The sequence below is a fragment of the Pyrus communis genome, chromosome 3 (assembly GCF_041283825.1).
Source record: "Pyrus communis isolate YQ-2024b chromosome 3, ASM4128382v1, whole genome shotgun sequence".
Taxonomy (NCBI): Eukaryota; Viridiplantae; Streptophyta; class Magnoliopsida; order Rosales; family Rosaceae; genus Pyrus; species Pyrus communis.
Window position 1 is genome coordinate 1,513,029 of NC_142567.1, and position 238,276 is coordinate 1,751,304.

General features: G+C 37.6%; 26 protein-coding genes, 2 long non-coding RNA genes, 1 other non-coding gene and 2 pseudogenes across 53 annotated transcripts; 11 read left to right on the plus strand and 20 right to left on the minus strand.

The window, feature by feature from the left end:
* The first annotated feature begins 13,562 nt into the window (after positions 1-13,562).
* LOC137714985 (gibberellin receptor GID1B) lies at positions 13,563-16,131 on the plus strand. Its single transcript, XM_068454180.2, has 2 exons — positions 13,563-14,224; positions 14,595-16,131. Exons 1-2 carry the CDS (start codon positions 14,186-14,188, stop codon positions 15,594-15,596), a joined length of 1,041 nt encoding a protein of 346 aa, XP_068310281.1. The 5' UTR covers positions 13,563-14,185; the 3' UTR covers positions 15,597-16,131.
* A 4,071-nt stretch (positions 16,132-20,202) lies between these two features.
* Positions 20,203-24,151, minus strand: LOC137715893 (pentatricopeptide repeat-containing protein At2g30780). Of its 2 annotated transcripts, XR_011065608.2 has the most exons (3): positions 23,616-24,151; positions 21,832-23,073; positions 20,203-20,620 (listed from the first exon to the last, which is right to left on the minus strand). XR_011065608.2 is itself a non-coding variant. In XM_068455255.2 (2 exons), exons 1-2 carry the CDS (start codon positions 24,063-24,065, stop codon positions 21,949-21,951), a joined length of 1,575 nt encoding a protein of 524 aa, XP_068311356.2. In that variant the 5' UTR covers positions 24,066-24,151; the 3' UTR covers positions 21,664-21,948. The 2 variants fall into 2 exon arrangements, 1 of the variants encoding a protein (XP_068311356.2); XM_068455255.2 differs by lacking the exon at positions 20,203-20,620 and having other exon boundaries at positions 21,664-23,073.
* A 1,503-nt stretch (positions 24,152-25,654) lies between these two features.
* On the plus strand, positions 25,655-29,792 carry LOC137715924 (LEC14B protein). 4 transcript variants are annotated; one of them, XM_068455287.2, is made up of 11 exons: positions 25,655-26,031; positions 26,348-26,392; positions 26,529-26,958; positions 27,217-27,336; positions 27,586-27,663; positions 28,018-28,194; positions 28,410-28,487; positions 28,640-28,815; positions 29,046-29,204; positions 29,409-29,469; positions 29,547-29,792. In XM_068455287.2, the coding sequence occupies exons 3-11, from the start codon at positions 26,560-26,562 to the stop codon at positions 29,709-29,711; spliced, it is 1,413 nt and encodes a 470-aa protein (XP_068311388.2). In that variant the 5' UTR covers positions 25,655-26,031; positions 26,348-26,392; positions 26,529-26,559; the 3' UTR covers positions 29,712-29,792. The 4 variants fall into 4 exon arrangements, with proteins under 4 accessions (XP_068311388.2, XP_068311389.2, XP_088546655.1 ...); XM_088690529.1 differs by having other exon boundaries at positions 25,891-26,031; positions 26,336-26,392; XM_068455288.2 differs by lacking the exon at positions 26,348-26,392 and having other exon boundaries at positions 25,696-26,031.
* A 3,187-nt stretch (positions 29,793-32,979) lies between these two features.
* On the minus strand, positions 32,980-34,821 carry LOC137716458 (uncharacterized). The gene has a single exon (XM_068455918.2). The coding sequence runs from the start codon at positions 34,434-34,436 to the stop codon at positions 33,219-33,221; it is 1,218 nt and encodes a 405-aa protein (XP_068312019.2). The 5' UTR covers positions 34,437-34,821; the 3' UTR covers positions 32,980-33,218.
* A 4,450-nt stretch (positions 34,822-39,271) lies between these two features.
* LOC137715890 (histidine-containing phosphotransfer protein 1) lies at positions 39,272-41,556 on the minus strand. Its single transcript, XM_068455250.2, has 6 exons — positions 41,358-41,556; positions 40,780-40,910; positions 40,588-40,656; positions 40,302-40,373; positions 39,816-39,888; positions 39,272-39,560 (listed from the first exon to the last, which is right to left on the minus strand). Exons 1-6 carry the CDS (start codon positions 41,418-41,420, stop codon positions 39,510-39,512), a joined length of 459 nt encoding a protein of 152 aa, XP_068311351.2. The 5' UTR covers positions 41,421-41,556; the 3' UTR covers positions 39,272-39,509.
* A 1,755-nt stretch (positions 41,557-43,311) lies between these two features.
* Positions 43,312-49,007, minus strand: LOC137716199 (autophagy-related protein 18g). Of its 6 annotated transcripts, none has more exons than XM_068455612.2 (10): positions 48,478-48,856; positions 48,239-48,313; positions 47,340-47,804; positions 46,768-47,205; positions 45,911-46,156; positions 44,969-45,808; positions 44,733-44,890; positions 44,403-44,533; positions 43,723-44,289; positions 43,312-43,607 (listed from the first exon to the last, which is right to left on the minus strand). In XM_068455612.2, the coding sequence occupies exons 1-10, from the start codon at positions 48,646-48,648 to the stop codon at positions 43,603-43,605; spliced, it is 3,096 nt and encodes a 1,031-aa protein (XP_068311713.2). In that variant the 5' UTR covers positions 48,649-48,856; the 3' UTR covers positions 43,312-43,602. The 6 variants fall into 6 exon arrangements, with proteins under 6 accessions (XP_068311713.2, XP_088546656.1, XP_068311714.2 ...); XM_088690530.1 differs by having other exon boundaries at positions 44,403-44,530; positions 48,478-48,788; XM_068455613.2 differs by lacking the exon at positions 48,239-48,313 and having other exon boundaries at positions 48,478-49,007.
* Positions 49,008-52,547: 3,540 nt separating this feature from the next.
* Positions 52,548-55,556, minus strand: LOC137716026 (receptor-like cytosolic serine/threonine-protein kinase RBK2). Of its 2 annotated transcripts, none has more exons than XM_068455415.2 (8): positions 55,344-55,556; positions 54,611-55,038; positions 54,244-54,492; positions 53,927-54,084; positions 53,731-53,810; positions 53,505-53,640; positions 53,227-53,376; positions 52,548-52,977 (listed from the first exon to the last, which is right to left on the minus strand). In XM_068455415.2, the coding sequence occupies exons 2-8, from the start codon at positions 54,969-54,971 to the stop codon at positions 52,792-52,794; spliced, it is 1,320 nt and encodes a 439-aa protein (XP_068311516.1). In that variant the 5' UTR covers positions 54,972-55,038; positions 55,344-55,556; the 3' UTR covers positions 52,548-52,791. The 2 variants fall into 2 exon arrangements, with proteins under 2 accessions (XP_068311516.1, XP_088546660.1); XM_088690534.1 differs by having other exon boundaries at positions 55,333-55,459.
* Positions 55,557-64,632: 9,076 nt separating this feature from the next.
* LOC137728692 (uncharacterized) lies at positions 64,633-65,957 on the minus strand. 3 transcript variants are annotated; one of them, XR_015960433.1, is made up of 3 exons: positions 65,436-65,957; positions 64,778-65,164; positions 64,633-64,656 (listed from the first exon to the last, which is right to left on the minus strand). It is a non-coding gene; the product is annotated as an uncharacterized LOC137728692 (long non-coding RNA). The 3 variants fall into 3 exon arrangements; XR_015960432.1 differs by having other exon boundaries at positions 64,633-65,164; XR_015960434.1 differs by having other exon boundaries at positions 64,633-65,169.
* A 1,368-nt stretch (positions 65,958-67,325) lies between these two features.
* LOC137716174 (putative LRR receptor-like serine/threonine-protein kinase RKF3) lies at positions 67,326-73,612 on the plus strand. 2 transcript variants are annotated; one of them, XM_088690536.1, is made up of 3 exons: positions 67,326-69,418; positions 69,457-69,503; positions 73,518-73,612. In XM_088690536.1, exons 1-2 carry the CDS (start codon positions 67,496-67,498, stop codon positions 69,460-69,462), a joined length of 1,929 nt encoding a protein of 642 aa, XP_088546662.1. In that variant the 5' UTR covers positions 67,326-67,495; the 3' UTR covers positions 69,463-69,503; positions 73,518-73,612. The 2 variants fall into 2 exon arrangements, with proteins under 2 accessions (XP_088546662.1, XP_088546661.1); XM_088690535.1 differs by lacking the exon at positions 73,518-73,612 and having other exon boundaries at positions 69,457-69,643.
* On the plus strand, positions 69,487-77,067 carry LOC137716192 (sugar transporter ERD6-like 7). 3 transcript variants are annotated; one of them, XM_068455603.2, is made up of 18 exons: positions 69,487-69,503; positions 73,442-73,684; positions 73,808-73,870; positions 74,342-74,431; positions 74,534-74,593; positions 74,702-74,767; positions 74,860-74,925; positions 75,025-75,100; positions 75,195-75,259; positions 75,349-75,522; positions 75,617-75,701; positions 75,789-75,832; positions 75,914-75,976; positions 76,069-76,128; positions 76,208-76,261; positions 76,370-76,429; positions 76,520-76,634; positions 76,748-77,067. In XM_068455603.2, the coding sequence occupies exons 2-18, from the start codon at positions 73,520-73,522 to the stop codon at positions 76,861-76,863; spliced, it is 1,422 nt and encodes a 473-aa protein (XP_068311704.2). In that variant the 5' UTR covers positions 69,487-69,503; positions 73,442-73,519; the 3' UTR covers positions 76,864-77,067. The 3 variants fall into 3 exon arrangements, with proteins under 3 accessions (XP_068311704.2, XP_088546664.1, XP_088546663.1); XM_088690538.1 differs by lacking the exon at positions 69,487-69,503 and adding an exon at positions 72,822-73,186 and having other exon boundaries at positions 73,518-73,684; XM_088690537.1 differs by lacking the exon at positions 69,487-69,503 and adding an exon at positions 72,822-73,182 and having other exon boundaries at positions 73,518-73,684.
* A 2,099-nt stretch (positions 77,068-79,166) lies between these two features.
* LOC148697718 (sugar transporter ERD6-like 7) lies at positions 79,167-92,453 on the plus strand. Its single transcript, XM_088690187.1, has 4 exons — positions 79,167-79,553; positions 79,658-79,720; positions 79,965-80,007; positions 92,407-92,453. The coding sequence occupies exons 1-4, from the start codon at positions 79,377-79,379 to the stop codon at positions 92,451-92,453; spliced, it is 330 nt and encodes a 109-aa protein (XP_088546313.1). The 5' UTR covers positions 79,167-79,376.
* A 9,406-nt stretch (positions 92,454-101,859) lies between these two features.
* LOC137716320 (uncharacterized) lies at positions 101,860-106,132 on the minus strand. The gene is made up of 4 exons (XM_068455758.2): positions 105,115-106,132; positions 103,012-103,219; positions 102,647-102,776; positions 101,860-102,551 (listed from the first exon to the last, which is right to left on the minus strand). The coding sequence occupies exons 1-4, from the start codon at positions 106,026-106,028 to the stop codon at positions 102,286-102,288; spliced, it is 1,518 nt and encodes a 505-aa protein (XP_068311859.2). The 5' UTR covers positions 106,029-106,132; the 3' UTR covers positions 101,860-102,285.
* A 6,605-nt stretch (positions 106,133-112,737) lies between these two features.
* TRNAS-UGA (transfer RNA serine (anticodon UGA)) lies at positions 112,738-112,819 on the minus strand. Its single transcript has one exon. It is a non-coding gene; the product is annotated as a tRNA-Ser (tRNA).
* A 510-nt stretch (positions 112,820-113,329) lies between these two features.
* LOC137714102 (putative E3 ubiquitin-protein ligase RF298) lies at positions 113,330-117,368 on the minus strand. 3 transcript variants are annotated; one of them, XM_088690540.1, is made up of 4 exons: positions 117,186-117,350; positions 116,133-116,592; positions 114,439-116,034; positions 113,330-114,068 (listed from the first exon to the last, which is right to left on the minus strand). In XM_088690540.1, exons 2-4 carry the CDS (start codon positions 116,277-116,279, stop codon positions 113,544-113,546), a joined length of 2,268 nt encoding a protein of 755 aa, XP_088546666.1. In that variant the 5' UTR covers positions 116,280-116,592; positions 117,186-117,350; the 3' UTR covers positions 113,330-113,543. The 3 variants fall into 3 exon arrangements, with proteins under 3 accessions (XP_088546666.1, XP_088546665.1, XP_068309492.2); XM_088690539.1 differs by having other exon boundaries at positions 114,439-115,587; positions 115,681-116,592; XM_068453391.2 differs by having other exon boundaries at positions 114,439-116,592; positions 117,186-117,368.
* Positions 117,369-119,084: 1,716 nt separating this feature from the next.
* Positions 119,085-121,505, plus strand: LOC137716468 (methyl-CpG-binding domain-containing protein 4-like). Of its 2 annotated transcripts, none has more exons than XM_068455928.2 (2): positions 119,085-119,232; positions 120,699-121,505. In XM_068455928.2, the coding sequence occupies exons 1-2, from the start codon at positions 119,197-119,199 to the stop codon at positions 121,230-121,232; spliced, it is 570 nt and encodes a 189-aa protein (XP_068312029.2). In that variant the 5' UTR covers positions 119,085-119,196; the 3' UTR covers positions 121,233-121,505. The 2 variants fall into 2 exon arrangements, with proteins under 2 accessions (XP_068312029.2, XP_068312030.2); XM_068455929.2 differs by having other exon boundaries at positions 120,744-121,505.
* Positions 121,506-123,957: 2,452 nt separating this feature from the next.
* LOC137715287 (piezo-type mechanosensitive ion channel homolog) lies at positions 123,958-138,714 on the minus strand. 2 transcript variants are annotated; one of them, XM_068454559.2, is made up of 21 exons: positions 138,283-138,714; positions 138,097-138,177; positions 137,059-137,218; positions 136,808-136,968; positions 136,305-136,461; positions 135,924-136,110; positions 135,455-135,570; positions 134,415-134,499; positions 133,327-133,542; positions 133,066-133,243; positions 132,712-132,840; positions 132,358-132,531; positions 132,014-132,247; positions 129,846-131,396; positions 127,000-129,497; positions 126,342-126,737; positions 125,799-125,957; positions 125,087-125,596; positions 124,813-124,957; positions 124,576-124,720; positions 123,958-124,401 (listed from the first exon to the last, which is right to left on the minus strand). In XM_068454559.2, exons 1-21 carry the CDS (start codon positions 138,329-138,331, stop codon positions 124,266-124,268), a joined length of 7,467 nt encoding a protein of 2,488 aa, XP_068310660.2. In that variant the 5' UTR covers positions 138,332-138,714; the 3' UTR covers positions 123,958-124,265. The 2 variants fall into 2 exon arrangements, with proteins under 2 accessions (XP_068310660.2, XP_088546668.1); XM_088690542.1 differs by lacking the exons at positions 135,924-136,110; positions 136,808-136,968; positions 137,059-137,218; positions 138,097-138,177; positions 138,283-138,714 and having other exon boundaries at positions 136,305-136,432.
* Positions 138,715-142,949: 4,235 nt separating this feature from the next.
* LOC137714152 (protein RESISTANCE TO PHYTOPHTHORA 1, chloroplastic) lies at positions 142,950-145,173 on the plus strand. The gene is made up of 4 exons (XM_068453432.2): positions 142,950-143,358; positions 144,252-144,462; positions 144,556-144,725; positions 144,788-145,173. The coding sequence occupies exons 1-4, from the start codon at positions 142,966-142,968 to the stop codon at positions 144,812-144,814; spliced, it is 801 nt and encodes a 266-aa protein (XP_068309533.2). The 5' UTR covers positions 142,950-142,965; the 3' UTR covers positions 144,815-145,173.
* Positions 145,174-145,481: 308 nt separating this feature from the next.
* On the minus strand, positions 145,482-147,828 carry LOC137716147 (transcription termination factor MTERF4, chloroplastic-like). Its single transcript, XM_068455548.2, has 2 exons — positions 147,671-147,828; positions 145,482-147,186 (listed from the first exon to the last, which is right to left on the minus strand). Exon 2 carries the CDS (start codon positions 147,156-147,158, stop codon positions 145,593-145,595), a length of 1,566 nt encoding a protein of 521 aa, XP_068311649.2. The 5' UTR covers positions 147,159-147,186; positions 147,671-147,828; the 3' UTR covers positions 145,482-145,592.
* A 132-nt stretch (positions 147,829-147,960) lies between these two features.
* LOC137716008 (auxin-binding protein T85) lies at positions 147,961-150,450 on the plus strand. The gene is made up of 5 exons (XM_068455398.2): positions 147,961-148,129; positions 149,101-149,207; positions 149,516-149,719; positions 149,798-149,865; positions 150,103-150,450. The coding sequence occupies exons 1-5, from the start codon at positions 148,039-148,041 to the stop codon at positions 150,212-150,214; spliced, it is 582 nt and encodes a 193-aa protein (XP_068311499.2). The 5' UTR covers positions 147,961-148,038; the 3' UTR covers positions 150,215-150,450.
* Positions 150,318-169,427, minus strand: LOC137716007 (exosome complex component RRP4 homolog). Its single transcript, XM_088690543.1, is given in 8 exon segments — positions 150,318-150,683; positions 150,686-150,902; positions 150,986-151,051; positions 168,047-168,112; positions 168,644-168,707; positions 168,785-168,850; positions 168,979-169,080; positions 169,204-169,427. Coding segments are annotated over 8 exon segments (966 nt in total). The 5' UTR covers positions 169,359-169,427; the 3' UTR covers positions 150,318-150,453.
* Positions 156,252-158,158, minus strand: LOC148697719 (uncharacterized). The gene is made up of 3 exons (XM_088690173.1): positions 158,060-158,158; positions 157,379-157,908; positions 156,252-157,271 (listed from the first exon to the last, which is right to left on the minus strand). Exons 1-3 carry the CDS (start codon positions 158,156-158,158, stop codon positions 156,374-156,376), a joined length of 1,527 nt encoding a protein of 508 aa, XP_088546299.1. The 3' UTR covers positions 156,252-156,373.
* Positions 169,428-169,999: 572 nt separating the features above from the next.
* LOC137716564 (putative galacturonosyltransferase-like 4 pseudogene) lies at positions 170,000-171,774 on the plus strand (annotated as a pseudogene). The gene has a single exon (XR_015960435.1). The product of XR_015960435.1 is annotated as a putative galacturonosyltransferase-like 4 pseudogene (transcript).
* Positions 171,775-178,525: 6,751 nt separating this feature from the next.
* On the plus strand, positions 178,526-180,214 carry LOC137715707 (uncharacterized). Its single transcript, XM_068455047.2, has one exon. It carries the CDS (start codon positions 178,600-178,602, stop codon positions 180,049-180,051), a length of 1,452 nt encoding a protein of 483 aa, XP_068311148.2. The 5' UTR covers positions 178,526-178,599; the 3' UTR covers positions 180,052-180,214.
* Positions 180,215-181,110: 896 nt separating this feature from the next.
* Positions 181,111-186,463, minus strand: LOC137715706 (RNA demethylase ALKBH10B). The gene is made up of 7 exons (XM_068455046.2): positions 185,763-186,463; positions 183,132-183,262; positions 182,890-183,007; positions 182,520-182,621; positions 182,286-182,401; positions 181,955-182,109; positions 181,111-181,871 (listed from the first exon to the last, which is right to left on the minus strand). The coding sequence occupies exons 1-7, from the start codon at positions 186,304-186,306 to the stop codon at positions 181,409-181,411; spliced, it is 1,629 nt and encodes a 542-aa protein (XP_068311147.2). The 5' UTR covers positions 186,307-186,463; the 3' UTR covers positions 181,111-181,408.
* Positions 186,464-200,439: 13,976 nt separating this feature from the next.
* LOC137716006 (ADP-ribosylation factor-like protein 2) lies at positions 200,440-202,875 on the minus strand. 5 transcript variants are annotated; one of them, XM_068455394.2, is made up of 3 exons: positions 202,731-202,875; positions 201,421-201,533; positions 200,440-201,349 (listed from the first exon to the last, which is right to left on the minus strand). In XM_068455394.2, the coding sequence occupies exon 3, from the start codon at positions 201,250-201,252 to the stop codon at positions 200,695-200,697; it is 558 nt and encodes a 185-aa protein (XP_068311495.1). In that variant the 5' UTR covers positions 201,253-201,349; positions 201,421-201,533; positions 202,731-202,875; the 3' UTR covers positions 200,440-200,694. The 5 variants fall into 5 exon arrangements, with proteins under 5 accessions (XP_068311495.1, XP_068311496.1, XP_068311494.1 ...); XM_068455395.2 differs by having other exon boundaries at positions 200,440-201,344; positions 202,727-202,865; XM_068455393.2 differs by having other exon boundaries at positions 202,727-202,865.
* Positions 202,876-203,282: 407 nt separating this feature from the next.
* Positions 203,283-205,922, minus strand: LOC137716423 (uncharacterized). Its single transcript, XM_068455879.2, has 3 exons — positions 205,462-205,922; positions 204,146-204,464; positions 203,283-204,055 (listed from the first exon to the last, which is right to left on the minus strand). Exons 2-3 carry the CDS (start codon positions 204,461-204,463, stop codon positions 203,462-203,464), a joined length of 912 nt encoding a protein of 303 aa, XP_068311980.2. The 5' UTR covers position 204,464; positions 205,462-205,922; the 3' UTR covers positions 203,283-203,461.
* A 1,212-nt stretch (positions 205,923-207,134) lies between these two features.
* Positions 207,135-207,916, minus strand: LOC148697720 (uncharacterized; annotated as a pseudogene).
* A 3,965-nt stretch (positions 207,917-211,881) lies between these two features.
* On the minus strand, positions 211,882-215,382 carry LOC137715789 (E3 ubiquitin-protein ligase SP1). The gene is made up of 11 exons (XM_068455137.2): positions 214,754-215,382; positions 214,575-214,627; positions 214,256-214,377; positions 214,045-214,140; positions 213,695-213,832; positions 213,549-213,614; positions 213,083-213,195; positions 212,817-212,927; positions 212,576-212,619; positions 212,383-212,491; positions 211,882-212,291 (listed from the first exon to the last, which is right to left on the minus strand). Exons 1-11 carry the CDS (start codon positions 214,825-214,827, stop codon positions 212,189-212,191), a joined length of 1,029 nt encoding a protein of 342 aa, XP_068311238.1. The 5' UTR covers positions 214,828-215,382; the 3' UTR covers positions 211,882-212,188.
* A 2,619-nt stretch (positions 215,383-218,001) lies between these two features.
* On the minus strand, positions 218,002-218,520 carry LOC148697721 (uncharacterized). The gene is made up of 3 exons (XR_015960375.1): positions 218,381-218,520; positions 218,235-218,300; positions 218,002-218,117 (listed from the first exon to the last, which is right to left on the minus strand). It is a non-coding gene; the product is annotated as an uncharacterized LOC148697721 (long non-coding RNA).
* An 11,410-nt stretch (positions 218,521-229,930) lies between these two features.
* Positions 229,931-231,953, minus strand: LOC137714649 (E3 ubiquitin-protein ligase SP1-like). The gene is made up of 9 exons (XM_088690188.1): positions 231,883-231,953; positions 231,695-231,747; positions 231,433-231,536; positions 230,819-230,886; positions 230,675-230,708; positions 230,502-230,618; positions 230,355-230,420; positions 230,158-230,270; positions 229,931-230,000 (listed from the first exon to the last, which is right to left on the minus strand). The coding sequence occupies exons 1-9, from the start codon at positions 231,951-231,953 to the stop codon at positions 229,931-229,933; spliced, it is 696 nt and encodes a 231-aa protein (XP_088546314.1).
* Positions 231,954-232,823: 870 nt separating this feature from the next.
* On the plus strand, positions 232,824-236,513 carry LOC137715473 (elongation factor Tu, mitochondrial). The gene is made up of 12 exons (XM_068454814.2): positions 232,824-233,139; positions 233,390-233,465; positions 233,687-233,779; positions 233,907-233,981; positions 234,060-234,164; positions 234,277-234,367; positions 234,454-234,659; positions 235,002-235,085; positions 235,303-235,368; positions 235,459-235,521; positions 235,780-236,020; positions 236,161-236,513. Exons 1-12 carry the CDS (start codon positions 232,955-232,957, stop codon positions 236,226-236,228), a joined length of 1,353 nt encoding a protein of 450 aa, XP_068310915.1. The 5' UTR covers positions 232,824-232,954; the 3' UTR covers positions 236,229-236,513.
* The last annotated feature ends 1,763 nt before the right edge of the window (positions 236,514-238,276 follow it).

The window sequence follows — 238,276 nt, forward strand, 5'->3', positions numbered from 1 at the left end:
GGACTTCCTGTAATCAGCATCGGTAGCCTACGCAAAAATTGCACCCAAACCCCACTTACTGAGGACCAGGCCCATCTTAAACGAGAAGAATTTAGGTGGAACGGATTAATAATCACCGTGACATTTTAAATTACTAATACAAAGTCACGCGGAAAGAGTTGGCGGTGTCATGAAACATTAATTCAAGGTTAAGTGTAAGACTCCTCACATGACATTATATTAGGGCATGTCTAGAAGCTTTTTTAAAAAACACTTATGTACTAAAGCGTTTTTATTAAAAAAATCCAAATAATTCCTGAAATAAGCATACGGTAGCTGATTCTACCTTCAAATGTTTTTTTAACCTATAAACATTTTGAATTTTTCATCACAAGCGCTCTTGATGATCTGAAAGCATTTGGTGATCTAAAACTGCTCTAGAAAAGTCTTTCTTCAATAATTATATTTGCAATCTCTTTTTCCAAAAACAAAAGGGCCTTAAGCTTGCAAATCGAATATAAAACCCAACATCGAAAAGCCTTGTGATTTGATATGGGACAGAACCAAACGGACTTACCAACAAAACCACCAACTTCTCTTTTGCTAATTTGCTCTTTTCCATATTACCAAAGACCTCCACTGCATTTTTCACATTTAGCCCAAAGAAGAAACAAGGAAAAAAACCAAAGAAACCTCTCATGAATCTGGTAAAGGGAGGCAAAAACAATGATGATATTTTCGTAGAGCTGGCAAATGGACGGGTTTGGTTGGTTTTTGGTTGGACTGACCACAAACTGATTTTTTAATGAGGCACCCGAACCCAACCTGTTTAACTTATTGATGCAGGCCTCCGACCCATTTCTGGAGATTTATTCTCGTACAGGGCTTTTCCCCTGTTTTGGGACTAGATCTGCAGGTTTGGGTTGATGTTTTTGGTTGTTGGTGAGTCAGATCATCCCCATATGACTTACTTTTCCGTGTTTTGGGGCTCTTCTCAATTGTTTAGTGGTGGCTCCACCTTCCTCTGGTGGCCTTGGCTCGCGGGTTGCAGCGGACTTGCACTAGTTGCAAGTGGTGATGGGTTAATGGATGGAATCAAGCCTACCGGTGGATTTCATTTTCTCTGATTTGTGTAGTTTTAGTGTAGGTTTGTTTGTACCGCTTCTGGCGGGTAATGTCTCGCCTTGCTAGTGATGTGGCTAGTTTGTGAGCGGTGTTTTGATGTGACCCCGATTGTCAGACTTGGTTATTCATTGTGGCCTCACTTTGCCAAGTGATGGTTTTGATGTGGTCTTACTTGTTCTGGTTGCATGAGTTGCAATATAGACCTGGTCCATCTGTCGTCTTTGTGGCAAATTTGTACATAAGTGCTTTGCTAGTGCATGTGCAGTTGTGGTTGCCAATTAAGGGGTTATTATTCACTCTAGTTTAAGTGAATTACCTCCAAATCAATTTATTTGGTCACCATAGATTATACCCATGTGGCAACTCTTGTAATTGTTGTGGACTCTTTGTAATTATGATTCAATAATGAAATTCTACTATCGTTTCTTGTCAAAAAAAAAAAACTTATGGATGGAAATGATTGAACCTGGAATGACCTGTTTTGTTAACGGGTCATCGTGGAGGGAGGTGAGGGATCAGGTGGCGAGGAGGGAATTTTGGAGCGGTGTGGGAGATCATCAAAGCTAAGTCGAAAGAGGGATTGGGGTTTTCATTTTGACAAAGTTACAAAAATGCTTTTGTTAACGAATATCTAACACTTTCGCGGGTGGACCGGAAACCAACCATTAAATGATGGGTCATTAACAGGGTCAACCGTTATTAACCCGAACCGTTAAGACCCAATCCAATTATGATTTTTTAGCGGGTAAGTTGGTTTTTTTTTTCTTTTTTTTTTTTGGTAAAAAAATAAACGGGTCAGGTGCAAATTCCCACCTCTAATCTTTAGGGTAGGATTTTCATTTTGCACTTAGTGCACTTTTGAGGCTCCCTTCAAAAATAATAGTATCTTCTGAAAAATACTTGTGCTCATAAACATTGTTGTCATAAGCATGTTGAAATTTTTAGTAAAAACTTAAATGTTATCTTAAAAAAAAAAGCGCTTGAAGGTAATTGCCCTTCTGTCCTTCTTAGCAATAAAAAATTAAGAACATATCGATCAAACATTAGTGACATATTAATTAAATTAAAGACATATCAATCAAATAATAAAAAATAATCATTTCAACATTGAATTTTCTATATTAATCATTTCAACCAATTTCTCAAAAACCATCCTCGATTTATAAAGAAATTCAAGATGAATTTGAAAACAGCAAACAACATTCCGATAGATTCTATATATTGATAAAAAGGGAGTTTGGAGAAGTACTAAATTGAGATTACACAAATAAAATCCCCCATTTCTCCTTTTTTAGTGATTTTTCTTTCCTAGATTTTGACATATCTCAATTTTGGGTATTTCTAAAAAAAGAAATTCCTCATCAAATTCCAAAAAGCAAAGCATTCTCAAATTTTTTAACCAAAAGTTGAACCAAATGCTTGAGTAACCCCTACGGTGTAGCTCAGTCATTGATGACGAATTCCAAGTCAAATTTTTACACGGTATGTTATAGATTCAATCTTGGTGCATGAGAATTACACGATGGTGACCAGAAGAAAATTAAAATGTCTTTATAAGTCTTTCTAGTCCTGAACGGATAGATTGCTGATCCCTAGAAAAAAAATAAAGAGAGAACTTCCCACAAATTAAGCTGAAATTGTCTGTCATATATTATATGTATACACTCCACACATACCTTGTACTCAAAGGAGGGAACCACATCATCGTCGCCATAGTCGGATTCCTTGCTTAATTTTATGTTTTCATTCATCAATTCACCGTCCATGCCATCATCACATTTGATCATAATTTTTAATTATTTTAATCCAATTGGAAATTATTCAATGCTAATTTTAATTAAGTTATCCTTTAGCAATGTGTACTCCGACTCAATCCAATCCATAATATATAGTTTATACAAGCTAACAAAGATTAATCTATAAAACATATGTTTATATTATCTTGGAGGTAGAGTTTGTGAGTTTCCAAGAGCTGTCCATGTTACTAATTGTTTTATCTAATGCATTACAATAAATGAGAATTTAAAGCAACTTAAAACCCTCAAAAAAAAGAAAGTCAAAATCTTTTCTTAAAAAATAAAATGTTCTTAATATTGTCGCTGGTGTTATAGTTTAGTGATATTTATCTTCACTTGTAAGTTGGAGATTTTAAAATTAACTCCCCTAGAGGTTGAGTTCAACACACATTATTATGATGAGTCCATTGTCTGACTTCTTCCATTACCCACCCTTTAATATAATTTATCGTTGTGTGGCAAAAGGATCAATCTATGTGAGAAAAATTTTGTTACCTAAAGCTTTTTTTTTTTTAACAAATACAATGAATTTATAAATTACAATTATCCACAAGGAAGAGATACAAGTGCCCTATGGAGAATGTGGTCAGGAATTCATAATAGAGTTTGACTGCAAGCCACAACTTTGAACGCATATAGCTCTACTGGGCGTGAGTTTCTTTTTTGCAATTCTAGAATCTCCTTGTTGAACGGCCAGTTCTCCGAGGAAGTTGTCCATTTATTGAAGGGGTGTGAAAAACACATAAGAACTCATCTTTATTAGAGCAAGGGTTGTTTGAGCTTCCCGAACTCGGGTTTTCACGAGCGTTGGCAGGTCCTTTAGCTTCCTCTTCCTCTTGGATTGCGTCAACCGCTCAAGTGAAACCAAAAGGGAAGAATTTCCATTAATTCACTTGTAAGTAGTATTTTTCTTTACTTGTAAGTGAGAAGTATTATATTTGTTTTACTTTTGTAGCGAGTTCGATACTTGGTTATTATTATATGAGATATATAGACATTATGATATGTTCACTTGTAAATGGCTAATAAATTATCCCAATTTGGGTTAACTAACACATGCTCTCGTCTAGTCATCTAAATAACTGTTTTGGGACATAGTGGACATTGTGTCAACCTTCACCCCCGAGGCTTATAGATTTATATTCGACAACCACTTGCCGAAACAAAAAATTGTATTCGACGAGTGTGACATGTCACATGTGAACAATAACACTCTGTAGCAATGTCCGAGATTAATGTATAATTATATATGCATATAGCTACAAATATTAACCAAGAAATAAGCCACAAATAGGACGATTTTTAAATAAGCTGTTGACAAGTACAATTATATTCGTAAATGCACATGGCAAAAGAATCGATGATTGTTCAACCTTGATCGTTGTGGACGATTCTCGTGAATGATAGTTGTTAGCAACTTTGTTATAAATAGGTAAAAATTAGAGAGATAATTTTTGCTAGGAACATGAACAAAGCAGGTGTAAAATATCACATTATTTAGTTTCGTAACTATAACACAAAAGGATTGCAGGTAAAAAGAGGAAGGAATGAATACTGATATTATTGCTTTCACTTCTTTTTATTGCTGCGTATTGTGATCACACACAAAGTGTTCTTTATATAGAGCCACATCCGTGAAGATTTACAAAAAGTGAAGTGATGGTCTTTTGAAAAGCCTCACATATCAACAACGACACAACTATTTTCAAGTCTTCCTCACTATTAGCTAAAGCATGTGGGCATACATTTCCACAATTTTTACAACTGACTTAATTTTCTAGTCCATCAAATTATTGCTCTACCCTGTATCAACTAAAGATTTAAGTGTAACTGTAAATTAAACATGTAAATTGCAAGTTTAATAGTATTTTTTGCTTGTAATTTTGAGATCATAAGTTCAAATTTTGTGAATTGCAAGTTTAATACCAATTTATTTATTTCTTTAAAAAGGAGAACAATTGGTTGCTTTGCCCTGAAAGTTTACATTTCTGAGGGTTGGGAAGACTCATAAAGCCATTTGAGCCTTCCCCAGGTCACCATTGTAGGATTCACCGACGTTAAGAATTAAACCCAAAATGTGCCGTGTAAAATACGAGCTTGAAATTTGTCCACAACTACTAAGTCATCCCATAATATTTTATTCTCTTGCTTCTTAGTGTAAACATATTCATGTATAAAAAATTAATGCATCGTTAACAGTTTGGTAAAACGCAACAAATAAAGCGTGGTCCGTCCTTGGCCTTATATTCTCGACGGATAGAAAGTTTGGGGAAAATGCATTCAGACACAAGCATGACGCGTGGTCCTTGTTTTACTTAAGAAAGAATCTAGTCACCCCATAGTGTACATTCACTTTCACATACAATGTACATTCTTATATGTTAGGTTGTTTACTTATCCTAATTAATCACAACTAATCATCCAAAACCCTCATTCATTGTACATGATGGTTGTCTTTGTGTCAATTTGAGAGGTAAATGCAATGAATATGAATGGTACCCTATCACGACGGAGATAGTGGCGAATCTAGAAAACAGAGCGCGAAGTGCGCAAAAAGATAGTTTATTCATGGAGGCATTTCAGCGAACAATTAGCGGGCTTGTTGTCATCAACTAAACCAAGTTGCACACATTTAAGAAGATATTGACATATGTTGAAGCAATCTGACGAGTACTATGAGATAATTTGTCGAATGTTAACGCAACCTGCAAGTTGTCAAACACTTGGTGTGCACAAAAATGACATATACCAAACATTCGGAGGGTTCTCGTAAGACCTTTACACATATTTTAGACAATGATTATCTCCCCTCTTCCTTTCTTCTCCTTCTTTCCCCTCCTATTTATTTCAATTTTTGTAGAGAGAAAACCGAAAACAAGGAGTGAGAGAAAGAAGAAGAAAAAAAACCGTGAGAGGAGATATTTCGTGTTCATGATTATTTATTGCTCATAAAATATAACAAATATGAGACACTCGTTTGTTTTGAATTCTAATTAAATAAAAGCAAGCATAGAAACTCATTATTTTTCTTTAGATTCGCATGAAATGATTGAAATGAAGGTTTGTATGTGCAAAACAAAGGCATTTTTCTTTATTTTTTTGTTTGTCCTCTTTCTGTGAGAAGTATATAAATAAATCATCCATTTTATATAATAAAAAAATTATTATCTAAACTACGAATTGAACTTTTTTTATCAATAAAAAATTCTTAGAATTACAATTCTAACTCTCTCATTAAAACTAAACAAAAATAATAAAAAAAAAAACATAAACAATTTAATAATTAAACAAAAAATTGAAAATATTTTTTTGACCCCACGGCTCTCACTTGAAACCCCTTCTTCTTCCAAGCCCAATTTTTGCTTTGTTTTCCAAAATATGATATATATATATATATATATATTTTTTATAACAAATAATCGACAAATTTAATTATACACGTATAACCGTATACAAAGGATACCATTGACTAAAATATGCTCTCGTGTAGATTGACCAAAAATTAAATAAAAACATTCAATAGGTCTTTCTCTTTGTTCCTCTACCTACAAGGAACGGGTTAATATTCCCATTTATGATAAAAATTCAATTAAATTTAATACGAGCTAGGTTTGTGGACTTCGAAATTCAAATCGAACCCGGCCCATGATTAAAATCTAATTAACATAAATATAGGCATGCCACACAAGAAGTTGATTAATATATGTCAAAATACTTGCATAACATTTTTATATCGAGATAACACACTTACAATAAGTTACGTACCATTACGTATCAGTATGAATTTTAGGTTCGATTTTTGAGCAGATGAATTACATGATGGTGGCTTGGAAGAGGCTGAAATGCTTATATGAGTATTCTCGCCCCTCGAAATGATGGAGTGTCGTAATGAAATCACCAATTAATTTTCTTTTTAAAAAAGTGATGATGAGATAAGTAATATAAAATATAAAACCTCACAATTATATATCGTTCTCAACTTCTCGCAAATGTTACTCAAATTTGAGATATTCTCACTAGACGAAATGATAGAATAATTCACTGTTAATGAAGATGATTAATGGGTTGAATTATATATAATGAAGAGTAAGACTCAAAATCATGAACTCCATTCATCGAGATTCAATCAATCATCTTAAGACTTTGACGACATAATGTCGTTAATACAACTTAAATATGTCGAATTCTGAATAATAAAATTCTAAATCCATTGGAATTATCAACAAAAATTGAAATAATAATTCACCCCTCTCTGTTTCTCTCTCTCTGTTTCAATGTTTCTCTGTTTCTCTCTCTAACTTAGTGGGATTGAACAGATTGACAGAAGAAGCCAAACGCTGTTCCTCGATGATGTTGACCTAACGCACAAAAGGCCAAACACGATGGTGGGGCCCCCACGTTGCTACAAAAATTAGCTCCCAAAAGATACAAACGCGTTATTCCCCCTAATCAATACAGACTTAGACGCTGGAGTGTTAAAAAACAAAGAAAATTATAAAAGTGAAGAATATTTGTGACATAATACTTTATAATATTAGTAAGAGAATTGAAGTTAAATTGTAAAATAACAGATAGTTCACAAAAGTTCAACTTTTGAGAGACTTCCCTTAGCATTTCTCCATCTCTTGTTTCGCATATATATGAGATTTTACTTAGACGATCTTTAATTTGATAACTAAGAACTCGTTTGAATGTGCTTTTAAAATAACTGAAAGCACTTTTAGAGAAAATATTTTTGGGTTCCAAAATCACTTTAAGTGCTTTCTGCAAGAAGCACCAGTTATTAGGGATGACAATTTTAATTGTTAAACCCGATAACCGTGGATAACCGACCGAATGGATTGGATTTGAATATGAAAATTCGGATATGGTATGGATATGGGGAAAAACCGTGAACTTTATTCGGTTATGTTTTTGGATATGGTTATAGGGGTTCCCAATTCGTATCCGTCCCCGAATCCGACTTGAATTTATATTATATATTATATATATATATATTTGATATATAATATAATTTTATTCAATTTATTGAAGCCTCCCTACACTAATGCATTATGCATGCATTAAACCCTATACTATCTTTATTATTCACCAAATATCATGCATGGGGCATACCAACAACCTCATCAATTTAATACTCTTATTGTTATACTCAACCAAATTAATTCATTAAATCATTTTATATATCAATTATCAAATGTTCCAAATTTATCAGATTCATCTCTCTTCAAGAGTCTCACTATCAAGAAATTAATTCATTGAATCAATTTGTTTTGTCTTCCTTTCGCATTTGCTTTTGTCCTCTTTTTCTTTTTTATTGGACCAATTTATCATATTGACTTATCATGAACAACTTCAAATATATTGTTATGCTTTTTGTAATTGGATGTTGCTATTTAATGATGAAATTAATATCTACTAAAATTTATAGTGCGTCAATTGGATGAATATAATTTTTTTTTTTTTTTTGACGAAGATGGATATAACCGACCGATTGAAAATCTATTACCTGATGGATATGGTTATGGATAATCCCCGATGGTTAATTTGCGGTTATGGATATGGTTAATTTTCGTGGTTATGGGATGGATATAGCATTTCCGTCCCCAAACCGAACCGTTGCCATCCCTACCAGTTATGTGCTTCTTCTATAAAGCACTTTATGTACTTTTTTAAGATTTACTTGTATTTTTACTAAGAATTTGTTACAAAAATATTTTCACAAAAAACACTTTCAGTTATTTTAAAAACACGTCCAAACGAGTCATAAGTTGTTTGATACAATAATTTTAGGATAAAATCATGTTAATAATAAGAGTAATGTAGATGATTGGATTATAACTTAAATATCAATTAATGTTCTTATTTCTTATTAATGTTACATAATTTAATTTAAAATTTTAATCTTTATAGCATAGCGTGATCCTAGTAATGAATGCATGGACATGGAATTATAGCCAATAAATATGTACGTAATGACGTAATGTTGAATAAGTAAGAAAAAAAAGCCGCGTGTTTATCGTTTGCTGTGCTGAAGATACATATGAAAAGACAAGTGTAAGCAACACGGCATTATGTTTGGTATAGTTTGTCTTTGTGTGTGGCGTGGCGCATGCTTACCCACCTCTCACAATACGACAACGTATACGTCCAAATATTACAAAGCACTCAACCAATATTTTATTTTATTGTTAAATAAAAGTTTATATTAATGGTGTTGGACGGTCGTTTAATATTTTTAGGCATCAAGTTCAAGGGCACATACTATTTTGGCTTTTTTCACGCTTTGTTTTAATTTTTCGCTATCGGATAAAATAAATGAAACAAAATTAGCTGACATAATTAAACAAGGTTAGAGGTTCAAAAGAGCATGTGTTTATCATTTACTATAGGCTTAAATGTTAAAATAGTCTCTATGTTTTACCCTATGATCAATTTGGTTCCCGTGTCTTTAATTTGACTAAATTATTTTCTATGTTTATCTTACTTATCCAATCCTAAACAATTTGGTAAAGAACCGTTAAATTATGATAAAAATGTAATCCCGTCGTAAACCCATTAAATGCACGCGAGATCACATGATTGACGACGATGCTTCAAAATATTTACACGTCAGATAGTCTTGCGAACATCTAATTTGCAACCCAACAGATAAATGTCTGAGTCTTCTGGCGAGAAAATAGTTTGAGGGGTCGTTGCAAATCATTTGATCTCGTGTGTATTTAATGGGTTTACAGTGAAATTACATTTTCGATTCAATTTTAACGGTCAACAAATTGTCTAAGATTGGCTAAGCAAAGTAAATACGATAATTAATTTGGCCAAATTAAAAACACGCGAAAGAAATTAACTGATAGAATAAAAGACAAGGACCATTTTGTCATTTGAGCGTTTTCCTTAATATTATCATGGAGACAAAGACAATACAAGCTGGGAAGCTTCTGTGTGTTTGGTAATGAGGAATGGGTCAGTCCATTGTGGACATCCAAAGCCAGTTGGCAATTTAAATAAATTTGATCATGTTTTCATTGTTGTTTCACTCACCAACAAATTTTTATTGTTTTCTGATGAAAAGTGAAATTGTCCTTGATCTAGTTCTTGTGTCTTTATCATTTGGATGGCATAATGTTTTTTCTTTTCTAATTACTTTATTATATCACATTGTTTACAATAATTTGTAAGTTGTTGCCTGTTGTAGATTTTATTCGTAATTTATAGAGTTACACAAGCTCGTAAAGACAAGAAAAGTTTTTCTTACGCGAAAGTTATATTAGGGTTATTTTGGTGAACAAATAAGCCGTGTACATTGAACCTAAAACTAATTGATAAAAGATAACGAAATCAAGGACAAAGCTAGAAATATCTTATTATTGGGGGCAATTGGAAAAACAACTAACAAAACCTTATTATGGTATGCCTTATACCCACTATGATAATGGAGATAATTTCAAACGATATATATATATATATATATATATATATATATGTGTGTGTGTGTGTGTGTGTGTATGTAGCTAAATAATAAACTACTTGAGTAGCGACATTTGCCCCCAATAGTCCTTTATTAACTCCGTCCATGAACGAAATTCCATGTTGTTTAAATTACTATAAACATTTTACTTCTTTGATGTGAAGCTCATACATGTCAATATCACCAAACAATAACATAAAAACAACTAGCCATGAGGGCCACATGGCACACTCACATAGTTTCGTGAACATCATCGGGAATATCTGATCAATCATCTATGTTTATGTTTCCAAATTTAATCTATCTTGCATTACTCAGCATAATGTGTTGACTAAAAGGAATATCTGATCAATCATCTCCTAAAAGCCAAACTATGAGGGCCACATGGCACACACATAGTCTGGTGAACATCATCAGGAATATCTGATCAATCATCTATGTTTATGTTTCCAAATTTAACCTATCTTGCATTACTCGTCATATAGTGTTGCCTCAAAGAAATATCTAATCAATCATCTCCTAAAAGCCAAACCATGAGGGTCGCGTGGCACACTCACATAGTCCGGTGAACATCATCAGGAAAATGAGATATTACTATACCAAAAACACGTTTCGGTACAACAAACATCATAATACAAATAGTTCAATTCTATAAATAAAAATTCAAGTCATTTATATTTTTACGCTTGGTGTAGAGCCGTGGTGCACTGAAAAATTTCTCACGAGAAAGGAGGTTCGAAGGGGGTTCCACCACCGAGTTCATCGTATCAACCTTTCGGAATAAGGCCCTCCCAGGTGGGCCCCGTCCTTAAAACTCTAGGTATCCAATCGCCACGTGTTCGTAGCCCACGATGGATTGAATACGCTCCAGATAATACGACAAAATCAAAGCCCACGTTACAAATAACTTTTATTATTTTTTAAATTTTGTTGAAAAGAGCTCCGTCAATAGTGTGACATCCCACATCGTCCAGGGGAGTGATCCTTATATGTATATTCTCATCCCTACCTAGCACGAAACCTTTTGGGAGCTCACTGGCTTCGAGTTTCATGGGAACTCCGAAGTTAAGCGAGTAGCGGGCGAGAGCATTCCCAGGATGGGTGATCCATTGAGAAGTTCTCGTGTGAGTTCCCAAAAACAAAACCGTGAGGGCGTAGTCGGGGCTCAAAGTGGACAATATCGTGCTACGGTGGTGCAGCGGGCCCGGGAAGTGGTCCCCCCGGGCCAGGATGTGACAAATAGTCCCCTTAGGCTGTGACAAAAAGGGTAAATTGCGGTTTGACTCCCTGAACTATCATTCCAATTGAAAATTGTTTTCTTGAACTATTTTTTTGGTAAATTAACCCTCTGAACTATTTAAAATGATTCAATTAACCCTTTGCCGTTAGATTGCAGAATCAATTCCGTCAAATTTAAGGGCAAATTAGTCATTTCATCTTTAATTGTTACTTGTCAGCTATAACCATTAATAAAATTTTACACATAGACACAAAATAATTTAAAATTATATAGCGTAATGAGAAAACATAAAAAACCAAACGTTTACATAACGGACCATCCACATTGTTATCACACATTATTTTGTTTTCAAATGTCATAATTATATTGTTAGTTACAGTTGACAAGTAAGAATTGACGAAGGAATAACTAATTTTTCTTTGAATTTGACGAAATAGTGGATGGAATATACCGGTAAGGGGTCAATTGGCTTATTTCAAATAATTCATGGGGTTAATTTACCAAAAAAATAGTTCAAGAGGTTAATTTCAATTGGAATAATAGTTCAAAGAGTCAAATAGCAGTTTACCCGTGACAAGAAAATGTCGTCACGAGCCTTCCACTACCGGACAAAACCTTGTCGTTCTCAACGGTAGGCTCGTGGTTTCAAGGATGTGACAAGGATTAAATCAAAATTTTATCCTGGTGGTTTGGGACAGAACCCTTTGTCGCCACATGGTATCGTGTTGGACGCACGCCAAAAACTCTTCTCTTTTTTTTTTTTTTTTTTTTTTTTTTTTTTGAATTTTCAGTGCACCAACAAATTTAGACTCAAAGCTTATATTTTTTTTGACAAAAAAAAAAAAAAAAAAAAAAAAGCTTATATTTTTCTTTTAAAATTATACTAATTTTCAATTTTTTCATAGTAAGTATCACTGAGTTGTAAAAAAAAAAAGAAAAAAAAAGTTAAGCTCTTACATATAGTGATTTAATATATTTTTGAGATGATTATATCTTAGATTAAATTTGTGCCGTTGAGTGATACGTATCATTGTGTTTTACTTTTTGTATTGTTAGTAAAAAATAGTATAAAAGTTTGCACATATAATACGTGTGGTATGATGTCATGAGTTAAGAGTAACTAGAAAAAAATGTAGAAGATATATATGAGATGAAAGAATAGAGTTCAAAAGTTGTTTTTGTCTTCTAATTTTATAGCGATAATTTTACACATGTTGTTCTTATTACTGAGGAATAGGAAAATAAATTTACAAGTAGTGAAAACATTTTAAAAGAAAAGTATCTCATTGTAAGTGAGATGTCATACGTTCAATTCTCGTCGAAGACGAATTTGAACTATATTATTGCTAACCTATTGTAAGGCTTAACGCATTATCTCACCCCTTAGTGTAGATATTAGTTGTTAAAAAATACACACACACACACCAGAAAGTTGAAGTCAAGGCTCCAAATGATAATTTATACCTAAATCAATCCACTATTATTCAACCAAGATAATACATATCAAAGTTTAAGAAGTGAGTGACAAATGAGATTTGTTCAAGGCTCATATATTTCGAAATGAGTTCATAAACTAAATCATCTAAAATACAATAATGGTATAATTTTTGAAGTTTGTAAACACCAAAATAACAATTTAGATTCGCTCTGGATCTAACTATTCAGAGTTTAAGGAGCCACTCAAATTAAATCTGACTGTCCCCAATCCACTAGCCAACGTCACACAAACTAAATGCTCCAATTTCTCTTTCGTATAAGCCAAATATCCGAATTTCTTCGTCCATAAACTCTGAAAAATAAGGTTCAGGAGGATCCAAATTCCCAAAATAGCAAAACATTTACAACGACATTTTATTATTTATGAGAAAATAGAAAATAATTAAATAAAAAAAAGGGCAAAAATACAGTGTGAAGCCAAAACATAGGTGTCAGTAGGCATTCCCATCTTTTTAACCCATTCGCACTAGAGACCACGCCACAACGCACACCCTTCTCTCTCTCTCTCTGTCGCCCCCCCCCCCCCCCCCCCTTCTCTCTCTCTCTGAAACTAAAAAAAACCGGCAGCAGAAAGCAAAAAAATTACAAAAAGTGGGTCCTATTGAACAGTTGAATTCGGCCGCCTGCTTTGTCGTCTCTCTCGTCTCCGTCTCCACCACCGTCGTTCCTCTGCGTTTGACTCTCAATCTCTCTCCCTCTCTCTCTGTCTCTCTCTCTCTTAAATTTGTACTCTCTTTCTCTCTCTAAACAGTGATATATTTTTCTCTCTCCCCATGTGCTCTCTTATTTCTTACAAGTGTCTTCTCACCGCTCTTCCTTCAGTAAACCCAAAACGAGGAATCAAAAAATTCAATCCGATTCAAGTACAACAAAACCAGCACTTCGCACAACAGAGAGAAACAAAAGTCCACTGCTCCTTTCAGTAAACCCATCACGTCCTGTCCGCAAACCCAGCAGCTCTGCTCGTATGTCCATCAAAGGGGTCGTTTTGCTCAGGGTACTCGCTTGGTTTTGAGCTCTTCTTGCTGGGTTTCTGAAAATCTTGCTGGGTTTGAGAGAAACAGAGATTATAGAGGCATGGCTGGTAGTAATGAAGTCAACGTCAATGAATCCAAGGTAGTTCCTCTCTCTCCTTATTTTTCTCAAAATTTACCCTTTTTTTTTTCTTTCTATTTCTAAATTGGGTTGCCTGGCAAGGCGACGATTAACTCGTGTGATAACCATTTCGTTTTTAGTTTTTCGGACTTTCGTTTGGGCCAAATTCCAAAAATTTTAGGTGGATTCTTTCTTTTTTATTTTTATTTTTTTTTATATCCTTTTTGGTTTGGTTTCAAGGGGCTTGAATTTTCGTAGTTCTTTCTAATTCTTCCTTTTTGTTGTTGAAGGTACACTAATTAGAGTTTCATTCGGTACAAAATTTTGCAAAACAAGGAGTTTTTGATGGATTAATTTCTGATTTCTCTAGTTCTTTCCTTTTTTTTGGCAGAAAGTTGTTCCGCTCAACACATGGGTACTAATCTCCAATTTCAAGCTAGCTTACAACCTCCTCCGCCGCGCTGACGGAACATTCAACCGCGAGCTGGCGGAGTTCCTCGAACGGAAAGTCCCCGCCAACATAACTCCGGTTGATGGGGTTTTCTCGTTTGATCACGTCGACACAGCCACCAGCCTCCTCAACCGTGTTTATAAATTTGCCCCCGGAAACGAGTCGCAATGGGGCATTCTGGATCTTGAGCAGCCCTTGAGCACCACCAAGGTCGTCCCGGTCATAATCTTCTTCCACGGTGGAAGCTTCACACATTCATCCGCCAACAGCGCCATCTACGACACCTTCTGCCGCCGCCTTGTCAACACTTGCAAGGCTGTTGTAGTCTCTGTAAACTACCGCCGTTCGCCGGAACATCGGTATCCTTGTGCTTATGAAGACGGATGGGCGGCTCTCAAGTGGGTGAAATCGAGAAAGTGGCTGCAGAGCGGGAAGGGTAAGGACTCGAAAGTTCACGTTTACCTAGCCGGAGACAGTTCGGGCGGCAACATTGCTCACCACGTCGCGGTCAAGGCGGCGGAAGCGGAGGTTGAGGTGCTCGGAAACATCCTTCTCCACCCGATGTTTGGGGGGCAGAAGAGAACAGAAACAGAGAAGAGACTGGATGGGAAGTACTTCGTAACAATACAAGACCGTGATTGGTACTGGCGGGCATTTCTGCCCGAAGGCGAAGACAGAGATCATCCGGCGTGTCACGTTTTCGGCCCGAGGGACAAGAGCCTCGTGGGCTTAAAATTTCCCAAGAGTCTTGTTGTTGTGGCTGGTTTCGATCTCATGCAAGATTGGCAATTGGCTTATGTGGAAGGGCTAAAAAATGCAGGGCAGGATGTGAAGCTTCTCTTCTTAAAGCAGGCGACGATCGGGTTCTACTTCTTGCCGAACAACGAGCATTTCTACTGCCTCATGGAGGAGATGAAGAACTTCGTGAATCCTGACTGTTAATACATTGATTCTACTTAACTTTACCCGCAAGGCAGCCATTGATACATAGCAAAAAAGCTTGACATTTTTACTCGGGTGCTCTGTCGTGTGTAGTTGTAAGATTGTCTAGTATTTACTTACTTTATTTACCATTTTGTTGCGGTAATTTGAGAGTTTCGGCAGCTTGTAAGGATCGGAACTCGTTTACTGGATTCGGATGTAAGAGCGTACTTCCAGCCATGATTGATGGTAAGCATCGTTGTAGAACTTGCAACGGGGATGCTGGCGGTATCCCAAAAACATACAGGAGTGCGTGGCTTGGGATGCCGCCAGAGTGGCATTCCCGATGTAAGTAAGTTCCTCTAGAAGCGTTTGGTCGTTGATTAATATGTTGTTTGTTACATGGATTTTAATATTGTAAGCACTACTAATTTGAAAAATATGAACTGTGGAGCATAATGCTTCTTGTGTATGAACATAAAATGTAATACTTTATGTACCGTGTTAGGTTAAATTAGGCTTATTTATAAAGATTTCGTTTGATATTTGAACTTAATCTCGATTCCTAATCTTCGATTAATGCTTTGTTTAGCTAGTAATCTGGTTTGTTTTTCTTTTGATTTTTCCGGTTCTTGCCAACTTCAATCAGGCCTTTCTAGTGAGGAGCTTTGACTCTATTTGCCTTTTGTGTCTTTATGCGTGACATGATAGATTATGCTTGATTTGAGTGCATGCCTTTTTGCATGTTTTATTAGGACACTGATATTTCAACGCTACTAAATAACAAGAGATTCTTACATGAAACCGAATATATTATTATTGGTGTGTACAATTTTCATCACACGTATTCAGTGAAGAGAAATGCAGATACGTGAGAATAGCCGCATGTACGAGATGAACGCAAAAAAAATAAAGATTTTTGAATACAACTTGAATATATTTCTTGTATTTATAACTTTCGTAATTCAGTATCTACAATCACGTGATGGACGCAATAGATGTAAGGATACATTGTATATAAGAGAGATAAATGCAAGAGGACATATATCTTCGGTACACAGAAAAATCTTTATTAACAAAATGTTTATTCACGTTATTTAATTCATGTAAAATTTCGATGCCAAGTGTAATCAACCACGCCACCCTCACCACCACACAAATTGAGATGGTGGCATATGACTTGAGGAAAAGGAAGTGATTATTTCCGCTCTTTTTAAGCAGATGAAACATTTCTTTTTCGTGTTCCATTTAAGGATTTAAAACCATAAAAAAAGATGGTACCAAAAAATAGATAAAAGAAGGGGTCTGCTATCCACACATACCATTTTATTTCTCACATACTTCTTGATAATTTCTGTCTGTTGATCTTCTTCAATTCATCTGATCCGACGGTCGAAAATTAAAAAGGTGTGTGAGAAGTAAAATGGGGTTTGTGCATATCACACCCGTAAAAGAATAGACATGAAAATTGAGTGAGAAAAAATGATTGGAGCAGAGTTTGTAATCATGGATTTCTTCATCTCGCTCATCTCTTTAGTTAAATTCTATTCTGGAGAAGAATTTAAATCGAACAAGCTCACTATCATCTATTGTTTTTAGACTAATAGCGCGTTATTAGGTGTAAATTTATTTTTCGCAAGGCAATTACTATTAGACTAGAATGCACGAGAGCGATAAATCCAGTTTATGTTAGTTTTTATACGTAATTTAGGGATTTGGATCCATCCACTCTGGATTCCGATCAGGTTTTTATATTTTTCTGAAGTGGGTCGATGGGACAAGTTAATAGGAGGCGGATGATTAAAATTAAGTTGTCCAAATCTCTTGATATGCAACCTTTGAACACAAAAACTCGGAGTGAATCTCAATTCGTATTTGGGATTTGGGGATAATGGCAAATGCATAGAATTGGTTTGTTTTTAGGTGGTGGGGCGAGTCATCTGGTTGGTAGTGGTTGGGAATTTTGGATGTATTCCAAAGGGACCACATATGAAAACCCATGGATAAAAAACAAACAAGTAAACAAGCAAACAAATTTAATAAGATTTTTGGGATTTGCTTTTGAGTGCTTAATGGCCACTAAGGGGTAGAAAAACACAGCCAGCTTTGGACAATGACATGGAACCCTGTCCTTACTTGAGTCATGACTCTGTATTGCATTGCTTTACAAAGGTTGAATGTATTCTTATGCTTATCCGATCCACCAAAGTTTAGACAAAGATGGGTTACTCTCGTCATCAACGTTAGGATAACATCCATGATTTCAAGTTAAAAGGATTTACGCTTGATATTTAATTGCTAGCTACAATTGGTATGAATTTACATTGAAGTTTACAGATCGCGCACCAACGAGGATTGCTGGCATCAATACTCAAACCTTGGTGGGGCAACACACACAAGGCAAAGACATTTCCAGCTGAGCCAGCCCTCGTTGGAAACTCTGCTTATGTTTTAATTAGGTTTCATCAAATTCTTTCATTCACTTTATTATTTATTGGGAACTCTGCTCGCTCTATTTTATTAATGAGTTGTTCATATTATGTACGTACAAATTATAAAAGAGTATGTTAAAAGTACAAAACAAAAATATTCCGCATATACGTTAGACTGTGATTGTTTACATGAAAAAAGTATTCCATATATGTAAACAATATTCTACAGAAAAGAAATTCAGCCTCGACTATAAGGAGACGAATCACAATGTACTGACCAACCAATTAACATCTGTGTGTTTCTACTGTGAACCTTCCATGACTCTTTTCGTTTAAGGAGTCATTCCATACGTGCATAATATAAAAACGAAAGATTAAAAATATAACGTGTTAGTTTATGATTTGTTGATAAGAAAACAATACTCCTTGTATCATACATAAATATGATCTGTAACAAGAGAAACTAAATCTCGAATTCTCGACGACAAAAAAGACGAAACACATTTTTCGAACCAAACGACGAACACGTGTGGAACATTGTTCGCATGAACGGGGAAAAATTTTTAGTTGTGACGGAAATAAAAATAGTATACCACGTGTTTTAATACGAGTGATAAGAAATTTTATTTTTTAAGTTATTAATTTTTTAGCATACATATCCTACTATTTGTATAATAATACATAATGTATAATTCTATGTACCGATTACATTGAAAAATCTTTCATCAACGGGAGATTTCTTGCTCGACTTGTCATGGTTTATTTCTCAACGTTGTATTGTGACTTGTCCTTTGTTGATCAGCTGTTAATGTTTGGAGTTATTCCCTAATACGACACATTAAGTCCTTGTCAACAAAATCGACTTTTTCTTAATGGCGATGTGCAGATAACGACAAAACCCTTAATTTGTTTTTGGTCTCCACCGCCCCTTCACTTTTCCCGCGTTTGATTAATCTAATTTTTGGGTGGGTCCTCCGGGTTCACATCTCGTTTTTGTCTTATGTGGAAATTTTTGGAGGTTTATTTTTCTTTAATTTTTAATGTTTAATTTTGTTGGTTGAATGATTAAGAAAAAGGTTTTCCTAATAATTAGATTTAGGAGTACATTAATTGGTTAGGTCTTGTTTCAACCTTTCACCCATTATGGAATAAAAGCACCATCTCAAGCAAGTTCTTGTTTTAGATCTTTCACTTCTTTCAAAGGGAAAATGAGTGAGTGGGTCGTTTCTTGATTTGTGCGTATTGTTGTTATATGTTAGCGTGAGTTCGTTCTAACTTTATTGAATATTAGTGGTAGGTATTACTTTATTGAATGTCAATTATTCTTTCAGTGTTTTTGGATTTCGATGAAGATACTACCGTATCACCATGCCAATTGCCGAGCAAGTTCATTATTTGGATTTTCCACTTGTGTTTGAAAAGGAAAATGAAATATTGGGTTGGTTTTAAAATTTTATTGTCAATAATCGTTCTAGCTTTATTGGATGTCAGTGATCATTTCAACTATATTGTATGTCAATGGTTGTTCTAACGTTCTTGGATGTTGATGAATACGCTGTATCACCATGCCAAACAAATTCTTTATTTAGACCCTTCACTTTTCTTTCAAAATTGGTTCATTTCTAAATTTGTACATTTTGATTTAATGTATTTGGCATTGTTTTGCTCCAACTTTATTGAATGACAATGATCGTTCCAACTATATTAAATGTCAGTAATCGATTTAATTTTTTTAGAATGTCTACGAAGATACTGTTGTATCACTATACCAAACAACTTCTTTATTTAGATCTATTTTTAGGGTTGGTTACATATTTATTTAGATCTTTTGCTTTTATTTGAAAATGAGAATGCAACAATGGGTCAATTCTAAATTATAAGTGTTATTTTTATGTATATGCATAATCTCGCTCCAACTTTATTACATGTCAATGATCATTTCAACTATACTGAATGTTAAGGATTGTTCCAAGATGTTGACGAAGATAACGTTCTATGTAATTCCGAAACATTTATTCAAAAAAGAGTATTCTTCAAACATAACAAAGAGAGGGCAAGATTAAAATCAATACATTCGAATTAGGAATGAATCCAATTTTCATGATAAGAATAAATCTTTGGAGATTTGTAATTTACGAAAAGCAAAAAGGAAAAAAAGAGAGATTGAACTTATAAAACTCCCCAAAAAAAAAGCATGAGGGAAACGACAATTCTTTATATATGAAACCACAGATGACGGATTAACCATTATAATTAATAGGAATGCTCATCCGTTGCAATATGATCCAAGGAATAGTATGGAGTTTCATGTGTGTGAAGTCAAACCGAACCGAAAAAATGGAAGAAAACTGAACCGAACCAAACAACAATTTCGGTTCGGTTATCAATTTTGTCAAAAATCCGAACCAATTGAAGCCGATCCCACCCCTAGCCTACCGCCTTTCAAACAAGGCAAGGACTAACTCTTCACTGTCAATGTAGTTTTTAAAATACATCAGTAGATCGACTGCAGCAAACCTCGTTGAAACTTTTGAGGTCGTGGTGAGACTTATTTGGATTTCCATAGGCATTCAGCGCTTCGGTACACTTGGTATACGAAATAATGTACAGATTCTGCAACCCAGCACGGTCGATCAATTGTATGCAAATACAAAACCAATAAAATATAAACTGATACGACAAACTGAAATAACAGAAGTTTCAAAAGCAGTTAAAGAAGTTAAGAGCGTCTAAAGAAATATATGCAGACGGATTAAATTTCCTCGTTTAGAGGCAGTTACATGAGGGCCAGTCATGTAAACGGCATCCAAGGAATCATGTAATTACGGCAGCAACATCCATAAGCTTGTTAAAGTTACTTAGTGTTGGAGGTAAAGGCATACACTTCGTTCTAATAGACTCACTAACAGTATCTACACTCTGTTCCTTTGTTGCATCGCATGCATTCTTGGCTCGAGAAATATTGATTCAGGTTTAGCTGCGGGTATATACTATATACACCACATCTAGGAGTGATCTCTTGGCAAGACCACTGACTACATAGGCGCTCACACTTTAGGAATACTAGTTCCACGATCAACGGAACATGGGTTACCAAGGTCAGCACATCACACTGTTCACGAAATGTACATCTAAAAAGTAATATTCTTGAATTCCAATGAATCCAAATTCATCCAATGCAGTGATATGCCATCATAAAATCAATAATTAATCTCAACATCCACGCATAATTATCAATGAATCAGAGACAAATTTAGTTTCTAATGAAGTTCAATTCAACCAATGATAGGCCACAAATCATTCAACCACAACTAACTGATTCTACAGATTGCTGACTTATATACAGAAGAAATTATTGCATTACCAATCAACATGCGTCAGCACAAACTATTTCAATCAGATTGCACTTCGACTTCTCAAGTGTCAACCTGAAGCATGTGCTCTGTAATTTCTTCCTTTCAATGATCATAGGAAGCCATCAATATAACTTATTGGTCAGTTCGATGGGTAGGGGATGAATAATTATTTACAAAGAAAACCTTGTTCAGCTGATTTATTGTTTTGAATGAATCCAGTATGGTACTCATCCAGATGATGAGATAAGAATGCTCAGTCACCTAGCATCTTAGAAAGGGGAAGGAGAAAAAAAGAGGACATTGAAAACAATAGAGAACTGTAGGACTCTAACAGTCATATTAACAGGAAATAGTGTGCAATCATTCTGAGCAGATAAGAGTGTACATGCAACAAAAAATCAGGAAACTACTGACTAAAGAGAAAAGGAGTCGATAACAACAAGTGGCTTTCCGAGTGCAGATGTGTACCTGTGAATAATGTTGAACCCCTGTTGTGTCTTATGAATTTGATGAACCATTCGCAATACTCTCTGAAAGGTTTACGCAATTTCTGCCATCCAAGCTCTACCAAAGTGACGTGGAGAATCATGATAACAATGAATCAAAAGGCATTTCATATCCATGCTTCCACATTGATCCTAGTACTTGTGCCACCTTACATCTTTGACCACACATTAAGTAGGCTCTGTACAGTATCACAAATGTCTTTTTGGTATAGGGCATGTTTAAATTCTCCATCTGAATAAGCACATTCTCCATTTCCTTTAAGCGGTTTTGTGCTGCATACATGACCATCTGACAATGATATAGGGACCTGCAAGTTCTCCACCTTCCAAATTCTGCACGCTTCACAAAACTTTCAAGTCTGTCCACTTCATTGCATCGAAAATAACTTGAAATTATACATCGCATCACACCTGCAGTATGTACAGCAGTTTTGTGCTCAAATGCCTCATTTATTGACTTCTCCATCGCCTCCAAGCAATCCTCTTGAGCATAAACTTTAATCAGATTCACATTCAACCAAGGTCTATATTCATTTTCTGGTATAAGTTTCATTAGTTTGTGAATCTTTTCCACTCTGTCTGTCACAGAACTCTTGCAATATGCACATATCATAGTTCTTATCAATGGGATTTCCTTATCATCTACGTGATGTTTTACCAACTCATATGTTTCCTCCATCTTTGCCAAATTACCTGAATGAGCATACCCTCGAAGCATTAGCAAGTGGGTGCTAATATCAGGACTAACAGGGCCCTCCTTCATCTTTTGGAAAGTTTTTTCCATACTATTCCACATCCAAGCTGTTACATATCCAGCAATCAAATGATTGTATGTGCTTAAATTAGGTGACAAACCTAAATCCTTTAAACCCCGGACAGTTGCCTCCATATGGTCAACCAGCATCAAACGACCAAATACAGAAATAAGAATGTTGTACGTTACAATAGTAGGACAGCAATCTGGTTCCTTCTTGAGGTCCCGAAACAAAGACTGACATTTAGCAGTATGACCATTGAACATATAGGCACTCATCAGTGCATTATAAATAGAAGTTGTCTTGATCTGCTTGTTTATAGCCTCGGTAAATAACTCAAGGGCAAGTTCTACATTCTTAGCTTTACCAGCTATTATAATAGCCTTGGCATATTCCTCTGCACTCATAGAAGTGCTACTAGCAACCTGCTGTCTTCTCCACTCAAAAACCTATAACATAAGCAAAACAATATGAAAAGAAAATAGATAGTTAAACAGCAACATTTCCAAAGAGATTTTACCTGAGATTAACATGGGCAAAGCACGGTAAAGATTAACCATATTTTCAACAGACGCAAGCATATCTCACGTAAACCAAACCAATCCATTGTATTCCCGTCTTTTAATAGTCTTAAAACTCGATTATTAACACCACAAACCCTAATGGGAATAGACCGGTCTTGCATTTCATAAAATCTGATTCCAAGTTAGTGCAACAAAAGTGTACACATTGTGAATGGCAAACTGAAAATGTAATATGTTATCCGTCGAAAACTCCTACTTTGAGCAGAAAATGGACCCATATAGAATTACAGACACAGAGTTAACAAATGCACAACAATGGCCATTTAGTGGACTTTCATGCTGAGTAATTGTACATACAACCTAGAAACGAACACTAATTTACGAGTTAAGTAATCGAAAACTCATACTAAAACCGAAAAGCTTCATACTTTAAATCTGAAGTCTCAAACTTTTATATGAGAAATTACCTCCAGAGCCAATTGAGGCCACGAACGCAGCTGATTCAGAAGCTCAACGACACCCACTCCGTACTTCCATTCCCACAGGAAGGAACATCCCTTCTCTTCCAAAACCCTAACAATCTTCTCAGAATCCCCAATATTCTGAACCAATTCGTCCCTCAACTCCGACGCCGTCCGGGCCAGATCCTCCCTGGCCCTCATGTCTTGCGGCAAGGGCTTGTCTCTGAACAAGTCAATGATGCTCGACATGGAGATGAGCGGTGAAGAAGAAGACGGGGCGGCGGAGGAGGAGTGGGTCTGAGCATTGACGTCACGGGTTAATCTGTAACTTGGGGAGTTGGTGAGGGTGAAAGCGTAGGGGGGCTTTTGTAGGGTTTTGGAGGCGGCGGCGGAGGATCTGTGACGGGAGAGGAGCTCAGATTGGGCGGCGTCGGATAGCTTCCAAACTCGCTTCATTGGTTGGTGTTGTGAGTGGTGACCGTTGTGCGCGTGTGTTATGGGTTTTACCAAGGGTTTTTCTCTCCGTCCGATCTTCTGCTCCACCAATGCTTGGAATTTTTTTTTATTTTTTTTTATACGAGTAATATTAGAGACAGAAAAATTATTTATTTTTTTTTTGTCAAAAGATAAATTTTTGTTAAACTAGCTAATTTTCATCCGCATTAACTCTCCAAACTAAAATTACCACAGGGCTATTATGGTTAGAAATAAATTTTAAGTTCGTATTTTAAATAGCATGTTTTGAGTTCGATATATCAACATTGCAGTCACACTTATTATAGCATCACATGCCCATATGACAACTTAAAAAAATCGATCTTGTTCAAGCCCAAATAGGTGACGCTATATGTTCATACTTTTTTATTTTCTATACAATTTTCTTAATTTTCGATCGTTGAATCGAATTAATTGAAGAAATTAAATGACAGAAATTAGAAAACAATTTGTGAGAGCTAAAAATAAATGTGTTGACAATACCAACCCCAATAATATACCAGAAAATGACATAGCTACGAAGGCCCGTCGCCAACCTACAAAAGGTCTCACAAAAAGGAGAAAAAGAACATTTAACCACTTAGTACTACAATTTCATGATAGTCCTCTTCACTTGTAGGTGAAAAGTCTTAGGTTCGATTCTCTCCAAAGGCGAATTTGAACCACATTATTACAGCTAGCCTAATGTGAGATTTAGCTCACTTCCCCATCCCCTTAGAGTGAATAATATCATTTATTCAAAAATAAATAAATAATACCAACCAAGCCTAATCCCACTAAGAAAAAAAAAAATTAATAGCGAAAGCCAACCCCTTAGCTTATCCCACTAAGTAGCTAAGGTTGTACGAATTTTACAATGCTATTGCGTTCGACTTTACGTCAAGTGTTCCGTTAGCATTAAGTACCACATATATTTTGTTATAGTCTATTTCCTAGTCTTCGTTGGTCTTCCTCTACTATTTTGCCCTGAATCTCTGTTTCATAGTTGCATATTCTAATCGAAGCATTTGTAAGTCTTCAATGTGTGGCCACTTCTACTTTACCTTAGACATCCTCATTTTTAATTATATCATTTCTCGTGTGCCCACACATCCAATGAAGCATTCTTATCTCCGCTACATTTAATTTTTGTATGTCTTTCTTTTTATAGCTCAACATTCCGTGCCATAAAAGTATTGCTAGCCTTATTGCGGTTCTATAATTTTTTTTTCTCGAGCTAAAGTTGCATACACAACACATCCAATGCATTATTCTTCATCCATCCAGCTTGTATTCTATTGTTATGTTCTCTTCCTAATTCTTTGTTCTTTTGCAAGATAAATCTAAGATAACTAAAAGGTTTACTCTTTGGTATTTTTTGGTCTCCAATCCACGCTTTGCTCACTTTTTACGATGCTCAAACCACACAATGAGTCACTTCCGGGTGACAATCCAATTTTAGCATAAATTCATGTCACAGGGATTCGATACAATGAACAAAGTACCAGGTCTTGACTACCTACCTACTACACTTCTCCTCTTCTTTTATCTGGACTTAGGATTGGCAGTTTAAGATAAATTTCCATATAGGTGAAACCGGTGGAGTTAAAAAGGAGAAAAAGAAAACACAAACAAAAAAAAGAAAAAGAACGAAGGCCCCGAGCTGCCACGTCGTCAATCCGTCAGCATCGACTCTGCGTGGGGAGGAGGAGGCAGTGAATTCTGCAGTCACTCTTATCGACCAATCCCAACTCCAAAAAGGTCTCCATCCATTAATCCAATTATTTCACAAACTCCATGAATTCATAGGTTATGTGATATACTGATACTCTGAATCCTGAGTATCCATTAATCCACCACCAAAGTCAATGAACTCTGTGCTTGCTTAACCAAAAATCCAACAAAAAGTCCCCATCTTTGTGCCCAGTTCATCAATCTTTCCAAAGAGGTAAGCAAGAATCTCTCTCCTTCCTTTGATTTTCTTAAGTTTTTGCATAGAGATCGATCGAACTAGCAATTGGGTTCTTCCTTCTTAATTCTCGAAAACCATTTAGTTTAATTTGTAGTCCGAGGATGAAAGTGTTCTTGGATTTAAGGTTGTTGGGTTGGGAGCTTGTTCTTGTATTTGTAGAATTTCCCAAAAAAGTTAGTAGCTTGAGGTGCATGATAGAAAATAATTAGGACATATGTTGTTGATGGAATGGAAAATCTAGCAATTGGGTTGTTCTAATGTTACTTTTGCTGTTTTTTAGTGGCTTAAATAGGATTTTGACATGATTGGGAAGCAGTTTTGAAGTTTCAACTACATTGTAAGTGCTTGTAATGTTTTTTATGGCTTAAATTTGTAGGATTGACACCTTTGCTGTTTTTTTTTTTTATGTTAAATTCTTTTATTTTTTATTTTTTATGAATTGAGATTTGAAATGTATGATAATGTTGTTATAGCCGAAGCGGCCGCAGTTGATGATTTGATGAGATGGGGTATTCACTCAGTAGATTGACACTAGAATCTGATCATTTTGATCCTGGAAATGCTGCTGTCCGTGGAGTCGGTAACGGTCAAACACCCAACAAACCATTGCATAATCTAGAGCATGAAGTAGCCCAGCTCACAAAGTTGAGGTCAGCTCCCAATGAGCGGCTTACCCAAATTGGACCTAGAAGGCGGGCCTTGCCCGTTTCCACGGTCAGGATGCTGGCTGGTCGAGAGGGCAATTATTCGGGAAGAGGAGGAAGGTTCTCTTCTGCAGATCGTTGCCATGTTCTAAGTAGATATTTGCCAGTCAATGGTCCTTGGTTTGTTGACCGAAGGTCTAGCCGAGCTTATGTCTCTCAGTTTTCGGCAGATGGATCCCTCTTCATTGCTGGGTTTCAGGTAACATGTTTATTGCTTGCACTCTAAACTAAATTTGGCAAATTGAGAACAGGATGAACATCCTGACATCTATTCTTTATCGAGTTCATCTGATTGTTTATTAAACCAATTGAAAAGAAAACGTAAGAGGGTTGCATTGTTTCTTCAGTTCTGAAGTACAAACTTACTTGAACTTGGAGTTATGTAAATTTCAAATGTAGTGATTGTCGATGATGCTATGGGCTTGACTTTTAGTTTTTGTTCAAATGCTCGTTGCAGGATGGTCATATTAAAATATACAATGTGGATAGAGAGTGGAAAGTCCAGAAGAACATTCATGTCCAAAGTATGCGATGGACTGTCACTGATACGTCTCTTTCCCCGGATCAACGCCATCTTGTGAGGCCCTGTATATTGTTATCTTAATTTCATGAAAAATTGGGCCCTTGGCCTTCGATTATGAAACAAGAAGTCAAGATTCATGAGATAGTGATGCAAAGAAGGATGTTAAACTACTATATATACATATCAAGCACTAAATATTTGGAAATCGGAAACTATTTATAATCTCTCAAAACACCCAGAGGTCTACATATCAATGTCTCTCAATAGTTTTATCTTTATTAAATTTGGATTCCGCTATTTCAGGTTTATGCGAGTATGTCCCCTATTGTTCATATGGTTGATGTGGGATCGTCTGAAGTGGAGTCTCGTGCAAATATAACGGTATGCAAATGCGCTTTCTTATGTTTTTTGAAATTTCTAGAGGATGCATTTTCAACAATTTTCTTGTCTTCTACTTGTTACAAACACTCAGGGAAGATGCTAGTGACTTTGAATGATAAATAAATACTACAGAAATCACTCGGTCACATAACCTTTTGATTGGATGATTGTCTTACATTTTGTCATCTTATTTCAGATTGGAGAAAAGAAAAATATAATGAAATAAATAGGATAATGGTGTTCTTTGTTCCAGCAGAATTATCATGTCCGAGACTAGAGAATGAAGGAAACTGGAATTTTGGTTTTTCTTCTGCAGTAAGTTTGCTGACAGTCGGAGAATAATTTTTTGTGCAGGAGATCCACGAGGGTTTGGATTTTTCCTCTGGTGATGACGGAGGGTACTCATTTGGTATTTTCTCCATAAAATTCTCAACAGATGGACATGAACTTGTTGCTGGAAGTAGCGATGATTCCATATGTGTTTATGATCTTGAAGCCAATAAGCTCTCCCTTCGGATTCCCGCGCACTCGGTATAAGAATTTCTGGACGCTTCTATGATTCTATCTTGTTTTTCGTTTATAACGTTTATTGATTGTCAGTACTCTTTAATACTGTCGTTTTTTTTTTTTTTTTTAACTTTTATTTCTTGTCGTATTGAAGAATACTGAAGTGTAATGTGGTGACTGCTCTTTGAATGAGAGTGGAATCTTTCAGGCTGGAAATTTGATGGTGCTTTCTTTTGCAGTCTGATGTGAACACCGTATGCTTTGCTGATGAAAGTGGCCATCTTATTTATTCTGGGAGTGATGATACTCTCTGTAAGGTAAATTTGCCGTCCCCGTGACTTCTAATTTTGAGTTTCCATTGTTCATAACTACGTCTGAGAGTGATGATACGTTAGGTAAATTTTCAGAGTCATTATCTGACTTACATGAGAGGCATGCAGAAACTCATATAAGGTATAGCTTTGTGTAGGTATGGGATAGACGTTGCTTTAACACTACAAGGAAGCCAGCAGGAGTCTTGACTGGACACCTAGAAGGTATTGCATTCATTGACAGCAAGGGAGATGGTCGTTATTTCATTTCGAATGGTAAAGATCAGACCATAAAACTTTGGGATATCAGAAAAATGTCTTCTAGTCCCGCTCGGTATGTCAACATCCTAGCTATCCATGGTGCTCTTGGAATCATATGAAGTTTATTTATATACTACTTAATCATGGTCAGTGAACACTACGATGTTAATCCCGTTATATAAACATCTAATATCATCTCTTTTCACTTCGTCATTCAAGATCAGGATAGTTTGGAAGGGCTTTGCTCGTACTTCCAGTTAATTTACTACAGTAAGAGAATAACAGTCTTTCAATTTGTTCCAGCACTCCAGGGTTCAGGAGTTCTGAGTGGGATTACAGATGGATGGACTACCCACCCCAGGCAAAAGATATGAAACATCCGTCTGATCAATCAGTAGCTACGTATAGAGGACATTCAGTCTTGCGTACGCTTATTCGCTGCTACTTTTCTCCGGCATATAGGTAAGCGTTAGTAATAATCTTTTTGTTCATACATCTCTAGAGCTCTAGCATCTGCTTTCACATCCTAGTTAAGTATTTTATGCTCAAACGTAATGTTCAACTGCTTTGATTAAAATTTTATCTCGGTATAAGTTTCTTACTCATTTCGCAGTACTGTCGATTATTTGATACTAATGAAATATTTCATCTACGTAAAATTTGCAGCACCGGTCAGAAGTACATATACACGGGATCGCATAACTGTTGTGTGTATATATATGATTTGGTATGTGCTGTACGTTTTATTCTTTCTGCTAGAAGGATTCAGTCCGAACTTCTGGTAATCTTGATCAATCTGTGTAGGTTACCGGAGCCCAAGTTGCGACGCTCAAGTATCATAAAGCACCGGTGAGGGACTGTAGTTGGCACCCCTATTACCCGATGCTCGTAAGCTCTTCTTGGGACGGGACCGTTGCTAAATGGGAGTTCCCCGGCAGTGGAGAAGCGCCGGCCTCGTTGTATTATTAATATCGGATTGGTATTCACTAAATTCACTTGTACATAAATAAATAACCATGTACTTGGTAATTAAATTGTTCGTCCAAACCATTCCTATGTGTACCTCTTGGGTTTTTTTTTTTTTTTTAATTTTTTTATTACTTCTGTGTGCCACTAGAACTTCAAACTCGAGACGCACGGGGAAAACTTCAACACCTTATCTATTAGGATATTTGAGCACATGTAATCTCGGGAAAGTCAAAGTTCACAAAACCAGCGTGGAGGGTAAAAAGAACAACAACAAAGTTTTATCCACTAAATGGGGTTGGTTGTGTGAATCCTAGAGCGTCAAGTCTTTCATTAGGTTCTAATACTTTATGTATTTTTTTAAAGTCTTTTTATGTCTTTCTCAACCCCTTGCGCTCTGAGTCTTTGTCACATAGTCGCATTTTCTAACCGAAACATCTGTAGTTCTTCGTTTCACACGTCCAAACTACATTAATAAATTTTCTCTCAACTTATCTTCAATTGGAGCCACTGCTACACGAGAAAAAAAAAATCCAAATAGAAAATAAAATCTGAGTAATTTCATTGTTAAAGACAAAAATCGATGTCAAAAGTAAAAGGTCCGGTTCTCATCTATGAGAATCAAACTCACATAAACCATCCTTGCAGACATAAAAAAAGAGGAAAAGCAAACAAAGAGGGCTCCTAATCTGCATTAAGTTGTAATATAAATAATAATTAGTGGGGCGTAAATATTGTGAGGTGACATAAAACAAAGAGGGCCCCTACTTTGGTGAATGAAAGCAAACAATGCAATTTAATATTTCCTAATTGGGAAAGAAGCGTAATTGTGCAGCACAACCCTTCCGTACAATAATTAGCAAATGCTAAATATTCAACATTTATGCCCCACTTTCTGCAAATATGAATTATTATTTCTTTATCCCCCTAATTCCCTCCCAAAAAAAAAAACAAAAATAATTAACGGCACATTCTTGTTACACAAGCTTCACAGAATCCAATTCCCAAACCAAGAGCATGTTCTTCTCTTCTCACAAATTTAAGGATTTTGATGTTAGTGAAATTTAACGGTAATGGCATTTCAAGTTAATTATATATTTTTGGGAGAATTTTTTTAATAACCCTCTACATTATGATTAATCCAAACTCATTTGTGTCGACGTGATAACTTTTTAGTGACTTGTTCTACATATTCGACCACGTTATGCCCCATCCAAAGTTTCTCTTCACTTTTATATAGAAATTTCAAAATATGTGTCAATGCGTGATTGATCTGTAATATCACCACTGAACCCCTCACGTATAGAGAATAGAAAAATTGGGTTGAGTTTGACCTATAGTGTGGGAAAAGAGGTGGTAACATATTGAAGGAAAATGGCTTGAAAGCTTTTGGCAGCAAACCAAAACTCTAGAGACCAAGAAGAAGAGACAACAAATGAATCAAATGGGTTTTCTTTTTCTTTTAGTTAAAGTGACAGCAACAGCTTGTGTTGACTGCTAGCTTTCTTCTTCTCCTTTCATGTGCTCTCTCTCTCTCTCTCTCTCTCTCTCTCTCTCTCTCTACTTTTGATTTATCCAACTCCCACCTAATCCTAGCTACCTTCACATGTCCTCTCCCATGGCTTACATAAGATTATGTAGCTTTCAAGAGGAACAAGACACCACCTATGGATTCTTTAGGTTGACAAAAACATGACCTTAGTTGAACATTTAGTTGTATCAGAGATCTAAGAGATTCATACATACCAATCCATTCACGTACCTAATCACATAATGAGTGCTATAAGAAGATGCAGATATATTGCTACGACAACCTCTCCTATTACCACCCCATCATAACTTTGTGTTATATTTTATATTCAATTGCATATATGCATATATGCAATACAAGTATAAGAGCAACTCCAAGTCAATAAGGCTTCCTACTTTGCGATAGTCGTCGGGAGGAGGGGGAGAAGAACATTCATCTTACGCAACCTTATTCTTCCCTTGCAAAGAGACTGTTTCTATGACTGGAAGCCCTGAACTTTCAGTCACTAAGGAGCAACTTTTTCGTTGCGCAAAGTATAATATTGTTATATGATGGATTGAAATAAAGCTGATTCCAAAAGTGTGAAATAATGTGAGGCTATTGAAGCAAGTGCTTGATGAATAACGTTGCTTCACATTTCTCTCAAATAGCTATGTAGCTGCCTCCAATCATGAATAGTGCTTTTTGTTCAGAAGCCCGTGCATTGCAAAAGCTGAAAAGTAGAAGCACCCCCCACAAAGTGCTTCTGTGCTTCTCTATCTTCTTCCATCAGAAATAAAGCAAATGAAGAGAAGGCTGCTCATCAAAACAATCATAACTCGAAAAGTTTTTGTCACATCTCCATGTTTGTCAAAACAAAATATAACTCAACAATTTCTTAATATGACCGTCACACCTCCTTATTAAGATAGGTAGGGCTTTGTGGTCAAGGTTGGGACATGAGGTTTGTATAATACACCCAATTTCACACCCCTTCTAGCTCTCAACTCCATTTTTGGTTCTCATCAAAATTTTCATTCAGCAGATCGTCAATAGGGGTGGGCTTGGAAAATTGAAAAAACTGGACCGGAACAAAAAAAAAAAGAAGAAAAAATAACCGATTAAAAACAAATTAAAACTAAAAAAAGACCAAACCAAAAACTATTGGTCCAATTTTGGTTTTGGTAGTTCAAAAACAAAACCGAATGAATATAAATTAATATTTTTTTATTTATTTATGTTGGATATTCATTTTCCAAACTTGATTCCAAGTTGGCTGTTAGCCTAATTTCAATCCAAGGCTAAGTAAACCTAACTTTAAACCCAAATATGTTGAAAGCTTTATTCCCTAGATTTTTTTTCCTTCATTTTCTCTCCAATTTCTAGTTCAAAAAGTAAAAGAAAAAAAAATAAAGAAAAAAACCGAAATCCAACCTAAAATCAAACCAAACTGAATTACAAATTCCAAAATCATATCAAACTAAATCGATAGTAATTTTGATTTGATTTTTGATTTTGACGAAAATCGAACCGAATGAAACCAAACTCACTCATAATCATCAATTCAAAAGAGAATAATAATGCAGAACACAAATGAATCAATAGTAGATGAAGATTTGCTCTAGCGGCACACGGTCTCTACTTCATTACCGAAAAACTTCAGTTTAGATATGACAATTATTAATTATAAAAGGAAAGATGTACATATTAGTTATTTAATTATGAGAATAGTAACACATACACACCAACAAACATTCCATGTCCTTGCCAAAAATTTCTTCATATTTAATAATAAAAGAGTAGAGCATGAATTTCCCGTACATTTTTACACTATTTCTGACTATCCACAATCTTTTCTTATTCATAATTTCCCCCCCAAAATAAATAAATGAATCTAAAATATCCCCCACCCCACAAAACACAACAAAATATTAATCAAAATATAATTCTCCTTTTTAAAGAAAAATAAACAAAATTAAACCCCATCGGAATTTCCTACTTTACCCCCTCCAGTCGTTACACTGCGCCGTCGGCCTAGCCTTCTGCTTCCCGGCCTTCAGCGGGCACGGCGTCTGTACGGGCGGGACCATGCAATTATACTGCAGACACACCGAGCTACTAACCGGAATTTCAGCCGTCGGATTGATCTGGATCCCCGTCAGAAAATTGTGCTGTAAATACAGTACCTGTATATTCGCCGCCAATAGCCGATCCACGAAGCTACCTGGAACCTGACCCGTGAACCGGTTGTTATTCAAGTAGAGACTCTGTACGGTCGAAAACAACGGCGAGATTTCACCGGATAGTCGGTTGTAGCTGAGATCGACGTTGGCGATTGAAACTTGAACCTCCGGTGCGATCCGACCCGAAAACAAGTTTCGCTGCAATTGGAGGTTTGTGATTGGGAAGGTGAAGATCCGACCCGGGATTGTGCCCGTGAACTGGTTCATGCTGAGGTCGAGGTAGTTGAGCTGGTCGAGCCGGTTCAGGAGGCGGTCGACCGGACCGGAGAGCCGGTTCCAGGAGAGAGAGAGGTATTGGAGAGAGGGAGGGAGGGAGTTGAGAGTGAGCGAACCGGAGAGGTCGTTGTGCTTTATGTCGAGTCGGGACAGGGTTTGGGAGGTGAAGGGAGGGACCGAACCGGAAAGGCGGTTGTGGCAGAGGATGAGGTTGGAGAGCTCCGGGAGGGCTGCGACGGAGCTGGGGATTGCTCCGGCGAATTGGTTGTAGCTTAGGTCGAGTGTTCTGAGGTTGCGGAGCTGGCCGAGACTCGGCGGAATCTGACCGGAGATGAAGTTGCGGCTGACTGCGAGGAACCGGAGGCTCTTGAGCTGGGATATCGATTGGGGCAGGGTGCCGAAGATCCGACCCGGAACGATTGATAGCTCAGCGAGGGCGGAGAGCTTGCCGATTGCCGGGTCGAGCCGACCCGTCAGACCCGGCGCACCGGCTCTTGGGTCGCCGAGATTGAGGGAAATAACCTTGTCGGAATCGCAGTAAACGCCGGCGAAGTTGCAGGGGTCGGAGGTGAAGTCCCAGGAGGCGAAATACTTTGATCCCGGCATGTCTTCCAGCGACTTCCGAATCGACTGCAAAGCCAAGAAATCAACCGGGTCGAGAATGGCGACGGCGATTGGAATCGGAATGGGGTTCCATTGAATCAAACAGAGGAAGAACACTGTGCACACAAACCCATTACTCCTCTGCTTTTCCGCCATTGGAAGCGAGCTCTGAGACTTTGAGTGACAGAAATGGACCTGGCGATATGGGTTTTATAGCGGGGAGAAAGAAAGTGCTTTTAATGGGGGAAATAAAGCACTTTTCCGTGAGAGAAGCTACAGATTTCTCGTGGGAAATGGGAAATCACAGAGCGGTGATAACTTTAATGGTGGGAAATATTAAGCATCCAGAAAAAAAAATATGGTGGCTTGGAGAAGAAGGCAATCGATCGAATCTTGTATTCTAATTCTACTCGAGCTCAGATTTTCTCGAAAGATTTCTGCTTTTTAATTTCTAAATTTTTCTGAATATTTTTGGCTTCTCAGAGAAGACGCAATCAATCACTCAGCTGCTATACAGTAAACAGAGCCACTGAGGAGGCTGAGCTCTTCGATTTTTAATTTTTACTTTTATTTTATTTTATTTTTATTATTATTAAAATGTTACTGTTTTTGTTTCTTTACTGGGAGTTGGGTTCGGGGTTAAACGGTTGTCCGAGCCTACGTGGCGGATGGGGCCTCAGGTTCGGGATCCAGGTTGGCGAACTAAGAGGGCGGGGATCATGTGAGCTTGCGGTTTGACGTGAGACTTTTGATCTGACGTGGAACTTAGGGAGGTGGGTATTTCCGTATTTGCCAGCTGGGTTTGGTTTTCTTCTTGCAAGAAAAGGAAGAGGATTATCTTCGGATTTTTTTTCTGGGGATTTTGAGAATCTTATGATCGTGATTGTTCATAGTGTATATCATGCAATTAGAAATCATTTTAAAATTAAATATTTAAAATTAAATATAAATAATACCTAACTAAAATTGTCTGCATAATGTATGATGAACAGTCATGATCACGGGATCCCTAAGATCTCAGGAAAGAATCCGGCGAGGATTTCCACAAGAAAAGGCTACTACTTGTCGTTTTTATGAGGACTCGGATTCCTACTCACAAGGGAGAATACTGTAATTTACTTTGGGGGTAGTTGATCTCGTACTCATAGTATTTAGTTATTTACTAACTTAGAATTGGTTAGAATTCGAAATTGTTTTTATTTTTAAGTTATTTTGATTCATGATTTTATGTTGCAATTAGTAATCCAATACTAGAAAAACGATGAATTGTCATTCTGTTGATGATGAATGTCACATTGATGAGAGAATGGATCTTGTAAGTAGTTTAGCTGTTCCTCATATTGTCAATTGGTTTTATGGTAGAACCTCAAATTTGTTCTTGTTATCAGAGCATATTGTCTCATACATGAAGCCCAACGGCCACTCATACTTTACTTCACCTGATTTGTATTTTTCACGTGCCATGCTTGAAAATTCGCCACATGTAAGGTCGCGTGTTGAGAATGAATCTTACATTGATGGAAGAAAGGATCTTCCAACCTTGCATATGCTTATAAAATAGTTGGTCTACTCCTCATACTGTCAATTAGTATTATGGTGAAACCTTAACTTTTTCACATCGCAAGCCTATTCTCAAATAAGTAAACATGTCACTAGAAACAACCTGATCATGACCTTCACAATTAAACTACTAAAAAATTGATCCTAAAATATGATTGAGGTCTTTTTTTTTTTTTTTTCACTTGGAGAAATGTTTTGGGAAGGAAAAACTATCACTAATACAAACTCAGATTTGATTTGGGATTTTGGAGCTACATAAAAGCTCACAAAAGCTCAAAATCCCACAATAACAAGAGTTTATTGTGGTCTCTAAGTATGTGCAAGTATGATGGTAAGAGATGGTATGGGTAACTTTTACTTTCTATAATTTTTTTCTGTTAACTTTTCTATTTATGTAGGCTGCCAAATGTTCTTCAAAACCTTCAATTCTTAGCTAATTTGTTAAGAGTTTATTTCTACACTACACCCACTATTTTTAAATAATTAATATCCTACCAAAATCTTTTATGAAGTTGCATAATTTCATTCACCTCTCAATTCCACTGCACAAAGAAATTATGACGATAAATTAAAAATCCCAATGACATTCTTCAAACTTCCTCTCCTTTTCGTTGGATGTTGGGAGTCTTGGAGCCAAAGAAAGATGGTATTCTCAGGGAATGAGAACTATTTCGGATTTCTATGTTTGAAGTCTTCAGATCTAAAGATAGGAACCGTACAAAAGAGAGAGAGAGAGAGAGAGAGAAAAAAAATGATCCGGACCGTTCAAGTTTTTGGATTTTGTGAAGTGAGTCAATAGATGGGCTGATGGAGGCCATCAGATTGAAATTGAGCGATTCGGATCTCTCATTCAGTCAACAAGCTCTGAACACTGAAATCCGAAGTGAATATTAATCCGTACACTTAGTCCATAACAAAACAAACCAGTTTCACTGAATTGGAGAGTCAAAGGAACTGGTAAAACAAAAGTTACTAACTTGTTCTTCACTCCTCCGTCCTTTGGTCCTTTCTTGGTTTCAGAAGCTGCCTGGCTGGAGTCAAAAAGTTTACCAAGAAAAGCCACTCTGCAATGCAACGCCACCAAAAGGGTGTCAAACAAGTGAAAAAAAAAAAAAAACTAGGTAATTGCTTTAAATCAAGTTCTAAAAGACGATAGACGCTACTCAGATGGCGGGTTAAGGCTTAGCGCCTAGGCAACTAGGCAGGCACCTCTGCGGACTAGGCGAATTTAAGTAAATCTATTGTATTTCGTGTAAATAAGTGTCTATTTATACTTAAAATATATATAATTTCATCATAAACTATAAAATAGAATAACATATATATTATAAAGTATTGGAACATAATGAAAACATGGGGAGCAAACATGTAATGTATGTTTATTTAAGTGTTCAATAAGTCTCTTACAATTTATTGGAAACAATAAAATGGAAAAGGAAAGTTATCTATTTTCTATCTAAGTGAGTTGCAATTTAGGCAAGTGTCTAGACAGGTCTGGGCGGGTGCCTAGGTGGTTTAGGCAAGCACCTCAGCAGGTCTAGGAGCCATTTCTTAATTTTCAAACGCCTAAGCATTAATCGGGATGGGGCCTAGGTGGTGCTAGACGGGGATTTTTAGAACAATGCTTTAAATTATGGGAAAGGATCCTCGTTGGATCCTTTTCCTAGGGATCCCATGATCGTGACCGTTCATCGTACATCGTGCGGTCAGAAATCATTTCAAAATTTAAAATTCAAAAAATAAAGTATAAATAGTATCTAATAAAAACTGACCGCACGATGAACGATCACGATCACGATCACGAGATTCCTAAGATCCCTAGGACAAGAATCTGGCAAGGATCCTTTTCCTTAAATTATTACAAGACATGGTATATATATCAAAACAAATTATACCAAAATATTAAAAAGCTCGACCCTTTATGTGTAAAAAAGTTGTCAATTCTTTGCGGACAAAATCACAATTTTAACACATGCACATAAACTTGCCTAGTATTATAGAGGTTCTTCACGCATTGATGAAGTTTCCTAATGGATAGATTGGGTTTGATTGTGAAAATAATAATTATAAATGTGTCAGACTATGATTTGTAGTGAGTCGGAAACAATCAATATTCACCAAAATATAAGCAAGTACTGTGTGTATATATATTAGGCAAATACTCTGTGTGTGTGTGGGTATATATATATATACACACACAGTATCAATGCAGGGACTGATTCTCTTCCTCCAAATTCCTTCCTCTCTTCCCTCATTTTCCTCTTTGTCTTTCTTTCTTTATAAAGAAATTAACATAAAATGTTGACGTGACTTAATTATGACCGCTTAATTATGACCGTTTAAATTGGAGGGAAGGAAAGGAAAAGAGAATTTGGAGGGGAAAGAGCCGTACTCTCAATGCAGATGGCATTGTTATCTGGAAGAATGAATTTGGCAGGTAATATTGAGCAGGAAGCAAGAAAGCAAAGCCTGCAACCCCATCTGGCATAAGCAATGACGCCCCACAGATGATCATGGCACAACCACCCCAACAACTAAAACACCCCCACTTTCCCTATCTTGGTTTTTGGACATGGCACACTTGCCACACTTGATATAGTTGAGACTGTTAAAGCTTGCAATCTTTTTGCCTCCACATTTATTTAACTTCCGTCACATGTCCTTTTCATCCAGCTACTCCACCTTCCACACAAAATGAGCTTCCTTCTTCGAGTACTGGGGCGAGGAGTGAGTGAGAAGAGAATATATCCTACCACCAGAGATAAGAGGAATAGGAGGTGAGGTATGCGTGAGAAGAGAATCTGCCCTACAATCGGAGATGTATCTTGTAATTTGTGAGTGTTGTAAGCAGAAGACGGTTTATGCCTCTCTTAGAACATATTTTATCGTATTTATGCAAGTTAATTTGCCATATAACCGAGCATACATCTAGTCATTGGTGAGTCCTCAAAACACGAGGATTATCCGTGATGACAAGTTATTTTTTCGTGTGAGGCAAGTTAATATATCATACAATCGAAGATATATCTAGTCGCTAATGAGTGGTAAGCACAAGAGGACTTTCCTTCAAATGTCAACATTTTTTTTCGTGTGAGAAGTTGTCGACTGCGATGTATGTGCGGTTTCTAGAGCAAGTAGAGACAAATACTAACAATGATCAAAACAACTTTCCAAAAAAGCACTTTTGTGGTTCTTAATCTTATGATCCAACAGGCCCAAAAAAATAGGGGGCTGTGGGGGATCAATTTAACCAAATTGGATCATATGGGCTTTGCCAACCCATACTAACAATGATCCAAACAACTTTCCAAAAAAGCACTTTTGTGGTTCTTAATCTTATGATCCAACAGGCCCAAAAAATAGGGGGCTGTGGGGGATCAATTTAAGCAAATTGGATCATATGGGCTTTGCCAACCCTAACTCAAGTTCAATGATAAAGGCTTCCTCACTGACAAATTAACAAGATAAATAATCAGTTGGATGAAGGGTTTAGGGAAAGAGCCTTACATTACACACCTCCAAGAAAGTTATTAAGCTACTACATCGTTACGAAGATGCAGGTGGAATATAGGAAAATTTCACTACATCAGAGTAAAATCGAACTCGCTAAAGGACTTCGGAAACTCTGATATCCATATTTCTTGACAAATTATATAGCAGTCGTAGCATTTATTCCATCATCGGAATTGACCCGCCAGCAGCCACGATTTGTTGCTCCAACTAAAAACCAAAGGGACAAAGTCAATGAATGGATGAGATATGGGCAGTGAAGCTAATGTCAAATCCAAGCTGAGATTGTTCGTGGCAGCAGTTCAAGGACGCTTTCGAGGATCGTAAGGGATGAATGTGTCAAGGGTAGAACATAAGTTATCAACCCAAGCGCACAAGCATGGAATACACCGAGGAATTCCTTTAGATAATAATAAAGCATCGCGGAAAATTCAAGCTACCTTAAGTAACATTTTCACTACTTACCCTGAATAAATTTTCAAGCTTGTTCTTAAGTGCAGAGCTCTCTTGCTGCAGTTGTTGCAAACATCTCAAACACCTACACAAAACATTATTGAGTTGCATTTAGATGCAAATGCCATGCTACAAACCCTTTCTTCATCGCAAGGGTTGAGTTCAAACACAAATGAAATACAAGTCCAACACAAGATACCAAGATTTCAAATTCTAGTCCGAAAAGTGATTGTAGCGTTAATGAAAGGAGGAGCATACGCATTGACAAATTTCCAACTGATGGTATCTCTTCTCAAGAAACAAGTGAGCTATGCAAAATTGTGCTCAAAACAGCTAGAGACTCAAGCTAGAATAAATCCATCTCGCGATTTAGGGTGCAAATTTGTGTCAAGGCCCTAAACTGATACACCACTTTTTGAAGTAATAAGTGGCTAAATTCTGAAGATTTTATTCAGAGAAAACAAATTGAGAAAATCACCATGAAGCAAAAACACTTACCCTTCCAGGTTCTGAGCCTCACAAAAATTTCTGAAGTTGATGCATACATTTTTAAGTCTGAATGCACCTATCCTGCAAACCAACGGAATCAATGTCCAATTAAAAAAACTTCAAAAAACAACAAAAGTACAAATTTTTTGCAATAGCTGACATTGGTGCTCTAAGTTTCAATTAACAAGCAGACCAGTTCTCAGATTTTCAAAGCACTATCGTTTGAGGCAAGCGAGGAATTCGAGTTGAAAGAGAAGAGACTTTCAAATAATAAGGAAAAAGAGCTTGGAATTACCAGGCACTGCTACCCTTGAATTGATGGACATAGGCATCTACCTGTTTGAAATTTACAACGTTCTGTTCTCTACGAAAAATAAACGAAACCCAAATTAACATTGTTTCGCACAGCTACCACCAAACAAAATTTGTCCGAAAGTGAAGCATATCAAAGAATATCACTCAAGGTTAAGACAAAAGAAGAACTCACAGAGCCCTGGCCATATTGTTGAAAAGCTTCTCGGAATCTTGAAAGAAAAGAGAAACAACTTCAACTACAAAATCCGGGCTGTTTTCATCCTGCAGCTTCTTTAGTTGTGCAAACTGATCGTCCAAGAATCCCTTTTCACCACAACCAGAAACCCCACAATCAAAGGTTATTTCAACGGCACAGCAGTTTTGAACCACAAATGGAAGTATTTTAGGGAAATTACGTCTGAGTATCCAGTAATTTCTATAAACATTTCACCCTTTTAATCTGAAAGTTCCTAACTTTACACGCGAACTAATCATATACACCAAAAATTAAGTTGCTTTTGGTGAAATTAACAATACACATAAAAAATTTCCACTGAAAACAAACAGTTAGCCGGCAGAGAACCCAGAAAACATTCTACGGAAACAAACAGATACCAGCGGAGAAACCCCAGAAAATTTTCCATGGAAACAAACAGATGTCAGCAGAGAAACCCCAAAAAACTTTCCATAGAAACAAACAGAGGTCAGCAGAGAAAACCCAGTAGAGATTAACTAAAACATCAAAGAAGAAAGGGAAAAAAAATCAGAAACCTCTCGGCGCAGATACTGAGTGTAGTCAAACCACTGATTCCTCCACTGAGCCACGGCGTCCATGGTAGCCTTCTCGCTCACTTCCTAGAAGCACAGCGGCGAGTTTTTGACTCCGCACTCGACTCGGGAGCAGTAATGCGGAATCGAGCAGATCTTATATAATTTGTGTTGGAGAAAAAACGGGTTATAAATGTGTGGAAATTGAAATGGAAAGGCTCTTTCTTTTTCTTGAAAGTGAACGTTTCAAAGGAAAACGTCTTTAGCGACAAAATACTGAGTGACTGACAGATTGACAGACGTTGCCAGGGAGGGAAGGTTTTTATCAACGTCAACGGAATAGCCTCTACTTTATTTAATCTCCCAAATACTATAAATATTTGCTATCTTAGTCAATTACCAAATAAAAAAATAGTTTATCCTTAATCAATTGTTTGATGATTATTTTTTTTCACTTAATATTACTTTACAGTGATCAGCGAGATGTGTTAAATTTAAATATTGTAAATAACGAATTCAACATCAACACGGGATGCATTATTTTCAACTAAGACACACATTTCAAAAAGAATACGAATATCTAATTTGGATTCATTAATCTTTTTGAAAAATTTGCCTGAATAAATTTTTTACTTTTATAATAAAAGCAATAGTGTATAATAAAATAATCTAAATTACGTTGCATGGTTAAAAGAGTCCGTGACAAAATGGCTTTGACAAGTCCAATTATAGGAGGGACACACGGCAGCAGCCGCCGCCGCCACCACCACACAAGTCGTATGAGGTGTCCTCCTCATGACTAATTTGGTATTCTGCGACCAAAACACAAACTAATTAAAGTTAAGGCCTAAATCAAATAACCAATCAATACGATTCTATATGGAGGATCCATATCCAAACCCACGTAAGCACCGATAAAATGTTGCCCATAGTTTTTTGAAAACTTGGCATACGAATTGTTTGGGATTATTTGGAGGTTTATTACGCCATTTAGTATTACGATCTAATGATATTTCTTTTTATTTGGAAGTGAAAGGTCTTAAGTTTGAATCTCATGGATGATGAATTCAATACTAAATTAAATTACTTATTATGTGGCTTAGCAGAACTCCCCCTCTTTCTAGTGTAAAAATATCGATGTACTAAAAAAAAATTTAGAGCTCCGTTACTTTAGGAAAACCCTCCACCCAATAAGCAATCAAATCTAAAATTAGTTTATGGGTTTTACTTTTAAAGAAATTGTAGTGTAATGTGTATGCATGCCATGGATTTAAATTTCGCGAACGTATTCAATTTAACGACATTTAATTTTCGTTTTGTTAAGACTTTGATGTTACTTTCTATTTTGTTGAGAAGTTTTAAGTTCAATAAACGATTGTCGCTGATAACTTTCAATTTTGTGAAAATTACAAGTTTTGGTATTTGCTTATTGCATGCAGGCCCATATTACTGTGGCAAAAACCCACCAGGTCATAATGTAGTTGCGCTTCTCCTCCCGTTGGAGGATGTCAATTCAAGAACCGGATCCCCTTCTGAGCATGGGGATTGGAGCCAGTTGAGCAGCTCATTTGGACTCTTGAAATTTAATCCAACGGCTACAAACAGAGGGATCCTTTAAAAATTATAATAACTACAGCCGTTGAATCAAATTTCAAGAGCCCAAATGGGCTGCTCAGCAGGCTTCGATCCCCATGCTCAAGAGGGGATCCGGTTCCGTCAATTCAAACCCCACCCCCGCCACCAATTAAGAATGAAGATGTCCCGAATTAACCATAAAACATCGTACCATCGCACAGGCAGCGAGTTTCATGGTTAATTCTAGCATAACTTTTACACCTTCCAGTAAACTAGTTTAGTTATGAGAATGCACACCTTACCATCAAACCGTGTACTTTTTTCTCATTTCTCTCTTTTTTTGGGGTTTCCATTTCATCATATCAGAAGAATAAAAGCAGAGTTGTACAAACTTGGAGAGAACTTTGTTTCATACCAAATTTATCTGTACAGGACATAAGAGGTCGATCGGCGAATAGTTCAAGGCGAGCAATACCACTTCCAAAATCCACTTTCTACAAACCCTTGTCAACCCACAGCTAACCACAATCCATAAAAAAATTTGAATTTCCATCTATAATATGTACAATTCCGAGAGTGAGAAGAGAAGTCACCTTTGCTTTGGCAACACGTTAACGTCGTGCATTTCTTATTGATTGTCGGAATAGGCAACACGCAGCTTTGTACTTATAGATCAACCTGCAAAAAGAAAAATACAATGAGATCGTTGCTATCAACTCATCAAAACATATCGTTGAAATTTAAAAGTTAGCTTATGCGATGATGTAGTGTGGCAATAGCTTTGGATTTTAACCTCCATCAGAAAAGGCAAATATGCCTCCAAGCATTTCACCATCTTCCGCGTCTTCGGGTTTCACCTTATCGTAGTGGCTACTGTCGCTGTCAACATCGTCACCTACGACTTCAGTTAGCCCATTGCATCCATTCTTCTCCAGTGCATTACAATGCTCCTCCTGGAAAAACTGTGAAAGATCTATCGGATGCTGCAAAGTGGAAGCCCCCTCTGCCACGATATCGGTACTCGAAGCATGTTGATCAGAGTATAAAACCGAGACCTCCCTGACCCCAATTGCTTTAAATGCTGGGCCTTCTTCAGCAGAAACTCTTCCTCCTGAACTCAATTTACTTTCTAACACAGGCAAACCGTTGGTGACACAGCCGTTGACTTGAGAATCGATGTTCTTAAAATGTTCAGATGGAGTACGCCGAATGCTGAAAGATCCATGATTTTCTAACGAAGGCTCAACAATTGTATTGGCTCTTCTTTCCGCGCCATCCAAGGTCTGATACACTGTTGTGCGGGGCTTCTCATTGTTTATTTGATCCAAATCGAGAAAATGCTCAATTCTTCTTGACGAACCTGATATAGATTCAAAATAGTAATTATGTGGAACAATTAGTTAAAATGATCAGAATGGAATATCATCTATAAGAAAGAATTTTATAAGAGGCCCAACATACGGGTTTACTTACCCCCATCTGAGCTTTCAGTGGAGCTAAGTGATGCAGGCTTCGAGTGACATATAACAGTCTCTTCCAAGGTCTTGTCTTCAGCTTGATGAGGTGGCAAAGTATGACTGGGATACGTCCCACCAGCAAGGCTTCTGAATCATACAATGAAGCGAGCATTTAACAAGAATCAGAATGGTTGAAGGACGAAAGACACGAATGAAACACATAACAGTATTGTGCCCTCGGCCTGGTAAGCTCAGGCAGCAGCATCTCAAAGGATCAAAGCACTTATATTATTTCGATTATAGAGTCACTACAATGTGTGGGAACTATAGATAAAACGGTCGTCACCTGTCATCCCAGCTTGATTTGATGAAATGGAACTGCTCAAAAACAGGCAACAAATCCTTCTGTCTCATTTCAATTTCATGAACAGGGACCTTTTCAGTTTCGAACTCTCCACCGGTGAAACTATCAGCTCTTGGACAGCCCATCCTGTAAAAACAAATCTAGAACAGAAAAAAGTAAATTACCACCAAAACAGAGAAAAATATTAACTGGATATGTAACCTTGAAACAAGAACTACCTTAGACTTTTGCCATATTGGTAATCTCAAAGAACTGATTTGCACCTCTGCATTAGAGAGGTACCAGTGGGACCTATCATGGACCTTCCCAGAATTAGTTTCCAGTCTCCTTTCGCCCCCAACAGCGCCATTTAAGTCTAGAGATTCCATTCTATGAGTACCATCAGAACCTGATTTGTTCTGGATTATGTCAGCCACCTCTTGTCTATCGGATGTGGTACCAAAACTACTGTCCTCCCTTTCTGGCCAGTCTGACCGCCTACACACGTCCCACCATTGAATAGGTTCAACTTTCAATCTCAGCTCTTCGTCCTGCATATGCATAGACGTGGCTGCCTGGGTACTTAGACCGCTATGACTCTGTTCTACCCCTATCCTTGGCTGAAGTTCATGTTGAACTACATGACCCGACGGAGTATAAACTAATAGATGTTCCAAGGTACTCTTCCTTGAGTTACTGTGCTGAAGACTCTGACATAAAGAATTATGAAAAACTGCAGCAACAGCACCAGAAGGCACAAAGACCTTCCCTGTTGCTGAAGCAGTGGCATTGTTGACTGTGCTAAGCCATCCAAAACTACTGTACTTTATCCTGCTCACCACGGAAAGAGCAACAGGTGGTGGCGGTGGAAAAGATTGTTGATTAATGATGCAAGAAGAAGCAGACCACCAAGGTACGGTTAAAATTGGGCACAGGGAGGGTTCTTCACCGTGATTATTAGGAAGCCGAAATCCAGCATCACCACCAAAAGGGGATAAAACAAAAACATGGCAGGTCCCCTTGGATGAAACAATAGCAACCCACTGACTGTAATGACTAAAGCAAATGTCCTGGATCATCTGTCAAATGATAAAAATTTAGAAAAATGCATGGATAGAAAATACAACAAAAATTACAGAAAAGAACTGAATGAACATCTTCAAAACTCCATATATACTAACAGCTGATAATATTCCACGATGCAGTTTGTAAAGATGCACATGAGAAGAGCTCCAATCGAAGTTTTGAACACCTGATCCACTGCGTTTGCATGAAGGCATTATCCGAAAAATATTAATATTATTTCCATATACTGAGGCAGTAACGAGAAGGGTCCCACTAGGATCGAAACACAGTGCAGATATTGGACTAGTATGAGCTTTAAACTGCGATATAACAGCTCGGGTAATAAAATCTTTGACAACAACCTGCAAGAAATTGTTTTAACCAAGTAATGAATAAGAGCTTCTCACTCAAGCTAAAGCTAAAACTTCTGGCCATCAATTTAGGCATAACACAACACTGTCCTAAACATCTGATAATCAACACGTAATAATTTCATATCCCATTTCTTTTTCCTAAATCTTATAGCTCTTATAGGCTAAATTATTAACAGCTCCATTTACGTTTATATTCAACATAGGAAAGGTAAAGAGGGCAGTCTACAAGGATGCGATAGTGCTTTGTGCTCTATGTCAGTATCAGTGTTCATCATGGTGAGAAGCTAGCATCCTACAGTCTAAAATCGTTTAACAAGGTCTAATCTAGCAATCCTACTAATGATATATCAAGTACTATCAAGAGCTATTTCTAGAATTAAATGAAGTAAGGATTGATATAAGAAAAACTTGCGCACATTATCATCCTAAAGCAAACAAGACACCATGTCCAGGATAAAGAACAAAGTGAGAATCAATATGAGAAATAGATTCTTCAATTTCGTAGCTTCCAAGCCTAGACAAGAGATCATTGGTGAGATTTTCATTAACTTAATGAAAAGTTGCAGTACATAAATATTCATTCTGAGCAAAGAACTAACCATCCCTGCATTATCCATTTCTGTGCCTGCATGCCTGCTAACTTTCCAGCCTGAATTTGACGATATTGGAGAGTTAGATCCATCAGGGAGCATCTCTTGACAGTATTTATACAAGGTTTTGCATCCCATGTCACCCAGGTTAATTATTCCAGCAGCCAACTGTTTACTAGACTCCACTGCATAACGAGCCACATAACTACCATTGCCAGGGGATGTGGATGGACTAACTCCGGGAGAAGGAGTGAGGTTTTGGGGGCCTAAACAACTTGTGTTTGACACTAGAGGGCTGTTGGAAGCATAGGCTAACCACCTAGGACCCACAGCCATTGGGCCGTAACCAACATTAAACCCATTTGATCCTTGCCCTGTTAGCTGAGGAACAGGATAGGTAAGAACACTAAATCTGTTTTCGAGGGTGAGTGCGTCAAAGCAGTAAATCTGCAACCAAATGTCAGGAAGGTCAGTAATAAGCATCCAATCTCTTTATACAGAAGGTGTAATTTAAAATTATTCGATCTCATAGTTTAAACTTGTCAAATTCTATTTTATGTCACATGTAACCGAGTGCTTACTTGACTTGCAAGACCCACAGCTACTATCCGAGTACTGCATCTAATCATACACACAGCAGACCGAAACCTCAGAACGTGTACGTAACCTTGGGACCTAAGGGAGTAAAACCGAACAGCTGTAGGAGAGCTGACAGGGTTCCCCGGCCGAGACTCCAAATTACTATCTCTGCCTGTCCCTCCCAAGTGGGTAGTATTCTGAACAATTCCCGCACCATTAGTGTCATCTCCAGCAACAACCAGCAGCAAAGGATGCGCGGTTCTGAACCCTTGGTTACCATCAGATGCAGCAGGAAAGGGCTGCATCTGTAAGAACGAAACCGGGCCATCGCGCTTTGAAACTAGTTCACTGAAATTAGAGGCGTCTTCCATATCGAAAACTTGAAATCCATTCTGATAACCAAGTAAGAGAACATGCTTGAAGGTAGAGTGACTAAGCTCTAGCCTGTCAAAGCCAGCCCAGGTTACCTGTTTCACCAATGGAAGTTAACTAGTAGCCTAGTATATACACAGTAATCAAATAACGCATCGATCAAAACTCAATAAAAAAAATCACCGTAGTAACCGCCAGATTCAACCCAAAGTTTGCTAATTCACTTATAGCAACATAAACTGACGAGAATATTCACCACTAAAGCAGAAACAAATCACTTTCCAAAATTCAACCAAGAAGCTTTGCCAATTCACTTAAAGCAACATAAACTGAAGAAACGTTCCCAGCTAAAACGGAAACACTCAATTTCGACGAAACTCAACCCGAAGTTTGCTAATTCACATAAGGCAACATAAAACTGAACTAAATATTGTGATTGTTTTGTATACATGTAAGTATTGTAGCCAAATCCATTCGCCGCCAAAACAAAAAACAAATCATTTTCCAAAAATTCAAGCTCAGTAAATACTTTGGAGCCAAACAAACACGAATCCAGCGATTCGACCTCCGCAATGCTGCCACTGACTATAACCTCCTTCCCGCCCTAAAATTTCATGAATAATCACTACTTCAACAAACAATACGGAAGGTAAAATAACAACAATAATCTCCAGAATAATTACGACATGAATAATCACTACTTCAGAAGCTAAAATAGGAAATAAAATTCAATTAAAAATAAGCAAAATTAGGAAATTGTTTTCACACCTGATCCTTCTGGTCCTCGGAAGCAGAAATCGAAGCAGCTACAGAGGCACCGGCAGAGCGAACAGTAGAAGCGACGGTGCTCGCATTCGTCGACACAGTTTTAAGGCACGACGAAATAATCCTAAGCGAGTTCGGCAACAAGCCATTGTTCTTCCCCTTACTCTTCTTCATCCTCCACCGCCACCGCCTTCACCTAGCACTTTGTATCTTCCTTCAGCCTCCACCTCCGATGAGCATCTCCGATCGCTGGCGATCGGATTATATAGCATCCGCTAATTACAGTTGATGATTATGATTAGGAAGGTCTTTGACTTCAACTGCAACAACAACAAGGCTCCTCAACAAGGCGTGTGGTCTCGTCGTGCTCCGCTAAGTTCTCTCTCTATATATATAGATATAATTATATATATACGATCAGACACTCCTTTTTTTTATTTCTTTTTTTTTTTCTCTTGCGCTTTCAGTTTTCTATTTCTTTTTCATTCTCATCATCATATCTTTCTCTTGTTTCTCTCTCTTCTGCGGGCGCTGGGTGTTTGGTTTTGGTGTTGGTGGTTATGTCTCGCTTCTAAGGCGAAAATGAAATACAATAAACAGACACGATTTGAAGATTTTTAGAATCTTCATAAAGAGATTCCGGAGATGATTCTTATTCTCAAGTAACAGTCTATGTGAGTCAGTAAAGGTAATTTTTCACTGTGTAAATTTTGGTTATTTATTGTTTGAATTTGGTTTTTGATTAAGAGTTAAAAGCGTTTTGTTAGATAGTTATCAATTAAGAGTTAAACGCGTTTTGTAAGATAGTTGAGCATAGGCCTAGCAAACTGATCGTGTTTATTATGTTCGTGTCGTTTTCGTGTAACACATGTTATCTTAAAGGATCGTATCGTGTTACACCCGTTATCTTAACGGGTCCTTAACAGATCGGGTCACTTGGCCCGACCCGTTATGACCCGTTAAGAAAAATATTTTTTTTTCCTTAAATTTGCACATACCACACATTACCACATAAATATTACTTTAAAACATTAAAACACATTTGTCGTTTAAGTACTACATCTACACTAAAAAATAAGAGTCTAATAAACAAACATTCATGCACTACTAGTCTATTACAAAATATTAAATGTGCAAGGATATGCAAAATGAAAGAATTTTTGTTTTCAAGGTTGTGAAACCTTTCTCAAAAGTTGAAACCTTGCCACTGGAACTTAAAACTTGCATGTTATTCCTTTTACAAAATCCTCAATTTTCATAGATCATCATGAAATAAGATTTTATGGTATCCATTAGTGTAAATATTTTAAATTGAACATCGAATTCATTCATTGTATTCACATAGGATCAAGGAGGGTAGTTGTAAAAAATCATCAAAATCGGAGTTAAAATAACCGTTAAATCGTGATATTTCGTTGATAACCGTCGAAAAGTTTTGTCTCGTTACTTGATCTCTGAATGTTTGTTTTTTTTACGATTTTTGGTGTATGCGATCATGAAGCATATACAAACAAGTTTGATGGTTGGATCGTTGAAATTAGTTTTGTAGAATGTGTATCCCATCAAAATGATAAATTCACTAACACTTGAGTTTATTTATATTGTCATTAAGTATAACATAAGATTTTGTGGTATCCACTAGTGTAAATATTTTAAATTGAATATCAAGTTTATTCATTGTATTCATATATGGTCAAAGAGTGTAGCTGTAAAAATTAATCAAAATCGGAGTTAAAATAACCGTTAAATAGTGATTTTTCGTTTATAACCGTCGACATTTTTTGTCCCGTTACTTGATCTTTGAATCTTTGATTTTTGTGATTTTTAGCATATGCGATCTCAAAACATATACAAACAAGTTTGACGGTTGGATCGTTGAAATTAGTTTCGTAGAATGTATATCTCATCAAAACGATAGATTCACTAACACTAAATAGTTTATTCATATTTTCATTAGGTATAACATAAGATTTTGTGGTATCTACTAATGTAAATATTTTAAATTGAAAATCGAGTTCATTCATTGTATTCATATAGGGTCAAGGAGTGTAGCTGTAAAAAAAATATCAAAGTCGAAGTTAAAATAATCGTTAAAATCGTGATTTTTCGTTGATAACAGTCGAAAAGTTTTGTCCCATTACTTGATCTCTGAATGTTTTTTTTTTTTGCTGATGTGATCTCGAAGCATATACAAACAAGTAGATTTAAATTTATTTATTTTGTACGCATAACACTTAAGAAATTGAATGATATGTATATTTAAGCTGATCCAATGATCACCAATTTTTAATATTTAATTTAATATATATATATATATTATAGTTTTTAGGGGTATAAAATTGTTAAATTAATATATATAATTATTATAGTATTTTTTTAGGATTATAAAATTATAAAATTAATATTTTGCTTATCGTATATCGTGTTATCCACGCTTATACCCGAACCAACCCGTTATTTTAACAAGTGCTTATCGGGTTACCCGATAACGACTCGATTTATTATCGTGTTGACCCGAACACCGGTTAATTTTGTGTCATATCGTGTCGGGTTATCAGATCGTGTCAGGAATTACCCAGCCTAGTTGGGCACAATCATGTACCATGAGAATTTCTCGTCTTGAGAGATTTTTTAATGTATTAGAAACACGAGACGGTATATCAAATGTAATAATGCACTTCATGGGAAAATAGAAAAAACAAAATTCAACCAATTGTATTATAATATTTCGTGTACTGAATTATTCTTAATATACTTAATATATGATGAACGAACACAATTTATAAATTTTCAAAACATTCCCAAAGAGTATTAAGCGAGAATCCGGTCTCGAAAGGGAGGAACGTTAGCGTCAGAGTAATTCAGGGAGTTGGAAAAGCTGACGACTTTGGTTGGGTGAAATACGCCATCCGGCTTTCGGTTACGTGCCGGGTTCACAACAAAACTTGCCGATACGCCCCGATACCACCTATGGCTACGCGCGCTGCGCCGAGCCACTGCATACCCCGGCCTAGCCTAGCCTAGCAATGTTTTAATTAGACTGAATAACTTTCTACCGTCATTTAATGGAATTCTAATCTTGTCCGGCCATTTAATGGAATTTCAATCTTGTCCGGCTCCGTGTCCAGAGCCAGTGGACCAGAGAATACACATCAATCAATTTAAATCTCGTAGCTCTTATTAGTTTATTTGTTGGCCCATCTTATATAAAACAAAACCTTTAAACGATCGGATCTCTTTTTTTCTGTTAACTAATCAGGATTGTATGATCTATTAACTCTAGACACAGAGATTTAGAAAGGATCTGAATTCATTAATGAGTTTATTCATGTTTCCAATATAAGTGCTATAATTTGTTTTACGCGCACTTCTAAACTCATATGACTGTTGATGCATATGAGCCACCAACATGAGTCAGGATCCTTGTATGTTCTCTTTTGTAAGGATTTGGGAGATTTTTTAATCATATCTGATCATTATATATCGCGCGACCAATTTTTATTATGTACTGTTTACATTTAGTTTTAAATAGAAAAATTTACAATGATTTTTTATCGCACAATGTACGATGAACGGAAGTGATTGAAAGATTCCCAAAATCTTCACGAGGAGAATCTGCCAGTCACCAACATGGGATGATTTGGCCGTCAATGCATGGATCAACTCAATCGAACATGCAGATTTGGCCGTTGATAGCCCACCAGAAACCTTTTGCTGGATCAAAACATTCAGCTTCATCGGACAAACCACACCTACATGCGTGAGTTGATCTCAATCTTTTTATGCATGGATTAACTTACAAGATACAACTCTAGAATTGCTAAATTAGTAAGGAATGTCAGTCTAACTAAGACAGCTCTCACATCATGTACACCATATACAACGTTGATTGGAAATACATATAATCGCATAATTTTATAGGAAGTGTCGTAAAAATGACGTGATCAGACAATCAAAATTTTTCTATATCGATTGACCATAGCCCTCTAAATTTCTAATTATGGTTTAGTTGTTGATAAACATGTCACATGTGGTAAGTCAATATCTTGGCAAAAACAAAAATACAACCCATATTGTGGTAGGAAAACATAATGCTCTATCATTACTTAACTTACTAAACATTCTTTTCTTTGATTGTGATTTGTATTGGATTCTATCATGTACATGGTGGGTTGGATAAAACACATTTGTCACTCTTTCCTTTTTGTCTTTTAAGTCTTATATGTACACATTACATACTTTGAAAATCGTATTCATTCATTTCCTTCTTTGGACTGGTTGGACCATACCACAAAACTCCTATAGTTTCCATTTCCATTACTCTAAGTTTCCGTGTCCCGTTACTTTGCCGGCTTCCACAGTTCGAGAGCCTGCCCGAATGGTTGTGCTACAGTCTTCTGTGTCGATGAGCTCTTCGCGCAATGCCTTCCGGAAAATTGGCATCGATAAGCTTTTCTTCACGGACTTCAGGCAGCCAAGATCTCCACTCAAAAGTTGTACCACCTATAACCACAAGTGGAAATGTAGAATCATATGGATTCAATTAGATCAATGCAAGTTTATGGTGGAAGTTCTTAATGAATAACCCATGTGCTTCATGGAAAAGTACTTGGAAGTGCTTTTTCAAGAAGCGTTTGGATGTGTTCTCTAGAAAGCGTTTCTATGACCTAGAAGCACTTTATCCCTTCTAGAAGCAAATACAACTAGACCATAACTTAAGAAAAATGAAACAAACAAGCAAACCGAGCATACCTGACTCATACTTGGCCGGCGTATCGAGGACTTGTGTATGCATAAAGAAGCAGCCAACAGTACAAGATTCACCTGGCAACGGTTGTACTCATCAGCTAGAGAAGGATCAACTAAGTCTTTAATTGCATTCTTCTTCAGCAAGGGCCGTGCCTGTTAAAGTAAAGAAATAAACTCTGTGTTATGAATATTGTTCGACGTATTTGAGCAAAATTAAACAAACGAAGATATACAGCATATGCTTATGGAATTCAAGTGGGAAAGAAAAGTAGATAACTCACCCACATAACAAGGCTTTGCTGCGAGTAATCTAGAGCTCGTCGTCCAGTGACTAGTTCCAAGAGCACCACACCATACGCAAACACATCTGTTTTCTCATCTACTATGCCGTGCAGTAGGAACTCGGGCGCAAGATAGCTGCGAATTGTGGGAAAAATATATAAGATCAAAACAAGCTAAAATCTTGGCTGGATAACAGAAGATTGAAGCAATTATAAGATTACATACCCAAATGTGCCCTCACAATTTGATGTAATGTGGTGAGTCCATTTCTCCGGTAGCCATTTTGCAAGACCAAAGTCACAAATCTGTATGAAAGTCATCCAGATCAGTCGCGGTATTCATAAAACTTAAGAAATCGAAGCAAGAGTACAACAGAAGAAAGAAATTCAAGCTACAAAACATAAAGTTCAAAAGAGCATACCTTGGCCTCAAAATCGTCGGTGAGCAAAATGTTTGCAGCCTTAATATCTCTGTGGATAATTCTCCTTTGACAACCCTCATGAAGATAGTGCAAACCCTTAGCTGCACCTATTGCAATTTTATACCGGATGCCCCAATCGAGCTTCTGTTCCTCGGAACCTATAAAAATAAATCAGTACACAGATATTACTTTTATTTACAAGACGACATACATTATAAACTACTCTAATCTGCGACGAAGGGGACACAAAAACTGTGGTTTTACTTTCTGTTAAATTAAAATAGCAGCATGATGGGGATCAAAAACTGTAGACTGACCATAAAGCGCAGAAGCCAAGCTTCCTTTTGTAGACAACTCAAGAACTAAATGCATCCCTCCTTCAACACCATACCCAATTAGCCTGGCAGTATTGGGATGTTTCACATGAGCCATGACACCGATCTCCGCTAAGAAGTCCCCGGTGATCTCCTCCTGTCCCCGGGTTAGCCGTTTGATTGCCACAAGTTGCCCATTTGACAGACAGCCCTTGAAGACTTCAGCATAACCCCCCTTTCCAATCAGATTTTCTGTATCAAAACACAAGCAAAACAATTATCACAATGCATTCATAAAGCGAAATCGCTAACTAATCTTTCCGAAATGGGAATGCTGAAAAAGGAAAAAACATGTAACAAGTCTACTAACCGTGGCTAAAAGATTTGGTTGCGGCCTGGAGCTCATACAGGGAGAAGTTCTTCCACGGTGACTTGAAAGGGTACATCAATTCAGCATCGTCTGCCTGAAATTTTGGCCCGATAATCTCCCTCATGCTGCTGCTCATTCTCTTAGAGAATTTCCGCAGCGGATGCACTGTCGTGGCTAAAGGTTTTTTGGACTTAGTTGTCAACAATTTAACAAGTCCACGCCACCTAGAACTCTGTTTCGAATTCTGCTGAGTTTCTGAGTCCGGCGTGGGCTCTTTCTCGGAGCTCGTTTCGGAATCCGAGCTCCGAAAATAGTCCTCAAGAACTCCCTTGGGAGAGTAACTCTCAGCCTTCTCCTTCATTATGTTCAAAGATCAGAACTCGCCAAAGTCCAAATCTTTCAATTCACCCAACTGTTTACGTGCTCCTCTGCATCAAAAGAGACATAAAAATTAGATGAAAATTCAAAAGAAATTAGAAGGGTTGATAAAAAATGTCATAAAGTTCAAAACTTTAGAACAAAAAGTGTGGGAATCCATAAAGTCCAGAGAAAATAATTAAGACCCAATTAAGATAAACAAAAAACTGAAGAATCCCAGGAGGCAGAAGAATTCACAGAGCTCTCTGTCTTGACATGCAATTACTCACTGAGGCAAATCCACAAGCACAAAGTGTGCAAACACAGAAACACACAAAACTAACAGAGAAAAAAAAATGAGAAACTTTGAGCATACCAACATGGCGGCTGAGCAGTGAAGGTTCTGTTATATTTCTGTTATACTCCCCATAGAAAAATTGAATAATTAAACAGAGAGATGAAGAGAGAGGAGAGAGAGAGAATGTTCAGAGATTTGGAAGATGAGCAAGAATGAGAAGGAAAACAGGTGGACTTGGATTCTGATTTACTCTTACCACTTCAACGGATGGCTCTCTTTTCAAGGTTTCCCGGGAAACTATTCACAAATTATTTTCTTTCAAATTTTTATAAAAATTAATTATTGATAATTAAAAATTATAAGAATTATGTCAAAGACTATCTTTTTCGATCATAATCGTAGGCCATACGATATGATGATTGCTAGTTGAATTATTTTTTTTTTTTAAATAATAAAAATAGATTATAACTATTAATCGTCACATTATTTGATTTACTCCTCTTCGAATCTAACCGTTTGATAGTATGGACTGTAGAATTAAGATCACTTATTTTAAACTCTACGACTTCCATTAGCTCATTCAACTAATTCTGTTTACACAAACAAGGATCATAATCTCTCTCTAGTACAGTCCAGGTTTCTCGATCCGTGGATACGAAACTACAAAATCTGGAAAAAATCTGAATTTTAAAAAATAATCTCCATAGCATATTTCGACTTGTAAAATATATGTGGTAGGCAGGGGGAACTCTTTATCCCATGTCTACGTGGGGAACTCTTTATCCTATGTCTACGTCTATGTGGAGCATATAACACTAAATACGATTTGGTCCGAATATACGTGGGATTTTGTGGTCAATGACAGCTTCGATTTGGTCTCCATTAGGATATGCCATGTTGGATAGTCTAGCACGTGGAATTTGACGCTAGTTCTATTTTTTCTTAGTCTAATAGTTGTGTATGAGATAATATTTGAACTTAGAATCTCTTCTAAATAGAATAAAGAATCGGCCAAGCGTTCGTAGATAACTATTGTGTTCATTTGAGCGAAAGTTTAACCTAATTTTTTTCGCTCCACTGAATAATTTGTAAAACACAGAAAACCATGTAGCTTGAAGTGACATGATGTGCGTAACATGTGAGCAGACATCTTAAAATTGATTTTCTATGTAATAAAAAGAAGAAAAAGAAACAAATGTACTTTGTATTTTCTCGTCATATTGTGGATGTAGACGATGCAAACTAATGCGATAATCAAATTCATGATATAAATGTGATTTTGTAAGTAACGTGCTCTACAGTTGACACTAGAATTTAACAAGAAGACTGTGATTACCTTATGCGGCAGAAGTACGTCTTATCTTCTCGATATTGAAAGAGCGCTCGAGTTCAAAGTCTTCACGTATAATAAAATACATAAAGTTAGGTTAACAATGTGAAACCTACCGTATACAACTATTTATAAAGGGTTTGAATTGAAAGCATATAGCTTTATTACACCGGAAATCCTTAAAGATTTAGTAAAATTTAATATCCGAAACAAATTAAAGTAGAAACTAATCCTAAAGATTTTTGGAATTTTTATTGCTAAAGGAACAATATTGGTCATGGGAATACCTATCGAGAATATGATTTATTTATTTTTGGGTAAGTTTACGTAGCACCAACTTACTGTGCATTAAGTGGCGTATATCCAATTTCTAAAGAGATTTTTCAACGTGACTGAAACAAGGGGTGAGACACAATATATCATTATACAATTAGAAGAACACTTGAAAAAATTTCCCCTAATTATATAAAGACACGTGTCGTACCGTTTTCCGATCACACGGAAAAATCTTTTCAATTCCTAATGCTAGTCAAGAAATTAGGGTTTAGGACTTTTGGTTGTTATTTAGTTGTGAGAATTTAGATACGGATTACGGTCGATTTTAATTAATGTGTTATTTAGTTATTTATCTAATAGTGATATAGACCTTTGCCTAAGACTGTCCAAAGTCAATTCAGTTGAACTTAACAGGATTGGTAAGCTAAGCTTATCCCTTATGGTTGATGTTTGGTGCCTAATTAACAATAATTATATATGAGAATACTGGTCCATGATGAAGACTTTATAAGGTAGTATGTGAATATCGCATTGCTTTGTGTGGAGCATACTATGAGTAAAGAGCTATATTGCTCAATGGTAGTAATCATAAACGCTGTTATCGCACATGATCAGTTGATTTAGCGTAACTTGGTTTTTATTTAGTTAGAGATCTCTTCTCCATCTCACTAGAAAAATTTATATAGCACAGATCACCGTCACAGTAGTATCTCATGCTATGTAAATTGATTTCTCAACTCATGAGCAATTTGTTCTCTCTCACCTCACAAGAAGTAGTGATGCGGTGCAAATTTTTTTTTTTTTTAACAAACAATATTATTTATACTAAAGGGAAGGGGGTCGGTTTAGCCTCACAATTGGACTAGCAATAATATGGTTTAAATTTGTCTTTGACGAAAATCGAACATAAACAGTAAAGAGGAAAACAACTAAACTGTAATACTAAGTGATAGAAAATATTTTTAAATACCCTAATTATTAATTGAAATATAAATTGTAATCTTTGAGTATTAATTGCTAGTGGTGTTCAAGATTGAAGCTACCTAAACCTACCGATCCAATTCAATTTTCAATTTAACACTTAAAAAAAATAAAATAAAATAAAATCTTCCATTGGTTTTGAAGATTTGGCAGAGTAAATTGGATCTCTTAAATTTAGAATCGGCATGACTGGATCAGATGACAGATTTACTACGAGAATCTAAAAATATCTAATCCAATCTAATATAAATATTGTATTATGAACAAGTTTTTTAACCACGAGCTAGTGTCCAATGGTAATTGACGGATTGCGAGATTTCTTTCAAACAAAAAACTGAAGGTCTTGGGTTCGAAAAGTGTGGAAGCTAGACTTGTGAATAGGGGAAGACTGAAATGCCTCTTTTAAGTCTTCCCGACTTCCAAAAAAAATAGATAACTGTGGCTTATCATAAATTATCCTCTTAAAAAAAAAAAAAAAAAAAAAGGTTAACTTCTTTGATGAAACGTGAACATGCGATTTACTATACACTGTATCAGATGCGCATTGTCTAAATATTATTGGTTTCGAACCGACGATCACCCTTTTGGCGAATTTGTAATCATTTGCTATGCAATGATCACTCTAATTATTTTTCATTTTTTTTTTTTTTAACACCTCACTCTATTTCACTTTGCATGAAATATTCAAAACCCTAACGCAAGGAACTTAGATTATGAGAATGATTAAGGACATTCTTCACTCGCAAATTAAGAAATCGTTCCAACTAATCATACCCATCATCAATTATAGTTATAGATGACAGATTTAGAATTCGAACATTTGGGGTCCCAGTGATAAATGTTTAAGTTTTTTAATAGAAACTGAGTGCGAAGACTAGCGCAAAAATATTTGAATTTATTCATTGATGCATTTCGTTGAAAATTTGGTGGACTTGTTGTCATTCGAAGGGTTTTCCAAAGATCTTCATATGTATATTTAACCGAATTCCAAATGATCCTATGACTACCTTGATTTCAATGTACATTCCCCGTTGTCTTATGTACCATACATATAGAGTATGATGCATAACTAATTAATATATTGCATAACTAATTAATATATAAACACCATGTCGCTTGTTTCTTAAGCTTATCGAATCATACCACCAATCCACAGATAATATTTATAATTTTATAAAAATTATGTCGAAATCGTTCAGAGTCTGCTTTAAAATTTGTACTATGGTAGGTGGGAATTTTCAATTCCAGCTTATTTAAATCAGTTTCGGATATCCTGACTGATCAACTAACTTTCTCATTCTCTCATTAAAAAATAAATAATAGATAAAAAACTAGTTTATAAAAAGTCTTTAACTTTGATTCACATGGATAGTAAAGACTATATACATTTATGATATGTTGGATGGGGTATGATATCCACACACTATTTTTTTACTTCTTTCACACCTTTTTAGTTTTCGGCCGTCGGATCGGATGAATTGAAGAAGATCAACATACAAAAATTAACAAGAGGTGTGAGAAGTAAAAAAAAGTATGTGAATAGCATACCCCATGTTCGATATCTATCGTGAAAAGTTATTTTCCTGATTGTGGTTTAGCTCCGTTGTGACACTAAGTCTTTGTATGTTTCATGTAATTTATCAAAATAAAAGGTACAAATATTGATGAAGTACTGGTAATGCTAGTTGTAAATTAAATAAAAATAAAATAGCTAATTGGGTTTTTGAAGGATCAACAAGGGATGATGGCTTAAGAATATATTAGCAATGTATATGACACATCCCGACCTAGATTGAGACATGCTGGCTAGCATGCACCGGCCAAGGCACGGCCACATGCACGACCACGCGCAGGCACGTGCCTGGCACACGTACGGAAACCCTAACGGTGTTAGGGAATATTCCATCCAATAATGGAATATATCGTTAAATATACCTGACGCCGTTAGTATATTCTATCAAAGTTGACGTAATATTTTTTGTCTTCTCCGATGGTCCTCGCCAGAGCCGCCACCGGCCGCCGTTTGCCCTATGCGTCGCCGGAAACTGGAAAAACTTAGAACTTCAATATCTTCTTCATTTCTTAACCAAAATTCATGAAAATTGCACCAAAATGAAGCTTAGGACGAGAAGAACACAATCTTACCACTTTTAGGACCTAAAACCAACAGAATCTCATCGGGAAATTTCGTGAAAACCAGCCAACCCTGCAACTCGATGAACTCGAGTGTCCTAACGTCCAAAACCTTCCAAAATTCTTCCCTAAGCTTCGTGAAGAAGTTCTAAGGCTCTCTAACACCACCAAACTCGACAAAACCTCCTCGATCACGATGGATGAACAGTGCACCTCATCGGGGTTTCCTGGTTCCCGAGCTTTTGAAGTTCTCACGTCCAACCAAAGGTATGGTTCGACTCCTGAGCTTGCAAGGAGTCCAAAAACAACATCCACAAGCTTGATCCGTGAATGATGAAGTTGGTTGAGAGGTTGTCCGTACAATTGTACGGAAATGGGAAGAAATCCAAGAGGGAAGGAGAGAGAGAGGGTCAACGGGTTGATGTGTGTGTATGAGTGTGTGGTCCAGGTTGCAGCCAACCAAAAACAAGGAAAGTCTAAGTTCTAATTGGGTCCAAACCATTAGGACTTAACATATTTGGTCCACATCCAAAGCTTAAACTATACAACACCACACAACGCTCAAGGGCAAAATCGTCATTCCAAGCTAGCAAAGATAAAATATATTATATTTCGGGACGGGTTGTCACATATATGTTTTAAAATAATCTGGGCTATTCAAGAATATTCACAAGTGCTCGTCAATGAAATTTTTGCATGCGTAATAAATAAAAGAATACAATTTTAGATCAATAAATTTAAGTTCCTCTACAAAACGAAAAGCAAAACTACTGCATGCTTATATTTGGTTAGGTCAAATCTTTTTTGTGATTCTTGTGGTCAGATATTACTTTTAAATCGACTTCTGGGGTGAAAACACTGTTAATATTAACTCAACTATTCTAAGATCAAACAAAGTTCAATGTTTGTATACTAATTGATTATTCTAATATAGATACTGTCACATCCCAGCCCGAGCCCCCACCACATCCCTAGCTTGACTCCACCGTAGCACAATATTGTTGACTTTGGGCCCTGACTACGCCCTCACGGTTTTGTTTCTGGAAACTCACACGAGAACTTCCCAATGGGTCACCCATTCTGGGATTGCTCTCGCGCGAACTAGCTTAACTTCGGAGTTCCGATGAACTCCAAAGCTAGTGAGCTCCTAAAAGGGCTCGTGCTAGGTAGAGATGAAAATATACATATAAGGTTTACATGATTCATTCCCCTGGGCGATGTGGGATGTCACAGATACAGTGATGTACTCTGTGAATTTTCAAATCTTAGTTTTGGACTCTTAGCCATCTTGAGGTGGGAAGTGGGATATGCTTGAGGACGGCTAGTTAGATAATATGAACCTTATAATTTTATTTTATTTTTAATTTTTTTAATAATTGTTCTAAAAATAAAAAATTCATGTTCATATGCTGCTTTATGATTGGTTGAGGCATTCAATGAAAACTAAAATGACACTTTTGCCCCCTACATATGACATAATAATGAGGGAAATTCAATTTGGACCATTATTGATATCGACCATCGTTGATAACGAACTTCACCACAAGATTACAATTAATAACTTTTTCACCACAAAAGCCAATTTAAAGATAAAATATCACCATAGGAATTACGAAAAAAATTTGACTTGTTTTGTTACTTGTTTCTTGGATAATAAGAAATTGCATGACACACGATTCGTATGCAATTTAGCACAAATATTCTTTTTTTTTTCTTTCGAATTTTAATAATATCACACGCAATACCTTGTTGGGACGATCTGAAATAATTGTGTCCATGTGATGTGGGATATGTTGAGGCAATCACAAGAAAAGGAATTTCTATTTCCTTTTTGTATAATGACATAAAACAATTTTTTGATCATCATTAACTTATTTAATATTATAAGATAAGGCTTGTACAAAGAGAAATTTATATGCGTGTTGGAAACGTGGTCACGTGTTATCATCAAAATGTTATAATATGAGTAAACGATAAGGTTGATAAGTCACATTTTTATTGTTTCTAAACTTGACTTCCACTCTTCGTGCTTGCCAAACAAAAAGAAATAATATTTCACTTTCTATACTGTCATCATGGCTTTGTCTTGTTTGTTATATTAATAAAAAAAAATTATACACGTATGTTATATTTGAATGAAATAATAAAATCACGTGACAATATTTTAAATACAAAAATATTTTGCTCTGCACATAATGCCAAGAAGATTGTTGAGCCAATTGGAGGTAGTTTGGTCTTCAAGTTGGTTCCTCCTTGTATCTTACAACAACTTGAGTAGTGAGAGGTGGTCTTTTTTTGAGAGATTGAAAGCTTCAAACCTTAGACAGAGTGCACACAAACAAGTTTAGGCTTTGCCACCTTGAGGTGTACGTTTCCTCTATTTGGAGGCATGAGCCACTTGCATTGCCTTTGTTGATTCACAAACAATTGGTGGCTGAATCGGTTTGTAGCTCATGTAGTTTAAAATGATCTGATTTTACTTTGAGAATCCTCGAGTTTGTAGTTAAAATGGTTAATGTTCACTCATGCTCAATGTATATTGAGGAGAGGAGAGGGGGCGTTATTGGGTCCAATCATACGTATTCAGGAGATTCTATATGCAATCCAACTACAATCAAAATCTAATCCAATCCAATTGTCAGTCGAACACATTTGTAGTTCAAAGTGGTTAAAAGCAGTCACATTTTTAATAAGGAAAACTAACCAAAAAAAAAAAAAACTCTAGTTTTAATGAAAAATGATAAATAAATGTGTAGTGAATAGTATCAGAGAAAGGTTAAAATGTAATTTTCCGTTAAAAATGAACAATACCGAAAGTGTTTTTATTAAAACTTCCCTTTTAATATCTATTGGGATTGTGTATTAGATCCTATCAAACCTATTTTTGAACAATTTATCCTATTAAACCTATTAGAAAAGATAGATTTTCGTGCAATCTATAGAGCCCAAAAACCAGCTGAAACATCTTGTCAAACTTTCACATATTAAATCCAGTGGGCCTAGCCGCCTAGGTTAGTTACGTTGGAAGCATGCCCATTTTCACAACTCAGATTTTAATTGCATTGCATATGTACAAGGCCTTCTCTTTTTGACTTGAAAATGATTAATCGGAAGGATATCTCAAACTAATCATACATTATCATATCAATATCATTTTTATGATCAACTAAGAATATCACCGCTATCCATACTTGTACTTGTACATGGCCTTCTCGTCTCAACTCGAGAATGACTAATCGGATAATTCTTAAACTAATCTTACATTATCATATTAATGTTGTTCTTCATGATTTATGGATATCATCAGTGTAGTATTCCGAATACAGAAAAATATCTCGTCGGTGACCGATCGTTCTATTTGTCTCACTCATCACGTGCACAGAAAAACACTGGGACATGATAATATGTTCTGATTATACACAATTTTTTCCCCGTGCGCTGAGTCACTGATGTCGTGCAGTTGTGTAGTTGTAGAAAATTCGAAGCAGACAACGTATCCTATCGGCTAACCGTGATTGGAAAATTAAGCGAACACGCAGGGGGGCTGGCATTTGGGACTTGGGAATATATGCACGCACAGCAGCACACAATTGTTGAATTATAATCAATGACATATGATTAAGAAGCGTTATAAGTTGCTAAACTGTGTTAATATTGGGGGCCACGGTCACCAGAAATTCTTGTCTCATTCTATTTCTTCGTAGAAATAGGGTTTTCTTTTTATTGATTTGTGAATCTCAGCCAATGACTACAAGTAAAGGTGGAGAGCTAATGATTCGTGATATCATATTTTTTTTTGTATAATTTTTTAGACACGTTTTTATAGGGTTTACTTCGTGATGGATTAACAATCTAAATGTTTCTTTCCTAAAAAATCTTTCATATCTATAAAAAATCATCCAAATTTAAAATTACATGACCATTGGATTAAGAGTTTAGGGTTGCTTTGTATAACCGTATTCGTCCATTTTATCACTATAAATAAAGGTATTAATGGTATTGAATTTATCTAATTTTTTGCAAAGATGATTTATGAATGATATTCTAAAAGATAAACGGTTTGAATCATTAAAGTATATTATAGAATAGGTCGCACAAAACATGTATAAAATATTGTGTAAAAAATAATGCCACAAATCTAACCCGTTAATATTAATATATCAATATAAAAATATTGAATAAAATAGTTAAGTCGTGGACTCGTGGTAAGATGGTAGCTAAAAGCTCAACACAATCAAAAGTAAGAAAATGTTGGAAATAACTTATTGGTTAACTATATTTATTTGAATTTAAATATTGTGCAAAAATGTTATGTTTTAAATGTGACAATAATATTTTATTTTGATAGATTTTGGTGCATGCATATTAGCATGTGGAACTTTGTTACAATGTGTTAAGTTCAAATGAAAAAGTTGAAAAGGGACATCTTCTTCCATGCAAAAAATCATTGATTTGTTAGAAGGTGGGTTCATTTTGACAAAAAATAGAGACATTTTGTGCTTATGTTAGTTGTATAGTCATACGTTTTAATATTCAAACGAAATATGTTTTAGGTTTCGGCAAAATGCTGCAATGTCATTCTTGTTGTAGGAAAGTGGGCTGGACTTGGGCTTGGGCCTGGAAGAGAGACACACATGTAGTTATAAAACTAGCAACGGTGCCCGCGCGTTGCTGCGGGATTAGAAATGTATTCAAAGTTATGCAAATTCATTCACTTCATAAGCAATGTTTGAGTGAAGAACCGAGCATTACAAATAAAAAGTAGAATGAAAATTTAACTTAACAAAGAGACCTCAATGATCTAGCTCAATTCATCATTCAAGACTTGGTCAAACTATGATTCGCTCACTCTATCCCTAAACAAAAGAAAACCAAACCAAGTTCAGCAAGAATTATGCACGATCTTTGTGAAACTATATAATGAATGATACAACATTGTTAAATAAACATGGACTGGAGCTGATCTTAAAATTCACTTAAAAGAGAAGTGGCAAATACAGTTCACTTCAGATGCTAACTTAATGTTTCATCATTCAAATGATATTGCTTTTGAACCAAAGTATGTGGAAAAAAGAGTGGAAACCTGATTAGCAATTACCACTTCCAGCGGTACCGCGCTGCTAAGTTTTACTCTTCAAATCTCCAACAAATAAGCTCCTCTGTAATTTCTACCAGAGCACTAAACTAAAAAAAATTGGTACATAGACGAAGAGTTAAGACTACCTACCATAAATCAATTAAGAACTACAATGATGTGACAATCCGCATGTATAACCTATGCGTCCATCGTTATAGGTTTAATAAAAATACCATTATTTTAAAATCATGGATGATTCAATTTTAACCTTAAAATCGAGACCATCTCCAGTTCTTGGCAAATCAAATTTCAATAAATAGCCACATATGTGAAATAAACAAAAAGAAACAGATATCAGAGAATAATAGCTTACCATCAACAAAGATCTTGCTACTGTCTTTGGAGGTTTGGAGGCTTTTTTTTATGTTCGTATACTATTAAAAACAAAAAACATATGTTAGTAAAAAGCAAATAGCATTGACAACTGATTTGAAAAACAAATTGAAACATGAAAAGAAAGAAAAAAAAAAAAAAAAAAAAAGAAAAGGAGTGACTTCTAAAGCTTTTATTTCTCCTGTCAAATGAAATTGATAGTGTATCAGATCTTAGTGTTTTTCCCTGATATAGGATGTACTGTTATTCACTAAGACAAAGATCCAACCTTGACAACCATTAAATGACTCTGCCTGACCATTTTGTTATCATGGGTAATCTCTATCAGAAACATTCTATTCATCTTTTTATTTCAACATAATTTTAACACGTATTGGTCTATAATGTGATTTGTCTTCTTTTCAGTGGACATCTGATTAGAGTTATAGAGTGTTCCTTCTTTTTTTATTTCACATATAATACAGGGATTGATCATGACATCTAGCAACTGATAATACATGCATGCTCTAAAATTATAAAAAGAAAATTTAAACACAAAATCCATCTGTAAATCGAAAACAACCTATTTACAACAGCACTTACTTGATTTGTTGCGTGAGCGCTCTCAGGAGCCTTATCAGAGTGCTCCAACCCAAGGTACTGCCCCCATGCACCATCAACATCTCTTCTCTGAGGAAAACAAAGGCCATAACAACGGAATTAAAAAATTCAGACACACTAAGAAAGACGAAAAACTCACCAGGAGACTCTAGGTTATGTGGGTAAGAAATGGATTTCGATCAAATTAAGAAAAAAGCCAAAAAACTTCTAACAGCTCAACGATTTCCAAGGAAAAGTAAATTAATTTCTGAAAGAAAATAGAAAAAATAAAGTACATGCAAAAAATCAAACATATCAACTTCCACACTAATCCAAAGCACAATTAATTGCATGAATATTAAATTAAACATGCAAATAATGAGATTGAATGTGCGAACCTGAACAAAACAACGAAATTGACGGCGGCGCGAGCATGGCTGGGATGGCTGAGATCACAGGCGGTAATTACATAGAAGTACATGCTGACCTCGCCGGGTTCCATCGGCCTGCCGATCTGGAGAAAGATGGCAACGCTAAACAGCAAGTAAGACGGCGATGCGGGAGAGAAAAAAACCTAGGTTCCAAAATACCCAAAAGGTGAGAATGGCGAGAGAAGCGAAATTGGGAAGAAGTCGAACTGGAAGGGCCATCGATGATGGACGCGTGGGCTAGAAGGGAAACGTCGTCCATTCGCTATGACGGAATCAAACCACACAGACAAAGGATGATCAACGCGTGGCAATCAGGGGCATAACAGATATTTAACTGTGCAAAGCAGCAGCAAAACGGCTAAGCAAGCTAAAAAATCAGGGGCATTTCCGCCCTTTTACTATTTCTGAACAGTGCCAGGAAGCAACTGGGTTTTAGTATATATAATGTATATTTGTCGATTTGCCCCCAATTTGCATAAAATTGTTAATTTTTTCAGGAACTTTGATAAATAGCCAATTCTTCTCTTAACGCCAAAATTTTAAACAATTTTATCTAATTTTTCGTTCGTTTTGATCATGTAAACAACTATATGGTTGCTGACAAAAAAAAGGAAAAAGAAAAAGAAAATTGGTGACAACTATATGGTGAGTAAAAGAATGAAAATTTTTGAAATCTAATTTTAGTGGGTAATTTTGTTATTTATAAAATTTTAGGTAGGCAATCCACTAAAGTCAAGGTTTAGGAGAAGATTAGCAAATTAAAAAAAGTTTAGGTAAAATAATCGGTTAAAATTAAAATTCAATGAGAAAATTAACAACTTTATACAAATTCGGAACAAAACCGACAAATATCTCTTTCAGAAATGACACGATACGAGGCGGTTGCTGTCGGCGTGCGGAAGTTACCAAACACCTTCTCACAGCTTGCCGCCATTTTCATCAACTGTCAAACTGGTTGGCTGGACTAAACTATCCAACAACAGTAAGCACTTCTCTACTGCCACAGTAAGCACTTTTCCTCCGCCGCACCATGCCCATCCAAACAGCTCCTTATGAAACACTAATGTCCTCCTCCTTCCTCTTCCTCTTCCTCCTCCTCCTCCTCTCCTCCTCCCCTACCCCATCTCTCTCCCAGCTAAACTCCACCGCTCCATGCCCCCTCAACTTCACCATCCTCCGCCAGTTCAACCCGGGCTCCCATAACCGCCGCCGCTACGACCTCAACACCGCGTGCCAGTACTTCGTCCAGGGCCTCCGCCTCGTCGACTCCGAGTACCTCCGCCGCACCGGCAACTTCCTCCCCCCACCCAACTCCTCCGAGTCCTGCTGGGCGGGCTACCAAGCCCTATCCTCCGAGCTCGTCTCCAATTTCGACATTCGCGCCAACTGCGGCTTCCAGACCAGCTGGATCTCCGAAGGATGCACGAACGTCTCCACCAGGTCCCAATTCGAATCCCAAGTCGGAAACACCTCGCTCAGCGACGTCGCCACCGCCTGCAACCAGTCTCTCGAAAATGGATCGCCCTGCGCCCTCTGCACCACCAGCATGTCCTCGCAGAGCTTGCTCTTGAACAGCGAGTCCGTCGGAAACATCTCCACCTGCACGGCGTACCCGTCCATTTACGTGGCGGCTTTCCTCGCACCGACCGATATGGGCACCGCCGAGTGCTTGTTCTCGCTCATAACCCTGGCGGACGGATCCGGTAAGAAGAAAAAGAAGGTAATTTTGATTGTATTGGTTGTTTGCGGCGTCGGATTGCTGATTGTGATCGGCGGCGTTTGGTTTTTGTGGCATAAATATAAAGACTTCAGGGCTAAGAAGAGGAAAAAAGATATTAGTGATAAAATTGAGCAGGGATTAGGTTCTGCTTTAGAGTCGATTAGTGGAAGTACTAATTTAATTAAGTTTAAATACGAAGAGATTAGTGCTGCAACTAAGAATTTCTCTACGGATAATATAATTGGGAGAGGAGGATATGGAAATGTGTACAAGGGAATTCTGGATGATGGTTCTGAAGTTGCATTGAAGAGGTTCAAGAACTGCTCGGCTGCTGGCGACACAATTTTCGCGCACGAGGTTGAGGTGATTGCGAGTGTTAGGCACGTCAATCTTGTTGCGTTGAGAGGTTATTGTATTGCCACTACTCCTTTGATGGGTCACCAGAGGATCATTGTGTGTGATTTGATGAAGAATGGAAGTCTCCACGACCATTTGTTTGGGTCGTTTGAGATCAAGCTTAGTTGGCCAATTCGTCAGAGGATTGCGCTGGGGATGGCGAGGGGATTGGCTTATTTGCATTACGGGGCTCAACCAACTATTATCCATAGGGACATCAAAGCTAATAACATACTCTTGGATGAGACATTCGAGGCCAAGGTAGCAGATTTTGGGCTCGCGAGGTTTACACCTGAGGGAATGACTCATTTGAGCACGAGGGTGGCTGGAACAATGGGTTATGTTGCTCCAGAGTATGCGTTGTATGGACAGTTGACGGATAAAAGTGATGTGTATAGTTTTGGTGTTGTGCTTCTTGAGCTTTTGAGTGGAAAGAAGGCGCTCCATGTGAGTAATGATAATCAGCCTTCACTTGTAACTGATTGGGCGTGGGAGTTGGTGAGGAAAGGAAGACCGCTAGATGTTATTGAAAATGATATGCCGGAGAAGGGTGCACCCGAAGTTCTAGAGAAGTATGTATTGATTGCCATTCTTTGTTCTCATCCGCAGTTGCATGCTAGGCCAACGATGGATCAGGCTGTGAAAATGTTGGAAACAGATATATTGGTTCCATCAATTCCAGAAAGACCAATTCCCATTGTGTCAGATATTGACGATATTGAAAGATACAGCAGCAGTGGTTCAATTGAGCTCTCTACTCCAGGTGGTTTTCAGACTTATAAATTCGAAAGTAACCTACCTTCTAGCCCTAATGGAGACGGGGAAAGTTCCCATACCAGATAGAAGGGTTGTGACTTGTGAGTTAATTAACTCAAAGATGAAAGAGTAGCGACTCTTTGTCTTTGACAGATTCCACTAACAGGTATGTTCACCCTGATTCGTTTGTTGGCGCAGATTGTGTGGTTTTGTGATGAAATTTCTCACTGTAAATGTGAAATAGATGTATGATTAAAGCTGATTCTTTACTGAAGTCGAATAGAAGTGTAGAACACATTAAACATATTTCGCCATCATTGTTCTTTGTTACTTGATCCCCTAGAAGATAGAAAATATGGAAGCTTGGTCAATATCACACTTAAGTTATTGAAGTGTAAGTATCTGCAAATCCTAAAGATGTCAACTTCGTCCTCACATCGTAGGGCCACAGTTACCTAACTTGACTTAAATGTTATCCTTTAACTACGAATTTTCGATGTTCTATTTGTATACGGTGGATGCATACATGCTAAGATGTTTAATTACTACCGGCCATTGTAAACTGGTTGGTATAATGGTATTGATATATATATGTGCGATTTGGGTATTTCACGAGTCATGTCTTTCCACGGAACAATTCTTACGTCCGGCTGCCTGCATACGTCCCCACCCCAGTCCCGTCTCTTGTAATGGTGATTCAACGTGCGGGCGGACGGACATGATAAGAATTTCTCCGTTTCCATAATATTCGTCTAATTTTGATAGAGTTGGCACTGTGGTCTCAAAGCTGTCAATGCCTTATAAAATTCTGGGAGGTAGATCTCTGTCTCTGTACATGCAAGTTGTTTTCAAACATAGGAGTATGATTAGTCTGCTTCACATGTCAAATATCTTCAAGCTTTGCTCACCCGCACATTTTCTTAAGTTAAATCTCAAGTGTTCACTTGTGAGGAAAATGTGCGGGGAGAATTTTCACCAGAGAGATTATATTCACACACCCTAAATTACTTCTCCCATACATTTTTAATTTTCTACGCACTACTAACACTTGATAGAAAAATATTAAAAAATTAGAATTTTTTTTATTAATACCCCACATGTTGAATACACCCCATTTAAAAATGTAATACTAAACAACTAATATGAAATGACTATTCAAGCCTCATAGCTACTCTTACTCACAAACATGTTGATGAAAAAACATATTTTGATGAACGGAACAAAAAATCGAGTTTTGCTCCTCATTCGTTCGTTGGTTTTCACATTCAAGAAATTATTTAAATAATAGAATATAAATTTGACTTTTTGCAAAGCCCGGTTCTAATTGGAATCCAAGAAATAGGAAGAAAACTAGAGAATGTTGTAAAATTTTAAGATGTGATTAAATGTAATATACTTGTGGTTGTTTGATGATGAAGAAATTCAATGTTTTTTTGGCTGGTTGGAACTGACATGACCTTATAAGAATAGTTCATACCATTTGTCCATCAGGCTCCTTAGAATCCAACGTGATTGTTCAAGAAAATTTGACGAATGTTTATAAATCAAATGGCAAGAGGGGGATTTTATACAACAATTTAATTCATCTTTCTTGTCTTTAAAATGTGGATTATTCTTTTGCTTGAAAGAGAAAGAGATGAAGAGTTTGATGTGGTTAATTAGTTGAGGATTGTGGGGTGTGTGAGATGTGAGGTGTGAGGTGTGAGAGTAATATTGGAAAATACGTGGAGTGTGTTAAGAAAAATTTTAATTTAAAAAGTGAATGTGGGGTGTAATCAACAAAATGTGGGATGTTAATAAAACAAGTCAAAAATTAAAAGGGTGTGAGAGAAGTAATTTAGGATGTGTGAATATAATCTCCCTTTCCACTATCGACCAAATTTCCTGTTTAGAGATTCTTTTCAAGTTTCAAGTAGTGAACTAATTGGACTGAAGACTGCAAATACTAGTTTATCTCGATGGAAGTGATTTTTAGATGCTAACTTACTCTCGCAACACGCCTCTGCTTATTTGTAGTCTTTAAATTGAATCAATAAAAAAAAAAAATCAATAGACATAAATAAACATGTGCAGAAAACGGATATCATTTCTCTATCTTAATTACAGGGAATCTGGGTTTTTTTTTTGGCCATCGTGATCATACATCTTTAAATATGTATAGATCTACAAATCTGTCTTTCATTTGATTTTGTGTTCCTATCTTAATTTCTGGGTTACAGACAAATGGAGTCCTGTTGCAAAAGACGATCCCTACATCCCAACTACCACACTTAGAATAGGTGCAATACCCGACGTTTCAACTCCGTCGACCACTAAATTATAAGTTTATAACATGTAGATTAATAACACCGTCACCGCCATCACCGTCATCACCGCACGAGGGTTAGACCTGGTTTGGTACTGAGGTGATTCTGAAAAAAGTTGGTATAAAAAAAGCTGGGAGTTGTTTTTGTGTTTGGTAAACATTCAGCTTCAGCTTTTTTTCACAGTTTTGGGTGAAAAAAAGCCAAAAACAAGAAGCTGCAAAACCTAGCTTTGAAAAATCGGTTTTTTTTTCACATCTGTTTTACATAAAAGCTTACCAAACACTATAATACTGTTTTTTTTTTCAAAAGCACTTTTACAAAAAAGTTTACCAAACACTCTTCTGCTTTATTTCACAGTCGCTTATTCTCACAGCACAGCAGAATCAGTTTTTTTTCAAAGCACAACAATACCAAACCAGCCCTTAATCTAACCATAAATAGGAAAGTTACAATTCAAGGTGCAAGGCTGTAAGCCTGAAAAGATCCTTATGTTTTTGTCTATTTCTATCTAAGGGGAATCCGATAAAATTAACTTGATTGAGATCTCGTAGTTGATAATTTTTTTAAATATAATTAGTTTAATTTCATTAATTAATTATTTTCATCTTTATTTTTGTTCATAGAGAGCCAAAAAGGAAGCTCAAAGAAAGGTGAATTTTTTCTGCAAAGAGTGGTTGTTTAGTGATTGAGAGCCAAAAATAATTGAAAGCGTTTTTAGAGAAAATGTTTTAGATTTCAAAAGCATAAATGTTTTCTGCAAGAAATATCAGTCATGTGATTCTTTTAGGAAGCAATTTAAGTGTATTTTTTTTTTAGAATTTACTTGGATTTTTAATAAGATTGGTTCTAAAAATATTTTAATCAAAAAAGTTTTCAGATATTTAGAAACATTTCTAAACGAGTTATGAAATTTTGTGCTAAAAAGTGATATTATCGTCGGTATACTTCGTTACCAAAAAGATAAAAATTTAAAATTCCCTAGTAAATAATTCATCTCAAGGGAAAAAGGAAAAAAAAGTACAAATCCACTGGGATTTATTGGATTTTTTTTCTTCCGGAAATGGCCATTAATCGGACCACAAAATTAATTAATTTCGAAGTAAAAAAGAAAGAAAATTAACAGATTGTATGAACCTATACAAGCAGCCAGACCAGACTTACTTCTTATGTTCTCTCTCTGATGTTTATCTCATCATCCATCTCATATCCTTCCGTGTTTATGTCGAGTCCGAAACATGTTTTCATATTCATTTTCTTCTACTCCAGCGATGTTTTAATCTAACCTAAACGACAAAAAAGAGATTTAAACTTGAATGCAGCCAGAGAAGTGAACACACTGCTCTATCGAACTTGGTTAGACCAAAGCCTGCGTGTTCTCGTAGACACGACAAAGATTTGTTTTGATACGGCGTGTTTATTATATTCCTTTATTTAACTGATGCAGCAGCGATTTTGGCTGTCTGCATTGTCTGATATGCAATTGGTAGCAAAGCTTTGAGCAAGTCAATTTGTAACTGCTTGGAACACCAGCAAAGCACTGTCAGTATGAAGCAGTGCCTAACTTTTAGAACTTTGAAATATATAATTATATATTACATATGTATATATATATATATATATATATTATGTAAATAATATGTATACTTGTAGAAAAAGTTTACATCCCTTTCTGGCATGTTGCAATCTCTATGTCTCTACCTATAAGAAGAAAGAGAATTTTCATGGTTTCCATAATTTCATAGTTTCTGCTCACACTTCCCATCTCTTTGAATCTTGTTCTCTTTGCAATTTATACAAGTTCATCGAGGCGGTTCGAGTTGGAGTTTTGCCAGGGGCCTTGTTCTTAAACTCCCTTTATATAATCATCCTGGCAGGCATGGGCATTAAGGAGGATGTGGAGAGTGATGTGCAGGAGGGAGTAAGAGTGCCACTCATGGCGGAAGGAGACGAAGCAGCTGGTGGAAGCGGCGGAGGGAATCTATGGATGGTTTATCTCAGCACATTTGTTGCAGTTTGTGGCTCTTATGAGTTCGGATGCTGTGTAAGTGATTGTTTTGCATTTTTGTTTATCTTTTTGTTGAGATTTTAGAGAGACGGACTAACTGTTCACTTGGAAAATTGTGATGTTTAGATAGTTTATTTGACGCTCTTGTATCGCTTTCAGGTCGGTTATTCTTCGCCTACTCAGTCTGCAATCCGGGAAGATCTCAGTTTATCATTATCAGAGGTATGGAAGTGATTGGAACATCTATAACTGGTCCAAGCTGTTTTGTTGGATGTGTAAACTTATGAATAGAAATCTGTATCTGTTCCCTACATCGGTGACACCATGGTGGCAGTTTGATATCCCAAGCCAATGAACTTCCATGTGCTATATCTTTTTCATGTGGCAATTGCGTTACTGCCTTGGGATACAATCACCATGGCGGCCCAAGGGCTAGTTTCTCTCATGACTGAGGGTTTTACATTGTATGCCGAGCCATTGCTTTTGATCTGAGGCACTACTGGCAAAGCAAACCTACATGGCGCGCGTGAAAAGTTTCAAATTCAAGAAACAAAGCTTAAAAACTAACTCCTGATATGATTTAGAATTTTAGAGAGTTGACAGTACAACGGGAGAATGTTTTCGAAGCCATTTGAGTATATGCTTTCACAAATTTTCTTTCAATTAACTTGCTGGTTTTTCCTTTGTATGCAGTATTCAGTGTTTGGCTCCATTTTGACATTTGGTGCAATGATAGGAGCTATCACTATTGGGCCAATCACCGATTTTCTTGGCCGAAAAGGGGTATGATTCAGAATTCGTGTCCAGAACTTTGAGCACTATACTTATTCTGTTTTGATTGGTATTTGCTATCTAACGATATCTTCACTGTGAAATTGTACGCAGGCCTTGAGAGTGGCTTGTGCTTTCTGTGTTGCAGGTTGGCTTGCTATTTACTTCTCCAAGGTTTGTCTAATTTCACACTTGAATTTCTCTGTGCTTTTAGATACTAAGCAAATGTTCTCCTCTTGACATTTGAGCTTATTCGTGTTCACCATCTTTTCTCTGTTGAAGGGCGCTTGGTTGTTGGACATTGGGAGACTGCTAACAGGGTATGGAATGGGAGCCTTTTCTTACGTGGTGCGTTATTACCCTCCTCTATAACTTGAGTATTATGTTCCTGACAAGTTATTAACCAAGTCTGATGTGCTATTGGATGAATGATAATTAAGGTACCTATTTTCGTAGCTGAAATTGCACCCAAAAACCTTCGAGGAAGATTGACTGCTGCAAATCAGGTAAATACGTAGCAAGAAATGCGATTCTTGAAGCTAGTTAAAAATATTTTGTTTGTTTGTTTGGATCCTATGTAACCTTTTCATTTGCTTATCGTATAGTTAATGATCGTAACTGGAGTGTCTGTTTCCTTCATAATCGGGGTAGTAGTAAGTTGGCGGACATTAGCATTAATTGGTAAGTTTTTTTTTCTGACAAACTCTGCTGAATTTGAAAACACTGTGTTTTCGAATACAGTGGCAGAGAGGGCTCATTTGTGTGGTGATTGCAGGACTTATTCCCTGCGCTGTGACAATTTTTGGTCTCTATTTCATTCCCGAGTCTCCAAGATGGTTGGTAAGAATTTCGCGTCTGTTTCGTATTTACCTAAGTTAGCAGCATTAAACACAATGAAGACATCAATTACAGCTTCATCATCAATGCAGGCAAAGACAGGACGCCAGAGGGATTTTGAAGCCGCACTGCAGAAACTCCGTGGAAAAGATGCTGACATATCTCATGAAGCAGCAGAAATCCAGGATTATATTGTAACTCTCGACTCGCTCCCTAAAGCCAAATTGCTGGATTTGTTTCAAAGGAGATACTGGCGCTCACTCATTGTAATAATTTCTCTCCACGCCGCTTGTACTGACAGTTTTGTTTTCTTTCTCTTCTAGTTAAACTTTTCTTTGCTAATAGCTTTTGTTTGATCAGATTGGAATTGGGCTGATGGTCTGTCAACAACTGGGTGGTATCAACGGAGTCTGTTTCTATGTCAGCGATATTTTTGAACAAGCAGGTAAAGACCCCGCTTTAATTTATGTTTTCGGTATTTAAAGCAGATAATCTTGTTCTACAATTGAAATGTAAACGTTCTATGTCTCAGGATTTTCCTCCAGCATTGGAACTATAATCTATGCTATTCTTCAGGTTCGACAGTCCTACCATGACAGCTCTTGGAATCTTTTAATTTCTCAACTGAAAGCATCCTGACTCAGTTCTGCTTTACAGGTTATAGTTACCGGCATTGCTGCAGGCGTGATGGATAAAGCCGGACGAAAGCCTCTAATTTTGGTAAACTAGAGTGCACAGTTTTAGCTCTAAGAATGATCCAAGACAAATTCCAATTCGTATCAGAAGGTTTAACTTTTTCCTCTCAATTCTAGGTCTCTGCATCCGGGTTGGTGCTTGGCTCTCTCCTGACAGCGGTTTCATTCTTTCTGAAGGTAATCCTCAAATGTTAACATGTTTCGGTTTAAGGTTATCCAACAGTAGTCTGACAAGAGATCGCTCTTTGTGAACCAGGTTCATGAATTAGCACTCGACGCAGTTCCCATACTTGCTGTAACCGGCATACTGGTAATTCATTAGCTTTGTGGCGACATATTTCCCTCGCGCATCTCTCTATTGAAATCAAGTTTTTGTTTCTTCTCCTTGAAATTTTTAACCATTCGTTTATGGATTCAGGTCTACATAGGAGCCTTTTCGATAGGAATGGGAGCAGTTCCTTGGGTTGTGATGTCTGAGGTATAGAAAATGCGTACTATTTACTCATTTATCCGTCCATGTTTGCGTTGATCATGTCACCTATCTAAACAAACTTTCCGTCTGCTGCAGATATTCCCGATAAATATTAAGGGGCAGGCCGGAAGCTTAGCAACGCTAGTGAATTGGTTCAGTGCATGGTTGTGTTCCTACACGTTCAACTATCTTATGAGTTGGAGCTCCTACGGTAACTACATTTTCCTTTCATGTTACAGAAGCTAACTGTTCTGAAAGCCATGTCCATGCTTAAAGGGTTGCAATTTGATAAGAGCTGATAATTTACGCGTGCCCGATTTTCAGGTACTTTCATTCTGTACGCCGGAATCAACGCTCTTGCTATTTTGTTCGTGGTGTCGTTGGTGCCCGAAACAAAGGGGAAAACACTGGAACAGATCCAAGGAGCCATGAACAAATAGAACCGAAGGAAGAAATGAAGAGCATTCTTTTTAGAAGTTAAATCCTCATCGAAAATTTGGGCAGCTTAGTTCAGAAAGATGGAAAATCTTTGAAGATGCTTCAATTTAAAACCACAAAGTTGTTGTATACTGCTATTTTTACGATGATTAATTGAGTTGATTTATGCCATGAATAAATAGAAAAAAATAATAATTATATGAACCTATCGAGAGCATATCTTATCGAAGGATGGAAGTCTAGCATAAGAGCTTAAAATATCCTTAACCTCTCCACTCATTATCTATTATTCGTTTTCGGGAAATAATCGCATTCTAACACACTATCAGAGCAACAACCTATACATTCAAGTGTCGTGCCCAACAGCCCTACACACTCCCACATCTCGCTGAAAAATTGTCCACGTGTGACATCCAAAAAGACGACAATGCCTTGTTAAGGAGAAAATTTTCAATGTACCAGGAACACATCTCGACACACAAGTATCATAATATAAATGGTTGGAAAAGTTTTTTGTTTAAGAATCCAATCACTTATATTATGACAGTGGGTGCCCGGTACACCGGGCATCTCTCCTTGTCAAGTTTATAACTACATGACCTCAAGATTTGCTCACTTTTAGCTCTTTGTTGGACACTTCAAAACAACAAGGGCACTGTCAGTAAGAAGCAATCTAAACAGATCAAACTTTTAAAAGTTCAGAAAAATAAATTTACGAGATGTTTTTGGATAAAGATTTTCTTTTCTGGTTTTCATTATTTGATATTTCTTGCTTACAAAACCCATCGCTTTGAATCGTTTTCTCTTTGCCATTTTATACAAGTTCATCGCGACGTTTCGAGTCTATATAATCCAGGCAGGCAGACATGGCCATCAAAGAGGATGTAAGGAGGGATGTGCAGGAGGAGGGAGTAAGAGAGCCACTCAAGAGGGTGGTGGTAAATAAAATGGACGGTGGAGATGGTAGCAGCAGAGGGTGTCAAAGCAGCAGAGGGGATCAATGGATGGTTTATCTCAGCACATGTGTGTAAGAATATTTCAATATTCTAGTGTGGTCCAAAAGACATGATCCATGTGTGATATATTCGGTTTAATGAATTTGTTATGGAAGCAATCTTATTGTTCAAATTATGAGAATTGGTTTCCTGCTTTATTATCGTGATGGGTGGTAATTGATAATGAGTTTCATTAGGAAAGAGGTCCTCTCTGCCCATAATAGTGCACATACCCATCTAATGTGTACACTGATAAAAAAACATGTATTAACATGCAAACAAGGCTAGAGGGAGAAAACCCAATTTCCTACCCACTGACGGCTCGTCTATGTATCAATCAAGATAGAGATTGTAGATGACATTTGATGGCTAATATTCGAGGTATGTAATTTACGTATTCCGCATTAATCGTTTGTGAAATTCATTTCAAGATCTTGGCTCATGAATTGGGTCTTATAGGTTTACTCAATTTTAAACAATTGTTGCAGTTTGTGGCTCTTTAGAATCTGGATCCTGTGTAAGTGCTTGGTTAGTAGGGAAACCGGCTGAAATTATTACGAGTCCGATTGCTAAACTGTTAAAAATTAAATATTGACGATGTGGATAGAACAATGAAAAGTGATCATTTCGGCGATGAAGATTTGTAAATTGATAGTTTGAGCCAAATTTTCTACATTGAAAGATTTAACGCAAATCTCAAGAAATCGAGATTTGAGTTTTTCTACAAGGAATTAGGGCTTGATGACCCTTTTTTTGCTTTCGGATTGTTGTTCGACAGTTAATGTCAAGGACCACATTAATTGATTTTGAAACTCAATGACCAAAATAAGGAGTTTGATTAAATCTCAAAAACCATTTGTGATAAAAATCTTTGTGAAAATAATCAATAATGATCCAGAAAATCAATTTTCACCTATAAGAGTGAGAAAAGGAAATGATATGAGTTATATTATGAGCTTATGCTAGTAGGATAACTTACGTGCAACGAGAATATCATTGTAACAACATTTTATGTCAATCAACACTCACTATTATGAAGAAAATTGAACGCATTATATGCACATGATTGACTTGAAATACCGTCAATGTCATCTTGTTGCAGTCTTGTAGATACGTTTATCCTATCTTGTCCCTCGGATCATGGACATTGAAGAAATCGATTTTTTTATTTTTTTATCGTTATCCAACTCTGTCATGATAATTTTATTTGCATGCAAACGACAAGGATCTAATAAAAACGGCAACAGAACCAGTGGCAATCTTTCGAGCAAGTCAAGTTTTTAACTAATTGAGCACCAGAATTGCCTACTTTTGAGCTCCTTTGTTCAAACTCGTTAAACAGAAACAAAACAATGTCATCAAAGAGGCAGTTTAGATCAAACTTAGAAGCTCGAAAATGATATTTTCATCGAAAATTTAGAAATTTTGTACATCCCTTCTGACCTCGGTTTGAATCTTCCTTCCTTTTGACATTTGTAAAGATTCATAACCGTACCGGAGAGTCATATAATCAGGCAGACATGGCCGTTGAAGATCAATCAAAGAACGCTGCACGGGAGGTAAGTGAGCCGCTGGTGAGGGCAGTGAACGCGGCTGATGGAGATGGATCAGGTCATGGAAGCGCCAAAGGCGTTCAATGGATGGTTTACCTCAGCACATTTGTTGCAGTATGCGGCTCTTATGAATTCGGATGCGGTGTAAGTGCTTAGGATGATGTATTCAGCTTTTCGTTGCAATCTTCTGACAGTCAAGTCGTTTTGATATTGTTCGGTTTTGACAGTGTTTGTATGACTTCTTCCAGGTTGGTTACTCGTCGCCTACTCAATCTGGCATCATGAATGATCTGGGTTTATCGTTAGCAGAGGTATGAAGGTGATTAGGACTGAAAATGCATGCATGGTAATGTAGTGAATGAATGAGAACATGCATTGTGACGTTTCATTTGGATTCTAGGCTGTCGAACCATTGCTTTCGATCCCTGAGATGCTACCTGTAAACATAGGGTGAAGTTTTCGATTCAAGAAACAAAAATTTTAAACATTCCGCATCATAATCTTCTGGATTTTCAACAACTGAAAATACTTCTCTTCCTGCGCATCTATATGCAGTATTCAATGTTCGGCTCCATTTTAACATTTGGTGCAATGATGGGTGCTAACATATCTTTAAATTCAAATATCTTTAAATTTGGGTTTTAAATCGTTGGTTACAAATGTTTAAATATGAATTATAATAGATTTTGCACGAAAAAATATATTTTGAAGAACATGAATATGATAATTCGTTATAGTAAGAAATAAAAGAAAAATTAACAAAAATAAATAATAAAAAAACTAAAAAAGAAAAAAATTGAAAAGGGAGGATCGGTATAATACTAACGACTAATAAGAGTGATTCTGTCGCTATATTTTTAGCAACTAAGACCCTATAAATCGGTCGGGAAGTACCGATTGTATCATTTTCTATTTTATTTTCTGCTTTTTTTGTGTTCCATTAAATTTTTTTCCTTGCTACCTTACTTTATTTAGATTCAAATACCTTTAGATTTTTGTTTATATCATTTTTTTCGAGTGTGTTTTGACATGGATTATAAGAAATTTTTTAACCGCAAATACGTTTTGTAGAACATGAAGTAATAGTTTGGTGTTATGGTAAGGGAAAAAAAATTTAACAAAAAAAAAAACATAAAATAAATAAAATTGATGGTTTAGGGTTTAGGAGGCTATGAATAGTAACGGGTGAATAGTAGCAGACTGAAAAATAACACCTTCAGTTCAGCGCGGTTCAGCACCCGACACACTCAAACTTTTTTGGTTCACTGCAGCATGGTGGAGAAATTTTTTATTTTTCTTAAAGGGGGTTACTACGTTAAAAGTGATGACTTTAGTATAAATTATGTCAGGGTTGGTAGCGGATTACAAATGCCCCACCCCCAGTAGCAATGCTTCATTCGGCCAACCATGATTGACTCCTGAGATTAAAACTAAACTCTATCCCATATTGATAGTGGCCTATAAATGCCAACCCCCGGCACCAATCTCAACTCATTTTAAAATCATGGTCCGTCGAGTTCTCTTATAGTTTTCTACATCAAGTATAAACTATCTCAGCTCATTTTAAAATCATTGTCCGTCCCTGATTTAACTTGTGACACTTCATATCGATAGAGTGACAGAAGCTAAACTAAGAGGGTAGATTCACGTTTCAAAATTCATTGTTGGGGGGTAACAAAATGAGAAGCAAATAAAAAGAAACCGAAGAACAAAGAAATCACTCTCAAAATCTATAACATTTTCACTCTGCTGTACAATTTGAAGCGGTAAAAAATTGCTGACCAACCACACCAAATTCCACCTCTTCCTTTGACTTGTAGTTGTTGTATCCCTAACAACCCATGTAGACTGTAAATATTTTACAATCTGTAGGAGATAAATGCAGATCCCAAGCCAGAACCTGCCCTTCCTTTAACAAAACCAAATCCTAGATCTAAACTGTAAAAGTAAAAGTCAATTATTAATCTATATGTTTTTTTCATATGGGTTGTGCTATCCGCACATCTCGCTTATCTTTTACACATTTTCTGTTAATTTATACCATTTGATCTTTTTCATTTCATTCGACTTGATGATCGAAAATTGAAAAGATTGTGTGGAAGGTAAAAAAAAGTTATGTAGATAGCACGCTCTTTTCATATATGTGGGATTTTTCATATTTCTTTTGACTGGGAAGTAGGGTTTGTTATCTTGGTAACTTTTTGCTTCAGCTGCCTTCTTCTGCTATTATTTTCTTCACCACAATTATTCACTTTTACAACATCAACTCTTACTATATGATGATCTGATGTCCCTTTGGAAGAAAACACTGAGTATGATCCAGGAACAAATTTGTAAGGTGAAAATCTACTCTCGTTCCGTACTTGCATGTTCCCTGCACACCTGCGTTAAAGTACAAATTTATGCATTTAGAAAAACAATAGCGCTCAAGCTCAAACCAGTTAATAAGTTAACATTAGGGTTTCGGGTTGGTTTACTTTGGCCTTTGGCAATCATAACTACTGACTCATGTTCTTCTTCAAAGTCCTTGGCATCTGTGTACTGCCTGCTCTTCAAGTATCTCATTACTTCAACCTTTGGCCTTGGTTTACCCGTATCCTCATAATACTGCAGCCAAAACAAATCAAAGCGTTGTCAGGTACATAATTTGTACAGTTCTTCTCTGAACATGACGTTCTTTTTATTTATTTATTAAAAGACGAACTGTCGAAAACATTGATAGATTACATGTTAATAACAAAATGTATAGACATGTTATCCACACAAAATCAGTCCTTTTGGCAAAAACCGGAGGTCTTGCACAGAGAATTTCTGATAATTTGGAAGTGTCATCATGTCTCACCTTTACAATATCAGTCCATCTTTCTTGAGAGTAGCACAGAGAATTTCTGATAATTTGGAAGTGTCATCATGTCTCACCTTTACAATATCAGTCCATCTTTCTTGAGAGTAGTCTGACTCATCCAAAGAATTGAGGCCTCGACCAGCACGCCTTGATTCCGATTTAATGATGATTTATATGCGAATTTGCAAAACAACTAAAAACCACCCACGTTTTTTTGTGAAAAATACAAAATTTTTATTTTCTTGAAATATTTTTCATGAGCATTAAGAAAAAACTTTATAAGGCATTTGGAAGCAATTTCATGGTTTACAGAGCAATTAATGTATTTTTAGTAGAATACTTAAGACACAAACTAAAAAATAAGTGAAATAGTAATGACTAATGAGGCACAAAACATTGTCAATGGGGCTCTACTGTCAAGAATACCAATGGAAGTCTTACATTAATTTTCAAAACTTCACGATAAGGCGAAGGTTTAATAAATAGATTGAACGATGACTTATGTATGAATTTGTAGGACCGACTAAAAATCATGAGGATTAACCGACGTTTGTTTGTCAAAAATGTAAATTTCTTACTTGGAAGGTGATGTACGATTTACTGAACAATAAATGTATATTTAGTGGATTATTTACGTCAAAAAGTAAACAAATAAGTGAAAAATATAATAGTGAGGACCAAAACATTGTCAAATGGGGTTCTACCCTCAAGAATCTCAACGGAAAGTCTTACTTTAATTTTCAAAACTTCAAGGTGAGGTGAAGGTGAAAATAAATAGATTAAATGATGATTTATTTACGAATCTGCAAAACCGACCAAAAACCGTGAGTGTTAACCCATGTTTTTTTGTGAAAAATGAAATTTTTTTATTTTCTCGAATTATTTCTTGTGAACATTAAGGAAATCATTATAAGGTATTTGAAAGCGATTTTACGGTTTGTAGAGCAATTAATGTATTTAGTAGAAGATTTAAGCCGAAAACTAAAAAAATAAGTGAAAAATATAGTAGTGAGGCCCACAATCATGTCAAAATGGGGTTCCACCCTCAAGAATGTCAACGAAAAGTCTTACACTAATTTTCAAAACTTCACAGTGAGGCGAAGCTGAAAATAATAGATTGAACGATGATTTTATTACGAATCTTTAAAACCGACTAAAAACCATGAGTTTACACCCATGTTTTTTGTGAAAAGTGTGATTTTTTTTTTTTCATGAAATATTTTCCGCGAGCGTACCTTATAAGGCGTTTGAAGCAGTTTTACGATTTATTGAGCAACAAATATATATTTAGTAGAATATTTAACTAACAAAGTAAGTGAAAAATATAGTAGGGAGGCCCAAAACATTATAAAAAAGGGGTATCACCCTCAAGAATACCAACGGAAAGTCTTACATTAATTTTCAAAACTTTACGGTGATCGGAGAAGGGAATAAATAGATTGAACGATGATTTATGTACGAATTTGCAAAATCGACTAAAAACCATGAGTGTTAACCCACATTTTTTTTTCTCAAAAATACAAATATTTTTATTTTTGAAAAATATTTTTTCGTGAGCATAAAGAAAAACTTTATAAGGTATCTGGAAGCAGATTTACAATTTATTGACTAATAAATGTATATTTAGTAGATTATTTAAGTCGAAAACTAATAAAATAAGTGAAAAATATAATAGTGAGGCCCAAAACATTGTCAAATTGGGTTCCACCCTCAAAAATCTTAAAGGAAAGACTTATCTTAATTTTCAAAACGTCACGATGAGGCGAAGATGAAAATAAATAGATTGAACGGTGATTTATGTATAGTTGGGCAAGGATGGGTAGCATGGTACCGATCTTTCTCTATTCCAATTTATTTATTTATTTGAGTAATCATTATTAAATTCAATATTTTTAAATTTAGGTTTTAAATCGTTGGTTACAAATATTTAAATATGAATTATAATAGATTTTGCACGGAAAAATATATTTTGAAGTACATAAATATGATAGTATACTGTTATGATAAGAGAAATAAAAGAAAAATTAACAAAAATAAATAACAATAAAAACTAAAAAAGAAAAAAATTGAAAAGGAAGGATCGGTATTATGAGAGCGACTAATAAAGGGTTGTATAGCTACTTTTTTAGCGACCAATTACATAAAAGAATCAGCATCAAAGTACCAACTAATATGAGGTTCTAAAGCTACAATTGTACCGACTAATCCTCTTTATAATCAGTATCAAAGTAGCGATCGTATCATTTTCTATTTTATTTAATTATTTTATGTATTTTTCTTTTTCCATTGATTTTTTTTTCCTTCCTACCTTACTTTATTTAGATTCAAATACCTTTAGATTTATATTTATTTATATCCTTGTTTTTTACTGTGTTTTGACATGGATTATAAGGAAGTTTTTAACTGCAAATATGTTTTGTAGAACATGAAGTGATAGTTTGGTGTTATGGTAAGGGAAAAAAACATAAAATAAATAAAATTGATGGTTTAGTGTTTAGGAGTGTATGAATAGTAGCAGACCGAAAAATAACATCATGAGTTCGGTGCCTTTCAACACCCGACGCACTTAAACTTTTTTGGCTCACCGCAGCGCGGCGGAGAAATTTTTTGTTTTTCTTAAAGGGGGAAAAGTGATGACTTTGGTATAAATTATGTCAGGGTTGATAGCGGATTACAAATGCCCCACCCCTAGTAGCAATGCTTCATTCGGCCAACCATGATGGACTCTTGAGATTAAAACTAAACTCTATCCCATATTGATAGTGACCTATAAATGCCAACCCCCGACACCAATCTCAACTCATTTTAAAATCATGGTTCGTCGAGTTCTCTTATAGTTTTCTACATCATGTATAAACTACCTCAGCTCATTTTAAAATTGTTGTTCGTCCCTGATTTAACCTGTGACACTTCATATTATTAGAGTGACAGAAGCTAAATTAAGAGAGTAGATTCACGTTTCAAAATTTATTGTTGGGGGTAACAAAATGAGAAGCAAATAAAAAGAAAGCGAAGAACAATGAAATCACTCCCAAAATATATAACTTATTCACTCTGCTGTACAATTTGAAGAAGTACAAAATTGCTAACCAACCACACCAAATTCCACCTCTTCCTTTGACTTGTTGTATCCCTAACAACCCATGTAGACTGTAAATATTTTACTAACTATAGGAGATAAATGCAGATCCCAAGCCAGAACCAGCCCTTCCTTCAACAAACCAAACCCTAAATCTAAACTGTGAAAGTAAAAGTCAATTATTAATCTATATGTTTTTTTTCATATGGGTTGTGCTATCCATACACCTCGCTTATCTTTTACACATTTCCTGTTAATTTATATCATTTGATCTTTTTCATTTCATTCGACATGATGATTGGAAATTGAAAAGATTGTGTGAAAAGTAAAAAAATGTGTGTAGATAACACGCTCTTTTCATATATGTGGGATTTTCCATATTCCTTTTGACTGGGAAGTAGGGTTTGTTATTTTGGTAACTTTTTGGTTCAGCTGCCTTCTTCTGCTGTTATTTTCTTCACCACAATTATCCATTTTTACAACATCAACTCTTACTATATGATGATCTGATGTCCCTTTGGAAGAAAACACTGAGTATGATCCAGGAACAAATTTGTAAGGTGAGTTTGCAGATGCTAATTCGGGCCCTACTTTGGCCTTTAGCAATCATAACTGCTGACTCATATTCTCCTTCAAAGTCCTTTGCATCTGTGTACTGGTTGCTCTCCAAGTATCTCATTACTTCAACCTTAGGCCTTGGTTTACCCATATCCTCATAATACTGCAGCCAAAACAAATCAAAGCGTTGTCAGGTACATAATTTGTACAGTTCTTTTCTGAACATGACATTCTTTTTATTTATTTATTAAAAGACGAACTATCGAAAACATTGATAGATTACATGTTAAACAAAATGTATAGACGTGTTATCCATACAAAATCGGTCCTTTTGGCAAAAACTGGAGATCGTGCACAGAGAATTTCTGATAATTTGAAAGTGTCATCGTGTCTCACCTTTACAATATCAGTCCATCTTTCTTGAGAGTAGTCTGACTAATCCAAAGAATCGAGGCCTCCAGCCAAGATGTGTGGCTCATTGCAGTTAAATTCTAGGTTTTAGATGAATATTTTTCTCTACTTTATTCTTCTCACATAGAGGAATATATAAACATATACAATCTCCTACAAACTAGGAAACAAGTATCCCAAAACCACTAGGATACCAATTACATAATTTTATACCAAAAATATCTCTTCATTCCTTATTCCCTAAGATTTCCTCACGCAACACTCCCCCTCAAGTTGGTGCGTAGATATCTCCTAAGCCCAACTTGTCAAGTGAGTTCTGAAACACTCTTATCGTCACTGCATGCGTTAACACATCAGCTAGCTGGTCTTCGGATCTCACATATGGAATGTCAATTAGCTTAACATCCAACTTTTCTTTAATAAAGTGTCTATCCACCTCAACATGTTTTGTACGATCATGCTGAACTGGATTATTAGCTATCTCTCGCGCAGCTTGATTATCACAATATAAAAACATCGTTCCATGTGGCTTGAACCCAATCTCTGTAAGAAGAATCCTTAGCCATAATAGCTCACAAATCCCATGCGCCATCCCACGGTATTCCGCCTCTGCCGTAGACCTTGCCACCACATTCTGTTTCTTGCTCCTCCAAGTCACAAGATTTCTTGCAACAAATGTAAAGTACCCTGATGTAGAGCGTCTATCAGTAATGTTCCCGACCCAATCAGCATTAGTGTACCCTTTTATCTCCAAATGCCAATGTTTCCTGAAAATCAACCCTATTCCAGGTGCACCTTTCAAATAACTCAATATTCGCATTACTGCAGCCATGTGATCTTCACTAGGAAAGTGCATAAATTGACTTACTACACTAACAGCATATGCAATATCTGGTCTTGTGAGAGACAAATAAATCAACCTCCCTACTAACCTCTGGTACCTTTCCCTGTTTGCAGGAACCTGGTCCGGGTAGACAGCCAAATGATGATTCTGAACTATAGGTGTTTCTGCGGGTTTACATGCCAACATCCCAGTTTCAGATAAAAGATCCAGAACATACTTCCGCTGGGATAAGTAAATACCACCACGGGAACGAGCAACTTCAATTCCCAAGAAATACTTCAAACCCCCTAAATCTTTCATCTCAAACTCAGAAGAAAGATACTCCTGTAATCTTTCCATTTCCTCTGTATCATCACCTGTGACTACCATATCATCCACATAGATTATCAACAAGGTAACCTTTCCTCCCCTGCGTTTGATAAACAAAGTGTGATCCGCATTCCCTTGTTGGTACCCGTATTTCTTCATTGCATCAGTGAATCTTCCAAACCAGGCCCTTGGCGATTGTTTGAGTCCATAAAGAGCCTTCCGTAGTCTGCATACTTTGCCTGCTTTATTCTGAACTTCATACCCAGGTGGGAGTTCCATGTATACTTCTTCCTCCAAGTCGCCATGTAGAAAAACATTCTTCACATCAAATTGTTTCAACGGCCAATCAAAGTTTGCAGCTAAAGACAAAAGAACTCGTATGGTATTCATCTTTGCTACTGGGGCAAATGTTTCCTGATAATCTACCCCAAAAGTTTGTGTGTACCCTTTAGCAACCAACCTTGCCTTGTATCTATCAATGGTTCCATCAGCTTTGTGTTTTATGGTGAACACCCATTTGCATCCCACTGGTCTTTTTCCTTGTGGTAATGACTCCACGCTCCAAGTTTCATTTTTTTGTAGGGCTTTCATTTCTACCTCCATTGCCTCTTTCCATCTAATTTTGATAGCATCCATTGTATTCACAAAGGCTTGGTACTTGGAAGACAGTCGATGCGTAGAAACATACTTTGCAATTGCATATCTAATTTTCCCATCCGGAGAATACCTGTCAGGAGGTTTCCCACGATTTTGTCTCGGGGGCAATACATAATTACTTTCAATGTTAGTCAAATTATGAGCTTCATTAGATTGGAATAAGCTTACCTCATGGATATCCTCGGGCACACGGACGGGTACAACTAGAGGAGGGTTATTTCTTGAAGTGTTTGAGCTGTCACTACACGGTCCAATTTGTGTGCTGCTGCTCGGTCCAATTTGTGTGCTGGACTTAGAAAGGCTTTCGGCCCCTAAGCCCCCAGACCCACTTGTCACATAATCCAAAGTAGACAAGCCCAGATTGGGCTCACATAGGTTGCTGGACTCACGGCACAAGCCCAGATTGGGCTCACACAGGTTGTTGGACTCACGGCACAAGCCCAGATTGGGCTCATCAAATCTGCTGCACTCACGGCTACTTAAACCACTAGAACGCTCGGCTGGCTGGCATATGGTATTACGGCAGGTGTCATCCACCTGTACAGTTGGCAGATCAATCCAACTATAATCTTCATTTGTGCTCATCTCCCCCTGAAGATTATAGTAAGTGTTTTCAGTGGGAAAAAACATCTCATGCTCGGAAAATGTAACATCCATGGTGACGTACAAATGCTTAGTTGGTGGATGATAACATCGGTACCCCTTTTGCTGACTATTAAATCCCAGAAAAATACAACGAACTGCACATGGATCCAACTTACTGCGTTTATTTTTATGGAGATGCACATATGCCACACAACCAAAGATACGTGGGGACAAATGAAGAGAAGATGGTAATGTCACATGGTCAGCAAGAACTGCCATAGGAGTGCGAAAATTATGCACTCGGGATGGCATGCGGTTCATTAGATAAACGGAGTATCTGACGGCATCCGCCCAATAAGAGTGAGGAGCGTGAGCACCAATGAGGAGGGCTCGAGTGGTTTCCAAAATATGTCTATTTTTTCGCTCGGCTACACCATTTTGCTGTGGAGTGTGTGGACAAGTAGTCTCATGAAGAATGTCGTGCTCCTGAAAAAATTGAGAAAGTTCGGTATTGATATATTCCCCACCATTATCCGACCTAAGAACCTTAAGGGGTAGAGAGAATTGATTTTTAACCATGCAGTAGAACTGGTTAAAAATCTGTCCAACATCACTTTTATTCTTCATAGTATAAAGCCATGTCATTCGGGTGCAGTCATCCACAAAGATAACAAACCAACGAACCCCATGACTAGTGGCTACTGGAGAAGGCCCCCACACATCAGAATGAACTAGCTCAAAAGGAATTGTTCTTTTATTGAAACTCGAATGATAAGAAGTACGATGACTTTTTGCAAGAATGCAATCATTACACTGAAAATCAGAGTCTGAAATACCACGAAATAAAGACGGTAGCAATTTTTTCAAATAACCAAAAGATGCATGCCCTAATCGACGATGCCATAACCAAATTGTCTTATTCTTGTTTGGATGACCACTGCGCACTTGATTTACGTGACTTGCCGATACATCATCCACATAATATAACCCTCTCCTCTTAGTACCACGCCCAATTATCGCCCGAGTCTGGATATCCTGAAGTAGGCAAAATGTGGGAAACATTAACACAACACAATCTAATTGCTCAGTAACTTGACCAACAGAAAGTAGATGATTAGATAATGTTGGAACAAGTAGTGCATTGTGAATAGAGAAAGATGGAGTAAGGGAAATAGAACCCGCTCCCGTTACAGGAGCAACATCACCGTTGGCTGTAATGACATCTTCTTTAAATGGTGAAGTCATGTGATAAAATAATGATGCATCGTAAGTCATATGGTCTGTAGCTCCAGAGTCAATTATCCAACCAGTATCTCTCTTGGTGGAAGTTATTAAAACAGTACCGATTTTACCTGAATCTTCTGCGTTGTCACCCATTGAAATTTGATTGATTAAGGATAGAAGTGGGCCCGTTTCTGTCTCCTTGGAAGCTGCTTCTGAAATTGGCACCGCAAACTGGGCTGCAACTATTGGACTTGATGGGCTGGGCCTTAGTTGACTCGCTGCAACAGCAACTATCCCCCTGCTCCCATCAGATTTCTCTTGTTGGGCCTTGGACCCAGCTTGGCTCCCTGCTGCATTAGATGCGGCTCCTGATCCAGTGGCTGCCATACGAACCTGTCCAGCCCGTTTGTTCCCCCGTGCCTTTAGCTCCTTATTCCTTTCCCAGTACCATTCTGGGTACCCATGAATTTCAAAACAGGTCTCTTCAGTGTGTCTTGTTCCATTACAATGATTGCAATGGAGTTTGTCCTTATCAATATCCTCATGGGTTCGGAATGATCGAGAACTTCCATTAGATGGTGGACGAGACCCAGGTGCCTTAGTTGCCATAGCCATAGGAGGTGCTGTCATTGTAGCTTTTGTTCCCATCATAGTGACCAGCCTTTGGGATTCACGTCGTACCAAATTGAAGCATTCTTCGATTCCGGGGATAGGTTTCATCCTTAGAATCTCACTCCGAACTTGGTCAAACACACCATCTAATCCCGCAAGAAAATCATACACCCTATCTTTTGCGAGTTCTTCTTTACGAGTTTTCAAATCTGCTCCACACACCATACGAAGAGGACGTCGTATGTCAAGGTCTTGCCACACACTCTTTAATTCAGTGAAGTACAAATTAATTTGACGACCATCCTGTCTCGTCCGTGTAGCCTTGCACCGGAGTTCATAGTATTGGGACTCATCAGAACCATCATAAAACATCTGGGTGACACTCTCCCAGATATCTTTAGTCGTGGGCAAGTCTATAAACAGGCCAAGCAGGTGGGGTTCCATGGTTTTGAGCAACCACCCACGCACAATAGCATCTTCCGTTGACCACTTCACATATCCTGGATCATCTTCATCTACTGCCGGGATTTTTCCCGTTAGATACCCTTGCTTACCGAGACCTGAAGCATGAACCTCCATCATATTCGACCAAACCTTGAAGTTCGAGTCGCTCAATCGATACCCAAACGGAATGGAGTTGACGTTGGATGACTCACCTTGGACCGATATAGTTTGCATGGGAATTATATCTCCAGTTTTGATGTCTGCCATTGCACGGACAGATGTGCAGGTTATGTATATTTGTTTTTTTTTTTTCTCTGTAGCTTTGTTGATTCCAAAGGCTACGGTGCTATGGTTTCTGGGTTCAAGATTTGATGAACACCAAAGTTTTGACGGCTAGGGTTTTTTTCCGAGACGAGACAGGTCGAAACCTGCTCTTGATACCAAGTTAAATTCTAGGTTTTAGATGAATATTTTTCTCTACTTTATTCTTCTCACATAGAGGAATATATAAACATATACAATCTCCTACAAACTAGGAAACAAGTATCCCAAAACCACTAGGATACCAATTACATAATTTTATACCAAAAATATCTCTTCATTCCTTATTCCCTAAGATTTCCTCACGCAACAATTGCTTGATTGCATTATAGCATTAATCTGCCTCATCCTCCAGCTCTCATCAAGATGATCGAGGTGGGTGCAATGGAAGTTGACTTCTCCTGCTTCAGGAAGATCACTGGTGGCCTTCAGGACATTCCTGTGTGTCATTTTCATCAAGCACCGAAAATTTGATTAATCTTTCTGCCTAACACGACAATATTCTAAAATACTTCACTACGGAAACGAGACTCCGACTGGAGTGCTTTCATCAAATGATGCAAAACTTAGATGCAAGGAGTTGAACACATTGTGTTGACTAACTAGTCTAACCTTGATTAACGTTTTTTTTTTGACAAGCAATATTCTAAATTACTCTCATTTAAACAAAAACTCTAACTAGCCTAACCTTGATTAATCTATTCAGCTTTTGTTGCAATCTTCTGACAGTCAAGTCGTTTTGATATTGTTCGGTTTTGACAGTCTTTGTATGACGTCTTCCGGGCTGGTTACTCGTCGCCTACTCAATCTGGCATCATGAATGATCTCGGTTTATCTTTAGCAGAGGTATGAAGGTGATTAGGACTCGAAATACATGCATGCTAATGTAGTGAATGAATGAGAATATGCATTGTGATGTCGAACCATTGCTTTCGATCCCTGAGCCGCTACCTGTAAACATAGGGTGAAGTTTTCGATTCAAGAAACAAAATGTAGCATTCTGCATCATAATCTTCTGGATTTTCAACAACTGAAAATACTTCTCTTCCTGTGCATCTGCATGCAGTAATAATGTTTGGCTCCATTTTGACATTTGGTGCAATGATAGGTGCTATCACAATCGGGCCAATCACAATTGAGCGAGGTTTTACTTAATCTTTGAATTAAATAAGGTGTATTTTGGATATTAGTCCAACAAAAAAATAAAAATAAAAAAATAAAAAAATAAACATCTTATTCTCTGCAATTTGTTTGAATGTTTGTGTTAAAACAAACTAGGAGGGAAGCTTCGACACTCTCTGATTAGATCAATTTTTTTATTTTTTTAGTTTTTCAATTTTTTTTTTAATTTTTAATTTTCTTAATTTTTTAAATATTTGTGTGTGGTCATATTGACAAGTGGCGCCATACTGATTCAACCTGAAAGAAATTAGTGTGGGGTTGAATCAGTATGGGAGGCGGAGGAGGGGTGGAGGAAGCAATCGGCCATGGGTTTGGAAAGAAAAAAATCTGTTTTAGTTTTTAATTTTTTTTTTCAGTTTTTTAATTTTTATTAATATTTTTAATATTCATGTGGGCCCATATTGACACGTGGCGTCTAGTTATTGACCATGTGGGCGCCATGTCACTACTTAACAGTTGACTTAACAGCAACCTTAACAGATGTATGAGACTGTTCCAATATTACGACTTCAGGTACTACTCTGGGATGAAAAAAAACTTCATGTACCAAATGTTGAAAATAAGAAAACTTTAGGATAGTAAAATGAGATTAACCCAAAGATTTTATATTGAGTAAATTGTAGTAATGATCCCTTAACTTTAACTTAATTGAAGCAATGGTTCCTCAATTAAAAATTCATTACCATTGGTCCCTAAACTCATCAAAAGGTGCAGCTATGGTTCATTAACTGAAAATCCATTATCATTGGTCTCTCAACTTTAATCCAATTGGAGAAATGATCCCTCAACTTTAACTTAATTGGAGCAATGATCCCTCAACTTTAACCCAATTGTAGTAGTAGTCCTTCCAACATAACTCATCTTGACAAAATTCTGACGAAGTTGACGAAAAAGACCATAGCTACACATTTTGATGAGTTGAGGGACCCCAATTGTAGCAATGGTCATTCCAACATAACTCATTTTGACAAAATTTTGACGAATTTGACGAAAATGACCATAACTACATATTTTGATGGGTTGGGGGACTAATGATAATAGATTTTTAGTTGAGGGATCATTGCTTCAATTTGATCAAAGTTGAGAAACCATTACTACAATTTCCTCTTTCATATTTTTATGAGAGTTGACATGTGAAATATGTTAGGTGCTCCTACTTAAATTTTCTCAGTTTTTTCCAGTAAGGCATATACAATTTTGGACACCCGACAATAAGTGAAAAGGTGATCTTAGAACATCCAATGTCGTATTTAGTATAATACTTTAAATTTAAGTGTTGAAAGAAGCTTAGCTATAACGGACTTTATATTTCTCTTTTCTCTATCTCTTGTCTCACTTGACTTGTCACGTGTGAAGAAAGATACATATTAAAGAGTATACTCTCGATGTGCAAAGAGAGTCGGCATTTTGCATGTTGTATTTACTCCAATTGGGCCATGCTAAATGCCTCCCAAATCATCCTCGAGGGAGGAACACCACCTCCTAAGAATTACAACCGACTCCTCTATTTTCTCCTGCGTATACAACATGCATCCCTCATCAACTTCTACAAATACTTTCAACTTTTTTAGTACAACGGTAGAGGGAACTTCCCTACGAATGACTTTGAATATAGTCAATAGATGCTTTTGAAAATTTAGGGGTAACCATGTACAAATTTTTCTATAGAGTTTTGCAGGGGGTACACTATCATGCAAGCGATATTATAAAATCTTCCTGTACGTATTTTATCAGCATCTTAATAGATATCGTACATTTCCATCAAAACAAGAAGTATGTTTCGAAAAAAGAAAAAGTACAGAAATTGAGATCCAAACTCGAAATACATACTTCCTCACCGAGTTCAAAACTCCTCCACCCCTTTCTTCCCTCCCCCTCAAAACCCCACCAACGATTGAACAAAATGAAAAACAACTCGGAGTACATACATACTAGACACTCCACATCTGCTTTGCCCAATACGTTTGCAATTAATTTGGTCAATTAGTGTTGTTTTATTAATTAATGTGGTGCTAACAATTCATTAACAGCTTTCCAAATCTAAATAGGAGAGTAAATTAACTAATTAGGAAAGTCCAAACCAATATAATTCATGTTTGAACCAGGAGGGAAGAACCAAAATCGCTATAAATATTCGTGCAATTGGGTTGAACAACCATTTTTCTTTCGTGATACGAGAAACCAGAGAGAAATTAGTGCCTAACAAAAATAGTGCGGGACTACTACTTGCGGTAATGGCAGCAGCTCGCGACGGAATGAGGAGGGACTTCCCACCATTGCTGTCCACGTTGAACGGGAACGGACGGCCGAGATTCACCATGACCAAAGTCAGGAGAGATGGACGGCTATTGATTTTCATGGAGGAGGACCAGCGCCCCGCGGTTGTGAAGCAGCAACCGGAAGAAAAAGAAGAAGCAACTTCTGTGCTTTACAGCCTTGAAAAAGATCAGAAGCAGCTGGTCGTGCATGATTACTTTAGTTAATCAGATTTAGATTAGATGAGGTCGGATTAATAAGTGATTTGAGCAAGGTTTTACTTAGTTCTTGAATTTAATAAGTTGTATTTGTGATATTAATCCGACCAAACAAATAATAATATCATCTTATTTACTGTGCAATTTGTTTGAATGTGTGTTGAAACAAACTAGGAGGAAAGCTTCGATAAACTCTCTGATTAGATCAGTTTTTTATCAGACTTAGTATGGGGTTGAATGAGATTAAGATAAAAGATATTTTATATTTTTATGAGAGTTGGCATGTGAAATATGATGACCGCTGCTACGTAAGTTTTTCTTGTAATTTTATTCCGATAAGGCATTGATAGTTTTGGATACCCGACATTAAACCAAAAGGTAATATTGGAACATTCAAGGCCGTATCTATATAATAGAAAGTAAGAGTCCCAATTTGGGGTCATGCATGCTGACAAAAACTTTGGGGTCACTCATTTGACAAAAATATCAGGACAAAATTGCCCCTCAATCAAAAAAACCCAAAAGCAGTCCAATATAATATATCAAATAATGCAGGGGTAATTTGGTCATCATAAAATATAATATAAATATAAGTGGGAAGAGAGAAAAGGGCAAAAAAAAAAAATAAAAAATAAAAGGATAAGTGAAAGTTGATGGTGCCCACGTGAAGGGGAAAGAAAAATATAATAAAAAATAAGGAAAATGATGAATATTGTGTTTAAAACATCTTAAGAGACGTAGTGTCAGTGATGAAGTTTTTTTTTTTTTTTAATTAGTACCTTACAATAAGTTAGCAATAATGTGATTCAATCAATTATTTATTAAATATTATTTTCTTTATAAAAAAAGGTATTTCGCACACGGATAATAATGTGATTAAATTAATAGTCAAATGATTGGGTTTTTTTTTTTTTTTTTTTTTAACAAACGATATTATCTACACTAAGGGGGAGGGTGTGGGTTTAGCCTCACAATGGGCTAGCAATAATGTGATTCAATCAATTATTTATTAAATATTATTTTCTCTATTCTTAATGTAAATTTTATAAAAAACCGATTTTATTATGTGAATTCAGCTGCTTTAATTGGTTTACGAGGGATTTCTTCTAGCATGATCTAAAATTATTTATTTACTTCAAATATTTAACTTTCCTTTTGTCAATTTATGTATATAAATACATTTAAAACGTGTAAGTTACGCGTAACATACCGTAATACAAAAAATATCTTCTGCACGTACGTGAACGCGTGCATATATAAAGGCTAGTTTAGTATAATGCTTTTAAGTGTTGAAGAGAACATTAGCTATAACACTGTATATTTCTCTTTTTTTTATCCCCACGTCGCCAGACTTAACACGTGTGAAGAAAGACAAACTAAAGAGTATACTCTTATGTGCAAAGAGAGAATTGGCACTTTGTATGTTGCTTTTACTCCAATTGGGCCAACTAATATGTTATAACCCAATCACTTGACTTCTTTTATATGGCGGCACAAGTTCATATGGTACTTGTACTCCTGCACGAGGCTCTAAATGGACACTATTTGTTTTAGTTTTTTGTTTAGCAATAAAGCTTCAGTGCAAGAGCAACAAGTGATGTTGAAACCATTAACGATATCGTTTGTCTAAGAAAAAACATAAAGTTATAGGTCAATCAAAATTTTTTTTAATAGTATAACTTTTCACATGACTCACATTTTCTAACTAAAAGTCAACTATAGAATAATAACGTGAAACTGTTATGTGAAAGAGCGAGAATATGAAAGCCACCCTTGAGACACCATATCTTTATCTCAACTCATTTTAAGCTATACATCAAGTAAGTTTATCCCAACTCATTTTAAAATCATGATCCGTTTCCGATTTAATTTGTGACACACATATTGATAAAATGACAGAAGATAAATATAGAGTGTAAATTCACGTTTCAAAATTCAATGTTCGGGGTAACAAAATGAGAAGCAGATGAAAAGAAAGCGAAGAACAAAGAAATCACTCTCAAAATATGTACTTTTTCACTTTGCTGTACAATTTGAAGAAGTGAAAAATTGCTAACAAACCACACCAAATTTCACCTTTTCCTTTGACATGTATCCGCAACAGCTACCCATGTGGACAGAAATAATTTACCAACTGTAGGAGATAAAAGCAGACTCAAAGCCGAAGGCTGCCCTCTCTTCAACGACCCAAACCCTAAATCTAAACTGTAAAAAGTAAAAGTCAATTATTAATCCATATGTTTTTTTTTTTAATATATATTTCATATAATTGTGTTATCCACACATTCCATTTTACTTTCCACACATTCCATGTTAGTTACTGTCCTTTGATCTCTTTTCAATTTATTTGACCTAACGGTCGGAAATTAAAAACAATATATAAATAAAAAGAAGGGTGTGGATAACACCACTCTTTTCGTATATGTGGGATTTTCCATTTCCCTTTTGATGGGGAAGTAGTGTTTGTTATCTTGGTAACTTTTAGATTCAGCTGCACTGAGCATGATCCAGCAACAAATTTGTAAGGTGAATTTGTAGATCCCAGTATATAATCTACTCTCGTTCCGTAACTGCATGTTCCCTGCACGCCTGCGTTAACAAAGTACAAATTTACGCATTTAGAAAAACAGTAACGCTTTCGAGGTGGATTGTCTGACCTCTTATTTTCATACTCTCTTCATGTCTTCTTGTTTGTGTGGTCATGGTTAAGCCACGTCAACATTTTATATTTCTATTACTTTTTGTTTTATTATTTCTATAAAAAATTAATATAAAATGTTGACGTGGCTTAACCGTGATCACACATCATAGGAGGGCATGGGGAGAGTATGGAAATGGGAGGACAAACAATCCACCTCCGTTTACTTTGGCCCTTGGCAATCATAACTACTGACTCAATTCGGAGGTAATAAATAGATTGAATGATGATTTATGTACGAATTTGTAAAATGACTAAAAACCACCCATGTTTTTTGTGAAAAATATAATTTTTTTATTTTCTGGAAATATTTTTCATGAGCATTAAGGAAAACTTTATAAGGCATTTGGAAGCGATTTTACGGTTTATAGAGCAATTAATGTATTTTTAATAGAATACTTAAGCTGCAAACTAAAAAGTAGGGTAAATTACATTTTACATTCTCAGGTTTGAGGTCAATTGCAACTTCTTACAATATCTTTAAAACATTTCAATTTCATACATTACTTATCATTTTATTTCAATTTTATACATCCGTTAGAAAATCCGTTAAATAAACCGTTAAATGATGACATAGCAAATATGAAATCCATATTTGTGCTGACGTAGCTACCAAATTTGTGCCATATGGTAAAAAAAAAAAAAAATTTATACATTTAAAATATAATAATTTACGTTATTTACAAATTTAAAAATAAAAATTTAAAAAAAAAAAACTGAAACCCGTCTTCCCGACCCACCTTCTCCCTCTCCTTCATTTTCTTCACCTCCCCTCCCATCCAAAAAAACCCACCCGCAACCCAAACCAAACCCACCCAAAACGCCAAAAAAACCCAAATAATTTGTAATTAACCAAAAAAAACCCCAAAAAACCTGGGTTCTGCAACTGTCCCGTGCCAAAACGCAAAATTGCACAAACTTGCTTCTCTCATTCTCCATCTACACTTCTTTGACTAGTAGTTCTGAAACTTTAACCCTCTCAGTCACGCACTTCATGACGATCTATAACCATCGGCTGCTCTATGGACCATGGAAAAACCCTACAGAAACACTCCCAGAAACCCAAGTCAACGGCCCAGATGCTCCGAACAACCCAGAAACCTCCGAATCTGGTGATAGTCTTCTCGCCGAGCTCGAGTCCCTTCGCCAGTCACACCAAGCCTTACTATCGAAGTTGGCGGCGATGGAGGAAGACTGTATTCTCATCCGACAGTAGAGAGACAACGCCCTGGCTCGCAACGCCGAGCTAACTAAAGTCGTCAGAGAAATTTCCGGCGAGAGAGAATCGCTTCGCGACGAAATGTAGAGGCTCGAAGGTTGTCTGAAAGAAAGGGAAGATGGGTTTGCCTTGAAATTGGAGGAGGAGCTGAAATTGAAGGAGGTGATTGAAAACGAGGTGCGATTTTGTCGGGAGACGATTGATTGATCACAAATAATCTGGGTTTTTTTTTTTTGGGGGGTGGGGGGGGGTTGCGGGGAAGGGGTCGGTTGGGGGAGGGTAGGTGAAGAGAGTGGAGGGGAGGGAGAAGGTGGGTTGGGGAAGATGGGTTTCAAAATTTTTATTATATTTTAAATGTATAAAAAAAAAAATTGCCACGTGGTACAAATTTGACAGCAACGTCAGCACAAATGTGAATCTCATATTTATCACGTTATCACTTAACGGATTTTCTAACAAATGTATGAAATTGAAATAAAATGATAAATAAATGTATAAAATTGAAATGTTTTAAAGATGTAAAAAGTTGCAATCAACCTCAAACCTGAGAAGGTAAAATGTAATTTACCCTAAAAAATAAGTGAAAAATACAGTAATGACTAATGAGGCCCAAAACATTGTCAATGTGGCTCTAACGTCAAGAATACTTGAAAAATATAGTAGTGAGGACCAAAACATTGTCAAATGGGGTTCTACCCTCAAGAATCTCAACGGAAAGTCTTACTTTAATTTTCAAAACTTCAAGGTTAGGCGAAGGTGAAGATAAATAGATTAAATGATGATTTATGTACGAATTTACAAAACCGACTAAAAATCGTGAGTGTTAACCCACTTTTCTTGTGAAAAATGCAAATTTTTTGTTTTCTTGAATATTTTTCGTGAACATTAAGGAAATCATTATAAGGTATTTGAAAGCGATTTTACAGTTTGTAGAGCAATTAATGTATATTTAGTAGAATATTTAAGCTGAAAAATAAAAAAAAATAAGTGAAAAATATAGTCGCGAGGCCCAAAACCATGTCAAAATAGGGTTCCACCCTCAAGAATATCAACGGAAAGTCTTACACTAATTTTTAAAACTTCACAATGAGGTGAAGGTGAAAATAATAGATTGAACGATAATTTTAGTACAAATCTTTAAAACCGACAAAAAATCATGAGTGTTAACTCACGTTTTTTGTGAAAAGTGTGACTTTTTTTTTTCGTGAAATATTTTCCGTGAGCATACCTTATAAGGCGTTTGAAGCAATTTTACGATTTATTAAGCAACAAATGTATATTTAGTAGAATATTTAAGCCGAACGCTAAGAAAGTAAGTGAAAAATATAGTAGGGAGACCCAAAACATTATAAAAAAAGGATTTTCACCCTCAAGAATACCAACGGAAAGTCTTACATTAATTTTTAAAACTTTACGGTGAGGCGAAGGTGAATAAATAGATTGAACGATGATTTATGTACGAATTTGCAAAACCGACTAAAAACCGTGAATGTTAACCCATGTTTTTTTTGTCAAAATAAAAATATTTTTATTTTTGAAAAAATATTTTTTTGTGAGCATTAAGGAAAACTTTATAAGGCATCTGGAAGCAGATTTACGATTTGTTGAGTAATAAATGTATATTTAGTAGATTATTTAAGTCAAAAACAAAAAAAATAAGTGAAAAATATAATAGTGAGGCCCAAAACATTGTCAAATTGGGTTCCACCCTCAAAAATCTCGAAGGAAAGTCTTATCTTAATTTTCAAAACTTCACGGTGAGGCAAAGGTGAAAATAAATAGATTGAACGGTGATTTATGTACGGTTGGGCAAGGATGGGTAGCATGGTACCGATCTTTCCTTATTCTAATTTATTTATTTATTTATTTGAGTAACCACTATTAAATTCAAATATCTTTAAATTTAGGTTTTAAATCGTTGGTTACAAATGTTTAAATATGAATTATAATAGATTTTGCACAAAAAAATATATTTTGAAGAACATGAATATGATAGTTTGTTGATATGGTAAGAAATAAAAGAAAAATTAACAAAAATAAATAATAAAAAAATAAAAAAGAAAAAAATTGAAAGGGGAGGATCGGTATGATTATAACGACTAATAAGTGGCTTTGTCGCTACATTTTTAGCAACTTTTTAGTCGATAATCGGTAGATGAGTACCGATCGTATCATTATCTATTTTATTTATTTATTTATTGTTTTTTTTTTTTTTTTTCTCCATTGAATTTTTTTCCTTCCTACCTTACTTTATTTAGATTCAAGTACCCTTAGATTTATATTTATATCCTTGTTTTCGAGTGTGTTTTGACATGGATTGTAAGAAATTTTTTAACTACAAATACGTTTTGTAGAACATGAAGTGATGATAGTTTGGTGTTATGGTAAGGGAAAAAAAATTTAACAAAAAAAAACATAAAATAAATAAAATTGATGATTTAGGGTTTAGGAGGGTATGGATAGTAATGGGTGAATGGTAGCGGATTGAAAAATAACATGTTGAGTTCGGCACGTTTCAGCACCCAGAGCGCTCGAACTTTTTTGGCTCACCATAGCATGGCGGGGAAATTTTTTATTTTTCTTAAAGGGGGTTACTACGTTAAAAGTGATGACTTTAGTATAATTATGTCAGAGTTGATAGTGGATTACAAATGCCCCACCCCCAATAACAATGCATGGTTCGGACAACCATGACTGACTCCTGAGATTAAAACTAAGTTCTATCCCATATTGATAGCGGCTTATAAATGCCAACCCCCTGCACCAATCTCAACTCATTTTAAAATCATGGTCAGTTGAGTTCTTTTCTAGTTTTCCACATCATGTATAAACTATCATAGCTTATTTTAAAATCATTGTCCATCCCTGATTTAACTTGTGACACTTCATATCGATAGAGTGCCACAAGCTAAACTAAAAGGGTAGATTCACGTTTCAAAATTCATTGTTGGGGGTAACAAAATGAGAAGCAAATAAAAAGAAAGCGAAGAACAAAGAAATCACTCTCATAATATATAACTTTGTCAGTCTGCTGTACAATTTGAAGAAGTGAAAATTACTAACCAACCACACCAAATTCCACCTCTTCCCTTGACTTGTTGTATCCCTAACAACCCATGTAGACTGTAAATATCTTACTAACTGTAGGAGATAAATGCAGATCCCAAGTCAGAACCTGCCCCCTTCCTTCAACAAACCAAACCCTAAGTCTAAACTGAAAAAGTAAAAGTCAATTATTAATCTATATGTTTTTTTTTCTTCATATGGTTGTGCTATCCGTACACCTCGCTCGTCTTTTACATATTTCATGTTAATTTTTATCATTTGATCTTCTTCATTTCATTCGACCTGATGATCGGAAATTGAGAAGATTGTGTGGAAGGTAAAAAAATGTGTGTAGATAGCACACTCTTTTCATATATGTGGAATTTTCCATATTCCTTTTGACTGGGAAGTAGGGTTTGTTATCTTGGTAACTTTTTGCTTCAGCTGCCTTCTTCTGCTGTTATTTTCTTCACCACAATTATCCACTTTTACAACATCAACTCTTACTATATGATGATCTGATGTCCCTTTGGAAGAAAACACTGAGTATGATCCAGGAACAAATTTGTAAGGTGAGTTTGCAGATGCTAATATATAATCTACTCTCGTTCCATACTTGCATGTTCCCTGCACACCTGCGTTAAAGTACAAATTTATGCATTTAGAAAAACAATAGCGCTCAAGCTCAAACCAGTTAATAAGTTAACATTAAGGTTTCGGGTTGGTTTACTTTGGCCTTTGGCAATCATAACTACCGACTCATATTCTCCTTCAAAGTCCCTTGCATCTGTGTACTGCTTGCTCTTCAAGTATCTCATTACTTCAACCTTAGGCCTTGGTTTACCCATATCCTCATAATACTGCAGCCAAAACAAATCAAAGCGTTGTTAGGTACATAATTTGTATTGTTCTTCTTTGAACATGACGTTCTTTTTATTTATTTATTAAAAGACGAACTGTCGAAAACATTGATAGATTACATGTTAATAACAAAATGTATAGATGTGTTATCCATACAAAATCGGTCCTTTTGGCAAAAACCGGAGGTCTTGCACAGAGACTTTCTGATAATTTGGAAGTGTCATCATGTCTCACCTTTACAATATCAGTCCATCTTTCTTGAGAGTAGTCTGACTCATCCAAAGAATTGAGGCCTCCAGCCAAGATGTGGGGCTCATTGCTTGATTGGATTATAGCATTAATCTGCCTCATCCTCCAGCTCTCATCAAGATGATCGAGGTGGGTGCAATGGAAGTTGACTTCTCCTGCTTCAGGAACATCAATAGTGGCCTTCAGGACATTCCTGTTTGTCATTTTCATCAAGCACCGAAAATTTGATTAATCTTTCTGCCTAACACGACAATATTCTAAACTACTTCACTACGGAAACGAGACTCTAACTTAGATGCAAGGAGTTGAACACATTGTCTTGACTAACTGGCCTAACATTGATTAACGTATTTCTAGTTAACAAGCAATATTCTAATTTACTCTCATTTAAACAAAAACTCGTACTGAGATGCAAGAGTGTGTACCACATGCTAGAGTGACCTCCATTCATCTTTATGCCTATTTTCACTTTTCACTTAAATGATTTAACTTAGCACTAATCATGATATTCTCATTGCTAACAGAAAAAGATGAGAAATGCTACAGGAATTTTTTCAAAAGTAAGATTCTTTATTAATTCACATTTAATATAAATTATCATACCAATATTATAAAATATTGTGATAAAAATATAAAGTTGAAGAATGTTCATATACAATTTCACTACGTTTCTCAAAAAATATATCACAAACAGTTAAGGGGAATGCTGTCTTTTCAATCATGCAAACTATTTAATTAATATAATCCACCTACATTGCAGACTTGCAGGGACACCTATGTATTCCTTACCTAACATTTACATTTTTAATACTTGTTAACAGCGATATTTCGCTTTCATTAAAAGGGAGCTTAAGGTTAGCAAAGTAGGATTAAGCCTTTCTAAAAAGATTTTCCCATCGTTTGAAACCTTCCCCAAGAGAGCAACATCACTGGATAATAATACAAGCAATATCTTTCTCTGGTCCCAAATTCCAATCCATCAAGCACAATCTCAACTAAATTTTCAAGCAACACATACATATGTAAACTTGAGATTTTCTATGCAGTCGTAAGTTCGGTCAGTTGGTCATATGTCAATGTAATCACCCTGTGCCGGCCGGATACTCTTCCCGTAAAATTAGAGTTGTTCAAACGCTCAAAAACTTGAGATTTATTTTCAGCTAAATACAAAGTCACCGCAAAATAAAATATTAAAAATTTCTAAATTTGGTAAACAACTCTGCAGAGCCAAGTAAAATTCCAAACAGACAGGCTGTATGGCAGCAGAAGCCTAGCAGGCATTCCAAGCACATATGGGCAAATGTTTCATGACTTTTATATGTATTTAATACAACTATTATCTCCCAGTCAGAAATATTAGTGTGAATATGTGTATTAATACAAGGATAATGTTATTCAACATTCATTTTTATCTTTCACACACTCATGTTATCTTTTAACCGTTAGTATTTTTCAATTCATTCAATTCGACGACCAAAAATTTAGAGGCGTATGAAAAGTAAAAATAGATGCGTGGATAAAACTAGTCTAAAGACAATTATCATCTCACATTTAATATGATGATTGTATTAAATACATGTAAGTATTGTAGTCAATACCTAATTTCAGATTGTAATTTATAGTAAAGTTTAGAACTTTATAATAATTGATGACTATGAAAGAAAAAGAAGAAGAAAAAAAGTGAAAATGTCTTTACATTTGTTTTTGCAAAGTTTGGGACCATAAACTTCGCATTCAATTGAAAGAGATTTGCTTTGGACATAGACCACTTTAATTAGTCAACATAAAAGCATCATAATGATTATCTCAATCACAAAACGTATATTCATGCACTATCACATAAAAAATAAAAAATAAACAGAAGATTTTGAATGAATAATATTAATAGTGCGGTTAAGAAATAGACGTTAAGAATTAACAGGATGTTAATATGTCATCGATCATTTTTATTTATTTTTTTATTAAAAACTAACGTTCTGCATAGATAATTTTTTCTACTTTCACATGAAAAAGAAAGAAAAAAAAACTGAGGATTTTATTTAGTCAAGTTAATAGTCCGGCTATAAATCTGCGCAGAAAATTTCTTACCTGAAATCGGTGTCATCGAAGATTTTCTCGACCTTGGACCGCTTAATCGGCCATTTCGACAAGATGGCGTTGCCGTACTCCGGGGCCCAGCTCTCGGCAAAAACATAGTTCATCCCCAACGCCGCCGCCAAGTCTGACAGCGGCTTCATATCCTTCTCCTCCTCCGCCTTCACATCCTGCAGCGCCAGAACATCAGCATCCAGCTCTCTCAAAACTTCAAGAACCGTCCGATGACTTCTGTACAAATCTCCATCCGCCGTCGCCCCACTTCTCAAAACTGCCGAAAACCTCACACTCGACGATCTCAGAGGAGATTTTCCAGTTACCGGAGAGAAAGCATCTTCCTTTGCTCTGCCTTCCGAAAAGCTCAATTGCCGGTTTTTCAGCAGGGAAATCTCGTTATCCGGAAGATTGATCGAAACCCTTAACTTGGATTTCGAAAACTTCTGCTGCTTCGTGAGATTCTCCGAGTTGTTCATCGAATTCGGATGCAGAGGACTCTGTTTCAGAATACTCTTCGGACGTTCGCTTCCCGAAGACTTTGTTCGACTGACGTGTTTATGAATCTTCAAGCTACCACCTCCATTTTCGCCGTCCAAGTTCCCGAATTTCTCGGCTTTGGGAACCGCCGGTGCCATTGAGAAGAGGGCGGCGTTGAAAGTCGCCACCCGAATCGGCCGCTTTTTTTTTAAGTCGGTATTGGGGTGTACTGCCGCCGGCGCATGAGTGCCACTGGCTTCATTTTCGGGTTGGGATTTTCTGGAGCTTGTTTTTCCGAAAACTTTTATGACGACTTTGGGGCGGGAGCGGCGGCAGACCCGCCAGCCGAGGCGGGAGCAGAGGCGGAGGAGCTTCCTGCTGAGGAGTTTGAGCATTGTGGTGGTGTTTTTGTTGGTGGGAGTTAGAGAGAGCATATGAGGATTTTTAAAGGGAGGGAATTGGACAAGAAAGCTGTAGAGTTGTTTTCAGCTGAGGCTCTGTGAGGATTGTTTGTTAGGCATGAATTTTGTGGGAGTGCGAAGAGATTCGTTTGATGACTTGAGTTTTGGTGAAAGGTGAAACGGGTTGGTGACACTTGGCAGTCAAACATGGGTTGAATATTTTTTAAGGTTGGGATGATTTTACCTAAGTTAGTCACACATATACGCTTTCTTTGCCGTTAAGTTTAAATTCTTTATTTGTGATTCAGTTTAATTTAAGAGAAATGCAAATGCGATTAAAGTTAGACTTTTTATGAACTCTTCATCGCATTATTTTTTTTTTGAAACATTGTTTTATAATATTGACGAGAACTGTGTCACAAAGATGAGGTGGAGGAGAGTCCATAGAGAGTTTTACTTTTGAAAGAATCTTATTGGCATTTCTCTTTATTTATAACAAGTTTATACTTAAAAAAGTTAGCAATCAAAATAATTTTGATTTTTCAATTCCTCTTGTACGTTAAAATATGAGTACTGAAATAATTTCAATTTCTAAGTTCTCTACATGAGAAATGCTAAATGAACTCTCTTAAAATGGGACTTATGTCATCTCATAATTTAACGTTAATGCCCGAGTCAACATTATAAAATATTGTGCCAAAAATATGAGGTGACAGAAAGTCTATAGAGAGTCTTACTTTTGAGATAGTTTCCTTAGCATTCCTTTCTCTACACATGAAATTGAAAAAATGGTGAGTTCTAACTTGAAATCTGTAATCAAACACTTAAAAATTATCCAATCAATTAGGAGGACTAGTTCCATTCACATTCTTCTTTCCTTTTCCCAGTTGATGACTTCTATAGACCACGTAAATATAGAGGTGCTGTTTGGTGGATTGGATGAGATAGGTTGTTATTAATTAAAATAGACTTAAGTCCAATTTGTTGTTTGTTGTGTCAAAATGTGAGATCGACAGAACTAAACATGATAGGTTATTAATCTACAATAGAGTGGGTTATCTAACATATCCTTATACATGAGTTACAAATTATGTCTTATAAATCTTTGCCAATCTAATTTCATCTCTACAATCTCAATCTCATCCAGCTCACCACATAGGCCAAAGTGTAGACTACTGCTCAAATTGTTGTAGAGAATTATATTGAAGTACTATAACGAGATATAACTCATTCATGCATTATAACATGAGTAGATACATATGGATACCATAATTTTTTGTTTGTTGAAAAAGATGTTTTATTCACAACACAACCTATAAAGAAAAATTAAATGGGCTCTAAGCTTTATAAAAACAAAAATAATCAACATTATAAAAGATTAGCATATACGAAATATATCAACTTTATCGTGCATTTATATTCAACATACAAGATACTTAGGTTCGCCTTTGAGATTTTAAGGGTCTTGTGCAGAAGATAGTAAATGGACTCGTTTAAAAACTCTTGCTAGAAAGCTAATTTATATGTCAATAGTTGTATTAATAAGGATTTAATAGGAGTATTATTACTTGAGTTATAGTCCACATCAAACAAAATCATGAAAATAATTAAATAGAAACAAAATTTGGACAAAGTCGGCAAAACTAAACTAAAAACATAAAACCGATTTCTCTCATGCATATCGAGGTCATATTTCTCGCATTCACATGTAGAACCTAGAAAATTTTCCAAACCGGCACATATGTATATGATATCATATTTTAGGGGACTTTAAGATTGGAAATTTGGAAGCCCTGTACAAAGGCACTCATTGCACCTGCCCAAAACCACCACAGGAAATAATTATACCAAGTAATTATATTCTAATTCCATACAAAAATGTTTGGAGAAGGTGAAATCCTACAATCCTATTCCCAACTGCTCTGTATAAAGAAAGAAATGGTGATGAAATTTATACTATTTAGGGTTTATATACAGCCTGCCTAGTTGTATATTGGACTCTAGAGACATGTTGCTCGGTCTGGGATTTAGATTAAGATAATGTACATTAATTTTTTAGTAATGACGTCGGTCCAAAAATAAAGACAGAAAAAGAAATGTAAATAATTATTAATTATTATTTGAGGAAAAGAAAAAGAAAAAGGAATATGAAAAGTAAGAACCCGACAACTACAGCCTACAGGCCATGCATTGAATGCAAGTAGGATTCTTTTTGGGAACGCCACGTCACCCGAAATCCGGCGTATCCAACTCTCCTGTGCAAGCCTAGTGGCAGCTGGATGCTGGGAGTGGAGCCCAGTAATTTGAGAGTGAGGTGGTGTGTGGGGCCTCTGCGCTCCTGCTTCATCATTCCTTAAATCCGAAGGCCCACTATTTTAGAAGCATACGTATGTATACGCATATGAAACTAACGTCGCCTTCTGATTAAATATGTTATGTTGTCAAATTATCAATTTAAGTTACACGAAATAAGAAGTCAAATATCTGACACGGTTACAATTCTAATGATCTTGGCTTCACTAAGGCCCTGTTGGTAATGTTTTTTTTTGTTTGACAAAAACTGCTTAACTTTCAAATTAATAATAAACGTTTCGTAAAAATAAAATATTTTGCTTATTTCTAAAACAATGGCTTCCAAAACAGCAGTTTAAATGCAACTTGTAAGTTGTTTTAATATAAAGTTGAGTTGGGCTTTCAATGAATTAATTTTTGAAAATCATATTATTTATCTTTCTATGTACATTCTCTCCAATAGAGAACATTGACCGCCATCATTTACTGCTGGAACCATTAACCTTACATCAATAGCGCAATTAATCATCGTTGTCACCACGACCACCGTCATCACCACCGCCATCACTGGCACCACAACTGTCAAAACCATCGTTGCCATTACCACCACCATAATCTACCATCGCCGCCACCACCACAACTAGCACCAGAGCTACCAACACCACAAAAATATATTATATTGAATTAATGTACCTAAATGTGTGTACCGAAATGTATTATATTGAATTAATATACTTAAATGTTTGTATCGAAATGTATGTACCGAAATGTGTGTACCTAAATGTATGCAACAAATTGTATTATAATGAATTTAATGCACCTAAATGAAGAAGACAAAGTATATCGAAATATATTGTATAACAAAAATTAGTTTGCCTAAATGTTTACAACAAAATATATTAAGATGAATGAAATGAAAATGAAAATGAAATATAATTAATACATTAAAATTAAGAAGAAAAATAAGAAATAATTAAAACATCAAAATATAATTAATAAATGAGGTGATTAATGTATCAAGAAACTAAAATTAGATTGTGTTCTTACTCATGGTTTTAGTCTAAAAGTCATATTTGCTAAGGATTAGAATAAAGTTTCCTAGTACTATAACTATCTTACTTTTACATTAAAATTTACCAAATACTTTTACATTGCTTTTCATAATTACAATACTTTTAAAAATACAGCTTATCAGACGTTCAACTACTCAATTTTAAAATTGATTATTCTTAAAATACAATAGAAACAATTTTTTTCTTAAAAAACACAACAATTCCAAATTTTCTCTAAACCTATTACGATGAAATTCCTTATACGTAAATGTCACCATGTGATATGTTGACACATTTGGCAATACCTACAAAACGAGAAGATCTTACCTACAACTTGGATGCCTTTGTCAATACGTAAAAAAAATTAATTTATAACTTACGATACCGTCCTAAAAACATCTTGAAATAAATAAGTCCCTCTCCTCCAAAATACGCTCCCATGACTACGACTGGCATTAGCCTTCAAAATACAGATATAAAATGGTGACAACATATTAGAAAAGCAAAGATTGCCAGACAAAAATGGAACCCGCGTTCTCTGAAAGTAGAGAAATATTAAATGAGGGTAGGGAAGGGAGGCACATATAATTACATACACGCATATATGAAAGATTAGGTGAGTTGGGGATTTGTTAATTTATGAATTAATGGGGTGACTTATTTTGTGGGTCTAGCTGGATTTGATGCATCAAGAAAGATGCCGATTGCATGGCTTTGGACCCATAAGCACTTTTGTTTTCAACAAAAACATGACAGTTTTTTCTGTTGTCCCCACGTATACCTAAGCATTCATATCATACTGTTCTACTCAGATATACCGGAATATTAGAATTTTCGATCGTTCAGTATTAAAAGTGCAGTTTAATTTCGGGTCTTTCACTTTTGAACGACAGAGAAGATCATTCAGAATGTATACTTAAGTTCATCTCCTTGTCCTTGTCTCTGTTCTTCTTGTTTGCTAGAGATCACGGGATTGTCTCTGTTCTTGTTGTTTGCAAGAGATCACGGGAAGTAGGGTTTTTCAGTTTTGGTTTTTAGCAGAGGTGAACTTTTTACTTTCTGGGCACAATTTCATCATTTGACCTAACATTACAGGTAGAGGTGACAAATCAATTTATTGGGTTGTTAATGAGTACCTGTTAAGACCCATTTAGTTTGTTTTCAACTTACCACATCACTATCGCTACCAATCTTACTTTTATATTATGATGATATCAAATTAAATGGGTCTTAACGAGTATCCATTATAACTCAGTGAGTTGATTTGCTACTTCTAATTGCAGGTTCTATAGTGGTTTGGTGCCATAATATGTGAGTTTTTTTTTCTTCCACAATTCAGTCCGTTAACCGTGCCAAATCAAAAGTTCCTATTCTAAATCATTCTACTCTTGTGAAACTCTAGTGTAATTAAGAAGAGTAAACACATTGTTCTAATCAACTGACCTAACTGAGGTCTGCTCAAAATTTTGGGATTAAACTATAATCATCTTTGGCATGACAAAGAAATACAAGTCAGAGTCAGATCAAGAAATATATTCAATATGATTGTGTAAGAGAATAAATATTGATTGGCAGTGCATCATGATGAGCAGTTAGTAATATAGTAGGTAGCATTTTTTTGAGCAAATGAACCATTCATTGGCCTATTATGGCCAGAGGTTTCAATGGTATGGGGGTGATGTTTCTCCCACCTTCAATTTGATGGATATATGTACATGCATAATTCACATGGCCAGTGCCCCAAAGAATTGCAAATTTATGAGTCCTTAATTTATTTACTCTTAAATAGCAGAAATTTCGTTTATGTATATGCCTACCTCATGCCTACAAGGGCCATAATACCGGGATTGGGATTCTGTAACATCCCATATCGTCCAGGGGAGTGGATCCTGTAAGCCTTATATATATATTCTCATCTTTACCTAGCACGAGATCTTTTGGGGACTCACTGGTTTCGGGTTCCATCGGAACTCTGAAGTTAAGCGAGTTCAGGCAAGAGCATTCCCAGGATGGGTGACCCACTGGGAAGTTCTCGTGTGAGTTCCCATAAACAAAACCGTGAGGGCGTGGCTGGGGCCCAAAGCGGACAATATCGTGCTACGTTGGAGTCGAGCCAAGGATGTGGTGGGGGCCCAAGCCGGGATGTGACAATTTGGTATAAGAGCCAATCCCTAATTGGAAGTGTGCCGACGAGGATGTCGGGCCCCTAAAAGGGGTGGATTGTAACATCCCATATTGCCCAGGGGAGTGGATCATGTAAGCCTTATATGTATATTCTCATCTCTACCTAGCACGAGGCTTTTTGGGTACTCACTGGCTTCGGGTTCCATCGGAACTCCGAAGTTAAGTGAGTTCGGGCTAGAGCATTCCCAAGATGGGTGACCTACTGGGAAGTTCTCGTGTGAGTTTTCAGAAACAAAACTGTGAGGGCGTATCGTGCTACGGTGGGGTTGAGCCCGGGATGTGGTGGGGACCCAGGGCGGGATGTGACAGATTCACTCTGGATTGAAGTCCGCTGATCGAGAGATCCAGACTGTTCAAGAGAGAGAGAAAGAGATTTGGATCGTTCAAGTTTTTGAATTTTTGTAAAGTGGGTTAGTGAAATGGGCTAATGGAAGCTTATGATTGAAATTGAGCGGTCTGGATTGTTCAAGAGAGAAAAAGAAATATGAGCCGTTCAAGTTTTTTTGTTTTTTTGAAGTGAGCCACTGAAATGAGATAATGGGGACCATAGGATTGAAATTGAGTGGTCCATACACATAGATTAAGAATGGATCTCATTCCATGATATTGGACCCCAATTTTTTATTTTTTAGTACATCGATATTTTCTTACTAGGGGGAGGGGGAGTTCGGCTAAGCCACACAATGGGCAACCTAATTTAGTATTGAATTCATCATCCACGATATTCGAACCTAAGACCTGTCACGTCTAAGCGAAAAGGAACACCACCAGATCGTAGTACCAAATGACATTGGACCCAAAAAATTAAATCTGCTAGAATCACTTTAGCTTTATTAGGTTTGGCTATAATCATCATAACTTATTAATATTTCCATTGATTACTGTCCTCAATCCTAATATAGGGTCCACTGTATTAACTAGATCATGTATTCATGTTGCTTAAAGTTAGTTAATATGACTAATGTCATTGATTTAATACGTGATGTTACTGATTGATGTGTTATGACATAAATGATGCTACCGCGACATACTTTATAGAGTTGTCTTTTTTTTTGATACAAGCGATATTTTTCTATACGTAAATAATTTCATAAAAAGGAATTACTAGCTTTCTGATAGGAAATTATGAGACTTCAAAATGTGTAAGAGTGCATAGAAGTAGAACCTCCAGAAGTCCAGCAGAATTAAACCAAAATAAAAAATAAAAAACAAATCGTCGACAGCAGGGTTCGAACCTGCGCGGGCGAAGCCCAACAGATTTCAAGTCTGTCTCCTTAACCACTCGGACATATCGACTTCTTGTCAATACCTTCAAATAATTTTATAATAAAAGCGTTGAATTAGGATTTAAAAGGCTTCACATTTGTCTGTGCCGTCGTGCCGAGGATTAGATTGGAAAGCTCATAATATTCAAGATATGTTAAATGTAGAGGTGAATGATTTTTTTTTCTATTGCGAGGGTTAGATTGTAATACGTATTCTAGGTCGGACGAAATTTCTTTAGTTCTTCCTTTAACATACCTTGCAAACCGTAGATTATCTAATCCAACCCAATCTTGGGTATCAAGACATGAAAAATAAAAACAGTAAGTTCTTTTTGTTTTGTTTGAGGTAAGAAAAATGGAAAACTAATGAAAAGAACTTGAAAACTTTAAGTTTTAACGATAAGGACAAAATAAGGGATAAAGTAAATAGTACCAGGATGAACTTTTTAGTGTAAAAATATGATTTTTCATTAAAATAAACAGTACCGTGAGTTTTTCGTTAAAGTTCCCTTAAAATCATGTTGAACAGAAACAGAATAAATGGGGCATTGCAGAAGGTAAATTTCATATTTATAAAAAGAAAAAAAAACATCCTACCCTCTTCTCTATCTATTTCTTTTTAGAGCTAAACCATTTGAACTATGAGTCTGTGACTTAGAAAAGAAAAGAAAGACAAAATCCACCATAGCATGAATGTGTTTTAACTAAGTTCCCTCCATTGATCCAGTCACCGTTCTCGCTACAAGGTTTACACGCTAAGGATGAGCATACTGCACGTTGATCCTCCGCTGAATCAGGGTCCTACAAGAAGGGCAATCTTTCATTCCTTGTTTCTTGTGAAGCTCATTGCAATTTGCACAAACAACCTGATGTGCACACGGAAGGAACACCACCGACATCTCCTCAGATAGGCACATCACACACTCGCGGTCCTGTCTCAAGTCCTGGGAATTCTTTACCTTCTTGAGGCTGGTAAAGTTTTGGTTTCCCTTTGTTGCCATCCCACTTTTTCTGTCCGACGGGGAACCTCCAAAGCTTCCGGCAGCTCCCCTTCTTAGTGCTGCAATTCTAGTGGAGTCGGACTTCAACTTAAGTTCTGATAACTTGCTCTCAACTTTTCTGATGTCTTCCATATACTCCTGCATATCATATTCTGCGCTCAGTTTGATCCCGTCCTCCTCCAATTTTGTCAAAGCTTCATGTTGTTCTCTGTCTTTTCTTATGAAGTCGGCCTGCGCAAGTATTTTCTCCTTTTCTATCTTCTCCCTTTTCCATCTAGCCTGTAAAATTTAGTAGTACATGTGAGAAATAACAACCAGAACATCAACGTATATTACCAAATATGCAACTGACCATAACATTATACCAATAAAAATTTGAATGGAAGAAAGCTAGTATTACATGTGTTTGCCTCTTTACTAAAAAATTTCTTTGTTTCTTCACTCTAAAAACAAGCTTCCTTATTAATTATTATGCTCAGTGAGAAGAACTGTTGAGTTAGCGGCACCACAAGCAAACAATTTTCTGATAAACAAGGCCCCACGACTTTTTTCATGAATTTATTCCCTTGTTCACCAGTATCCCACAAGTGAGCTCACATAACATAACTTTGAAAGTTAACTGTTATATCTACACGTTGAAGAAGCATACCTCGATTTGAAGATGGACATTTTTTGCCTTGCCTAAATCCTGTTGCAGTGCAGCCACCTTCTTCTTTCCTGTCTCAAGCTCTTCCTTCAATGCGCTCCTCTGCCCCTCCCATGCCTGGGCCTTTTTCAGTGCATTCTGCTCCCTCTCTAATGCTTCCTGGTGACGTGCAGTCGAATCTATAGCCATTCTTTTGGCAGTACTCCTCTCCTCTTTCAGAGCGGAATTCTCCAACTCAAGCCTACAGATATTAGAGGTAGCTTTCTCAACCTGGTCAGTTGCATTATTTAAGGCATTCTCCAACTCAGAGATTCTCTTCACGGTGTTCTCCTCCAACATCTGTTTCTCTTTTTTAAATTTCTCTGCTTCTGCCTTCTCTTGCCTCAGTATTTTAAGTTCAGGTCGTTCCTTACTAAGCCGACGAGAAACCTGCATAATCTTCTCATTGGCCCAATTAGTCCAGCTTTCTAGTTCATTCTGCAGCTCCTCAAGCTGAGGAACTAGTTTTAAAATCAGTTCATCCTTCTCATCTCGCGCGACATACTTTCCTAGAGATTTATCATATGGGATGCCAGCACGGTAATCAAGAGGAACAAGACCCTTTAGCCGAGGAGCTACCTTCAAAAACAGCTCATCGATCTCATCTTTTGGGATATTCTTTCCTGGAGACTTGTCATCACATGGCAAGCTAGCACAGCAATCATGAGTCTTGGGGGATGGGGAGATGCCAACCGGGGTCTTGGCCTTAGGTCCAGATTTGTTTTCCAAACAAGACTCCTGGGAAAGATTGGGATCTGTGGATCGCAAGTAAGATATAGGTAATGTTACTGTGCCACCTGTTGCTAGTGAAGCAGATGAAATCTTGGTTGAAGCACTATGTCTTCCATCTGAAGAAGGGATGGCGGATCCAGCTTCGGCACTCAACTTTGAGGATGCAACTGTTGCTCGTCCTCCGGGAATTTCAGAAGGAGGCTTTAGCCTCTTCTCCAGAACAAAACCACCAATCGTGACTTTCCCTGATTTGAAGCCTCCTCTTTTCCCATAAGCGCTGTAATTTCGATCCGTATGGAAGGACTTCTTACGAAGTGCTGCTAATTCTTTCTTGGTGCGCCCTGTTAGACCAGCTCCTGACTTTTCTTCAGAGGTGTATGTCTGAGATTTTGATTGGACATTTTCCCCAGTGAATCCTAAGCATTTTTCCAGACTATCTAGCATAGATGACAAACTATCTTTCTCAGGGGTTACCTCTTCAGGTGCATGAGAATGCGTGCTGTTGGAATGGAAACGGAAACTTCCAAATTTGAGTGTTTCAGGAGGATTGCTTTGAGCATGGGCAGGCAGTGGCTTTGAGGAATTGGCTTCATCGGGATTTGGAAGAATGGTTTCAGAGCTATTTGCCTCTGAGCTTAATTGGGGAGAAGAAGAATCAGTAGATTCTTCAAAACCAAGAGCACTAAATGGATCTCCTTCCGATGTGCAGGCTAGCAAAATGTTTAAGTCGCATATCAACAGCCACCACATTGCTTCCGCAACTGATAAGGATAGCCTTACCTCCCTAACCACACTGATCATTTCTAGCATTGTGTATTCCACCAGGTGCTGCAAATTAACAAACTGATCATTTGAAGCATCAATATCTTTTTCTTTCTTAAGAAATTTCAGGGTATCACTAACAATATTTGCTAGAGGGTCTTTACCGCCAATGTAAAGGCCGCTTCTCGAAACAGCCTTTTCAGCAACCTCCTCACTGTACCCATGTTCAGCAACCTGCTTAATTGCACTCCGGAAAATTGCTTGCAAATAAGACTGTAGTAGTTCTTCAAGCTGGCAAGCAATTGGGTCATCCCAATCTGCACACTCAAAAGCTCCCACTTCCACTTCTTCTGGCTGAACCACCCCCTCCTCAGCTAACACATTGTCACTCAATTTTCGACATTCCTCTGAAGGTAATTCGCTCTGAGGGGTTACGGTTAGGGGCGAACCAGGGTTAGTTGCATTCTGCGGGGAAGGGTCAGCTTTTCTCTTGTTCTTACTGCCTTTTCCTAAGGATGTCCCTTTGCCTTTTCCGGTACCACTGTTGACCATTTTTATCATACTAAGAACAACAAGAACTCACTCCGCAGTATTTTGCACCGGTCGACTCTAAATCAATTAACCCTACACAACCCAACCAACAAAACAAATAAATATACCAAAAAAATGACAAAAGCTGACAATTTTAACAAAAAGAACATCAAAAAATTGTCAAAAGATAAAATGTACAACCATATTCTCAAACATTTTTTTCACAGACAATCACTAAAAATTAAATTATTCGATGTATCAAGGAAATAATTACAAACAACAAGCTATGCATGCATTCCTTAGTCTTCAAGTTCAATTAAAAATCAACAAGAAATACTATCAAATTTCATACCTCTGAGCTACTAAGCGAGAACAAATAGGCACAAAAAGAACATCTCCTAGAAGCACTTAAATCGTAAGAAAGTTGGAAAACAAACAGATTAAGCGCAACCCAATTAGCTAAACCCAGCAAAAATCCAATAACGCATGCAGCCACACAAGTCCAACTGTTGAAATACCAACCCATTTCTCCAAAAGCATCAGAAACTCGACTCCCATTTGACAAAACCCACAAAAATTTGATCCCTGTGGGTGCAAAATCTTAAACATATACAGCAAAAAATATGAACCCATATGAAGTAATAAAAAAAAAAGGATTTTTATACCCAAATTGAAGAGAAACGTACCGGACGAGCAAAGTTGTGGGGGTGGGGAGTGGCTAGGAGGGGGGGAGAGAGAGAGAGAGAGGGGTAAGAGAGTGAGCTTCTGCACTGAGTCAGTGTCTGGGGTTTTGGGGATGGTTTAGCATGGAAGAGCCACATAACAAAATAAAATTGGTCCCTTGCTTTGCTCTTGGCGTCTTTAGGCCTAATTTTGGCTTTTTTTTGTATAGAAAGAGTTATAATGCGTAGACCCTCGTATCAATTAGGATGGCGATTTTCACACGCTCGTTTTTTATTCTGCAATTCTATTCTTGTTCGTTGATTTTATTTTGATCACTAAACACCAACTTACTTATGCAACCTTGAGATGCACAAATTCCAATCATTCAATCAATGTATTTTTTTTGCTCCCACGTAAATTCTTGGCTTTCTCTACGTTTACTAATATAGAATGAAAAGGTACGAGAATTTTACATTACAATCTTTAATTTAATGCGTGAAATTCATGAATATATTAATTAGAAAGTAGTTGAGCACGCATGATTTTACGGATTAAAATTAATGCTAAATAGGGATTTGCACTATTTGTAGAAGGGCATATCCACCTTCAAAACCAATGTTATAATTAGGTGCATGCATTAGAACAAAATTAATGCTAAATAGGGATGATTAAAATGTTAGGTTTTGAGGGACCAAATGAAGTTAATTTAGAGTAAGCATAAGCAAAGACAAATTTGGAAAGTAAACATTATTGTTATTTTTCATATACATGTCGATCCAGATGCAATGATTAAATTACATTAATTACCTATGGAAAAAAAAAAAATGTAACACCTGAATAATTAAAGGGAATCTCTACACCTATACAGTTTAGGAAAGCGTTTATTTATGGTCATTACCCTATTTATCAGTATTTGATGAGTTTAAATTTTGAGATTTGTGTCTATCCACTATATCTTAAAATTAAACTAATCTAACTATGATAAATATAGTGTGAGCACTCCCATTTAAGAAAATGATTATCTAAGGATAGTAGTTGTTGGTTTTTATTTTTGGACTCATTTTGTATATCATTTGATTTAAAAGACAATTTCTTACATTTCTTTTTGGAAGATAATCTTTATAAAGTCTATCTCAAACTGTCTAGATTATTACCTGTAGTTAAAATAGAAATAAATTCTAGCAAACGAGGCAAATCGTTTTTTGATGCGTTTGTTTTAACAAAAAAAATGAATTTTGAAAATAATAAAATTGTGAGGGCATCAAATTATAATTACCTTGTAAATATCAATGATTTAATATGAGCTCAACATTTAACGCGGTGGATGATTAATTCAATGATCCAAGGATGATTGTTTATTATTGGAACCTATAATTAACGTGTTTCGAAGATTATTGTTTATTATTAGGATCTATAATTAACGATATCAAATGAGTTTTACGCAGTATGGAGATAACATTGTTGAATTTTGTGCATCAGGAAGCAAACAATGTAGCACACAGGCTAGCTCGTGTAGTGAAGATAGGTGGGTTGAATTTCCCCTTGTTTTTATTTTAGATGCTTTATTAGAAGACAATCAAGTGTAATAGTTTACATTACGATGATGATAGCTATTTGTGCAGAACACTCTTTTTCCCTTATACTCAGATTGTGTTGAAATTCCCGGCAAAGTTTTTATTGAGATCCATTTTAGCACCATATCCTCTTTTTGTACGTGTTTTTCGTATTAATGAATATCGTACTTTTTTCATCCAAAAAAAAAAAAATGAGCTCAACATTTTTTATGCTGAATTATTAATATTTTTAGTTTTTTTTGGGGACAAATTTAATATTTTTAGTTATTCATACAAGATATAGACATTTAAAGGGTAAAAACGTCATTTTGATCCGAATATAAAAGGATTTTTTTTTTTTTTAATAAACGGAGGATCCGAATAGAGCACATACGGTGTCATCCTCCTCCTTCGGCTGTTTGGCTGCTTTGGCTGGATTCGGAAAAGGAAGAGAATTTTTCAGCGGCCGAAAAAGCGCGAAATGGACGGCCAATCCCCCAAAACATCGTCGTCCAAGGTACGGATAGAATCCCTTCAATCCAATATTTTCACTTTCGTCAACATCTCATCTGATTTTCGTTCGTTGCCGGTGAAATTTGAAAATTGTGGTCCGTTTGGTTGCCGAGAAAACCCAGGAAAATGAAAGAAACTGAAAAGAAAATTAAAGGGTTCTTGTATTTCAATTTTCTTAGTAATTTGGGAGCTGAAAAAACGTAAACTGGAGCGAATTCCAGCTCACTGTGATTGCATTTCCAGATCAATGTGTGCTTTAATTTTCTTTTTCTCGGAAGTCGGAACGCGGATAGAAAATCTTTCGAAATTGAGGTAGTAAAGGCTCCGCATGTCAATGGGAATTGCTCATTGAAATTGGGTTTTTGAGATTCTAGGGAATAAGTAACTGAGGATTTAATGCTAATTGACCTAAAAGACGCTACACGCTAAGCGCTAGTGGGATGGCGGACTGGGCTAGCGCTTAGGCGGCTAGTCAGATTTAAGTAAATCTATTGTATTTCATATAAATAAATATCTTTTTATACTTAAAATATATATATAATTTTATCATAAACTAGAAAATAGAATAATATATATATTATGAAGTATTGTAACATAATAAAAACATGGGAAGCAAACATATAATGTGTGTTTATTTAAGTTTTCAATAAGTTTCTTACAATTTATTGGAAATAATAAAATGCAAAAGGAAAGTTATCTATTTTTTATCTGGGTGAGTCGCAACCTAGTCAGGTGTCTAGGCGGGTCTGAGTGGGTTAGGCAGGTGCCTTGGCGGTCTAGGCGAGCGTCTCAACAAGTCTAGGTGCCCTTTCTTAATTTTCAAACGCCTAGATATTAATCGGAACAGTGACCAGTCGCCTAGGCACTAGGCGGCGGTAGGTGAGGATTTTTAGAACAATGCCTAATTCACATTAATTTTTCATGTTAGTAAAATGTAAAAAATTTAGCAAAAATAAAATTATGGGCCTGGGATTTAATGCTAATTGACCCAACTAATGTTTCTTTGATAATAATTAGCAAAGAGGGGTTATCATCTTAATAAATTTTGTAACTTTTTCGAAGCGTGGCCGTATTTTGAGTGTTGAGATGTGCTTCTTCACTTTACTGGGAAATGCTAAGCAATATGTTGTTGTCTTCACAGCATAAATGGTGTTGAAATTATTTAGCTGAGAGATTTTTAAGAAGTTCAGTTTGGAATAACTTCGATTATCGCACAATGACATGAATCATAGATATTTGCTCATACCGGGAGTCCTTAGGCTTCACATAGCATTGAACTGGGGTTGCAATACATTGAACAAACAAACTTGTGCTCTTTCCATAGTGTTCTTCTTATAATTGTATGCTATCTGGTATGCATTCTTCTTTTAGGATTTTGAATTTCGTTTCCATGAGTAGTTTGATGAAATGCTTGTGATTTGGATGACTAAATCATTGAATGTGCTATACCCATATGGATTCTCTTGACAGAAACCAAATATAGCGAAAAGTTCGATTGATGTATATGCTGCACAGTGTGAAGAATGCAAGAAATGGAGAGTGATTCATTCAGAAGAAGAATATGAGGAAATCAGGAGCAAAATCAGTACGGAACCCTTTTGTTGCAGCAAAAAATCTGGTGTGACTTGTGCCGATGCTGCCGATATTGAGTACAGTGCTAGCAGGACCTGGGTCATTGATAAGCCTGATCTTCCGAAGACCCCAGAAGGTTTCAAGAGACATTTGGTGGCTAGAAAAGATTATTCCAAACTGGATACGTATTATATTACACCCAACGGAAAAAGACTAAGATCCAAAAATGAGATGGCAGCATTTTTAAGACAAAACCGTATGGATGAAGGCATATCCGCTTCAGATTTCGACTTCGCACCCCCAAAGGTAATGGAGGACACCGTTCCTGAGATCTTCAGTAAAAAGGGCTCTGATAGCGTCCGCAAAAAATTTAAAATGAGAGAGAATGAGGATAAGAGCACTGATATCACTGCTGAAGAAGATTTCGAGTAGCTCATGTTGAAAGACTGCCGGCGAAAATCTTGTTGGTAGGTTTTGCTTTGTGTAGAAATGATGTCTGATGTACTACTCCGGCCATACGTGTGCTGGATTTTTGTTGTAGTTCAGCCGCTAGTTTATTCGGATAGATGTCTTGGGTCTGTTTCTGGAAAGGATTCAAAACTTGATACTTGCAGAGTTGTATTTGGTGGTGTTTCCATCTCGTTTTGTTACTTTGGTACTGTTTTATGTAGGAAAATCAGTCGAAATGCTGTTCGGTTTTTAGAATTCTTCGTGTGTTGTTTTTCGTTTCAAGAGATTCAAGTGATATATAGTCTTTGTTTTACAAGAAGTAACAAAAGTCTACTGGAATTTGTATGGCTTTTTATCTCGAACTTGTACATGCCAAATCAAAATCACCTTTGAAATAATACATTGTGTACATGTAACCACCAAGCCATCTGCGATTAGGCGAACCGATGCTGAAAATGAAGACCAGGCATGACTGCCGGCGTTTTCCGTGGCCGGTTTCGTGTAACCTGTAAATCTTCACCGGTGTTCAGTATGTGACCTCTTCCAACTCCAAGCTCACCCTCTGCTCTTGCAGCATATATATCTTCACAAATGGCTATCAACCTATATACCAAAAAATATCATACAAAACCCATTTAAGACCAACCGAGCATGTAAGAGTTTGTTTGAAAGTGCTTTTAAAATGGCTAAAAGCACTTCTAAAATTGGTTTTGGGCTATTGAAGATTTCAACGTGCTTCTAATAAAACAAAGGATAAATTCTAATAGGAAAAAAAAAAAAAAAGGAACTTTAACGAAAAACTTCTGATATTGTTCACTTTAACGAAAAACCACATTTTTACACTAAAAAGTCAATCCTAGTACTATTCACTTTACCCTTTATTTTGTATTTATCGTTAAAACTCAAAGTTTTCAAGTCTTTTTCATTAGTTTTCCTAAAAAAAGTATTGGTCCATTTCTCTTAAAGATTTGATTCACATTCCTCTTCTAAACAAATCACAATTTGACATTTATGTAGATTTTTTCTTTTTATGTAAATTATTTGTGTATAAATTAATATGTACGTGAAGCAAATATTGTGTGGTTGTTTATTATTTCTTTGTAAACTAAAAAAGAAAAACAATATTGTGTGCTATCATCATTGTGTATCAATTAAAAATTACATTCCTATAATATATGCAATAATTACGAAGACGATTGTGAAGTAATTAAATATATTCCAACAGTTCCCATCCTCCAACCCTATGAATACGAAGCTATACGAATGACAATGACAATTCAATAGCTATTTGTACACGCATTTTCCTTAGAATTCTCATTACAAAGTTTAAGATGGTCGCAAAAGCATTGGCACTCTTCAGCTGTCTAATCATTCTTGTTCTTCTCGGTTTAGGTAATTGATTAGTCTTCCCCCATATATATACATACATTTCCCTTTAAGGGAAAGAATTCCCGTTAAAAAAGAGGATTAGTTATTGAACTCACTTGATATCGATCTTCAACGGTCCAAATCTTCTATTTTGTAAGTTTTGATTCGTTGATCATCCTGCACTTAAATTCAAAAAAATTGCCTAATTAATTGTCCCGATGAAATTTCAATATTTTTTTTCTTAGAATTTAATGTTTGTCAACTTGTGTCAACTCAATTAAAAACATTTTCCGATTTAGCTAATATTTTTCAAAATTGATCTATGAGGTGACGTAAAAAAAAAGTAGTTTGAATCGTTAAAGTGCAACGTGGTGTCTATCCCATATCTAATTTTGCTGCAATGCAGGTAAAAATACAAAGGCAGTAAGAGCCCCGAAGGCGGACGAGGAAGGCAAGTGGTGCACTGATGTTATAGATGATCACCGCTGCTCGAGCGATAAAAAACCGACTGAAGCCGGATGCCAAGACAAATGTCGAGAGAAAAATTCGGAATCCTACGGAATATGCGAAATGCCTCCCGGTGTCGCCGATCAAATACTTTGCAAGTGCATTTATATTTGCTGACCAGACTTCTGGTTTTTTATTTTTTATTTATTTTTTTAATTTCTGGATTTTCAATGTGGAGAAATGGAATAAATAAAAAACAGATGTTTTGTTTTCGATAATTTAAAATATTAGTTAATTAAAATGACCAAAATACTGTTACTCTTCGTTTAATTTCTTAATCGTTCTTCTTGTTCTTCTAGGGCCAAGTAATCTTCCACAAGTATCACATTTGTACTTGTTGCTCAGCAATCTGCATCAATTAGTGATTGAAATTTATTCGATATTGGAAATATTGAAAAATCATAAAAAGATAGAAATTTTTTCGATACAGGAAATATTGGAAAATCAGAAAAAGATTTTGCGAGTTGAAGTTTACTCTATAGCGGAGAAATTTCGGTTAAAATCGACAAATTTCTTCGATATTTCTAATATATCATTTAAATGCCGACAAACGGTCATATAATATTCCAAAAGTTTCATTTTAAATTTTCACATTTCGATGAACTTTCCATCATATGAAATATATAAATAAAAACATAAATACACGCATTTCTAAATCTTTCAATGGAGGATCTCGCCAATCAAAAAGAAAATTAAACGGAATCTCAAATATCCATCTATCCAGAACTCCTATCTACGTCTCCCGAAAGTGTAAAATCAAATGTAAATATAATTTTTGGATCTCAATTTTCCATTTCGCCATTAGAATTAGTTTAATTTTTACTCCAATGTATACGTGTAAACGAGGAGATGTAAATTTACTGTAAAATCTTGTTCTTTAAACACACACTGGCTTTTTTTTCTTGAACTTGTATTGAACCATACATACATGACAAATCAAAATCCTTTTCAAAATAATACATTGTGTACATGTAGCAACTAATCCCTCTGTGATTAGGCAAACCTATGTTAAAAAATGAAGAACAAGCAGCATGAATGCCGGCGTTTTCAATGGCCGGAAAAAGAATTTGTTCTGCATTCCTTCTATAACGGGTGTTAGTGAAACCTAATGTCAGCAATTTAAACCTAGATAGAGGAGAACTAATCCGGTTTCGTGTATTCGAGCAGCATGTGTGGTGACCTGTAAATCTTCACCAGCGTCCAGTATAAGACCTCTTCAACTCCAAGCTCACCCTCTGCTCTTGCAGCATATATATCTTCACAGATTGCTATCAACCTGTACATAAGAAAATATCATACAAAAACCATGTCAGACCAACCGAGCAAGCAAGGGCCTGTTCGGAAGTGCTTCTAGAGTGGCTAAAAGCACTTCTAAGTGATTCTGGGTTATTAATGATTTCAACGTGCTTCTAATAAAAACGCTTCTAAATTTTTATTAAATTGGCTTTACCTATCACAGGAAGGAAGGTTCTCATAGGGGATTCTCATTCGCAAGTCAGAGCATTGAAGTCTGATAAAGCGGCCAACGGCAAGAACAAATGTTATGTAGAGACCCCAAATGCTGAACTTGCTCAGGGTGTCACCGAGAATACCCTCTGAATATCACCCGAAAATGAAGAAAAAAAGCAATTTTAGCCAAGAGAAAACGAACATATGAAATGACACATGATGCTTTTGGTAAACTTACGTGGCGGTGTTTCCTCAGATACGATGATGGCCATCGGTCCTGTCAAACCTCCACACCCATTGACATCTGATGAATTGATGTCGTGGAAGGACCACCACTCATAATTTACGCGATTCAGAACAAGGTCAGCGCTAATGAAATTATCCTGTAAATCGTATTTCAGTAGTTTTAACAAATAACTGCTATACAAATTACTGCAGAAACACAACAGATAGAACTGACATGCAGATATGGTACTCGAGTTAGTAAAACATGCATGCGCGAGAAAGGGTACCTCTAATTCCAACAGTCTGACATCACCAGAACCAGTGACACGGAAGTATCTTGGATAAATGTTGTATATCCTAAAGCTGTTTATGGAGCCATTGAGAACCTTTTGGACATCTGACTGTTTTGGAAGATCCTGAGACTCCAAACTTCTTTCATATTTCACAGTTTCCTTGCCCTTGGGTCTATCCCTGGAAAGTACCCAAGTAAAAGATATAGCCATGTTGGGGTCCCAATCAAGGGACCGAATGAATCTGGTTTGAACTACATCGGGGATAAGCCACAAAGTACTAGCATCAGATTCGCAACATATCAACTGGACGTCTTTCTTATTATAGGTATCCAGATAACCTTCAGGATCGAGATTAACATCAGAGTCAAGTTTGTCCCATTGGAACTTTTCACAAAGGGTGGTTTGATACAGGGTCAATCTTCCACTCGCTGTCTTTATGTCAACCTGAACACTGGCATCTTTGATGGGATTTTCAATGTTCGTCGGGTTACCACTGCTGTACATCTGCAAGGAGCAAAGGAGTTTTTGATGCATGATTCAGAAAATAACCAACTGTTTCTTCTACTCCAATAGTAAATATTAAAGCACAGGTTAGCATGTCTACTTGTTTGTGTGTGCCAGATTGCCTAAGACTGAGCAAAACCATTTACTTTATGAACTCATGATACAAATTGGTAATCAGTATCTGTGGGTGAACATTACTTACCAGCATTGGAGCCCAAATAACACAAATCAATATGAAAAACAGACATATCCCGTTGCAGCATTTGGTCATTTTCGTTTGCTTATCTCCTTGTTTGTGCGTTGCTCTATTCAAGACTGCGTCACATTTGACAAGGTACAAGCTTGCATGTATGTCCTCCAGCTAAATAGAAAGCCAGTCAGTTACGGAAACAACATGCAAATGTTCATGTATTCTGAAAATATACATATATTTACATATAAGCAATCAAATAATGTTTTAACCAAGGTCTTTACAGGGAGAATAAGATATACTAGCTGTGGTGGTTCTTACGAATCTAACCATCCCATTAATTTCAACACACAATGTGATCCCACTCTTTTAGGTTTCTCTATAAATTATTCATATTTCAACAATGATAGCAATATCAATAAACGAACACGGTAATGATAACTGATGGCACTCCAGTGATGATTCAGTGCATAGTTTTGAAAGTTGAAGTTTTATCTTTTAGTTTTATGCAAGATTAAGTATAATGGAATGCTCCAGATAGGTTTAGAAACTCACTTTCAGCCAATCATACATGGTCAAAGATGTGGTTGTGCATGACCAGTCAAGTGCGCATCTCAGTTCATAAAGGAAAGGTAGAGCGCGGTATAGTCGATATCCCAAATAATTAATTCTTGAAATCTCACTAGTCAAAAACTGCCGGTACAAAGTGCTTTTATGAGGAATTCCATGTCGGAGTTGTATAGCCTGCAGTGCTAAAGAAACTGCTTTTGCAAGAAATATAGCACGGAGTGCTAATCCTCCAGCATGTCGGTGGGAAGGCTCCATGTTCCAAGCATACTCTGTTACTGAATATGTGAAGAGGATGAGGTTGAAAAGATAGAAAATCACTTTTCCGGTGGCAAATGAACAGAGATAGATTATGCGGTCAAGCACGATCAAGAAAAAGATAATCTGCACGAAAAATCACTTAAACCTTTTATCAATTTAGATAACATTATGCATTTCAGTCTTATTAACCATAATAAATGATACAAATTCGTGGACCGAAAAAGAAACAGTGCAATGAATTCCTCCACCATAGCTTTTGGTATAAACCAAGAACAAAAGGTGAGTTATTTAACTTCAAACTTGTAACTCCATGCTTTTTGCAATAGATCTTAAAGTACTTGATTTTTCACCAAGCATGACAGAAAATGATGAAAAAATAACTAACCATTAAGATGAATACAAACTCTTTCGGAAACTGATCTTCAAGCTGATACACATCAAGAAACTCACTTTTATTTTTTATGACGGATTGGTAGAACATGGCGACTAAAAAGAAAACAGTCAGATCGGCACCAAATACATATGCATACAGATCAATGTCCCTCTTGCCTCCTCCAATAACAGAGAGTATAGGGTATGGAAATCCTATTTCTTCAACAAACCCAGCATCTTGTGCTTTAAGAATTTCCTTCGCCACATCAGCTGCTGGAGTAAGTGACTTGTACCATTCTATTGAATCGCCACACTCTGTCACGGGGGAGGCATATACCACCTCAAAAACAACCAAGGCTACATTTGCATTTTCTTGACTCCTTTCAATGCTTTGGACATGCACCCTGCTAGCGAAAGGGCATAGATTAGGGGTTTTCTCCATGCACCTTTCATCATGAATGATTTTAAGCAATTGATTTACTCCAGACTCAATCTTTTCTGGCTGAATCCCGTCCTCTGGCCATGAGCGCACATCCATAGACACCTGAATAAAGTAAGGAGGGGAATCTGCTCCCTGTGTCAGTGAATTCCAGTACCTAAAGAAGCTTCTGATTATTGATTTTATTGCATTTTCCATTATTTGCAGCAACTTCTTTATTTTCTGACTCCAGCTATAACTGACAGGAATCTCATTCCCATGGAAAGCATTCCTCCTATAGAAGTCAAAGTCTGTAGACGACATCCACTCACCATCTTTTGCGGTTATAGAGCTCTGTAAGAGGGTAAATAAGTAGACAAGAAAGAGAGGTAATGAACTGACCACAAAAGAAGATGTGATTTTATGTTCAGGAAATCCCCATTCGCGAAGCAAGTCTGAAGCAACACTGAAAGCCCAGTGCTGGATGATAATCTGGTACAGATACTGAAGCAAAATATAGACTTCTGTGTAAATCAGCATAACAACCCAGAAGATGTAACTTGGACCAGAATTTACACATAGTGCGTACAAGAATAAAGCTGCCAGATACACCATAGAAAGCAAACTGAAGTTCCATAAAAAGACAAGGATAAAACAACAATAACACACAATATCATTGTTGGATCGCATTTGGGACCATATGTGACGGAGGATCCTTCCTAACTGCAGACTTGTTGCATCAGAACTCATGTCGGACTGCACGGAAGATGAACGGTTAAAGGACACCTTAACTTTCTGGCTCTCCATTTCATCATATACCCCATCCTCAACAGAAGAGTGCTCACTGACATCAAACTCATGATCAATGTTCAAAAAGCTTACAAGGTTGTTAACTGCCTGATTTCCAATCGACTGTACCTGGGAAACGCCATCACCTAGTAGATGAACTGCAGATATTAGTGGGCTTTCCCTTGCTTTCCCTTTAACTTTGTCCTTCTTTTCTGAAGAAGTGAAAAATATGCCATCAGCAACATCATCGTCAACTTCAGTGATCTCACAGTTAAGAGATTCTATTGAATCTCTCGCAGACTCCATCACTGTTGGGGTTTCCACATTCACTGGTGCAGGAGATTCATGCAATTCAAAAGGATATAATGAATCCTCTCTAAGTATCTGTTCCTTTTTCAGTTGTAATCCTTCTTTGTCAGAGGTCCCCCGATCGTTGTTCGAGTTAAGAGAAGTACTCCTCCTCCTTCTTAGGCCTTCACTGACAGCAGGAGAGTCACCGCAATTAGTAACTGAATTCATGCTGTGGAGCTGGATTTGCAGGTTGAGCATCTCTGACTTCATTTTCTCCACTTGCAGGTTACGCTGGTGTTTCTTCTCCTCAGATTCACGAATATGTTTTAACTGTGCAGTTTTCCATGCAGCTTTCTTTTCTTGCTCACGCACAATCGCACCAATTTGCTCAGCTTCAAGATAACGAGAAACATAATCGAACTCTGGGGAGGAGAACATATAGGACTGAAGTGATACCAGCATAAAAATGATAATTTCAACGAGAGCTGATCTTGCAGTAATCCGAAACCCATAATCATACTTATAAAATCCAATCATCTCAAATACGTAATCTACGGTCTCACACTTTCCAGCACAGAACTCCCCCACAAAAGGAGATTGGTATGCAAGAGAAAGAACAATAAGAGCAAAGTTGTATATGCGCAAGAACTTAAATATCTTGTTCCTCTTCTTTAGTATTTCAAGTCTCACCCGAAAGAAAACCAGCGCAAAAGCAAGATAACCAAGGTGCAAAATGTCATACTCAATAGTTCCAGTAATCAACACCAATGCTAGCACAAGATCCAATAGATGGCAGTAGCAGTAAAGCCTCAGGTAGTCAAAGAAGGTCCACATGCTTTTGGTTTCGAAAGAGAGGTCTCTCCACACAAATAAATTATTACGTTGAGATATCACTTGACGGTAAGTTGATGACACCGAGAATCCGGACAAATTATCAGCACGAAGTTTAAAACAAGCAAGCATGAAGACGGCAAAGTAGCTGATAAGCATTCGCGGATCATCGACAATAAGTCCTAGCATAAGTGGTATATATTGTTAATAATTTAAAGGGAATGAATTGATCTACATAACAACTGAAATAGAAAAGGAAACAAGATATAAGGTCAGACAAAAAAAAAAAAAAATTGTCTTGAAACTTGAACACCAATGGAGTAATAATCCATATCAATTTTCTGCAACACTCTCCAATTCAGCAAACAAACTAAATAAATTTAGTAATTCAGAAAGCATGTATCCCTTCGAAAGGATAGTGTTCAGAAAATAAAATAAAAATAGTGTTTCTGTGTGCTCATGCATGTGTATATTTGTGTGTAGTGTGCGCGCCTGTGTGTGTATGCCTCAGATGGCTACGAGAGTAATACCTAACCAGCAGTACTTGCAGTAACTGAAATACATGGTTGAGCTTTTCCAGCAATCATGGCAATGTGCATTAGTCTCATCAGGCTGACTTAGAGACCACAGACTCCTCCAGATGGCAAAGTACTCGAGGATGAGAATGGATGCAAACAGGAAAACTAATATGGGCCATAGTTTACGTATAATATGCCGATTCAAAATAATACATGTAGCAAGTAACGCAATGTATACCATAGAAATGGCATTCAATAAAGCAAAGCTTGCAAGAAGCAATGCAATCATGTTTATCTCAAGACCAAAGAGGTTAAACATATTCTCCATCCAGAATTTCAAATAGATTTTTGCGATATGCTTCTGTGTGTCAAATCTCTCCTTTCTCAAGGCAAGAATCCGCTTCTTGTTCCATTTATGACTCTCCTTGGTGCTGCCCCAAATGTACCCAAATGAATATTTGTTATTGCTACTACCCTCAGAATCTCCTGTTTTAGGGGACACATGGTTAGGCAACTGCAATGAACCAGGGATAAAAAAGGGCCATGATTGGCTCCTAGCCCCTTCTCGTTTCACTGAAATCGCTTTGGAATCTGTTGATTGCTTGTTATCCTCACTTGGGATGGAGCCATTAATATTGGCATCGGCATCTTCTGCTGAGACAAACAATGGACAAGGCTCTTCCCACTTTCCTTTGTTCAGGATAGTACTTGGCATCTTTTCCAACCAGCGAAAAACATTATATTGAAGAGTGCATGCAGCAATCACCAGAACTTTTCCTCTCAAGCCAGATTCTAGACCCCAAAATCCCGGTTTAAATACACGGAAACCCAAAAAAAGGGAAATATAAGAGTGCTTTTGTCCAGGAAACATTGCAGCCTGTCTACCCCACATCTGAAAAAGGTACTCAGTTGTTACTAGAAATCCTGTGTAAACCAAGAATGATTTAGATGGGAAATGTGAAGCTTTAGGTAAAGATGAACAGATGACGAGGCCAAGTAGATAAAAGAAGCCAAAGGCGCTTATTGGAGATAAAGATGCATAGAATAATGCAATAAACAGGATCTTGTTGCTGTGCCAAATGACAAACCGCTTTACAAACCCAAGCACTCCAAATTCCAACACATGGGCATCATCTGACCTGTTATACCTGCTCTGCCTTCTCTCATAGCTATAAAGTTGCATCACAATCAAGACTGCTAGGGATTCCCAAACATTTTGCAAAGATGAAGCTTCTGAGTCATAACCTAGATAAAAGTAAAGGTCTATGAACTTGGACAACCACAGCTCAATGCTCGGGAAACTGCTCAAGCTATAGATAAAGATAAACACCACAATTGCATATGCTTTCAATGGGAACCAAAGGCGCTTTTTTGTTCTCTCGACAAGTTGTCTTCCAATGATCCAAACAAGGAGAAGGAATATGTACCCAAATGATATATAGTTGGGTCTCACCAAGTATACAGTAAGGAGAATTGTCAGAAAGGCAATGTAGGTTCCACATGATCGGTACACAGATAAAAACTTCTGCCCAATTGCACCGAGGAATAATGCAATTCTTCTCTCTGGAAAGAGAAAACAAATCAGGAAATATCAATGTCAACAGTAATTAAAGAGAACACTAGAAGTAGTAGAAAAATGTCTGCTTTAGATGGTCCTAAAATACAAGGTTGATTTATAAAACCAAAAACATAGACTTTTGAGAAGGAAACCAACAATGTATAGTTTTGAGAAGTTTTATTGGATCTGTTCCATTTCATCAAATATTCATTACATACTTCACCATACACGCATTTGTAGCATCCCAAAGTATGTTATCAAATAACTCTGTTTCTAGTGGACCCTGCAATTTGAGTAACCGTTTTTTTCTTCGTGTGCACAATCGCATGGGTTAAGTACACATAAGAGAAATCAGGGACTGATTTCTAAAAGCCCAACTTCAACTGCAATCCAATCTAAGATCCAACTCAAACGAATGAATCATTCATTTCACATTTTCTTTCTTATGGTAATTCATTTGACACCATCTACATCACTCTGATGAAGCATTCACTAGATTATCACTTGAGAGTAAATGAGAAGGTTCAGACCAACTTTCAAATTTATTCTGCAATTGTCAAGAGACCAGATTTGGCCACATTCATGAAAATAATAAATAAATATATCAAGGATGAAATGATACCATAAGAAGGATTATCATGGCTGTACTGAATGGCTGAGGAGGCATACACTGACAGCAAAACTGATTTATTCAGACCAGCTTTCAAAATGCTGAAACCAAATGGACGGCTAGGTGTATGCTGCACAATTGCTGAGAACGAAAATAGCATTTCAAAACCATGGTTATGAATTGCACAGAAGCAAGCAAGCAAAGCTATCTGCAAAAAGTCCCACGAGCTTTCATGTTGAAGAAGACCTGCATCATTTCCAGAAAAGATAATATCACTAGACATTTAATTTTTCTTTTGGCAGCAGTTTCTGACATAAAGCATAATAAAAGTCCCATATGAGAAAACAGTTGCATACCTAATTGTGATAAGATTTCTGCACTCAAAGTGCCTTTTTTCTCCAAAGTATCAGAGATCGGATTAATCTGAATGATATACAATAGTGCAAAGTGAACCTCACATAGGAGAATCAAAGACTGGCGCATTTTTCTGTTAATGTTGTGGCTCAAAAGATACATCAAAAAGAATATCACTGAATCACAAGTCAAAACATAAAACTAATTAGAAAACTGTAGTATGTTGTAATTTAAGCATTAATTTCATCATTACTAGATAAAGAAATAAGACTGAACAAAAGGCATCATGCTAAGTTGCTAACAGTAAATTTCATGAACTAATAACTAAGTAAATTAGATACTGATTTGATACATACCATATACAGCATGGATGAAACCAGGTTTCATGGCAATTAGAAATATCAGTGCCAGCATGATAGCTCGGGAACTTTTGCGCAGTCCCCAAGCAATTGTGGCCACTAGCAATACTTTGGTCTCTCCCTCGCCTATGATAAAGGATATAACAGGATATAATTAGAAATGACCTAAGTATATGCGTAACTTAAGTTAAATTCAATGGAACAAAATCTGCGTGAGTGTGGAGAAAAAGACTAGACAAACATATAACTTAACCTAAGCAGAGCCATCTAGCAACCCCCCACTACCACATAGAAGAAACAACAAGAGCTACTAGTTATTCAATCAATTGGTTTCATATTGTATCTCAATACCTTCTACAGTACTGTTGTCATTTGAAGGTTGTCCATCCTCATCAGACAAGCAAAGGAAAACCGAGTTGTTCACAAGATTACCCAAGGCAACCAGTATTCCAAGACAAAATTGTGCAAGCAGAAAGAATCCAGGTATGGGATAATGCCACAACCCAATCATCTCCCATATGTCCATGTTCTGAACATGTAATCAAAATAGTTAACTTCCAATCATTTTCTGTTAAATTCAGACATGAAACATCACCAGAAAGAGAGTACTACCTTCCCGATTTTCCGATTCAAGAATGCAAATGCTACATTGAAAATATATGTGCTAGCAGCCCACAAGAGAATGAAGACAAGCAGCAGCCCGTTCAGTCGATGCAAACGGAATAAGGAAGGGAAGGCATATATGATGTAGCCAACATATGCAAGTAGCAAAAATGCACATATACTTGCAAAATGAAAACTCCAAAACGAAAGAGCAAACAAGGAAACCTGTCAAATTCACCATAAAAGCCAATTAATAAAGACTGAAAAGAATATAGATCTTAGAACAACAATTTCAGCCAGATGCAATTAAATGAAAAACCGGAAACTCATAAGTTAAAAAAAATGTCACAACCCAGTTTTCCTCCCAAACTCTACCTTACATGGCCTCTGCCAAACCTTATTATACAAACCCTAAACAAGTCACTCACCAACTCTAGCTAAAGAACTCAATCATTTGAATAAGAAAAAAGAGAGATGAAATTATTGCAAAACTACCAAATACCAATTGGTGCATGAAAAAGACTACAATAATGTATTTGTATCATCATCAGTTCATCATCATACTTTCCATTGTCCTACTCATATGAGGTTATGAAATATCTCCTATAAAGTCAATGTATTTTAATATTTTTGTACTACTTCTGTCCAGTGTTAGCCACTTAATTTCCTACCTGGCCACTTTATCTACCTAAACTTTTAAATTTCCAGTTAATCTTAATTTAATAAAATAAAATAAATACTTTATCTTAAGTTTCCAAGTCCAAAACTTTAGTAGAAAAAAAGAGCATATCCATATTGTTACAATGAGTTTATTTTTGGAAACCAAAAAATAGCAAGTAACGAGAACCTTGTTCTCACTGGATTGGAAAAACATAAAACCTAAATGAACAATTTGGTATGGCAAGTAAGATCCCTAGATGATGGTTCGAACTAAAATACTAAATAGATACCCAATGCCCCACGCATTAAAATCAAGCACTTAAATTCAAAACTGCCTCATCTTCACCTTCAAAAAGATGGCATGCATGGGTCAATTCAGCCTCAATAAACATCATGATGTTGTTCAGTCAAGAAGAAGAGAGTATAGGAATACATACTGGGAAACCATAGGTGAAGAAGTTGATACTAAAGGTCCGGAAAACCGCTCCAGTCAATAAAACATTGGTATGCCTTACACCAGATCTGAAAACAATAAACAATTACTTAAGCTGCAAGCAAACACACTGACAATTATAAAGGTTCCAATAGAGAGAAGTAACCAGTTACACTAGATCCAGCAAAAAAAAAAAAAATTTTAGTTATGCAATAATTGAAGGCAAACAAATCATCAGAACAAATAAGGAGATATTTTTTATTAGTCGCAAAGTATTTTATGCCGGGTATAGCCTCAAGGATCAACTAAAACAGAATCCAAACAGGGATCTAGTGCTTAAGGTGGCGGCCACGGCGGCGGCGGCGGCGGCGGGGGGGGGGGGGGGGAGGGGGGACATAAACATGGATAAACATCGTCTGCGACATGTCAACTATGTGATGTTGACTGATGGGTTATCATCACAATCTTTCTGACAATATCAATCTTAGCTCTTTCACAAGAAAAAAGTGAAAAAAAAAAAAAAAAAAAAAAAATTGTAGGCTTATGAAGGGTCGACCCTGCAAAGTCTTTTGATCTTGACATTGTTTAATGTGCTACCAGAAAACTACAGGCTCTTTTTCATTTATTTACTGGGGGAAGATTCTAAGAAACTGAACTCCAAGAATTTGTTGACTTGGATTACTCTAATTTCATCTACCATGTTCTTTGAAAATTACTGGCCTCTGATATGGGTTGCAGCTTTAGTCAGATTCATTCCAAACTTTCTATATGTTAAATGAGCCCAACCTATCATGTTCTGATCTTATATCCAACAAATGGTTTTGCATGTACTTATCCTGCTACATATCATGTTCGATTCAAAACTCTGCTTCAGCAAGATCAAAGATATGGACTTAGAGTAGGAATACAGAAGGTCTTCCTCCCTCTATGTTAGAACTTAGAACAAAATCAAATATTTAACTTATATGCATTGAAGGGAATGATTAAAGGAGACGGCACACTGTGAACCAGATGACAAGATGTTACAGCATCCAAGAATATTACCTAGATTCACGAATAAAGAATGAATGCTTCGAGGGAAGAAGTTGCTCCGTCAAGTTATTTTCTTTCATGGATAAAATAAAATCCATTTCCTCCAGATCACATTTAACACAGGATAGCTGCATTAGAAGGGAGAAAATGTAAAAGAGAAACCACAAAAAGTAAGCACTGAAGCACTTATGCAATAAAGTACCATGGACGACATACACATTTGATAAGTAATATGGGATTGGCGCACATATCACACACTTTAGCCATATCCCAACTTTGATAGTTTACACTTTCATACACAAATTTTTAAATATTTTATGGTCAGATTAACTTGAATAATGTAACAGTATCACCCAGGAAATAATTATTACATTATCAAACCTGCAGAACCTAACTGTAGATAAGCTGAAATCAATGGTTTTTAAGTATCCTACTACATAAACTGTGTTGAATTTGTAGAAGACATAAAATATATCCATACCATGATGTAGAATAGTAAAAGAGAGCAGCATGAACAAAATTCAGTCCAGTCCGAATGTAAAGTTAATTTGAACAGACCGATGAACTCAGCTACCCATCGTAACAAATCCGGAAACTCCACAGGGAGCTGATACACATAAAGCAAGACAATGTTGAAACCTGCATACAAGTGAAAAGGCTTCCACCACCTTCAAACCCATAGATGCAACCATGAGCAACAGAAGCGAAACTAACTAAAGCAGATGTGTACATAGATAGACATATAGACAGATAGTGTGTGTGTGTGTGTGTGTGATTGAGAGAGAGAGAGAGAGAGAGAGAGAGAGAGAGAGAGAGGCAACAATATCATCCAGTGACGAATGATGGATTACAAGGAAATCACCTGAAAAGTCCTAGAAAATTACTTGACAAAGACCAATCCACAAGACCAATGCAGCTCCCAATAAAAAAGGGTAGAGAAACCCATGAAGGACGGCTAATTCCAACAACCAACTGAATGGCAGGCAACAGCAACAAGGCAGCAACTCTAAGATGAGAACCTTCCAGAAGGAACGAAGAAATAATCCAAATCAGTTGTTACTTTTGTATGATTAATTCTGATATGATCAACTTAACCAACTGATAACTGATGATTACACACGGGCATGTATATGCCATTTTAACATAAGATTAATAAGGTGAACAAATTAACTGCTAAAAGCATCTTTAAAAATTTGCAAGAACATCGTCCCAAGAAGAAAATCAAATGCATAACAAGAACCTTATCCAAGCTTTATACATTACAATTGGATTTCTTTATGTATTTAATGTTATATGGGTTGAAAGGACAAATCAGACATAAAAACCAAAGAGAAAAAAAATAAATCCGGGCAATTAATTACTTACAAATTAGTCGTTCAATGGTTGATGAGAAACGACCCCAACATGAATCACATGATGAAACAAGACCAAATCTGTTTCCATACAAATCAACTAAAGCAACAGCAACTACTGATAGTTGTAAGAGTAAAAAGTATAGCACAAGAGGAGATTTCCATGACTGCAATCTGCAAAAGCACACACAAAACACTGTATAAATGTATGTGTATAAAATAAAGTGATGTGAGATTAAAGTAGAAACAAAAGCAAATTCATACATCATGAATCCAATAAGATTTGCCCACCAAGCATCCACTCCGCTCCATTTATTTCCCTCGATAGCCCATATAACAAGATATATCACTTGAGAAAAAATAACAAATAAAGAAAATATAACAATGATCCATGACAATAAAAGCCGCCTTCCAAAATGAAATCCTACAAAAAGAAACACTGTCAGAAGAAGTAAAGTTAATTATATAAGTAATTCCAGCATTTAGGATAACCAGAAGCAGCATAAAAATACGAAAACATTTATCTTTTGTCTCATAAATTGCATTGATAACACCAAATTTTGCATGAACCCAACCCAAGGTTCGACATTGAGTGAGATCTTAAATAAAACTTGAACGGATACCCAAAAATTCATGTTCCTTTATTGTTAAAAGAAGTTCACAGAATTTATGCATAAATTTGGCATCTATGTGGGTGGACATAGCTACTCAGGACAACCAAATCTGACCCTCATAGATGCATTGAAAAAGGAATCATGACAATTATATTTTAAACCGTAGTCGAACCTCCTACTAAAGATATTATTATGGAATCCATAACTGCATAATATGTTTCTCTGTTCCTTATACATAAACACACAATAACCATCTGTGACAACGAAAACAAAAGAAAGAATACTGCAGAATCGTGCTATCACGTTCATGAAATAACTGAGGCACATGATTGAATTTACGGACTGGCGAGTCAATGCACCTCATGCAACAGTCAATGTGCAGTATGAACTTAACTAAGTGATTGTGACCTGAAACACTCTTTCACAATTCACATTGTTTTTGGGCAAAGTCAAAACTTTAGCTAGTCTCATGTAGCTAACATAGTCATATCAAGAAAACCCATTGCATATGAGGAATTACATCATTTACATGTCAACTCACTAACAAGAAATTAGTAATCCATAAGCACATTTTGCACATAGTTTCCTAGTATCTCACAATAACATTTTCACTTGGTACCATGTCTACCTAAATTCATTCGAAATGTCGAAACCAAGCTGGAAAATTCACACAGAGCAGTTAGCTTACCTAGTTTCGGTGCATTAAATAGAATAAGAAGAAACGCTATCAAATTGACCAGAGAGAGGACGCTCCAGTTGATAATAGCAGCTGTAAGAAAAAAGATGGTAGCTTTTTAAGTTGCAATTAAATTTCCAACATTGGCAAAAAAACAAAAAAACAAAGGCATTTGCATTTGCATTTGAACTTGATTACCTGCTAGCAGCAGCAGAGGCAACACAAACCCGCCAAGAAATCTCCCCATTACATGCCCCAAATACCAAACCAATCACTTCAATTCCAAAATTCCACCAATGGGCTTTCGATTCACATCAAATTCACGAAAACCCATTTCCCAAAACCTTCAAATTTCCTGAGAAACTCCAAATTTTCCTGAGAAAGCTCCCAACTTGAACAGAAAATGAAGAAGCTTGGATGTAGCTTTCTTCTCTGTTAGGCGCACGATAACGAAACAAAACAGAAAATTGGTACGTTACTCCTCCAAAATTCGCGGCAACTCAAACAATCGTCGAAACTCCAAAGTAATAATTAATCAGAAATGTTAATCTCTGGAGCTCCGATAGCTACCAGTCGGAGCTGAAAGTCGGAGTTATATTTCTGAGATTGGCAAACAAGCAAGGAGCTTTCAGAAAATAAAAAATAAAAAAGTCATTAATTATATTGCAGCCTGTAAATTAAGTGATATTTGTGACCAATGGAAAATTAGAATATTGTTTTTTTTTTCGGATTTTTACGATATTAACCAAGGTCGGACAGAATTTTCTGTTATTTTGGTGTGATTGGTGGACTTCGCGGCGATGTAAGGGAGTCGTACGCGTGTTCGTTTTTCTTTAAGGTATTATTTTGGCCCCACTTAGCTCATCTTCAATTGACCTGGCCAAAGGGTCATAGAGCTAAAAATAACTCAGAATGACATGAAAACCGTCTCCAACTGAGGGCTAGGCCAAAAAGACTTGTGGGCCCCACTAGGCCTAAACCCCCAAATCAGGCCAGCAGGCTGGCCATTTCCAGCTAGCCCTCTAGCTTGACATTTTGCCAATCCTCCAGAGCCAGAATGTAAAGCTTGACATTTTACCAACCCTCTAATTCAGCCCATTTGAATGTCAATAGTTACCTAGCGTCAGCATGACGCCAGCGAGCAGAAGCTACCTAGCATCATGCTGGCGTTAGGTTATGTAAAACCCCACCCCTGATTTTAAAAATCATTTTGAGTTTTTATTTAAAAAAATTATTTTTGGATCTTAATTGGTGAGCCCAAAAGGCCCACCCTCTGATTTTTGTGTCCCCCGACCCCAATCTCTCTTCATTATCTCCTTCTTTCTTTTTTCCCTAACTCTCTCATCTCTACTCGTGCTCTCTCTTTGCACTCTCTCCTTCTGGCCGAGCACCACACCCACGCACCCACCACGAAAATCACCTTATCACTCCGGCGAGCACACCCCCAAGTAACCATCATTCTAAATCCTAAACTAAGGAAGGAAAACTCTTCTTCTTCACATAGCACGGCACAGTTACTGTGCATCCATTTTTGACAATGTATCATCGTCTCCGGTGAAGGTGAGCTTCGAAACTCCTTCTATCTTCCTCCCCCGTAGGCTAGATCACTTTATTGACAATTAAAAGTGACTTTGGTGAAGGTTTGGATGTGAAAACAGATCAGGAAGTTTCCCCCATATTTTCTGGCGAGAACCCGGCCTTTGCAGGCATTTTTTGGCTGACTTTGGCCACCACTCGCCTCAAAATCGATATAGATCTCTTCCTTGCTTCACAGTCTTCATTTTGGTATTTTGGTTTACGTGAAATGGTTATGTTTTGAGCTCCGTCGGAGCTAGGGAAGTCCCCAGCCATGTTCCGGCCTTCCTTTTACTTTGGGTCCGGCGACCCATGTGTTGGACTCAGGTCGGGCTTTCAAGCCCAAAGCCCCAAGGAGCCAAGGCCTTTTGGGCCGTGCAAAGAAGGGCCAAGGCCCATGAAACCCCCAACCCTTTTACCTAGAAACCTAAACCCAACCCAATTGCCTAATTCTAAATCCAACCCAAAAACCTAAGTGAACTAAGGCCCTTTGGCCGTGTGAAGCTTGGACCCAAGCTCAAAAACCCTAGGGCCCTTCAGCCCAAACCCTCCAGCCCATCAGACAGAATATTCTAGAATATTCTTGGAATATTCCTATGTTGACTATTGTTGACTTTTCAGAAATTTAATCAGGACCCTTCTTAGGGTAATTCGACATCCTGAATCTGTTTTCGATGTCCGTTTTCCCAAATTCAATTGTTATAATAAAGTTTTATTAATTGGACCCTTTATGTGCTCAGGGGCAATTATTTGGGGCGCTTTCGTCTTCGTTAGTTTGTGTGGCTCTTCGGCGGCAAAGTATCTATGAGTGGACCCCTTCTAAAATGCATGTTTTAATAGTAGAAATGCGTACATGAAAAGCATGATTTAATGATTACGTTTTATGAGAAATTGATTATCATGTTATACTGAGCTTATTTTGGAATACCATATTTTTTGTAAAACCCATGTTCTTGTAACGTATCTGATGGATGGTGATATACTATTTAGAACATGTTTTCACACACTTCTTTATAGTATTGATGATGGATGACTTTATACTATGAAGATGCTTTTGAAATACACACACACACACACACTTATGTTTGGAAAATCTATATTCAATGTTTTTGTGCGTATCTAGTGGTTTGCCTGAGGGCGATAATACTTATATTGGCTTCGTGCCGGGTGTAGGTTGGTGGCTTCGACTGTATGATACTGATACAAATACTACTAGTTAGTACACTATATACGAGATATGTTTTATGGAAAGGTTTTATGGCATGCTAGGGTTTTCGGAGAAACCTATTACATATTATGCTATTTAGTTTTCATAAAACTTTGGGGGTTAGTATGTTGAATAACTGTTTTACTATTATATATATCAACTTGGTCCACTCATGTTTGTTTTGCGCCCCCTTAGGACTTAAGAATCGAGGCGTACAATCCCAGCGTCAAGGCACTTCCGCATTGGCATCTTCGAGTCTTCTCGGTGTAGGACCCAATCCTCTTATTCATTCAATTTTATGTTATTCTTTTTAGTGTTCTAGTTAGTTGTATGCTCTGAACACGTTCCTCAATTGCATGTTAATTCATTATATTTAAATTTATAAGTCTTATTTATTTCTTGTTCTTAGCATTTGCATGTAATAAATGGCTAGCTTGCGTCACCTTAGGGTGTTGGCCAACACGTGCCTATCGTAATGTTCAGGGAATATCGGGATCGGGGCATGTCAGGTTACCATTGGAATTTGATTTTTTTTTTTTTTTTTTGTAAGAATTTAAAAAAAAAAATCTAATTTTTTTTCCTGTAAATACCAACACCATTCGTACAACATTGAAAACTAAAGATAAAAAGTGTCACGTGGATAAGAATCATATCTAAAATTTGCATAACCAATTACCTCTCAACACGTGATATTCGAAATCCTATCCGAAAAATTATTAAGATTACATAACGATAAGAAATCTGGAGATTTACTCGTTTTAGCGACACGTGTCACTCAAAATCCTATCCGAAAATTTATTGAGATTACATAAAGATAAGAAATTTGGAGAGTTACTCATGTTAGCGACACGTGTGACTCGAAATCCTATCCAAATTTTTTTTGAGATTATATAAAAATAAGAAATCCGAAGACTTATTCATTTGGCGACAAACGTAACTCAAAAACCTTATTTTAATATGGTAGTTTAATTCAATTAACCATATTAATTTAATTAAAATAATGAATTATGTTTGGCCTATGGCCTATGGCCTTTTGGCCCCCTCGGTTGGAGATGGTATAAAATATGGTCTAACACTGTTCATTAAAATATAATTTCTTCCAAGGCTATAGGGCTAAAGGGAGCTCTTTGGCCTTTCTTTGGTTGGAGATAGCCTTATGTTGGGCCCACAACCAATGAATAAGAACGAGATGTACCTATAGCAAAACGTAGAGATTTTTCAGTGAGCTGAAACAAGTGCAAAACATTACACTCATTATAATGACATGTAATGTTTTGCTTCGTGTTTTGAGCACACTGAAAAATTACTCTGCAAACTGAAGAATATTTTGTAATTGACATAACAATTCATTTGACAATTTTTTTGGGAATTGTTATTAGCATTCCTAAAATCTCATTTAGCACTCCAAACTTTCTATAATTAGAAAGAAAAATACACTTGTGTGGAGTGTAGAATGAGATTTTTGGAGTACTAATAACAATTTTTTTTTTTTTTCACATAAATAATCTTCAAGCAGTGACTTCAAAGTTTACAATTTTCCGTTATGATATGCATTACAATCAAGTGAATAAGAAGGTGTACCTTTAAGAAATTCTTGTGTTCAATAGTTGGACCAAATAAACTGTTTGATTGACCTACCCACGAAGAAATAGGCCCCTTTGTATTTAAGTATCACTCGACCTTATGTAGTTAAACCACCCGATGTAATGGTCTTTGTAAGCGACTCAGATAGTCCACTTGATACACCATCAGGCACATGAGTTATTCTGCACTTTCAGGTGCGAGAAGGACTTAGACGACACATGTACACTGTCATCATTTTGTCTCATGTTAATAATACAATGATATGTGTAGGTGGTGCTATTTACACACCCGTTATTAATTTATATTCTTTAATCATCTTCAATTCATTCGACTCAACGAGTAAAGATTAAGAGAGATGTGTGAAATGTAAAACGTATGTATAACACCACTCTAAGTGTAAGTTTCGCTCAATGTGACATTGTGTCATTAACCAGGAACGTCGCACTGACGGTATGTCTGTGCCATATATGTCACCCAATTGTATGGGCCAGAACTCTCCATGCAGTGAGGCCTAAATGCTGTCCAACATCTCTTTCTTCCCTGCCTCAAATTTCTTCATCTCCCTCTGTTTTTCCTCTCACCTTTTTGTTGTTGAATTCTCAGAAAAAAATCTTATCAGCGGAGAGAGAAAGTGTTCAAACATGAACACCTTAACTTCGACGTCTCTCTGCAACCTCCAAGTTTCAAGGTATCCTTCCACCGTTTCGAACCAGAGAAACGTTTCACCCTGCAATTCTCCACTTCCCGCCAAAATTTTCTTCAGACTTTATGCCAACGCCAACGAGCTGGATGCTCAGCCAGCACTGGAGGAACCAAAGCAAGAGGTGGAAAAAGCCGAGCCACGCGAAGCTGGAAAATCCTCCACTTTCCCTGCTGCTGCTTCTCCACTCGACAAGGACCTCAAAAAGGTTGGATTTTTAAGCTTTTTGTTCAAATGGGTGTCCTGAAATGCAGTCTATATACAAGACTTTGTTTGTAAATTTTCTTCTGAATTGTGAAATTGGGTAGTGAAAACGGAATTATTATGTCAAGTGGGTTGTTGAGAGTGTGAATCCCGCATCGAGAAAAACTTTCCATGCTCACATTATAATGAGATTGTTGAACTGTCCCACGTCGATTGTACCAATGAGAAAACAAGAGTTTAAATATCCTAACTTCACTCCAACTAACACCAAGACCTTTTGTGATAAAACTCCACGACAGATTGTGCAGGTAAGTACCAAATTATGGACAATATCAATATTGTTGGAAGTGGACCTTCGGCCGGTCTCTCTGATAATTCTACTCTGGCATCAGAGGCAATTTGTGTGTGCTTTAGTGAGCCTAATGTGGGATTATGAATCGATTTGAGTTGAATTTGGGTGATCGAATTGAGTTGTGGAGTAAACTTGTGATTAACAACCAGTTCCAGTCCTCTGAACAATCATCAAATTCGACATGGTTAGAACGAAGGAGCTGTAAGCAAGGATTAAAGAGCTCTCCTCAAAAGAACCTCATAACTTTCTGCAGTACTACAAATACAAGCTTTTTGCTTGTTACACTAATGAATTGGATGAAATTTAAGCCCAAAATGGGCATTGATTTCAACCCGAAAAAGCGTTTGACTTCGACCTGATTACCAGAAACATGAACAAAGAACTGAGCTAGTAGACGAAGCTAACAAGTAATGTACATTGGAGATGATTTCGGCTATTGTTTTTTAACATAGTTTACCTACCTGCATTCCGTTTTGTTTTGCAGATAGAATACTGGTATGTTCGATTTCTCACAACGTTATACTTCCATTTCTTGTAACAAACAGGTTGTTCAGAAGACTGCTGCAACCTTTGCACCAAGGGCTTCCACAGCTTCCAAAAACCCTGCCGTGCCTGGGAGCACTTTGTACACTGTTTTCGAGGTTCAAGCCTATGCCTCCATGCTGCTAGGCGGAGTTCTGTCCTTCAATCTCATCCTTCCGTCAAATGAACCAGACATATGGAGATTAATGGGAATGTGGTCCATTTGGATGTTTAGTAAGTTATCCCCCCAACAAATTTACCTGCAAAGTTTCCTATGTGGTAAAGATATACTGACTGAACAAAGAATTTAACCTTCTAATTTTGCAGCAATTCCTTCACTGCGCGCACGAGACTGCTCGAAAAATGAGAAGGAAGCTCTAAACTATCTCTTCCTCCTCATCCCGTTACTCAATGTTACAATCCCATTCTTTATTAAGTCCTTTGCTGTCGTTTGGTCTGCTGATACTGTAGCCTTTTTCGCCATGTATGCGTGGAAGGTACGGATCAGAGATTCAGATGTTTACTTTAGGCATTCTCTTGTATGATTCTGTTCCTACAGCTTGGTTGGCTACAAACAAAAGACTAGGAGTCCAAGTTGCTTGCTTTTTCAGATGAATCGATAGGCACATGATTATACGAAGTTTCTCGATGCAGATGGCTAGAAAGTATGAAGAGAGCTTGTGCATTTACATGAAAAAAATGGTGCTTGCCTCACTTGCAGCCTGCAGGAGCCAAAGCCACCGTCAGACTTTGGGGAAATGTCGCAATAATGGACGCATTCGTTCATGTTCCGGCGATCTTATTCATATAGAATGGATATTGACAAGAGAAAATATAGTTGAACAAAAGTTATGAAATGATAAATTTGTAGTTTTGTACATAGAAATACTGAATCGTTTCGCTGTTGTTCTTGCAACAACATAACAATGTCATTCGTACTTCTATTGGAATCTCAAAAAGTTACCGCATCAATTTGCTCCCTTGTCCTCACCAGAACTGTGTTCTGCTTAAGTTCGCGATCAAACTCAACAAGAATTTGGTGTTTAAATAGAAAAACTCAAAAATTTAACCCATCAACAAAGAAAATCCATCGTGGAACTAACAAAATACTCGTGAAACAATACTCTCAACATGCGGCGTGCTTTGAGAAGGTGGTGAGCAAATTCGGACTCAATTGGTTTCTAGCATCTTCCTCTTCCTTTACATTCTTGCTATATTAGCACAGGTAAATACAATAACATCACAAGAAAAAGTGTGTAATGCTTCAAATAAATAAATTTACTTTCACAATATAACATCCACAAAACTCTACTGGAAACCCCAATTTGAAAAGCCAAATTGAAGGTTGAGTGATCATTCTATTTCTATACATAATCGTCATCGCTATCATCATCGTAGTCAGAACCTGAATCGTCGCTCCTTGGTTCTGTGAGTGTATTCATATCAAATGATGGTAATGATTCCATCTCCTCCATGTCAATAGTGTCGTAGTCCATTCGTTGCGCAAACTTTTCATCGGAGCAGTTGAGAAGCCATCCGAGGGAGCATTTCAACCCTTTCCTTGAAACCATCTTATGTCTTGGTTTTATAGTCGATTCAAGACTGTAAGTAAAGAATGCAGGGAAAGCAACCAAGTCATCCAAAGGCCTTTGCATCTCTGCTTGAAAGAAATCAAAGCTGAGTTTCATGATGTCGAGATTCAAGGCAAGCAACTGGGGACACCCGACGACCATCTTCCTCACTTGCTCCAAGGAAAATCCACAATTCTTAAGGAAATTGACATGCTTCATCATAGGTCTATCACTGAGGCTAACAACCTGAGGCATCTTCTCAACAACTCTGCCAAAGTCCTCGGGATCCAAATCAATTACGGACTTGAGCGAACTTTGTTGACTGAGAAGCTTAGGCTTGAGATCAATTCCTATGATCTCAGGATATTGTGCCACTACAGAAGCAAGTGATTCTTCTCGAACACAAAACTCCAAAAGGGATTGAACATTCGGTTTCACCCTCTCCTCCAATCCAAACCCAAGGATGTGAGGCCGCTTTTCTATCAGTCTAGCCACACCCAGTCTTGGAATACCCAACGCTTCAAGATACTCAACAAATGGCTTGATCACCCTACCCACACGCATCCCTAAAATCTCCGGATATCTAGTTAAAACTCCGCCAATCTCCCTTCTTGCAACCCCAATTCCAACAAGGTAAGCCACAGAAGTGCTCATGGTCCCCTCAAGCTTGAACCCCAGCACTTCTGGATATTTCTCAAGAACCCGAGGAATGTCATCGGGTTTGATATCCATTCCTTGAAGATACTTGACCACTGGTGAAAGGTCAATAACAACACTAGCATGCAGGACTTGTGGATATCTTCTCAAGAACTCTGTGAATGTGGATTTCCTAACACCCAACTTCCCAAGATAATCGAGCACAGGAATCATGTTTTTCTTCACACTGCAGCCAAGAACAAGTGGATAGTTGTTAATGTCTTCGATTGTAAGCCCAAGATTGTGAAGAAAATCCACACGTTCCCTCATAACTTCGACTGTAACAGGAAGCTCCAATCCATCAAGCTCATCAGGGACAATACCAATTCCTCGCAAGAAATCATAAACCCGGGCACGATTTTCCATCCTTTCATTCTTCATATCTAACAGACTAGGACGACTGTATAAGGATGAAGAACCTCTTTCTCTCCTACCTAAACGAGTGGTGTTTGGATTTGAAACCGACGAATCCTTATAACTGCTTTCTGACCTTCTACCAGAAACAGAATACTGACACCTTGTTATCAACCCAATCAACTTCTCTCGGTTGCAAAGCGTGGATATAGAATCGAATTCGGGCTTAAGAGATGTAAGTGCTGGTAACTCTGAATGCGCAAGCAAAAAGCTGGGTTTCGTAATACCAGCATAGCATCTGATCTTCATACTTCCAGATTTAAAACTACCAACACGCCTGCGAAAAACGAAAGGCATAACTCAAATAGAAAATAATACACAGCAGATAATCTTGTTCATCAAAGAAAATCTGCTAATACAACATGATAATCTTGTTATTTTCTTACGCTTCGAATAACGGACTCACAAATTCTAATGAAATTCAGCAACCAAAAGAGGCTTAATTTTCATTTGTGAGACAAATTTCTACAAAAATACATAAAAAGGAATACAATTTTCATACCGTAGGCACCAAAAAAATTTTGGGTTCTACCATTTACATCCCAAAATACATAATACGAAGAATTTAGCTTTTCTCAGTAGCAAAAGCCGGACAGCAGAAAGTTCAGCTTCTTTCAGAAGAAGACAGTAAAAAGCCACCCAAGACACAAACTTTTGAGAAAACCCAATTATCCATTTATCATTTAATCTCCATTTTCGTAAGCGAAATGCTCGTTAACTTGAACAAAGTTGCAGAGAAGGAAGAATAAGAAGTGGCTGACCTGTTCGTGGAGTCGCCTGGCTCTGGCTGAGAATTGGGTAACCCGCTTATCCAGAGAGCAGCTGAAAGAGACCGACTCAACAATGGCAGTCAGCTCAGTGGAGCAGCAGCTGTGTAAACACTGGTCTCCTCCTCCGTCTTAAAGCCTAAACCTTTGGCAAGGGAACTGGTCTTGTTTGCCTTACCCCATAAAAGTGCTTTTGGGCCTGAACGTGTTTTTGGTCCTGAACGTGCTTTTGGGCCTGCGGAAACCCAACATAAAGTTACAACCAACCACACTCCCCTCAAATAATTAGAAACAGAAAATCACTTAAGCACACCCCAGGATAAAGATGCAGAGAAAGTAGAAGTTGTGGAAGGAACGAGAAAATGGCAGGCCCTTCTTCTCTTACTATCTTTTTCTTCTTCAGCTTGCTGTTCTTCTCTGAGATATCTGAAGCGTCCAAATGCTCACTCAAAGGTAAAAGGTCCTTCTTAATCTTTCATTAATTTACACAATTCGTGCTTCAAATCTCCACTTTTTAATCAAAGAGTATTAACAGTTGTTTTCTTAATCATGGGTTTATGGTTAATCAGGATTTGATTCATGATTAATGTCTCTGATGGTGTTTGATTCTGTACTTTTCTGGGGATTTTGAGCTTTCCCATATGGTGAAATCTTCCACTTACTTATATCCCTCCGATCGTGGGCTAATATGCTTATTAATGATATAGATTAAGCTAATTAACTGTTTCATTGTTAGTGTATATTTTTATGGTGAGTAAATTGTTGCAATGGTCCCTCCCCTTTAATTAAATTGGAACAATGAGCTCTCAACTAAAAATCCATTATCATTGGTCACTCAATTCATCAAAGTGTGTAGCTATGGTCATTTTCATCAAATTCGTTAAAATTTTGTCAAAATAAGTTATGTTGGAAGGACCATTACTACAATTAAGGTCCCTCAATTCATCAAAACGTGTAGCTATGATCATTTTCATCAACTTTGTCATAATTTTGTCAAAATGAGTTAGGTTGGAAGGACCATTGTTACAATTGGGTTAAATTTGAGGGACCATTGCTCCAATTAGGGTTAAAGTTGAGGGAACATTTCTCTAGTTAAATTGAAGTTGAGGGACCAATGGTAATGAATTTTTAGTTGAGAGACCATTGCTCCAATTGAGTTAAAGTTAAGGGACCGTTGCTACAATTTACTCTCTTATGGTTAATGAGCATTTGATTCATGATTAATGTCTCTAATGGTGTTTGATTCTGTTTTCTTCTCCTCTTGAACTTGATATTTTGGTTGTTTCTTGGGAATTCTGAGCTTGCCCAAATGGTGAGATCTTCCACTTTCTTATATCTTTCGGATTGTGGGTAATATGCTTAATAATGATATGAATTAAGCTAATTAACTATTATATTGCTGAAATGGTATATATTCGATGCAGGGTTACCTATAGTAAGAAATATCAGTGAGCTTCCACAGGATAACTATGGAAGGGGTGGTTTGGCACACACAACTGTTGCTGGTTCACTCTTGCATGGGTTGAAAGAGGTATTGGGTGCACCATTACACTGTTGTTTTTGAGAATTTACTGTTCTTGTGATCTTGTGGCTTAGAGGACTATACCATTTGATTTGCACTATGATCTTCAAACATATTTAACTGAAAGTTGTCCGATAATATAATTGTTCGTGTTGATGATCTTTTGAGAAGTATATCCGCTATCATCGAAAACCACGGATGTTTTTGAGCTTGTCGTTCTTTCCTCTGTCAACATCTTATTTTGCGATAAAACAAGTTATAAATTTGCAAAATCGTTTGGGAGACATGATATATGATGCAATTTATTGGGTTCACAGGTCGAGGTTTGGCTACAAACATATGCTCCGGGATCAGGCACACCAATACACAGGCATTCTTGTGATGAAGTTTTTGTTGTCCTAAAGGGAAGTGGAACTCTCTACCTTGCACCGAGCTCGCACGAGAAGTTCCCTGGAAAGCCACAAGAGTTCTCTATCTTTGCAAATAGCACATTTCACATACCTGTTAACGATGTTCACCAGGTAAACCCAAGCATTCTACGCTTAATATGTTTTATTTTTCTCCGCTATGCAATTCACAACTTACACACTGCTTTGCAGGTCCGGAATACAAATGAACATGAGGATTTGCAAGTACTTGTCACCATATCCCGTCCGCCAGTTAAAGTGTATGCAAACTACCTTCTTTCATCTTCTGTGTTTAATATCATCTATTGCTTCTTCAACTTCAGTCCTGTGTCAAACAGAGCACCGTGATATGATGCAGATGCATTCTTTCGCGTTCTCATGCTGGGTTATTTGTTTCTTCTTTTTCGGGTTTTATACGGGTTCAACATTAGTACACTAATATTCTTTTTTGTTCATATTGCTTGAATGATACTTCTAAGTTCTTCCCTTGGTTTCAGGTTCATATATCAGGACTGGTTCATGCCACACACTGCAGCAAAGTTAAAGTACCCCTACTATTGGGATGAAGAATGCCTCGAAGTCGAACCACCACCAAAGGATGAGCTATGATATCTTAGAAACGTCGCAAACAACCGTTGTAAATCATCTAGTCTCATTATCGTTCGAAAAAGACAATGAGAATAGAGTTTTGATTTCAATGTACATTTCGCAATTTGCAAAACTGCGAGTAACTGGGATGAAAGACTGATGAAAATTGTGATACACATGTAGAGATTTCAAACGATAGAAATTTTCTGTTTACTGGAAAGACTCTTGAATACAGATTATATTCGTTAGACAACAAATCGTCACTTCTTTTTAGTCATGCATCGGCGTACAGCTTCCTTCTCTGCAACCAGAACACAAAACTCTGCACCAAGCATTTCATGTATAGCTACATTTATAGAACTGCTCAAATCAACCGTCTCCATGATCACTTCTACGGTAATATTTATGCCTAAAGCAGACAATACGCGGATAGCATTTGCGGTCCTGCATATGCTCTCTCTTGTCTGTTGGGGAGTGTAATTTTCTCCTGATCTTCGGGACTAAAGGAATTTTTATCGGCTTTGATACCATCTTGTTCTGACTTGTGATCCACTACCATATCATCGGTAACTTCAATGCATTCACCAACCCAGATGAAACCATTACAGCCGAGTATCAGGTCAATGCCATAGTTTTCTAAGTGATGGAAGTGCTGCTTTCGTCGTTTTACTAGATAAGAAGGAACTGTGAGCAACTGACCCCTTCCAAGCTGCAAAGCAGGTTACAAGCATGGTGAGAAATACTAACAAATGATGGATATTCACAAGACCATGGATGAAGAGAATATCGAACCTTTCCGTACTTCTGACTTCTTGCTTGGAGATGTAAACCATCATGTTGAAAACCACGAACTTCAGCCTGGAAAAGGGCAAGTATTTGTAACAATTGACCAAGTCTTAATTTGTTCCTTTTTTCTGTTCAACTAGGCCAGTAATACGTGTTACATGACTGTAAACACGAAAAGTTCCTGAAACAAGAAACAAGAATACTGTGTACAAAATATATTTTTTGTGTTTAATGATTTTGGGGTTACAATCTCTTTGTAATTTGATCCTCTGATTCTATCTTCGTAGGGTGTAGGTTTGTGGATGAGCTGTTGATCCAAAGGGCCGTCGGGGCTTGATCTAGGGATGAACAGTTGATGAACGGATCTTCTAGGGCTTTTGAGCTTGATCTTGAATACTGGGTGTATGGATTTCTTCAAGGGGGCCGTCGGAGCTTGATCTTGAGGGTTGATGGATGAGCGGATCTTCAAGGGCTTTTGGGCCTAATCTTGAAGACTGAGTGTATGGATTTCTTCAAGAGGCCGTCGGGGCTTGATCTTGAGGGTTGATGGATGAGCGGATCTTCAAGGGCTTTTGGGCCTAATCTTGAAGACTGAGTGTATGGATTTCTTCAAGAGGCCGTCGGGGCTTGATCTTGAGGGTTGATGGATGAGCGGATCTTCAAGGGCTTTTGGGCCTAATCTTGAAGACTGATTGGATGTGTGGATTTGTTGAGGTTGTTGATCCAAAGGGCCGTTGGGGCTTGATCTTAGGACGAACGGATGATGAACACTTTCTTCAAGGGGCCGTCGGGGCTTGATCTTGAGTCGGCGGAAGTTCTTCAAGGGCCGTTGGGGCTTGACCTTGAAGGAGGGTTTGACGAAGAACGAAGAGTGTTTTCTTGATCCTTCGGGATTTGCTTGAGAGCTTTAGAGTTTCAAGGCTTCAAGGTTTTGGTGTGATGTAAATTCCCTTCTTTCTTTCTTTCTTCCTTTCTTTCTTTCTTTCTTCCTTTCTTTCTTCCTTTCTTTCTCTCTTTCTTCCTTTCTTTTCCTTCTTTCTTCCTTTCCTTTCCTCTTTCTTCCCCCCGAAATGAATGCCTTGGCCTCCTTTTTATAGAATTCCAAAACTTGATTTTTGGATTTAAATAATCAGATGAAATAAATCATTTCTGCCAGATATTGACACGTGTCCTATTTGATGACCTTTCCAATTTATTTCGATTTTTCGTTGAGTCACACGCTACATGTAAAATTTATGTGACACGTAAGCGTTGAAATTTTAATTATTGGTTAACGTTCATTTCACCGAAATTTCGATATCTACAAATGCCCCCACTTCAAGGCGCGTCGTTGACATGTGCTTGTCACATGTATGAGATGCGTTTTGAAGTTCTTTAATGTAGATGTCGATCCAAGGGCCGTCGGGGCTTGATCTTGAATTGGGCTGGAAATTTCTTCAAGGGCCATCGAGGCTTGATCTTGAGTTCGACTGGAAGATTTTCTGGTTTCTTCCAATCGTTGATTTTCCACAGGCTTAACCTTGAACTGGGCTGGAGATTCTTTTGGTCTCCTCCGAAGGTCTGAACTTGCTCCTTTTATATGGAGTTGAATTTGATTCAAGGGTGGTGAACACTTGATTTTGAATCGGACTTGTGATTTCTTCAAGGGCCATTGAGGCTTGATCTTGAACTGGGCTGGAGGATTCTTCTGGTCTCCTCCGCTCGTTGATTTTCCTTTGTGCTACTCTTGAACTGGGCAGCAGGATTCTTTTGGTCTCCCCCCGAAGGTCTACGAGCAGTTTCAGGATATGGCAGGCAAGTACGAGATGGAGGTGCTGACCTGTTTCTTTGTTCAATCTTTCCAATTCGTATTGAATACGAATTGAAAAAATTGAAGTTTCCTTGTCCCTTCTCTGGCAGTGTATCAACCGTTGAAGATGACTACTCGAGAGCAATACTAGGTAAGCAATCAGGAATAGATTCCAGGTAGTCGGTTCCAGATCGGAAGACTGACTCCAAGTGCCGCTGACTGCTCTCTTTCACTTTGCCATGCAAGTAAGAACAAGGACAAAGGAAAGGACATGGAGAAGGCATGATATGAGATACCTTTGCTTTCAAAGAAGCAGCGAATGAATCAGCACATATATTTGTTGTGCTTGTCTCCACATGCTTCGATGTATCATTTTCGCTTGCCTTACTTGCTCCCATTTGCAGAAGTGGTATTTCCTTATGCAGGTTTAGCATCTTCTCTTGTAGTATTTGTCCTCTGATGCAGGAGTTGAATGCAACCTTTGCATTTAAATGGTGCTTCACTCCTTGGTGGCAACTGGTTTGAGTGGAGGTTCCGACATATTGCTTTCTCTGTCCTTGTCTTGGCAGGTGAGAACAAGGGCAAAGGAAAAGATAGGGAAAAAGCATGATATGAGATACCTATGCTTTCGCCCTTGATGATATGAGATACCTTTGCTTTTGAAGAAACGGTGAATGAATCAGCACATGCTTCAATCTATCGTTTCCTCCTGGGTCATCTGTACTCCAGGCATCTGGTAACTTCAAAGGTTGAATAGGTTTTCTCAAAGGAAGAAGAAGAGTTGTGTATTTCGAGAGGCTTTGCTGGGAGTGCGCCCTCAGAGGTGAGGAAGAGTTGGGCATTTTCTTCAGGTATGCCTTGCCATAAAAGATGAAGGTCGACGTATATAGGGATTTCTTAATAGCAAGTGTTGGTCTTGTTCTTTTACCCTTGTCGACAAACGTCTCTTCGATATCTGAACGACGCCTCTTCGATTTTTGAGCGACGCCTCTTCGATTTCTGAACGAGCGCCACTTTTGACAAAGTTGCACGCGTTTTCTGAAAAGCAGAGAAAGCGTTGCCGAACTTTGCGCTTGTCGGCTAAAGACGTGTAGTCGCGATGATGGCCTCCACGTGTTTTCGACTTTGTCAGATATCTTTTGACAAAGTTGAACGCATTTTCTGAAAAGCTGCGAACGCGTCGCCGAACTTCACGCAGGAAAATCCGGATTTTTTGAATCGGTGGTCGTGTCGCTTGGCTTTTTACAGAGGTATCGATCATTCCAACATACACACTCTGAAAATTGCCCATTCTTGAAAATCGTCTCTGGCCTTTTGAGAATTATCTCCATCCACCTCTTCTCTCTGAACACCTTTGAAAAATGGCTAACTCATCGAACCTTTGCTTAGATTTGAGTCTCAGCAGCGATCCGGTTGTGCCCCGTCAAGGTAATGTATGGCGCCCTTCTTTTTTATCTTCTAACGGTCCTCTTACAGGTGAAGACTCTGTGATGAAGGACGCAACAACAGCTACGATAGTAGCTAGGAACCTCCTCACTCCTGAAGATAGTCGGCTGCTTTCAGGACGGTCCGATGAGTTGGCCGTTCAAGAGTCCCTCGCTCTCAGTGTTCAGTGCGCAGGCTCTGTGTCCAACATGGGCCAACGCCTACTTGCTCGCTCCCGCCAAGTTGAATCCTTGATGGCGGAGGTGGAAAGTCTTAAGCAAGAGATCAAACTGCTTAAGTACGAGAATAGAAGTTTGCATGTGCTTGCAAATAACTATTCGTCGGGCATGAAGAGGAAGCTTGATGAGCTGCAAGAATCCAATGGTCGAATGCAAAGTGACCGTCAAAGTGACCGTCACAGGCTTGCGACTTTCTTCCAGAGGCACCTTTTTCCTGGGTCATCTAGCGTTCCACCCAGTATTGAGGCCTGGAATGCTCTAGCCTCAATGCCTCCCGCTCCGATGCCTTCTGCTCCGATGCCTTCCGCTTCTAGAGTTTTGCCAAGTAATGGGGCTTCACGTGAACATCCTTTGTGAAAGCTCCATCTTTGTATTATTTTTTTTTTTTTTTTCATGTGTAAGCACATATCTGTAATTTATCAGAGATATCAATAAATAAACTTTATTTTATTTAGCGTAATGTGCTAAATAGAGCGCATATATATATATATATATTATTTTTTTCCACATGGTGCCGGTGCACCAAGATCCTCTTTTTCTTTTTTTTTTTTTTTTTTTTTTTTTATTGTTATTTTTTTTTCTTATTGCTTTCGGTGGTACTGATCCACCAAGATAGATCTTTTTTTTTTATTATATTTTTTTTCTTTGCTTTCGGTGGTACTGATCCACCAAGATAGATTTTTTTTTTTTATAATATTTTATATATATATATATTTTGGACATTTGCTTTCCCCACGACACCATCATTCTTACCACTTTTCCTTTTTGTTTTGGCTTGCTAATAGTAGCATGCATCATCTTTTTTTATTTTATTTATTATTTCTTTTTATTTATATATATGGTGCTCTGCAAGGCTAGGTTTGTGGGTGAAAACCCAGGCCGAGTTCGAGAGAAGACGGAGGAGATCTTTGGGTGTGAGTTGACAAACTTTGATTTTGTCAATCACATTCAAAGGCAGCAGCAAAGGCAAGCAGACGGATGAGATCTTTGGGTGTGTGTTGACAAACTTTGATTTTGTTGATCACATTCAAAGGCAGCAGCCATGGCGGAGGTGCAGAAGCAGCCAGATCTTGAGGCAGAGTGTAAGGCGTCGAGTCTGAAGACCGGCTAGTCGTTTGACAGCGGTCAATGAAGCTCTTCGTTGATTTTGATCATGGTGGCCGGAGTGAGGAGCTTGAGGTAGTTAGTGGATGCTGTTGCTGCGTTTTGGTGAGATCTCCGTTGTGTTTTTTTTTTTTTTTTTTTTTTTTTTTTTTTTTTTTTTTTTTTTTTTTTTTTTTGTAGTGCTGCAAATGCCTCCATCGGTGGAGATGAAGAAGGAACACTCCGCGGGAGGAGTTGACAGCGGCAAAGACGGCAAGGATGGTTGCTGCTGCAATCGGTGGAGGCGTTGACGGGCAGCGAACAAGCTACTGTTGGAGTTTGAGCTCCATTTGCTCCTCCCTGGAATTAACAGCTTCTGAACTGCCATTTCCTTCCATTGCACGAGCATCCATAACTGAGCTAGGGGAAGGCGCTTCTCTGGACTGATATTCGAATGCCATAGAAGCTGTATCCTGCTGGTCAATATTCAAAGAAGATGACTGGCTTGTAGATGGTGATGCTATATCTTGAAAACCTGCAACAGACGAACCTTTACCATTTGGTCCATTCCCCAGTTGACCAAAACCATGACCTTTGCATTCGCCTGGATCTTCAAAAGCAGAAGAGCATGGTTCAAAATATGGTGATTTCAAAACAATCTCTGGCTGCTGGCTTAAGACACAAAGTCGTGTGTCACACTGGATAAGCTTTTCAAAATGTTTGTTTAATAATCCTTGCGGGCATTCCAGAAAATGTTCCCTATAACTGCTAGCTTGTCCACCAGTAAAATCTGCTGTTGCCTGCCACAATGTGTGCTTTCTAGGTTGAGGGTTAGTCTCCCGGAAGAAAAGGGGTTGTCTAGCCATCCAAATGCGTTAATATGAATTGAAAGCCACAAAGTGATTCCATAAGTGACAATGTATGTTCAAAGAAAAGGTCATCACCCTTTCTCTTAAACTTAGGGTGCTCTTTTTGTTGTAGGACAAAAACAATATCACCTGTAACGGTGTCCGGCGCTTCATCCGCTTCACCAGGGAATGTTATCCTCTGCCCATTTTGCATGCCCTTCTCGACAATTACTTCCAAGACTTTCTTTTCCTGAACAACCTTCTCACCCTTACATTGTGCGCAGCGATCTTTGTCATTAATGGTCTCGCCAGTACCCTTGCACTCATTGCAAGGATGTTGCATTTGCTGGATCATCGAGGGGCCAAGATGTCTAATAGACACTTTCATTCCAGAACCTTGGCAGCCAGGACATGTCATTGAAGCACCTGACTTTGACCCTTTACCCTTGCACTTGGAGCAGATTACATTGCGCGAGAGAGAAAGCTTTTTGGATGTCCCATTGTAGAGATCTTCCAAAGAAACCTTAAGGGGATGGATAAGTCTTCTCCCCTTCTCTGCCACCACTGGATTTGTTTTCTTGAGCCTTCGTCCGAGCTCTTTGTACAGAAGGAAGCCCGAGAACTCAGCAGTGCAGGACCTCTCCAAGAACTCGACAAAGATCTGGCGCAGCGGGCCCTGCAGTTTGTCAACGGCCTCCTTGAACTCCTTGTTCCTGACGAAGTGTGTCTGGTTGTAGTCAGTCTTGAACTCCTGCAGTAGCGCCTCGAACTCCGCCTCGTTCAACTTCTTGTTGATCTCCGTGTTGAACAGCGTCTCCATCTCGTCAAAGTCCGTCGTGTAGAATCTCGGAGAGTGGTGGTAGGTATGAGAGGGTCTCGAACTTCTTGTTGTTGATTGGATTCCACACCTTCATGCAGAGAGTTCTTGATCCATTGGAGACCGTTTTCTTGGCCCATCCAATAGAATCATTCACCGGAAAAAGTTTCCGAGGGTTGGCTTTCAAGCCAGCATAACCGGATGCACAAACCGGGGCAATAAAGATCGCAGCAGACATCTTCGAACTTGATGTCCAACGGTAGGAGAGAAGAACAAAAAGATGCAGTTTTGGTGGGTTGCCAGGGCAAGATCGGAGGAAGCTCCCCGGAGAGGAGATTGTCGTTGAGATTCAGAGACTCCAATTGCAGTCCTGCAATTGTTTCTGGGATTTTTTCGGTGAAGGCGTTCAGAGAGAGATCTAAGTTCCGGAGAGAGGTCAGATTTCCAATGCTCTCAGGCAATTCGCCGAACAGGTGATTTTCGTACAACTCGATCTGCGTCACGCTCCTCAATCCACCGATGCTTGGAATCGCAACGTCTGTGCACTCTCCGATTACACTGGCAGCAAGTGAAGGAGTCCTCCTGCGACGGCGAGGTGGCGACGAAGCAGTAGGAGCAGAGCTCCGAGGACTCGACGCTCGTGAGGCATTTCTTGCAGAGGAGGACGACGCGCCACTCGCTGTAGAGGATCTGAAGCTTGCTCTTGGCGCTGGCGTTGGCAATGTCGACTCTCAGGTGGCAACAATGACACTCTGACAGATTCGGCAACTCTCTGGTTTTCTTCGTCGATTGCGATTGGAGATCTTCGTTGTTCTTCATTGAAGAATTTGGCAGCGACGACGATTTGCTTTGAATCAAAGGGGGTTAGGGTTTTAGGACAGAGGACGTCGCCATCGGGTGATGGCTTGTGATCTCTGCTGCTGCCGTTTCTGATTTTTTTGGGAACTTGTTGCTGGCTTGTATCTCCTCCACCTCCATAGCAGTAGTTTCATGCCTTTCTCAAACAAAGACTCATTCAATTTTGGGACTTTCTTTTCTCTTGCTTTGGTTCGTTCTTATCCTTCTGCACCACTAGCTCTCTCTAGAGAAAGAAAGGGGTTGAATTTGGGGGACACGCAGATTGGGCTTTGAGAGCCGGGCCCGGGCCTGGCGGGAGAAGATGCAGAGCTCCTTGCACAGCAAGCTCAAAACAATTGTGTGTTTGAGAAAAGATGGGCCTGGCATTTGGGTATATGGGCCTTCGTCCTCAACACAACAATCCAGCCCACCATTTTGGGCTTGTCGACATTTTGCTTTCTTTTTTTTTTTTTTTTTTTTTATTATTTTTTTTTTATTATTATTTTTTTTATTTTTTTTATAGTAGAGAATATATATATTTTTTTTCTAATACATAGTAACATATGTATTTTTTTTTTTCTCTTTTTTTTTTTTTTTTTTTTTTTTTTTTTTTCTTTTCTTTTGTAATAAAATTGACTTTCTTTAATGAAACATTTATTTATTTATTTTGATGTGACTGTACTTGAAGTTTTGAAGTTTCAAGTTGCCTACGTACTCTTCCAACGAAGAGATCAAGTCATAACGTAGTTCAAATGAGTGATGATTTTTATGATGATTTTGCCGTACACAGTTTATGCTCTTGCGGGCCAGGAGCGTGGCGCGTTTGCTTTAGGGGTAGTAGCGCTTCAAAAATCTGCCGTTGATGGGGCCGATCTTCAACCCGTCTTCTGCCGTGATTAAGTAGGCGCCATTGGTGTAAATCTCTTGTATTACGTAGGGTCCATCCCATTTTGATGTGAACTTGCTTTTTGTCTTATGGGTTGTAATGATAGGCCTACGCAATGCCAGCACGAGATCTCCGGCTTGGAAAGACCTTGGGCGGACTTTCTTGTTGAATGCCTTGGCTAACCGTGCTTGGTAGCATTCCAAGTGTTGTTGAGCTTCGAGCCTTCTCTCATCCAGCGCTTCCAACTCCTGAAGGCGCAACTTTGCATTTTCTTCATCAGTCAAGCCTTCTTGTATAGCCATCCTTAGTGAGGGGATTTGACTTTCAAGCGGTAGAACAGCTTCTACGCCATATACGAGAGAATAAGGTGTAGCTTGGGTAGGAGTCCTATGTGTAGTCCTATATGCCCAAAGTGCTTCACTTATTCTTTCATGCCAGTCTCTCTTTGTTCGGCCGATTACCTTTTTCAGGAGGTTGCACAGCGTCTTGTTGAATGCTTCTGCGAGGCCGTTGGCCGGAGCATGATACATGGAAGACTTGTGCTGCTTGAACTTGTATTTGTCGCAAAGCTCATCCACGAGTCGGTTGGAAAACTGCTTTCCATTGTCCGTGATAATGTAGCGAGGCACCCCATATCGGTGGATGATATGCTCCTTGATGAAACGAACAACAGTTTCCTTTTTTACTTCCCTTAAAGGTATGGCTTCAGCCCACTTGGAGAAGTAATCTGTTGCAGCTAGGATGTAAGCTTCCCCTGCAGATGACTTTGGCGTAATTGGTCCTACAACGTCCAATCCCCATGCGTCGAACGGCCATGAAGCAACTGTAGGGTGTAATGGTTCAGGCGGTTGATGTATGAAGTTGGCGTGGAATTGGCAGGCTTGGCACCTTTTGGCGTGTTCCAGGCAGTCCTTCACCATGCTCGGCCAGTAGTAACCCATTCTTTTAAGCTGGAAATGTAGCTTTGGTCCAGATTGATGTGCCCCACACACACCTGAATGTGCTTCTTCCATGGCTTGATTAACTTCTTCCTCACCTAGGCATCTCAGGAGCAGTCCTTCAAAAGAGCGTCGGTAGAGTGTTCCTTTGTAGTAAAGGAAGCGAGGTGCTCGTCGACGTATTTCGGAACGGTGTCTAAGATCATCGGGAAGCTTTCCGTGCTCTAAGTAGTCGATCAGCGGCTGTCTCCACTCTTCAGTATCGACTGGAAGTACTGAGATGACATTTGTATCATCTAGTGACATTTCATTAACGAGCGGAATCACCCATCTTTGGCAAACTGGCACGTCTGCAACTTCATCTTTTCCTAGTGTCATACTTGAGGCTAGATTGGCGAGAGCGTCTGCCATTTGATTTTCCTTTCTTGGCACATGTTCTAGTCTCACAGCTTCGAACCTTTGTAGCAGTTGGGTCGCTAGCCGGAAGTATGGGACGAGATCATCTTTCCTCACCTCATATTCAGTTAAGAGTTGATTGATTATGAGCTTGGAATCGCCATATACCTCAAGAGCTGTGATTTCCATGTTGATCGCCATTTGGAGCCCGATGATCAATGCTTAGTACTCAGCAACATTGTTGGAGCATAGCTCATTCAGTTGGAAGGAGTAAGGTAGTATGTGCCTTTGTGGTGACATAAATACTACTCATGCCCCCGCTCCGTCTGCTCGTGCGGATCCGTCGAAGAACATCGTCCATGTCGGGAAGATGTCGATGTAGAACACCTCCTCGTCAGGCAAGTCGTCTGAGATTTTCCAATCAGCCGGGATTGGATGATCGGCAAGGAAGTCTGCTAGCGCTTGTCCCTTGACGGCTTTAGCTGGGACGTAGATGATCTCATATTGATTAAGAAGCAAAGCCCATTTAGCGAGTCGCCCTGTCAAGACTGGCTTAGTCATAACGTATTTGACAGGGTCGGCTTTAGCAACCAAGTGGATGGTGTAAGCATGCATGTAATGTCTGAGTTTCTGAATGGCAAACACCAAAGCGAGGCACATCTTTTCTATTGGGGAATAGTTCAACTCAGCGCCGGTGAGAGTTCGACTGAGGTAGTAAAGTGCTCCTTCTCTTTGGGATTCATTCTCTTGCGCCAAGAGTGCTCCGATTGAACTTTCCTGAGCAGCAATATACAATATGAGTGGTTTCCCGGGCACAGGTGCCCCCAGGACAGGTGGACTTGACAAATATTTCTTTATGCTTTCAAAAGCATTATGGCATGCTTTGTCCCACACGAATGGAACATCTTTCTTCATAAGGCGACTAAACGGTTGACAACGCCCTGCGAGGTTGGAGATGAAGCGTCTGATGAAGGCTAGCCGTCCTTGTAGACTTTTCAGCTCGTGCAGGTTTCTTGGCTCGGGCATGCTTTGAATAGCCTTGATCTTTGATTGGTCTACTTCAATACCACGGTGCTTGACGATGAAGCCGAGGAATTTTCCAGAGGTGACGCCAAACGCACACTTTAACGGGTTCATCTTGAGGTTGTATTTTCGCAGCCTTTCAAACACTATTCGCAGATCCTTCAAGTGTTCTGATCTTTTCTTCGTCTTAACCACCACATCATCTACGTAACATTCTACGTTTTTGTGTAGCATGTCATTGAAGATTTTCTGCATTGCGCGTTGATACGTAGCTCCAGCGTTCTTTAGACCAAAGGGCATTACCTTGTAGCAGTAGATACCTTTTGGAGTACGAAAGGCTGTTAGTTCCTCGTCTTCGAGGGCCATGCGAATTTGATTGTATCCAGAAGAGCCATCCATGAATGATAATGCCTCATGGCCAGTGGTTGCATCCACCATGATTTCAATGATTGGCAAGGGGAAGTCATCCTTTGGGCAAGCATCGTTGAGGTCCCGGAAGTCTACGCAAACACGTATTTGTCCTGATTTTTTAAGGACAATGACGATGTTGGAGATCCACTTGGGGTATTGCACTTCTCGAATAAAGCCTGCTTCGATTAGTTTGTCGATCTCGACCTCGATTTGTGGGATAAGCTCAGATCGATAGCGTCTTTGAGTTTGCTTTATCGGCCGTGTTCCAGGCCTGACCGCAAGATGATGAACAGCGATGATAGGGTCCAGGCCGGGCATTTCTTTGTAGGTCCAGGCAAAGACGTCTTTGTACTCTAACAACAGCTGATAATACTCCTCTATCTCGTCTGTACTTAATAATGCACTTACGAAGATAGGCTTTGGTTCCTTGCTTGTACCTAAGTTGAGTTCCTTGAGATCATCAATTGTGGCTTGTCCCCCATCTTCGAGCTGTGGCGGTGCAGCAGTGACATCTTCCTCGGGGATTTCGTCTTCTTTACCTTCTTGAACCGTGACGTGGAAAACATCTTGGATCTCCTCTTCGGTGCTGTCTTCTCGGGCTTGTCGGCATAAGGATTGTCTGGTGTTCTGGGAAAGGCGTTCCTCGCAATCTTCATAGGAAGGAGCCTTGACCGGGTAATTGAAGAAGTCTTCTGGGAAGAGGTCGCACATTGTGATGGGGATGGACGATCTTTGTGTCGAAATTTCATTATCTCCAATACTTTCACATTGTTCTGGAGGTTGACAGGAGCTGTTTTGCCCCCTTTTCGACTGATAAACTTGTGGACAAGATGGTTGCTGCTTGTCCAATTTCTTCGAAGCGATCTTCGAAATGCATTCCTCACAATCTTCATAACAAGGAGCCTTGATCGAAAAATTGAAGACATCTTCGAGGAAGAAAAGATCCCGCATGAACGATCTTTGTGTTGTAATTTCATCATCCTCAACATTTTCATGTAGCTTTGAAGGTTGACGGTAGCTGCTTTGCCCCCTTTCCGATTGGTGAACTTGTGGACAAGACATATGTTTCTCGTGCAGCTTCTTCGGAGTGACCTGAATCCATCCTTCATCTTCACTTGACTTGACTGACATGGTTTTGGAACATGCCCCCAGCGGTTGAGGTGAAGACTTTGAGTCGAAAGAGCCAGAAGTGACATCTTTCTTAGGGATTTCATCTTCAGTGCCGTTCTCTTGGGTTTGTTGGCATGAAGATTTGCCAGTGTGGATGATGATGCGCCTCCTTACCTTTAGTGGTCCTTTTGTGTCAACCTCTAGGATTGCTTGGCGCTTCATCCTTGAAGGAATCAAGCTTCGAACGTCGTCCTTTTCTCCTAACCCATTAAGCTTTTCTTCCTTTAGTGTTGTCTTCCTTTTTCCAAAAGGCTTCCCATTATCTTCAAACCTTTCTGAAGCTGATCGTCGCAGAGGAGAGATAACTGTGTTGCTTTGTTTCTTAGGCTTTAACAACCTTTCAAAAACAGAGCTTTGGGATGTCGGCGCGTTAAGCCTCTTGAAGACAGAGGTTCGGTCTTGACCACCAATGCGATTAAGCACTGAAGTTCTGGAGCTTGACTGGCTCATCCTATCGAAGACCGACGTCCGAGGGGAGGGTTTAGGCTCTTCTTGGTCTTGTTCAATGCTCATGCTGACATATTGAGTGCTAGTGTTTTTCGCTTGGCTTGAAATCATCACAGGTGCATTTGGTGTGAAACCAAGTCCGGCTTTGTTGTTGTCAACTCCGTAACCATGCTCCTTCAACTTCTTTTGAGTTTTGGTGAGGTTACGTTCTTCGTCATTGACAGTGTTTGAAACCTTCTTTCCAGCCACCGCAGAAGAAGCGAAGTCGTACCCGGCTTTTGACATGAGTTTGTAGGCGTTAGGGTCAAAACCTTCCTCGGTCCTCTTGGTTGGAAGAAAGCTTGATTCCACCTTCTTTGGTAGAGCTTTTATGAAGCCTTGTGGTAGTCTTGCGGCCTTAGCACCCCCTAGCTGTGTCAGAGGCAAAACTGCATTCGTCTTGAGCAACTTCACGTTATCCGTGTGCCACTGTGTGTCGGCTTTTCTAGTTTCGAATGGAGATTGACCATTCTTTCTTCTTGACATCGGGATATACCGGAATATGGGTGCGTTCGGTCCTTCTGACGGCATCCTACTCCCTTTGGTTGTTGCAGGTTTAGCAAACTCGTCATCATCTTTGCTTGAAGATGGCCCGGCCTGCTCTTTTTGTTTTTTAGGCATGGCTTGCCACTCCTGCTTTTTAGGTGCTGCTCTGCCCGTGGATTTGATCTCTTCCGGAAGGGCTTCGGGTACCGTCTCTTCATCCATGTAGAACTTGGCATCTGCAAAGTGTGATTCGGCTTCGGTGAATGGCTTGGTATCACCTTGGATCACCTTCACTCCTTCTCGGTAAAATTTTAGGCATTGGTGAAGGGTGGACGGCACTACCCCATTTGCGTGGATCCAAGGTCTTCCTAAGAGCAAGCTATAGGAAGTTCTTGCATCAATCACGTGGAATATCGTGCTTGATTTGAGCTCTCCCATGGTCATCTCTACTCGGATCATACCTATCGCCCTTTGTCCTCCTTGGTTAAAACCCTGGATCAGCAGACGGCTCAGGGATAGTTCATTCACCTTGATGCCGATTATGGTCATTGTTGATTTTGGCATGATGTTTATGGCTGACCCACCATCCACAAGCATGCGGTTGACTTTGTATTCCTTTATGTACCCGGAGACGAAGAGAGGACGGTTGTGAGGCTTTGATCCCAACAGTAGGTCTTCGTCAGTGAAGTTAATTACGTCATGGGTGGCACAACATGTGGCACATTCATGTGGCTGAAGCTTCGAGCCTTCGTCGTTACTTTCTTGCACTTCGTGGTCGTCGGGACCTGCCAAGACTGCTGCTAGTGCTCTTCGCATCTTTTTTGGCAATGGTAGCGCTTCCTCGATGCTAAAGTGTGTTGGCAGACCTTCTCCAGGTGTAAGGGTCTTTTCTACCTCAGTGGCAATAGCTTTGCCTTTTGAGGGCTCTTCTATTTCTACTTCAACCATGTGACAAGCCACGGTAGTGCACTGTTGGAAAAAGTCATTCGGGAAGTACTCACGCAAGGAAACGGGAATGCGTGGCTCCTGCTCCATAGGTTCCCTAGCATATGTTGTTTTATTATGCTTTATGTTTCTTTTAGGCTTCGCATTGTTGCGGCCGTGGTGATTTCTTCTTTGTTCCACCTTTGGCTGTATGACTTGTGGTCTTGGTTTCCTTGTCTTTTTGTAGGTTACCAATATCCATCCTTCTTCATCATCAGCATGTGTATCTTGGTCGCTTCTCTCCAGTGATGGTTGTGTAGGAGGTGCCGTGCAACTTAAGCATTCACGGGAACGGTCAGGTGTCATTTGGAGAGGCACAGGATTAAACGATCCAAACGCAATTGTAGTGGTATGCGTTGCGGCCGTGTCCTCAAGGTCGAGCTCAATTTGCCCTTGTTGTGCTAGCTTCATGATGAGTTCTTTGAGAACGAAGCACTTGCCAACAGGATGGCTCACAATACGATGATACTTGCAGTACCTAGGATCGTTTGTGCGATTCATTTCTTCAGGACGCTTGCATTCGGGTAGCTCAATCACCTTTTTTTCCAGCAAGTCATCTAACATGGCAGCCATGTCAGAGTCAGGAAAAGGGTACGTTTTCTGTTCCAACTCTCTCAAGGTGCTCTTGTATCTGTCTTGGGTGCGAGAAGGCTCACTTGTCTTTATCTCCTTCGCTTTCTTCTTGGAGGAGATCTTGATGGGCGCTGAGGAGGTCTTGATGGGCGCTGAGGAGGTCTTGATGGGCGCTGAAGAGGTCTTGATGGGGGTAGTGTTGACGGTGAAAGCTTCCTTAGCGGGCTTCTTCCCGGTCTTGTCTACATTTGGGGCGAATACTTTCTCCTTATTGAAGTTAGTAATTGGCTCCTTTTTCCCATGATTAGCGATACTCAGCTCCATGTCGTGGGAACGAGTTGCTAGCTCTTCGAATGTTCTTGGTTTTATGCCTTGGAGGATGTAATGTAACCCCCAGTGCATGCCTTGAACGCACATCTCAATGGCAGAGGTTTCAGAAAGCCGATCTTTGCAATCCAGACTTAAGGAGCGCCATCTATTTATGTAGTTGACGACAGGTTCATCTCTCCACTGTTTCGTACTGGTCAGCTCTAGCATGCTTACAGTACGACGAGTGCTGTAGAAACGGTTGAGGAATTCCCTTTCTAGCTGGTCCCAACTGTTGATAGACTCAGGTTCGAGGTCAGTGTACCAGTCAAAAGCGTTACTTTTCAGCGAACGCACGAACTGTTTGACGAGGTAGTCTCCCTCTGTCCCAGCATTGTTGCAAGTTTCAATGAAATGGGCGACATGTTGCTTCGGGTTGCCTTTTCCATCGAACTGCATGAATTTTGGGGGCTGATAACCCCTTGGCATCTTCAAAGCGTCAATCTTCTTGGAGTAAGGCTTTGAGTACAGTACGGAGTCATGCGAGCTTCCTTCGTACTGTGTCTTGACAGTGCTTGCGATCATCTCCTGTAGCTGCTGGATAGAGAGAGATCCCATGAATGCCGTTTCTTGGTCTAGCTTTGGCTTTTCTTCAACTTTCTCCACTGGTGGCTCCTCTTCTTCGTCGTCTTCTTTCTTTAATAGGCCAATATTTGGGTCGACTTTCACGTCGGGCAGCGCATCTAGTTGGTTGACAAGTGCGGCAATCTGCAAGTCCTTCTCCTCCACAGTCCGTGTAAGCTTTGCGATTGCTTCATTCATCTGAGCTAGCTGCTCCTCGATTGAAGTTGCTCCAGTGGTCATAACTTGCATGGTTGTACTGCCGCTCGAATCAGCGTCGGAGAGTAGGGACTCTGAGTATTTCCTCGGGCTTTCCCCCCTTGATGCCTTTAGCGAGGCTAGGGTGATCACAGGCTCGTACCTCAGGTGCTCTTGTTCCTTTGACAGAGTCAATGCAGGAGCGGAAGCCGCGGAAAAAAGAGCTCTTGCCTTACTTCGGGTTACGATGCCCGAAATATCACCACTTGCGGCGATGATGTTCTTGTTCTTTGCTTTGATTGCAGGAACAGCTTGATCCTTTCTTGATGCCATTTGCGTTTTTCGATGATTGGAGGATAGAGATGAGAGGTAGAGATTATCCCACCGGGCGTGCCAAATTTGTAAACACGAAAAGTTCCTGAAACAAGAAACAAGAATACTGTGTACAAAATATATTTTTTGTGTTTAATGATTTTGGGGTTACAATCTCTTTGTAATTTGATCCTCTGATTCTATCTTCGTAGGGTGTAGGTTTGTGGATGAGCTGTTGATCCAAAGGGCCGTCGGGGCTTGATCTAGGGATGAACAGTTGATGAACGGATCTTCTAGGGCTTTTGAGCTTGATCTTGAATACTGGGTGTATGGATTTCTTCAAGGGGGCCGTCGGAGCTTGATCTTGAGGGTTGATGGATGAGCGGATCTTCAAGGGCTTTTGGGCCTAATCTTGAAGACTGAGTGTATGGATTTCTTCAAGAGGCCGTCGGGGCTTGATCTTGAGGGTTGATGGATGAGCGGATCTTCAAGGGCTTTTGGGCCTAATCTTGAAGACTGAGTGTATGGATTTCTTCAAGAGGCCGTCGGGGCTTGATCTTGAGGGTTGATGGATGAGCGGATCTTCAAGGGCTTTTGGGCCTAATCTTGAAGACTGATTGGATGTGTGGATTTGTTGAGGTTGTTGATCCAAAGGGCCGTTGGGGCTTGATCTTAGGACGAACGGATGATGAACACTTTCTTCAAGGGGCCGTCGGGGCTTGATCTTGAGTCGGCGGAAGTTCTTCAAGGGCCGTTGGGGCTTGACCTTGAAGGAGGGTTTGACGAAGAACGAAGAGTGTTTTCTTGATCCTTCGGGATTTGCTTGAGAGCTTTAGAGTTTCAAGGCTTCAAGGTTTTGGTGTGATGTAAATTCCCTTCTTTCTTTCTTTCTTCCTTTCTTTCTTTCTTTCTTCCTTTCTTTCTTCCTTTCTTTCTCTCTTTCTTCCTTTCTTTTCCTTCTTTCTTCCTTTCCTTTCCTCTTTCTTCCCCCCGAAATGAATGCCTTGGCCTCCTTTTTATAGAATTCCAAAACTTGATTTTTGGATTTAAATAATCAGATGAAATAAATCATTTCTGCCAGATATTGACACGTGTCCTATTTGATGACCTTTCCAATTTATTTCGATTTTTCGTTGAGTCACACGCTACATGTAAAATTTATGTGACACGTAAGCGTTGAAATTTTAATTATTGGTTAACGTTCATTTCACCGAAATTTCGATATCTACAATGACTTACACAAAGGACATCGTTCTCTTCAAAAATGCTGCGCATGTTGAGTTCATCCAGAGCAGTTCGCCGCCTCTAGCCATTGAAAGAGTAAACTTAAATGAGGGATTGTAACACTAAATTTACAGTAGTGGAAAATCCAAATTGATCCGAACATATCTCCGTTTCAAGAGTAGGTGATGGTGGAAATACGCTACTTCTATTGAAAAGGAGTTCAAATTATCTAAATAAATAGAATACATAATGAATAAAAGGGTTCAGTAGCGTTCAGATTGATAACCAAAAGTTCAAACTAAGAAAATCTAGATCATCTAACAGATTCAAATACAGCAATATGAATCGATAGAACAGAATTCCATGCTTCGTGTCAAATATGTCCAACGGTAAATTGGCATTCCTTTGTTCCATCTCGGGGTTATCTTTGGCCCTAATCCACAAAACTGTAAATAGTGGACAATGTACCGAACAACGAACTAGTTAGCATTCTTCTTGAAAATGTTTTACACCACTACGAGTCACTTATCTAGCAACACTACAAATTGCATATCTGGTAAAAGAAACTTATCGCTACTGATGCATGCTGCGAACTTGGGCTAACAGTTATACCTGGATGCCGTCAGGTAAGTTCATCGATGAAAGCATCAACATTGCATCATGGCTATAGTTTAGCATAAAACCAACATACACAACAAAGAAAGCAAATTAAATCATCGAAAATCAAACTTTCGATAAAATTACGAAAGGTAGTTCAGCATTCCGGTTTTCACCTCAATTACACGCCCCACTATGATATCTCTAACCTCTGGTTTGTACCTACCATAGTTTTCGTTTTTCGAAAATTCATTAAGCGCCAATGATCAAAATTTCAACAAAAATTAACAAAAAATAAAACTTTCAAATTCTTAGAAAACCAAATAATTAAACACTTAATTACTACGTACCTGGCCCTTAAAGAACGCACATAAACTAGCTTATTGACTCTCTCGACGACCCCGCAAACCGTCGCAACAACTTCCCCATTGACCTCAGAGGTCCCATGTCCCCTGATCCACAAGAAATCCGAGATACCCAGAAATTATTTTACAGATAAAATAAAATTTTGTAGAAAACCCAAGTCAAAAATCACCAAATCAGGGCATTCTAGAGAGAGAAAGAGAGAGGGGTACTTGAGAAGGCCGTCTTCGTAGTTAACGGGGATGGAGTCCGCGACGGTGACGGAGGCGTTGGAATTGGCCTTTGAAGACAAAGACTCGAGCTTTTCGAGAGCTCTCTGTAGCCGAACCTTCTGGGTTTGGTTCAGCGAAAGCTGTAAATCTTTCATCTTTCTCGCTGTGGAAGAGAGAGCGAGAGAGAGGGAGAGAGGAGAAAAACCCTGAACCCTGGCCTGAGTTCCCAGATCGTTGCATGGATTGGGAGGCAATGAATGGGCCTCACGTTTTAAGGCCCAGTTAACAAATGATGAAAATAAGCCCACATTAGATGACGTCGTTTCTGACATGTTTACTTAAATTGAGAATATATTATAAAAAATAAAAAAATAAAATAAAACCTAAGGGACGGGTTAAGTGAAATGTGCTTATTTTGAGTTTGATTTTCATGAGTCCGATGTTGAGGTTCTCAGTTGTCGGAAAATAATAGTTTTCAAGTTTATTTTTTACTGCTTGGGTTTTTCTATAAGTTTAGAATTTGAACCTAACTCGTTAGAATTAGGTTTTATTTAGAAATCAAATTTTAGTTTATTATAAATAAGATGCTTATTATTCACTTGTGCGTAATATATGCTTGATTTTGGGACATGGGGTCTTACGTACCATAACTAATAACCTTACCTTTTTACACATAAAAATCCCCCTCTCCTCCTCCGAGCAATCTTCTCTTCCTCACAATCCCACCAACCTCCATCCTCCCCCCAAACTTTTTATTTTCAATCATTAATCTCTAACCTCTCCCCTAAACCGTCTCTCAACCAGCCTAGCTATGGCTACCACTCTCCCTCATCCTCCTATTCTTCCTTGACCCCCTCAAGGGCCTCCACCACCTTCTTCTACCATTAAGGGCAGGATGGCCTCCTCATTGACATCTCATGGCCTCCTGTCTCTCCTCCTCCTCCTTCTCATCTTCCTCCACTGCCCCACCCACGGTGCCGCCACCACAGGCATCCGCCTTGGCATCATCCGGAAAATTTCTCCAGATGTTGCCATTTTTCAAGAAGCTCCAGCTTTTCGAAATGGGGATGTTTGCGAGCATGTAGAGAAAATTCACATTGCCATGACACTTGACTCCAATTACCTAAGAGGCACCATGGCGGCTGTGCTTTCAATCCTGCAACACTCGACGTGCCCAGAGATTGTCGAGTTCCACTTTCTCTGGGCACGGTTCGAGCCCGAGGTGCTCTCCAACATCAAATCCACCTTCCCCTACCTCAAATTCAACGTCTACCGCTTCGATTCGAAGAGGGTACGTGGGAAAATATCAAAGTCGATACGCCAAGCCTTGGACCAACCCTTAAACTATGCACGTATTTACCTAGCCGACATAATCCCAGTTGATGTGAAAAGGGTTCTATACCTAGACTCGGACCTTGTGGTTGTGGATGACGTGGCAAAGTTATGGAAGGTTGACTTGCAAGGCAAGGTATTGGCAGCGCCTGAATATTGCCATGCAAACTTCACCCAATATTTCACAGAATCGTTCTGGTCCGACAACGAAATGTCCAAAACGTTTGAGGGCAGAAATCCTTGCTATTTCAACACAGGGGTGATGGTGGTGGACGTGGATAAATGGAGACAAGGTGGGTACACTAAGAAAATGGAGGAGTGGATGCTGGTGCAGAAGCAGAAGCGAATTTACCATTTGGGGTCTTTGCCGCCGTTTTTGTTGGTTTTGGCTGGGGACATCACGGCTGTTCATCACAGGTGGAACCAGCATGGACTTGGTGGGGACAATCTCGAAGGCAAGTGTAGGAGTTTGCATCCTGGCCCTATAAGCTTGTTGCATTGGAGTGGGAAAGGCAAGCCCTGGTTGAGGTTAGATTCAAGAAAGCCCTGCACCGTTGATCATCTGTGGGCCCCCTATGATCTCTACCGTTCATCAGCTCATTATTTTGAAGAATGAGAGATGATGAGATCAACGGTGTGGGAAGAGCAAGAAGGTGAAAAATAGTTTTGGAGTAAAAAAATTGGGTCAAGGGGGATAAGGGAGTTTGATTAACTAGAAAAGCAAGAAGGTGAGAAAATGATCACTGGGTAAGTTGCTATCCTTTTTCTTTTTACCTTTTAATAATTATCCTAGACCAAGTAAAAATAAAAAATAAAAAGCAAGAAAAAGTATAGAAACAAAAGTAAAACTTTAGGGAGTAAATTAATTTGGGCTAAGGCTGGTTAACTGCAAGGAGGGCATATATTTACTTAGGGGAAACACATGGAAGAGGAAGAAGACTTCACAGTGTTTGAGTTATTTCTTCTTCTTTCGATGGAAATGTTATCAGCATAGCTTTCGACCACCGGAAGATCCTCTTACCGGACTTTTATGGCGGCCCTCAAGGTTATTTGTTTAAATATGGAATTATGTCTCCATATCCAGTTTAGTGTATAATTAAGTTTATTTAGCCTAACAATATTTTGGTACATTTTTGTTTTCCTTATTTCATTTTTGGTACAGTTTTTCTTGTACCTTCTTGTAGCATCTTATAGTTCGATGAGATGAAGAGCAATTGAGCCTCCAAAATTTATCAAAAACTAACTCTTTCTACCACCAAACAAGGCTCCCAATTCCCAAATTTTGATGGGAGTCTTTTGGTAATTCAATTAGAAATATCTAGTCTTGGATAGAGTATTGCTATCCACACATCATTTTTATTTCTCACACACCCCTCTTAATTTTCGATCATTAGATCGAACAAATTGAAAAATATCAATGACAAAAAATTAACAAGGGTGTGTTGGAGGTAAAAATGGGTATGTGAATAACACTTTCCCTCAGATATCCTCCACCATTTCAATTTTTTATTTTTGTTATTTTGTTATATATGATTCCTTTTTCCTCACGGTTTCAATGTTGAATGTTGATATGAATTCGTTTCGGGTACCAAATGGTCACACTGAACAAATTTAGCTAATGCCTTCTTATCGAGAAATTAAAAAACGTTCAGTATAACAATGACATAATCACATAATGTTCTAAATTCAAATGTTGTAATTTGAGTGAACAAGAAATTGGACAATTTTTAGTTCACCCTTTGCACCCGGTTTCGAATTCTCATGTTACATTGATTTGACCCATTTGAGCATAGCCATTTCACCTTTCGGAAGCTTTTGCGACTACCCAATAATATCAGTAATTGCAACTTGCAAGCCCAGTGTGCACTGCAGCCCGACGAGCCACCATGTCAACCGCCCCATATGACATATAGCTAGGGCTAAGACTTACTTGGCTCCATGTCATTGTTCCTCCTTATAGCTTCCTTTCTGCTCTGAATAAACGTTTTTGAGTTTTCGTTTATGTTTGGAGCAATGTGAAAAAGTGGTCTTACGGACTTTAAAGTAATCTTTTATCATTTTGAAAAAAGTTGAGGTTTCACCATAAAATCAATTGGCAATATGAAGAGTAGTTCAACTTACTTATAAACACATGCAAGGTCCCTTGTCCCTTCAATGAAGGACTCATTCTCAACACATTTATCTTCATCTTCTATCTCCATTGCTAATGTCAACTTTTCACTACTTATTGCACCTTTTTCCTTTCTTCTTCTCATTTTTCTCTTTATCTAGTTTTGGTACATCCTTAATGCTCGAAACCTTCTTCATGTTGCTTTGTGTCCGGAAACATTGCCCTCCACTGGTTCACGTACCTTGTCAATCTGCGTCCATCATCGGTTTGCTTGGAGTGAACTTGAATCTGAATATACTTGAATCCTTCTTGCGTGTTTGATGAGCCTCATGAAGGTACGTTGTCTCAACCCCATTAGAGCAACTCTAGCGTTGGAGCCCTCCCCCCAGGCTATACACTATTCAATTCACCTTATGAACAGTAAATACCCTTAATGAACAGTAATAGCCCTGGCAATAGCATTTGCATCTCCACCGTTACACTTCAATAGCTATGGCAATAGGCAATAAAATATTAGTATTTTTTTTATTTATAAAATAATACAAAATAATTTTAATTGTAATATCGGATAAGATTTTTAATCGTTCTTGTTGCGCCGCGTGTCATTATCCGAAGTATTATTAAATAATACAAAATAATTTTATTTGTAATTTCGGATAAGATTTTTAATCGTTGTCGTTGCGCCACTTGTCATAAAATCCGAAAAGACAATTATTGGGGATGGATTTCTGATAAATTTTTTAATCGTACTCGTTATGCCAGGTGTCATTATCCGAAAATACAATTATTGGTGATGGATTTCTGATAAGATTATTAACCAATCACGTCGTGCCACGTGTCATAATCTGTTCACAATCTTTGAGGATAGATTTCCATCAGATTTTTAACGAATGACGGCATGCCACGTGTCATAATCTGTTCACAATCTTTGAGGATAGATTTCCATCAGATTTTTAACAAATGACGGCATGCCACGTGGCATTATGTATAACTTAATCCTTTCTGAATCCTCCATATAATCCACCATCCACCCTCACAAATCTCACACCAATTTTCTCAAGATCTCTATCATTATTCATAGTTTCTGCTTCATTCTTCACAAAAATCTGTATCATTATTCATAGTTTCTGCTTTTTTCTTACAATGTCTTCTTCTTCCTCAAGGATGATGTGGGAACTCGATCAGGAAGAGGAAGAATTGTTTAACCAATCAGAAGCAATGTTCAATCACCAGAGGGCAAAAAATGAGATGGAAGAGGATGAGGAGTGTAGAAGGAGAGATGACGAAGTAAGAATGGGCAGAGCCTCACATTCCCGTCGAATCATCCAAGTTATGGCTCAGATCTGCAGGCCCAGCCATTCCGGAAACCTTGATAGAAGCAGGCAACGACGAGGTATGGAACTCTTGGATGATTATTTTGTTCCTAATAGTGCATTCCCTGATATGTACTTTAGACGTCGTTTTAGAATGGAACGACATTTGTTCAACAAAATCATGATTGCTGTTTGCAACCATGATTCTTACTTTGTGCAAAATAATGATGTTTTTGGTGCTATGGGTCTACTGCCTGAGCAAAAAATTACTGCTGCCTTGCGGATGCTTGCATATGGAGCATTTGCAGACCAAGTGGATGAGATAACGAGGATAGGGAAATCAACCATTCTTGAGTCCTTGATGAGGTTTTGTGGAGCAATCGAATCTATCTACACCGCTGAGTACCTCCGCAAACCTACAAACATGGACTTAGAACGGCTGTTGAAGAAGGCCGAGATGCGTGGTTTTCCTGGGATGATTGGAAGCATTGATTGTATGCACTGGACGTGGAAAAATTGTCCAAGTGCATGGTAAAGCGCTTATGGGGACAGAAAAAGAGCAAAAAATATCATTCTGGAGGCGGTGGCATCTTTTGATACATGGATTTGGCACGCCTTTTTCGGGGTCCCGAAAGCTCAAAATGACATCAACGTCATTGCCCAATCCCCAGTGTTCAACGATGTCCTGCAAGGAAAGGCACCAAAAGTCACGTATGAGGTCAACGGACGTATGTACGACGACCTATACTACCTAGTTGAAGGCATTTACCCGCGATGGTCAACATTTGTCAAAACAATGCCACGTCCGCGAAGTGCAAAGGAAAAACACTTTGCAAGCTGTCAAGAGGGGTGCAGGAAGGATGTGGAGCGTTGTTTCGGTATCCTCCAAGCTCGCTGAGCGATCGTCAGGGGTGCTGCCAGATTGTTTGATGTAGAGTTGCTTCGATCCATCATGATGACGTGCATAATTCTTCACAACATGATTGTGAAAGATGAGTACGATTATGAAGCCGTTGATGAATATGAGCCATACACGATGAACAATTCAAGAACACGTATATATTGTGCTCATGACGCCACCGATGAGCCCGTTCAACATGAGCCATTACAAAATGATGGACGTTACAATGAAAGGCTTATTCAACGATATACTGCATTTCAAATGCCAGACATGCACAATGCCCGGCAAATTGACTTGATAGAGCACCAGTGGGCATTGAAACAAGTTGAAGATAATTAAGTTCATTTAGTGTGTTTTTTTTAATTTGGTATGTTTATGTTATTTTATTTGGTGTGTTTTATTATTTGGTATGTTTATGTAATTTTTTTAGTGAGTTTTTTATTATTCCGTATGCTTATGTAATTTTATTTGGTGTGTTTTTGTCATTTCAATAAATATTCTCTTAGTATTGTGTTTTTGTCATTTCAATAAATATTCTCTTAGTATAAATAACTTACCAAATTAATTTGAATAAATATTCAATAAATTGGAAACAACATAAATAATATAAACAATAAATAATAAATTACAACCCAAAGTGATTGGAAAATTATGGGCTCCGATTATAAAAAGTACTCTATTCATCATCACTTAATCAATTTGTGGTGCTAGAATGATCTTCTCTTGTGGTGCTAGGACCATCTTGGCTTACTATCGCTTCTCTTGCACGCCTCATTCGCACTACGTCTGCTTTCTCTGACTTCCAAAAAAATTTAGAATTTGGAGACTTCCCTTCTAAAGGCGTGTTCATAATTTCACGATCTCGTTGAGCCCGTCTTTCTTCTCTAACATGTTCCCTTTCTTGCTTAAGTAGCTCTCTTTCTCTCTCATTAGCATGAAATTCTCTCTCATTAGCCTGAAATTCTCTCTCAATAGCTGCAGCTTTTGCGTCCTCTCTAGCCTTATCAGCCTCATATTTCGCCAGTTCCCTCGCCAAAGTCAATTCACCTTGGCGAGTAAGTTCTTCCATGAACTTTGCATAATCATTCTTGGAAACAGTCCCTTTTCTCTTTGAAGCCTTCTTACCTTAAGGCCTAATTGGATAACAGGTCGAACCCGACGCTTGTTCGGGGAGGGGCGTTTCGGACACTTCTTCTGCATCATCTTCATGAACATGCAAGACATGATCGGGTGTAGAGTGTAGAGGGGTGCTGTTCATGTGCACTTCTAGACCGACTGGCACAACTCTAAATTTAGGACAATCTTTGACAATATTCCAACATTCCCACCGGTTGAATGATTTATTTTTGCTTTTGCTTTTGGCAGCGTACCAAGCTTGTGCTTGAAGTTCCTACACAATGCGGGAGAAGAAATTATTATAATGAAAATAAGTAACAAATAAATAATACAAACAACATAATTATAATGTAAGTAGGTAACAAATAAATAATACAAACAATAAATAATAAATTATGTAGGTAACAAATAAATAATAAAAACAATAAATAATAAATTGTGTAGGTAACAAATAAATAATACAAACAATAAATAATAAATTATGTAGGTAACAAATAAATAATACAAACAAATAAATTATAATGTAAGTATGTAACAAATAAATAATAAAAACAAATAATTATAATGTAAATTTGGGTATCAAATTAATAATATATTGTTACCTGATCCGAGTAATTTTCCCCACTTCGAATATTACTACTAGCTTGTGCCAAGGCATCTCTCCACGTACTAAACGATTGGCTAAGTAATTTCCAACGACTGGACATCGATTCTTTAGTTCTTTTCCCACCAATTTTCTCAAGATAATTGGTATGAATAAGACTCCATGTTTCTCGCAACTGCATCTCATTACCCGTAAGCCAACTATGAGTAACTTCAACACAGCTAGTACACAACGCAACATCTTCAAGAAGCGACCAATTCGTACCTGCACCAGTGGTCATTTTGTTGAAAAAAAATGGATTGAAACTTTGAGACAAAGAAAGGTATTTATAAAGCATGAAAGGTATTTGAGACAAAGAAATGTGATTGAAAGTAGTTGAGAAAATATGAAATTATTGTGTAAGGTAGACGATAATGAGAAGGTATTTATAGAAAAGTAAAAACAATTTTTTTAAAAAAAATATCAGATTTTTTTTTTAATTTCTTACAATTTTTTACAATTTTATTTTTATTTTTATTCAACTAATTAATCTCTGCCGTTGGATATAAAAAAAAATTGAATTCCAACACTCTAGATTGTGCAACGTGTCACAACGGTAACTTTTCTTAATTTAAAAACTATTTTTTCTTTTATTTTTTTATTTATAAAGCATATTAATATCCACCGTTGATCTCAGATCGAATGGTGGATATTAAATAAGACTTTTTTTTTTTTACCGTTGGGATCGAACAGTCCAAATTAAAGATCCGTTGAGATCGAACGGACCGTGGGAAGCCACGTGGCTTCCCAACGGTCACTGAAAAAGTAATTTTTTTTCTGATTTCTTGTCGGTGACGCGCCCCCATGCGCGAGTGGGGTGCACGCGCCTGACAGAAAAAAAATTAAAAAAGGCCTGACACCAGGCTGACGTCAGCGCTGGCGTCACAGGGCCTCAGCCTCTCGGGCTGGCAATTCTTCATGGGCCTGGAGCTCGGGCCTTCACCTCCACTCGGGCTCTCCAACGCTAGAGCCAGTCCACCGGGCCTCGGACCCCTTTTCTCTCCCTTGTCCCCTGAGCAACTCCCCGCGCTGGGCTTGCTCTTAGGGCTAGCAACTGGAGCCATAGGTTGTTCGTCTTGAGACATCAGATGACCTAACGTTACTTGCTTAACATGGCGTCTAGCAACGAGGCTATTCACAATGAAGGTGAAGAACCTATGGCAAAAGCCAATAGGCTACGTACGATTGAGCTTCTCTTGCACTGCACGAATTTTTAACAAATCTTAGGAATTGTGATTAGGGTAATGCTCCTACATATAAAATTTGGTGTCTCACCTCTATTAGAGCGATGATTTAGATGTGGTCTATAAAATGTAGTCTTTCTAGCATTTTTTGCTGCAATTTATACATCATACGTATATATTAGTCAGTTAAATATAGACTCGTTTTTAGAATGTGCCATTTTATTTCGACAAGTATAAACTGTACGCGATGAAAATTACATATATATACACAAATCCACAAATATCTTGGAGGAGTCTCTTGATAGACTTTTCATTGTGCTAGACGATACTACTTTAATAGCCTAACAACCCAACTCATGGAACATACAACCCCATATGGGGAAGATTCGACATGAAGGTGTCAGACCTTCGTGTCGATGTGAGTACTTGGGACAATTAGCATGTTATTCATCTAATAACTTTACAACATTATTTTTTATTTTTAATATTTTCGATACAACGATATATTTATACTCAGAAGGTGAGAGGCTCGGGATAAGTCAGACCTTGCGATAATAATCGGAACCGACAGATCACCACGCTCTACCTTCGTCCCTGCTTGATAGGTGGGTCTATCACAAATCATTGGGCCTACAGTCCATTCTTTATGTTGGGCCCATCTCCATAGTTAAAGCCCAAACATCAAGCTAGACATTGGCCACCCAAGTAACCCAACTCACTGATGTGCGCACTACACTTCAAGCGCACGTTAACATCCCTAAATCTCTTCTTCTACGGTACTCCAACCCCTCTCTCTCATGCAATTTTCTGGTAATTCCCAATCCCTGTGCTTTCCCAATTTTTCCTCCATGAATTTCTTCAAATCCGTATTCTCCGACGACCCAGATCCCCCGTACCCCGAATCCGAATCCCCAACGACCCAACCCAATCCCAACCCTACCGGCAACACCGGCGGATGGAATTTCGGCGATCTGATCAAAACCCTAGCGACCAAATCCGAGTCCGTGATTGAGACCTACCGCCGCGACCTGCAGGAATTCGGGTCGGGTCTAAAGAAAGAGATCGAGGTGGCTCAGGGGTCGTTGGAGACGGTGGGGCACGTCATCGATGAGTTCGGGAACACAGTGCTGAAAGGGACGGCCGAGATCATCGCTCAGGGCAAGGACGCGATCCTTGCCGACGACGAATCGGATTCCTCGGACGCCAAAGATCAAAGCTTTAGTTCTCAGCAGGGCTTGAATTCGAAACGGTACAGTAGGTTTGACGCTCAGGTGCGTGCGATTCAGGGTGACCCTAGCACTTACTGCGAGGAGCCTGAGGATTTGGATGATTACGAAAAATGGAAATCTGGGTTTGATCTGGATGAGAAAGGTGACGAAATCGAGAGGCTTTTCAAAGAAAACGGAGCTATGGAGGGGATTTACAAAAGGGTTGTTTCGAATAGCGTTGATCACGAAAGCTTTTGGTGTAGTTACTTTTATAGGGTTTATAAGCTGAGGCAGGCTGAGGAAGTGAGAGTGAATCTCGTTAAGCGGGCAATTTCGGTCGAGGAGGATGAGGAGTTAAGTTGGGATGTTGATGATGATGAGTCTGATGACAATGTGAGCAATGTGGTGTCGAAAGAGAATTCGGGGAAAAGTACTGAAGTGGCTGCTGAAGGTTCTGGTAAAGATGGGAGAGTTGAGGACTTGAGGGTTGGGAATGAGGTTGGAGAGAAGAGTTCCAATAATGCGGGAGAGGGGAGCAGTGTTAGTGAAGAGACTATTGTGGTGTCGAAGAAGGGCGATTTAGCGGCGAATAGCGAATTGGTCAGCAAAGATTCTGAGCAAAAGATTGTTATGGAAGAGAGCAGCCATGTTGGGGAATCTCAAGTTGTTGATCAGAAGAAGGGTAGTGCTGTGGAGTTGAGTGGCGAAAAGGAGTCCAAAAAGAAAATGCAGGTAGAAGGGGATTCCGGGAAGAAAGATTTACCATTGAAATTGGAGGAGAAAGCGGCAGTGGAAGGGAAGAAGAATGGGGCTGCTGAATCCGGTAAAGGCAATGAAACGCCGGAGGCAGAAGACCTTGGGTGGGATGAGATTGAGGATCTTAGCAGCATTGATGATAAAAAAGTTAGCCATGGTGGTGGAAGTGGAAGTCCTACTGATAAAGCCGAGCTCCGAAAGCGGCTCAGTACTGCAGCTGAAGAAGAAGAAGATTTAAGCTGGGATATTGAGGAGGATGATGATGATGTACCAGCTAAAACTTGAGTAGCAAGTAAATTTGAAAGTTCTTGATTCTTAAATTTAGTGCACGAAATTTTTTGTACTCCCCCAATTTATTTATTTAAGTGTAATATATGTGGGGGGATTCTTTTAAAATTTTCCCTTTTGTTTTATATCAGTTTGTTTAAAATGCAAATAGGTTCCTTTATATCTGAGACTTCCTTAGCAAAAGTTATCTAGATATTGTTGGATAATGACTTAGTAGGAGCGTCTAACTACGTCATAAGCATCTCTTGTGAAAACTCGAGAATTTCTGTGTTTCGGTCCCACCTGGTGCGAGAGATACCCTAATCAAACAGCACGACTAAAGCAACACATCCCGAAGGAAATCAGGAGGTTTCTCGAACAACATGCATTCCAAATCATGTGCTAGATCTACTTATGAAGCGTGGTTTTCACGTTTTTAATGTGAATTATATGCAGTCGCTTCTGCGGCATTTGCACTGAACAGATGCCCACAATGTAGTCATGGGTTCTAATACTGTCAACAGAGTTGGCAGTTTCTTATCCAAGAGAAAGTTGTTGCATATGCTTATATGCCTACCTAACCCCTTCTTCTATTGACTCATTGGTGCGGTAAGTAGTAACTGTGAATTGATATTGCGAAGTGTAATGTGGAAAGCATGCAGATTTTTCCCCACTGATGAAGGATCTTGATGCCCCTTAGAATCCTTTGTTTTGACAGAAATAGGTTAGGTTCAGCCCCTTTTCAAATCGCTCCGCGAAGACTGACGTTCATAAAGGTTATTGAGATTATCAATCTTTAAGTGGGAAGGAATAGTGTGGGAAGGGAGCGAGACCAAGCCAAGCCACTAGGAGAGTAAGCCCTTCCCACGTGTCAAAATGAATGCAGCCTCAACCAAAGAGATCACCTGCACCCTTGATTTAAGGTTCAAAACTCTCCAATATAATTTAAAAAGGACGAATTTGCAAGAGACGTTGTTTAGCGCATTTGTCCTTGCATTGGAAGTCTTGTGTTTGGATCCCTTTCACCTAAATATCGCTTGTATAAAAAATTGCCGCTATGAATCGAAAGAAAGGATCTTGTGAATAAAATAGTTTAATCCGTCAATGAAAATCTTTCAACATAATACAAAATTCAGCTCCTTTTACTTGAGCTAAAATTCACACCCCACAATTTTGATACCCTACTAAATCTGAAGGCCATACACCATCCAAGAAAAAAGTACTGTAACTCATCTAACAGCACCTAGGCTTTGTTTGTACAACAAGAAAAGATTCCTGTAGAACACAAGAGAGAACGTGAACGCAAACTTTGCTGATTCATATGATTTTTGGACCCAGGGCTGCCTCTGGCTAACTTCGGACCTTCGTTCTTCCATTAGACACTGATGCCGGCCTCAGAAGTGGACTCTGCCACATGTGTTTCTGCTGGGGAAGGGAGTGCCATAAGCCGTCCCTTTTGGGCGCGAGGTGGAAGATGCTTTGCTGATTTTCTTGACCCCCTGGTCCAGGGCAAGAAAACCCCGGTACCACTTTGAGGAACTTTTTGAGGGCTCGTTACCATAGGACGAACGGGGGTTAGCATGACTACACCCCATTTGGGCATCACATCCATTGCCTCATAACCATTGAGAGCTGCTCCATCTGGCACCGCGTATGGGCTCACCATCCCAGGTTGCCATAGAGTCATGGCACCATTGTGGGTTGGACTTTGGGGAGACTGGAACTGGTTGGAGTCTACTCGGACTCTGAAGAATGTGATGCTCACCCTTCTGTTTGGAGATGGACACATCACGTGTCGTGACATGTCAGCACTGTTTCCCCTCATGACTAAAAGGGACCTGCAGAGGTTAAACATTCAACGTTTTCGCTTTTCAATCACCGTGAAAAGATAAGTGAAACTGAAAGAACTAAGAGTACACACCCTTGTTTCAGCGATAGCATCAGCGGCCCCTTGTAGTTCCCATCATTATCACTCAGAAGGGTGCGCCCGAAAGCCATTGCTGATTCAGAGAGGAGAAGAGTGGCGATGGGCTGGTCCAAATGGGGCGGTTTCAGGAATGGCTGTGAATATTCTCCCTACAAAAAGAAATGATTGCCATTAGAACTGTTTATCTCTTAAATTAAAAAGAAAGTGCATAAACAAAGACTCATAACACAAACCAATGCCGTGAAGCGCCCTCTTTGCAGCTATGTTCTAGTAAACAGTAACAGAGGCAGTAACATGACAATGCAGCAAGCAAAACATAAAATACCTCCTCAAAGAAGTTGATGATGCAACCATTCGGTCGTTTATACTCCGGAATTAACTGCCATAGTACAAAGTGATCAATCACATCTTCGAGAAGAGCTGGAATCGGCCCTGTATTGTCTATAAAAACAAATTAAAGTTAGCTTCGGTATTTAGTATAAGACCCTGTCGGAAATTTGACAAACTGAATGACATTTATAAAATAGTTGAAGTATGCATTACTAGTTTCGGTTATTACTTGTAGTGTCCTCCTTGATCTGCCCGAAAATTGGAACACCAAACTGAATCAGCTCTCTCCTGTTTCCCTTAACCTGCTTGTTGAACAAAATGAAGGTCTCGCCTGTATTCAGTCAAGAAGATAAGAGTTAGATTCTTGAATGAATACTGATAACTTAGAGTAGCCTTTCCTATGTTAAAAATTGAGTTAGCCTCGATAAAGCTACATGGAAATGATTTCGCATTCAAACTTCAGAAGCGAATTTTTTTAAGAACAAATGGATATCTACAATTATCCCCAATGCACAAAACGACATAATAGAACAATGTATAAGACCACATTGAACAAGATACAACCCAGGATGAGTTTCACAAACAAGGGATTCCTTTACCTGAGAGCTCTCCATTAAGTCCAGCCGCGTGGAGATCATTTACGAAGTCAGTCAATTTGCAGAGTTCGGTGTCAGTGAATATGTCCTCGTATAGCTTTAACCCTTTCACAACATTCACCTGCCAGTTTCGGTTATCTGCTAGTCAGTAATAGCTACCTGATTTCTCTTACCAGAATATACAGCATAACCAACTCTTTCACTTCTCTCATATACAGTAATATTAGATTGAAGAAATAACTCACCATACGCCCTCTGACCAACTCCTTTGCTGAGAAACCTTTAGTCAATTTGATCTGGGTACGACGCTCCTCACACTCGTCATGATTAGAGCATATCTCGTTGTTTACTGAATTGAGCTGCGCTTCTTGTGAACCTGCAGTAAAAGTATGCAATCGAATTGTTAAAAAAAATGCATTCGATAATCAAATGAATTCACTAGCAATAAATCAAAATTAGTAACAGTTGCACAAGTTAAACAACCAATTATTCACGTAAACATTCACATACTACAAAGGGAGAAATACAATGAGGTTATTTAACAAGGGCGAAATCTAAGACAGACCAACTGATCTAAAAACCAGTTGGTTTATGTTGTTCCGAAGTCAGCTAGCTTATAATTAAGTAACAAACTAGAATCTATCTATATGCCAAAATAGCTATCAAACAGAAATGATGCAAAGTTTCCATCAAATTCGAGTCTACGAACATCGCATTTGCAATAGATCAGTGATACTCATGTATTACACGCAAAGCTTTGAAACATAACCGAACAAGTGTGTTTTTTTTACTGTTAATACCGTAAATCATGTATAATCGTTTCTATATACCGATTTAACTGTTAGTACCATGAATCAGGCGGTCCATAATAAACTAAACAACAAATTTTAACTTCATTTGTAATTGATTTCCAATACTAGACCTTTCACAATTGACAAAAAAATCCACAAAGAATTGAATTAACTTCTATGATTGTGGAATGCGCATCTTGAACACAATTTCTAAAACATAAAAATGGTGATATGGCCATTTTATTCCTGATAAACCAATGCTTCCACCTGCCGTTCATAAGTGCTTTTACAAAAAGCAAAAGCTAGCGCTACTCACCACGCACAACCATATAGGCAGGACACAATAACAAACAAAAATGCAGTAAAGCTACACACGCAACGCACCGCTATAAGCATTCAGAATATCGGAATCTTGAATAGTGGATTCGGGTGTCCGAACATAAGGACACCCGAGCCAGTTGGTATTCACACATCGTCATAAATTACTCGAAACTTGCACGAATATAAAAAGTACATATGTAGGATTAACACATTAAATAGTCCTTTTAGTTTTGGCCAACATGTGCACGATTACATACACTACTCAAATTTGAACCCTATTCATTACTATTTTTTAGTATGACTGGAACATGACATAATAGAAATGATTGAATATTTGGGTAAAAAAATTTACGGCCAGTAATATGTCATTTAATATACAGAGCTGCATTTCTGGCATCTTGAAAATCTTTGGATCTTTTTCTTGGGGATCCTAGGGATCTCATGATCGTAATCGTTCATCGTGTAGTAAAAAATCATTTCAAAATGTAAAATTTAAAATTAAATATAAATAGTACTTAATGAAAAATTAACCATACGATGTACGATGAACGGTCACGATCACATGATTTCTAGAATTCCTAGAAAAGAATCCTTTTTCCAGTGCCTCTATCTTATGTTTGCTTTGTTACGTTGGGCTTTGTGCTCTGTTTAGATTTAGACTTTTCTAACACAAATTGTTTCTTCCTTTTATTAATGAAGCTCATTTTTCATTTTCAACCAAAAAAAAAAAGTCTGGGCCCACACCGAGATGAGCCCCACACAATAATAACTAATTTTAATGTTGGGTTGACCACAAACACTTTGTCAAAGGGCACCTAACAACCCAGACTGAATCAACAAACAAAACGCAGGTGACGTCAACGGCTCTGATCAAGCCGCCCACCCTTTAATCAAAGGGCACGCATCTCGAGAGCCCGAACTAACTGTCACACCGAGTGCATCCAAACTTTCCCCTACCCTCGAATTTCTGAAAAGCCCGCTAAAACCTCGGGAAAAGAATTCAGCCACAATAAATAATTTTTTAACTTTATTAATTTCCAATTATTTTTTGGAAAATTTTGAAAAATATCATATAAAAAAAGAGAGATATTTATTAGAGAATTTTAACAAAAAAAATTCTCAATACTGTTTATTTCAAAGAAAAATTATATTTTTACATTAAAAAATCAATCATATACTATTCACTTCACATTTTATTTTATTTTAAAATTCAAAATTTTCAAATTTTACCATTAGTTTTCCTTGTTTATTAAGCTGGGAAAATTAGAAGTCAATCCGTCAAAAAGCAACGTTGAATTCAAGGTAGACGAGGAGATACGGTTTTTCAAGGAAATGTAAAACGGACTTGTTTTGAATCTCGGATCAGGTGGAGGCGGAGAGAAAAACACGTTTTTATTTGGCTCCTACAAATAATGGACCAAAAATTATTAATTAATATAATAATATATTTTTGCAATCAGAGAAGCAAAATCATTTTTATTTTCTCGGGAACCAAACACGGGAGCAAAAAGCTCTCCAGATTCCAAACAAGGGTTTTTTTTTTTTTTTTTTTTTTTTCTCTTTCTCACCAACCAAACGGACCCTTCAGAATACAAGAAACTTTCTCAGAGTAGCTTCAATCGGAAATAACACAGCTGAATCAGATTCAAGAAAGATAAAATATTTTCAAAAATTCGATCGCAAAAATTAAAAATTTCTACCAGTTCATATCAAATTTCAGAATCGTATGTAACAAATCCAAACTGTAGAGGAAAGGAATCAGACCTGAATCAGTAATCTCGCTATCCGGCGACGCCTCTTCTTCGGCAACGTCATCGGCGGCGACAATTCCATTACTCTCCGCCACCTTCTCGTCACTATCCTTCTCTTTGTCCGCCTCCAAACACGACTTAACCTCGTCGCTCTTGCAATTTTCTTCTGCTCTCAAAACGTCACCGTTCTCCACGCACCTTTCCACCCTTACCTTCTTCGGCCCGACGTTTCGGAGCTCCACCATCACATCGGCAATGGAGTGGTACTTTTGCATCTGGAGCACCGGGATCCAATTGATCCTTCTCCGGTGTATGGCTGCGAAAACAGAGGCGTACTCGGCGCCACCTCCCCCGCTAAGCTGAGTCAGGTGGCCGCAGAGGGAATCGATGATTGCGTTTGCCGCCGCGAACTCTCCTCTGTACCACCCGATAATTGCGTCCTTCGCCAGCTGGTCAGATACCATAGTCACCGGAGCCTGCATCGGCATCATTGCGGGTCCCAACACTGGCGCGGCTCCATCAGTCGGCGACGCAGCTGGCCCAACCGCCATCGCCATCTATGTTACCGTTAATCCCGAAATCAAATCCGTTCTCCTTTCTACGGACTCCGAAACCAAATATCGGATGCTTTTTTCCGGCGTTCGTCTCAGTAATCGTTCGATATTTTAGGAGGAGAGAGAGCAAAGAGAGGAGAGAGAGGTTGAAGATTCACATGGAGGGGTTTGGGTGGGAACTACATATATACTACCGGAGGAGTGGGAGCGGCTATGTCCTCGTCGGCGGGGACCACCGGTTGACGTGGCAATTTTGAGGTGGGGACGTGGCGTTGAACGATGTTTAGGGTACTGTTGGGCCGAACTGCAGAGAGATTTTTTAATGTAATCGGCACATTAGGTGGTATACTAAGTGTTATTATATAAATAGTGAAATATATGTGTTAAAAATTTAATAACTTAAAAAATAAAATTTCTCACAATTTATGTAAAAACACGTGGTGTACCACTCGTATTCTCGAATTGCAGAGGCGGGGACAGTGTGTAAGTAAACTAAAATGACGGAAATGACCTTTTTGTAATTTTTTTAATAATCCAACATCTCGATTAGCTTTTTTTTTTTTTTTTTTTTTTTTTGGAACTTTAACGAAAAACTACCAGTAATGTTTACTTTAACGAAAAACCATATTTTTACATTAAAATGTCAATCATGGTACTATTCACTTTACCCTTTATTTTGTTCTTATCGTTAAAACTCAAAGTTTTCAAACTCTTTTCATTAGTTTTTTTTTTCATAATTTTTTAATATTATTTTTTTGGGGTTACATGTTCGATTTTATTCAATATATTTGTGTTACCTATTTGTAATTAGGCTCGTCGCAATAGCTTAAATTTGTTATGCACTTTGTAATGTTGTAAAACTCGCATTGAAGATGAAAAAATAAAAATAAAAATTTAATTTGAGCTTGGACCCAAAGTGGTAAGTTAATGGCACCGATGATGGCTGATAAATAAGATGATGAGTAAAAACAGGTTAGGTTAAAGGTTCGGAACTTCTAATAAAAAAAATTGGTAGGTTAATAATGTCGCTTGTTTATCTTTTGGTAGCTTAGTGCCATTTTCACATTTCCAATTTATCTGCATTTTCATTAACATGTTTTGGTCTTAGTACTTTTCCAAAAGTTTAGAATTTTATTAAACATGAACCTTATTTTAAATGGTACCCTAATTTGGTGATTTAGATGAGTCTCAGCTTTATATTAGTTCTAACCAAGTTCATAATTTAGTCTTATAAAATTAAATATTGGGTGTATATTTCAATAACTAACTGAACATGTACTGCAGAATGCGCGTACAGTTTATGATTTAATTCAAAGAATCCAAAGCATATTGTATGATTGATGATCAAATAATGAGTACTCGTATACCCGTTTTATTTGATCTCACCATAATATAGAAGTGAGATTGGTCATAATGATAATGGTGTAAGATGAAATCAAACTAAATAGATCTTAACAGGTATCCATTAACAACTCAAAGAGTTGATTTGCCACCTCTGATTAGGAATGCTTATGCATAAATTAATGAGGAATTATGTAATTCAAATGTCTAATATTGGATCTAATGAATATGATCGTAACTAGTTAATTAATCACGTATGAGTAATGATTAAATAGTACATTTACACCTAATTGTCGTACGAACTAATTAAGAGCATATCAACACCCTAACTAAATGAAGCTTTTTGGCTACTTTAACAAAAAATACCAAAAAAGGAAAAGAAAAAAGAAGTGCTACTAGACCCACCCCAGTGTCTTATTTTCTCACTCACATGATAAACCCACCCATCATTATTCCCAAAATAACCATAATATTTTTTTTAAATAACTCTAATATATCTTTAAATAATATTATAAATAAATAAATAAAAATAGAAGAAAAAAAAAGAAAGAAAATGCAAGACCTAAGACCTAGACATTCATCATCTCTTCACACCTAACGCTGCCCTACAAAGACATTGGATCCCCAAACCACTATTCTTCCTCCTTTTTTATCAAAACCGCAAATCTCACACCCAATTCTCTTTTTTATCCATTGAAATTTCTCGCCTTCATCTAGCACACGCCCATTCCTTCATCCAACCTTTCCGTCCATTCTAACCCAAATCTTTCCCAACTTCTTTCCACCAAGATATCACACCCACCCACCATTATTTATTTATTATTTTAAATTATTTTTTGTTTTTTCAAAATTTTAGTACTGAATTAAATAGGGATTAGTTTTCTTTTAAAATGATAAATATGTTATTAACATTTTCATTAAATGGTGGGTGGGGAAATAAGACATCAGGTGGGAATATCACCACTAAAAAAAAAAAAAAAGCTCCAACAGGCTGGCTAACTGTACAAACAATAATTAGCTAAATTTAGTTATACTTTGGCCAACGAATGGAAAGCTCTTTGGTTGAGATGATATAAATTGGAAAAGGATCCTTGCCTGATCCTTTTCTTGATTATCCGGGGAATTCCGTGATCATATCCGTTCATTGTACATCATGCGGTCATAAATTATTTGAAATTTAAAATTTAAAATTAAATATAAATAGCACTTAACGAAAACTGACTGCACGATGTACAATGAACGGACATGATTACAGGATCTCTAGAACACATGGGATCATTTTCCATATAAATTATCATGTAATCATAGTTTATACATTGTAGAATGTGAATTCTTGTTTTTGGTTAATTAATTACTCTGCAATTTTGTCTTAGATCATCATTTGTAGCCTATCAATCATGAATTTTTTTGGTTTACGAATAGTTGGCGTTGTTGTTTAAGGTAAGAAGAATATTAACGGATTAACGGTCTTTACTAATTAGCGTATTGCATGAATGTAACGATTAATAAATTCTTTCACCTAAAGGGTAGTTACGTGACCTCCGTTATATATTAAGTTATCGAAATTTTTATTTCTCCATTACTGATAAGTAAACAAGTCCTGAAATGAATTGTAACGAGTAATCGATTTGCTTGATCCATCATTTTAATCATCAACTAGTTATATGATAGTAATTTTCCAAGTATTCCATCTATGTAACACTTTTTAATCTATTTAGGATTTGTATTAGCACACTATTTTATACTAGTTCAATTCACAATGAAGATATATTGACTTAATTTGATGAGATCATGGTTAGCTCAACTAGCATGCTAAAGCTTTGATGAGATCATTTACAATGAAGATTCATTGACCTAATGTTAGTTAATGAATGCTCTTAACTAACTGTATTTATTTAACGGCTTTTTATCTAAAATGGTTTCTAAGATTGGCATGGCTCCTCATTTTAGTCTTTGAGATTTGAAATCGATAGAAATGGTTCCTGAGTTTCTCCACCATCAATTATTTTGGTCATTATGTGAAAATTTTATGTTAAATATGGCAAAAATATCCTCAATTTAATGAACAATGGGTAAAATGATTTGACAAATTAAGGATATTTTTGTTATTTTATCCTTATTTAAAGCAGATTTCATGGAAGCACCAAAATGATTGATGGTAGACAAATTCATGAGCCACTTATATATATATTTTAAATCTCATGAACCAAAGTGAAGAGTTATGTCAATTTTAAGGATCCTTTTGATTAAAAAGTCTTATTTAAACTTTAGAAAAAAGAAAGAAAATGTTGATAATATATCTATGAAAAAACCAAAACACACTACAGAAACACAAGAGGTGGTTTTGCCCATAATGCTATTTGACATCACTACAAGTAGGCATAACAAATTTTATGACAAGACCGACCCAGAAAATGCCATATATGCGGTGCAGGGCAGCAACCCCATAACCAGGAAAGTTCGTTTTGGGTGGTAGGGTCCAATGAGAGAGCTCTCCATTGTTGTTGGCTTGTAGACGAGGAAGGAAAGTTGTGTGGGTCCCAAGACTGTAGGGTGGTGACCTAAAGTTTTAGGGTTAGCAATTTGTGCGTTCTTCTTTGTTGTGTCCACAGACTCCACTCTCCACCGAAGACATGGATGGATGGACGATAGCTTCTCAGCAGTTGCCACCACCATAAAAGACAGTAGTGGACTGCCAAATAATTAAGCCGGCTGGCTGTCTGGCTAAAAGCTGCTTATAACAAAGCCACTTACCAATCCGCTTATTGCTTTTTTTTTTTTTTTTTTTCTTTTTTTTTTTTTTTTTTTTTTTTTTTTTTTTTCAGTTTTTGTGTTATTTTAGGGCAAGAACCTTTGTTATTCTTAATAAAGGTTTGCTGTCTAATTCTCTAACTCTGCATGAAAACAAAATAAGCAGCTTCTTTCATAAGCTTGATGTTTACCTGTCAATCCATGTGAGTTTATATCATTATGTCATACTAATACTATAATGCACGTAAAACATCTGATTGACATTACATCCACATGAGAACATATCCCATTTTGTTTTAATTAGTACGTAACCCAACGTAGACTTCATTTCAAATTCAATTATGTGGTCTTTAATTGATACTCTAATGTTATCATAATTTATTTCTTCTCTTTTTCAAAAGGGGACCAGTTGTTGGTTTTATACGGCAGTTGATCATTTCGGGGATAGAAAAGACTTACAGAGGCATTTCAGCCTCTCTTTGACCACCATCGTGCAATTCACCCACCACTAGAAACTGAATCCAGGAATACCACGTGTAATACGGGTCTAAAATTCGTTGCAACCACTGAACCACCATGTGGTGATTCTAATGTTATCATAATTAAAACTGAGAATATCATGAGATAGAACTTAATGCTTGTATTACAAGATCCTCCATATATATATATATATATATATATATATATATATAGATAAGGTCGTTAATATATGAAGCTAGGGCTCCGCACGGACGTAAAACTTCAAAATGGAGTTGTTCTGAGCAAGTGAAACTAAAGTGGGGGAGGAGGGAGAGAGAAGGGACGGTATGCATCTTTTTAACAAGAGCATTTTCAGTCGTGTCAACTGCGCACTTTAACATATTTTTATTGAGTACTTTATTTTTAAAAAGAAGGGTTAGAGAATCCAATTTGGGTAAAAACATCTAGACCTGTCTCAAATTCCTCAATAGTATGGCAAATTTTAATCTTCCAATTAGGATAAAAAGTTCTTGTTTCTAAAAGGAATGACAAAGCCATCGTCTCTTTAAGTAAATTAAGAGGGAATAAATTAACTTTAAAGGCTTTAACCTTTATTAGAATTTATGTCAATTGAGAATAACTTATATGATACGAATCCAACATTACTGTGTTTTGTATACATTAATTTACATAAAAATGTACACATAATATTCTATCGACTTTTCTTTGGCTTTAACTTATATTTAAAAAAAAAAATTCTTGCTTACCCTTTACCTCATATTTGAGTTTCTAAGTTTGTGCAATGTTTTTAGTTCTCTCTATTGAATTTCGGGTCTTTCAATTTCTATGCAAATTAGTCCAATCTCTCATGTTCTGAGTTCAAATTATCTATGTATGTGAGCGGTCCTCCCACACATAAAATTCTAACTCCGCCACTGATTCGTGACATGTAAAACATTTTCATAGTAATGGTAGATTTGTAATAAAATAAAAATAACTCTACGTGGCCAAGTTTTGCAAGGAAGCCAGGCTTAAGCTGAAACTATATAGTGGGGGAAAAGGACATGATTCCATTTGCCTTTTTAGCTCAAAATCAAGGGTACCCATGAGACTTGAGAGGTCCATGTAAAATGGAGTTCCTAAAAAGTGTGCCATTTGGATGGAGACCCACAAAATCACTTTGTAGAAAAGTTAAAATTCAATTTCTAACTTTCACGCAATTTGTTATCTTTAAAACTTCATGCCAATAGAAACTCATGAACATGTACATCTCACGCTATGAACATGAACATCAATCTTTTTCAATATAATTTAGCATCTACTTAAAGGAACCATTTATTCTTGATGCTCTTGATAATGACATTAATCTATATATCGATATCGTGTTTGTACGTACGTCTTCACTATGCATGCCAACTTTTAGGGTTCCATTTAGGATGTGACATTTCAAGCATGAAAACTTTAGTTACTTATGCTCCACTATAAAGAAAGATACGAGTTTAGGTCAAATAGTTGGATGAAAATATTAATATTATATAAATATCTAGGTGTGGTGAGGTTCGATCTTATGTACCTATAATTAAACCTCTAATATGGATCTTACCTACAAAAATGGAATCCAGGAATTTCTCAAGGGTGGCTTATAATTTCTTTAATTCGAAATGCTCTCATCTAGTTAACTGACTGAAGTCGTTTTGGGAGCTGCATTGATCTAGTTGGCTAATTTTTGTTGGGTGAGATATCTAATTTTCATTGAGTGAGATAAGTTTCTTGTAAATTAGCAATTTTGTTTTTCATAAACACAATTGTATTAGAACCAACCCACCCTACCCTAGGGATTTAAAAAAAAAAAAAACAAATTTATTATTAAGGGAATGAGGAATTGTTTGATATTATTACAATAATTTAGAGGATAAAGAGTTTCAAACTCCAGACGCATGAGTAGAAACCAAATACATTATCAACTAGGATATAAGACCACATACGACTCTAACATAAGGATGACTCCGCCCTTGCTTGATTACCCGAAACTCCCAAGACCTACCATGAAGATAAAAAGAATCTCTATATTAATTCATCCAAAAAATGTGACCATCCCTTTACTTTGAACGTGCTTGAGCTTGTGATAAGTACTACTTTTTTTTGTTAAATTTGGATGGTGGAGGATCGAGGAAGATGTACACAACTCACACATATGTAACCTGGACCATGTAACTTGAAGTAGAAGTGGTTGCATATGATTCCATTTATTGAGAAAACGCAATTAAAATAATCGAACATGTCGTGTGGTTTGTTCACGGCCGTGAGGTTGGGAGAAAGGTAGTTAAAGAAGAAATCCATTCCTTTTCGTGATCTGTAAAATCTCTATGATCGAAGGTGCTCGAAAGAAAAAGTTGATAAGTTTAGGCTCCTCTACCTCCTTTGTTCTATTCTCTTCCTTTTTATCTTTCATGCCAGTATAGGTAGATTATAGAAACATTTTATTAGCTTATGATTTTAGTTTGTTTAATATTTGTTATATCAGATGGCGCTTTATGGCGGAAATAGCATATGCATTTTGATACAGGTTTGATCCTATTGATTATTTTCTTTCTCCAAAAATTAATTATTTAACTCACTAACGTTATCGGTCTACTAAAAAACATTATATATAGATTATATATGTGAATGATTCTCATTGCCAACCTCAAAGTTGATGTCGATTTTTTTATTTTTATCTTTTTGTTGTAATAGCATCTTCAAATTCAAACTAATGGTCTGTTGGGGCCAAATGTATAGCATGCATCTCCAAATTAATAATAGTGTGCAAATAATGTGCTATTTGTTTGCGTAATGGGTGGTGCTGTATAGAAGTATAAAACCGACACATTTGTTGACATATTAATTATTTAATATATAATAAAAATGTGTGTGATGCATCCAAATAATTTTATCATTTAGCAATACTAAAGTCGTGTTGTATTTTCATCACATGCATGCCGAGATTGTGACATCCCACATCGCCCAGGGGGAGTAATCCTTAAATGTATATTCCCATCTCTACCTAGCACGAGGCCTTTTGGGAGCTCACTGGCTTCGGGTTCCATAGGAACTCCGAAGTTAAGCGAGAAGGGGGCTAGAGCAATCCTATGATGGGTGACCGACTGGGAAGTTGCTCGTGAGTTCCCAAAAACAAAACCGTGAGGGAATGGTAAGCCCAAAGCGGACAATATCGTGCTACGGTGGTGGAGCGGGCCCAGGGAGTGATCCGCCCCGGGCCGGGATGTGACAATTTGGTATCAGAGCCTAAACCTGGCCGTGGTGTGCCGACGAGGACGTCGGGCCCCTAAGGGGGGTATATTGTGACATCCCACATCGCCCAAAGGTGTGATCCTTATATGTATATTCTTATCCCTACCTAGCACGAGGCCTTTTGGGAGCTCACTGGCTTCGGGTTCCTTAGGAACTCCGAAGTTAAGCGAGAATGAGGCTAGAGCAATCCCATGATGGGTGACCTACTGGGAAGTTGCTCGTGAGTTCCCAAAAACAAAACCGTGAGGGAATGGTAAGCCCAAAACAGACAATATCGTGCTACGGTGGTGAAGCGGGCCCGGGAAGTGATCCGTCTCGAGCCGGGATGTGACAATTTGGTATCAGAGCCTAACCCTGGCCGCTAGTGTGCCGACGAGGACGTCGGGCCCCTAAGAGGGGTGGATTGTGACATCCCACATCGCCCAGGGGAGTAATCCTTAAATGTATATTCTCATCTCTACCTAGCACGAGGCCTTTTGGGAGCTCACTGGCTTCGGGTTCAGTAGGAACTCCGAAGTTAAGTGAGAAGGGGGCTAGAGCAATCTCATGATGGGTGACCCACTGGGAAGTTGCTCGTGAGTTCCCAAAAACAAAACTGTGAGGGAATGGTAAGCCCAAAGCGGACAATATCGTGCTACGGTGGTGGAAGGGGCCAGAGAGTGATCCGTCCCGGGCCGGGATGTGACAGAGATAGTATGATATTAACACATTGTATAATTAGAGCTGTCTCATAATCCATACTGGAATTGTTCGGTTAACCCTATTGGACTCGTTATCCATCTCTCTACCTCTCAAGGTAGTTCTACAAATTAATGTAAAGATAAAGTTTGTGGACAGGAATGCAAAGTCATAGTAGGTCATTTAATTGGTTGAGATGATTCAATGTGCTCGGAATATGGGGTGGTACACCATACGTAGTGGAGAAAGATTTTTTTTTTCTTTTTTTCCCGTGTTTCACCATTTATATAATGATTTATGACGTATAGCCTGTGTTACGAGTACACTGAAAAATCTCTCGTAATTTGGTTGCATGACCTAAAGTTTTTTTTTCCCCTCTAAGATTTGTGAAAGAAATATCTATACATCTAAAACGTACTAGTCTGATATTTTTCCACGTGTTATAATATGATCAATTGTCGATATGGTTATGTCTCATTTCATAATAAACAAATATATATTACAAATTGAGTGAATTTGTACATCATGTAACGGTGTTACATTTCTAAACCTAACAGTAACAAATTAATCTTAAAATATAAAACTACCACATAGTTGTACGAAGGCTCACAAATTCAGTACTTTGCTGCAACCTCGTGATATTTTACATTCAATGGTTTACCAAGTAGAAATGTTTTAGCTAAATTGGTTGTAGCAATGTTCTCTTTTATGCATTTGAATTTGTATTATCTTATACGTAGGATAGATAAATTTAGTGTAAAACATTGATCAATCATACAAAAAAGAAATTAGTCTACCAATAATTTCATTTTGACTCTCACTAAAACATACAACATGTGTTTGTGTGCATGTGTTTGGGTTTGTATGTGGGGTTTTGTAAGGGAAAATTAGAATGCCCTACATCTTTTCTATAGTTGTTAGATTAAACATTCATCCCTTTTAAAGATTTGATTAAGGTGCTTTGATCAATTGCCACCTCAATAATTTTCTATTTATTTAATTTCCATATCATTAATTTAAATGCATTTATATAGAGGCATAAGGTAACTTAGCAACTAATTGCCTACAATATAGGAATTTAATTTCGTCAATCCCCTTCTATACATTAAATGACATTTTTTTTAATAAAATAAAATAAAAAAATTAATTAATTAACTAATTCCTCATTACCTTATTATCAGTATTTAAAAAAAAAAAAAAAAAAAAAACTCTTTCTATTAAAAATGTCTCAATAAAGTCTTCAATATATATTTTTTCACGTATAGATATATAAAAAAATATACTTAAAACTTATGGTACATTTGAGAACAAAAGTATTGACTTTCGATACGTTTAGATTTCAAATGTACCGAGAAACCAAATGTACCAAAAATTCAAATGTACCATAAAACCAAATGTACCTATTGTTGTGTAACCCTTTTGGTACGTTTAGATTTCAAATGTACAGATAAACCAAATGTGCCCACTGCCAGGTAACTCTTTTGGTACGTTTAGATTCCAAATGTACCAAAAGACCAAATGAACAAAAAATCACAAATGTACCACAAAACTAAATGTCTCTATTTGATAACCCTTTTGGTACATTTACATTCCAAATGTACAAGAAATACAAAAAATCAAATCCACTATAAAACTAAATGTGTCCATATTATAGGTAACTAGATGTAGCTATATAATCAAACAAATCTTTATTATGTGTTGGGTCTTCTAAATAATAAAATCTAACCATTTTTTTTATTTATAAATATTCTACTATATTCACACAAAAAAAAAAAGTAAAATTATAACAAACAATAAAAAAAAATGCATAGAGATGGATAATAACTGCATAAGTATAGGGATAAGAGGGGGGAAAAATGTCTAGGAAAAGTCATGAAAAATTAAAATTCTAAACAAAATAAACTTATGTGAAAAACTGAAATTAATAACCAAAATTTTAGGAAAATGCTTGATCAAATTTTCAAAAAGAGTGTATGTTTAGTCTAAAAAATTAAAAAACAAGGCACCTATATCAAAACGTCCCGTTTTGTAAACGTACATGAATCGTATGATTTGGTGGTTTGTCACAAAATTGAATTGTGAAATCGTTTTTCATTTAAATATCATATTATAATTTATATGCAAGCAAAGCAAAAGCCCGCATGCTTGAGCATGTTGCATACAATATTTGATTATTGTTATTCATTTGGACGGCTTGACCTCTGCTGATTTATTACATAAAATAAAAACAAAACAATATAATATATAGTTCTTATACGTGCTTACAAATACTTTTTTAAGGAAAAAAAAAAAAACAGTTGATGGTTTCGTCACGACAGTTCATCTTTTTTTAAAATAAAAATAATCACAAAGGTATTTCAGGCTTCTCCTGACTACCATCGTTTGATTCACCATAGTCAGAAATACAAGCCAATATGTGCTGTGCTAGAGTAATTAAATAGGTATTATGTACGTAATAGATAATATTAACCTCGGATTAATATTATTTCTCAATCCAAATTCCAGTGCTGCTAACATCTTACCAGCTATATCTTCAGGTTACATGTCACATCCCGGCCCGGGGCGGATCACTTCCCGGGCCCGCTCCACCACCCTAGCACGATATTGTCCGCTTTGGGCTTACCATTCCCTCACGGTTTTGTTTTTGGGAACTCACGAGCAACTTCCCAGTGGGTCACCCATCATGAGATTGCTCTAGCCCCCTTCTCGCTTAACTTCGGAGTTCCTACGGAACCCGAAGCCAGTGAGCTCCCAAAAGGCCTCGTGCTAGGTAAGGATGAGAATATACATATAAGGATCACTCCCTTGGGCGATGTGGGATGTCACATTACACCAAACAAATTAAGTTAACAAAAATTAAAGAATTTGTTTTCTATTCAGCAAATTCATTGAGATCCCCTAATTATGAGGTTTTTTATTCAGCAATCTGCTAGTTCATCGTAAAAACTGCTATTCACACACTCATTTGTATCTTTTTTAGGTTCTTGTTAATTTTTTGCTATTGATATTAAATTTATTCGATCCGATAGCTGAAAATTGAAAAGTGTGTAAGAAGTAAAAATTAGTGTATGAATAACACTGCTCTGACCAACTTGACTACACACTCATCTGTATAAATTGAACTTTATTTAAATATTACTATTTTAGTGAATTTGATTTTCTTTACTTTTGATACACATTTTGAGATATTCTTAATTCACATATGCATGTTTGACCTGGCTCAGTAAGTGAGGGAACGCTTTTGAGGAAAACACAAATGCCATGCACATCAAGTATTTGCCAAAAGCATTATTAATTAATCATATATTTATTTATGAGCCAAGCTGGATGAAGATTTCAATTTGAAGCAAGCAATGCCTTTTCCCCCTTTCCACCGGGCAATACTCTTTCCCTTTCAAGTTAGAGCAAATACTCCATCATTACATTAAACATAATCAATAAGCTCAAAAGTATAATGTTATTGCAATTGCTTTTTATCGCAGTGGCAAAAAGCGATAATGCTTATGCACTCTAGTGCAGATTTGATCCCACCGATCATCCTCCCCTTAGCATTTAACAATTTAACCCACTAATGCTATCGTTTGTCAAAAAAATAAATACAACATTGTTTAGCCAAATAACCAAAAGTATTACCAAACTTATTAGCATAGGTCGGTGTTTAATTAGTGTTACCACACTAGTCAGGCTATTAGTTACCTTAATCACATTGTACACTGTCATTTACTCATTTTATGTTAATCCGATTCTTAATTAGCAGTTTTTATAGGAAAAAATTACAATATATTAGTGATGAAAATGATTACAACCTAAGGGAGAAAACTTGTTTCAAGTCATAGAAAATTAGGCGAGCTAAACTACACATCAGATCCTGGATTACAGATAACAAAGCAATCTACGTCTTCACCTGTTCTGAGCAATTGAAAAGTTCATACCCTACATAGAACGGCACCGTCGTTTGCCTAAATACTCGGACTGCTAATGTTTTAATAAAGAGTTAAACGTGAGGAAATTCTTATGTGTCACATATGTTATAATGGCAATTTGAGATGACTAATGGAAGGAAGGAGAGGGCATTGGAATGATATGACCCCAATTAGGTCAATTGTCTCCCCCTAAACATTAGGCATGACCAAAGAAGTCCTGAAAAGACAAGGATGTAGAAGGCCATGCTCATTCTATATGTTTTTGTAAATAGTTAAGGGTATGTATTATATATGTGTGTGTGTGTTATTAATTCTCAAATATGTAGATGGGGTGTATATATTGCTTAAAGAAGGATGGAGTGAATCTATCAGTGGATTATTACATCAAGTGATGGTGTGACAATTAAAAAAAATGATTCAGGTATATAAAGCACGATTATATATGTTTTTTTATAGAACGCTTTTACTCAGTAGCACTTTTGTCAGTAACACTGGTTTGATATGCAATCAAATAAGTGCTTTTACACCGTAAAAAAAAGCGCTTTAATAATAAATGAAGGTCATTATTTAACAAATAGAAAAGTATGGCATATGGAATATACAATGAGAAGTTTCTTACAGAAGGCGGCTTAGCTAGCTGTATAATGCACAACAGTCAACGAAATAATTCAAAATTAGGAAGCAGAAACGAGAGAAGAAAACAAGAAGTCGAATTAATTAATTAGTGAGTTGAATTTTGTAGGTGTAGGTGTCATCCAAGATTAAACAAAGGCAATGGAATAAGAAAGTATGGTCATGGTGTAACACCCTCTTACGCCGTCACGAAAGATATTCAAAAGCATGACAAATCCCAAATTCTAAATTAATCATAGCTTTATTTACATTATAGTATTGGTTTATATTATTATTATTGACGATGTTATTACTCGAAGTTATCAAAGAGTTTGAACTCGAGATAAATTGAGTTGAATAGAAGAAATAATGTCCTAACCAAAAGAACAATTCATCGCATAAATGACACATTTTATTCATAATACATTATTATAAAAGATATATTCATCAGTCGCATGCAATGTGACACTAATATTAAATAAGATGTACAAAAGATGAAACGAGTGTGCAGAAACCACTTGTAATTTCTCTAGTGAACCAAAGAATGGCAGCTCCATTTCATAGTAACCATCAGTCCATAAAGTTAGACGGGCCCAACTGGACCTACGCTCTTGCGTTTGGAAGAGATTTGTCGATGTATTTAGAACACAGGTCTACATCACATGTAAATATACAAGTAGAGAAAAAAAAAATTGCAAATATGTCACCGCTTGTGTAATTATATATGATGCATCAATCCATATTTCCGAAAGACTAAAAAAATCTCTACGCATTTAGAAGACTATAGAAGCTTCGTGCACTAAATGACAGATGGGGTCCACTACTGAAGCAACAAACAGAGTGGGCCAAATAGAAAAATCCAATTATGTTCTCGTAAATCATTGTTAAAGCCCATAAGAGCTTACCCAAGCGACCTTTCAGCGTCGTTGGAATATCCAGTTGGTCGGCTTGGTCATATTGACGTATTTTTCATCTCCACACTGCCAAACTATATAAATTAAGATATCGCTCAAGCGTTAAACGGTTAATAAGTTAATACGATGCTAATCACTCGTTTGAACTACTACACAGCATCGTCTCATTGACCAAAACACACACTGTCTCATAAAAACTCTTAGTGAGAAACAATCACAAACAGGCCAATACATCGACAACATAATATAAATGTAAACATAGCTTGTCTCGCGACATTCATTACAGCGCGGTCTTGCTGTTGCCTTCCGATCACTTCGAGATTCCGTTTGGGTTCTTCCGTTGCTAAAACAAATTGAAGAAACATATTCTGCCAATCCATGGATTGTGATCCCCATTACCTTCCAGTGACATAAAATTGGCACTAATCAAGAACATAGATCCGAGAGGCAATGTCTTGGACCAACCAATCGAATCCCTCAAGCAGTCCCTCACCGGTGAATGCACTGCAGCCGACAATTTGCCAGTGCCGAGTTTTATCCATAGCCTCCAAGTTCAAAACCTTGGCAATTTCTTCCGGAGTAAGGGCACCTTTTATGTCCTGCTTATTTGCTAGTATCAACAAGGATGATCCAGAAAGCCTCTCCTCCTTCAAAAGATTGTCGAGTTCCGCTTTGCAGTCTTCTAACCTTCTAAGATCTGAACTGTCAACTACCCATACCAGACCATCAGTTTGCTCGAAATAGTTTCTCCAGTACGATCTTATTGTTTTCTGGCCCCCGACATCCCATATATTGAGGGTATACTTTTGGTAAATGATGGTCTTGATGTTGAAGCCGAGTGTGGGACTGACAACACTGGTGTCCTCTCCATTAATTCTCAGCACAATGGTTGTCTTGCCGGAATTGTCAAGCCCAACCATGAGTATACGTATTTCTTTTTCCTTCCTTTTAATCTTTCGAATAATGCTGAGAAGCCCCATTTGTTCCAACCAAAAATCAGATTGAGCTTCTCCAAATAGACTTCGAGGTTCGATGCAAAAACCAATTGAGACTTCAATGAGGCTTTCAAAACCTGAGCTGTTAAATTAGGAAAAATTAAATTGACAAACAGAGCAAAAACAAAAAATTAGGAGGACAACAAAACTTACTTTAGTCGTCTGTCGGATGGTAGGCAGTGGTTGTCGGCTCAGTCCTGGTAGGAACGGGTGAAGTATGAAGTGCTTAGGGCCCGGCTAACGTGATTATTCTGTTTTACCGAAGACTGCACAAATATGAAATTTCCCTTATACAACAAGAAAACACTAGGAACTTCACGAGTGTGCTATTTACTGCAAAGCCCATTTGTGCTGAGAATATTTCATGAGGACTGTTGAACACATGCTTATGATCAGTTAGCTAAGAAAAACCTAAAAACATGTAGTTACTGCTCCGGTGCGGCCTATGAAGTAAACATAAAACATCATGCAGATAAACACCTATATACATGCTCACAGGAACAAGAGATGCATATATACTGGATTAGTAACAAAACTCAGTTTGAAATTCAGAAAGTCTAACGCAAAAAAACAAGATGCTGTCGCAAACATCGACTACAATCTAAAACAATTACTATACTAATTCCTATTTTAGCTGTGGAGGTTGAGCTGGCGATGGCATTACAAGGAAAAGAAAGGAAGCAAAAAGAACAATACATTTCGAAAATTCGCAGTCCACCGCAATGGTGCAACACGAATGATTCATCGGTCTCGAAAACACATGATATTCAGGACATGGCATAAGTTCTACGGGACTGCCAAAGGGTGGGAAACTAATGCAGAAGAGGTACATAAGCCTCATAAGAATATCACAACACACAATCTACACACAAGTTGTTCAGTTGAGATTAAAAAGCACAAAGTCTAAAACTTCATAACTAGTTCAATTAGGACTGCTAAAGTCCATGAAACACAAAATATATCACAACACAAAATCTAATTGCAAGTAGTTTGATTGATCAAGTTCAACCATACAACAACAACAACCAAGCTTTATCTCGCTGATGGGATCGGCTGTATCGGCTGTATGATCCTAGAACGATACTGCGCTCGGTTTTGCACCAGTCTTCCGATCAAGTTCAACCATACATAAAATTAATTATCTCAAAGTCTAAAACGTTAAAAGTATAATTTAAAATCAAACCAAACCCAAATGTAATCGTATCCTCACAAGAAGTTTAGAGAGAGAGAGAGAGAGAGAGATAACTAGAAGGTTGTGGTGAGTTGTTGGGGCTGAAATTCGAAAAGTGGGTTGGGGGAATCTGATGAAAATCAACGGTGGCCATCGATATCGGGTATATAAGGCGGAGATCAGAGCATCCGAGAGGGAGAGTGAGTGGTGCATTGGTCGCCATTGTTGCAGGTTTGATAGTTTCAGTTTCAAAGATTAAAGCTTTAACACGAGAGAGAGAGAGCTTACCCACCAGGGGAATTTCAGACTGACTCGGCGTCGGCGGTTCCCGGCGGATCTGATGGTGTGGGAAATAGACACACCGACTCTCTGTACGAGAATGCAAGCGTTTCGACGCGGAGCTGAGTCGATTCATACAAAATTGCACATTAGCCACACCAACTCTCTGTATAATTACATTCTGGTTCTCAAAAAATTGTACTGTTCAACACGGAGCCGAATCGATTCATCCAAAATTGCACATTAGCCACTCGCTCTCTATACAATTACATTTTGGTTCTCAAAAAATTGTACTATCACATTTTGGTTCTAATAAAAAGTTGCAGAAGAGGAGTGGAGGAGAGGGGTGAGTGTGTATTTAGTGATGCTAGAGAAAAATTAACTTAAATATTGGTATGTTTGGACCCTTATTTGCAAATTGCTTTCGGAAACGTCCTCGGGCCAATATGTTGTTTTATAGTATTTCTTTTCTTTTCTGCATAAATTTTTATATTCATCGATTTTCTTCTTGAACAATTATAAATAGCCAATTCTCATACCATCATGTTTACGCATTCTTTCTAAATTTTCCGTCCAAAAAAATCACATTGCCGTCATTAAATGTGAAGTTACATAAAATATGTTGAAACATGACCGGAAGAGAGAAATTGCCACTCATAAAGTTAAAACAAAAGTGGAAAGTATAAAAATTAGCACTTCTTATAGCACTTGTCCTAAAGAAAAATCTATATCATTACCAAAAACTTACTTTAGGCTATACAGCCACATTCTTTTCCTTGCATCAGACATCTTCATGAACATCCTCCTCCAATCCGAACTCGTAAACCTCTCACAAGCTCTAACATAGGCAGCGTCATCCAAATCCTCCATAGCCTCGAGTATTTCCATACAATCTTCAATCGAGGCCAATTCTCTAAAAGAGGATGAAAAATCGTTCTTCTTTCTGCATTCAACCTTTGGTAACGAAGATTCAGTCTCGGCATCTGGAGATACTGCACATACATCCACTCCATCACCTAGCTTGGCCGCCTTCGATGTCTTTGATTCCTTTCTTGTGCGGCAATAACCTGGGGGACTTAAAGGACGGCGCTTTTGGGTCTTGCTAGTACCTTCGTCTCCTTTATTTTTAGTATCTATGCCGCCTTCATTATCAGGGCTAGTGCGTGCCCCGGAGCTGGGAAACTCGGACTCTAAGCCTCTCTCGACATCAGAGTTTGGAGGAGATGCAGTGGATCCAGAATGCATTTGTCCAGTAGAAGGTATGTGGTTGAAGATCTCTCTGAGCACTTGATACTCCGGGCATCCCTTTCTACGAAAGCGACTAGCAAACTTGTTTTTCTGCATGTTTAGCACATGAGTTAGAGCTGCATAGCATATTACAAGACTGCAAAACAGTTCAGTTGTAAAATTTCACAAAATCATACATACCTTAAGGTAGGACTCCCAAACTTCTTCAGATGCATGTACCTTGTCGGTCTCAGGGTCCCAACACATCCCCGTATGAGCCACAAGCTTTGCAAACTCACGGTATATCTTGCGCAAGCGATTGTACTTTGCCTTCAATTTTTCACGTGTGTATCGTTTGCCAAATTTGATAAAAAATTCATCTTCTATTGCATCCCATGCATTCTTATCCACAGTTGAGCCTTTCAGCCTTTTTTTTCTCTCTTCATGCAACAAGTGAATAAAATGTTTCTCGACCGTCACTGGCCAACTGGCGACATCTTCATCTTGGTTTGAGCTCATCCTACAACAAATACAAATAACCAAATCTCAAATGTCAAAGAGAACAGAGTATTTACAAACAAAAAGTCCCCAAATATAAAATACGAACATGCCTCTAAATAACACAATCAGTAACTTTAATCAACCACTGAATCCGTAGGCAATTTAAAGTCTCATTCATTACACACAGACCACAGAATCTATATATGTTGAATGCACAACCGGCAACAATCTTTGGCTAACGATAAGCACACATAAATGCAACTTAGTTTTACGGTCAGAAAATTGGCTTCCCCAAACGAGTATGTAATATGATAGTCTATTTACTCTAGACGACCCTGCAAGGAATCCGAAAAGTAGTAAACTCCAGAGAATTGCACTAAATCTATGAACCATATTCCTTAGTAAATGAGAATCTCACTAAGTAATGAAACTATTAAACCATATTTTCACCAAAAATAGTTCAGTATCACACATGAAAATGTTGATTCACAGTATAATCATGTCAAAAAATGGGCTACAAGAGAGTCAAACGGATCAAATCAGAGCCAAAAGCATTATCTTCGGTCAGTAAATCGACAGCATTTTGCTCACTATTCACTAAAAAATTCACAAGTAGACCCTCGATAACATATTCACTTCGGAGAAAAACACTTCAAACTCAATAAGTTTCGAACCCAATTGAGCTCTTGAAGTATTTTTGTATAAGTTGTCGGGGTGTTTTAGTCGTCCCACAAGTAAAATTGGCCTCTAGGCTTTATGTCTAAGAGGAATTTTCACAAACACATTGTAAGCAACTAAAAAGCATTGCGTTTTATACACCTAAAAACAGAGAATTCATCTCAGAAAACAGGATACCCATTACGAATGAAGAAATTTATGCACAGATTTTCCATACGAACGAAGAAATTTCAGCAAACCCATTACGAAACCACAATAAATTTCACGAATTTCAGAGCACAAATTAAAACCCAGCAGACAATCGCTGAGAAAATCACAAAAAAGTAGAATAAAATTACCTTGGAGGAGGATGACCCAGGTAGCAGAGGAGAAGACAGATGAGAGAGAACTAGCTGAGAGCTGAGGGAGCAGCTAGCAGATGGCTCGCGTCGATCAGAAGCAGAAAAAACGGCTTCTGAAAATTCTTTGAAACGGAAACGGCTGTTTCTGAAAATGCGTTACGTGTTTTCAACCGCGGAAAACGTTTCCAGTCCGTTTCTCAAAATGAAAAACGCTTTTTGAGAAAGGTACCAAATTCGACCGGGCCTGTTTCCGATCCATCTTGGATCCAGTTTTTAAACTCAAAAACCATTTAGAATTGAAAGCTCAAGTGCCCAGGGCCTTGGCAAAATCCAATTTCTTGATACAAATTCTAAAATCGTTTCGAGTTTGAAAAACTCAATCCAAGATGTGTGTCAAACATGCACGGGATCTTTCTTTTTAGTTAAAGTTTTGCGAGTTTGTATTTTACTTGTTACTCGTTTTCAAACATATGTTCTATAAATTTAAAAGCAAAAATATCACTCTTAACATATAATTTTATCATTATTTGTATGTGTTAACGAATTTTATCTCTATTAAAGAGATAATATAAATGATAGTATAACTATCTAAAAAGTGTAGTATTAGACTCAGTTAGATCCAAAGCACGCGCCATCCTCTTTTTTAGGTCCTATTGCGCCGCCCTTGTTCCCCGTCCCAGGGTAGGATCTATTCAATAGATTTCTTTTGGCAAATCCCAATTCCCAAATTGGATTTAGAGATTTGGGTTTGGAATATTACATGTTGGTTTAGAAATTCAAGTAGAATTCTCATTTATAAACTTAGGCGAATAATACAGCTGCATTCCAATTGTTTAAGAGCATTCATCCCAACACTTAGAGGTTGGATTCCACCTCCTAGTATTGTTGCTAACTAAAATTAGTGACTAATACAAATAAATGCAAATGTAAGTGTGCAAATAAAAACAAACAAAAAAAATTCAATCCAATTGTAAGTTGCTTTGAAAGAATAAATAAAGAAATAAAAATGGGAAAAGTAAGATACGTTTATGTTGTGGTCTTGGTAACATAGTTTGCTTGAATCATGGTGGATGACACAGGAATCATTCTTTGTAAAAGTGGCAGTGACCATCTGGGTATAAGTCAAAAGAAAAAGAAAAACAAACAGAATAATCACTAATTAAAACCAAGTGATTAACAAGCAAAAAAATACATGAGAGTTTTATGCTTTTGTTGGAGAGATTTGTTAGTGTATTAAAAACATGACCGGTACACTAAGTATCATAGTACAAGTAGATAGACATTTAAAAAAACAAAAACATCCTCCCTACTTATATTATGATACTTAGTATATCAGGTCATGTTCCGAATACACTGAAGAAAAAAATCTCACTTTTGTGAGAGGTGCCCTACAGTCGACATGATTGGGGCATCTCTACACAAGTTTTTCTCATTTTTTCTAGTTTTACTTGGTGTTTTTATATGGTTTTGGATTCTTGTTAGACTTTTTCCCTCTAAAATTCTACCCTTTTTTTCTTTTCTTATATACAAATAATATTGAGAGGGGAAGAATCTAATGCAGGACTCGGGTGCAATATTAGCGAGTAAATACTTTTAATTATTTGAGCTACAAGCTTCGTCATCGGTTGCTAACTACAATTCATATTGCTAGCCAAAGCAAACGTGCGGAGTAATCAAACGGCAACTTATTGCAATCTTATTCAATGGCAAACAACACCAACTCAAGCATTAAATATGTAATCAAAGATGGATAAAGAGAGCAGAGAGAGAGGACAACTTAAACAAAGTAAGTTTATTAGGCATTAAAATTAAGAAAAATGCTAACATCAGCCGTGCTTAGGTCGTGAATTTAGCAAAATCCTTAAAGTAATGCATGCAGCATGCACACACAGAATTGGGAAATCACGACGTACTTCCCACCACCACCACCGCGACCACCCCATTAGTATTTCAATCAGAAAAACCCATCAAACCAAACGTTTAAACAACAGATTAATCCCCTACTCGCGCTTAAAAGAAGCATTCTTTCAACTACCAATATTCGATGGCGTCGATTTGAACTTCTTCTTCGTATCACGAATATACTTCGAAACTCTGTCGTTAATATCCAATCCTCCTTGATCTTCAATATTCCCAACTTGAGAGTTCTGTGCTTCATGCTTGCCCTCCTTAACTTGAGAGTTCTTTTTTTCAGATGTGATTGGAATCTGAATCACTACCGGTGCTGATTCAGCTGACTTCTTGGGTTGTGGTTGTGGAGCATCGCTGCTACTAGCATGGGAGGCAGCTTTAGGTTCTTGTGGAAAACGCACGGCTCGGCGAATTGCTCGATATGCAGGAGAAACTGTGATGGCGCTGAAGATTTTCTCACACACTCCCTTTGAATCTGATGCAGCAGAATTATTTCCATTCTTTTCCATCAAGTAATATGAATATGTGATCAAGTTGTGAAAACTGAGAGTGATTTTCTAAAGAACATAGAAGGGGGTATTTATATACATTCTATAAAGGAGTCATGGTTGGGGTAAGAATCCCAGATAGCTAGTCATTTTTCAGACATCTTTACCCTATTGCTCCGTCGTTTCTTATCTAAAGAGAAAAGTACTTCGTCAAAATTTGGGATCATATTCTCAATCACTTTAGGTACTCCTTTTTTAAGGGATCGAGTCTTGGCATAACGAAAAATTTGCTTATTTATGATCGAAAGGTCACAGGTTCGAGTCATGAAAACAGCCTCTTTACAAAGCAAAAGTAAGACTGCGTACGATAAACGTCTCTCCTCTCCGACCTTTGCAAAGAGGGGAGTCTTTTTGGCAACTTTTTTACTTTAGGCACCCTATATTATGAGGAAATTGGAATCTAAAAAGTACCACTATAACAAAGCATATGCATATAGCAAGCGACTAATGTATAAATTTATATCTGGTTCCCACGACAACTTTTGACAACTTAGTTTGAGATTCCGGAGAAATTCGTCACACCGCGTGCACTATCCTACATGTTATGATATGGTGGGCAACATGAATGATACTTTATGGACTGTGTCAGTGGTTTATGTGTTCAACCAAATTGAATTTGTAACATCGACGTAGTGATGTGATGGGGTCACCAAAAAATTATTAGACTATGAGAAGGAAATGTGACATCCGGAAACACGAACATCAGCGTATATATGAGAGCATATATACGGGATTGGATTCTATTTGAGTGTCAAAATATGATCAATAAAGAAACTAACCCTTTGTAACTACAGGAATCATACATTTTTCTACCTCGTGAGCCGTGAGTGATGACAAACCAGATCACGAATGAACTTAACACCAATTGTTGAAACAAAATTTACGAATACTTCAGGAATAAGTAATTTATTGAGAAGGACTTGTAAAGTTTGTAGTTTCGTTTATGTGAACGAACTTTCACTTCACATTTGACGTGTTATGTGGGGATAACATGGAATGAAAGGCTAGGATTGTAGGGTTATATTCGTTCCGTTTGTATTCCATCCAGATGTAAGAATCAAGTTCTACAAAGGAAGGAAAAACTACTTCCTTTTTCTTATCCTTTTCCCATAGGGTCAGCATGCTTATGTCATCTAACTTCTAGGAAAGTTTTACGTTTATGCTCTAAATGCTTTTTTTTTTAAAAATAATCGATAAGCATGTGATTTGAATTTGGGCCGTTAGATCTTTTTTTTACTGTTAGATTTGATTATATTCGATCTCAGCCGTTGGATTCAATAAATCCTGGAAGACATGCCCATGTGGGTGGGGTCTTGCTGGTGGTGCCCACACCATTTTCTGTGCTAAATCCTTTGGGGAATTTGACTTTTGTTTGGCTTTTAGCCCACACATTTAGCATGTGTTGGGTTTTTTTTGGGGGGGGGGGGTGGGGGCGGGCAGAATAAAACCTAAAAAATAGCATTTAGCTCAGCAGTGGGTTTGGTCTAATTGGTGGTTAAGTGATGCCAATGAAGACTAGCAGTCAACTAGACTTGTAGAAGGATCGGATTTGTATCCATAATCGATAAGCATTGGATTTGACCAAGGCCGGCCCTAAGAATTTGGGAGCCCTAGACGAGTCTTCAAAGTGAGGTCCTAGAGTTCTCTGACCTCCGACCTTTTGTACATTGATATGTATAAAAAAAAAAGAATTCCCTAAATACATGAAAAAATTTATTTCTACCTCAAATATGATTAAAAATTAAGATCAAAGAAGAAAGACAAACATTAATTGAATATTACACGTTGCAAATGTACTAATTAAACTTACATAATCTAATTTTTTAACCAATTCCTTTTCAATTGATAAAATAGTTAACCCATTCAATCTTTCTGGTGACATAGTTGATCGGAGAAAAGATTTAATCAACTTTAACTTTAGAAAAACTTCTTTATATAAATGCAACTGTAACTGGTATGGTTAACAAAATTTTATAAGCAACCCATGCATTTGGGAAACAACCATCCATTTGTCTCGTATATTTCAACAATTCCATTGCCCAATTTATTTTATTTGGTAAAGTTTCTCTCAAGATTCTTAGCTCTAGAACTAAGTATATTTATATGGGGTGAGTGAAAAGAAAAAGAAAAACAGAAAAAGAAAAAATTATGTGGAAAATTATATTATAGCCTATGATTTTATTTTGAATATTTTTATTAAATTTAAATTGTAAAAATTTAAATATATATTTTTTAAAAATGGGGGCCTAGGCGTACGCCTAATTCGGCTTCCCTCACAACTGGTCCTCAATTTGACTTGTTGATCTATCCGATAAGCATCAGATTCGAATTTAAATCAGATTATTATTGATTCTAATTTTTTAACAAACGATATTATATACACTAAAAGGGTGGAGGAGTAGACTAAATTATCGATTTTAATTTAAAAACTAAAAACGATTGAAATATCATTGGTAACTTCTTAATTTATTATAATTTTTTTTAGTGCATCGATATTTTTACACTAGGGGGAAGGGGAGTTCAGCTATGCCACACAATGGGCAACCGAATTTGATATCGAATTCGCCATCCACGAGATTCAAACCTAAGACCTCTCACTTTTAAGCGAAGAAGAATATCACCAGACCGTAGTATTGTGTATAATTAGAAATTTTCATGTTGTATCCTAAGAAAACAGTGTGTACATTATAAGTTCATAAAAATTTAAATTAATATTACACACAAGTATAATATTATAAAATGATATAATATTTTTTTAGGATTAAGTACCTAAAACTCCTAACCTTTTAGTGTCATTCCAAATTAGTTACAACATTTTTAAACATTCCAACGAAGTACCCAACTTATTGGAAATGTCTCATCCATTAAGCTCCAATTAAATTTTTGTTAAATAACTAGGGCTTGCTATGTCTCTAAAATCAATAGAAGGTTATGGAAGCATAGGGTTGTTGAAATGGTATAGATTGCCATGATGCAGCCATCACCTCCAAACCCAACGCTCCACCCTACAGCTCAAGCTACCAACATCAAGAAGGTCATGAGGTTGCTGAAATGGTATAGACTGCCAAGATGCGGCCCACCACCATTTTCACCGCCCACAAAGAATAACTGAAAGCTTTTCTAGCTGAAAAATCGGCGAATGAGGAAATCACCTGAGCAGAAATAAGCTCCTTGAAATCATATTTGAATTCTTAACCATCTTCTTTGTTAGAAGATTTTCCAATTTTCATTTTTGTTTTCCATTATTTGTGAATTTGTTTATTTGTTTTTATTTTTTCAACTTCATGTCTTTTTTGGAGTTATATCCATTATTATTGTAGTGTCTGAGTAAGCAAATAAGTAAGACGCATTGTTGGCACATGTACATTTAACGAAAAAAATTCAAAAAAAATACTTGAAATCGACTTCCTCCTTTGAATGATCACGGAATTAAACACATATAGCTCACTCTTAATAGCTTATGGGGCACTTGCTGGAAATGGAGACAAAGAAGAAGACGAAGAGAGTTCAAGCTCTATTTTTTAGTTCCAAGGATGCAGCAAACAAAAGACTTCTTATCCAGTTGAATCGTAATTGGATCATGGATTTAAAAGTTTCGATCCAAATCTTTTTAGTTATCAATATCCTTTTGTATCTACATCTCTATTCTCATCACATTTGAAAGACATAGATACAAGGGGATCATTTTGTTTCCCAACACTCCTTGTTAATTTTTATTCTCATCTCGTAGTTCGAGCATGAAAATTGTTCCACCAAAAATAAGAGAAAAATACGGTAATACTATTCACACATCCGATTTTACCTTCCACACCCTCCTTGTTATTTTTTTTTTTAATTATTATTCTCCTCAATTCATACCAAATATTAAGAGGAATGTATCGAAAGTTGAAAAGAGTGGACAGCATCACCCAAAAAATAAACACTACCAACCAAAAAAATAAAAAGGCAGACCGAAACCTGACAAGAGGAAAAGGCCATAACTTTTACGGATCACATCAATTTACAAGAATGTCTACCGCTTATATCATTTACAATTTTCAATACAAAGAGAAAGTTCAGTAATTGGATAGAAATCACCATGCCACTAAGATTTCCGGAAAGAAAAATATATAAAAACTGCAAATTTACTCATAAGCGAAAGTTTACAGGGGCATTGGCAGGTTTGCACCGGATAACAAAGTCTTCGTTTATTTGGAAGTGCTTCTCTGGATAGCACTTGTGCTTCTTCATCGAGTACTGCAGCTCAATACATTTGAAGCAGAACCTTAATGACGGAAAGTCTTCACAGCCTGATCAATTCGTCTCCGGCAGAGAGGGCAACTGGTCAGGTGTAAGGAGCAAGTTGTACAACAGCACATATGACCGCACCTGATAAAATAAATGAATCAGTGATGTGCTAAATTCGTAAGGCGATGAATTAGACTGCTAATGTATCATACACTGAAAAGGCAGTTCTTACGGGACAAAAACCGCATTGTACTCCTGCTCAAGGCATATCACACATAAATTTGGCATCATACGGTCTCTCTTGCTTCCATCTGATGCATTATCATCTTTTTCGTTTGAACCTGGGAGAAAAACGTAAAGCCTTTTAGTACATTTTCGAGCGCATATTGCAAATAATATTGTAATGAGGTCTCTCAGCAGTATACCTTCACTATCTTCCCCAGATCTTTTAGCAGCTGCAGCAAGAACCCTGCATGCACATGAATTTCATTATCCATTTGTCTCAGATAGACAGAAGAAACAACGGAAAAAAAAAAATATATATATATATATATATATATATATATAAAGCCAACATCAAAACATGCTCTGTTTTCTTTAATTAATCATACAAGCAGCGACCTTCACTTGCAAGTTCCAAATGAACAGACAAACTTGGCTACATACCTTTTCTGCAATTCCCTACGCCGCTTTCTCTCCATGATGTATTGGATAGAATGCTTAGCAACCAAATAAACACCAAACACAGTCAAACCCATGGATGCATATTTGTACCACCTGAAAAAAGACATCTATATTAATTAGACAACAGAAAAAACACACCATTAAAGCAAATGAGCAGTGCATGAGTGCAAAAACACCAGCCCATGGACCTACACATGCACACAAAATGTTAATATACACTATGGCATTCCTATTAAGTTATAAACAACCTTGCCCATTTTCCAAGGTTTGCAATAAGCTGATCAATGGTCTTGGGAGAGACATAAAATGGCCCTTTCTGAGGTCGTTGAATCCGAATTGTACCAATGTCATCTTTGACAGCCTGACACATATCAAGCAATAAGAAAAAGCATCAAATGAGTGTGTACATCATAACATTGCAATGCACAAATATTCCAATCAAATAACATCCTGAAAATTAAATGCTAATTATGAAACTACAGCTTCAGGCCGTTTTACAAGAATGCAAGTTCTTCTATGGGACACGGATCATTTTTGGAACAAGGATCATCCAACTCAAGTACATTTTGAGACCATACTAAACTAATCACGTTTGTGTAACCAGTAATTGTATAACGTATATATTATCGGAATATTACTTTCTATATTTTAGATTTTAGTCTATTTGAGTATTTGTAATAAACAGGATACAGTATCATATTAAACTAGACATACCTCACCAACAACACTCATAGAAGTACCGGTTGGAAGTACCCTCTCAATTCGTTTGACTCCAAGCATCTGAGACAAAGTAGCCATTGTATTAGTTAAACTATTGAAGTTTTCCAGATACAATACAACAATTACTAAACTAAGCAAACCTTGAGGCCTTGGAGATAATCTAATGTCCCACGTACGAGGGATCGTCCTGACTCTTCAAATACCTCACTTGCAACCGGCAATAGAAATCCTGTGGCAGCTCGAGCTCCCACCACAAACACGCGACCAGTTCCATCATCCTGATATAAAGAATCCAGGAACCACCATCATATCGAGTTAGTGAACTTTCAAATCCAACAAACAACAACAACAAAGCCTTATCCCAGGAAGTGGAGTTGGCCAACTTTCAGCTCCAAGTGAACCAAAAATATATTTACTCAATAAGCACGGGACTGGACATGTAGGGAGAGGAAAAGCTAGGGAAAGAGAGAGAGAGAGTACAAATTCTCACCAAGTACCAGGGGACTTCTTTACTCATTGAAAGCATCACAGCAGAATCCTGTATCCATGAGCCAGCATCATTGTGTTTCAGAAAATGCTGTTCTGCCTGAAGAAGATCAACAACATAGTTAATTACCAATCACACGTAAGAAAACGAAACACCACCACACCACCAATGAAAGCATCAAAATATGTTCTTTAGAGTTATAACATTTGTGTACCGTTTCCTCCACAACTACGCCTCTTAGACCAGTGAACTCACAGTTGATGGGGGTTTCAGAGCTAACTCTCCCTGAGACCGCAACTACCAATGGCAATACACATTCGGAATCCAACAATTTTGCTGAAAAGTGAAGGAACACAAGAACTCTAATTCAGGGAACAAATCCAGGCAGACTAACAGCATCACCCGAAAAATAAAAGTAAGTAAATCTTTTTCCAGAAGATGGACCACATGAAAATATATTTGATTCAAACAAGGCACCAAAACAAAAAATTGAAGCAAAAACTAATCTTTCGCTTTCGAAAAAAGGCGCATACCCAATTCCTTCAACTGATTAATTCGAGTGGTGGATTTAAGAATCTCTGCATCCCTGTGTAATCACAAAAGACCAAATTTCAAATTACCAACAAAAAAAAAGGTGATTCACGATTGAAAAATGTGTAATTTGATCATCATTAAAGCCGATTCGATTTCGAAAAACGGAGCATATACTGACCTGCCACTGCTCCTGCCAAGAAGGTAAAGAGCAACTCCACTCAGACAACAACTCAATCCACCCCAAGGTAGCATTTTTAACCGCCGCAAAGATCGATATCCTAATTCCAAACCCTTGCGCTATTGCTCTCCGCCATTGTTACGCCAATACCGGAGGCGTCAGAGCTCAAAAACCGGACCCAGACAGAAATCATACACGAAAGACTGATCTTTTAAGGCGAATTTGATGGAAAGATATCGAAACGAATTGAAATTAGGGATTTTGGCAGAGAGAAAGGGGAAAGAGAGGAGGGAGATTCTAGGAAAATAGGAAGTCGCAGAGAAAAGGTTGTCGAAATTTTCTGTTCGTTTTCCAGGAAAGTTGAAAAGGAAGGAAATTGGGAAGGGGGATTTTGGGGGGAGGAGGGGGGGGGGGGGGTGGGGGACGGAATCGGATACGAGGAGTGTTGGAAAGGGCGGGGGAAGTGGAGGGAGAAGAGTGTGTGGAGGGAGGGAGGGAGAGAGAGCGGGTGACGAGTTTTCGGTTTGGGGATAGGAACTGCGTGCAAAGAGAGGAGTAAATGGTCGGTCCCACGTCAGTTAATTTTAGTTGGTGCCTACGACATTATTCAGTTGAGATACCGCTACATTGAGCGTCCTCTTTAGATGTAAGTCGTTACTACTGCATCTGTAACCTCAAACGATATTTTAGTGTGCAGAGTCTAGCATATTAAGTGTAATAATACAATTAGTTAAAAGTAATTTTTTTAATTAATTGTATTATGACATTCAATGTACTAGACCGTGTTTCAAGCATACTGAAAAGTTTTTTTCTTCAATAGTTGCGTGAAAAGATGATTTGTGTTGCTATATTTTCTTGTTTTTTCGAAAAAAAACAATATTATCTAAACTAAGGAGGGCACTGGCAGATCCATTTAGAGACCCAGGGGGTCCTGGGACCTTTCGGAAATCCGAAAAAACACTTGTGATCGACCTTCGAGACCCTCCAACAATTTGGGCAAGTGCAGTGGAGAGGCTTGTTGCCTTTATGGATGTGTAGACAACAATGCTTATAAAGAAGAAGAAGAAGAGATTTTTAATTTTTGTTTTAAAGGACCTAACCAAAACGACAACGTTTTTGAGTAAGTCATTAGAAAAAATTTAAAAACTAAAATATCTCTGTTTTCTCTACAGAGATCAAGAATCTCTATCTTTTCCAGTATCCCCAAATTATATTTAAAAACTCCTAACCCCAATTGTCGTAACCTTCCAACTTTAAACCCAAGTTACCTTATCCCCCACCACTATTTACGTTCCACTGCCTTTAGCTACCTAATTTTATTTCTTCCAATTTCATGTAAGTTTTTAAATCCGAAACTCTAGTCCCAACTCCCAATTAATAATATATATGTTACATTAACAAATTTTATCTTTGTTGAGTCATTAATTGTGTTATGTTGCGGACGAAAATTTGTTGGTTTTATTACCTTTGAGATTAATCTTGATTTATTCAATGAACAAAATTCAATAGAAAATAGCGATATAGAACCAAATTAGTCTAATATTTTTTTTTTTTGAACTTTTATCTTGGGACCCCCCTGATCTTGAAATCATGGATCCGCCACTAGAGGTGGGGAAGTGGGCTAAGCCTCACAATGGGCTAGCAATAATGTGGTTCAAATTCGCATTTGACGAGAATCGAACCTAAAACCTCTCAATTACAAGTGAAAATGAATCCCATTAAACCTTAATACTAAATAACTATGGCTGCCCGATCATAGATTTACAAGTTCAAGTTGGGTTTAAGCCGAACCATTTCGAGTCCAGACTATTTTCATCAAGACTAGGTTTTTGGTCCAAAACTCGAACACGGCCTCGTTTCTATCAATTTTAGTCGCCTAATTTTTGTTCCCGTGTCAAATAATAATGATGCATATCATAATTTATTTTAATCTTAACTCATTACCTATCCTCCTAAGTCTCATTATAATACAGTTTGAGTTTGACTGGAGCATGCTCGGCTCCTTCTTGGAGCCTTTTTAAACTACATAAAAATGTAAAGGTAAAAAAGTTTGTGGTCACAATACTTTTGCTTGAGCTGAAAAACTGAGCATACAACATTGGAAGGATAAAAACCCTTAAGAGCGAGAGGTTTTTTAGTGAGCAGAGAACACGGTCCAGTATATATGTGTCATAACAAATGGTTGGATACTTCAAAAAAACAATTTCAACTGCTTGTATTATGACATTTGAAGTACCAAACTATGTTTCTGACAAACCATAAATTTTCCTTTTAACAACAATGATGATGAAAAGGGATGGTTAACATCACGGAAGTGAAACATCATATACAAAAACTGTTACGGTTAGTAATTATGTACACGATTTCTGACCGTTAATGTGTGAGTTACAAGTTAATAACATTGTTCCACCCACAAAAGCAAAAGGCATTCTAAAGCAAACAAGTTTCAAGACAGAACGATTAAGAATCCTTTAGGCCTTCAGTATCCTTATACAAGATATGACCCAATCTGGGAGACTTCTTCATCAACTGGAGCAGCTAAAAACATCTGAAGCCAAATCTGACGGGGTGAAAGTCTACTTCACCACCTGCACAAATTCGATTATGTATCAGTGTATCGAATGGCAAAAAAAAACATAAATCGGTTCCATCTGATACGTCCACGGCATTTTTGCTTAAATTTTGAAGAAGAAAAGTGAAGCCTTTAGTACAACTGCGAGCAATGCATAAACTGCGCGAATAACATCGAATGTATTAGGGGCGGTTGGACACTCCAAAACCTACCTTCATCATCTTCCCCAGAGTTTTTAGTAGCTGCAGCAACATCCCTGCACAAGCAGGGTAAGAATTTCGCTGTCCATTCATGGGTATCAACAGACAAATGAAACACTGGAAGTAACATATTTTCATGATCTGTGACAACTTTGGAATATACGCGACAACTTGGGGCGAAACTTACCTTTTTTGTGATTCTTCTTTATCTCTTCTGTACCTTCTCCGCAATACTTGACGACGCCTTAGTTCCCTCTTGACATATACGGCAACTTCAACACCAATAAAAGCGAGACCAATCACAATCAAACCGAAAGATAAATATTTTATAATCCTGGCAAAGACAATTTATGTTAATTAGCATTTGGAGAAAGCACACACGAAGATGTACAACAGCAGACGCACAGTGCGTGCACGCACAGACACACTAGCAAACACATGCTTGTATGCATTCAAGGATTGTTTTTATACACAAACTTGCGCCAGTCCTCTCGTCTTCAACAAGGGAACCAACGGTGGTGTTGCGAGAGACATAAAATGGCCCTTCGCTCGGTGCCTGAATCTCAATGTTACCGGTGCTATCTCTGACAGCCTGAACGATAATTTAAAACGTCAAGAGACAGAATGTATAATCAACAAAAGCTCCATCAAAGATTTTCCTGCGACAAAATGGCCCTTCGCGTGGTGCCTGTATCCGCATATTACATACCTCACCAATGACATTCAGATGAGTACCAACGGGAAGTACCAGTTCCGTTCGTACGACTCCAAGGATCTAAAGACAAACCAGCAATCATATTACTTGAACTGCAAGGAAGATTTTTTCAGATATAAAGATTACTGCAGAAAACAAACCTTGAGGGCTTTGGGATCATCTTTTGACGCGCAATCGTAACATCTTTTTGCTGCTTCAAATACTGAACTTGAAGCCGGAAATGTAAGGCCCGAGGCATCTTGTGCTCCTCTTACATTCACACGAAAAGTTCCCTCGTCCTAATATACAAAATCAAGGAACATAAATAAACAGAAGTGCGTAGGCAGAGAAAAGGGATATGCGGAAAATATTTGTTAAACGTTATATATTCGAAAAGCAAGTTATATTTACTTAATCAAGCACAAAAATTAACCCCACAAATTCAAATCCTCACCAAATACCAGGGGGCTTGTTTATTTGTGTAGCACATTAGAGCAGACTTCTGTAACCAATAACCCTTTCCAGTTCGTTCCATAAATTTTTGTACTACCTACGAAGATATCAACAATTGGATAAAAATAAAAAATAAAAAAAAAAGGATATCAACAAGATTGTTAATTACCAGTTCACACAAGAATAAGAACAAAATAAACGAAATCACCACTTAAAAAAATCCTCCTTAATAATAATAAATTGTGTGATTTTTCAGTTTGTTCCCACACGGAGCAGAACACCACATGTCATTATATAATTAGAGAGATATTTAAAAAAGAAAATTTCTTCTTACTGTATAATAACATGTGATGTATTATCCCGTATTTCGAGCACCTTGAAAAATCTCTACACTCGAGAGAACAATGTAATAGTTGGACGATGTGTAAGGGCGTTCGCACTGAAGAAACACCATAATTTGCGTACCTTTTAAGCCGCAATTACACCTCGTAGGCCTTTGAGATCCTTAGACTCGCACTCCAGGGGGGTTTCCGAGCAAATCCACTCCGAAATTGCAACCACCGTGGATGATGATTTACCGTTATCCAACAATTCATCTGGAAAGTGTAACAGGATAAGGATTCAAGATGTAAGAACTTATTTATTCAGGAACACAAATTCAAGCAGATTAACGAACTTGGCAAATCAATTGATCATTTCCCAGCAAATTAAGATTTTCTACACATAAAGGGTGACCTCATGCCAATAAGGCTACCCACTTTGCGAGGGTTGGAAAGAAATGTCTATCGTATGCAATTTTATTCTACTTTGCAAAAAGAGGTTGTTTCTATGAGTCGAACCCATGATCTTTCGATCACAAAGGAGCAACATTCTCATTGTGCCAAGGTTTGCCCTCTAAGATTTTCTACACATACGGAAAAAAATAAACAATCTTTGAGAAAAAAGGCAACATACCCAATTTCTTCAATTGAGCAATCTGAGGGATTGATTGAAGAGCGTTTGCGTTTCTGTAATTTCACAAAACACCAAACAAGTAAAACTTCCGAGAAACTCGATTTATATAACAAGGGTTTAGAGTTAAGAACTTGAGAATGTGTAATTAATTGTTACCAAGATGTGCTTAACATAAAATTTGTTGAAAGGAAAATATTCAACTTGAATCTAGACTAAACTATTGAGAGATGGAGGAGCATATGGAGAGCAAATCCGCTCTAACCAATACGACTATGCCCACATCTGAATATAAAGTTGTTGACCCTAAAAATTACAAAGTCTACGTGGCGCGCAGGTCGATTAACTTATAAGCTAACTACGTCCTTCGGTTGAATGTGGGGCATGCCAACTCATCGGCCGAGCTCGGCCGAGGAGTAAAATTTGTTGATGTTGTGTTGAGTGCGCTGCTGACTTCTTGATCTTGCGATTGCAGCCGAGGAAGGAACAAATCTCGGCCTTTGGATTCTCGTGCCTGAAGACAAGACTGTTAGTTATGCGAAGTTCAATATCAAATTCGGCTCTCAGGGTGCCGAATGTAGTAACTTGGTAACACCTTACTTCGCCGAGAAGGCTAATGAGATGACATCTGCCAATAAGGATTCGAAAATCCTTCTCGACCGAGACTTGGATAGATAACTAGTCGGCCTCGCAGTGTTGTTTATCCAAACTGAACGTGCTTCGAGAACGGCTGATTCTACGACAATAGTGTTGTTTATCCAAACTGAAGATGTTTGCCGGTTGCCTTCACAATGTTGTTTATCCAAACTAAAGATGTGTCGGCGGGAAAAAGAAAATAAAAAATCTCAAGATGTTTGAGAGGTTTTGTGCAGGGCAGTTGTGTGTTGAATTGGAGATTTTTTTCCCGTTGTCATTGCATCTGTATTTATAGGATTGAAGTACTTACTCTGCACGGACTGGACTTGTAGAATTTGATTTCAACTCAAACTTGTTTAGCCAAAACTTCAGTCAAAGACTTCTCAAGATACGCGAGAGCCTATCCTTTAGCCGTCATCATCATCTGACTCTAACCATTATTCAAAAAACAAAAACATTTGTTTTTTCCTTCCTTATCCTTTGCATCCCTCAAAAGAAACCATGCCCTCAGACTATTTCCTAGTTCAGCTAGGAAATCGTGCCCTCACATCAATGTTTTCCTTCTTTATTTCCACCATGTCGATCCAGGTGGCGCTTATGCATGCAAAGTTACATGGGATAAAATCCCAACAAGCACATTCACGTGGCCACATCCAAAAGCATATACCATTTGGCGCTATATTTATCTGATGCCGTATATCCCAATATTCCAAACGTTGAAATCAATTGGGATATAGATAACTATGAGGTTTAAATAATTTAATATATTATTAAGAGATAATATCATGATTAAAATCACAATATTATTTCTCAATAATAATTGAAAATCATTTCAACCATCCTGTCCTTCAACGGCACTTGATTACTCGGGCTGATAGTGTAAAATCAGGTCCAAACATTGCCCCCCAGTTTCCTTGATCTTAGGCCCGCAAGCCGAATGGTTAAGGAAATTAGCACAGTCGAATAACCCCCGCTATCGTCAAAAAATGAAGTGACTCGGCGAAGCAGATGACTCTTGTTCGAAGAAACCCCAGTTTAGTTGAAAACTGATGGGTACCACTTGTTTTCAGCAGCCCATTTGTGATGGCAGAGAAGCTGCAATGGAGAGCAGAAAATGAGACAGCTATCATAGCTCTCGACTGCCGAGGTCGAGAAAAAATTTGGAAGGGTCGAGAAAAATTGTTCTTGGAGCTCAGTCTGCCTATATATACATAACTAATTATATATAACTAATAAAAGTGGTCGAGGAACATTAGCTATATACGCTTCGGGGCCGAGGAACTTCATCGTTGGCCGAGGTCTTAAAGTGGCTGAAGACCATCATCATCATCATCATATATATATATATATATATATATATATATATATATATATATAGGGTTTCTGAGCCACAAAAAACAAAATCAAAACTTGGCCCATTGGCATTTGAATGATGTTGTCGGGCATGCATATTTCTGTCACTTTTTTTTTTTTAATTTAATTTTTTTACGAGGGCTCAGTGCTCGTTGCCCTCCTATTTTCTTATGCATCGGCTTAAACAACCAGATGGATAAGAAAATACATAAAAAATTGAAATCTAATGTATAGGAATAAAAGTAGCCGATCCATGAAAAGGAGGAGGCCAACGATGCTTTATTCCAAGTCGAGATCGTGTAATAACAAAATTTTCAAATTGATTTTGCTCTAGGCCCGAATAAAGAATTTTCTCCAAATATTTTTGACTCGGCGAAATATTTTTCATTTTTGACCGCCGAATGTGTTGGACAATTATTATGCCCCCAGGCATAATAATTTCGCCAATTTCGGCTTTTAACCCGAACAACTGAGCCGAACGGGATTGCTCCATATCGGCTTTATCGCCAAATACCATATCAATTGGCCTGGTTTGTTCAACTGAAACCATGAATTGGTCTTGTTCGTCATTGGAACACTTTTCTGATCAATTATTTTCTAAGTCAATTTTTGGCTCAGAAACTTGAACATTTTCTTCTAGGTTTACCACACTTTCAGCCTCGACCGAAAAAATAGGTGGGCTAGGTTTTTCTTCTTGGCTGACCATATTTTTAGTCTTAACCGAAAAAATAGGTGGCATTTGTTCTTCGGCCAAATTAACAATTTTCTTAGGCCGATGTCTGATTACAGCCGGAGTGGAAAATTGCCCCCCAGTCTTTTCAACCAACCATTCCTCAAATGGAATTGATTTGTAGTTGAAAACGTACGGAAAATATTTTCCATCTAGCCAGGTATTAAATCGAGCCCTGTCTTCATTTACCCATTGCTCTTGCAGGGTAACAGGAGCTTTTATTCTCAACATGTAAGCGAATGACTTTTGCATCTCTGTATGGCCACGAAGAATTTTTTCCACTTCCAAAGATCTTTTTCGTTCCTCATTGTGTTTTTTCAATTCCTCTAGGAGCTCGTACAATTGGTTACGTGGAGCCGGATTGGAATCTTGATATATCATATGAACTTCGCAGTTTTATCACTGGGTCCCACTGGGCGTGCCAAAATGTTGACCCTAAAAATTACAAAGCCTACGTGGTGCGCAGACCGAGTAACTAATAAGCTAACTACATCATTCGGTTGAATGGGGGCGTGCCAACTTGTCAGCCGAGCTCGGCCGAGGAGTAAAATTTGTTGATGTTGCGTTGAGTGTGCTGCTGACTTCTTGATCTTGCGATTGCAGCCGAGGAAGGAACAAATCTCGGCCTTTGGATTCTCGAGCCTGAAGACAAGGCTGTTAGTTCTGCGAAGTTCAATATCAAATTTGACTTTCAAGGTGCCGAATGTAGTAACCTGGTAACACCTCACTTGGCCGAGAAGGCTAATGAGATGACCTCTGCCAATAAGGATTCAAAAATCCTTCTCGACCGAGACTTGGATAGATAACCAGTCAGCTTCGACGCAGTGCTGTTTATCCAAACTAAAGATGCTTCGGGAACGGCTGATTCTACGGCAACAGTGTTGTTTATCCAAACTGAAGATATGTCGGCAGGGAAAAAGAAAATAAAAAATCTCAAGATGTTTGAGAGGTTTTGCGTAGGGCAGTTATGTATTGAATTGGAGGTCTTTTTCCCGTTGTCATTGCATCTGTATTTATAGGATTGAAGTACTTACTCTGCACGGACTGGACTTGTAGAATTTGATTTCAACTCAAACTTGTTTAGCCAAAACTTCAGTCAAAGACTTCTCAAGATAGGCGATAGCCTATCCTTTAGCCGTCATCATCATCTAACTCTAACCATTATTCAAAAAACAAAAACATTTGTTTTTTCCTTCCTTATCCTTTGCATCCCTCAAAAGAAACCGTGCCCTCAGACTATCTCCTAGTTCAACTAGGAAACCGTGTCCTCACATCAATGTTTTCCTTCTTTATTTCCACCATGTCGATCCAGGTGGCGCTTATGCATGCAAAGTTACATGGGATAAAATCCCAACAAGCACATTCACGTGGCCACATCCAAAAGCATATACCATTTGGCACTATATTTATCTGCTGTCGCATATCCCAATATTCCAAACGTTCAAATCAGGATATAGATAACTATCAGGTTTAAATAATTTAATATATTATTAAGAGATAATATCATGATTAAAATCACAATATTATTTCTCAATAATAATTGAAAATCATTTCAACCATCATGTCCTTCAACAACACTTGATTACTCGGGCTGATAGTGTAAAATCGGGTCCAAACAAAAGTAAGAATTTCTTTAAGTGAAAGGACAATATTTTGGTTGAAGATAATCTAAACTATGAAGAAGAGGATTCGAACTTTAATGCATAGGAGGAGCGAATATGCTCTAAACAATATAGCTACGTCCACGTCTATACAACATAAAGCTATAGGTTTAATTTCAAAACGCAGATCCAAACTGACCTATCAAAGAAATAACCAAGAAGGTACAAAGCAGCTCCGCCCAAACAGCATAGTAAGAGCAACTCCACCCCTAAAGACTTTGCGCCAGCACCTAGCCCATTTATCCATTTCAGTGAACAGTAATAGACCCTAATGAACAGTAATAGGCCAAAGCATCTCCACCCCAAAAAAAATGTGCTGGCACCCAGTCTAAAAATGCGTTGGCACAAACGATCTCCACCCCTACAAAATGCGCTTGCACCCAGTCCATTTAAAATATTAAATAATTTTTTTATAAAATAATAAATAAATAAAATAGTTTTAATTTCGGATAGGATTTTTAACCAATCTCGTCACGCCACGTGTCATTATCCGAACGTACTATTTTGTAAATAGATTTCCACTAAGATTTTCAACCAATCCCGACAACCCACGTTTCACTTCCTGTTTACAATAATTTAGGCAAGATTTTGATAAGATTTTTAACCAATCTTGTCACGCCATGTGTCATTATCCGAACGTACTATTTTGTAGATAGATTTCTGATAAAATTTTCAACCAATCCCGACACTCCACATGTCACTTCCTGTTTACAATAATTTAGCCAAGATTTCGATAAGATTTTCAACCAAGCACGTAGTGCCACGTGGCATTGTCCAGAACCTCATCTTCTCTTTTTTTGTCCATATAAACCCTACATCCCTACATTCATCCTCACACTAAACTCAATCCTTTTTTTTAGCTCAGAATTCTTCTTTATCATTTTCAAATCTTGAGTTCTTACAATGTCTTCTTCAAGGAGAGCGTATAAACAGTTGCAAGAGCAGCAGAAAAGGTTGTTGGCACAACAGGAAGAATTGGTCAATCTTGACCAAGGTGGAGGTGGAGATGAGGCCTTCGCAATGGAGGAGAATGAGGATGATCACCATAGAAGGCGGATGGCCTCACATTCCCGCCGTATCATGGAAGCTATGGGTCAGATAGCCAAACCCAGACGTGCGGCAAACATCGATAGAAGAAGGGAAAGACGAGGTAAAGATCTCTTGGAAGATTATTTTATTCCCAACAGCGTTTTCCCTGATCATGTTTTTAGACGTCGTTTTAGAATGCAACGAAGTTTGTTCGATAAAATCATGAGTGATGTTTGCAACCATGATCCATATTTTGTGCAAAAATATGATGTTTTTCATGTTCTAGGTCTTCTTCCTGAGCAAAAAATTACGGCTGCCTTGCGAATGCTTGCATATGGAGTATCTGCAGATCAAGTGGATGAGATCGCAAGGATGGGAAAAACAACAGTTCTTGAGTCCCTAATGCAGTTTTGCTCTGCAATTGAAGCCCTCTACACCAATGAGTACCTTCGGCAACCCACGCCAAGGGACATGCGAAGGCTTCTGAGGAAGGGTGAGATGCGAGGCTTCCCTGGCATGATTGGAAGCATCGACTGCATGCATTGGACATGGAAAAACTGTCCAAGTGCGTGGCAAGGAGCTTATGGCGACAGAAAAAGAGCCAAAAACATCATTTTGGAAGCGGTGGCTTCTTTTGATACATGGATTTGGCATGCTTTTTTTGGTGTTCCAAGAGCTCAGAATGACCTAAATGTCCTTGCCCAATCTCCAGTGTTTGACGAACTGCTACAAGGAAATGGGCCGAGATGCACATATTGGGTTAATGGTAATAAATACGAGAGACCATACTACCTTGCAGATGGTATTTACCCAAGGTGGTCAACATTTGTCAAAACAGTGCCACATCCGCAGAGTGAAAAAGAGAAACACTTCGCAAAGTGTCAAGAAGGGTGTAGGAAGGATGTCGAGCGTTGTTTTGGTATCCTGCAAGCTCGTTGAGCCATTGTCAGGGTTGTAGCTAGAATGTTTGATGTCGAGGCTCTTTGATCCATCATGATGACGTGTATTATTCTCCACAACATGATTGTTGAAGATGAGTATGATTATGATGCCGTCGATGAATACGAGCCGGATCCGATGAACAACTCAAGAACATAAATCTACTATGCTCATGACCGAACCGAAGATCCCGTGCAACACGAGCCGTTGGAACGGGATGGACATTACAATGAATTGATCGTTCAACGGTACACTTCATTGCAAGAGCCATACTGGCACATAACCCGCCAGAATGACTTGATTGACCATCAGTGGGGATTGCACGAAGGCGAAGATAATTAAAATAAGGCTTGTGGTTGAAGAATAAAGTGTATTGTTTTTTAAGTAATCTTATTTAGTGTGTTTTTTATTTTTAAGTTTAAATAGTGAGGTTATGTAATTTTATTTGGTGTTTTTTTTTTTAAATGTTTATTTGGTGAGTTTATGTAATCTTATTCAAATATTTAAATAAAGTACAAAAATTACATAAGAAATTAAATAAAGTTCTAAAAATAAATAAGAAATTAAATAAAGTAGTACAAATAAATGCGAAATTATACAAAGTCTGTGGAGTTAGGATATGTGGTGCTAGGATCTTGGTTGCTAGGATTTCTGTAGCTGGAACCCCCTTGACTTGTTTCGGCATCTCTTGCACGCCTCCTTCGCACGACATCTCTTTTTTCTGATGTCCAAAAATATTTTGAATTCGGAGACAGTCCTACTAGAGACTTGTTCATAGTGTCACGATCTGTTTGAGCCATCATTTCTTCTCTAAGCATCTCATTCTCTCGATGAAGTGCTTCTCTAATCATCTCGTTCTCTCGATTAATTATTTCTCTTTGTCTCTCAGCCACGCATCACGAGCCTCAGTATCTGCTATTATTGCTGCCATAGCAGTAGCTTTTTCCTCATCTCTAACCTTTTCCCATGCCATGTTCAGTTCACCTTGACGGGCAAGTTCCTCCATATATTTAGTGTAGTCATTTTTGGAAGAACTACCTTTTTTCTTTGATGCCTTTTTACCTTGAGACCTGAGGGACTGACGAGTCGGTTGGGTCTCTGGCACTTCTTCAGGCGTCCCTTCCGTGTCTTCAAATGTGTTGGCTTCTTGTTCGGCTGTGTCTGCTTCTGGCGAACTGTGTAGACTCATACGTGCATGACAACTTCTGGACTGGTTGCCACAATTTTGTATCTAGGGCAATCTTTGACAATTTGCCAACATTCCCATTTGTTGAATGATTTGTTACGGTTCTTTGCATTGTAGAATGTTTGTGCTTGTAGTGTCTATAAAAATGTGGGATAAGATAGTATTAAAAAATACGGGTGTAACACAAATAAATAAATTAAAATATTGATGGGCGTGGAATGCATATAAATTACATAGAAATTACATAAGAAATTAAATAAATTAAAATATTGATGTGGGTGTAACACAAATAAATAAATTAAAATATTGATGGGTGTGGAATGCATATTACATAGAAATTACATAAGAAATTAAATAAATTAAAATATTGATGTGGGTGGAATGCATATAAATAAATAAAAATATTGTTACCTCATCCGCTAAACTTGTCCCACTACGCAGATTACCAGAAGCATGAGAGATGGCGTTTTTCCAACAAGTAAAGGATGCATTAAGTTTTTTCCAATGACCTTGAAGACCTTGACTAGATCTGGCATCTTTTCCATGTACATCGCAAAACGATTTCGTAATTTTACTCCACATTTCTCGCTTATCCATCTCATTACTCGTAATCGGGTTATGAGTAGTGCGAACCCAACATTCACACAACGTAACATCTTCAATGAGCTTCCACGAAGTCATTTTTTTTTCTCTCAAAGTGTACAAAATATTCAAATGTAGAAAGTGTAGAAAATATTGAAATGTGGTGTAAGGTGGAAGATGAGGGTTAGGTATTTATAGAAAAAAAAATTTAATTTTTTAAAAAATTTTCTGTATTTTTTTAAAAAATTTCACAATTTTTAATTAATTTTTAATGTTGTAATTAATCTGGACCGTTGGATTTGAAAAATAATCAAATCCAACAGCCAATCAGCTGCCACGTGGCCAACGACCAAAATTCTGACCGTTGGGCCTTTTTTTTTTTTTAAATTTTATTTTTGGTGAAAAAAACGTGGACCGTTGATCTATGATGAGACGGTCCATTTTAAAAGTCAAATTTAAATTTTTTTTTACCGTTGGAAATCCAACGGGCTACAAAAACTAGCCGTTGGAAATCCAACGACTCTGAGGAGGGCCACGTAGCCCTCAGCTGTTCGAAGCCAAGTTGGGCTGAGACGCGAGGCCCGCCGCCTGCAACGCTGTCTCCTACTCGCGCCCAGTCGCGAATGTTGTGCACGCGCCAGTATTTTGGATCGGCTTCTGGGTCTGTCCGAAATGGGCTGGCCTGCTGCCTGGCATGGGCTGGGTGCCAGGCTGTTTCACGGGCTGGAGCTTTTGGACAGGGTGCCAGGCTGTTAATTGGACTAGGTGCTGGGCAAAAAAACCTCCGGTGGATCTGCTCTAACCCCACCTCGACCACGCCCTTCTCTGACATTATATGAAGAAGAAATCAAAACTGTTTGCTTTCTTTCAGTTTGGTGAGAGAGAGTTGAACACAAAACTTCAGGTTCAGAAGCTAGAAACCCCCAGCCAACGTGAAGTCTTTCAATCGAGGAGTTTTAGTTAATAAGGGAACTTATCATAATACAACTTCAAAAAGCACATGATGGATTGGTCAACTAACATTCAGTCTGTATTTTGTTGAAATAAAGTCTCTGATTCAGAGTTAAACAACTCGTTAAAACTAATTTATTCATTCAATGTAAATATATTGTGGTATTAAAATAATTTCTTATTTTTTGTCAACAAAAGTTCAAAAATAGGACGGTTTGTTTAAGTGACAAGAATGAATGGAAAACAATTGTGCCCATACATCCTACTTAGAGTTCGATTTTTACTGATTATTTAATCTACTAATGCTAAATTTATATTAAAAATAATGGATGAAAAATAAATTAGAATTAAGTTAGAAATTCGATTTTCTTTAATCGTAATCAAAAAAGTAAACTCTTTATAAAAAAATACAGGCTTTTTAGCCAAAGGATGGGGACGAAGGACGGACGCCCAGCCCATGCAAAGATGAAGATGTAAATATATTCAAAGAACCATTTATCCAAAAAATGTTTGTCCATACAGTGCATCCAAGGATGGAGTTAGTGTAGGATGGAATTTTTTTAAAAATTCTTAAAAAAATATATTTTATACGATTTTACTTTATTAATTTGTTTTTGGCATTTCAATTTAGAATTTTTAGAGATCAATGGATAAATGATAACATAATTATTTTTACAGAAAGAGATATTTAATGGTATTGATAATGATATTGTTATGTAGAGCTTTTAAAACATAAAAACGATTCAAGGAATAATGTAATATGTTGTATGAAAAACTTTATGGATTAATATATTAGCGTTTTGTTAAAAAATTCTTGAGATTTTTAATCGTAACTTTGTTGTTTGAGGATGCCCCCACTCATATAAATTCGTCCCTGAGTGCATTGGGCACTTGGTCTGAAGAACCGCATGATATTATTCAAGATAATGCTTGAGGATTGTAATTCTATTCGACTATTCAATAAGAAATCGCAAAAAAATCCGATCACAAATTTGAGAATAATTAATCAAGAAACTTAAAAACATGTTTGGAAATAAAATATGTATTAATATAAATTGGAAACTTCTGGCAAAAAGTCGAAGGGAGTTGCACCAAGACAAATTGTCAACATATAAACTAAGACCAGCTTAATTAGGCCTTCAGATTCTTAGAGAAGATATGATCCAATCATGGAAAGAGTTCTTAAGCAGCGGCGATTTCACGTAGTCAGTTTCCAAACTAACATAACTTGCGCGACAATTCACCTTCTTAGTCTTTTCTCAGGAAAAACATAATACACAGCCAACCCGGCGGATGCAGCATACAGCACCCTGCAGGTGAAGAGATCAAATATTATAGTTTGGACAAAATATGAATCACAAACGAAGAATATAGATACATGGCACGAGCAGCAAACGCGCAGGTAGACACACATGAGCGAATGTCTGTAAGCATTAATGCATGGATTCAAAGTTTCAAATAACCAACCTTGCCCAGGTCCTGTAGTCATCAATGATCTCGTCGATGGTTGAGGTGGATACATAAAATTGCCCTTCTTTTGGTTTATGAATCTGAATGGCACCATTATCATCTTTGGTAACCTGAGAATATGGACGCGAAACATTCAGACACCGATTTAAAGTACTACAACATACGTAGAAGGATACAAAATACTACTTTCATACCTCACCAACAACGATCAAACAAGTACCAACTGGAAGTACGCACTCGTTTACTTGGTCTCCAAGGACCTAAGACAAAACAAAGATCGTATTAGTTGGCGTTTAACCATCGACTTTTCAGAGTTTTGTCGGATTAAAGTCAGGGCAAACCTTGAAGATTGAGAAGGGAGCATCTAATCTCTTATCAGCTGCCCAATTTTCAACTGGCAAGCTAAAGTTGAAGGCTTCTTGAGCTCCCACTACGTTCACATGACAAGTTCCGTCATCCTGTATAACAAAATCAAGGCAGATGTAAGTTAAGTCAGTTAGTTGAGGCGACGTACCAGCCTTTTTGCATAGAGTTTCGAATTTCGCTTCCTGTAGCAGTTTAGAATATCACATTGTAAAATCTAGTTAATATTTACTCAATCGAGAACTAAAATTAAGTGAGCACCAAAGAGAGGAGAACAAAAATCCTTACCAAATACCATGGGACTTCTTTTCTCGTTTTGTTTGCCGAAACAGACTCTGGCCAATTCAACAACTTTACTTCTGTCTAAAGAAGATATCAACAAGAATGTAATTAACAACCGATTACACCCACACAAAAAATTCAACACTAAATAAAAATAGGAGAGGCGTATACCACAACATATTGACAATATATTGAGAACATGTCATGAGGACATGTACTCCATTCCTAAATCAACATTTTCTATATCAATATTTCATATCAAGTTACCAACACAATATCGACATGATATTGATAATACGAAAAACACATCGACCACATGATAACCCGGCCTTCGTATATATGTGTGTGACGTAGGAATAAAGAAGTTGCTTGACGATGTTGGCAGTTTAGGGGCGTTCGGAGTCGTTTAGAGGGTCAAAACAACGGTTTTATTAGTTTTGGGTTGTTTTTTTAATTTTTCTTTTTTTTTTTTTTTGTTTCGCATTTCTTTCCTTTGTCCTTAGGTTTTGTGGAAATATATAAGCAAGTTACTGGAGTTACAGGAACCTTTTTAAGAATCGTTTGTGAACCGTAAGTCCTAACCTATACATTCCTTTCCGCTGCGTCCGTAAGTTATGATTTCGGTACCTTTCGAACAATTACACCTTGCAAACCACCAAGCTCACAGTCGATGGGTGTTTTAGAGCCAACTTCCCCCGAAATCGCGACCACCGTGCCCGATCCATGACTTTCTGAAAAGCGTAAGAAGACATATATTATTGTTTAGGAAAGACAACAAGATTGATATGTCATGGACGGATAAAATTAGAAAAAGTTGATACAAGCGTTATAACTTGCGTGTGACGGCACTGTGGAATCGGAAAAGACAGATTTCGAAAGAGGAACGCACCCAAATCCTTCAACTGGCTGATCCGAGGGACTGAGTCAAGCTTATCTGCATCACTGCAATAATACAAAAACAAAACTAAATTAATAACTAACTCCCCCAAAAGAAATTGAACTTCTAAAATGTACCAAAACCACAATTCTTCTTTCTCCGAAAGACGGCGAAATCAAAAAATGGAGCAAAAGAATTACTCGTTGAGGAACCAGCCGGTGGAGGAAAGAACAGCTCCGCCCAAGCAATATCCTAATCCCTTCCAAACCATCTTCTTTTCTACTCTCTCTCTCTCTCTCTCTCTCTTCTTGTAATTCAACTGATCATTATTTACGCAACAAGACGCCCTCTAGTTATAAAGGAGTTCTTGGTTGGGAGATTATCCAAGTTCCACTTGACTTAGGGTTACAGAGTGTTTGTAGCATGTTATAGTTCTTTCTTGGGGATGAATCCAAGTCCTTTCCCTTCAAACTTTTTTCCCGTTTTGCACCACAACAATCCCTGCCTTGTGTGTCAAGTTTGAATATTCTAATACTCGATCCGCTCATATCAGTTCGTTTACGTCCACTCGGACGTGAGATTTTTTATACGACTGTCACACTGTCAGGTAAAATATATAAAATTAAAGTATATAAAATTAAAGGATATTGAAGCTAACTCTAATTTTTTTTTTTTTTTTAGTATAACAATATGAAAAATACAGAAACTTAAAAGTTTGCTTCAAAGAAATTGATGAAATTAAAAGAACAATAGTAACATATAGAAATGTAACAATATTGGCATCACAGTCATGTAAATTATTTTTACGATGTACATTACTTTGTGAGTCTGAAATGAGCATATATGTTGTAGTTAAGAAATTTTTTAGTGTGTCAGAAACACGACTCGGTACATTAAATGTCATAATATAATCGGTTGAAAATTTGTTTTGCTCAAGTGTACAACTAACTGTACAATTACTATACCGGACCATGTTATCGGCACAAAAATTCTCTCTATGTAGTGAGTGCATACGTGGCAAAGTATGAACCCACATTTAAAGCACTCGTTGTGTTAAACCAAGTCGTTGAAAAGACGGGCCGGGTTTGATTGAAACGGTGCGTTTCGGCTAAGCCCGTCAGCAAAAACCCTCGAGAAATCCCAAAAGCCCTAAAAAAAGCCTAAAACCCCAACGCTCAAATCTCCGCCACACTGCGAGTAGTGAAGGCTCTGAAGCCAAACATCCATCTCTCTCTCTCTCTCTGTTTCTTCTTCTTCCTCCTCTGCATTTCAATGGCTGCGGTCGCTCTCAGAAACCCTAGCTCCAAGCGCATCCTCCCCTACTCCTCGCAATTCTACTTGTGCAGCCGAGGATCGATCGCCGCCGCCGGTTCTCCAATCTCCGACTCCGCCTTCGGAAATGACCGATCTTGTAGCCCTTGTCCTTGGTGGCGATCCATGGCCACCTTCACACGCACGTTAGTATCACTCGTTGCCTCTTTGTTGCTTTAAAGTTTGAATATTTCAGTTTTCATAAAAATTTAGGATTTTTAGAAGCGAATTAATTGAGAGATTTGCACCGTTTTAGTTTTTTATTGTTGTACTGGATTTAATTGGCCTGTTTAATTGCTTGTATCTGAATTGGGTGTTGCGTCATTGAAGTTGAATATCTATGGATGTGAGTTTTTCGGTTTATGAATTGTAATCGCATTGTTTATGCATACGTAGAAAACCTCATGTGAATGTTGGAACAATTGGACACGTCGATCATGGAAAAACAACGCTGACTGCAGCAATTACAAAGGTCCGTCATTTCAATGTATTGATTGCATTTCTATATGCATAATTTGTGGGGTGTATTTGGATCTCTGTATTTGCTTCATACAATGTAGCATGAAAGGATGTTGCTAAAGATAACTGCTTTCCCAACTCTAGTTCGGTCCATGTGACGGACCCAGTTCATATGAGAGAAAGGGGGAAAATGGAATTTTTTTATCATAATATAACTTTTCGAGTTTTTCTCAGGTACTGGCAGAAGAAGGGAAAGCTAAGGCCGTGGCCTTTGACGAAATTGATAAGGCCCCTGAGGAGAAAAAGAGAGGAATTACAATTGCGACGGTTAGATGTTTTTCTTTATGATCAGCTTTGCATTTTATATGCTTGGAATGGTTTATCTTCCATTTGTTTCTGACTCATTCTCCAAAAATATTATTCTGCCTAACTTAGGTTTGCCTTCATTTTGTAGGCTCATGTAGAATACGAGACTGTTAAGCGCCATTACGCACACGTGGACTGCCCAGGTCATGCAGATTATGTCAAAGTAAGCTTTGAATTCGAGGGAATATTGTTAAATAGCTTCGTGCATGGATTGTCGTCTAATACGAATGGTTAATATTAGAACATGATTACTGGAGCTGCCCAAATGGATGGAGGTATACTGGTCGTCTCTGCTCCTGATGGGCCTATGCCACAAACTAAGGAACACATTCTGCTCGCCCGCCAAGTGGGTATTTTATTGTTGTTAGATTTTAAGAAATTCAAACTGATGTGTTTTTTCTTGCGCATTTGCGGTGTATAATGATGTGTATATTTTTCTTGTTGGGTGTATTGCCCAGGTTGGTGTGCCATCACTTGTATGTTTTCTCAATAAAGTTGATGCTGTTGATGATCCAGAGTTGATAGAGCTGGTTGAAATGGAGCTCCGTGGTTAGTAGATTTAAGAGATCATATTATTAGCGGATAGCTTTATGTTCAACATAAGTTCTTATAAATTTGCTTTATATTTCTGGCAGAGCTTCTTAGCTTCTACAAGTTCCCTGGGGATGAAATCCCTATCGTCCGGGGTTCGGCTCTATCGGCTTTACAAGGCACAAATGATGAGATTGGCAAAAAAGCAATCTTAAAATTAATGGAATCTGTGGATGAGTACATTCCTGACCCTGTACGCCAGCTTGACAAACCCTTCCTGATGCCAATTGAAGATGTTTTCTCAATTCAAGTAAGTTGGCCATGCATTTAGGTACACTCAGACATTTGTTATTTCATTGCTAGAATTGTCTTAAATTTGGCCTGTAATTTTGTTTCATAATATCTAAGTACAGTTCCACTGTAATATCCTATTACTATTGTATTGATCATGAAACTATTATTATAAGCTTTTCTAGAAATATGACGTGCTTTATTTGAATCGTCCAAATTCTCATGTTGCACAGTTATTTTTGCCTTGCTTTGTTCTGCTCCTTATTTTCACTGGATTTTCTCCTTTTTTTCTCTTTTGTTGTTACAGTAGCCTCATTGCAGCAGTCAATTTATTTATTAATCTCTTTTCATGTCTTAAAAGGGTCGTGGAACTGTTGCCACTGGCCGTGTTGAACAAGGGACCATTAAAGTTGGTGAGGAAGTTGAGATTCTGGGGTTACATCAGGTCCGTGTGACACAAGTTTTTTATGTTTTATTGTGGTGCAAAGCTTCCTTATGCATTTCTTCCCCTTTTACTTCTTTAGCTGATGATTTAGTATATGCAACTCATTTTATGAGTTGCCATTGGCCTTAGGTGGACCTTGAATATAAGTGTCTTTGATAGCTTGAGGGTAAAATACCAGTGTACGAATGGCTGGTCCTAAGTTTGTGTTCTTTTCCAGGGTGCTCCTTTGAAAACAGTGGTGACCGGTGTTGAGATGTTCAAGAAAATCTTGGATCATGGGCAAGTAAGTGAGTTATTCTGAATACTCTTTAAGTTACCACGGCTCGTAATAGCAGGAAATATATCTCATTCATGGGTTTGTGCACTTGACTAGGCTGGTGATAATGTCGGTCTTCTTCTTAGAGGTCTAAAGAGGGAAGATATCCAACGAGGACAGGTAAGTGGTTTCAATTGTAGAGGTCTTGGTTTCATATTACTTTTGGTACAACGTGTGGAAATTCTAGTAAAACGCATATTTAACCCTTGTAGATTACATAACTATAGGTTATACCGTGTGGAAGCTATTCTTCTATTGGTTATTGTTTATGGGAATGCCATAAATCTTTATCTTTATTCTGGCAACTAACTATGTTTCGGCACTAACTGCCGTAAATGTGGGATAACTCCGCCTCACTTATTTGTTCCCATTGCACAGGTAATTGCTAAGCCAGGAACCGTGAAGACACACAAGAGGTTTGAAGCAGAGATATACGTCCTCACAAAGGATGAAGGTGGACGCCACACGGCCTTTTTCTCAAACTACAGGCCTCAGTTTTATATGAGGACAGCAGATATCACTGGAAAGGTAGAATTGCCCGAAAATGTTAAGATGGTTATGCCAGGAGACAACGTGACTGCAGTTTTTGAGCTGATTCAGCCGGTTCCTCTTGAACAAGGTTTGTTCACATCTTCTGTGTGACAGAAAACTAAGAATTTGCTTGTTTATTGTTAAATAGTTAATACGACTTGTGACTGGTTGTCCGAGTCTGAATTGTGAATTTTTTAAGGCTAAAGATTCCCTATGTTCATTTGGCAGGACAAAGATTTGCCTTGAGGGAGGGAGGAAGAACAGTTGGTGCAGGAGTTGTTTCCAAAGTACTTTGAGAATGAAGGTTTCCCGGTCCTGGATCCTTTGATCACTTTCTGTATGCACATTAATGGAAAACGGCGCGGGGAAACAAAGAACACTTCACTTAGAGAAGCATGACATGTCTGTCATAATTGCTTACACAATCCGCATTTTATGCGTTTGTTTTAGGTTTTGTCGATGAGATTGTTCGGTGTTAGAGTGAACAGAGTAAATTGAGGAAATTCGGCACCTTTGCGTCCCATTAGTTTCTTTGTTCCCAAGGCTGGCAATAATTTTAACATGGTTAGTTTGTTCAAGCAGTTTACATTCTTTCCTATGTACAATATGGCATTTTTCCCATTCCTCGCTATTCCATTTCGCCTTCCTCGGAGCCAAAGACCTAGTTGTTTTGTGTGGTTTGTTTTCTGGTTCGCTCCTTGACCGAAGAAATTGCTCCCCTTTGGTATCAGAGGTGTTAAATTGAAACAAGAAAACAAGTAACCAATGCAAATAGCTTATTAAGGTGAGACTTTCCGTTGAAATTCTTGACTGGCGAACCCATTTGACAGTATTATGGGACTCACTGTTTTTCACTTATTTTTTTAGTTTTCGGCTTAAATATTCTACTAAATATACATTTGTTGCTCAATAAATTATAAAACTGCTTCTAAATTCTTTAAAAAGTCTAATTTAATGCTCAGGAAAATTATTTTTTGAAAATAAAAAATTTGCATTTTTCTAAAAAAAAAAAATGGGTGTTAGGCGGGCTCGACGTACGCAAAACGAGGCGGACTCAGGTCACACCAAAAGAGGTGAAACATGCCACGCAATACAAGCTAGGCTCTGTTCATAGAAAATGGGGCGGGCTTCTTGCATGCAAAACGAGGTGAGCTCATGCACAAAAAACGAGGAGGGACTTCGCACAAACTGAGCCCAACCCTACGCACAAAAAACGAGGGTGGTTTCGTGCACGCCACAACAACGCGTGCTCCATGGATGAAAAAAGGACGGGCTTCTGGCACACAAAATGATGCAGACACCTCACATGCAGAATGAGGTGAACCCAAGCACACAAGACGAGGCAAGCTCCGCTCATGCATAATGAGGCGAACTCCCAGATGGTCAGAAAACGAGTCGAGCTCCACGCACGACTAAAATATATTTTGAAGAACATGAATATGATAGTTTGTTGTAGTGGTAAGAAAAATAAAAGAAAAACCAACAAAAATGATTCAAATTCTTGGGGTGACAGAAAGTCACATGTGACTGAATTTCTAGCTGGCACAAAGTCACGCATGACTTTGTGCCGCTCCCAAGAATTTGAATCATTTTTGCCAATTTTTCTTTAATTTCTTTTGCCACTACAACAAACTATCATATTCATGCTCTTCCAAATATATTTTCCCGTGCAAAATCTATTATAATTTGTGTTTAAACATTTATAATCAACGATTTAAAACCTAAATTTAAAGATATTTGAACTCTTTTTTTTTTGGTTAAGTTTTCTTTTATCTAAATCTAAATTACTTTTTTGGCTTAAATATCTACTAAATATATACTTGTTGCTCAATAAACCGTAAATCCGCTTTCAGATACCTTATAAAGATTTCCTTAATGCTCAAGAAAAATATTTAGAAAAAAAATAAAAAATTTGCATTTTTCAGAAGAAAAAAAATGTGGATTAACACTCACAGTTTTCAGTCGGTTTTGCAAATTCTTATATAAATCACCATTCGATCTATTTATTTTCACCTTCACCTCACTATGAAGTTTTGAAAATTAAGGTGAGACTTTCCGTTGAGATTCTTGAGTGTCGAACCCCCTTTGGGACTCACTACTATGATTTTCACTTATTTTTTTAGTTTTCAGCTCAAATATTTTACTAAACATACATTTGTTGCTCAATATACTGTAAAACTGCTTTCAAATTCCTTACAAAGTCTAACTTAATGCTCAGAAAAATTATTTTTCGAAAATAAAAAATTTACATTTTTGTAAAAAAACATGGGTGTTAGGCGGGCTCGACGCACGCAAACTGAAGTAGACTCAACTCAGGCAGAATGAGGCGAAACATGACACGCAA

What these genes read in the sequence shown, in the direction of transcription:
- LOC137714985 (XM_068454180.2), top strand. Translation starts at nt 14,186, where the DNA reads ATGGCTGGTAGTAATGAAGTCAACGTCAATGAATCCAAG. An exon ending in TCAACGTCAATGAATCCAAG is followed by an intron (nt 14,225 to 14,594) that starts GTAGTTCCTCTC and finishes TTTTTTTGGCAG; the next exon opens with AAAGTTGTTCCGCTCAACAC.
- LOC137715893 (XM_068455255.2), bottom strand. Translation starts at nt 24,065, where the DNA reads ATGAAGCGAGTTTGGAAGCTATCCGACGCCGCCCAATCTGAGCTCCTC. An exon ending in GGCCTCAATTGGCTCTGGAG is followed by an intron (nt 23,074 to 23,615) that starts GTAATTTCTCAT and finishes CTTATGTTATAG; the next exon opens with GTTTTTGAGTGGAGAAGACA.
- LOC137715924 (XM_068455287.2), top strand. Translation starts at nt 26,560, where the DNA reads ATGGGGTATTCACTCAGTAGATTGACACTAGAATCTGATCATTTTGAT. An exon ending in ATGTCTTCTAGTCCCGCTCG is followed by an intron (nt 28,816 to 29,045) that starts GTATGTCAACAT and finishes AATTTGTTCCAG; the next exon opens with CACTCCAGGGTTCAGGAGTT. An exon ending in TACTTTTCTCCGGCATATAG is followed by an intron (nt 29,205 to 29,408) that starts GTAAGCGTTAGT and finishes TAAAATTTGCAG; the next exon opens with CACCGGTCAGAAGTACATAT.
- LOC137716458 (XM_068455918.2), bottom strand. Translation starts at nt 34,436, where the DNA reads ATGGCGGAAAAGCAGAGGAGTAATGGGTTTGTGTGCACAGTGTTCTTC.
- LOC137715890 (XM_068455250.2), bottom strand. Translation starts at nt 41,420, where the DNA reads ATGGACGCCGTGGCTCAGTGGAGGAATCAGTGGTTTGACTACACTCAG. An exon ending in CTCAGTATCTGCGCCGAGAG is followed by an intron (nt 40,911 to 41,357) that starts GTTTCTGATTTT and finishes TGTGGTGAAAAG; the next exon opens with GGATTCTTGGACGATCAGTT. An exon ending in AACAATATGGCCAGGGCTCT is followed by an intron (nt 40,657 to 40,779) that starts GTGAGTTCTTCT and finishes TATTTTTCGTAG; the next exon opens with AGAACAGAACGTTGTAAATT.
- LOC137716199 (XM_068455612.2), bottom strand. Translation starts at nt 48,648, where the DNA reads ATGAAGAAGAGTAAGGGGAAGAACAATGGCTTGTTGCCGAACTCGCTT. An exon ending in CCGAGGACCAGAAGGATCAG is followed by an intron (nt 48,314 to 48,477) that starts GTGTGAAAACAA and finishes ATGAAATTTTAG; the next exon opens with GGCGGGAAGGAGGTTATAGT. An exon ending in CAATATGGCAAAAGTCTAAG is followed by an intron (nt 44,891 to 44,968) that starts GTAGTTCTTGTT and finishes TTTCTGTTCTAG; the next exon opens with ATTTGTTTTTACAGGATGGG.
- LOC137716026 (XM_068455415.2), bottom strand. Translation starts at nt 54,971, where the DNA reads ATGAAGGAGAAGGCTGAGAGTTACTCTCCCAAGGGAGTTCTTGAGGAC. An exon ending in CCGACGATTTTGAGGCCAAG is followed by an intron (nt 53,811 to 53,926) that starts GTATGCTCTTTT and finishes ACTTTCATACAG; the next exon opens with ATTTGTGACTTTGGTCTTGC. An exon ending in AGCAAAGCCTTGTTATGTGG is followed by an intron (nt 53,377 to 53,504) that starts GTGAGTTATCTA and finishes TTACTTTAACAG; the next exon opens with GCACGGCCCTTGCTGAAGAA.
- LOC137716174 (XM_088690536.1), top strand. Translation starts at nt 67,496, where the DNA reads ATGCCCATCCAAACAGCTCCTTATGAAACACTAATGTCCTCCTCCTTC.
- LOC137716192 (XM_068455603.2), top strand. Translation starts at nt 73,520, where the DNA reads ATGGGCATTAAGGAGGATGTGGAGAGTGATGTGCAGGAGGGAGTAAGA. An exon ending in ATTTTCTTGGCCGAAAAGGG is followed by an intron (nt 74,432 to 74,533) that starts GTATGATTCAGA and finishes AATTGTACGCAG; the next exon opens with GCCTTGAGAGTGGCTTGTGC. An exon ending in TTGCTGTAACCGGCATACTG is followed by an intron (nt 76,262 to 76,369) that starts GTAATTCATTAG and finishes TTATGGATTCAG; the next exon opens with GTCTACATAGGAGCCTTTTC.
- LOC148697718 (XM_088690187.1), top strand. Translation starts at nt 79,377, where the DNA reads ATGGCCGTTGAAGATCAATCAAAGAACGCTGCACGGGAGGTAAGTGAG. An exon ending in CTTATGAATTCGGATGCGGT is followed by an intron (nt 79,554 to 79,657) that starts GTAAGTGCTTAG and finishes GACTTCTTCCAG; the next exon opens with GTTGGTTACTCGTCGCCTAC. An exon ending in AACATTTGGTGCAATGATGG is followed by an intron (nt 80,008 to 92,406) that starts GTGCTAACATAT and finishes GTGCAATGATAG; the next exon opens with GTGCTATCACAATCGGGCCA.
- LOC137716320 (XM_068455758.2), bottom strand. Translation starts at nt 106,028, where the DNA reads ATGCTCTCTCTAACTCCCACCAACAAAAACACCACCACAATGCTCAAA. An exon ending in TTCGATGACACCGATTTCAG is followed by an intron (nt 103,220 to 105,114) that starts GTAAGAAATTTT and finishes AATGACAAACAG; the next exon opens with GAATGTCCTGAAGGCCACTA. An exon ending in TATGATTGCCAAAGGCCAAA is followed by an intron (nt 102,552 to 102,646) that starts GTAAACCAACCC and finishes ACTTTAACGCAG; the next exon opens with GTGTGCAGGGAACATGCAAG.
- LOC137714102 (XM_068453391.2), bottom strand. Translation starts at nt 116,529, where the DNA reads ATGATAAAAATGGTCAACAGTGGTACCGGAAAAGGCAAAGGGACATCC. An exon ending in ATGTCCATCTTCAAATCGAG is followed by an intron (nt 114,069 to 114,438) that starts GTATGCTTCTTC and finishes TAAATTTTACAG; the next exon opens with GCTAGATGGAAAAGGGAGAA.
- LOC137716468 (XM_068455928.2), top strand. Translation starts at nt 119,197, where the DNA reads ATGGACGGCCAATCCCCCAAAACATCGTCGTCCAAG. An exon ending in CCAAAACATCGTCGTCCAAG is followed by an intron (nt 119,233 to 120,698) that starts GTACGGATAGAA and finishes TTCTCTTGACAG; the next exon opens with AAACCAAATATAGCGAAAAG.
- LOC137715287 (XM_068454559.2), bottom strand. Translation starts at nt 138,331, where the DNA reads ATGGGGAGATTTCTTGGCGGGTTTGTGTTGCCTCTGCTGCTGCTAGCA. An exon ending in AATTTTCTAGGACTTTTCAG is followed by an intron (nt 136,111 to 136,304) that starts GTGATTTCCTTG and finishes ATGGGTTTGAAG; the next exon opens with GTGGTGGAAGCCTTTTCACT. An exon ending in TTTCATCCATGCTGTATATG is followed by an intron (nt 132,532 to 132,711) that starts GTATGTATCAAA and finishes CTTGTGATTCAG; the next exon opens with TGATATTCTTTTTGATGTAT.
- LOC137714152 (XM_068453432.2), top strand. Translation starts at nt 142,966, where the DNA reads ATGCTGTCCAACATCTCTTTCTTCCCTGCCTCAAATTTCTTCATCTCC. An exon ending in TCGACAAGGACCTCAAAAAG is followed by an intron (nt 143,359 to 144,251) that starts GTTGGATTTTTA and finishes TGTAACAAACAG; the next exon opens with GTTGTTCAGAAGACTGCTGC. An exon ending in GTGGTCCATTTGGATGTTTA is followed by an intron (nt 144,463 to 144,555) that starts GTAAGTTATCCC and finishes CTAATTTTGCAG; the next exon opens with CAATTCCTTCACTGCGCGCA.
- LOC137716147 (XM_068455548.2), bottom strand. Translation starts at nt 147,158, where the DNA reads ATGAAGATCAGATGCTATGCTGGTATTACGAAACCCAGCTTTTTGCTT.
- LOC137716008 (XM_068455398.2), top strand. Translation starts at nt 148,039, where the DNA reads ATGGCAGGCCCTTCTTCTCTTACTATCTTTTTCTTCTTCAGCTTGCTG. An exon ending in GTCCAAATGCTCACTCAAAG is followed by an intron (nt 148,130 to 149,100) that starts GTAAAAGGTCCT and finishes TATTCGATGCAG; the next exon opens with GGTTACCTATAGTAAGAAAT. An exon ending in CTGTTAACGATGTTCACCAG is followed by an intron (nt 149,720 to 149,797) that starts GTAAACCCAAGC and finishes ACTGCTTTGCAG; the next exon opens with GTCCGGAATACAAATGAACA.
- LOC148697719 (XM_088690173.1), bottom strand. Translation starts at nt 158,158, where the DNA reads ATGGAGGTGGAGGAGATACAAGCCAGCAACAAGTTCCCAAAAAAATCA. An exon ending in ACCCGATGGCGACGTCCTCT is followed by an intron (nt 157,909 to 158,059) that starts GTCCTAAAACCC and finishes GCCACCTGAGAG; the next exon opens with TCGACATTGCCAACGCCAGC. An exon ending in TGCCCCGGTTTGTGCATCCG is followed by an intron (nt 157,272 to 157,378) that starts GTTATGCTGGCT and finishes CTCTGCATGAAG; the next exon opens with GTGTGGAATCCAATCAACAA.
- LOC137715707 (XM_068455047.2), top strand. Translation starts at nt 178,600, where the DNA reads ATGCAATTTTCTGGTAATTCCCAATCCCTGTGCTTTCCCAATTTTTCC.
- LOC137715706 (XM_068455046.2), bottom strand. Translation starts at nt 186,306, where the DNA reads ATGGCGATGGCGGTTGGGCCAGCTGCGTCGCCGACTGATGGAGCCGCG. An exon ending in AGTTGGTCAGAGGGCGTATG is followed by an intron (nt 183,008 to 183,131) that starts GTGAGTTATTTC and finishes CGAAACTGGCAG; the next exon opens with GTGAATGTTGTGAAAGGGTT. An exon ending in ATGCTATCGCTGAAACAAGG is followed by an intron (nt 181,872 to 181,954) that starts GTGTGTACTCTT and finishes TAACCTCTGCAG; the next exon opens with GTCCCTTTTAGTCATGAGGG.
- LOC137716006 (XM_068455394.2), bottom strand. Translation starts at nt 201,252, where the DNA reads ATGGGGCTTCTCAGCATTATTCGAAAGATTAAAAGGAAGGAAAAAGAA.
- LOC137716423 (XM_068455879.2), bottom strand. Translation starts at nt 204,463, where the DNA reads ATGAGCTCAAACCAAGATGAAGATGTCGCCAGTTGGCCAGTGACGGTC. An exon ending in TTTGGGAGTCCTACCTTAAG is followed by an intron (nt 204,056 to 204,145) that starts GTATGTATGATT and finishes CTAAACATGCAG; the next exon opens with AAAAACAAGTTTGCTAGTCG.
- LOC137715789 (XM_068455137.2), bottom strand. Translation starts at nt 214,827, where the DNA reads ATGCTACCTTGGGGTGGATTGAGTTGTTGTCTGAGTGGAGTTGCTCTT. An exon ending in ATTATCTCCAAGGCCTCAAG is followed by an intron (nt 213,615 to 213,694) that starts GTTTGCTTAGTT and finishes ACTTTGTCTCAG; the next exon opens with ATGCTTGGAGTCAAACGAAT. An exon ending in CGTAGGGAATTGCAGAAAAG is followed by an intron (nt 212,620 to 212,816) that starts GTATGTAGCCAA and finishes ATGTGCATGCAG; the next exon opens with GGTTCTTGCTGCAGCTGCTA.
- LOC137714649 (XM_088690188.1), bottom strand. Translation starts at nt 231,953, where the DNA reads ATGGTTTGGAAGGGATTAGGATATTGCTTGGGCGGAGCTGTTCTTTCC. An exon ending in ACCGGCTGGTTCCTCAACGA is followed by an intron (nt 231,748 to 231,882) that starts GTAATTCTTTTG and finishes GTATTATTGCAG; the next exon opens with TGATGCAGATAAGCTTGACT. An exon ending in AACTCTATGCAAAAAGGCTG is followed by an intron (nt 230,619 to 230,674) that starts GTACGTCGCCTC and finishes TTTGTTATACAG; the next exon opens with GATGACGGAACTTGTCATGT.
- LOC137715473 (XM_068454814.2), top strand. Translation starts at nt 232,955, where the DNA reads ATGGCTGCGGTCGCTCTCAGAAACCCTAGCTCCAAGCGCATCCTCCCC. An exon ending in GAGGAATTACAATTGCGACG is followed by an intron (nt 233,780 to 233,906) that starts GTTAGATGTTTT and finishes TTCATTTTGTAG; the next exon opens with GCTCATGTAGAATACGAGAC. An exon ending in GCCGGTTCCTCTTGAACAAG is followed by an intron (nt 236,021 to 236,160) that starts GTTTGTTCACAT and finishes TTCATTTGGCAG; the next exon opens with GACAAAGATTTGCCTTGAGG.